This window comes from Canis aureus, chromosome 6 (genome assembly GCF_053574225.1).
Source record: "Canis aureus isolate CA01 chromosome 6, VMU_Caureus_v.1.0, whole genome shotgun sequence".
In the NCBI taxonomy this organism is placed as follows: domain Eukaryota; kingdom Metazoa; phylum Chordata; class Mammalia; order Carnivora; family Canidae; genus Canis; species Canis aureus.
Genome location: NC_135616.1, coordinates 40,866,543 through 41,079,627, shown reverse-complemented (window position 1 = coordinate 41,079,627; position 213,085 = coordinate 40,866,543). Strand labels below are relative to the sequence as shown.

Genomic DNA, 213,085 nt, shown 5'->3' with positions numbered 1-213,085 from the left:
AGGGGAAATGTGCCGCTACCACTAGGTGGGGTTAGGAATTAAGGAACAGAGGACATTTCAATGATCGCAGGAAGATCCTTAGGTCCCTGTGCACTCAAGCTACTAGTCAGTGACTTTTTGGTTCGGATGTATGGTACAGTAAAACCCGAATGCTTGAATTGATGGAAAGTTGTCTTCTGGGCAATAATTACTGAAAGTAATTCCAGCAGAAAATGTTCAAGCATCCCATTATTGATACCTAGTATTAACTTACTTTCAGTTATTGTCAGCCATACAAAATTTTTTTAAAAGATGGAATGCCTGGGTGGCTCAGCGGTTGAGTGTCTACCTTCGGCTCATAGGATCCAGGACGAGTCCCGCATTGGGCTCCCTGTGGGAAGCCTGCTTCTCCCTCTGCCTATGTCTCTGCCTCTCTGTGTCTCTCATGAATAAATAAATCCTTAAAAAAAAATTTTTTTAAAAGAACGAGTTTAAAATTCTAGAGTGTCAGAGTATTAAATTTCTTAATAAAATTAGAGTCGGCAAGAATATGGTCAATAAAACGAGTGAAGATGGCGCATTCTATTTCCCAGATTTAAAATGCTCAATGCTTTTCATGTTGAAACACTTGTGCATATTATTACCTTCACCAAAATATTTTTTAAAAAAATACATTTGTAACCCATGATATAGATCAACAGTAAGGAGAAGCAAGGACTGGTTTGTCGAGGTGCTGTATACTTTCTTTTCCTTGAGGTTCATAAGTGAGGCCCCTTTCACTGACCCTTGTCCTTGTACCACACTCCCATTTGTCACTAGAGATTCTTAGACTGGACACATGACTTTGATGATCTCAAGGCAAAGAGACTGGTGATCCCCATTAGCTTAAACTTGGGGGAAAAAAAGATAGAAAAAGAATGTCAAAGTGACAACAGCAGACCATTAAACCAAGTGTGGGGAACTTCTAAACACTAAGGCCTTTGTGAATGCACAGGTCAGACACCCACGAGCCAATCCTAAAGGTAGAATAGTGCCCCCACGGCAAATTACAGACTCACAAACTAGCCTGCTTTCTGTCCGTTGTGATGCTGCTGGGCTCTTCAGCCCTTCATCTTTATTCTATGTGGTACATTCAGCATGCACACAATTAAATTACATTTAAACGGTTATTAGGCATTGACTATTTATGCTAATTACTGCAAGAAGTCTTTGCTGTTGCTAAAGTTTGATATAATCAAGTACATAAATACTTAACCTAATAAGAAAAGATGTCATAAAAAGGTACAATTATCTTTTTTTCTCTCTCTCTCTTCTCTACAAAACTCAAGGGCAGGGCAGGGACTGAAACCGGTGAGAACTCAATAAATGTTTGTTGAATATTCATGCAATGGGCAGATATTTTAACCCAGGGAAATATGGGGAAAGGCCACAATGGAGCTGGCTAGCTAGCTAGTTTTTCAAAAGTCATAGAGCTGCAGGTACCCAGCAGCTTCAGTAACTGTAACCCTGGGAGCAGGACTCCCACCTCCTCCCAGCTGCCGCACTGCGGTGACACAGCAGCCCTAGGCATGCACAGCAGAGAAGGAGGAAAGGAAGTTGGAGCCCAGTTAACCTAAGTTTTGAGTATCAGAGTGGGAATCTATATTCAGTGTAGGGATAAGAACCACTGTAAAGGGCAGCGAGGCATGTGATTGGAATTCAGAGGGGAAGATAAGCCATGGTTTCCTGAGCAAGAAGATGGTTGTGTGCCAGCATCTCCCAGCTTCTAATTCCACCTCCCCCCACCTGAATAAACAGTGTTGCCATCAGCCAAATTAGATCTCAAACAGGAATCCTGAGAATAAGATAAACCAACAAGCAAACAGAAAGAAGAGCCGGTAACTCTGTGCATGTGAGTGTGCGTGTTAACGTTAACTGTCTCTTTGTGTCTTCTCAACTGCATCATAAAACCCCACGGGCAAATACAGATGTTCATCAAAATTTTGGGCCGCTTATGGGTCTAGCTGTAGTCCTGCACCGCGTGTACTCCCTAAGCCAGTGGCAGAAAACAGTGCAAGACCTCCAGGTCTCTGGATAAGGCACACTTGAGCTCCCCTGTGGACACCTGCTCACACCTGCGCCCTCCTGCTCACACCTGCACCCCTCGCTCACATCTGTGGCCTCCTGCTCACGTCTGCATTCCCCTGCTCACACTTGTGCCCTCCTGCTCACACCTGTGCCCTCCTGCTCACACCTGCACTCCCCTGCTCACCTGGGCCCCTTTATTCACACCTGCGCTCCCCTGCTCACACCTGCGCTCCCCTGCGCACACCTGCCAGGGCCCGAACCCTCCCTCCTCCCAGGTGGGGCCTCCCTGCGGAGCCAGGTGGCGCCGTGTTTTCATCCTGGCCGCCTCGTTCCAGGAGACCTCAGGTTCGGGTTTTGTTAAGATTCTGGGGGGATCCCTGGGTGGCGCAGCGGTTTAGCGCCTGCCTTTGGCCCAGGGCGCGATCCCGGAGTCCCGGCATGGAGCCCGCTTCTCCCTCTGCCTGCGTCTCTGCCTCTCTCTCCTCTCTATGACTATCATGAATTAAAAAAAAAAAAAAAAAAAAAAAAAGGTTCTGGCCTATACTAGCGTCGCACGGAGAGGGCGTGGCTGGACCCGACGCACGAACCCAAGCCGGGCACGGACGTCCGCAGGTCCCCAGAGCGGCGGTGCGCACCTGTGTCCGCGCAGCGGGGAACAATAAAGTTGAGCTTGTTCAAAAGGGGTCTTTTGTCGTCCAGGGCCCGCTGGACGAGCCTGCAAAATAAGGCTCCCACGGAGTCCCCAGCGTTGGCAGGTGTCCTGTTTCTCGGGGCGTTCTCCTCACTCGGGACAGCGCCGGCTGGGGCGGGGCGGGCGCGGGCACGGGGGGCGGGCGGCCCGGCGATCGCCGCGGGCAGCCCGGCGAGGACCCCGGCTCCGGTGGAGCCCGCTCCCCGCCTGCGGCCGCGCGCCATGAAGCCCCGGCCCGCGAGGTTCGTGGACCGCAAGCTGAAGCAGCGAGTCGCGCAGGTAGATGCCGGGCGCCGCGCTTTCTCGGTGGCCCCCGCGGCGAGCCGAGCCGGGCCCGGGCGGTGTCCCGCGGTGCAGCCCCGAGCGCCGGGCGGCGCGCAGGGGCCCCGCGCGGTTCGGACCTGGGAGAGGCCCTGGGGCCGCCGGTTCCCGGTGTCCGCTGGTCCGCGGGGAGCCACGCGCGCTGAGTGTCTTGCAGTGGCGCAGCCTCCAAGCGGCGTAAGGAGGAGGGAGACGTTTCACTCTGCGCTTTGGAAGCTGCATCCTCTCACTCTTTTACTTTGCCGGTGCGGTGCCGCAGTTTCCTTTTCGGATGGGTCTCTTGCTACCGAAGTCTAAATAAGTGTTCCTGTGCTGTTTCTCGGTCCTCACACTCCTTTTACTTCCTAGGTGCTGTCACCCGGTCCAGAGCCTTTAAATACTATCTGTGTACGATTTATATGCTCGCCAAAAAATAATACAGATGAAAGATGCCGTATACGTGTATTTGTGAATATGTAAACGTAAATGCAATGAAAACATATTCACTTTATTTTTTTCATATTTATTTGAGACAGAGGGTGAGAGCATGGGGGTGTGGGGTTCAGAGGGAGAAGGAGATGAAGACTCCGCGGGAGCAGGGCGCCCCACAGGGCTGGATCCTGGGACCCTCAGATCATGACCTGAGCCAAAGGCGGACACTCGACCGACTGAGCCACCCAGGGGCCCCTATATATTCACTTTACATACTCCTTATTTCCAAGACTCGTGCGTGCAGTGTGGATTTTATCTTGAAAATCCAGCTGTGGGGCAGCCCTGGTGGCTCCGTGGTTTAGCGCCTGCCTTTGGCCCGGGGCGTGATCCTGGAGACCTGGGATCGAGTCCCACGTCGTCGGGCTCCCTGCAGGGAGCCTGCTTCTCCCTCTGCCCGTGTCTCTGCCTCTCTCTCACTCTCATGAATAAATAAATAAAATCCTTTAAAAAAAAAAAATCCAACTGTGTACTCAACATTTCCTCTTGAATGTCTGATGGGCATCTCCAACAACATAGCTACACTCGATTTTTAGATATTCTCCTCCAAACTGGTCTTTTCTCAGTGTTCTCTATTTCAGTAAATGACACTACCAGTAGCGTCCAGTAGTCAGGGCCAGAAACCTTAACAACCTTCACAACCATTACTACTCCTTTGTTTCGCTTTCTGTAACCAATGAATTGGTACTTTATTTGCCTTTCCCATCACCACGTACCCCAGGCCCAGCCACGACTCCCACCGTCACAGCACAGTTGACTGCGGATCTCTGTGGTCATTTTACCTACGTAAGGTGTGTTCTTCACCGGGCTGCCAGGGAGGTTCTTTTAAAGGGAGCTTGGCGGGGCCCTGCTCAAAACCCCCTGCAGTGGGCTCCCATAGTATCTGGGGAAAAACCATCCTAAAGAGTCATGTACTCTGGGCCCCGTCTACTTCTTCATGCTCCTTTTGCTCCCTCTTGCTTTCTGTGTCCTCACCACACTGACCCTCCTGCAGCCCGCAGCTGGCTCTCGGTGTCCCCACCACATGCTGCCTCACTTCATCAGTAGATGTCTGGATGGTGACCCCTAACTCCAGTGGTCCTTGCTCTCATGGTATGGGACTACTCTTCACCATTTCACATTATCTGTTTTCCTCTATTGCTTTTACTTTGGTTCATTATGAAAACAATAGGTTTTTATGGTTTAAAATAGAAGGGGCAGAAGGGCATAAAAGAAAAGGCATCCCTTTGTCTTCATTTCTGTAGGGGTAACCATAGAGAGTTTCTATTGTATCTAAAATTTTGTATGCCTGTATGACTTATGTGTGTATATATATTATCCACACAGACTCATCTGCATCTATTCTGCTGCTTGCTTTCTTCACCTAGTGGTATATCTTAGGCCTTTTCCCACAAATAGTACATTTGTCTCCTTGTACCTAGCACACCAGTTATTTTTATTGTTACGTGACAAACCATCCTGAAATTTAGCAGATTAAAGTGATTTTATTTCTGCTGCCATCAAGGAACTGTTTGACTTGTAGTGGGTACAAGATGTACACAAATATGTATAATTCAGAATTAACTGTAGTAAATGACAGCATGGTCTAGGAGTCCAGGGCAGGGGAAGATTACCTAGAACAGGACTGTCTTGTCACTGGAGGCAGTGGTGCAGAGACCATTATCCTGTGTTTGGGATTCTCAAGAAGGTGCTCAATGAAGTCAGGCATCCTTGACTGGATGACTAGTGAGCATTGAAACCCAGACATTAATAGACATCCCGTGTGTCAAATCTGGCCCTGTGATATATGTGCTGCCAAGTGGGTAATTAGCTTTTCAACGTCTCTCTGAGCCTTTCTCATCTATAAAGTGGGGAGCCTGGCATCCCTCGTGGGACCACGAGTGCTGCTACAAAGCTCTACAGCAAGTGCTTGAGGCCTTCAGTTTCTTAAGACTTTTTTTCATGGTGCCTCCAGGCACATTTATTAAGTAGTTAGATCCAAGCCACTTTATGACTGTTTATTTATTTGTTTTTTTAAAGATTTTATTTATTTATTCATGAGCGAGAGAGAGAAAGACAGAGACACAGGCAGAGGGAGAAGCAGGCTCCATGCAGAGAGCCTGATGCCGGGCTTGATCTTGTGACTCCAGGATCACGCCCTGGCCCGAAGGCAGGCCCTAAACCGCCCGAGCCACCCAGGGGATCCCCTTCATGACTGTTTAATGCAAATAACTTAGTAGCTTTTTGAAAACATAATATATAAAAACTGAAGGAAAATTAACACAGTTGTGTTTCATTCTTAAGTAATCCCACTTAAGAGTGGGGCTTGTGTGCCTATTGGGTCAGGTTGACCCTGCCACTCTTATTTCCTGTTCCGCACTAATTTTTGCAAGGGCTTTACTTATAGCAACTGCTGAAAACCCAGTTTTGCAAAGATCTGACATCATCCAAAGGTGATTTCATATTGAAATCATGAATTGTCTCAGACCTGAAGTTCCTGCAGTGGTGGTCAGGTGGCAAATATTATGATGCTCCCTCAGATTTATAGTAGCCCTTATGCCCTTGTGAGCTAAAGTGCTTTGTTCTGGGGTATTTCGGAATTTAGGATGTAATAACCCCTCACTACCTTATAGCTATTCTAGTTGTTGTTACTGTGCTCTCATAGTGATTAAAAATGTAAATATAACATGTTTGAATACCTCAATCTCTGATTAAAATCACTGAGTTTGAAACACTGAGTACTGAATGTCATATTTTCTGTTTTAGTACCTCACCAGTAACAGATGTGGCAAATATGTGGACATCGGAGTCTTAGCATCTGATTTACAAAGAATGTACAGGTAAAGAGATGGAGTCTCCAGATTTTTGCCTTTATTTTTAGTTTCCATCCTGCCTGAATTCCGAGTTGACAATAATCGCTGCTGGCACTAATTTACCAGTCCATAAGTTCAGGATTCAGTTTAGTTATACATAGATTTACCAAATATGTATCATATGCAGAGCGCTTTCCTTGTGACTAAGAAGAATTGCTTCTCTTTCAGCACCATACAGTCTAATCAGGAGTGGTGCCTCTTTTCCTGTCTCCTTAAAGAATCAAAACCATGAGACATGATCTCCCTGGCTTCCTGGCTACCTCAAAATGTCTCTAGGCTTCTCCCCTAAATATTCAGGTTTTTGTTTTTGTTTTTGTTTTTGTTTTTTTTTTTTTAAGAAGATTCTGTTTTTCTCTTGCATCTCTGATCCCAGCTTTCATGACACTGCATGCACTCCATGAGTTATCACCACCCTGTATATCGCAGTCTCCGTCTTCCTTAGTATACTAGTTTGCTAGGACTCCCGTAAGAAAGTATTAGAGGCTGGGGAGCTGAAGCAACAGAAGGTCAAGGCCTCAGAGCTGTAGGCTGGAACTCTGCTGTCGATCAAGGGACCGGCAGGATTGGTTTTTCTTGAGGTCTCTTGGCTCTCGGGTGGCCATCTTCTCCTTTTGTCCTCATATGGTCTTTCCTCTGTGCGTCTGTCTGTATCCTAATCTCTTACTCTTATTTAATATCTGTATACCCAATGTGGGGCTCAAAGTCACAAAGCTGAGATCAGGAGTCATGTGCTCCGTCAACTGAGCCAGCGAGGCGCCCCTGTTACTCTTACAAAAACACCAGTCATATTGGATTAATTTGCTCTAGTGCTCTGTCTTGTGGGCCCACTAGGATGGCTGCCCTGCCCTTTGGAACCGAGGAGGATAGTGCCACTCCCCGGACCCAGGCCCCAACCTCTGAGCCCCCTTTAGAGTTGATCATCCCTTTCTGTGAAGGATCAAGTGTGTCCACAGTTGAATGGCCCATCCTGTAGAATCCCAGGAATTCAGCAGCATTCCTTCATCCGTCTTCCCTGTTTCCTCCTGTACAAGCGGCCAGCATTCCTGATGCTGTAAGCCCATCTCTACTCCAGAAAAATTTACAGTAGAGAAAATGTAAACTCAGAAGTTGCTTGAAAATAAGCTTACGATCAGTGTGAATACAGTGACATGCTTACATATTTGCAAATTAATGTCATCAATTTAGATTGAGTTTAATGAGAAAATGTTGGTGGAGATCCCTGTACTAAGACGTTTGTTATGTTTTTCAGTGTAGACTATGGTCGAAGAAAAAGAAATGCTTTTAGGATTCAGGTAGATAAAGGTGAGTCTTTTAGTGTTAGAGCTGAATTATTAGTGAAGTTTAAGAACTGTGTTAGCTCATGACATTTTTCTTTTTGTTTTAGTATTTAGCATAATTACTAGTGAGAAAGAAGTTAAGGATCTAACAGCATTAGAAGATGAGCATCTGGCAAAAAGAGCAAGACAAGGTGAAGAGGATAATGAGTAAGGATCACACAAAAAGGGGGTGTTTTTCTAAACCAGGGGACCGACCACAGTACATTCCTATTTGTAAAATTTGTGGTGGCTCTTCATTGCCAGCAAGGCCGTGTATACTACTTACCTACAGTCTCCAGACCTTTGGGCCTACTGCATCTCACTGTTACCCAAAGAGGGCAAATTCTTTGTGTCTTTGTGTGAGTGGCCTTCTGTAGCTGGAGTGTTCGTTTCCCTGCCACAAACTACTCCCCAGCCTTTAAGACGCCACATGAATGCTCCAGCCAGCCGTCTTAGACGCCTTTCTGCCTGCTTCCTTAACTCTTGCTTACAAGTGTTTGATATGATGCTTGTCATATGGTGTTGAGATTACTTGTGTGTAACCCCGACAGACCTGTCTCCTTATCTTTGTTACTCTCTGCCCTCATACAATGCCAGATACCTGAAAAGGTAGCAGCTAATCTTGCTGTTTAAGAAATAGCATTAATGGGATGCCTGGTTGGTTCAGTGGTTGAGCATCTGCCTTTGGCTCAGGGCGTGATCCCGGGATGCCTGGATGAATCCCATATTGGGTTCCCTGCTCCCTGCATGGAGCCTGCTTCTCCCTCTGCCTATGTCTCTGCCTTTCTCTGTTTCTCATAAATACATAAGTAAAATCTTTAAGAAAAGAGAGAAATAACATTAAGTATTTTTATCATGAATAGGTGTTATATTTGTCAAATACTTTTTATGCACTTAATGAACGATTTCGTTATGGTTTTCTCCCTTTGTTCTATTAATTTGGTGAATTACATTGATTTTTTTTTTTTTTTATTGTTAAGCCAGTCTTGCATCCTGGGATATACCTTACTGGGTTCCATGTATTATCCTTAGATATTGTAAAATTGTTTGCTTATCTTTTTCTGTACATGCTTATGTCTGTCTTCATATTGATCTGATTTTTTTTCTTTTTTGTAATGTTTTTGTCAATTTAGGGTTATACTGGCTTTGTAATATTAGTTGGCAAAAAAATTTTTTTTCTCTATTTGACCAAAAAGTTAGTAATGTCACCGCTACTTCTTTCTTTTCTTTTCTTTTCTTTTTTTTTTTTTGAGATGAAGTTGTGGAACATTGCAATGTATATATAATTTATATATATTTATATTTTATATATATATAAAATCTTAAAAAACTTAAAAAAAAAGAATTCATCTTGGGCTATAGGCTTCTTTTTGGAAAGGATTTTTTTTTTTTTTTTTTTGGAAAGGATTTAGATAACCTTTAGTTTTACTAATTCTAGGGCTCTTCCTATTTTCTTTTTCTTCTTGTATCAGTAAATTGTACTCTTAAAGGAATGTGTCCGTTTCAGCTAAGGTGTGGAATTTGTTGGCATAAAGTTTTCAAGATATCCTCTCATTTTGCCTTCAATGTCTATAGGATCTGTGGTGGTAGTTCCTTTCCACTTTGCTGGCTTCTTATTTGGATTTACTATCATTTTCTTAACTAGTTCCATATTTGTGGACATTGGCTTGTTTCCAGTTTTGTGCTAACGTGCAGTAAATAATCCTTTAGCACATATATCTTTGTATACATTTCTTTGTTTTTTAAATGTTAAATTCCTGAAGTGGTATTTCTGGGGTTAAAGGTATATTTTTGAGATTTCTGTTACATTTGGAGCTGGTTCATCCTCCCAGCAGCTTTGTAGGAAGAGTGCATTCCTCTGCACCCTTGTTATCGTAGTAGTACTATTATTTAATCTCTACCAGCTTCGCAGGCAGAAATTGATATGTTTTAATTTGTAATTTTTGGATAACTAGTGAGGTTAAATTTTTTTGACTGTTTAATGTTTCCTCTTTTAGTTGTTTGCTTATGGGTTTTGTCTTTCATTTGAGAGGTGTTTGAATTTTCTGTATTATTTGTCAGATCCCTTCATAGAAAATAGCACCTCCTTTTATACGTACTCCAAATGCTTGTTCCATTTTGCCATTCGTCTTTTATTTTTGTTAAAGTATCTTTTGAGGGGCACCTGGGTGCCTCAGTGATTGAGCCTCTGCCTTCGGCTCATGGTGTGACTGGGGTCCTGGGATTAAGTCCCACATCAGGCTCCCTACAAGGAACCTGCTTCTCCCTCTGCCTATGTCTCTATCTCTCTCTCTCTGTGTTTGTCATGAGTAAATAAATAAAAAAGTCTTTAAAAAAGAATAAAATAAAATGTCTTTTGAGGGCAACCCTGGTCAGGTCCCCTCCCTCTTCTGGAGTTTTGTACTGTCACTCAAAAAGAGAGTCTTTTGATTAGAGAAGTCCTGCATCTGCCAGTCTTTTCCTTTATAGTTGATGCTGATACGATTAGACCTCTAGCACAGGAGTATATGGGATAATTACCTGTACTTTTTCCTTGTTTATTCATGGCATTCCGTTTAACTCTTTTTTTTTTTTTTTTTTTAAGATTTTTATTTATTTGAGAGAGCACATGCACAAGCAGGGGGAGCAGCAGAGAGAGAGAGGGAGAAGCAGGCTCTCTACTGAGTAGGGAGCCTGACCTGGGGTTCGTTCGATCCCAGGACCCTGAGACCATGACCTGAGCCAAAGGCAGATGCTTCACTAACTGAGCCACTCGGGCACCCCAAACATTTAACCTTTTTTTTTTTTTTTTTTTAATTTTTATTTATTTATGATAGTCATACAGAGAGAGAGAGAGAGAGAGAGACAGGCAGAGGGAGAAGCAGGCTCCATGCACCGGGAGCCCGATGTGGGATTTGATCCCGGGTCTCCAGGATCGTGCCCTGGGCCAAAGGCAGGCGCTAAACCGCTGCGCCACCCAGGGATCCCCAAACATTTAACCTTTAAACCATTTGTAATTATCTTTGTAGGATGTGACTCTTAGGGCAAAATGGTTTTTTTTTTTTCAACTAGTTGAATTATCCACCTTCTTTACATTGATTAGAAACACCCAAACTTACATTAATAGAATTTAATGAATAACAAAAGAATTCATGTCTTTTTTATAAAAGAGTCATAACATTCATGTAAACCTTTTTTTTTTTTTTTTTTTGATTTTATTTATTTATTCATGGGATACACAGAGAGAGAGGCAGAGACATAGGCAGAGGGAGAAGCAGGCTCCATACAGGGAACCTGATGTGGGACTCGATCCAGGTATCCCAGGATCACACCCTGAGCCAAAGGCAGATGCTCAACTGCTGAGCCACCCAGACATCCCTTCATAAACCTTTTTATTTAGGAAGAGTCCTGTTCTTGTTTAATTATTTTCTAAAGACATTTTATTGAATAGTACCAGGGTCCTATAGTTTTACTTGAAGCTGTTAAAATATCAACTCTGGGTTATAATGAACTGAGGCCACATTCTTAGTTTGTTGTTAGGATTTATGCCTGTTCCTTGCTGAAAATTTATTTGTACCTTCATTTCTCATGGACAGACTTGGGAAAGCTCCACCTGGTCACCTGGCTGTCACGTGGAGTGTGTGAATTTTTACTCAGTTACTCATTTATGGCTTGCTGGAATATTTCCTTTTTTTGGCACCTGATATTCCTAGTAAGACCCTTGGATCTGATAGGAATTTGCATTTTATTTATTGCTAGGATTAAGGTAACCACCATTTATTATGTACTCTAAGGAATTGGTGAGCTTCTCTTGAGTCCTCTGATAACTTAGTGAGGTGGACATTACTTATTATCCCTCTTTATGGATTAGGATGTGGTGCTCACAGAGATGAGTAGAAGCTAGTAACCTGCAAGTTGTATTTTGAATCCAGATTTTTCTTAATTCCAAAGCCTGGACCCTTCACCACCATAATATTTTGCCTTAGTATATTTTTTGCTTGGAGTAGTAAATTTTTTAGGATGTGGAGAAAAGCCTTTAAGATGTTTCTTTTCCTCTTCTTACTGAGGTATACTGAAAGCTATTCAGACAGTGATTCAAATATGGAAGACTACCCAGATCCACAGGTAAGCTAGACATTTAATGGACCCTTTGATTTTTTTTTTAATCATCCTGAATGATTTAACAAAATAATTAGCCTGGAATAGAATAAGAGACTTTGAACATCTCTGTCAATAAATAATTGAATATTTCCTGTGTACAGTGTTGAAGAATTCTCTGGATGGCCATCCTTCCAATATTCGTGTTTATAGCCTATTTTATAGGGGGGAAAAAAGGGAAGAGAGTGGCCAGAAATAGGGCATGTGGGAAGACAAAGGGGAATTAACAGTAAATATTGAGAAAAAGATACATTTTCTGCCAAAGGGCTGGCATTGCCAAGAAGTAGGCTTCACTTAAAGGGAAATGTGGAAATAATGTATCAGATGATTTGTAACTTACTCTGTTTTTTCCTAATGGTAGTTTATGTTTTTAACAAAGGATGATAATGAGTCATATTTGATCAGTATTGAATTGATAGGATAGTAGTGACTCTTCTTGACAACCAGTTCATTTTCATACTTGATTCCGTTGTATTTTTTAAAACTGATCTTTGTTACTTAGTTTTAACTTCCATTTATGAGTTGGTGCTTTAACTTGAGGTGAAGTGGGGACATCTTTTATGAGCAGTAAATGTTTGCTTGTGAAGCTTCTCACTGTGAACCCCTGTGTTTTCTGACTGAAATGCTGTGAGAGAAGCTGTTGACCGTAGAATGTATGGGTAACCAGCTTTCCATGAGTACCTGTGAGTAATTTATGATAACGTTGTGTTTCTGCCAGGTGGCAAATCACATGAACAGCTCCCTGCTGTCCTTATATCGGAAAGGACATCCTGATTCTGTTACAAGTACTCCCGAGATGGAGCCCAGAGAAACGACAGTCTCAGTCCCACGGATGCCTTCTGGAACAGGCTCCGGCCCGTTGAAGGCCCCAGCCAGAGCTTCTGAGGGAGGGTGGTTTATCGACAGAACTCCTGCTGGAAAGATGGGTCTGACAGACGAGAAGAGTAATCACAAGCAGCCAGGATCTGAGAAAGAGGTATTTTTCTGGTGGAATTTTAGCCTTAAGTACTTGGAGCGCATTCCAGCCTTTGAATGTCACATCAGCAGATTCTTGTGGCTCGTGAAGGGTGTGGGGGGAGTTGGCAGCACATGGAGAACATGCTCACATCCTCTCAGCTGCCGCTGTTTCTGAGTTAGAGCCCTAAAGACTGAAATAATTTCCCGTGGCTTATTCTCCACTCGCAGGGTCTTTTTTTCTTTTTTTCAAGTCAGGTTGTTCTCATTTGTGCATTAAAAATGTCTTTGTTCAGGCATCCCCAGGTGGCTCAGCGGTTTAGCGCCGCCTTCAGCCCAGGGCATGATCCTGGAGACCCGGGATCAAGTCCCACGTCGGGCTCCCTGAATGGAGTCTGCTTCTCCCTCTGCCTCTCTCTCTCTCTCTCACTCTCTCTCTCTCTCCCTCCGTGTCTCTCATGAATAAATAAATCTTTAAAAATCTCTTTGTTCAGTCTAAAATCAAAGGCTTCATGATTGTGAGTGGCTGCCCTGCTGGCTCTTCAGTCATCTGTCACCTACCTCCCCACATGGCCTGGTGCTGTTTCTGAAATACTCCATGCACGCTCACCTGGGGCATGCACACCTGTGCTTCTGTCTGGACCTGCCCCAGATTCCTGTGACTTACCTCCTATTTCCTTGTAACCTTGGTGGAGTCCTTTCCTGATATGTAAAATAGCATGTCCTTGGGTACTGTTTCCTGACCCTGCTTCATCTCCTTTTTGTCAAGCACTTTGGACCACTCAGAACTTATTGCATAATTGTTTAGGTTTTTTTCTTTGACTGTCTCCTCTAGAATGCCAGCTTGTTTTGTTTAATAATGTCTCTCCAGCTAAAATGCAGCTAACAGGGCACCTGTGGGGCTTAGTCAGTTGAGCATCTGACTCTTGATTTTGGCTCAGGTTGTGATCTCAGGGCCCTGGGATCAAGCCTGGTGTGGGGCTCTGCACTGGTCATGGAGCCTGCTTGAGATTCTGTCCTTCTGCCCCTCCCCCTACTCATGCGTTCTAATTCTGTCATTCTCTCTTGCTCTCTCTCTAAGTAAAATCTTTAAAAAATCATTAAAAAAATAAAATGTAATCCTGCCGACTACGCCAAAAAAAATAAAATAAAATGTAGCTGATATGTGGTTGTCAATTTGTTGAATTAGTGCCTAATGGCCTTCCAAGGTGCACTTACCGGTGCAGGTTAAAGAATAGGTACTTTGCACATGTGTTTCAGAAGGTCGGTCCTTGTCAGAGGGAGCTCTAAAGCAGCATGTGGCTCGTTTTCCCCTGAAGGTAATGCCCCAACGGAGCCTGCACAAATGGGTACACCATGAAAACGTACAGAATAAGTAGACACCCGTTTTTTAACCTTTCTAGGTTCAGCTATACCATACCTAAAAGTAAAGCTGAATTATCACAGAGTGAACACATTGGGCACCATCCTTAACTGACTGTTTTTAACAACTGACACAATGAGAGGGAATTTATAGGAATTTGTCCCACAGTAGTCCCACAGACGCCCCTCTCTGGTGTGATAGGTGCTCTTGAGTACTCGAAATATGGTTAGTGCAAATGAGGAACTAAATCTGTAATTTAAATTTATAAAGTAATAGTCAATTCAGTTATTATAAAACTTCTAAGTATATTTGGAACAACTTGGGTATATGAATCTACTTTTTTTTTTAAGACTTTATTTGAGGAGAGCAAGCGAATGAGAGCGCACACTAGCATGGGGAGGGGCAGAAGCAGACTCCCCGCTAAGCAGGGAACTCAACAGTGGAGCTTGATCCCAGGACCCCGGGATCATGACCTGAGCGACCGACTGAACCCTCCAGGCACCTCAAATCTACTCTTTTAGTTGTAAATTTTATGAACCTAAATACAAATTATGTATTTCGCATTAAAATTTAGTGTCTGAGTTAAGATGTTCTATAATAGGGACGCTTGGGTGGCTCAGCATTTGAGCATCTGCCTTCAGCTCAGGACGTGATCCTGGGGTTCTGGGATTGAATCCCACATTGGGCTCCTGCAGGGAGCCTGCTTCTCCTCCCTCTGCCTATGTCTCTGCCTCTCTGTGTCTCTCATGAATAAAAATAAAATAAAATAAAATAAAAAGATGTGCTATAATAAAGTACACATTGGTCTTTGAAGACTTGCTATTAAAAAAAAGCAACATAAGACCTCTCAATTTTTTATGCTGATTGTATGTTGAAATGATAATGTTTTGAATATATTCGATTAAATACTAAATTAACTTCACTGATTGCTTTTTCCCTTTTTTAAATGTGGCTATTGGAACATATTTAAAATTATGTATATGGGCAGCCTGGGTGGTTTAGCGCCACCTTTGGTCCAGGGCCTGATCCTGGGGACCCAGGATTGAGTCCCACATCGGGCTCCCCGCATGGAGCCTGCATCGGGCTGCATCTCCCTCTGCCTGTGTCTCTGCTTCTCTTTATGTGTGTGTCTCTCATGAATGAATAAATGGAATCTTTTGGGGGAAAAAATTCTGTATATGGCATTGTATTTCTCTTGGCCAGCACCACTGTAAGTGGTTTCCAAGAAATGAGACTTGACTTGGCAAAACCCTTCTCCTTTAAATTATTACTGGGCCTTTTTCATATCTGAACATTCATCATCTGTTCTTAGAAAACATTATTATAGGGTTAAGGAAATAGCTTGACTCTTATGCAGAATTATACTTTCTTATGGCTTTCAAAGCAGCTCTGTAGTGCTGTTTAATGTAGTGATTCATCAGACATCACATGAAGACACTCTGGTGAAAGGCTGGTGAGAAACACAAGACGAAGGTTAATGTCTCCACTCCCGGGACTCAGAGTTCCATGAGGGATGCAGAATTTCTCCGATATAAGCAGATTGTGGCAGGCTCTAATACACTTGCAGGTTCAGTGTCCAGGGAGTGTGAGGAAGAGTCTGGAAAGGAAGTTTTCATGCGTGGGCTATAAACTGAGCTTCAGCTGCAGAAAATGTGGCCAGTGTTCAGCAGAGACCATGATTGAGCAGAGGGGCTGGAAACTGATGCCAGTGCCTGGCCAGGAATGCCCGTCTTGAAGAATACATTACTGATGTTGTGGTTTCAGGCATGGCATATTTAAGTTTCTTTTCCTTCCCAGGATTCCAAAGATGCTTCCCTTCTGGAGAGTAATGAGAAAAGGAAAGGCAGACTGAGGAGCAAAGGGAACAAAAGGAAGAAAGATGTCCAGGAAGCGGATGGGGAAATAGAAGGTGTCCTGCACAAGAAAGGTGGGCTATGTGTCCTCAGGGGCAGGCACGGTGGCAGGCGGGTTTCGGAAGAGGTGGTGCCAGTCCCTGCCATCATGCTTGGGGGACCTGCCAGGTGTGGTGACATCTGTGATGAAAGACTTCAGTGTCCCAGGGACCTCAGTTTCCTTAGACATTATTAAATAGAACTCTGAATTCCTAACGAATCACACACTTTTTGTCTATTTTGTTTGCCAGCGAAAGCCAAGGGGCTGGAGTTACAGGTCTCCAGGGTGAAGTTTGAAGATGTGGGAGGCAATGATGCGACATTAAAGGTTAGTTCAGGTGCACGTGGCTTTATTGTTGATCAGTTATTCAAACAACCTGCGTCTCTTTGCTGGTAGGAACTGAGTGTGGAAGGGAGCCTGGGAAGGGCAGAGGGGCAGACCTGGCTCATACTGTCAGGGGGCCGAAGGGTAGAGGGCGTGTAGTGCCAGCAGCTTCTTCATTGTTTGAACTACAACCTGTGTGCGGAACGCTGCTCTAGCAGGAGTAATCGTAGCAGTTACTATTTATTCAGTGTCTACTCAGTTCCACTTACCGTGCATCCCATTCTCTGCTAGGAAGTCTGCAAGATGCTCATCCACATGCGTCACCCGGAGGTGTACCACCACTTAGGTGCCGTGCCGCCCCGTGGTGTTCTCCTACACGGGCCACCAGGCTGTGGGAAGACCCTATTGGCCCACGCTATTGCTGGGGTGAGCTCTGCGTGCGTCTTGCTCCTGCTCCTTTGTTCTGTTTGCCTTTGTGCTTCCTTTTTGGTCAACTTGAACCACACTTGGCATCTTCTCAGGAGGATCCATCCTCTCTGTTTCTTCCCTCTTTCGTGCTGCTGTTTGTGAGATGCTATTTGTTTTAATGCAGCCAGTTATTTATGTGGCAAGGGTTGGGTGGGGAGCAAAATGACCTGGCTGCAAACACCCTTTTTTAACACACAATTTATGTTTTAGTTACTTCTCTTTCCCTTTAAGCCAGTGGTTCTCAAAAGCAGTAAATAAGAAAACTAAGGATTGTATTGTTTTTCACAGAACTAAATTTACTGAGAATTTCCACTCAGAGTCATGTTCTTATACTTTTTTTTTTTAGATCTTTTTTTTTTTTTTTTCTTAATTTTTAAGTAGTTTCTACACCCAGTATGGGGCTTGAACTCAGTACTCCAAGGTCAGGAGGCACCTGTTCCACTGACTGAGCCAGCTGGGTGCCCCCATATTCTTGTACTTTTTAGTGTTTAATTAGCCTTTCTGAAATGGTGATGATACTTAGTTGGCTAAATTAAAAGGCAGCAATATTTTCTTTGTCCCATCAGATTTTTGAGAAACTGTGTTAGGTGGTAAAATGCAAAATGAGTGACTTCAGTTTGAAGAATAGCGTTTTATATCAGTGATGAATAGGTTAGTGCTCTGATTTGCCTCATTTATTCCTCTGTTGACCAAACTGTTGTGTGACCACTGCCTGGCAGATGTTGAAATGCAGTGATAACTAAACCCCATCTATTAGGAGAGGCCATGTGGAATGGCCATCATACAGGTGAATGTTGTATGCAGTCACAGCAGTCATGGGTGGAAGATACAGTGTGGTGTTTCTGTGGGATGCCTGTGGGCGAGGAAGTGATTTTCAGGATGGCCTGGAGAGCTAGTAGGGTGCAGGCAGGCTGGTTGCCATGTGCACTAGCAGGGCGGCTCCTCCTCTGCATTGGGCTCCTCTGGGTGCAGGGCTGAGACGTGGCAGTAGGGTGAGTAGGACCCAAGTGTGTCATGACCCTGCCGCTCCTTCCGGCAGGTAAATAACTGGGAAATTGTTCTGGCTGAGGTTGGGGCAGGGGAGTGGGGAGTGTGGGGTGGGGAGCTGTCTCTAGAGATGACAATGGGATCTCACAGTGACTTCTGTAAAGTATAGACAAGTGGAAGGCATCCAGTCGATGTGCTTGAACAAAACTGTAGATTTCTAAATAATGTTTTTCAACAAACCAATACAGAAAGGTGAAGTTTCTCAGAAAATTGAGCATTCCAAAAATGGAATTTTGAGACAGGGACTGAATGAGGAACACGTAGGAAGGTACATTTTGACATGTGGCCATTCTTTGATGTGTTTCTACCCAGGAACTGGACCTCCCAATTCTGAAGGTAGCTGCCACGGAGGTTGTGTCTGGGGTGTCTGGGGAATCCGAGCAGAAGCTAAGAGAGCTGTTTGAGCAGGCTGTGGTGAGTCTGGTGCCAACCCACGTTGGGTCATTGGGTCATACAAGGCAACATAGCCAAATGTTTATAGTAGATGCACTGATACAGGCTGTCGGCCAAAGTAATCTGTTGAATCTGAAGTCTGGTGTAACTACAGTTAGTGAGCAGTTCTACACTGTCATGCCTGCTGCTTCTGGGTTGAAAATAGATTGTCCTGGTGGTATTTGCTCTCACTTTCCCCAAATTAAGTTTACCAGACAGTGTGCAAGCAGTGTGAAAACTGTTCACCTTTAGGATTATCACAGTGTAAGAGTAGCCATAGAAATGCCAGGATAAACTCTTCTCTGCCTAAGTGAACCTGTGAGAAGAAAATCCTGTTACCAGAGAAATGACGGATTGGATTCCCACTGTAATTCCTGACATCAAAATGCGGGTGACAGCAGGTGCCTAGTGAGTCCTGGGTCGTTCCCCCCCCCCCCCCCCCCCCCGTTACTTGATGAAGCAGGGTGCTCTGAGGCATATGGGTCAGAGAACAGAACATCCAAGCAGTTACTGGGGTCCTCTGTTGAGAACTGTATGCTTCCCCTTCAGCCAAGTTCTGATGACCAGTACCGCCTCTTCCTCTTTCTCACTGAATTTTCCTGGCCATGGGGAGATCCTGTTGTCCCAGAAGGATGGAAAGCCAGTCAGCCAGTGATGGGCCAGATCCTCCCTTGAACTGCTGTGAGCCCCGTGGGGCTGAGGTGCCTTAGCTGCTGAGCCCGACTCCTAGTGTAATCCGTGTCACTCAGTAACTAGGAGGGACCGTGCTGGAGATTGCATATCTCAACATCTTTATTTACATTTTTTTTAAGGTTTTATTTATTTATTCATGAGAGACACAGAGAGGCAGAGACATAGGCAGAGAGAGAAGCAGGCTCCATGCAGGGCGCCTGATGTGGGATTCGATCTTGGGACTCCAGGATCATGCCCTGGGCCAAAAGCAGGCACCAAACCACTGAGCCACCCAGGGATCCCTTTATTTACATTTTTCATGTTAACTGGTCCTCCTTTCTTTTTGTTTTTATTGTGGTGAAACGTTAAACTTGCTATTTTAAACATTTTTAAATGTACAGTTCTTTGGTGTTAAGTAAGTACACTTGCATGTTGTGTGACTGTCACCCCCAGTGTCTACCCAACCTGAACAAACCCCTGGTCCCCACCTTCCCTCCCTCCCCAGCCCCTGAACCCCCACGGTCCTTCCCCAGTCCCCACCATCCCTTTCCCCCTCCCCCCCCACCTCGAGCTCCTATATCTCTGTTTCCCATGTCCCTGGCTTTGTTCCAGGTGGTTGGTGCTTCTTTCTTAACTTCCTCTCTCCACTTAGTCTAGTCTGAACTTCAAAAAACACACAAGGGGAAGGTGCTTGTGGTCCACACTGGACGACTGGGGACTCATCTCCCTTCCTTCCTCAGCGTGGTCCTCACAGCCAGCCAGTGCTGGTCTTCTAGCTTTGTGCATGCTCACCCACTGGTTGTATTTCATAGCATCACCTATATGCCTCATTTATGAAAGAATTTTGGGGACTTGGTCATTGCAAAGTGCAGATGGATAAGAGGGCTGTCAGCCTGGCAGCCTGTGTGTGGTCTTTCACTGTCCCCTGTCCAGGGTCCTAAGTCAGATAAAAATCAAGTGATGTGCTGGGAACTGCCTTCTATTAGTGCTGGTTTTTTGCTGAACGACCCCTGAACTTCAAGATTCTTTAAAACATGCATACTAAACTATGCTGCAGTATGGGGCATGTATTTACAATTGTCTTTTGTGATATTTTTATTTCCAGTCAAATGCACCCTGTGTCCTTTTTATTGATGAAATTGATGCAATTACCCCCAAGAGAGAAGTTGCTTCAAAAGATATGGAACGAAGAATTGTAGCCCAGCTCCTAACCTGCATGGATGGTCAGTTTAAAATTATTCATTTTAAGGTGATGGTTAGAGGTTACACATTCAAATTTTGTAGGAAAGTTTTGCAGCATGTGCTGCCCCATCCTCTGAGAGCCACACTGTATCCAAGTCCTCCACCACCCCGACTGTCACTGGGTGTTTTCATCTTTGATGATCTTTTGGTGAAGATGGAGTTATTGCCATATTGTCCTTGGCAGTTACCTGTTTTTATTGCAGGGTGATTATCTTTCCCTGTTTCTTGGCTATTTGTATCACCCCCACATCCCTTTCTCATCCCGTGCCGATTGTGTTACTGAATTTTTAAAAATTGATTTGAAGGGCTATTTTATTTTAATTTGTTATGGAAGCAAATTCTTTGGTAAACATGTTACAATTACTTCTTCCCAGTCTGTAGCATGTTTTTCAGTTCCCATTTAGGTAGAAATTTGGAAGGAAGGTAGATAACTTTTAGAACGAGATCCTCTGCACTGTGAAATAGCAGGGGGTTTACATACATAAGAAAATTGGAAGGAGCCCATGTGCTTCTCATGGTGCTAGGAGCAGGTTGCTTATTCTACTGTTGTCATGTAAGATGTTCTTGCCATGTTCTGAGGCCTGTGTTCTGAATTACCAAATTGAAGCTACATCATTACCAGTTCTGAGATACGCGGTTATCATTTTTATGTCCCTCTAAGAAGGAGACACCACCTGCCAAAATGCAGCACAGAATTTATCACATGATCGTAGATGCATTCTGATTTCAGAGATTTTACAATGTGGAAGGAGTAACCAGATTGCCCGTTACTAGAACTTTACTGAAAGCCCCGTTAGTTGTGGTTTCCGACACATGTGCGTGTGTTTTAGGGTCCCCTCTATGAATGGAGTAGAACTTCCAACAGTTCAGCATACCCAGTCACGCCCCCGTCTGTCCCAGGTGGTCATTTTCCCCTACAGTTTGAGAATTTTATAAAATATCAATTTGGAGTTTACAAATTTAAATTTTAATAATTGAAAACTTTAAATGATTTTGAACAAGGTAATAAGAGAACTTAAGAGAACTAACTTTACCTAATTTAAAAAACTTCAACTCAGGCATAATTCTAATTATTAAGAGCTGGAAAACATCTTAAAATATTATCTTGTCTATGAGGAAGTGCTATGCAGGAAGCCAGGACCTAGTGGATACAGTGGGTCATCAGCAAAGCCGGGGCTTGACTCCAGATGTTTACACACTTGTATCCAGTTAATAGGCCACCTGCAAAAAATGTGTGTTTTGTCTAGGAGAGCTGGTGCCATGCAGGCAGGGTTTACTCTGTGTGGAAAGAAATAACACTTTGCTTCTTCTATAATGTTCCAAAGTTCAAATGTGGCTAACATAACATCAGTTTATCATGATTGCATCGTACTGGGGAAGAGGGAGAGAAAGAACAGAATTTGTCGTGAAGCTACTGGCAGGAGAGGGCGGCCAGTCCTGGCTAAGATCTGATTTTTATCTTTTATGAAACGGAAGAAATCGTATTTGACATTAGCACTTCCGTTGCTGACTATTAATTTCCTGTAGAAGGGTTATTTCATGACTGCAGATTTCACAGATTCCCATGACTGTCCTCATTGAATTCTGTTCCTGACCCCTGACATGCTCAGAGCACGTCACTGAGACTACCACGTCTGAGTGACCTGACCTTGAACAAGGAAGCAGGTGTCCCATTGGCCATTGTAGCTATGGGCATTAGAACTTGCATGAAGCAGCCTGGGGGTGGCTTGGGCTCTGTCCCGGCCTCCAAACAGGCGGCATTTGGTGGAGGCACACCTTCTTGGGAAGCTTGTGTGCGGTGACTGTGCTGTGCCACCTCATTTTCCTATAGTTTCTCCTGCTCATTTATGAGCTCTCGAGCATGAATCCTCTCCTTGAGCTTTTATGCAACTTTCAAAAAGTATTTAAGAACCTTCCTGTCTCACTCACGCTGACCGCCTTTGTGCCTCTTTTCTCAATCCAAAATTTTATCAAAGGAGTAGTCACTGCCTGCTGAATACACGTTGGTGTTTCTGTTCTGGTCTACACTGTACTCCTGTTATATGTCCGTCCCCTACGTATAGCTGAAGCTAATCCTGGGAGAGTTGTGGAGATCGTCTGGTGGCTTTCACGCTCATCTGTCCCAACCTCTGTTCTTCAGTGTCCTCGTCTGAGAACCTACCTGTCACAGATGTGGCAGGGGTTGGCCGAGGAGGCAACTGTGCCCTTGCACCTCGCGTGCAGCGAGCGGCCAGAGAGCATCAGCGTGGTGGTTCTCGAGGGCGCTTGGTCCCATGGGCTGCATCACCCTGGGCTGTTGGCATGTGTGGCCTGAGCACTAGCACTGCCTTCCTCTCCTTGGCCGGGCACTCTGGCTGCTCCCTAGCAACTCCCTGACATGGCTGCCTCCACCCACCTGTCCCTCAGACTAACAGGGTCTGACAGGCTCCACACTCGGCCCTCTCTTGTCGCCTTCTGCCCGCTTGCCGCTGGCTATCTGCATGCAGCTCTTCAGGAATCACGGATGAGTTGGAACCCTTGAGTTTTGACCAGCGTCTGGCTCCTCTCCCTGCTGCCTGTCGGATACCTGACAGCATGTGCTGCCACGGCTGCATTCTCTCCTCCCTGTGCAGACGATGTGCTCCCCTGACCCTCCTCAGGGACTCACTATGCACCTGGGCTTCTCCCTGTGTCCTGCCTTCCCTCCTCTGTCCCCTGATGGCCACAAGCACATGAACTCATTGCAGGGAACACTGCTCGCCTTTGTTCATCTCTGCTGGTAGAATTGTCTTTCCAAAACACAGATCTGATCAGGAGAGCCCTTCTTGCCTTCCCATCGGCAAAGACTAGTCTGTACATTCCTTACTTAGCATCATCGTACCACTTTGTTACCTGGGAGGGGTGCAGCCTCGGACTCCCTGCCTCCCTTGAGAGAATAAGACATGCTGGGCCCCACCTTCTACTTTTCCTAAAAAGTCGCTGCCTGGCGGGCCCCTCTCTGAGCATACCATGCATGTCTGCCTCTGTGGTCCCTCACTCCTTGGTTCACGTGTAATTTTGCTAACCTGGATCTGCTAATGGCTTGTCCTCCAAGGCCTTCCCTGACTGTGACCCCCCCAAGAACCCATGCTGTCTTCCATGGAGTTACTGTGATGCTTTGTTTTTTCCCTTCCCTGTGCTGCACAGGATTCGTCTGGTGGGTTTCTCCATAGACTGTGAGCTGCTTGAGGACAAAGTGTGTATTTATTCTCCTCACTTCTCTCCCTTAATTGATAATTAGTAAACATTAGCTTGTATAAATGTTGCTGTCAAACATGTGACACTCTCTTCTTGCTCACACGACTTAGGTAGATGCCGTTGTCGTCCTTTCCCGGTGTCTCGTTAGCCCTCACCCTGTGTCTGATTCTTACTAGATCTGAATACCACAGCTGCAACGGCCCGAGTCCTCGTCATTGGAGCCACTAACCGACCGGACTCCTTAGACCCTGCTTTGAGGCGGGCAGGAAGATTTGATCGAGAGATATGCCTTGGGATCCCAGACGAAGCCTCCAGGGAAAGGTACACTCTTGTCAGATGAATTTTACTAACATCTGAACTGAACACTTTGGAAACAAGGAGGGACAAATACCACATAACCTTTTCACTCTCTTCGTTTTTTGCGCCAGTAACTTTGATTTTGAATCCAGGGCTGGTGATGTTCAGTTGGCTGATCAGCTAAGGGACAGTGTGGGGAGGCATGGGGTGGAGCCGAGCTTGCTGGCCTGCGTGGAGGTTATGTCAAGCACCACACTCATCTGTTGTGCTAACCTACCTAAGACCACAGGTTTTGTGACAAGAGGCAGCTGGAGAGCTGCAAGCTGTATGTGTTCGTTGCAGGGCCAGCCTGTCCTAGGAGGTGGGGTTGAGTGTCCGCAGAGCAGGGAAATGTCCACCAGTATCTCAGGAAGCAAAGACCACACAGGAGGCATTGTTGAGGCTGAGGAGCGGGAATCCCACAAAGAGTTCTCCTGTAATACTGGGTTCATGGTGGCTTGTGGCTTAGGTTCGGGACACTAGCTGTGGCATCTGTGGTCCCCAGCAGCTTTCTGGAAGAATGATGTGCAGTGAGGGGACAGTCTCAGGACGATGAGGGAGGGAGCAGTGCAGGCCAGGAGGCTGGGGGTGCAGGAGAAGTGCTCACAGGGCACATGGGGAGAAAGGGGGAAGGAACACATTGTCCTTCCTCATGGTTTTGGATCATTGGCTGGCATCTTCCTCCGCTGCCATCGTCACAGTCAGGCGTGTGCTGATTGCATTCCCACACGTGTGGTCCTGCACATTCAGCCATTCATGTTTATCCATGTGTGCTTAGACTCGCAGCTCAGTGATATTTAACATGTAAGTGGTTCCTGTTTATTCGGCAAACACATGTTGAGCATTACCTCAACATACAGTCTGTTCTGATTTCCCAGTTGCTTCCAGAATGTACCTGCTTAGTTGTTTGTGTAGTTTTGTGTTTTACCTGGAATCCACTCTGGGATCGAACCTATAACCTCACCCTGCCTCCTCGGGGAGGAAGCATGTTTATGACATCAGTATTTTCTAGGTGCCTTGAAATTTGAATGTTCCTGATTGTTTCCTCCTGATGACACTCAGGTTAGATGCTTTGGGCAGGAATACTGCCTGGGCAGTGAAGTGTCCTCAACATCATGTAGGGAGGCTCACAGTGTCACTTCTTGAGGAGTCCAGTCACTCCATTAGGAAGTTTGTCAGAGTTTCCTCCTCTAATGGTGCCGTTTTCTTGTATACTTAATGGGATCCAGATATTTCTGGTATCTACATTTAGGATGGCTGCCTTTGTCAATTTGTTTAAACACTATTGTAGACTCAGAGTGAGCTCTGTAGGCACTCCTGGCATAGTTTCATGCAGGCTGGGCACTCCGGCTTAGTCCCGGAGGCCAGCACAAGTTGTCAGAAACCGAAGACGGTGTTAAGTGTCTACTGTGCTTAAGGCCAGCTGGGGAGAGCGGGGTTCAAAGCCTGAAAGAGGATGGCTCTTGAATATAATTACAAGTGAGAATCTTTTAAGGAAGCATATTTTAAAATATTTTTATTCTTGTAAAAAACACATAAAACTTACCATCGTAACTGTTTTTAACTATATGGTTTAGTAATATTAGTTTTATTCACTTTGCAGCAAGTTTCTAGAACTTTTTCATCTTGCAATTTCATCTTGGAATATTAACATTTAGTACCTATTTCACACCCATTATACCCTAAGAAAGAGTATTTTTTTTTCTAAGATTGTATCATTATTATTACTTAAAAATATATTTATCTCAGAGAATGAGCGAGTGCACACATGTGCACACATTCCAGAGACCATAATCCTGAGATCATGACCTGAAGCAAAATCAAGAGTCAAGACGCTCAACTGACTGAGCCATCCAGGCGCTCCTAAGATTTTAATTATTTTTAAGCAATCTCTACACCTAATGTGGGGCTGGAACTCACAACCCTGAGATCAAGAGTCGCACACTCCAGCGACTGAGCCAACCAGGCGCCCCAAGAAAGAGTATTTCTGATTGAATTTTTGACAAAGGAAGTATGCAGTTTTCCTACTTTTATACTTGTGTCTAGCTCTGAGTGCAAAAGCAAAATAGTTATATCATTGTATGCAGATAATGTGTTAAATTCTAAGATGGGGAAAATACATAAGTAGAATTGAGGTATGTCAGTGTATCACCAGTTGTTAGAAGGTCATTCATTAGTTGAGGAATTATTTAAGTACCTTTTTGTGGACTAAGGAGGGAGAAACAGTGGTTGACACTTCAGTAACTAGTGTGAGTGACTAAAAGAACGACGAGTACAAAAAGGATAAAAACAGGATCTTAGGGAGGATGTATCAGGCAAAGCAGACCTGGTCTAGGGGTTCTTTTTTTTTTTTAATTTTTTAATTTATTTATGATAGAGAGAGAGGCAGAGACACAGGCAGAGGGAGAAGCAGGCTCCATGCACCGGCAACCCGACGTGGGATTCGATCCAGAGTCTCCCGGATCGCGCCCTGGGCCAAAGGCAGGTGCCAAACCTCTGCGCCACCCAGGGATCCTGGAAACAGATTTTCTATTTTGAAAAGATCACTATAGCTACAGCATGCAGAATGAATGAAAGAAGAACAAGAGTAGGTTCTGGTGGCCCAGGGAGGGGCTCCTATAAATCCACATGAGATGGCATTGGGATTAAGAAGGTGGGAATATTGGTAGATAACTAGAGCATGGTGGGGGCATGGCTGGAGTGGGTACCAGGTGGCGGGAGTGTGGAGGGGGCACGGCTGGAATGGGTGCCAGGTGGCAGGAGTGTGGAGGGGGCACAGCTGGAGCAATCAAGTCATTTTGCAAGTAGAGCCAGTGCGTTGCATTTCTTGGCTGAACAAATGCATGGAAGGGGGGCCTATGATTGAGCAGAAGGGAATATTCCCAGGTCTCTGATTTCAGTATCTGTGCTGATGGTTTTCTCTGAGGGGATATGAAATACTGTAGATGAGCAGTTATGGAAGAGGATTTGGGGAGGGATGGAGTAGATCAGGGCAGTTGAGCTTGGCATGCTTGTAGGCTGTCCACATAGAGATGTCAAGTTGGCAGTTGGACAAGTACGGAGCTCTCAGGAAGGGAAAGCTGGGGAATCATCAGCACAGATGATTGTCACATCTCATCAGCACAGATGATGGTCACATCAGACCAGCAGGACCTGACCTTGAGGAGCAAAGGCTGGAAGCCCTGGGGCAGGCTGAAAGTACAGAAGGAGTGGCCAGAGTCCCGGGAAACGAGGATGTCTGTAATGGGAGTGACGGGAAGTGTATGTTTCCCTCAGGACAGAGTCATGAGAGCTCAGGGCTGGGAATTGTTTCTAGACCTGAGTACCTGGTGGCCCCAGTGACTTGAGCCGAGAGCTGTGCGAGGAGGCCAGTTGGGCAGTATCCCAGTCGAGTGGTTAAGCGATTGGAAGGGGTGACCCAGTGGACTTACATGATTTGCTCAGGGGAGGTGTGACTGCAAAAGAGTACAGGGAGGTGGTTGTGCGCCAGGGATTTTGGGGTGTTGGGGACTTTTTTAGGATGCAGCAGGTGGGAGGAATGGGGGCTGGAGACCGTGTGAGGTCCTGGCTAGGGGGTGCAAGGGCTCCTCTGTTGGAGTGGCAGTGGAGGGAAAAGGGTGAGATGGCCAGGGGGCTTGCTGGAAAAGGGTGTTTCCTCCGGGAATTAAGCAGAGAGAGCGTGTGATGAAAGTCAGGCATGTGACCCATAGAGGTTGGAGGAGGATGAGGTTCTTGGCTGACTCAAGATGAGCCAGCTAGGATAACAGGGTTTTAAGGCTGTGTTTAGGGTTGTGGGGGGAGGGTGCCCATAGGCCTGGTCTTGGGGTTTCTTTCCGTGAGTAATGCTCAACGGTCCAGGTCCAGGCAGGGAGGGAGCCGAGATTTAGGATTTAAGAAGAAAACCTAGGCCATAGGGTCTGAGTCGTAGAAAACAGCAGCACTTGGTAAAGGGTGAGCTCAGGTACCCACTGACATCCAGAGCAAGTGGGCGGAAGACCGTGGCCCAAACATGGGGTGCTGTAGCATGTGATCTCAGAGGTCAGCAGGTCCAGGTGATGATGCTGTCCAGAGGTGGCGGTGCCAGGACCTGGAGACCAGGAATAGGAATCCCAGCTCTGCTTTTGGGCCTGGGCCTTTTCCTGGATAGCCAGTGATCGCTAGCTCTTGTGTGTTTGTTTGTGATGAAGTAATCATAGGGATGGTGCCTCATTTTATCTGTAAGATGGTGAAAATGTGGTCACTTTGAAAGGCTTCTGGCAAGGACTGCGTTAAGCACAACTTCCGACACATAGGAGTTCTAAGGTAGCTGTTGATGTTTTCCTGGACTTGAAAAGCATCCTGTTATGGAAAATCCCCGTGTACACAGAGCAGTCTGGTACAACTGTCCCAGTTTCTGTTACTGCAGAACAAACCACTGCAAAATGGAGTGGCTTAAACCAGTCCTTTAACTGTCTCCCACAAGTCCTGTGGGTACAGGACTCAGGTTCTGTCTCAGGGAGAGACAGCAGCTGGAGCTTGGAGCTTCAGGGCTGGGCTTACCCATGGACCTGCTTGTCCATGCATCTCTCCTCACCCCACCTCCGCAATGTGGCCCCCTTCACGGGACCCCGTGGCCACGATTCTTGTTGTCCTGTTCTGTGGACTCAGGAGAGGCACCAGAGGCCCCACCTCCCAGTCCCAGGAGGGCTTGAAAACTCTGACACTAATGAGCCCATGTCTCATCACCCAGTTTCCATCTTGTTCTATCTATCCCCCTTTTCCTAGAGCATTTTATTTTATTTATTTATTTATTTATTTTTTTTAAGATTTTATTTATTCATGAGAGAGAGAGACAGAGACAGAGACACAGGCAGAGGGAGAAGCAGGCTCCATGCAGGGAGCCTGACATGGGACTCGATCCCAGGTCTCCAGGATCAGGCCCTGGGCTGAAGGCAGCACTAAACCACTGAGCCACCCGGGCTGCCCATCCTAGAGCATTTTAAAGCAAAATCCAGGCACTGTTCATTCCAACTATAAATGCTTTGGCGTCTAATGGATAAAGACTGTTTAGGGATCCCTGGGTGGCGCAGCGGTTTAGCGCCTGCCTTTGGCCCGGGGTGCGATCCTGGGGACCCGGGATCGAGTCCCACGTCGGGCTCCCGGTGCATGGAGCCTGCTTCTCCCTCTGCCTGTGTCTCTGCCTCTCTCTCTCTCTCTGTGACTATCATAAAAAAATAAAAATTAAAAAAAAAAAAAAAAGACTGTTTAACATCTCACAGTACCATGACATAATCACAAACAATTCTTTAATAATTCTAATACCCAAACCATACCCACAGGTTTGTGGTGTCTAATCATATTATGAATTTCAAGGTAACCGTATTTAGCATTTTCATTTCTCTGTATAAATAACTGTTCCCTGCTGACCCAAGTCCTGTATCGGGATCGTACTACCTTTCTTCACCATTTTAACTGGAATTCCTAGTTGTATTTTTTTTCATTTGCTAACTTTCTTACGACTTTTTCCCATTCTGTTTCCTCTGAGTGTCTGTGTACAGACATGTGTTGGTCTGTCCTGTGCCTTCTGTCACAGGGAGAGGCAGTGAGAAGTTATGTGTAAAGTCAGAGCAACAGTTCCTGCTGTGTTGTGAGTCTTTTTTTTTTTTTTAAAGATTTTATTTTTTTAATTTTTATTTATTTATAATAGTCACAGAGAGAGAGAGAGAGAGAGAGAGAGGCAGAGACACAGGCAGAGGGAGAAGCAGGATCCATGCAGTGGGAGCCTGACATAGGATTCGATCCCGGGTCTCCAGGATCGCGCCCTGGGCCAAAGGCAGGCGCCAAACCGCTGCGCCACCCAGGGATCCCTGTGTTGTGAGTCTTGATGATTGATTGATTAATATTCTTTTCGCGGGTACTTTCCTTGATTGGCAGACCTTGGCTGACCATTCTGTTCTGAGACTGAGGCTGACGGAACACCAGTGGTGTGAGCTGTTTTGTTGAAGCCCGAGTGACACTGTAAAGCAGATAGACGGCCAGCTAACATTTTAGCTAGAAAACTCCAAATGTCAGTTTCTATAGATGGTTTTTGTTGAGTCACTTCAGATGTTTCAGAAACAGATGTTGAGGGGAGTCTAGGAGGCTCAGGCATGAAGAGTCTGCCTTTGGCTCAGGTCATGATCTCAGGGTCCTGGGTTGAGCCTTGCCTTTGGGCCCTCTGCTGGGTGGGGGGTCTGCTTCTCCCTCTCCCTCCCCCTGCTCACTCTCTCTTTCAAATGAATAAATAAAATCTTTAAAAAGAAAGAAGAAAAGAAAGGAACAGACGCTGAGACATCACTGCAGGTGCAGGTCTAGCTGCTGGTCTCCTGACACGGGCAAGGGGAGGAGTGAGGAATCACACACCCCATCTTTCTGGCAGAGTGGGCCTTGTGGTCTTCTGAGGGCATGCAGAAGACGGGGGTCATAGTGCTTCTCACGCAGGGTTTCCAGAATGTGCTGTTTGGCTCTCTGCTGTGGCCCCTGTTTCTGCCGCCCAGCACCCAGATGGCCTCCAGTTCCTGCTCTCAGGAATCCTTCTCATTGGTGCACCACCTCAAAAAAGGTTAACTTGACTTTATCCCCTCTCACATTTATCATTCTCTGTCAACTTCATTTCTTCAGAAATGGTGGTTCACTTATATTCGTACAGGCAGTCAAGTGTCTCTTGGCCTGTACGAATATAAGTGAACAATTGAATAAATAAATGGGTGACAAGAGGCAAGTCTCTGGGGCAGAATTCCAAAGGATCTACATGGATGCACTGCCCCAAAGGATGTAGTGTTGAGCTCCCTAATCCTTCAATGGCAGCTGGGCATGGCGACTTACTCCCAGAGAGTACAGTGTGGAAAGGGGGCCTAAGCTCCCAATGGAGACCCTGTCAAACATGGTGGCTAGCCTGGGCGTCAGAGTTCACATCCCAGCGCTGAGGTGTGTGAGCCAGACTTCGCCTCTACGCTCTTCCCGAAAGCACATTAACTTAGTCTGAAATCCATGAAAGTATCAGACTTATCCCATTTAGGGGGACTCTATAGAATCTGGGCCACTCATCCTCAGAATTGCCATTAGTAATAGGAGTGTGGGGTACATGGAACTCTACTCTTTGCAGTAACTCTGTAAATCTAAAACTTCCAAAATAAGAGGTATATTTCTTAAAAATGAATTAAAAGTCATCCTATTTATCATCAAACACAGTATTAAACCTTAATCATTTATTCTGAGAACCCCTTATTAGGGGTTTGAATCTTTTTTAGGGCTTTACCGACCGTAGGGCATCAGCTAGAGCTGACACAGAGAGACCCATGTCAGGAGGCCTTTCTCTTCTTAGTAAGATTTGTAAGCATCAGAACCACAGACACCTGTTTCTTTGGTGTCTATACGGAGCCACACTGGGGCCTGTCACCAAGGACCAAAGTTGGCAGCTTTTGAAAGACCTTATAAAAATAAAGACTGATCCTTTTTGTTGCCCGTTCTGTGGTTTGCTTCCAGAACAGCAGGGGTTGGTGTGGCGGGGAGTCCAGACAGCCATCTGGTTCCATCCACTGTGGGATTGGCTGCAACAGTCATTCTGCCATCTGGAAACTGGAAATCTCTTCGTGGGTATGGTCTCCTCTGGAATTTCCAGAGTATGGTGACTGGAAATACCCACATTTTTTTCAGAAAGAGAAGTTGTAACTGAGAAAGGGATGATACTTATCTTATGTTAGCTGTTTCTTGTGACATCTTGAGGATCTTAGTATTCTTGTGCGTGGCAGCAAAGGTGTGGATCTTTAGAAAACGGTTTTAAGGTCGATCCTTTTGTGTTCTGCTGTGTAGAGTGAGTGAGTTTCTGTGTGTCAGTAATGTTTATCTGCTTCTGTTTACTTACATGATCTCCAGTGACTTTCCTGGAACTTACTCACCATCCGCTCAACACTTGAAAATACTCCTCTTCCCTACAAATTTGGAAATTCCAGAATGCATTTGCTTGTCCAGGTTAACTTGTAATATCACGGTACATACGTCGTAATAAATAACACGTGGGCACTTGGTGTCGATGAGCCACTGTTTCAAGGGTTTAGTGCATGTTCACGCACGATGGCCCTTCAAGTGAGCGCAGCTATCACTTGTAGCTGAGAAGCGACAAAACCGAAGCCCACGAAGCAGTACCCAGCCTGACCTTTGGAGCAGTAAAGCAGCCTCAGAGCTCCCAGCCCTTTATCTTGATGGCTTGTAAAGTTCTTCTTCCTGCAGATTGTCTAGGAAGGGCCTTTGAAGAAGGCCTTCTAAGAAGGGCCTGGAGGCCCACATGTCCATGGCTGGTACCATGGCTCTGCTTCAGGCCAGCGGACTTTCTTGCACAGGGAGTACAGTGAAACTGCAGAAGGAACTGTCCTAATATAAAATTGGATGTGAATACGTGTATCAACACAGCTTTTTTTTTTTTTAAAGATTTTATTTACTCATGATAGACATAGAGAGAGAGAGAGAGAGAGAGAGAGAGAGAGAGAGAGAGAGGCACAGAGGCACAGGCAGAGGGAGAAGCAGGCTCCATGCCAGGAGCCTGACGTGGGACTCGATCCCGGGACCCCAGGATCGCACCCTGGGTCAAAGGCAGGTGCCAAACCGCTGAGCCACTCAGGGATCCCCCTCAACACAGCTTTTTGTGATGAATAGAATTCATGGTATACTTGAATCTGGTGGCTTTTATTTCTGGCAGATGTCCATTTAGTCTACACTCAAAACGGAATTTACCTCAAATAATCAGTAGTTTGTTTCTACTGGTGGGTCAGGAATCTAAATTTTTTTGCCCCTGTCTTTTCTACAGAATACTTCAAACTTTGTGCAGAAAACTAAGACTTCCAGAAACTTTCCCTTTCCGTCACTTAGCGCACCTGACGCCGGGCTTTGTTGGTGCTGACCTGATGGCGCTTTGCCGAGAGGCAGCTATGTGTGCAGTCAGCAGGGTCCTGATGACGCTGCAGGAGCAGCAGCCCACAGATCCTGAGATGGGAACATTACCCTCCAAAGGAGGCCAGGAAGACCGGGTTGGCACTGAGCCGGCTTCTGAAACACCGGTGCTCTCTGTGCAGGTACTGTAGCCGCTCCTTCACAGTGGATGTGCAGCCAGGGTCGGTGGATGTGAGGTGCATGGTTTTCTGTTTTGCTGGCATTTTATCCATGGAATGATTCTCCATGACACCCAGAATGTCTATAGTTTCCAAGCTACAAGTTTCACGTTTTTAGCTGATCCTGAATAAATTCATTTTACAACATGGATGATGAAATTGTGGAGCAGGGGTTGGCAAACCATGGGCTGCCTACTCACTGCTTGTTCCTGTGCACTGAAATTACAGGGGAATGCGGCCGTGCTCCCGTGTTTGCACATCGCCTCCCTGCTGTCACATTTTCTGGCAGAGTGCGCACACGGTCCCTGCAGTGACAGCATACAGCCCACAGAGCTTCAGTGTTTACCCTCCAGGCCTGGACAGCTGCTGTAGGAGCACTGGGCACTTAGTTCTATTTTCTGGTTACCTTCTGGTTACGTGGACCAGCGTGGTCTACGGGCATACTTGTATCTGTGAGCTTGCTTGCATGCGGCTCCGTTGACAGCCCACGTCAGTCCAAGGTCGGTGCTACAGCTGTGAGCTTGGTGCTTCATGAAAACTCAACACGTTTTTGTAGCACTTTATGGTTTGCATAGGGGCTTCGTACGGCTTCGTAATCAAAGGAGCTCAGTGTGAGAGACTATGGCTTGTACAGGTCACATGGCCTTTGCTTTCCAGAGCAGGCATCCAGTCTTTGGTTTTAAATGTCTTTTCCTTCCTTGCTGATTGCGAACCACAGTCCTGTCTGTTAACATTAACAGTAAGCATAGTCCTTATATAATGCTGTACATATGTTAGGATTTTAGGAATTGAATTACTCAGAGTTACTTTTCACTCATCCTTTTATATTCTTCACGAAGCAAGAAGTCTGCCTTTGAGGCTCAAGATTCAGAGTAGTACTAGAAAACTGGCCTGCTTCTGTGTGCTGAATAGACTACCGTGAATTCACTGTGCCGTGAATTATATTGCCACCAGAGTCACTTTATTTTCATTTCCTCAAAATTCAGCTGCTTTTCTATTATTTATAAGTGAAAAATGGGAATCCATGGCTGTGGGAATGAACATCATTAGCTGCTGGTATCGGCCCGGCTAGCTGTGGTGTGGCGTGCGAAAGTCATCCTCCCGCATTCCATTAGTCCATGGACCTTCCCTGACCAAGTCGGATGGTCTCAGCAGAGTAAAATAAATGACTGAGTCAGTGGAGAAAGTTGTTAAAACACACAAAAGCTCTATAGCTTAAAGAAATATTGCAGGGCAGCCCCGGTGGCGCAGCGGTTTAGCGCCGCCTGCAGCCCGGGGCGTGATCCTGGAGGCCCGGGATCGAGTCCCACGTCGGGTTCCCTGCATGGAGCCTGCTTCTCCCTCTGCCTGTCTCTCTCTCTCTCTCAATGAATAAATAAATAAATCTTAAAAAAAAAAAAAATATTGCAGTAATAATTTTTGAAAGTACGAAATAACTTTTTCAGCAACCTTGGTAGTTTTTACTTTCCCCTCCTTTCTCCCCTCAGGATGAATTGCAGTGGCTGCTGGAGTTGCTGAGAAGCCAGGATCCACTGTCCGAGGAGCAGCTGCAGGGACTGTGCATTGAATGGAATGATTTCACTGTTGCCCTGTCCTCGGTGCAGCCCTCTGCCAAGAGGGAAGGCTTTGTCACCGTCCCCAGTGTGACCTGGGCAGATATTGGCGCACTGGAAGATATCAGGGAGGAGCTCACCATGGCGATACTGGTAGGTGTGTCTGCCTGCGCTGTGGCCCAGTGCCCGGGTGTGCATACAAGGCTGCATATCTAAATGAGCTTGACCATAGGCTTTCTTCCATGTGTCCTGGTGGATTCTCACGAAGCCTCCAGTGGTGATTTTTTCATTCTTCTGACATCTGTTTTAGACTTACTCTTTTTCTTTTTTTTTAAGATTTTATTTATTTATGAGAGACACACACACATAGAGAGAGGCAGAGACACAGGCAGAGGGGGAAGCAGGCTCCATGCAGGGAGCCCAATGTGGAACTCGATCCTGGAACTCCAGGATCATGCCCTGGGCTGAAGGCAGATGCTTCACCGCTGAGCCACCCAGGCTTCCCTTTTAGACTTATTCTTATGGCTGTGCTTGAATTCTGTGAACATTAAAAAAAAAAAAAGTATAGGTTTCAACCAAGAGCTGACAATTTGAGAAATATTTTCTTAACTGACACTCATTCAGGTCAAAGCAGTTTAGTGCCCATGAAACTATGGATTGATTTTCATCCACGCTAACTTTTCCACTTTCCTGAGCATTCTGGTTTGTTACTGAAGTACAATCCACTTAAATATGTGGAGCTGCTAAAAGCGTAGAGGGGGTAGTGTCTGGCTCCTGACCCCGCAGGGCAGTGCTGCTTCTGGTCCCCCAGGACAGCACCGTCTGAAAGCTTTAGACCCTAAAGTTTAGATAGCTTTAAAAATATCTTGATTTTAAGATGCTGAAGTGTTGTGTTTTTATGTTTAAAATGTTTCCAGAACTCATGCTTAAGTATAAATTCCTCAGGAGCAGGTACTCCGGTGCTTACCACCAGATGCCCCATGCTGGTTGGTAGCATGCATCTGGAGATACGGGATAGAATACACATTGTAATGACCAGTGTGAGTGCTGTGCTCTACAGGCACCCGTGCGAAGCCCTGAGCAGTTCAGAGCGCTTGGATTGATGACTCCAGCTGGGGTCCTCCTGGCTGGCCCCCCTGGCTGCGGGAAAACGCTCCTGGCAAAGGTACGGTGTGAGTGTGGCCGCACGTGTTTCCTTTCCTGCTTTCAGGGAGTAGAGTAGGGATTTAATCTCCATGGTGCAGTGAGCGGGTTTTATGTAATGTCTGTTACAAGATCCTTCTAGCAAGGCTGACAAATTTTCTTCAGGGAAGTTTCTCACTTTAATTATGAAAACCACATTATTGGGAATTTGCAAAAGGAAAAGATTTTTCCATCAGCCATCAATCACCTCATCAGTTTGAACACAGCAGTTACCCCATTTTCTCTTTTTCTGGTTTTTAGTGAGTACAGTTGCGTACTTGTATGTAGCTGACCTCATTTCTTGCTTTCGCATAACTTACCACTCATAGGAATTATTTTCCTCTATGTTCCTTATAATTGTCATTTTAATTAATTGTGTTTTTTTCTCAGTAGAAAAAACAGAGAAGTAAATGGGGGACACACTCCTTGTACCTCTCACCACTGACCACTATTTCATTCTGTGGTCAGTCCTTCCAAACGTCCTCTGTATGTGCGTGTCACAATGACATGAATGTGTACCTTTTTTTTTGTATGCACGTGTTTTGGGCAAATATAAGGATTTTAAGATGTTTTCCCCGCAAAGCAGTATTCCTTGAACATCTTCCCATGTCAGCATGCATATGTCTCTGTATTTTTATGTCAGGGTAGTATTCGGACCTAACGATATGCTATAGTTTACAGAAATGACCCCCACTGAAACACTACATCGAATAGTCCTGTACTTAACTTTTTTTTTTTTTTTACCTCAACCGATCATTTTATTACAGCACATTCCTAAATAATTTTTCAGTAAAAGGAATGCATGTTGTTAAAGCTTTTGACTCATTACCAAATTACATCTGCTCCATCACCAAAGTGCCTTCCAGACAGTATGTATGGATCCTACCCAGTCAGTGTGAGTTAGCGAGAGCCAGTAACACTGCTTTTCATCTCTGACCGTCTGGGAGGCAAAAGTGGTATCTTACACTATTTAATTCACATTTTAAAAATCACCAGTGGAAAAAAAAAAAAAAAAATCACCAGTGGGCTTGTCAAACAGTATATTTATTGGCTGTTTTTCTTGATGAAGTGATTATTCATATCCTTTGCCTGTTTTTCCATTGACGTGCATATGATTTTTATAATCATTCTTCATATATTAAAATCTGTTACATTTGTAAGTGTTTATCAGTTTATTTTGGCACTTTTGACTATTCATATTTTTGACATATTTCCTTTTTGTGGGTTTTCATATTCATGTGGGCAAATTTCTCAGTCTGTGACTTTTTTTTCCTTTGGAGTCATACATATTAGAACCCTCTCCTCTATACGTTTTATTGTCATTTTTAGTGTCTGTATAATGTTTCATCTATAATTTACTTAGCTTTGTCAGCTTTTAAAAATATTTGAATGACTTATAAATAGGAAATTAAAATTAGTAAGTGCCACAGTAGCCACATAATTTGTGACTGCTTAGTAAATATCAGATATCCACATATTAAATAATATATAGGTGAAGTATTCCAAACTTATTTCTACTGGTACTACTAAATTTCCTTGCTTGATGCTCCCAGTACTCTTACACGGCATGGCTGTACAGGAGCGTGGGAGCCACTGGGGGGGTGCAGAGGGCACCACAGTTGTTCCGTGCTTCTCAAACGACACAGCCAGAAAAAAGGTCCAGCCCGTGAACATGTAAATTCACCAGGTGGTACCTGTCCCTGGCCTGGGTGCCTTGTCATGTTTGTTTTTTTTTAATTAGTTAGATCTGCCTGTGAGTAGCCCTGCCCATGGCAGAAAGACAGCTTGGGTTCTTGGAAATCCACAGACAGTGTTAAATCATAGACCAGATTTCCTCTTTGCTCAGCCCTGTGGCACTTGTCTGTGCGGTCACTTTCTGGCATCTGCCCACCCAGAGCAAAGAATCTCAGCCAGGACTCCATGGGTGGGCTTAAGGTTCACTGGGTCTGTGAGCCCAGGCAGTATCTGTGCAGCCGGGAGAGTTTGCAACTGTGTTCAGGTTCTCCAGGAGGTACATACCTGGAAATCTTGAAACAGTAGAAAGTGTCCTTGAATGGCAAAAGCAAAATGTTATTACAGGAAAGTCGTAGAACCATGTACTAGTTGGAACTTAGGAACCTGGTCTTGGTCATAAAATGAAGGTTTGGGCTAATCTTGGTGATTTTGTTAACTCAGGAACGCAGTAAGATAATAAGATGTTTCTAAACACTGGCCCATAGAGAGTATGTGAGTAGCATAAAAGTGAAGGCATGTGATGTCTGGCGCCAGCACACTGCAAGCTGATGATGAATGAGGAGGATAAGTCAGCGAGTGACCCAGAACCCTGGCATGGAAGCCAACAGCTCCTGACGCTGCACAGGTGGCTCACAGAGATGTCCATGAAGAAAACGTAAACTGTGACTTGACTTAGGAGACAAGATTTCCAATAGTTTCAGAAACTCCTGGGGGCTTTAGTGGGTTAAATCTAGTAATCTGGCACCTGGAAGCTGAAAACCTAGTGCGGACACATCAGACTTCATTAGATATGGACTTGACTCTCCTCTTCATGTGGTGTTGTATGGAAAGCAGGGCAATGATTGAGTGACATGGGCTACCCATGGGCCTAGCACTTGCTCCATCGCAGAGCTCACAGGCATTCGCTCTTGCAGCAAGTACTGACCCACTGATGTCCTCTGTGCTGGCAGTGGTTTGGGGTGAACGGGGCATCTCCTCTAGTGGGGTTTACTGTCCATCTGGAGGGGACAGGCAGGAGAAGAATGAAACAGAGGCCTTGAAAGGCTGAGAGGGTGGGTGGGCTGTTTTAGATAGTGATGCTCGAGGGATGCCGACATTTAGCAGTATCCTGAGGGACCAGCCAGCCCCTGAAGCAGCAGGGAAAGAAGGGGAAGGCTCTTCCAGGCAGAGGGTATGGCCGTTGCAGAATCCCTGAGGTGGGAAGGGCTTGGTGAGTTCGAGATCAAGAGAAAGCTGGTGGCTGGACTGAGGGAAAACTGCCCTGTCCCAAATGACCGGCTTGTGAGCTGCAGTAAATATTCCACCTTGTACTCACAGATGAATGGGAATCCTAGGGAAACCATATGGTGGGCATTTTTACAAGCGTGCTGGGTGTGCTGTGAGAATGAGTCAGAGGAAAGCAAGGTGGAGAGGAAACCAGCCAGGGTCTGTCCACTGTGTTTTGGTTTGTGTTTTTTTTTTTTTTTTTTTTTTGCCTGTCCAGGCAGGATATGAGGCAGTCTGCGCAGGGGGTGCATGGGGAGAAACAGAGTGGTGGACTTGTACATTCTGGCATCAGAGCAAACAGGGCTTGTGGATGGACTGGACCATATGACAAGGCAAAGGGTCAGGGGGACTCTGTGGCTTTGGTCTAAAAGCTGCCTTAGTTGGAGGCATGGAGTGTGGAGGGAGTTGGTGAGGCATCCTGCTCTGGAAATGACGGATTTGAGATGTGAGTTCAGTGTGGAGCGAGATGCCGAGCAATCTGCTGGGTATAGATCTGGAGCTCCGAGGTCATGCTCCCAGGAGCAGAGGTCCTGGTCCTCGTGGAGCTCTGGGTGATTTTGCTCAGGTTTGGTCTCTGCGTTCTGGTGATCTCTGTCAGGTTCTTATACACGTGTAACTGTATGTCTCTCCTTTGTGCTTCTCTTGGGCTTTGAGCCATGCTGTTTAATTGTTATTAAAAATAATCTGGAAATACTGACCCTTGGTCAACATGGATACTGATGTTTTTGAATTTGGGTTCACATGCGAATGATTGCTTTCACTGGGCGAGATGTGCTTGGATGCAGAGATAATGGTTTCACTCGAATTCCATCCTGGGGCTAGGAATGTGCAAACTCGCTACATAAGCAAGTTTACAGAAACAACCCTGGCATAAACGTTCCTGTTGTTTCTGATTTCTAGTCTGTCTGAGTGATTCTTAGAAAGTTTTAGGTGAACATTCCGTTGATTTTTTTTTTTTTACCCATCTGTGTCCTGCATCTAATCAGGAAAACACAGCTGTAAAGGAGGGGAAAATAGCATAAGCTGCGAAAGCCCCCACGCTGTCACAAATGAATTACTTGGTTCTGTGTTTGTCTGATCTGTGTCCTTTGGTCTTCTCTCCTCAGGCTGTTGCAAATGAGTCTGGCCTGAACTTCATATCTGTCAAGGGCCCCGAGTTGCTGAACATGGTAAGTCTCCGTGGCATCAGCTCCGCGTGTGGGTTAGGAGACTGGTGGCCACTCCAGGGATGGGCGGAGCGTCCTCGGCCCTGGAAATGGACACGGCATTTTGGTGAAATCTCCACTGCAAGCGTGGAGACGTTAGCTGTCTCTGCTGTACCGAGCATGTAACTGTAATCGTCAGTCTTCAGCACTGAGCCTCCGTTTTCTTAGCTGCAAAATGGAAATAACCAAACGGCTGACATTTTAAAGTATGTGCTCCATGCCTAGTACTTGTCACATGTTGGACACACAGTTTTGAGCTGTGTGGGTTTGAGCTGCCCACTTAGTGTGGAGACTTTTCGATAAATACAGTCCTGTCAGTGTGTTTTCCTTAGGATTTTCTGAATAATATTTTCTTCTCCTGCTAACTTTATGGTAAGAATTCAGTGTGTGATATATGGAACCTATGAATAGGGGCCAGTTGACCGTTTTTGTTGTCTGCAGGGCTTCTGAAGGCTAACAGCAGGCTGTTAGTGGTTAAATTTGGAGGGAGTTGAAAGTTAAATGTGAATTTTCCATGGTGATCGGGGGAGGGGGGTTGACGCCCCAAATCCTGCATTGTTCAGTGGTCAACTATATTATTCTTCAACAACCCCATGAGATACGAGTTATTATTTCCTGATTCCGGATTTCTGAACAAGGAATTGCACTCTACAGGCGGCACACACCTTGGCCAAAGTCTGAGGGCTAAGGCTGGAGCTGGGTTATATGACTGCTGGTTGGATTGCCTTGTCCTGCTGTCCAGTGGCTCAAATGACCTAAGGTGTTGTTTTTTTTTTAAACTGGTGTGGAGCCTGACATGGGGCTGGAACTCACAACCCTGAGATCAAGACCTGAGGCAAGATCAGAGTCAGATGCTCACCTGACTGAGCCACCCAGGTTGCCCCTTAAATGGCTCAAGTTTTGATAAATACCTTGGGGGGAAAATAGTACGTACTATTATAGTAGTAACTTCTTTCTGTATTTAGCAGTTTATATGGTGTCTCAAATTTAAGAGATTTTGAGTATCTTATTATTTCTTCATCCCTGTGAGGAGTAAAAGGGCCACTCTGTCATGTAGTAAAACGAAGAAGTGTCCTATCGTTTGTTTTAAAAGGCCTTTTAGGGCAGCCCTGGTGGCTTAGCGCTTTAGCGCCACCATCAGCGCTGGGTGTGATCCTGGAGACCCAGGATCAAGTCCCACATTGGGCTCCCTGCAGGAAGCTTGCTTCTCCCTCTCTGCCTGTGTCTCTGCCTCTCTCTAATTCTCATTAATAAATAAATAAAATCTTATAAGAAATAAATAAAAATAAAATGTCTAAAAAGACCTTTTAAGTTTATCCCTTACCAGTTATGTGTTTCCTATTGTATGTGTTACTTTCCTCCTAATGTAAGGATTCGCATTTAAGCATTTCCTGTGGGCTTTCTACTTATGTCTGTACTTCTGTTGTGGTTGATTTCTGTGTTCTGGCAGACGATGTATCAGAAGTGAACTGTGCAGGGAGAGGATTGATGGGGGTTGAGGCTGGGAAGGAGTTCTGTGAGCAGTGAAGGGCTGTAATCTCCAGAACAGCAGAGAACTGTTAACTTTATTTTTGTTAACTTTATTATGATATGAAATATCCCAAGCATATAAGAAGTTACAAAGAGTAAGGTAATGAACCTTCTTGTATCTGCCACCAGCTTTAAAAACGACACAAAACCAAGAGGCTTGAAGCCCCCTGCAGACCTTTCCTAAGTATGACCCCATTCTCTCTCCTGTAGAATTTACCATAATCCCAAATTTGGTGTTTATTAATTCCATTAAGTTCCTCATTTACTGTATGTGTATTTATCCCTCAACAACCTATGGTATTATTGTACATGTTTCAGAAATGGTTAAGGGACCACTGGAAATTTGCATACTTACTGGTTATTTGATGTTAAGAAAATAAGTTTGAAGGGAAGTTGTGAATTTAGAAATGCAGATGAAGAGCATGCATCCCAGTGAGCACACAGTGAGGTAGGCAAGTCTGGAGTCTATGTATTGCACACCTGAAACCAATATGACACTATATGTTAACTGTACCAGGATTAAAATTTAAAAAACAAAAATCAGTTTTGAGTGTGATGATGATGTAATTATGTCAAAAACCATTGTTTTTTAGAGATAGTGAAATACTTACACATCCAATATGGTGTCTGGGTTCTCCTTCAAAATGCCAAGAAAGGAAAGCAGAGAGACTGTGGATGAAGCGAGGTTGGTCAGGAATTGAGCTGATGATGATTGAAGCTGGGTGATGGGCATACTTGAGACTCAGTATACTCTTAGGCCTACTTTTCTTACGTTTGGAACTCTTAAACAGTAAAGCAAAAAAAAAAAAATAAATAACCCCACTTTATGTTAGTGGTACATGTACTCTTGTAACTTGGTTTTATTGTTATTTTTGTTGAACATTATAATTATTTCAGAATTCCTGAACCCAATTCCAGTGGGGGGAGAGGTTCCCCCAAAAACCATCAGGCAATCTGAGAAGTGGCGAGGTGTCCAAGAACTGGACTCAGTTCAGCCCCATTCTGTAGTCTGCCCGGACACAGCAGCAGATTCCATGGGTTAGGGGCTCAGTCCTGCGGGCATGTCCTCTGCCCTCTGCTGCAGCCACCAGGCTCAGGCCATCACCTGTGTTCCTGACCCACCTGCTGTAGTGGAGGTTCCAACAACTCTCTGCAGTTTCTTTTAATTTGCTAGAGCAGCTTGCAGAACTCAGGAAAATAACATGTGTTTATTGGAGTATATGATAAAGGTTAAGAATAAACAACCACATGAAGAGACACAGAGGGCAAAGTCCCAAACAGGAGCCTTGTGGGCTCAGGCTCGGGCTCCGGGGCATGTGGGAGCAGTTAGGCTCCCCAGGCAGAGAAGGACTAAAACTATCCTCTTGGGTTTTTATGGAGGTTGGATGACATAGTCCTAATTGGTTGAGTCATTGACCATTGGCTGGTTGAGTCACGTTCCAGGAGGTGGGAAGTGAGGAAACCTGAGAGTCCAGGCCTCTGACCACACATCCTCTGGCAGCCAGCCCCGCCCTTGGGTGGGGTCCAGATTCATCCTTATTAGCAAGATCTCATTTCTCAGAAACCGGGTGAATACCAGGTATATCTGAGGAATATACTTGGTCATCTGAACGACCAAATAAATACTTCTGAATCATTGTATCACAGGTGTTCTCTTTGATGATGTTTGCCTTTCGCACATCAGTCTTCTGAGTGGTACTCCACCGAATGAATGTAACCACACTTTTAAAAACTCCATTTCTGGGGATCCCTGGGTGGCTCAGCGGTTTAGTGCCTGCCTTTGGCCCAGGGTGTGATCCTGGAGTCCCGGGATCGAGTCCCATATCAGGCTCCTTACATGGAGCCTGCGTCTCCCTCTGCCTGTGTCTCTGCCCCTCTCTCTCTCTGTGTCTCTCATGAATAAATAAATAAAATCTTTTAAAAATATAAATAAATAAAAATAAAAACTCCGTTTCTTTCTTGACGAATGTTTAAGTTGAACATTATATACGCACATCCTTACATACGTCTAGGAGCTATTTCCTCTACGATATGTACTTGGAGGAGAATTGCTGTCTCTTGTCCCAGGGCTGTTGTTGCTGGGTTACACCTCCCCCAGCTGTGAACCAGGGTCCTTATATTCTCACCAGCGCTGGCACCGTCAGATCACTACTTTTCTGGGGAGCGCTAGCATTCATCTCACTGGGGAACCCTGGCATTCATCTCACCGCGATCAGACTTGTCTTCTTGGGAGAGGTGTGGGAAGAGATCTGTAGCAGAGTCCCAATGATGGGGTGGGGTAGGAGGAGAGGTGGAGTGATCTACTGAGGAAGATTGACTTCTCTGGCTTAGAAAATGTGTTTGGTTGAGGGCATCTCTGACTCCATCGGGAACGGATGTGAGTCTGGAGTGCTGGGGAGATTTGGGGTGGCACCTGAAACCCTGGGGATGGACACAGTCTGCTAGGGCGAGCAAAATGAGGAGCAAGGCTCCCAGGGGCTACGGGACAAGGAAGGGAAATCTGGCAAAGCAGGATGGTCTTTGAAGGGGGAGGACAACTTCTTCAATCTTGTCAATGTAAGGAGACCCGGTACAAGGAATAGAAAGTAGGACCTAGGGTTTGGCAACTGAAAGGACATTAATGACTTTAGGGAGAATATTTTCAATAATTGTGTTGGCAAAAGCCAGATTATCAAGGTTGAAAACTGACTGGCGGACAAGGAATTAGAAGGGGTGTTTGGGTGGCTCAGTGGGTTAAGTGTCTGACTCTTGGTTTTATTTCGGGTGGTGATCTCAGGGTCCTGAGATTGAGCCCTGTGTCTGCTCAGCACAGCAGGGAATCTACTGGAGATTCTCTGTCGGCCCCTCCCTGCTCCCCGACCCCACCCCACATGAACATACACTCTCTCCCTTTCTCTTTAAATTAAATCAATTTAAAAAAATTAAATCAATTTTTTTTTTTAAATAAGGAATTAGGGTGCCTGGGTGGTTCAGTGGCTAAAGCATCTGCCTTCAGCTCAGGTCATGATCTCAGGGTCCTGGGATCCAGCCCCATGTCGGGCTCCCTGCTCAGCGGGGAGTCTGCTTCTCCCTCTCCCTTTGCCCCCCACTTGTGCTCACTCTCCCCCCCCAAATAAATAAATAAATCTTTACCAAAAAATTGAGTTAGAAATGATAGGTATAGGCTCCTTACTTGAAATATTTCTTTTTTTTTCTTACTTATTTATTTATTTATGAGAGAGAGAGAGAGAGAGAGAGAGAGAGGCAGAGACACACGCAGAGGGAGAAGCAGGCTCCATGCCAGGAGCCTGACGCAGGACTCGATCCCGGGACTCCAGGATCGCGCCCTGGGCCAAAGGCAGGTGCTAAACCGCTGAGCCACCCAGGGATCCCCTGAAATATTTCTTAAAGGCCAAGATAGTGGGATTTTTTGTTGTTGTTCACTTATTTTAATCATTGTTGCCTTTGTTAAGATTAATTGACTTTTAATCTGTCCTTTTTTTCTTTTTTAAAGATTTGATTTATTTATTCATGAGAGACACAGAGAGAGAGAGGCAGAGACACAGGCAGAGGGAAAGCAGGCTCCATGCAGGGAGCCTTACAGGTCTCCAGGATCATGCCCTGGGCTGAAGTCCGCGCTAAACTGCTGAGCCACCGGGCTGCCCATAATCTGTCCTTTTGAAACTTTAGGTTTACCTTCCCCTAAATTAAGTTTTCCTTTACTTGGTCATTTTGGTTGCCAGATCCATAGTCCTGGTGCCATACTGACTGTTCCCATCTGTCCTTGTTGGAGACTTTGCCTCTGCCAACGCACTGTTAGGTTTTGGGTTTGTTTGGGTTTTTTTTTTTTTTAGTATCTACTGATCATTTTGGCTCAGCATTCCAGATATAACTTTTGCTGACTCGGATTCTTTAGGAAAGCAACCCAGACTCCTGTTACTTCTAACTGTGCGTAGGGTGTGATGATGGAGACGAATGTGAGTGAAAGTGGCTTCTGCTTTCCAGGGACTTCTCTCTACAGCACAGTGAAGGCAGGCTAGCTGGAAGCCACAGTAGTAGAGGCACTATAAGGGAGACGGATAGGAAGACAGACCTGTTGGGACCTTCTTGAGTACAGGGAGCATTTGGGGCAGGCTGGAAAACAGTGCAAATATGAGAAATACTGAGATAAGACGGGCCAGGCGTGAGGGAAGGAAAGTCCTGCTTGTGGGAAAGAGTGAAACACTTGAATCACCATCATCTGTGCTGTGGTGCCTCATGCCTGCGTTACTTTATCATAAAACAGCACAGCAAACACTTTGTGATGCAGTTGATGCCACAAAGAGTTCTCAGATTCTGTCTTATTTAGCAGTTTTATTATGAAAAAAACTGCTTTTCTTAACCAGTTGGAAATTTTACAACAATTTCTTATACTTGGCCAACAGTGAACCATACTCTCACATGTAACTTCTTGTACTGATTAGTCCTAATGCCATAGCTGCTTGTGAGTTGCTGTATTTCTTAACTGGTATTACTGTTTCATATTTTGATTTAGATTTTACATTTTTACTCCTTTAAGTCATCTGTACACTCAACATGGGGCTTGAACTCATGACCCCGAGATTGAGAGTTGCACACTCCCCTACAGAGCCAGCCAGGCACCCCTGATTTAGATTTGAACCTGCATGTGTCCTGAGAAGGCTGTTGGAGACCTTACTGGCTCACCTACCTTCTCTGATGCCATGTGACGAAGTAGCCCTTACATTCTCAACCTGACCGTGTGGAGAACACAGTAGAGCGGCTAATGGCAGTTAAAATATTGTTGGATCCAGGAAAGTTACAGCTGGGTGTCTTACCTGCATAAAGCTTAGGAGATCAGTTGTAAAATACAGCAGAGTTGCAGGATCGCTTTTGACCTGGAGACCTTACATTCACTTAGCCTTTGTTTTGTAAATGTGGAAATTTGTAAGCATCACTAATAATCTGATTTTATAAGTCAAACCACAAATTTGTTTTTATGCATCAAAAATGGGTAACTGTCAGCAGTTGCATGTGGTGCAACCTAATACTTCCTGGGTTCTGATACATACGTGTCATTTAAAACTAGTTTTACCATAATTTGGCCCAAACCCCAAGGTTAAACAGTCTCTGTTTTGTTTCTGCATGGCAGTACGTCGGTGAGAGTGAACGTGCAGTGCGCCAGGTGTTCCAGCGAGCCAGGAGCTCCGCACCCTGCGTGATATTCTTTGACGAAGTGGATGCCCTGTGTCCTCGAAGGTCAGACAGGGAGGTAGGTGTTAGTGCCAGAAGCCTTTTGTTGGTTCTTACAGAGTCATTTCCCAGAACGCTGAGATTCTGGTAATGCAGAAACCTAGTAATTCTAAATGAGGGTCCAAGGATAGCAGTTGTCTCTCAGCCTCTGCATCTTTTTTTTGTCTCCACCATACTTGGGTTGCACGCATCTGGGTCACACCTGGCAAGTGACTGGGAATAGGAGTGACAGGGCTTCCAGTGGCCCACCTCGTGATCGTGACTCTTTTCAGGCAAGTAGGTTCTCGAGACAGGACAGAGTGTGATGTCAGACGGCCTCAGCACTGCCCCTTGTCTTCTCTGGACTACACTGACATCACTTGGCTGAGTCCCCGGGGGTAGAAATTCTGATCAGTGAGTGTCTGGAAGCGCTCTCATCCCAGGCACACTCATCCCAGAGTCTACGTCGCAGTGAGGCCTCACATAGGGAATTTACAGCCTTTTAGAAACAGGTAGCAAAGCCTATTGATCAGTACATTCATGGCAAGATGACTAAGCAAGTTATTTTATTTCACTTGTGGTTTATCTTCAAATAGTTGCTCTGTGTGTGCCTGTACGTGTAAAACATTTATTAAATGCCTCATTTTGCTTCCAATCTCTAGAAGCCTTCCAAAGTCGCAAGAATAAAACTTGATTCACGTCCGTGTGGCCCATATCACAGCGGATATATGTTTCCTCCTCCACGAGTCCTTGCCCACATCCCAAACCTTCCCCAGTCTCTGACACTGACATTGGTGGCCAGGGCAGAGGCCCTCCCTTGGTGTCCCTGCTGGCTGCCACATCCTAAATCTGATGTGGGGATCCAGAGCAGAGCGCTGCCCTTCCCATCCTGCTGGTTGGGGTATGGTAAGCCCTGGACCTGACTCTGTTCTCTCTCCTCTTTGGCTCTGAATAAGCCCTGTGTTTGTCACCAGCCCCTTTCATGGGTTTGTAGCTTGTCATCACAGAGGGGTTCCTGAGGTGCATCCAGGCTGTGGCCCGGGAACCACACTCCTCATTGTGGGCTTCTCTCGCTTTCTTGGCTATTTGCAAACACACCCATCAGTATTTCAGAACACATGCTTTTTTTGACATTTTCACAGGAAGGGGATTCTGAAAATATGTTCAAGCAAGCCAGGAGCTGGAACATTCAAATACATTTGAATGTATTCTTTAATTATACAGGTTATACATGAACACATTCTTGTAACAAAATTCAAAAATACAGTTGAATAGATCGAGTGTGTTTCTTCCCATCTTTCTCCCTGTTGCTGTCCTTGGAGGTGACTACTGCCAACATGAAACTGTTCATGTATTTGTTGTTCTAAAACTTTCTCTGTAAACTTAAAAACATTATGATTTTGAGGGTTTTTTTTTTAATGTGGTCATTCATCTTGGTGATTTTCCCATGTACTTAAAAACTTAATTTTTTAACTGTTGCATAAATATGCCACAGTCTGGAAGCAGATGTATTTCTTTAATGATTCCACTCTTTTGGACTTTCACATGCTTTCTAGTTGTTTCTCACAAACAAAACTGAAGTAACCTCTTTACACATAATTCTGTGCATATGGAGAGTTTCACAAATGGGGTATCGGTGTACGTGTATGTGTATTGTGTGTTGAGAGCTAACACTAAATCATTCTTCACAAAAACTACCAGTTAAGCTGCCCACTGACCGTGGGGAAATAACTATCTCCTGCACCTTTGTCAGCAGCAGGTAGCACCCATTTGTAAAGTTTCGTCAAATTTTTTTTAATGTTATTTATTTATTCATGAGAGATACAGAGAAAGGCAGAGACACAGGCAGAGGGAGAAGCAGGCTCTCTGCAGGGAGCCCAGTGCAGGACTTGATCCCAGGATCCTGGGATCACAACTTGAGCCGAAGGCAGATGCTCAACCACTGAGCCACCCAGGTGCCCCTAAATTTTGTCAATTTTATTGGCAAAACATGATACTAAATCTTAGTGTTAGTGTCCCTGATTTCTCTTCAGTGAATTTGTATTTCATCTTCTATAAATTGCCTGATTTGATACTTACACCCTTTTGCTCTGAAAAGTTTGTTTTGATTTATAGGAGCTTTGTGTGTGCCATTGTCCAGTTATGGGTGTTGATGTTGTTTTTCCCAGTCCTTTCACTATCTGTAATCTTTTTATTAATACAGCGTTATAATTTTGGCATAGTAAAACCTGTTCCCACACGGATTCTGAGGTTTTCATCTGCTCAGGGAGCATAGTGTTTGTTTTCTGCCCCGTGTCATGTCTCCTGGGAGTGGTGACTTGCACCAGCTGCTTTCTGGAGAGATCAGTGGGTAAACTCATTACCCCCTCTGCCCGTGGACTTTGTGTTGAAATGGGCAGTAATGACAGATACCCAGACACACCACTTGCCTCGTTTTCTCCAGTGTCCATTTAGAACATTACCTACACCATCCCCCCATCCACCACCTCCCTGGACCTTTTTCTTGGGTATTGCCCCAGGATAGCTCTGCTCTGTACTGTGTGCTTCCAGGAGAAGAGGGAAAGCCTTCTGTCCCAGCCCAAAGATCTGGAGCATCTCACATCCTAGGGGGTCTCAACCCGCTGAGCTACACTTGCCCCAGGGGAAATCCAGTGTGGCCAGCAGATCTTTGAATGATTTAGAGGCATGAGACTCGGGTCAGCCAGGCATGCTGAGAGGCCTGGACAGGTGGCCTCTCTGAGCCTCAGCTTCCTCCTGGAACAGGGGATAATAGGATTCCAGGGAATTCCTGATGAGAATGTGTTTTGCACGGCTCCTTGGAAAATGATTGTTACCTCTTGGCAAAAGCTTATTCAAGTTAGCAAATACGTCATTTTGTATGGAAAAACATGGTATGCATATTTCTTCTTATGGGATCTGATGGAGCTATATTTATTTATTGCAGACAGGGGCAAGTGTCCGGGTAGTGAATCAGCTACTTACTGAGATGGATGGTCTGGAAGCACGGCAGCAGGTTTTCATCATGGCGGCCACCAACCGGCCAGGTAAGGACACAGGTCTCCAAACCTTCACCTTTTGAGAACAATAGGATTTATATCCTAGTAATAGAAGATTAGGTTTAGGAAATCCCTTTTTGGCTCATAAGTTGAAATAAAATCTTAGAAAACTTTCCTGGAAGCTCTAGTAAAATGTGGTATTATTGTCGAGGTTTTGTGAGATTGTTTGTGTGTTAGAGCTCAGAAGATGGTCTTGTTGGCAGAAAACTCAGAATGTCCACCTTTGACCATACAGGTATTAGCAGAATTGATGTCCTATGGTTTCTCTCGAGCTTGTAGGAAATGAGAACCAGACTCTTCACTGTGACTGAAGGTTGAGGATAGGTTTTCAAGGCTTTATTCTGGCCCCGTGTCTGTGCACCTGCGTTTAACCTGTCCCTAAGGTTGCTTGTGAGCCTCAGCACTGCGGGGTTTGGAACAGGCTCAGCACTTCAGGAGTGCTTCACGTGGCTCTTCCTCTTGTTTATTACTTGGTGTCCATGTGAGCCCCTGCGGCTGTGACTGTATCAACTGTATAGGCCAGCCATTGAGCTGATGAGATCTTTCCTGTCTCATAAGTTACTTTGGCAGGTAGAACTTTGGTAAATTATATACCACCTCATTTTATTTTTTTTTATTTTTTATTTTTTTAAAGACTTTATTCATTTGAGACCAAGAGAGAGAAACGACCTCATTTTAAAATGAAAAATTGAAAGATGTGAAGGTTTATACTTGGATGATAGTAAAAGTACTATCTTTGGAATCAGACAGTGTGGGGTTTGAGTCCTGGCTGTGGCACTTTGTCTCTGACCCTTCTCTTTCAACCCCAGCCAATCTGACTCCAATGGAATACTTTGTGGCTCAGCACTGACACTGACCACATGGAGCTGGGGTCAGATCCTACTGAGTCAAGGGGTCCGGCCCCTCCAAGACCGCCCCCCCCCCCCAGCCCCCATGTCAGTGTGAGTGCTCGTGGGATGTCCGCACTTCTGACCAGCTGGCCGCAGTTGAAGCCGTCAATAATTCACTAGAACCATTAGTGGAATGCAGGAAAGTGTCATACAGTTGGCCCTTAAACAACTCCGGTTTGAGTTACGTGGACTTAGATCTGTATCTACTTAGAAAGGCAGGGTGTGATTCTCTGCAGATTTGAGAAATTTTCCGGGCTTCTTCCAGGACAGCTCTCTGTGTAACCTCATGACTGCTCCTACATGGTCACCGAAAGTGCTCGTGGCCATGATGATAGTAGACACAGATTTTTCTGGATGAATACAATGCAGTCCTGTAAACATATTTTCTCTTCCTAATGATTTCCTTAATATTTTCTCTACTTTGTTATAAGAATCCAGCATATCATACAGAGAACACAAAATCTGTGCTAATTGACTACGTTATTGGTGAGGCTTCCAGTCAACAATAGCTATAGTAGGTTTTTGGGGAATTGAAAGTTAAATGGAGACTTTTGAGTGGGGGATTCATCGCCCCTTACCCCTGTATTGTTCCAGGGTCACTGTACTTGAAGTTGCAGGATACACACAGGGCCAGGAGGGAGGTTGTGCAGACCTTTGGTGCTCCCTCCCTCCCCTTGGAGCGAACCTATCCCCCTCCCAGCACCAGTGTGCTCATCAACCAGGAAGCTCTCCTGAGCTTTGCTTCCAGAGCTTCTGTTGAGTTTTCATTATATAGTCGGGTTAACTGAACTCCTATCTCCTCCCACCTCCACCTCACCCCCCACAGCTATCCCCAGAGGTCTGGCTCCAGATTCCAACCCTCTAATCTCAGGGTTGGTCTTTCTGATAACTGGCCCACCCTTGAGTTAGCTTGGGGCCAACCTTGGGCCCTCTCATTAGCATCACAAAGACTCCCATCCCTCAGGAAATTCCAGGAGTTTTGAAACTTTTTAACAAGAACGAAGAGCAAATGTATTCTCATCTAAGTCAGCGTCCTTCAGCATCTGCCCAGGGCTCTTCATCCTGCTCACCGCTGACTCTTCATCTGAAAAATGAGGAGAGTGATACCCACTTGGCAGGACTGTTGTGCAGGTTAAGTGGTACTGGCTGTGTGTCTCCCAGGGTTTGTGGCAAGTAGCTGTTCGGTGACTATCATCATGGCCACGAGCACTTTCCGTGACCATGTAGGAGCAGTCATGAGGTTACACACAGAGCTGTCCTGGAAGAAGCCCGGAAAATTTCTCAAATCTGCAGAGAATCACACCCTGCTTTTCTAAGTAGATACAGATTCTGTCTGTTTTCAGAAGACACTGTGGTCTGTAACAACTATTCTGCTTCTAATGCCCTCATTGGTTTCATGTTTGCTTGTTGTAAACACTTTAGCTTACTCTCTGTAGACTAGGAAATAGGTCCTGCAGCATCACTGGGTTTTACCTGAATCCTCTCCCTCCAGACAGCACAGGAGCATTGCCTTTCCTCTGGGTTGTGTTTTCCGATCTCTATCACCTCTGAATTATTGACAATTGTCCAGATTCTTGGTTGTAAAACCCAGGACTGAGTAGAATGCTGAGTTTAGCCAGTGGTGAAAACGACAGGAATGTGGTACCTGTGTTGTCCCTTCCGGGGTCCCTCATATTGTCTTCCTCTCTCTGCCCCTGCCCCGTCCCTTTATCCCCCAGAGCAGACCCCTCTGCCTTGCCGTCTCCAGAAATCCAGAAGTAGCTGCTCTAGATCTTTCCCCTGTATGTATGCTGCCCTGGGACATTGGTTGACATGTGGCAAATTACTACAATACTTGATGGCTTAAAATTGGCTTTTTTGCTTTGCCCACAGTTTTGTGGGTCAGGGACTCAGGAAGGGTTTGTCTGGGAGGTTCATCTCCGATCCACATGCCATCAGCTGGCATGGCCCAGCCAGAAGACCCCCTTCCCTGGCCAGCTCTGGCATCTCTATCCCCTCCTCCACTCATTATCCCTGTGGTTTCCTGTGGGGGTTCCGCATTCTCCTTCTCACGTGACTGACAGGTTCCAAGAGACAGGGGTGGAAGCTGCCAGTGACAGGGAAGCTCAGATTCAAGAGCACGGTGGGGTGGGGGTGGATGTGAAAAACTGGGGTCACTTGAACTCTGTCCTTTTTTCTGTCCTCACATTCTCTGCCTCATCCAGCACATTGTAGCCCCATCTTTCCATTTGGTGTTGAAGATCCATCCTGTCGTGTCATGTTCTTTGATTTCTCAGCAGATTCACTCCTTTGTTCATCAAATATTTATATTGGGTTTTTCCCATATGCCTGGCCCTACTGAGCTTTGGGAATTCAAAGGCTAACAGAAAAATTGTTTATGTATATGTGGATTTTGGACTGGGGTACTTGGGGTGAATGATAAAAGGGTGGGAGGGTAGAAGATGAGTGGTAGTTGAAGAGAGAGAGGCTAACTTAGATATTACAGTCCAGGAAGGCTTCTTTAGAAGTGGTCTGTGAGCACATGGGGCACAGTGGGACGAGAGCATGTGCTCTGGGGGTCCCAGACAGACGAGGTTTGGCCACTCGCCACTCACAAAACCAAAGGCCAGATATGGGGAGGCAGATGTTGGACAGACCGGAAAGGAGTTTATTTCCAGGAGGCCAACACTAGGAAGCCCGCAGACCAGCGTCTAAGACGGTCTCCAAAGTGCTGAAAATACCTCCAGGTTTGCCTAAGACAAGTATGAGGCAAAGGTCGATGGGTCCCTGCAGGTGGGCAGTGGAGGTCAGGACCCTCATTGTCTTGAGGTCAGTCATGGGTGGGGTCTTGCTGGCAGCAGGGCAGTCCCTATTGCTTGAGGGGGTAGTTTCGGTTCCCATCAAGGGATACTCTGCCTTCTGGGTTTATTGCCTGAGTTAAGAGATAAGCTGGAAAGAAGAGCTAATCAGAAAGTACAGACTGAGGTCAGAATGGAGGTGGTTGACATCCTCTTTCACATGAACCCAGAAGATGTGAAAGATGGAGCCATGTAGAGTCTGGGAGGAGAGCGCTGCAGGTAGATTGAGCGGTCAGTGTGAGGATGAGTTGCTATGTTGCAGAACCAGCCCTGAGGCAGGGTGCCTGGAAGAAGACCAGCAGGCATAGGGGAGAAGATAGGGGCCTTGGAGGCCTCAGAATGGAGCCTATGTTCTGCTGAGATGGGAAGCCGTGGGGGATTTTGGGTGAGGAAGTGGTACTACCTCATTTTCTTAAATATTTCTATTTTTATAAAATATATGATGGGACTTTTGGTTTTTTATTCTGTATTTGGAAATAATTTCAGAATCACAGGAAATTATAAAAAGAGTGCACAGGGGTTCCACATACCTAGTTTATCTTCTTATATTTTGTGTAACTGTGGCATGTGCATCAAATCAGGAAACATGTCTGTGTTGTGTGTATTTCTGTGCAGTTTAACACAGGTGTGGATCCCTCTAATGACCACAGCAGTCAAGATGAGATCTGTTCCATCAGCACAGAGGTCCCCCTCATGTTGCCCTGGTCAGTAACACCCATGTTGTCCTCTACCTGTGACTCCCATCAGCCACTTACCTGCTTTGTTGCCTACATTGTGTCACTTCAAGAGTTTTATATAGAAGGGATCATAAAGGTCACATAAATGTGACCTTTTAGGATGACTGTGTGTACCTCACATAATGCCCTTGAGATGGATTCAGATTCTTGGGTGAATCAGCAGTTTGTTCTTGTTTAGTGCTGAGTCCTATGGGAGGGACACAGTCTGACCTTTCTCTCTGAGGGCAACCTTACGGTTTCCATTCTTTGACTCATACACATAAAGCTAATGTGAACATCTATGTGATGAATAGGTTCTAGTGGACCTAAGGTTTGATTTCTCTGGAATAAATGTCTAGGGGCACAGTGGCTAGTCATATGGTAAGTCTATGTTCAGTTTTTTAAAACACTTGTCAAACTTTTTTCCAGAGGGCTGTGCCATGCGACATGTCTATCAGGAATGATATGAGAGACCTAGTTTGTTTGCTTCTTTGCCAGTATTTTGTACTGTCACTGTATCTTATCATATATAGTGTATATATATATATATATATATATATATATATATATATATACACACACATATATATATATGTATATTTAGGATGTATAGTGATATCTTCATGGTTGTAATTTGTATTTCTCCAGTGGCTCATCAGCCATTAGAACATCTTTTCATATGTTACTTGCCATCTTGTAACTTCTTTATTCAAGTATCTCTTGTGTCTTCTGCCTATTTTGAAAATTGGACTGCATATTTTTTAAGATTTTAGTTTTAAGTAATCTTACCACCCAACATGGGGCTTGAACTCATAGCCCTGAGATCAAGAGCCCCACACTTCACAGACTGAACCAACCAGGCGCTCCTAGACTGCATTTTTTTTACTACTGAGTTTTGAGAGTTCTTTATATATTCTAGATATGAGTTCTTTGTCAATAGGTGATTTAAAATATTTTGTCTCACTCTGCAGCTTATCTTTTTATCCTCCATGCATTTTTTTCAATATATTTTTTTAAGTTTTGTTTATTTAAGTAATCTCTACACCCCACATGGGGCTTGAATTTACAACCCAGAGATTGAGTCACATGCTCAGAAGACTGAGACAGCTGAGTGCCCCTTCAATGTATTAATGTTTCTTTTTATATATTCTGCTTTGGGGAGCATTTCTAAGAACTTTTTTAGTCTCGTGTCCCAAAAACTGTCTTCAGTGTTTTCTTCTAAAAGTTTTATAGTTGTATATTTTTACACTTAAAATCTGTAATCTATTTGTAGTTAACTTTTATCTGAGGTGTAAAACCTAAGTCTAGGTGTATTTTTCCCCTGTGAGTATCCAATTCCTTCATCATTTTTGAAGACTATCCTTCCTCCATTGAATCACTTTTGCACTCTTGCCAAAAATCAGTTAGCATATACCAACAGTGGGCAATTGGAATTTGAAACTGAAAACACAATAGCATTGCGGCACCTGAGTGGCTTAGTTGTTTAAGCATCTGACTCTTGGCTAGGCTCTGCTCATGATCTCAGAGTTGTGAGATCGAGCGCCCTGTGGGACTTCATGCTCAGTGGAGAGTCTACTTCTCCCTCTGCCCGTCCCCCTGCTCTCTCTCTCACTCTCTCTAAAATAAAAATAAATAAATCTTAAACAATACCATTTACATTAGCACTGGAAGGAAGATAGGTATGTCTAGGTGTAAATCTTACAAAACATATGCAAGATATATATGAGCCAGGACACCACAGTCGGCTAAGCCTCTGACTCTTGGTTTGGACTCAGGTCATGATCTTGGATCCTGTGATCAAGCCCCACATTGGGCTTCATGCTCAGTAGGGAATCTGCTTCTCTGCCTCTCTCTCCCTCTCCCCCTCCTCTTGCTCACTCTCAAATAAATCTTAAAAAGAAAGATCTATAGGAGAAGAAGTACAAAACTGACAGAAATCAAAGAAGGTATAAATAAATGGAGAGATAGCCCATGTTCATAAATAGGAAAACAATATTGTCAAGATGTCAAGCTCCCCAACTTGATCTATAGATTCAAAGCAATCCTAATCACATTCATAGCAGGTTATTTTGTGGATATTGACAAACATCCTAGAGTTTTATGGAGTGGCGAAATACCCAGAATGGCCAACACAGTATTGAAGGAGAAAAGAGTTGGAAGATTGATACTACCTGACTTACTATAAAGCTCCATTAATCCAGACCACCTAGCATTGGTATAAGAATAAAAGACATTAAAAAAAAAGAATAAAAGACATAAATCAATGGAGCAGAACAAAAGTCAGAAATAGACCCTTACAAGTAAGTAAACTGTTTTTGATAAATGAACAAAAGCAAGTGAGTGGAGAAGGGATAGTTTTTCAACAAATGGCCCTGGAACAACTGGATCCTCACATGCAAAAAAGGAATCTTACCCCTTTTATAAAAACTATCTCAAAATGGGTCATAGACCCAAATGTATAGTACAGAAGAGGAAAACTCCTAGAAGGGAGCAGGAGAAAAATCCAGGTGACCTTGGGCTTGCTGATAATTTGTAGATACAATTCCCAAAGCACAATCCATGAAGGAAGAAAATTGATATGTTGAACTTCATTATGATGAGAAACTTTTCTTCTGTGAAAGACCTGGTTCAGAGAATTAAAAGACACAAAGTAGAAGAAAATATTTGCAGAACACCTATCTGATAAAGGGCAATGGACTGAATATTGTGTCCCTCACCCCAATTTATTATGTGGAAATCATAACCCCAGATGTCAGGATATAGGAGATAGGGCCTTTGGTAATGAGGTCATGAGGCTGGGCCATCATGAGTGGGATTAGTGCCCTTATAAAAGGAACTTCTATGAACCTTCTTTCTGGTATGTAGGGACACAATGAGAAGATGGCATAGTCTGCAACCCATAAGAGGGCTCTCCCCAAAACCCACCTACATGGGCACCCTGACCTCAGACTTCCAGCCTCCAGAACTGTGAGAAACAAATTTATGTTGTGTGTGATGCCACCCAATCTGTGGTACTTCGTTAAAACAACCTAAGTTGACTAAGACAGGCTCATATCCAAAATATACAAAGAACTCTTAAAAACCCAACAAGAACTCTTAAAAACTCAACAATGAGAAGACAAACAGATATACTAAAGATCTAAGTAAACTCCTCACCAGAGAAGATGTACAGACGGCAAATAAATACATGAAAAGATGTTCAACAATATCATATGTCATCAGAGAAATGCAGATTAAAACAACAGAGATACCAGTGCACCTATTGGGATGTTTGAAATCCAAACATAGACAACACTAAATGTGGACAAGAATATGTAGCAACAGGAACTCTCACTCGAATATGTAGCAACAGGAACTCTCACTCATTGCTGGTGGGAATGCAAAATGGTGCAGTCACTTGAAAGACAGTCTGGCAGCTTCTTTAAAAATGAAACAGGGGCGCCTAGCTGGCTTAGTTGGTGGAGTGTGCGACTCTCACTCTCAGGGTTGGGAGTTTGAGCCCCACATTGAGTGTAGAGATGACTTAAAAATAAAATCTTTAAAAAGAAAGAAAAAGAAACATTCTTATCATAGAGTCTCTAACTTATATGATTGTTTGTTTATTTCTTCCTTTAGTCCTGTCAGGTTTGCTGCACATATTTTGCAGTTCTGTTGTGCCTACTCCGTTAGAATTATCCTCTCAGCAGTCTGATCTTTATATCATTGTTATGTCCTTCTTGGTCCTTGACTGTTCTTCTCCTCTTAGGTGTACTTTATCTGCTATTAGTATAGCCATTTGTGATCTCTTAATTAACGTTTCTATGGTATGTCTTTTCTCTCCATTTACTTTGAACCTATTGATGTCACTACATGTGAGGTGAGTTTCTTATAACCAGCACATAAGGTAATTTTAAAATTCACTCTGCCAAATTCTGTCTTTTAATTGGTGTATTTGCACCATTTACACTTAGTGTACATTTTTACTCTTCCCATAGGTTTTTCTTTTCTGATGTTCCTAATTTTCTTTTATCATTTCCTTTTTGTTTCAGGAACTTCCTCGAGCTATTCTTTTAGTTAGGTTCAGCTTGTATCAAATTTTCTTGGTTTCCATTTCCCTGAGAATGTCTTGATTTCAGGTCCTTCCTTCAAGCCTGTCTCTGCTAGATAGGGAGTTCTGGGTCGATAGATCTTGTCTGTCGGTACCTGAGAATTATGCCATGTTCTGCCAGCACTCGTGGTTTCTGAACACAGACCTGCTTTGTTTGATTGTCTTAACTGTGCACGGAGGGTGTGGCTGCACTCTGCTTTTATTTATTTTTATTTTTTAAAGATTTTATTTATTAGCACAAGTGGTGGGGAGAAGCAGAGGGAGAGAGAGAAGCCCAAGCAGCCTCCATGCCCAACACAGGCTCAGTCCCACAGCCCTGCGGTCATGCCCTGAGCCTAAATCAACACTTGGGCACTGAATGGACTGAACCACCCAGGCACCCTTCAAACACTTTTTTAGCTCTTTCTCTTTTCCTCCTGTGACTCCTATGATACACACATTAGATCTTTTATTATAGTTCCCTAGGTCACTGAGGCTCTGTTGATGGTGTTTTCTGTCCTCTGTTTTCTCTGTGTTGATCAGATTTGGTCATTTCTGTTGTTCTCCAGGTTTACTGATTCTTCTCTTCATCCACAGTTCCGTTGAACCCGTCCAGTGAGGTTTTCCTTTTGTTTGTTAAGTTTTGCAGTTTTTTTTTTTTTTTTTTTAAGATTTATTTATTTACGATAGACATAGAGAGAGAGAGAGGCAGAGACACAGGAGGAGGGAGAAGCAGGCTCCATGCCCGGAACCCGAAGCGGGACTCGATCCCGGTTCTCCAGGATCGCGCCCTGGGGTAAAGGCAGGCACTAAACCGCTGAGCCACCCAGGGATCTCAGTTTTGCAGTTTAAAATTGTCCACTTACTTCTTTACATCTTCTCTTTCTTTGCTGAGACTTCATTTTCTTTTCATTTGTCTCAAGCCTGTTCATCATTGCTCTTGTAAGTGCTTTTATTTGTGGCTGCAGTAAGACCCATCAGGTAGTTCCAACATCTGGGTCACCTCAGTGCTCTACTTCCCTGTTTGTTTTCTCATTAAAATTGAGAATTATCAGGTTCTAGTTGCAACAAGTAATTTTCAGTTGTAGGCTGGACAATTTTGAGTGTTACGTAGCACTGAGTGTAATATATTACTTACGTTTTCTCCAACTACAGGGGAAAGGGAAGCCATCTCACAGAGCCCAGGCTCTGTGCTCTGCCTCCATTCACACCCCCGGGTGGGGAGATGACTTGTTCCCACTGGGCCTCCATTAGCCCCCTGTCGGCCAGGGGTGGAGGTACCGTGTACTCTTCCCCGTGACCCCCAGGGGCCCAGTGAGAGCAGTGGAGGAAGTGTCAGCTCTCTGCTGGGCCTTCTCTGATGCTGCCCAGCATGAAAAGGGAGACTCAGGTGGGGAGACAGCTGTTAAAAATTCAAATGACTGAAAATCACCCTCCCGTCCCTGCCCAGAGGCAGCCACTGGTAAAATCCTTGAGCTGTTTCTTCTGTATTTTCTCCATATTTTTAAATAGTATGCTCATATTGCTGTTTTTTATGAGTTTCATGTGCTGCCTGTTACTTCTTTCTAAGGCACACAATTTCTCTTACGTTCACCGCTTCTCCACATGCCGTTGTTGTTACCGCCACCCCGTCATTCCCATGTGATAATACCATTTCTTCTCAATTCTTGGTTGCATCACCAGTGCTTACATTACCAGGACTGTGTACCTATTTCTCTCCTGGGCCCAGAAGTTTCACTGCAATCAGAGTTGTGTTTTCTTTTTTCTTTTTTAAGATTTTATTTATTCATGAGAGACACAGAGAGAGAGAAGAGAGAGGCAGAGATGCAGGCAGAGGGAGAAGTAGGCCCCATGCAGGGAGCCTGATGTGGGACTCATCCCACGTCTCCAGGATCAGGCCCAAGGCCAAAGGTGGCGCTAAACCACTGAGCCACCCGGGCTGCCCCAGGGTTGTGTTTTCACATGACTTTTTCATTCTTAGATGTAGGACCTCTTAGGTTTTTTTCTCTTCCTTGTTTTGTTTCTGTTCTTCATCAGATATGCCAGACAGTGGTCGGTATTATTTATGTCCATGGTTTATTTTGTTCTTGTTTCCAGAGCGTTCTCTGCCTGGTTCCAGTCTGGGCTTTCTGAGTCTTTGTATATTTGAGGGTATCTCTGTTCCACACTCATTACTGATTGGTAGCCTGGGAGTACAGAATTTTGAGTTGAAATTTTTTTTTATAATCTGTAAGCCTTGCTTTGTTTTCTCTTAAAAGTTTTATGTCATCCTGATTCTTTTTATGTAGCTTTTTTTTTTTTTTTAATGATTTTATTTATTTGAGAGAGCTCAAGTGGTGGGGAGAGGCAGAGGGAGAAGCAGACGCCCCAGGGAGCAGGAACCCTGATGCAGGGCTCGGTTCCAGGACCCTGAGATCCTGACATGAGACAAAGGCAGATACATAACTGACTGAGCCTCCCAGGCACTCCTACGTGACTTTATTTAAAAGACATTTTATTTTTAAGTGATTTCTATACCCCTTGTGGGGGCTAAAACTCACAAACTTGAGATGAAGAGCCGTATGTTCTACCCACTGAGCCAGCCAGGGCCCCTATGTGACTTCTTATTTATTTGCTGCTTGTTTATGCTAGGCACCTGGTGAGTCTTAAGCCTCTTGAACTGGTCTTTTAAATTTCGTCTTTTCTCCTATTTTCCTTTTTTTTTTTTTAAGATTTTCTATTTATTTAATCATGAGAGACACAGAGAGAGAGAGAGAGGCAGAGACACAGGCAGAGGGAGAAGCAGGCTCCATGCAGGAAGCCTGACATGGGACTCGATCCCGGGTCTCCAGGATCACGACCTGGACTGAAGGCGGTGCTAAAACGCTGAGCCACCCAGGCTGCCCTCCTATTTTCCATTTCTATCTTAATTTTTTCCCCTAAGTTTTGACATACTGGTTTTTAGGAAGTGAAAGAATTGCTCTGAACCATTCCACCCTATGTTGCTCTAAAGACCTGTGACAGCGGTCTTGTGTTGTGTGGTCTACCACAGTCCACACCCTGTCCTGGAAACAAACTGCTTCCTCTGCTTGGCCCCAGGAGGTGAGCGCCTTGCACAGAGACCACGGATGCCCCAGCTTTGGTCTCCATCCCACACCCATCTCTATGTTCCCTTCTTCTAGTCCCAGCTCTGAGGAGCTGTCTATTCCCACTTACATCCCCTGTCTGGCTGGTTGAAAACATTCTTGCCTGGCATGCCTGCCTGTGAAACCTAAACAGCCAATGAACATTGCCTAGTAAGCCAATGAACAGCTTACTCATTCTGCTCAGCAGGTGTCTTTCCTATAAGAGCAACACCGTTCAGAGTTTCTTCCCCACCCCCTGCCCCCGTATACAGCTCAGTTGAAGAGATAAGTACATGATGATGGATAAACTTCTGGATGAGAACTGAGTCTGCAGTTTTATATTGAGAGAAAGCTTCTTGTTGAGAGTCCCTGTCTGTTGTAAGGCTCTGGTGATTGTCAGGTGACAGGGTGACTGGCTTATCAGGAAGAGGTGTACGTCGTGCTAGTAAGCTGTTCAGCCACGTAAAGTTCCAGCTAGAGTGCTGCGTTCCCTTACCCATCTGGTCTGAACGGCCTTGGATCACACTTGAATGCCCTAGGAAGGTGATTGTGCAATGACTGGGGCTGTGGTCAAACCTGTGTTTCTTGTGCTCTGGCATAAAGTACTTCCCTTGAAATAAGACATAGGCCCTGGCATCACCTCTGATTTATAGGAACCTGGCACATAAGAGGACTCAGTATGTGTTTAGTGAATTGGAAGAAGACTATTCGATCTTGTAATAATTTTCACTTGACATATTATTGATGGCCTTATTAGTTTGAGAATGGATCTGATTTCTAAGAAAATCAGCTGTATGGAGAGGTAATATACCATAAACTCTACCCATTCTAGGTACAAGATTCAGTGGTTTTGAGTATATTTACAGACTTGTACAGCTATCCCCAATCTGATTTTAGGACATCACCCTAAACAGAAATCTGACTGTTGGCCCCTACTCCTCATCCTTCCTCTCTCCAGTGCTTCTGTTTCTGCAGGCTTCCCTCCCCTGGACAGCTTACATAATGGGGCTGTGGCATTGGCCTTCTTTTGCTCAGCGTTGCGTTCTCAAAGCTCATCCCTGTTGCAGTGTCTGTCAGTACTTCATTCCCATTGCCAGATAGTGGTCCCCTATGTGGAGATATAACTTTTTATTCATTCATCAGTGGGTGGACATTTAGATTGTTTCCACTTGGGACTTGTGATAATGCTGCTGTGAACATTGTGTACAAATTCTTGTGTGGACATCTATTATAATTTGCTGTGGGGAGATACTTGGGAGTGGGATTGCCGAGCCACCTGGTCACTCTTGTGTTTAGCTTTTCAAGAAACAGCCAGACTTCTGGAGTGGCTGTAGCATTTATATTCCTGCTAATGGTTGAGGGGCCGTTAGAAATGACTTGGCTTTAAAAATGGGCTCCTGGGGTGCCCGGGTGGCTCCGTTGGTGACATGTCTGCCTTTGACTCAGGTCATGACCCCATGGTCCTGGAATCGAGCCCTGCATCAGGCTTCCTGCTGAGTAGGGAGTTTGCTTCTCCTTCTGTCCCTGCTCCTGCTCTCTCTCAAATAAGTAAATAAAGTCTTTGTTTTAAAAAATGAGCTCTTCGTGGAAGAATCAGGAATGTTCCTAACGAACTTCAGCGTCAGGCAGAGTTTGGGGCTTGCTCTTTGTTCTTGGTACCAAGAGTCTGGTGAACACAAAGGAGGGCAAAAGTTTCTTCTGGGAGACGCAGGGAAGGCTTCCTAGAACAGAGGTTGTTTGAGAATTCCAATATGTGGTGTAATAGAGGAAGAAAGCATTTCAGTGAAAGGAACCACTGAGAGCAAAGAGAAAGGGGCTTGAGGCTTCTAGGTTTGTTTAGGGAATAGCAAGAGGTCTGGCCAGTGTGGGAGTCAGGGAGAATGTGAAGAGAGAGAGGGAACCAGGACAGGAGCCATTAGGTCCTTAAGGGCCTTCCTGCTGTGTGGTGAGAGATGTGGGCTTTGTTCTGAGCTGGGAGTAGGAGGTGAGGGTTGGCAGATGTGTTTTAGGAAGATAACCCTGGTGCCATCACAATGGGTCCCAGGAGGGAAGTTTAGAGACAGGACCAGCAAGGGGGACGTGGCATTTGGCCCTGGCTGAGGACAGGGTAACAAGAGAAGGTATCCAGGTCAGAGGGGAGAGTAATCTGCTGGAATTCCAGGCTCGTGTGTGGTGGTCCTTGTCTGAGGTGGAGAATCCTGGTGGCTAGTGGGTTTGGGCAGGAGGGTAGAGTGGACTTTTCTTAGGGTTATACTTTGATGACGAGTATTCAATTTTAATAAAATCTAATTTATCAGTTTTTTTTCTTTTAGAAGAAAGTACTTTTCCCACTTCTCACGTTAATTGTATTTTTTAAAAGATTCCATGTTATTTATTTAAGACTTGACCCTCCCTTCTCCAGATATCATTGACCCTGCAATCCTGCGCCCTGGACGCCTAGACAAAACACTCTTTGTGGGTTTGCCACCCCCAGCAGATCGTCTAGCCATCCTGAAAACCATTACAAAAGTAAGTAAAGGAAATGATGTGTTTTTGTGTATTTTCTCTCATTTTAGATACAAATATCTGTAGCTCTTAAATATTTGCTTGTTTCATGTCTACCAGAGAAAAGGTGAACGATTTTGATAATTGAAGAGACTCTCCATTCTTTCTTATTTGCTTAAAATAAAAGGGATGTTTAGAGTTAAATGCTCAACTGATTTATTTGAGATTTTATTCTAATCACATTTTTGGTTGTTTTATTTTTTTTATTTTTTAAAGATTTTATTTATTTATGAGAGATACAGAGAGAGAGAGGCAGAGACACAGGCAGAGGAAGCAGGCTCCATGCAGGGAGCCCGACGTGGGACTCAATCCCGGGTCTCCAGGATCATGCCCTGGGCTGATGGTGGCGCTAAACCGCTGAGCCACCCGGGCTGCCCTTTTGGTTGTTTTAGATCTTTGATTGTTACTTTAGAGAAATTGCCCTTAGACAAATGCGAAATGGAATAGAAACTTTTGGAGCCAAGAAGGGTATAGATACAGGCCTGTTACAAATACTGAGGGAAACTGAGTCTCAACCAGTGTTGTCTGTCCTCCACGTTGGTGTATGCCAACTTTTTAATTTAATTTTATTCATTTATTTGAGAGAGAGTGTGTGAGTTGAGGGGAGGGGCAGAGGGGAAGAGAGAGGGAATCCCAAACAGACTCCTCACTGAGCACAGAGCTTATGCAGTGCTCGATCTCACAACCCCGAGATGATGACCTAAGCTGAAACTGAGAATCCAACACTCAGCCAACTGAGCCACCCAGGCGCCCCTCCTCCCTCCTTTTTTTTAAGGAAACTACCCCCAGTGTGAGGCTTGAACTCGGGTTTAACCCAACAGTGAAGGGTCAACACTCTACTGACCAAGCCGGCTGGGCACCCCTTTTATTTTTATTTATTTATTTTTAATTGAATTATAGTTGTTTAGTTACAGGTGCCTATTACAAAGATTTGAGATTTATATACATTATTATATAGGTTGTGTACATTACATACGTTGTATACACAGCGACTCTGGTCCTCATGTGTCTTTTTATAATCTTACCAAGTTCTTACGGTATTGTTTGACTGTATTCCCCATGCTGTACTTTCATCCCTGTAAATTATTTATCTTTTAACTGGAATCCACTTCTGCATCCTCCTGACCTATTTTGCCGCCGCCACCCCACCCCTAACCGTCCCCTCTGATGACCTCAGTTCATTCTCTGTGTTTATGAGCCTGTTTCTGCAAAATGGCTTATGGACATGGAACCTGTAAAGATGGGTGAGGCCAGTCTGATCTTTCTTTTCACCTTGGTTGGTGACTTGCTTTTTACGCTGGGCTCTGAAAAAGCCTATCTGTGAACCTGAGTACCTGCAGTGAGACCCATCGTGGCTCCTCGCTCTGCATTCCTGGCAGTGGTGGCAGCGGTGGCAGCAGTGTCGCATTCTTAGTGGGGAGGAGCTCAGCCTGGTGTTGGATGCCGTCGTCATGTGGTGCCGTCCTCCCCTTGCTCCAGAGAAGCTATTCTGTTGTGTGTCTGAACACCTCTGCCTCCTGTTCTGGATTTACTTCTCCGCGATCAGCGTCTCTGCTGTCCCCTTGTCTTACATCATTTGTCTTCGAGCTTTAGTTTTTTTACTTTTCTGCTGCCTTCTGTGTGATGAGCCTGCGTCTTCCCTGTTTCTCTCATTTTTCTGTTCTTCCTACCTTGCCTCCCTCCCTCTCCCTGCCATGCTTCTTTCCCTCCTGACAGTTGCCCCCGTCCTCCTCCTGTGCCCTCTCCCACCCTGCTGGCCACCAGTTCTGCCCCTCACACATTACAGCCTAGGGCTGCCTGTTTGCTTCTTTGTCCCAGTTCCTATAACCTGGGGCAGGAAGGGGAGCTGAGCTGGCTTGAAGTTCACCCTTATGAGGACACCTGAGCGAGTTCTCTCCTGGAGGATGCCTGATGTGACCTGGACCTGCCCCGTCCACCCGTGGACCCTGCTGGATCCTCTCGATCCTGCTGAAATCCCAGATGGTCTGAGCCTCTCTGAGGAATGCCTTTTCATTCTTCTTCTCTCCAGATGGGAAGAGGAGTGGACGTGCATGGGATTTTGCCCACTTCTTCCCTCTAGGCTGCTTGTCAGGAGTGGAGGCTCACAGACCAGCCATGTCAGAAGTTTCTCTTATCTTGCACTCCTAAGCACAAGGTGCTTCACACCTTCATTTGTTGCCACTAGTAAAATTTTTTTTTAGAGATTTTATTCACTTATTCATGAGAAAGAGAGAGAGAGGCAGAGACACAGGCAGAGGGAGAAGCAGGTTCTATGCAGGGAGCCCGACACGGGACTCCATCCCTGGTCTCCAGGATCAGGCCCCGGGCTGAAGGCGGCGCTAAACCGCTGAGCCACCTGGGCTGCCCTCCACTAGTAAATTTTAACCCTTATGTGTTTGTAGCATTCCCTTTCTGAATTGGCAGAGGAAGATTCTGGGCCGTCGTGACTTAAAACTGCATAGAGCAGTGTCTGCAACTGCCTCCCAAAGGAGGGGCACAAGAGCAACCAGCTTTGTGGGTTGAGGCCCCAGTGAGAGCAGTCTAGGAAGACTGCTTGGAGGAAGGTAAAGCCCAGGCTGTGAAGTGAAGCACACTGGACCTGAGGCCGTGTCAGGGCCGTGCAGTAAAGAGGACATAGGCGTGAAGACTGGGTCTGGTTTTCCTTAACAGGACACTGGCCTGACTGTAGAGTCGATGGGCAAGGACAGCAGAGGTGAAACTCTCTGCTCAGGCTGCTGAGTAGATGAGGGTCTGGAAGTAAGGAGATGATGCTACCCAAGGTTCTGGTGCTTAGGCAATACCCAGGTGCGAGTCAGCTCGGAGGCTGGAAGCTCGGGGGAGCCCTCTGGCCCTACCAGCATGTGGCTTCTGGTCAGAAACACGAAGATGCGTGGCTTCAGGGCAGTGCTCTCCACCTAGGGCCGTCTTACTGCCAACAGCCCTCACCCCACCCCCAGGCAATGTCTTGGGGCACTTGTGTGGGGCCCTGGCTGGGGGGTGACAGTGCTAGCAAACCAGCTACAGTGCACACAGAACAGCCCTATGACATGAGTCATCAACCCATGGTGTCCGTAGAGCCACAGACAAGTAACCATGCTGTGGTTGTGTCTTGTCTTTGTAGCCAGCAGGTTTGGTGACAAGCCCACATTGCATTTCTGCCCCTACCCTGGGCTCTGTCCAGGAACTGTGCTTGTGAGCTTTTGTTTGCTTTGGTTAGAGCATGTGTGTACAAACACAAACACACAAGCATGCTTGAGAGTTGCTTGTGGTTATGATGGCACGATAATCCTTCCACTCTTGCTCTTGGGTTATCACTAATTAAAGGCAGAGCCTGGAGCAGACATCCAGGCCTGAAGTATGTGGTGTTCAGGGCCGCACAGATTCGGACCCTGATGATGAAGATCACTGTTTACAACATGTTGTCCTTTGAAGGATGTGCTCGGCACCACGGGAGTGCCTGACATGACCATCAGCTAGAACCCCCTTGCCGTTCACAGTACTGGCCCTGAAGCCCCCCACCTCAAAGGCAAGATTGTTGAGAAAAAGGATCTGTTAGCCAACAGCATCTGCTGTGAACCACGTGTGTTCCTGGTGGTGTGTATACCGTGAGATAAAGGCCTTCCCTCTGAGGAGCTTGTCTGCTGGACGGGAGGGTGACACCAGTGTTTCTAAACCAGCACAGACACATTCACTCCCAAGGTGGGAAGAATTGGAAGGCCTGAACCACACAGCAATTTCAGCTGCATCTGGAAGAAAATACTCCAAGATGTAAGCGGGGGCGCCCTGGGGGGAATCCCAGGTCCCTGTTTTGTCCTGGCCCTCCCGTCCCACCACCAGCCCCATGCTGTCATCACACAGGCCATGTGGGGAGGGCTATGGTGCCTTGGCTCCTCAGTCAGTGGTCTGGGGAGGCTGGCGGGCGCTTGGCCTGGTCCTTGCTGTGGCCTGGGCACAGTGGGCACATGTCTGTGTTCAGACGCCACAGTGCATGGGGCCTGTTTGTCTAGGTCTGTCCTAGACTCGGGGTGGCCTCATGCAGTGTCCATGTTCTGTGAAGTTGTGTATGTTCAACAGGAGAACACCACCGGCTGGCTGTGCAGACATTCTCAGGTGCCGGTAAGACCCCCTGACGTCAGGGGCTGTGCTTCTGTCCATTGCATTATATTCTAGACCTGTCGCAAGCAGATAATATATGGGGAGAGTGCAGGTCTTTATTTTAAAGAAGTTACCTGGTGTAAATGTGGAGATTTAGGGGAAAATCATAGAATTAGAGATACCGGCCCTTTGGGCAGCTTCCATGCACAAAGTTGTGAATATGGAAAGAAGAAAAACAAAAAAGACATTTTAATAGAAAAATCAATGTGACTTTAAAAGCAGCTTTTTGTAGCACTGTGGTCTGGACTTTACGTGGTCTATTCTCAGCATCTGTCAGTGATAAAGGCAGAGGAGGGTTTTTGCTTATTTCCTCTTTTTGACATTAGAAAGTATTCTAGCTTCGGTGAAGGGGTGTTCTCTGCAGGAGCCTGGGAGCCTCACACATAGACCTGCGAGGGGATGGTTCACAGTGCCTGGGTGCCCACCCACAGGGTAGAGGGCTGCTTACACTGGAATACACACCCTTCCCTGCTCCTCCCTCCCCTTCCTCCCCATCTCTTATGTCACCTGTCCCCACACCTCCACCACCCCACTCCCCCCACCCCCCGCAGCCATTTGTGTGTTCTCTTGAGTTAAGAGTCTGTTTCTTCATTTGCCTCTCTCTCTCTTTTTTTCCCTGCTTTGTTTGGTTGTTTTCTTAAATTCCACATGTGAATGAGATCATGTGATATTTGTCCTTCTCTGAATGACATATTTCACTTAGCATTATACTCTCCAGTTCTTTCCGTGTTGTTGCAATGGCAAGATTTCATTCTTCCTTATGGTTGAGTAACATTCCTCTGTGTATATATACACCACATCTTTTTTATCCATTCATCACTCAATCCATCACACTTGGGCTACTTCCGTATCTCTTTTTTTTATAAATTTATTTTTTATTGGTGTTCAATTTGCCAACATATAGAATAACACCCAGTGCTTATCCCATCAAATGCCCCCCTCAGTGCCCGTCACCCAGTCACCCCCACCCCCCCGCCCACCTCTCCTTCCACCACCCCTAGTTCGTTTCCCAGAGTTAGGAGTCTCTCATGTTCTGTCTCCCTTTCTGATATTTCCCACTCATTTTTTCTCCTTTCTCCTTTATTCCCTTTCACTATTTTTTATATTCCCCAAATGAATGAGACCATATAATGTTTGTCCTTCTCTGATTGACTTATTTCACTCAGCATAATACCCTCCAGTTCCATCCACGTCGAAGCAAATGGTGGGTATTTGTCGTTTCTAATGGCTGAGTAATATTCCATTGTATACATAAACCACATCTTCTTTATCCATTCATCTTTCGATGGACACCGAGGCTCCTTCCACAATATTGGCTATTGTGGACATTGCTGCTAGAAACATCGGGGTGCAGGTGTCCCGGCGTTTCACTGCATCTGTATCTTTGGGGTAAATCCCCAGCAGGGCAATTGCTGGGTCATAGGGCAGGTCTATTTTTAACTCTTTGAGGAACCTCCACACAGTTTTCCAGAGTGGCTGCACCGCATCACATTCTCACCAACAGTGCAAGAGGGTTCCCTTTTCTCCACATCCTCTCCAACATTTGTTGTTTCCTACCTTGTTAATACTTCCGTATCTTGACTATTGTAGATAATGTTGCTGTAAACATCAGGGTGCATGTGTCCCTTTGAATTAGTGTTTTGGTATTTTTTGGGTAAATACCCAGTAGTGCAACAGCTCATTCACAGTGTAGTTCTATTTGTAATTTTTTTGAGATGCTTTTCTACTGTCTTCCCCAGTGGCTGCACCAGCTTGCATTCCCACCAACAGTCACAAGGCTTCCCCTTTTACATCTTCACCAACACCTCTTATTTTTTGTCTTTGATTTTAGCCATCTGACAGGAGTGAGGTGGGGTCTCACTGGTTTTGATTTGTATTTCCCTTACAATAAGTGATGTAGAGCACCTTTCATGTGTCTGTTGGCCACCTGGATATCGTCTTTGGAGAAATGTCTGTCTTGTTTTCTGTCCATTTTAATACGATTATGTGAGGTTTTTTGGTATTGAGTTGTATAAAGTTCTTATGTATTTTGACATCATATATGACATTTACAAGTATCTCCCATTCAGTAGGCTGCTTTGTCATTTGGTTAGTTGTTTCCTTCTCTGTGCAGAAGATTTTTATCTTCATGTAGTAATATAACTTGACTTTGACTTTCCTTGCCTGAGGACACAGACCTAGAAAAATGTTTCTGCAGCCACTGTCAGAGGTATTATTGCCTACATTTTATTTTTATTTTTTTTTAAGATTTTTTTTTTAAGATTTCATTTATTTATCATGAGAGACAGAGAAACAGAGAGAGAGAGAGGCAGAGACACAGGCAGAGGGAGAAGCAGGCTCCATGCACCGGGAGCCCGACATGGGATTCGATCCTGGGTCTCCAGGATCGTGCCCTGGGCCAAAAGCAGACACCAAACCGCTGCGCCACCCAGGGATCCCGCCTGCTCGCCTTACCATCTCTTGGATTTGAGTGCAGAACCAGGTATCAGGTGGACCGTCTTCAGCTGTGTGATGCGTATCCAGTGGTTGAGTCCCTGGAGTCTGGCTGCCACCTGGTTGGTCAAGACCACCTGGCAGAGGCCTTTCGGGGGAGCCTGGAATGCAGTTTTTGTTTTTAATGATTCTAATTCGCAAGGGTGGGAAAACTGGAAATGTTCTTTTGAGAGTCATGGGCAGATGTTTGAGGAACTGGAATTCGAGACCCGGTCTGGTCACAGGTGTGAACAAAGCCTCAGTGGCAGTGAACAAGATTAGAATGAAACGTGGACAGAGGCACAAATAAGTATTTCTCTATAGTTTCCTTACATTCTTGAATTTTAGGGGGGATCAGGCAGGGAGAAAAGTAGATGTTTCATCTTTGTTTACAAAGGCTTACCAAACTGCTGTTAAATCACCTATGGTTCCTCAAATTTGGAAAAATAAAACATGAAAGAATCAGCAGCGCTTCCAGCAAGAGTTGTAAGGACTATAGCCCTCCGTTCGTTCAGTCCCGTGTTTTTAATTCTTTTCTGTTTGAATCCAGGTTTTGCCATTAGTCCTGGAAATTTTTACGCAGTCCATTTTTATGATTGCAAAGTTACCAGAAATCTGTATTTGCCAGAGGCCTTTCTGTGAACCTCCTTGAAGATGACCCACTTTGGCAGGAATATTATTGTAAAAGCATCCCACTGAAACAGTAACTGTAAATGACAGCTTCAAAAAGCGTTCATTGTTAAAGATCGATTAGAGTCCATTATGGGGTTGACAGAAGATTTGGCTGTGTCTGTGACAGAGTTTTCAAATGAAAACTGGGGAAAAGATAGTAACATGATACAGGACGTACCAGACTTCAGGAATCTTATGTGAAGGAATGTCTACAGGAGTTACATACCCACGCCAGTATATCGTAGACACAGCTGGTTCTACATCTTCTCCAGCGGGGCTTCTCCCGGGACCGTGTATAGAAAGGGAGCTGTGCTCCAACATTTCCCTCTTTAAAAGAGAGAAAAAATCTTGTGAGATGTTGTAGAGACCTTCCATTCAATTTCAAAATTAATTCTAAATTAAAAAGACTTCATTTAGAAAAAAAAAAAAAAAAGACTTCATTTAGGATTTGAAATTGGGAAGTTTCTCAGAAATATCAGTGGTTCTAAAACACTTGGTCAAATAGGACCACAGGTTGCCATGAAACACTTGGTTACATTCTTAAACCGTGATGACATTTAAAGACCTCTCTGGGGGCAGCCCCGGTGGCACAGCAGGAGGTTTAGTGCCTCCTGGAGACCCAGATTGAGTCCCACGGGCTCCCTGCATGGACCCTGCTTCTCCCTCTGCCTGTATCTCTGCCTCTCTCTCTCTCTCTCTCTTTGTCTCTCTCTCTCTCTCCCCCTCTCTCTCCCTGTCTCTATGAATAGATAAATAAAAATATTTTTAAAAAATAATAATAAAGACCTCTCTGGCAAATATGTATTTTTTTGACGGGGGGGGGGGGGGCAGAGAGAGAGAATCCCAAGCAGGCTCCACGCTCAGCCCAGAGCCCAAAGTGGGGCTCAATCTCACAACTCTGAGCTCATGACCCAAGCCAAAATCAAGAGTTGGATGCTCAACTGACTGAGCCCCCCAGGCACCCCTATAATTTCTTATTAAGAGCAGACCAAAAAAAAAAAGCAGACCAGTAATACAAGAAAACCCGTCCTTTCAGCAGATGAAAGAAAATTAAGGTGTAGTTCTGCCTAAGTACATTATTGGCCTAAAGCTTCTTTATTCTACCCTACCTTGACCACACATAAAATTCTTTGTCAACTCTTTAAAAATCTTAATTTATAATGAAAATTAGGAAGTAAGCCATTGTGGACTGTCCCTCCACGAGCATTGTGCCTTGGCAAATTGGCAAATACTGTTCATAATCTCTAGAAACATGTGCTTTCTCACAGTAAACTTTTCGATGACACAAAATATGTTTTCTAACAGACCAAGACATCTTTTGTTACTCTGCAAAGGCAGCCAGCCAATGATGAACCTGGTGTTGATGGAGTTTTTGGATATAAATACGTGAGGTTTGGTGGGGTCTGGAGCTGACGACCGAGAAAGAATTCTTGAGACGTCTGTGGTGCAAAATGGTCATTGTATTAAAGCCCAGGGACAGGACTCATGGGCAAAGAGAGGGTACTCCTGCTGCTTCCACTCCACTGCCCCTTCTGTCCCCACTGCCCCAGGATTGTGAGGACAAATGATTATATACTTCAGGGTTGAGGGAAGTAAAGATAAGGGAACTTCCAAAAGGACTTTCATATGCTAAAGAAGATTCCTAGCACCCCAGAGGCCTGGCTATGGTCAAACCCAGGTGGTTTTTCCCTCTAGTGAGGCATTAATGGGAAAACAGTTTGGAGCTTCCTGGAGGAACCTCATACCATGTCCCCTCCAGTGTCTGTCAGTGGGCTGCAGGTTATATGGACATTTAATTGTATCTACATCTCCCTCTGCCTTTGGTTCCCACATCAGTGGCAGTAATGTTTCAGTATTTCATTTGGGGCTGACCTAGACAGCCATTGGATTTCATGTAACTCATTATTTAACTTAACAAAACTTGAAGGTTTTGAGTAACCAAAAGATTGTTGTAAAGTATTGGCTAAAAATTTCACCTAGAAATTCTTCCCGTTTACATCTATTTAAATTATTTGTTCTTAACACTTATGCTTTGATGACTTAGAATTTCATTGATGTTGGACACAAAGTCCGTTAGGTTTTTGGCCAACCAATTTCATAACAGGTAGAACAGAGGGTGCATTATATTCGGTGTTAATAATTCCAAAATTGTGTCTTTTAATTAAACCAACAAACCAAAAATAGCATTTGGTCACCAAAGATCATCCTAGATCTTGTGAACTTGAGGAAAAAGCCCAAATATTTGGATTAGTTTCTACCTTTTTTTTTTTTTTTTTTTTTTTTTTTTTAGTTTCTATCTTTTTAAGAGTTTTAGGAATCCTTCCACAAAATCCTTCAATAGAGACTTTCTCTCCATCTGGTTACATAGTTTTTTTACCTTAGCTTGGAGAAGAAAGGGCTGAAAAAGACATTCCTATCAGACCGTGAGTATCAGCTTCTAGCTTGGCCACGTGCTCAAAGAATCCTTTTAAATGTTTTGTCAATGCTAGCCGGACAAACAGTAAATATCTCTGGTGATACTGAACCACCTCTTAGACTTGAGACATCACCAAAGAGAGTACAAAACAATGTCTCTTTCCTTCTCTCCTGGATACTGCAGACAGAGGTCAGGGAGGACAGACTCCTGGAGGCATGTTCATCCCTGGGCGGCTCCACAGGTCACAGCAGATGGCATGACTCTGGTTTCCCCCCAACTTTGAAAGGTTTTTCCATTTGTTTTAATTTCCATTTCCCCTGGCTGTTGCTATCTGAGTGAGGTCACAGCCCACCAGGCCGTCCCTGAGTACCTTGCCAGCTCTGGGAGGCCTGGGTGGGAGCCCTCTTTCAGGGGGACGTGGAGTATGTGTGTGGGCGCTACACTGGCAGATTCTGTTGACTCTTGTACAGAATCTTTCAAAGTCAGACCTGTGGCCTCTCATCCTGTTCCCTGCCTTCTTAGCAACCCATTAATCTCAGGCGAGAACTCAAGTGTAGAAGCCTTTGAGGATCCTCTCTGGATTTTTTAGCTGTGACCTTGAATTTGGCATTTGGCCAAGGACTGAAAGCTGCCCCAAGGGGATGGCCATGGCCTTGGGTGGCCTTGTTTGAAAAGGAGGCTATCTGATAGTCTCCTCAGAGTAAAAAGGGTCAAGGCTGAGGAGTACTAGGAGAAGCACCCAAATAAAGGAGGAGCCCCATGCAGAGCAGCGGTTGTCTTACAGCCTTTTGTGTTAGCTACCTCTCATTTTTAATTTTTTATTAGCATTTGCCACAGATCCTTCAAGATAGCTATTTTGGAATTTTGAAGCATTTTGGAGGCTTCTGCACACCAGTTAAAATAGATATTCCAGTCTCTCTATTTGGTTTGGGAACCCTGGTTTTTAAGTGAGCTTTTAAAATGATCTTATCTGGGGCGCCTGGCCTCCTCAGTCCGTGGAGCCCAAGGCTCTTGATTTCGGGGTCATAAGTTCTCGAGCCCCTGTTGGGCATAGAGCCTGCTTTGAAAAAAGTGGTGGTACCTATTTGTAACATTCCTCGTTGTGGCCACCGTGGTTCCCTACAGGGCTGGCAGTGGTTTGGTAGGACCCAAGCTTCAAATGAGGTTTAACCCACATTTCCATCTGGCTGTAGTTTCAAGCCTCCAACCTGACCATTCCAAGCCCAGTTCTCAGGACACGAAAAAACCTAGTAAGACTTTGCCATTTTTGCAGACATCAGCTTCTGGGACCGTAGTGCTTAGACATAAAATAAAAGCAGAGGTGCTGGATGGTGGCATGCACCTGAGAGGGGTTGCTGTTGGGTCAGGGATTGTGTGGTGTTGTGTGTTGTGCTTTGTTGCATAGAAATTCCTTAAGGTGGGCTGGTGTCCTGCTATCGGCTGAACCTATTCTGTGGCCAGCGTACCCTCACATGGGAGCCTCAGAGTTAAGTGGCTGGCACTCAGGAAACTTTGAAGTCTGGACCTGTGTCCACAAATTTTGCTGCTTTTTTTCCTTCCAAGACTACTGTTAGGAATAGCCTGTATTTGGAACTATATTCACCCAAGGCTTTGCCCTGCTCCAGGTGCCTCCAGAAGGAGGATTGTGTAAGATCTGCAGGCCATAACTAATTAAGACTCTGATTTTCTTCATTTTCTAATAATCCTTTTGTCTCAGCTTTCTGTAGTCACCAAATTATTTGAGATTTCCATGAGAGCTTTTATTAAGAGATGATAAAAACAGTAGTGAAGAAAAAGCAAGTTAGCATAAGAAGCTCTAAATATTTCATATATTAATACCTTTTCAATGAATGATTCTCTAAAATATATGTTTTGTTTTATTGGCTTTCTTTCTTCTTTTTTGTTTAAGATTTATTTATTTATTCATGATAGAGAGAGAGAGAGGCAGAGACACAGGAGGAGGGAGAAGCAGGCTTCATGCCGGGAGCCCGACGTGGGACTCGATCACGGGACTCCAGGATCGTGCCCTGGGCCAAAGGCAGGCGCCAAACCGCTGAGCCACCCAGGGATCCCTTTTATTGGCTTTCTGATATGCCATTTCATTTTTTAAAAATTTATTTGAGAGAGAGTGCACGAGCAGGGGGAAGGACAGAGGAAGAGGGAGAAAGAGAATCTCAAGCAGACTCTGCAGAGCATGGAGCTGACTTGGGGCTTGATCTCACCACCCTGAGCTGAAATCAAGAGTCGGACCCAGGTGCCCCAGTGCTGCATTTCTAACTGCTTCCCTACAAGAGTACATAGAATTCACCTTTCATTTTACTTCTTACCACAGGTCAGAAACACAGCCACTTTTCAGTTAAGAATAATTCAGTTTTAATGATCCAGAGATTCCTCAGCCTTTATTTCTACTAATTAGAAAATAATGTTGGTACTGAAACTTTTGGAGGTGTCCCATGTAGGCCATTCCCCATACTCCCAGAAAAAGGCACCTTGTTACTTTCCTTCACATGACGACACATAAGGGGTTATTTATTTTTCTAACAAAATGAATTTCGTAAGAATTAGTTTCTGAAATCTAAATTCTAAGAATTATTTTTCTGAAATACTACTTTTAGATAGTTCTTCATTTACTACATTCCTTTGCATAGTGAGCTGTCACAAAAGATCTCACTTAAAGGGTGTCCTGTATCTAGAAAGCTGACGGCTGCCCACAGTGTAAGGAAGTCTCCTCTCGGCCTCACACATAGAGCGCTGAGTTGTGATGGGCAGTGTTTTCAACGTCCCTGTTGTCAGCACAGAAGCCTTCTGGACTGAGCCGGATGCTTCTCTAATGGAAGCCAAGACCTAACTCCAAGCCAGTTCATTGAAACAACTTTGTGAAGAGTGGGAGAAACGCACCCTGAGGGCACACAGGCCACTGAGAGTCAGGCTTGACCCAGTTCAGATATTGAGAAGTACAGAAGAATTATCCTTTAGTGGTCCCCCACGAATTTATCCCTTAGTTTGAGGCTTCGGTTAAAACGACAGCATGTGGAGTGTGTGCAGGACATGTCCTTATGCTGTGGCTGGTGGTTTCTTATGAATGTTAAAGACATTCAGGGCTTGCGCCTGGTGAGGCAGCCTCTCCCCAACCTGCCACTTGCTTCTAGCGACTCAACCGGCCATATCCATCAGGCATTCCTGTTTCAGGAATAGCCTGAAAAGCCCACGTTTCGGTTATAATAAATCACTGCTATACACTCACTTCGCTGTTATTCCCCACATCCCCACCCCCACCCAGTGTAGCACAAAATTATATCTGTTTATCTGGAGATCAGATGGATTTTCTTGATTATTATTTTAATTCCAGTTAGTTAATATACAGTGTAATATTAGGTTCAGGTGTACAACATACTGATTCAGCACTTAACTACATCACCCGGTGCTCATCATGATAAATGCACTCCCCTCTGGTAACTATCCATGTGTTCTCTAGAGTTAAGAGTCTGTTTCGTGGTTTCTTTTTTTCCCCCTTTGCTCATTTGTTTTGTTTCTTAAATTCCACATGCGAGTGAAATCATGATAATTTCTTTCTCTGACTTATTTCACTTTGCATAATACCCTCTAGTTTCATCCACATCATTGCCAATGGCAAGATTTTCTTTCTTTTTATGGCTGTGTAATCTTCCATTGTGTAAAGATGACACCACGTGATCTATTCTTTCATCCATCAGTGGACACTTAAGCTGCTTCCATATCTTGGCTATTGTAGATAATGCTGCTGCAAATATTGGGGTGCATGTATTCCTTTGAATTAGTATTTTGTGGGGTTTTTTGGATAAATACCCAGTTAATATGATTGCTGCGTTATAGGATAATTCTATTTTTAACTTCTTGAAGAACCTCCATACTGTTTTCCAGAGTGGCTATACCAGCTTATTCCCACCAACAGTGTAAGAGGGTTCCCCATTTCTCTGCATCCTCACCAACATCCATCGTTTCTTGAGTTGGTGATTTTAGCCATTCTGACAGATGTGAGGTATTATCTCATTGTGGTTTTGATTTGTGTTTCCCTGATGATCAGTGATGTTGGGCATCTTTTTATGTGTCTGTTGCCCATCTGAATATTATCTATAGAGAAATGTCTGTTGATATCTTCTGCCCATTTCTTAATTTGATTATTTGGATTTTGGGTGTTGAGTGGTATCAGTTCTTTGTATATTTTGGATACTAACCTTTTATCAGATTTGTTATTTGCAAATATCTTCTCCCATTTAGTAGTTTGCCTCTTAGTTTTGTTGATCATTTCCTTTCTGTGCGGAAGCTTTTTACTTTGATGAAGTCCCAATAGTGTGTTTTTGCTTTAATTTCCCTTGCCTCAGGAGACAAATCTAAAAAGTTACTATAGCTGATGTCACAGAAATTACTGCCTGTACACTTTGCAAGGATTTTTATGTTTTCAGGTTTTCACATTTAGATCTTTAATCCATTTTGAATTGATTGATTTGTGAATATTGAACCACGTTTGTACCCTGAGGATAAATCCCAGTTGATTGTTGTGAATGGCTTTTTTGATGGTACTATTGAATTCAGTTTGCTTGTATTATATTGAGCATTTTTGCATCCATGTTCATCAGAGATATTGGCCTATAGTTCTCTTTTTTGTGGAGTCTTTATCTGGTTTGGGTGTCAGGATCATGCTGGACTCACAGAATGAATTTGGGAACTTTTCCTTCCTCTTAATATTTTTTGGAACAGATACATACTGGTTTTTTATTACCAAAATAAATGATAAAGATGTAGGAACTTCCCAAAGGTCCATTCAGTTGCAGATTTGAACTTCAGAGAGAGTTCCTAATTCCTGGTCCAGTGTTGAAGAACAATACCTGTACCGAGAAGTGGACTTATCATTAAATACACAACTACATGAGTTTCAATAAACAAAACCTCCAGATAAAGGAAGAGAACATTACTGGTTATATTTCTAGAGTAGTAGTTGCCAGGGCTGGAGGGGGAGGCAGCGGAAGGGCCCGTGGCTCATACATCCAGCCTCCTTTGGGGAAGATGAAATGAACTCTAAAGACGGTTGCACAATACCGTGAATGTATTTAATGCTGCTAAACCATACACTTAAAAATGGTTAAACCGATCAGTTTTGCTAGGCAAATTTTACCACAAAAAAAGAGAGAGGAGAGATCATCACTAGAGCCTCAGAAGCGTACTCCTTCCTTCCAGCCTCAACCTCCAACCCCCAACCCCTGATCCCAGCACCCCCTTGCACCTCACGGCTGACTGACTGTACTGAAACCCTTTAGTTATAAGGGCCCGGCAGTCTGGCTATCTAGCTTCAGGCACAGCTGGAGGGAGAAAAGAAGAAAGCAGTGTGATTGTTTGCCTGAGGTCCCTCAGGGTTTATTCCCCACCCCCACTCCACCGCCCCCCACCCCCACGATGCCGATTAAGTGGGAACCATGGCAACAGTTTCTGGAACTTGTGTTGGATGAACATTTGCGTTTTATTGAGGAACAGCCAATGCATGGTTTGTGAAGTGAAATGCCAGCAAGGTGGGGTGGGGGACATACACACAGGACGCTCTGCACCTGCTCTAGTGTCCAGCGCCCGGCCTCCGCTCCGCACACCCGCACACTGATGTGTGCCTTGAGGCTTATCACAGGCTCGCTCGCTTCTTTGCTGTTTCTTCGACTATTTCCTAAGTGATGTCTGCTACAATGGATGGACTGTATGCAGCATCTGTGTGAGTTATGCATTGAATCAGAAAGCAGAAATTCACAGACCTGCCATCTAACTACGTCATGATTTTAAGTCACTGAAACATCATTACGTGTGTGGTGTGTGCCGGCCAGGCGCCGTGGTCAGTGTCGCTGGAATTCTCAGCGCGTCCTGACGTCGGCCCTTTGCGGTGCCCGTCAGTATGTGAGCCACAGGGCAGCGGCAGCAAGGTCTGGAGGGAGTCTGGGACAACAGTAGTGGCACTCCCTCCGGTCGCAGTCATGGTTCTGCCTGCCTGGCCAGCAGGGCGGCGATGCTGGGGCTAGGTGCTGCCCGATGTTTGCCGTATTTAATCGGCCAGAGGGAAGGTGTTTGGAAAGCTCGAGGCGGTGCATTCTGTCCTTGCTGCACAGGTTCCCCAGACCCCACGGGATCAGTCGTTTGCCTTTAGGTTTCTGAGTGTTGGAGTCTGCTTCCTGACCTTGTTTCTTTAGGTTGAAATCTATAGAATCGCACAGCGCTGGTCCGATCAGTGGCACTCATTCAGTCAGGCAGTCATCAGCACTCATGAAGAACCTATGCTGTGGAAAAGTTCTTGGAAGCCTCAGTGAAAACCGAGTTTTCTCTCTTAGAACGGCACCAGACCCCCCTTGGATGCCGATGTAAACTTGGAAGCCCTTGCTGCTGACCTGCGCTGTGACTGCTACTCGTGAGTACCTGGGTCTCAAGGGCATCACCTCTCGTGGGCAGAATGGGGGGACAGCGGTCTCGTGTAAGGGCTTAAATTCTGGATCCCAGAAAGCGCGGGATGCCTTGTGTTTGGCTCTGTCCTAGCTCCTCCTGAGAGGGGGGATGACCCATTTTGCGGCTTCTGTTCTGACATGCTTTGGCCCTCGGCACATCAACTCCTGCGTTCACTGTTGGCATCCGGCCACCCTGGCCGCTGTGGCTGCCCTTCTTCCAGATGTGAGCAGATGTGTGCAGCACTGAAGAGAATAATCTGTGAGCGCTTCACTTTCAGAATGCAGAAGGCTCAGAATGCATTTTTCACAGCATACCGGCTAACACACGCAGCCCGTAGTAGCAGCAGGAAATCTGCCCTTTCTGCCTATACCCCTCTTGTTTGTGTGGTCATGGTTTTTATTCTTTGCTTTACATTAAGTAAATGTGTTAACTTTCCCATTTTGGGTACACAGAGCAGAAAATGAAACTCCCATTTCACTAACAGGGAGATGGCAACAGCCCCTCTGCCTTATATGGAAAGCTCTGTGGGTTGGTTATTCTCAATATACTTGGTGCTCATGCTATTTCTTTAGGTCAAAACAAAATGTGTTTTCTGAAGCCAAGCAAGTAAGGCGATGTTTCCCTTTTTCTTTTTTCTTTTTTTTTTTTTTTTTTTTTTTAAGATTTATTTATTTCAGTGAGAGAGAGAGTACAGGGGGTAGGGGGAGAGGGAGCAGACTTCCTGCTGAGCCTGGAGCCTGACCAAGACTTAGGACGCTGAGATCATGACCTGAGCCAAAACCAAGAGTCAGATGCTGAACCACCTGTACCACCTGGGCGCCCCTAGGACATGGTTTTCATGTTCAAGGCATTCAGGACTCTTACTCCATAATTTGAACTTACATCCCCGCAACAGACCTGCTGGGAGCAGTTGGCCCTCAGTTATTTCCGGTTCTGATTGAAGAAGTTCATCTCATCAAGATGGTTGCCCTGGAACCCACGCTGATCATTCTCAGGGAGTGTGGTCAGGATACATCGTTTTATCTTATTTTTTTATATATGGGCATCCAGGGCCACGAGCATCTTCTCTCATCTGGCTATCTTGGCTCAGGTGCAAAGGCAGGGATTATCATGATGACATGCTGAGCGCTAGGTGGTAGTGGTGAGCCCCTTCTTCCCTCTAAGGAGAGTGCGTTCCCCCTCACCCTCCACCCCTGTTGGGGCTCAAACTTGTACAATTAAATGAGCTCACTATTAAGGGGGGAGAAGACTTAAGGGAGTAGTTTACAGCTTTGAGTGCTAAAATCCAGAGGCAGTTTAATGCCAGAACTTACCCTGGGCCACATCTTCTGGATTCTGTGGTATAAGGCACAGGTTTAAAAAGGGATCAGGGTTAACGCTGAATGGTGTACAATTGGAGTTTTAATACTGTGGCCCCCACGATTCGAGAGACCTAGAATTCTCCATTGTTGTCAGCTGCTTATTTATGTTAGGTCAAGGTGTCTCTGCACCTGTGGGAGATGTTTAAATATTAAGGAAAGGGATGAGTACCCAGCATGTAACTCGATTATTGCACAGCCTTATAAACCTGACACCTAGCCTCAGAAACGTTGCATTCAGCTAATAATTTAAACTCTGTGGGCATTTAATGTTATATATATATTTTTTTTTTTTTAATTTTTATTTATTTATGATAGTCACAGAGAGAGAGAGAGAGAGGCAGAGACACAGGCAGAGGAAGAAGCAGGCTCCATGCACCGGGAGCCCGATGTGGGATTCGATCCTGGGTCTCCAGGATCGCGCCCTGGGCCAAAGGCAGGCGCCAAACCGCTGCGCCACCCAGGGATCCCCATTTAATGTTATATATTAAGTGGATGTCTACATTATACACTAAGTTTAATGTCTACATTAAGTTTACATTATACATTAAGTTTAATGTCTAGAAATGAAGTTTTTATCCCCAGGTCCAAACTCTCCTAATGAGCTGCGAGAATTCGTTAAAGATAATGATGTAGTGAAACACTGGTGAACTCAGGAACCATATGACTCATCATGTTATCACACAGAGTAATTGGATGGAGGCTTATTAGCTGTCCTCTTTTAATTCATTTATGACCAGTCCACTCAGCGAGGGCTTGAGTCAGAGCATTAGAGATTCCCTAGCCTGTGCATCCCCCTTTTGAAGCAGATGCCATAAATGAGTCTGATGTAAGCTTACTCCTGGCAGTACGTAGGTAGGTAGGTAGCATGTGGATACTCAACACGCTGACAGCATAGGCCTTGTGGATGGAGATTTTACCATGAATGTGTATGTTTATACTGACAGGCCAATTCATTTATTTATTTTTTTAAGATTTATTTATCTATTCATGGGAAACACAGAGAGGCAGAGACACAGGAGAAGCAGGCTCCCCATGGGGAGCCCGATGCAGGACTTGATCCCAGGACCCCGAGATCACACCCTGAGCCAAAGGCAGATGCCCAACCACTGAGCCACCCAGACATCCCCTGGACAATTTATTTAGACTTCTTACATGAACCTTAATATCTGCAGCTCTTAGCAGGGGAACACTGATGATTCATTACATTGTTTCCGTTGTAATCACCCTACTGAAAGCTAGAAATATTTGAAGTAAAAACGATAAGCTCTTTCCTGCTGACCATAACGAGTGGTCAGTTTCTTCCTCGTCTGATTTGTGACTTGAAACTGCTGTCAGACATCTTTCTGTTCTTTGCAGCATTGTAGAATAATTGAGGTTGGTTCTTGTCCTACAGAGGTGCAGACCTTTCTGCTTTGGTTCGGGAAGCTTCCATCTGTGCCCTGAGACAGGAGATGATGAGACCGAAAGGCGGAGGTGACAGAGGTATGGTGCTTTCTGGAGTCTCTCCATTCCATGTCATTGTCACTCTGGACACCTCACTCCACAGCTGACCCAGACAGTGACCATTCTCTCAAGTCTGTGGCATTAAAGCTGATGTGTTTCTGATGAGGCCATTCCCCCAGGCTTCACCTGGCATAGTATCTGTGGCAGCTGGCTGGTAGCCTGTAGACGCTGTCTGCACATAGACCGTTCTGGCCTCAACCTGTGCTTCCACCCAGAGTTCATGCAGCATGTTTCCAAAACACAACATTTTTTTTATTCCCGCTGATTTTCTCTGTCTTCTCTCCCTTTTTTCTTTGGCTCACAGGAATCTCAGAGCGACCTTTTGATTACAGTTACAGTGGCATCTGTGTCTCTGAGTTTTGTCAGCACACATATCTTCTATAAAGTCCTGTGGTTTTATTGAATTTTAAGATGCAGTTATCTGAACTTTTATTAAAAGCTATTTCAGATTCTTCTTGGAGTATATAAGTGATCAGTCACTAAATCCTACTCCTGAAACCAGTATTATGCTATATGTTAACTAACTAGAATTTAAATAAAAATTTGGAGAGAAATAAAAAAGATTAAAAGATTTTTTTTAACAAAATTTAAAAATTCCTTTTAGAAGTAGGTGTTATAATTCACAAAATTAGAATATCTTGTAAGAAACTTCATGTAAGGGCAGCCCTGGTAGCTTAGCAGTTTAGCACCTGCCTTTGGCCTGGGGCGTGATCCTGGGGACCCAGGATCGAAAGGGAGCCTGCTTCTCCCTCTGCCTGTGTCTCTGCCTCTCTCTCTCTGTGTCTCTCATGAATGAATAAAAAAAAAATATTTAAGAAAAAAAGAAACTTCATGTAAGTGTGCTGCCTGAGAGCAGAGTCGGATGGCATTTTGGGATTTGTCACTGAAAATTTGCAGACCTCTCTACACATACTGGCTGCTCCTAACATCGGTTTGGATATTTTATAATCATGCAGCAAGTTCTGACACCCGTGCTCTCCCGTAGTTTGCATTTCTAGTTACCTGTCCTCTAGGGGCTTTGCATTGACATCTTCCTCTCCAAAATCAGTAGCACTATTCACCTTCCACTTGACATGTTCAGCTGTACATTTTCTTTTTAGGTAAACGTGGTATCCTAATATCTGTGTAGATCACTATTTTCATTGTCATTGTATAAGCTGTCATATGAACATTCTAAAGAAGCCTTGTTCAACATGTAGTTATTTGATTTCCATTACTTCTATCATGGCACAGCCTTCTAAAGTAGTGGGGCCCCTTCTGATGCAGGGTTGCAACGTTATCTCTGTATATAACATATGTTATGAAATAACTCCGTAATATCTGATAGTGCATATGTACTCTTAAATAACTGGAATATTATAATTTTCCACTCCCAGTTAAATTATTTGGATTATCTTAGAAAGGAACAATTCTGGCTTTTCATTAAACATTACCATTAAATTAAGGTGTAAACAGTGCAAAGAGGGGCCTTCAGAGGATGTCTGTTTGAGAGTGCTAAGTCTCTTTGGGGTGCCCTGCATTAAAACCTGATGAGCAGAGGGTTGGGAAATGAGATGCTCTAAGATGAACAAGTTCTGGGAATCAGATGTTTAGGACAACTACAATTAACAGTATGTATTATATACTTGAAAAATGTGGGATGCCTGGGTGGCTCAGTGGTTGAGCGCCCTGCTTTTGGCCCAAGGCGTTAATCCTGGGACTCCACACACCAGGCTCCCTGCATGAAGCCTGCTTCTCCCTCTGCCTGTGTCTCTGCCTCTCTGTGTCTCTCATAAATAAATAACTAAAATCCTTAAGAAAAAAAAAATATTTTAAAAGGGTAGATCTTAAAAGTTATTACACACAAAAAAAACTAACCATGTGAGGGATGGAGGTGCTAAACTAATATTGTGGTGATCCCGTTACACCACATATGTGTCTGAAATCATCATAAAGCCTTAGACTTACATATGTTATATGTCAGTGACATCTCAGTAAATGGTGGGGGTTATGAAGACATGGATTTTCTCCTTTTAAAGGGTAATAATCTCTCTCTAATTAAAGATGAACAAAAATTTGTCCCCAAATAAACTGTTTTGATTGCTGGAGGGGAAAAATGACACTAAAATGGACACTGATGTAAATAAAACTTAAGCATATTTTGAAATTAACTATGGTCAGATGTGTGTAAATTAAATGAAAATGAAAAAAAATCCAAAAGCTCTGATGAGCACAGCGGATCAGGCTTGCCTACGACCCTTCTGAAACCTCCATGCTACCTCACCCACCTGGAAGGGTTGGGAGAAGCTTGGAGCCAGTGACGTTTGGCTTGCTGCACTCAGGGGCATTTGTGATTTGCTCCACAGGTGAACTCAAGGTCAGTCAGAAACACTTTGAAGAAGCTTTCAAGAAAGTGAAATCCTCTATATCAAAAAAGGTAAGAAATGCTCTTAATGTGTATGGAGAAGAGAGATTGGAATCAAGATCAATGGATGTGAATTTATGGAAACAAGGAAAATAATTGCCTTTGGGGGAGTGATCCTGAGAGATTATAGGTTTACGTGTTTCTTGAAAGACTGAAGCCGCAGAGGGCAGCCCTGGTGGCGCAGTGGTTTAGTGCTGCAGGGTGTGATCCTGGAGACCTGGGATCGAGTCCTGCGTCGGGCTCCTTGCATGGAGCCTGCTTCTCCCTCTGCCTGTGTCTCTGCCTCTCTCTCTCTCTGTGTCTCTCATGAATAAATAAATAAAATATTAAAAAAAAAAAAAAAGACTGAAGCCGCAGGGAGGGTGTGTGTCTTTTCCACCGTCTTGGGAATTTTAATCTGTCTGGTCCACATGTCCCTTGACCTGCTCCACCCTTCATGACGTGACGTCTCTTATCTACCTGGAGCCAGGCGCCCCCAGCACCAGGGACTTGTCCACGTGTCTCAGGCGGGTACAGATGTCCTCACTGCAAGGTCAGAAAAGGGCCAATTACATGGCCCGCTGTTCTTCACATAAAGCACCAGACCTTGTGTGTCTGCTTCTTACCGCAAGGAGGTATCCTGTTTGTAGTGTGAGGATGGCTGCTGCGACAGTTGGCAGCGATCCACCTGGCCCTAAGAAACACCTGACTCGAGTCCTTCCCTGATGAAGCTTGCTCACTTGGATGTCTTGTTTCAGGGCTCCTGGAAATATAATGTACCTTAGCCAAGAGAACTTGCTTCCTGCTGGGCTAACCCTTCCTTGAAATCATTAGCCCTTTATTACCCCAGGCCCAGAATTTTTCACAATAATTACTGATAAAAACAAAACAAAACTCTGAGTCAGAGTCCAAGCAGTTCTGTGAGGCGGGCTGCCCTGTTTGGTGTCTCAAAGTTTGCTCTGAATCTTCTAAGTGAGGTGACCACCTTACTGCTTATTTTTTTGTAAAGATTTTATTTTGGGGCACCTGGGTGGTTCAGTTGGTGGGGCATCTGCCTTTGGCTCAGGTCATGATCTGAGAGTCCTAGGATCAAGTCCCATGCCCCAAGTCAGGCTCCCTGCTCCATGGGGAGTCTGCTTCTCCCTCTCTCTCTGCTCCGCGCCCTGCTCGTGCTCTCACTCTCACACACAAACATGCTCTCTCTCAAATAAAATATTTTTTTTTAAAATATTTTTTTTAAGATTTTATTTATTTATTCATGAGAGACACAAGAGAGAGAGTCAGAGACATAGGCAGAGGGAGAAGCAGGCTCCTCGCAGGGAGCCCAGTGCAGGACTCGATCCCTGGACTGCAGGATCACGCCCTGAGCTGAAGGCAGACACTCAACCCTGAGCCACCCAGGCATCCCAAAAAGATTTTATATTTAAGATATCTCTACGCCTCTGAGGCTTGAACTCACAACCCCAAGACCAAGGGTCATATGTTCTACCAACTGAGCCAGGTGCCCTCCCACCTTAACCACTTTTCACCACAATAACTAGTGGATTGATTTGGGCTGGCAGTGGTATCTTTTAGGCACATAACTGACTTCTTTGGCTAGAGAGGAGAGTCTGCTACACCCAGAGCCCGTTCTCCACCATAGCTGGACACAGTGGTCTGCCTTCGCCTCTCAGGTTATTTTGTATCCCAGAGGAAATGTGTTTGGTCTACTGAGCATCTTCAAATAAAAACCAGCCTTATTAGTTAAAATCAGGAAGACTTTTACAGTGACTATTACTGGTGCTCCTCGTTCTGACCAAGACGCTAGTGGTGTAAATGTCCTCCCAAAAGTTTCGTCATTAAGAACATTGTTTTAGTGGAAATTATCCCTCACCTGCAGCCCAATTCCAGGGCCCATCAGGAATTAGGACATGTGGACGTGGCTTGTCCTCTAGCCTCACTGTTTTACACTGTGTGCAAGCACAGTTGTGTAATTTCTTACGAGGGAAGCTGGCGCTGCAGTCAGGATCTAGAACTTTCTGTCCCTTCAGAAGTTCCTTGTGCCCCCTCTGCGGCTGCCACAGACACACAGGAGACCATGGGTCTGGCTCATCCTCAGGCTCCAACTCTGCCCATCTGAGGACTTGATACCAGTGGAAGCACACGCTGTGCACTCCCTGCATCTGGCCGCTTTGCTCAGTGGAAAGCTTCTGGGATTCATTCCTGTTGTGCATTTGCTCCTTTTCCTGCAGAGCAGTCTTCCAGGGTAAGAATATCCCACGGCTTCCTAGCTTTTCATCTGTTGGGGGACACGTGGCATTTCCAGTGTGTGGCTTTCGTGAATAAAGGTCCTTTGAGCATGTTAATGTGTGAGCACAAGCTTTCACTTGTGTGTAAATAGCCAGGGAGATGCCACCGGGTCTCGAGATTCCTCTGTAGGAAGCCGCTGAGCCCCCAGTGTCACGGTCCTTTACGCCAGCGTCCAACGGGATGTGAACCAGCGCCCTGTGCAGTGTGTGCATCTCCAAACGTGTTTTCACATGCTTGTTGGCCATGTGGTTCCTTGTGTCCTATCCTGCTTTGCTCTTAAAAACTTGAGTTGTTTTTCTTACACAAATTCTTAGCTTATTCTGGAGTAAGGGCTTTTACTCCACATGGAGGTGATTAGGAAGTGGCACATGGAAGATATTTTCTCCAAATCTGCTTCTTACCTTTCTGTTGTCTAAAGCCACTGTCTAGAGAGCAGCCGCTTTTAATCTAGACGAAGGCCTGTGCATTCTGCCCTAAGAAATCTTGGCCATTTCAAGTTCGCAAAGATTCTGTCCTTTGCTTTTTTTCTAGACGTGTAATAGTTTTGGCTTTTACATGTAGGCCTGTGATCCATCTCCAAATAACATTTCAGTTTGATGGGGGAAGTAGAGATCATGATTACATGTTTCCAAGGCTGCCTCCTTGCTCCAATTCTGTTGAAAAGACTTTTACACCGCACCCTCTGTTTGAGAACCACTTGGTCATAAATGTGTCAGTCTGTTTCCATTCTCCTGCGATGGTCTTGGCATCTGTCTTCATTATTATAGATTCAAAGTCTTGGGATTCCGAGTAGTATAAGTTCTCCAAATTTGTCCTCTTTTTCCCCCCCTCCCCAATTTTTTTTTTTTAAAGTTTATAATCACTTTATTGATTCCTACAAGAGAAACCTGCTGGGATCTGAGTCCATAGGCAGTTGTGAGAGCAGAGCTTAGGAATAGTGAGTTTTTCAGCTCATGAACTTTGTATATCTATCCATTTAGGTTCATTTAATTTCTCTTATATAAATTTATTAATGTTTTAATTCATTTCACTTATTAGAGTCCCTGATTGACTCAGTAATGTGAGTTTTCAGTGTAAATATCTTACCCGTCTTTCACCAAATTTATTACCAAATAATTTTTACTTTTTGTTATTTATGGATTTTTTTAACATTTTTTTAAGGATTGATTTATTTATTTAAGAGAGAGAGCACAAACAGGGGGAGGGGCAGAGAGAAAGGGAGAAGCAGACTCCCCACTGAGCAGGGAGCCAGATGAGGGACTCAGTCCCAGGACCTTGAGATCATGACCTGAGCTGAAGGCCGATGCTTCACCAACAGAGCCACCCAGGTGCCCCTTCTTTCTGCTTTTAATATTGGGGCTCTTTTAGTTGTAAATGACATATCCAATCCCCAACTCAGGTGAACAGGGAAACAGGGCTGGTTGGTCCACAGAACAAGGATCTCGAGAGCACAGCTAGCTGCAGAACCTCATTGCTCATTTCCTGGGGGCAGGTGGGTACCTGCAGGCCCAGACCACCACCCCCACTCCCCAGCAGTGAACTCCCCACCAACTCTGGCAAGGGAGTCTTGGGGAAGCCTGGGGTCGGCCCAGCCCTGGTTAGGATCCTGTGCTAGAACAGTGTGGCCAGTTAGGAAACTGGATGCTTGGCCAGGCTGGTGGCAAGGGGCCATGGAGTTTTATAAAGGTGACAACTTAAAGCCCTCAAAAGAAAACCTGTAATTAAGATGCTGGTACTCAAGTTGACTCACTTGTTAGTGGCAGGGTTGGGGTTTTGAGTCTTTTTTTCATGCTGCAAGAGAATCATTAGATTTTGTTTGGCATGAAAGGAACACCTGCCACACTTCAGCCTTTCAGACCAACTTACAGAAACAGCTGTCGCTTTGAAGTGAGTAAACACGGAGTTACTGATAGATGTCATGTAAGGCAATGGAAGAAAGCCATGCAGGTCCTGTCCCACCGTCTGCAGAGCTGGCTTTCTGATTTCTCACATACTCAGCATGGCTTCAGTGTACCACTCTGTCCCCTGACCCAGTAAACCTCGGTAACTGGTTGAGGGTGGGAGGTGTGGACAGTGAGCAGACACTCTCTCCATTCTGTCCTCACTGCCTCCTTGGCTCCCACTCTGGTGGGGCCAGGCCCTTTGGCTCTACCTGGAGATCCCTGTCCATCCTAAGTGCTGGCGAGTGGCCACGTCCTCTTTGGTCCCAGGAGGCCCTAATAGGCAAGCAGTCTGCCCGACAAATAAGCCTGGGCCCACCGCCAGCAGCTTCTCAGAATTCGGAGATGTGCATCCCGGCTGCGTCATCCCTCCAGGTCTCCTGCCGGTGCAGGAGCATGCGGTTTCCCTGCGCTCCAGGGCCCTGAGGCCAGCTTAGCTATTAGCAAGCATTGAGATCTCAAGATAATGTTCCCAGATATTTATTATCTCCCCTCATAGTCTTTTTGATCTGCTTACTCTGGCATTTTTCCACTTCTGGAAGGAAACCTCACTCAGTCAGATTTGTTTTCTTTCCTCCTCTATTAAAGCCACCCCAGAGCCACCCTCCTGTTTGTGCACTCACCCGCAGCATGGTTTTCACACCCACTGCCAATGGCTCTTCAATTCTCTTCTCCACACTCAAGAGTAGATGGTTCATTTCCCTGATTATTTCCGCTACACGGACATTCACAAGAGAAAAACTTCTCAAGTCAGAGTTCCCCTGTTTCCCGCTTGCTGTGTTTTAATGGGTTACTTAAGATCCAACTCTAAATGTTCATCCAGTACCTGCTGTACACGTGCCAGGCACGGTGCTGGACTCAAAAATCACAGGAGATGGGGCCCTGTACGTAGAACATGTATTCATCTGGTCACTCAGTCCCGTCAGTGTCAGTACAGGATTCACATGTAGCTTTTGCTTAAAAGGGATGACTGATTTTATTAAAAACCTATCTAAACCTGGGCAGCCCAGGTGGCTCAGCGGTTTAGTGCTGCCTTCAGCACAGGGCGTGATCCTGGAGACCCAGGATAGAGTCCCACATCAGGCTTCCTGCATGGAGCCTGCTTCTCCCTCTGCCTGTGTCTCTGCCTCTCTCGCTCTCTGTGTCTCTCATAAATAAAAAATAAAATCTTTAAAAAAATTCTGTCTGAACCTATCATGCCAGACATGGTGGAAATTTCTTCTTCTCTTGGAACATCCTATGGAAGGCTACATGCGTGTCCTAGTGAGACAGTACTAGTATATTCTTCTTAATATTTCTGGTGCCTTAAATCTTTATACTTTAAATATTTGATTTCTGAAAAACTTAGCAAATAAGAAACTACAAGTTCTCTTTTGGAAATAGGCATAATATGAATTTTGAATAAATAAGAAATAAAGCAGATGACCAAGCTGATTATTAATTTATTTGATCTCTTAAAAATAAGGCATAACATCAAGGTGAAGGCTGCACTTTCTTTGGCTCCTTAACTGTCCCTAAAGAAGCAATTATGTGTGAAATAGCGACAGCTGTTTGTAGGGAGAGGCTGGCTGGCTGAGGGGCCTTTTATCCTCTTTGAATTTCACACGATGTGAATATCTTACCTATTCAAAAAAATTCAATACTGAGGGATGCCCAGCTGGCTCAATCAGTGGTGCACACAGCTCTTGATCTCAAGACTGTGGGTTCAAACTCTACAATGGCTGTAGAAATTACTTTAAAAGTGTGAAAATTAAAAGAAAATAAATCTTGAAAAAACAGTCATTTAAAAGTTCTGGAGACCAAAATAGTGATAATAGTTAACTCTGGAAATGAGGATTAATTTTTTACTGTTGATCTGTATTTTTTATTATTTCTACAATAAATCTTGTTTTATAATTTAAAAAGTTATTTTACTATAAAAAAGGAATTGTTTGGGGGCACCTGGGGGGCTCAGTGGGTTCAGCATCTGCCTTCGACTCAGGTCATGATCTCGGGGTCCTGGGATCGAGTCCTGCATTGGGCTCCCTGCTCAGCAGGGAGTCTGCTTCTCCCTCTGCCTCTGCCCCTTCCCCTGCTCATGTGTGCGCTCGCTCTCTCTCTCTCTCTCTCTCAAATAAATAAATCTTTAAAGAAAGAAAGAAAAAAAGAATTGCTTTAACCTGGTTATAAATCAAGAATGCCTAAAATCTCTTCACTATATATTATTGAGTACTGCTACTGATATACAGAGGGACCCTTTTATCCTATTTCAGAGTTAATTCAGCATTTCACTAATACCTACTTTATGTTCACCTTTGAAACTGTTAGAGGTACTTGAAAAAATCACTGAAACAAGTACTACATAGATTTTTTTTTTTTTCAAATCCATCTTTCAAACCGGAGGTAAGCATTAAGTACAGTCCAGGAAATGGGTTTCCTTTGTGAACGGAAAATCTGCCCTGGCCTCTGTGTCAGGGTTCTGACTAGTTCCGTAGAGAGAACATCCGTTCTGCCTTTATCTGACTCAGGATTGTCTTCAGAATAAAAGATAATGGTCTTAAAGTCCCTTCTAAACTCTGCACAGACCTCCTGTATGCGGAGGAGCCCATCGTGGCTGCTTCTGGTCACACAGCTACATTTCTGCGAACATCTGAACGGCCTTCTCCACATCTGCTGGGAGTCTGGAACATCACTGTTCAAAATAATTTAAATGACTATACTCTATGGCCTTTTAATCTTTCTTTTATTTTGGGGACTAAAAACGGGGTGCGCGGCTGAAAGTTCATATGGAAAACCCAGCGAACTAGAGCAGCAGGAAAACTATAGAGAGAACAGGCTGGGGGTGGGGCCTAAAAGCACTGATACAGTTTTCAAAAGCCTCAATAGTTAAAACATTGTGGGGCGCCTGGGTGGCTCAGTGGTTGAGTATCTGCCTTCGGTTCAGGTTGTAATTCTGGGATTGAGTCCTGCATCAGGCTCCCCCCGGGGAGCCTGCTTCTCCCTCTGCCTGTGTCTTTGTTCCTTTCTCTGTGCCTCTCATGAATAAATAAATTAAATATTTTTTAAAAAATATTAAAGAAAACATTGTGATAGTGGAACATGAATTGACCCTGATACATATATTTTTTTGTTTTTTAGATTTTATTTACTTATTTGAAAGAGAGCATGGAATGGGGGGCAGGGTACAGAGGCAGAGGAAGAAGCAGACTCCCCTCTGCACAGAGAACCTGATTTAGGACTCAATCCCAGGATCCATGACCTGAGCCAAAGGCAGATGTTGAACCCACTGAGCCACCCAGGTGCCCCATTAATATGTAATTTCTATAAACATTACATAATGATGGCCCCCTCACCAGTGACAGAAGGATGGTGGTTGATGTGGGGTCAGCTGGGAAGCCGTCTCCAGAACCGAGAGCCAGGCACACCTTAGGGCAGTCAGAGCTTTAGGTGTGAGAACTGAAACCAGCAAAGTAGAAGACGATGGGCGATTCTGTAAGCTCAAGTGGGAAAGACTGAGCATCTGAATCATAAGAATGATTTCTGTGGGCAGCCCGGGTGGCTCAGCGGTTTAGCGCCGCCTTCAGCCCAGGGCCTGATTCTGGAGACCTGGGATCAAGTCCCACGTCGGGCTCCCTGCATGGAGCCTGCTTCTCTCTCTCTCTCTCTCTCTCTCTCTCTCTCTGTTTGTGTGTGTGTCTCATGAATAAATAAATAAAATCTTTTAAAAAAAATGATTTCTGCACTAAAACATTTGTCAGAGGATGGAGGACCACGGTCACCATGTGGTCCTGGGGGCTGGGAAATCCGTGTGCAACCATGTCTCACTCATCAGCTGTCTTGTCCCCTGTTCTCAGGACCAGGTGATGTATGAAGCTCTGCGGCAGTCTCTCCACCTGTGACCCCAGAGGAGGCCAGTGTGTCCAGCTGGCCAAGAAGCCCACTGGCGACATGACGCAGATGGGCTCCCGTCCTGTGTGTGCGTGTTATTCCCAGAGTGATGCAGCTGGTCAGAGCCCATAGGCTTTCCTGTCTGGCCAGCCAGGCATGGGAACACCATCCCTTCTCTTTAAGAAAAAGAAAGACATTTAACTTCTGAAATAACCAATATGTTTATAAAAAATAAAATGTTTATTTTGAAAGTCTCCACTGCACTATGGAAGCATTGCAATCACAGTAAAAGTACTTTTCCCTTGAGCTGTCTGTGGATAAGTTGCCACCCTGAGGCCCCATCAGCCCCAAATACCGTGATGTCTCCTGCCCCCCAGGACCCCCAAAGTCAGCCGTCACACTCAGAAAGTAGCAGCGAGACATGGCCACCGTGTCGACCCCCGGCTCCTGCCAGGCGTGTCCCACTGCCCCGGGATTGTCCTTTGTGACAGAAGGGCAAGGAATGTGCTGTTGCGTCTGGTTCTGCTTCACATGAGTTCTCTTCAAGTTGGAGCAGTTCCCCTCTCCTGACTTCTGACACTCCCCGCCTCCAGGCCAGTTACTTGTTTGTCAGCGGTGTCCTCGTGGTCCCACCCCAGCTACACAACTGTGGCAGGAGTTTAGCCAAGTGATGCTGTGATCTCCCTGCGTCCTATCTAGTGATGCAGTCGGGATGTGTCCGGCTCCTTATGCAGTCCCTGTGATCATGTGGGAGAGTGGTCCTGCCAGGCGGCTCCTCTGCAGCTCCTCTGTGGTGGGAGGTACTGGAAACCATGTGCGAACCCCTTCCTCGTCACACCGGCTGTTTCTGTGTTTGCGTGTGGTCCCATTGCTGTCATCCCGTGACCCTCAGACTGCCCCAGGTCTGCCCGACAGGGAGCCCCTCCCGTGCCTGCACACCTCTGACAGGTGCCTGCTGTGTTCTCAAAGGCTGCATCTGTTACGTTTGCTGACATCGCTCCTTTACTGTGCTGCTCGCTGTGTGATCTGACCCACAGATGCAGGGCACTTGCCTCCTTTTCCTTCCAGAGCTTCCACTCCACCTCACACTATAGAAATTTTTATGCTGCTTGTAAGAATGTAATCCACGGGTGCGCTGGGGTGGCTCAGTCAGCTAAGTGTCTGACTCTTGATTTCAGGTCATGAGTTTGAGTCCGACTAGGGCTTTGTTCTCAGGGTGGCATCTACTTGAGATTCTCTCCCTCTGCCCCTCCCCCGCCATGCTCGCATGTGCTCACTCTCAGGCTCTCTCTCTCTCAAAATATTTTTTTAGGGACGCCTGGATGGCTCAGTGGTTGAGCGTCTGCCTTTGACTCAGGGTGTGATCCCGGAGTTCCTGGATTGTGTCCCACGTCGGGCTCCCTGCTTGGAGCCTGCTTCTCCCTCTGCCTGTGTCTCTGCCTCTCTATTTCTCTCTCTCTGTCTCTCATGAATAAATAAATAAAATCTTTAAAAAAAAAAAATACTGTTGACCACGTGGAGAGAGAGCAGGGTCTGACCCGCCCTCAGCCCTGACTGCAAGATCCCTGGCTGCCTCCATGAGGAGGAACGAAGGTCTAAGACTGCATTGAGGTGCTTGTCTTGCAGGGATGTGGAGGGAGGACGTTGACGACAGAGACGACCAAAGATGGGACCCAACCGTCTGTGCCACCAAGGTCCCCAGCACTGACCGCTCACCCACTTTCCCCTCATTGTCATGCTAACCACTAACATGTTAGCAGGCACGCACACATGAAGAAGCATAACTTTACCTGCACATGCTTAACCGTCCCGGCTTTCCCTCCTGTCCTCTCCTGGGGGGTGGCCCCAGGCCACTTGCCCTCGTTAGGGAGCGTCAGCCCCCGTCAGCTGCCGTCAGCTCCCCCCATCAGCCCCCCCCACCCTCCCATCACCCCCCCCGTCAGCCCCCTGTCAGGTTAAGCGACTTGCGCTTCTCACGCAGCTCACCGTAAATAGGTGGATCCTGGAGGCCCGAAGCCCTGTTGGCCTAGATCCTGCGGCTTTGTCCGCGTGGACCGAGCGCCGCGGCTCCTGGGAGACCGTAGTGGGTTCTGCCTCCATCAGCTGCTGTGACTCCTCATAACCGTGATCTCTTTAAAATAACGGGTGACGTGTCCCACCACTATTGGAACCTCAGGCAGCGGCCACTCACTCTGAATTTGTGCGAGACCGTCGAGTGTTCAAATGGCCGCCGGGTCTTTCCGAGCCGCTGTCGGTGGAGCTCTCGGGGCCAGATCCACCGCGAAGGGGAGCCCGAGACCGGGGGATGTGGTTGAGCGCGGGGCAGCTGCCTGTCGGGGAAACGGCCAAATGCCCCCGCGGAGCACCCGAGAGCCAACTGCGGCGCCGGCCGAGTGCCACAGACACGCGCCGCCCCGTCCCAGCGGGCTCCCGGGCGCCCGCCTGCTCCACGCCCCAGCCCAGCCCGCGACCTCCCTCAGCGGTCCGCCCCCACCTCCCCCACCGGGAGGCCGATCAGAGACCATGTATCAGTCAGTCAGTCAGTCAGTCAGTCATTTAATTCATGAGAGAGAGAGACAGGCAGAGACACAGGCAGAGGGAGAAGCAGGCTCCATGCCGGGAGCCCGACGCGGGACTCGATCCCGGGACTCCAGGATCACGCCCTGGGCCCAAGGCGGCGCTGAACCTCTGAGCCACCCGGGCTGCCCAACTAAGTGACTTTTAAATGGATAAAGTGGAGGAGAAGAAACAGCCGCTCCATTGTCCAGCCTCGGCAGTAAGAGATCGAAGGAATCGGGCGCATGTTTGGCTCTGGGGACAGTACGGAACGTGCCCACGTCTCTGCAGCATCACTGGATGCGGTGCCGGCTTGTGTGTCCCAGAGTCCACGGGACAGTGGTCGCGTCCCCACGAGGCCGCGCCCAGGAGTCCGAGTGCACGCAGCGCCGCTGCCCTGTGGATTTCCTCTTGGAACATGTCACCTACAGCTTGGCTGTCCCCAGGATGTGCGTTGTAATGCCCACAAAAAACCTTTGAATCATCTGTCAGCGTTTCTCAACTCTGGATGACACAAGCATCACCTCATGTTTTTCAAAAACATGCCACTTGGGCCTCGCCGCGGACGGGTTGGATCAGAATCCCCAGGCGATCCCGAGGAAAGCCCCGAAAGCCCCACCCTTGCAGCTTACAGGTGGGGAGCCCCGGAATACATAATAGTGGCGGGGGTGTGGGGTGGGGCCTGAGTGTGGCTCCAGGCTAGCCTGCTTCTCCTGCAACCACAAAGGCTCACCACCCTTGAGATGGGGCTTTTGCCTTGGTTTCCCCCCAGCAGCGCATAGGCAGTGGTGAGGACAGAATGGACACATACTGGCTCCATGCCTCCCCTCCAGGTCACAGAGCAGCCTGAGTGCCGTGTCCCTCAGCCCCGGAGAGGGGAGCAGAGCTGGGGTCTCTCCTGCACCACCTCCTCAGCACCCAGAAATAGCTCACATACCCTCTAAGGCCATAGCACCCTGTGGAGGGCACCTAGGCCTCATCTCATGTCTGGCTGCACCTGCATTGGATGCACCCCCCCACCTATGCTTGTGCAAAGGGCCTGGGGTTGCCATTTACCTCTCCCTGCAGGTTTTCCATGGGCAGGCCAGCACTAACCTGAGTTCTGAGTCTTCTGCAACCCCGAGCCCAGCAGTGGGCCCTCTTCCAATAGCCCCCGGGGAGGTGTGGTGGGTCTGGGGCACCTGGAGCCCCAGGTGAGCACCCTCAGGCAGCGTTGTCTCCTTCCGTCCCCTCCACCCTTCAGAAAACTATCAGGATGTGCTCCACCAAGAAGAGGGAGAAAAGCAAGAAACAGAATGTGGGGGACAGAGGGGCCCCACCCGGGGGGAGACCACTGGCCAGCCTGCAGAGAGGCTTGGAACACAGACCCCGTCACAGGTTATAGCCACAGAGCACACGACGGCCTCCTACAGTGTTTTGAACAGGAAGACAGGATACCCATTTCTCTAGTCTTCTGTGTGTTCCCTGCAGAAGTGAGCCCCTCGTTCCCATGCACGGAGCACAGGGATCTCTGCCTCTGGCAGCCAGCGCAGGTCTGGAGGCAGGACGGCCATAGCAGCCCCCTCCCTTCTGAGCATGTGGCTGCCGGACGGTAGCACCTTGTTCATACTGCTCCCCACTGTGTGCGTCTGGGGGGCGCTGGGGCTCCCCAAGGAGGCTGAAGCCAGCTCTGCTCACCCTGCTTCTGGGGAGGGCCATAAATGTAATGCCCTTGCCCTACAAACAGAGGTTTGCACTTGCTCAGCTTTTTGAGGCAAAACTATGAGTTTTTTACAGATGTACACATGGGTGCAAAGGCAGCTGCCACATGATTCCATTTGTAGGGGGAATCTGAAAAACAGACACAGGCTCCTGAACACAGAGAACAAACAGGTGGTTGCCAGAGGGGGCGGGAGTGGGTGAAATGGGTGAAAGGCGTCGAGAGCACAAACTCCCAGTTCTAAGATAAACCAGTCCCGACGTGATGCACAGCTTGAGGACCAACACTGTACAGTGGGTGAGGGTGAGCAGGGTTAATGCGCAGAATCACGGGCCTGAAATGAGCCTAACAGTGTATGTTGACTATGCGTCAATTAAAAAGAAGTTTTCTAATGAAAATTTTGGGGGTGCCTTGGTGGCTCAGTTAGTTGAGTTCTTGGTTTCGGCTCAGGTTGTGATCTCAGGGTCCTGGGATCAAGTTCCGCGTCGGGCTTCACGCTCCGTGGAGAGTCTGCTGGAGATTCTTTCCCTCTCCTCTGCCCCTCCTGCTCGCTCACACACTCTCTCAAATAAATCTTTTTTTTTTTAAGAATTTTTCTTGACACCGGTGTGAAGAAATATCCTGAGTGAATAAATCAGATACATTTACAGTGATTTAGAAGATACGGTGCTCTTTCCTCTCAAAATGAGTTTGATTTCTGCTTTCCTCAAAAATCTCAATAAAACCCTTTCATGAAGAACTTCGGAAAAAGAAAGATGCACAAAAGTCAGGATAGTGGTCCCGTCGGTGGGGGCGGGGGGGATGGCGTATGTCAGGGGCACTGCCCGGGGTCCTCTGCGCTGTGTGTTTTTCTTCCGTCTTCTTTTATCCAGTTTATTCAGGTGAAGACACACACACAGAAAGGGGCTTGATGAGGTTGGAGATAACTACCCACCTATGAAACCATTACGACAGTCTGTGCCATAAACCTGTCATCATCTCCTGCCCTCTTAATTTTCTTATTCGTGATAAGAACCCTTGACATGAGATCTGCCGTCTTTGAACTGTAAGGCCGGTACTGTTGATAAGCACGGGCACTGCGCCAGGCGAGCGCGAGCGTCCGAGGCCGTGCAGACCGCACCCGGGACGGGCGGGCCGTGCCCCCCCCACCCTGTTTCTGCTCCGATTCTCTAAGCCGTATGTGGACCTTGTACGTGCCTTCCAGCACCGTGACATTTCACAACGAAAACCTGTGGAGAGATCTGGGGTTGCTTGGGGGCCCGACCGAGTGGGCCGAGGGACAGGGACTCTCAGGCTCTGCGTCCCGGCCGGCTCCGCAGGGAACGCCTCGCTGGAGGAAAGCGGGAGGCGGGTGGGCGGCGCTGGACCAGCAGATGTGCCTGCCCGGGGGACCGCGTGGGAGGACACGCGCCGCCTGCTGCGCCGTCGGGGAGAGTGTGTCAGAGCAGCGCAGGAGGAGAGGCCGCCTCGCCTCTGCGCCTCCTCCCTGCGGCGTGATGGCCCGGCCTGCGAGCTCTGCGCCCGGGGCCGCCGGGGCCTCGGTCTAGGGCAGAGGGGCCGGGCGGGCCGAGCGGGGGCCTGGGCTGGGGGCGCGGAGCTCCGGGAAGGAGGCATGTCGGGACCCGTCAGGCCTCCTCCCGGAGGCCCCCCCCACATGTGGGCCTGTCACCGTTCCCAGGACAAACCAGCCAAGTTCGCCCCGGGGAGGCCTGGGGATTCCTAGTGGGGTCCAGGGCACGGCAGAGGCAGCGACGGCCAGGCCACCCGGCGCCACCCAAGGGCCGAAGCACAACCCGAAGGAGAGATTTCACTAATTTGCTCAACAAATATTTATTGACTGGGAGCCGGGAGCCAGGCTGGGCGCTGGTGGCTGACGCACTGCTCAGAGCAAAACCCCAGCCCCGCGCCGCCAGGTGGCCTCTCCTGGGGTGGGGGAAGGGGTGGGGGGCAGGGTCCGCAGACCCGCCTGTCCGAGGAAATGCTGCACCTTCTTCCTGCGTCCCACCAGCCTCTTCATCACCGGCCAAGTCGGTGGTCCTGTGTGTGTGCGTCCATCCGTCCTGCCCACGTCACCACAGGCCTCTGCAGGGCAGGCACCCCTGTCGCACCTGTCACACACACTCCTCGGAGACGGCCACTGTGTGTTTTAACCCATTCAGTTGTCCCCGGACCCCTGGGCGGCAGGTATCACTGTTGTCCTGGGTCAGCAGATAAGGAAAGTGACCCCAGAGAGTGCAAGGAACTTGCCACAGCCATCCGCGCAGCCAGGCCAGTGTCACCCGCTGAAAATCTCTTTCTCTAAGGAAACAAAGCACAATTATGGAAAGTTTAAAGGTCTAGAGCTTAAAGAATGCCCCAAGTGTGGTCACAAGGCAGGGTAGTGACTCACCCAAGGAGAGTGTATCACGGCCTCAGGAGTCCTGGCTGTGGGGCCGCTCCATGACGGGGACGTCCAGAGCCTGAGTTGACTGACCGGCTTGGGCGCAGTCCAGCACCTGTCACACCTGCAGACGACTCTGTGCCTTTATGTTTCTGTTGCTACATGAATTGCCAGAAGTTGAGAGGAAGGTGGCAGAGGGTATGCAGGCCATCCATCATCCCACCTCCCCAAGACTGCTACTGTTAACATTTTTTTGAACTTTTGTCTGCAGATTTTCCTCTGGTCAGATGGGTTGGGTGGCTCTGTCCCCGATCAGAGGTTAGCGTCACATCTCTGTGAGGTGGGTGTCATGCCCCTGCCCTGCCCAGCCACCTCTCTCCCTTCCTACAGGTACCCCAAGAAGCAGAGGGGACTCAGGGGACAAATCCTGTGCCTTGTCCTTTCCCTGGAGGCACCTGCTGGCAGGACACTCGCCAGAAGGTCATCCTCAGCTCCGTGGGCCAGCCTGGCCTTCTCCCACCATCCCAACTGTTGGGGATGACCTGACCCAGCCTGACCTCTGGACGCTGGGTGACGTGCTGAGGGGCCAGGAGCACATGGAGCAGGTCACTGACTTGCATTGAGTTTTGTTTTTTTGTTTTTTGTTTTTGTCTGTTTTGTTTTTTAAATCATCTTCCTTGGGACACCTGGGTGACTCAGTGGTTGAGCATCTTCCTTTGGATCAGGTGGTGATCCCAGGACCCTGGGACCTACGTCAGGCTCCCTGCTCAGTGGGGAGTCCACTTTTCCCCCTCCCTCTGCCCCTCCCTCTACTTGTGCGCTCTCTATCTGTCAAATGAATACATAAAATCTTTTTTAAAAATGGGAAAAAAAATAAACCATCTCCTTTGCCGTTGGTGAAAACACCCAGAACTTTCCCACACACGCTGCATGCTGTCATCATCTCCGTCAACTCCGATCACAACGGAGACACACACTGGTGGCTTGAACAACAGAGGCCACTTGTCACCTTGCTGGGCCCAGGAAGTGGAGACCAGGTCCCAGCTTCATGCCGCAGGCCCCATGGCTCCTTCTCCATGTGCGTGGAAAGGAGAAACTCTGGCGCCCACCCCCAGGGTGTCCACCCCCAGCCCTGGAGGACATACACATTTGTCCCTGACCTGGAATGATTTGGGGGCAAGTGGGGCTGAGAGTGGAAGGTGGGCCGAGTGAGGGCTGCCGGCCAGCCCCTGGGAACCCGCGTGGGCCCGAGGCCCCCTGGTGCCCGAGGCCCCCTGGTGCCCCACCCCCAGCTGGGGAGCAGAGGTCGGCCCGGCGGGCTCCTGAGGCCCGGCTGGGGGCACCAGGGCCTGGTCACTGGCAGAGCGGGTGGCGGAGCAGGGCGGCCTCAGAGACGTGTGCACGTCAGGAGAAATCAGACCCGTGTTTGTGGGCACTCTTGGAAAACCACGTGTGACCCCAGGAAAACAGATGTGTTCATCTCCCAGGGGTGGCGGCCTGACAGGGACCCGGGCCACGTGGCTGTGGGACTCCTCCCTCTCCAGGCTGACCTCGTGCCGAGGCCTCACATCCCTGTGACCCTGTGGCAAGGGAGGCCCGTTCAGAGGCCTGGGGACACACTGGCCTCAGATGGGGCCATGTCTGCGAGCGGCTTCCCTGTCCCCTGACCTGCAGCACACGGGCAGTGTCCCCGGGAGACACCGCCGACCGCGAGGGACAGGGGCCACCTGGCTCCCTCCGCCCACGCCTGTTGTGAACACAGAGCCCGCAGGCCGCACAGGCTCCAGGGCCAGGCCTGTCCATCCCTGACGCCGTGGCCCGGGGTCACCCGCCAGCCAAGCTGTGTGGACCCACATTCTCGCGTCAGGTCGGCTTTAGGAGGAAGCCCACCCACGCCAGGCAGCGGGTGAGGAACGGCGTCGGGGAAGAGCGGGTCCCGCGAGCCCCGCGGGCCGGGACGGAAGGGGCCTGGTCTCCGGGCCGCAGATCGGGAGGCCGCGCAGGGGCCTCAACATGCCACGTGCGTGTGTGCGGGTGCGAGCGTGCACACGCAGGTGTGAGCGTGTGCGTGCGAGTGTGTGCACCTGCTCGCCCACACGCGTGTGAGGGACGCCCAGGCAAGGACGTGAGGGTGGCCAGTCCTCCCGTCCCACTGCCCGCCCCGCCCTCAGCCCGAGGCACGTCTGCACTCAGCATGTTCCCGACAAGCAGAGGCTGGAAAACCCCGCCTCGGGGGCCCTTCCAGACGAGGACAGGTGTCTGTCCAAACCAGGGAGCTCGGAAACCTGGGAATTGCCGGGATCTCGCTCTGAGATCTCTGGGCGGTGGCCAGGGAGGGAGGCACAGCCTGGGCCCGGGAGCCGGTGGTGGGCGGAGCAGGCTGGCAGCGTGCGCCTGGAGACGAGCCCCTTCCGGGGACTGTGGGCCTGTCCCCACCGTCTCCCAGATGCAGCTGCTGGAATGTCTGGCCCAGGTTGGGGTGGCTCCCCTCTGACCAGTGCCTGGCTACTCCCCTCAAAACCAGCTCCTGGCTCTTTCCGGACCTGGCTGAGCAGGAGGCGCCATCACGGGAGTCGACATCCGCCACAACAAGGACCGAAAGGTTCGGCGCAAGGAGCCCAAGGGCCAGGACATCTACCTGAGACTGTTGGACAAGCTGTACAGGTGTCTGGCCAGACCAACCAACTCTACCTTTAACCAGGTTGTGTTGAAGCGGTTGTTCATGAGTCGCACCAACCGGCCACCTCTGTCCCTTTCCCGGATGATCCGGAAGATGAAACAGCCTGGCCGGGAAAACAAAACAGCTGTGGTTGTAGGGACCATAACGGATGATGTGCGTGTCCAGGAGGTGCCCAAGCTGAAGGTGTGTGCACTGTGCGTGAGTAGCCGTGCCCGGAGCCGCATCCTCAAAGCTGGAGGCAAGATCCTCACCTTCGACCAGTTGGCCCTGGACTCCCCCAAGGGCTGTGGCACCGTCTTACTCTCTGGTCCACGCAAGGGCCGAGAGGTGTACAGACACTTTGGCAAGGCCCCAGAACCCCACACAGCCACACCAAACCCTACGTGAGATCCAAGGGCCGGAAGTTAGAGCGTGCCAGAGGCCGCAGGGCCAGCCGAGGCTACAAAAACTAACCCCAGATCCTGCCTTGTTATTAAAAAGATTTTGAATGCTGAAAAAAAGAAAAAAGAAAAGAAAAGAAAACCCAGCTCCTACAGAGCCTTTCTTGTGGGCATGGATGTGCACTTGAGAGTCGTGCTTGTTTTAGTTTTAGTTTTAGATTTTATCTATTTATTTGATACAGAGAGAGAAAGAAAGCATAAGCAGAGGGATGAGCAGGGGGGGAGGGAAACTCTCCACTGAGCAGGGAGCCCGACACAGGACTCGATCCCCTGAAATCATGACCTGAGCCAAAGGCAAATGCTCAACCACTGAGCCATCCAGGTGCCCCAAGTTGTGCTTGTTTTTCTGTTTTGTTTTTTAAAGATTTTATTTATTTATTCATGAGAGACACACAGAGAGAGGCAGAGACACAGGCAGAGGGAGAAGCAGGCTCCATGCAGGGAGCCTGACATGGGACTCGATCCTGGGTCTCCAGGATCACACCCTGGGCTGAAGGCAGGTGCTAAACCGCTGAGCCACCCGGAGATCCCCAAGCTGTGCTTGTTTTAAAGAGGAAACACCCCAGTCACAGATTCACAGGAAGCAAGCAGAGCAGTGGGTGCTGGGTGGTGAGGGGCACACAGGGAGTCGTGCCTCGGGTGTTGACTGTCCGTGTTGTAGGGCGAACCTATTCCAGGGATTGGCTACAGGACAATGAGAACATACACACCACCACAGAACTGGACACTTAGAAATGGGTAGCGGGGTGAGTTTTATGTTATGTGTTTTTACCATAGTTTTCTAAAAAATAAAAAAAAATAGCTCATAGGAGAGTTTGGGCCACACACAGTAACTGCTATGGTTTGGAATGATCGTGATGACCGGTTTCAACACCTTGCTGTTCCCAGTGGCTGCAGGAGCCATGCCCACGCAACCCAGGCAGTGACCATCCCACAATGGTGCCAGCAGCCCTGGGAGGTAGACGGATGGTGGGGAAGGGAAGTGAGCTAACCTGCCGCAGATACACAGGTACCAAGGTCCTGTTTTCCTTCCTTGTTGCTCTCTGAGATGTCTCAAGGTGACACGGTGTCCTCCAGGTGCCACCGAACAGGGGCGAGCTGGCCGGGCGGGGTCCCTGCCCCGGGCCCTGGAGCTGGGGCTGCAGCTGACACTTCTACAAAGCTGCCCTTGTCCTCCCAGTCACAGGGACTGGGCATCCCCGTGTCCGCCTGCCTGTCTTGTTGGCAAACTGGGCCCCGGGTGCCTGCTCTTCCTAGGAGGCCCCGGGACGGTTGGCTGCGCTTCTGAGCCAACTCCTAAAACCGCTGGGTTGGACGTGTGTCCAGACCCCGGGGACACGTTGCAGAGAAAGCTCACGGAGTTCACAGGCACCCCCCATCCGGGGCCCTGCGACCTCGGAGGTATGGACCCGATCCTGTCTTTGAAAACTTCAGGTGTCACACTAATTGGGGAGAGGGGTCCAAATTGAAATGTCGTAGACCAAATTTGTTTGCTTCCTCGGTCGCAAAATGAGGATGATACCTGTGTGAGGGCCGATGGCCCCCCGGGAGCCCCGCCCCCCGCACCGTCAGCCCCCGGCAGGATTCTCGGGAACAAGCAGTTCCTGCATCAGCCTTTACTCAAAAAACTAGTTTGGCTTAGTGACATGTAGTTCCGTGAACGGTGAAGACCAGCCTACACCTGGCTTACGTTTCTCCGCAATCTGTACGGACCAGGTCCACCAGGGGTGGGACCGTGCCACCAATTTCCCACCTCAGCTGGCTGCGGGGACGGCTGGTGGTGGCCTTCGCGTGTCTCCTTGGAAGCAGGGGAGATGCCTGGCGAGCGGTGGGGCCGGGCCCTCAGCGCAGAAGGGCATCCTCGCAGCCAGACCCTGGGCTCCAGGCTGGAGGGCCCAGCACCCAGGCTGGTTCTTCAGGCAGGTGGGGGTGAAGGTGTGGGTCGGAGCCGCCCGTGGCTCCGCCCCACCTCGGGGAGCAGGCTGGCCACCTGTTGCCAGTTGCCTAACTTTGGCTCTCGTCTTCCTCCAGCCAAGGAGAAGATGGCCCACTCGACACTGATCGTAAGGGACACAATGGTGGCTGCCTTCCAGGAGGGCAGAGATCTTTCAGCGAGTGATCACACGTCTCTGGTCCGTCACGGGAGGGATGGGTGGGAGGTGTGAGGCCGTGAAGCCCCGCCAGGACCCAGAGCTCTGGGCACTGGATCTGTCAGCCAGCGCCAGCGCGGCTCCCAAGGGACCCTGGAGGTTTGGCTTTTGCTGGGGCCTCAGGTGGGAGCTCACAGCGCCCGTCAGGCTGGGAAGGGAGACTCCCCCTTGTGCCAGAAAATCTCGGCTACTACGCCGGACGACGATGTGGGGCCTGAACCACTAACTCAACACGTGACAGTCCCGTTCCCTCTCACACACGGTTTGTTCTTTTGGGTGTCGTTTGCCCTTCCCGTGGGCCTGTTCCGGCCGCAGAGCCCTCCCCAGAGCAGCGAAGTGCTGACCCGCCCAGGGCCTCGCAGTTTTCCCAGGCCTCTCCCACAGAGCCTCCGCTCTTCCTGGGCCGAGGGTCCGCGACTCAGGGCCGTGGGCCATGAACACGCTGTCTGCCTGTGCGGAGGAACCGCCAGGCGTGTGCCCCGAACCCATAAAGGAGCGCCAGGACGGAGGACCACTCAGGACGGGGTCCTGACCCTTTGCCTCGGGTGTTGTGCGCCAAGTCACGGCTGCCGGTGGTTGCGGCCACCTCCCCAGTGGCATCGATGCGTGACTGGCGGGCACCTTCCCTCCATGGGGTCGTCGGGAGCTCCACAAATCTCTGAATCACTTCAGAGTGGACTTGGCCACCACGGGGCCCACCTTTTCCCAGATGCCGTTCCCATTCTCCTTCCCTCAACCTTGTCACTAACCTTCCAGCGAAGCACACCTGCCGGACCTGACCTTCCCCCATCAGGGCTGCCCCAGGACATTGCCACACTCCTTGTTTGCAGCCAGCTCCCCCGTCAGCGGCCTCGGCCCTGTGTGACTTGCTGCCCTCTTCCCTCTGTGCCCCCTTGACCCCCAGCCCCCCGAGAGGGTCTTCGGGCTTAATGCCCTTGGCTTTCCGAGGGTAGTGTTCTCAGGGTCGGCCGGCCCATCCTTGCTTCATTCCAAGTGACTAAGCTTGGCTCCTGGAAGACCTTCCCAGCAAGACACTTCCTTGTCCAAACAGAGCCTCCGAGTCATTGGAGCAGGTAGGGGAGCAGGAGCCCAGACTCTGCTGCCCCATGCGCGCCCTTGGGGCAATGTCTTGGGCCCAGTCCCCCTGCACCCCAGCCCAGGCAGGGCCCCTCCCTGGCCTACAGGTTGGGCATGGGTCGCTGGTGGCCGTGTGCCCTCCTCCCCTCTGCCCCCCCCCCCCCGGTTGTAGGCGTCCAGCCCTTCATCACTGACTGCTGACCCCACACACAGGCTAGTGCTGCACTGTCAGCTCTCCTGAACGTTTTCTGCAGCCTCGCTGCCTGATGCAATGCCTGGCCACGTGCATGAGGAGTGAATAAGTAAATGGGTTTTTGCAACTAATGCAAGCATTAAGTTCCACGGTAGCATTCTAGAGCGGCCCTTTGCTCAGCCTCTACTGAGGAGCCCGGGCCTCCCAAGACCCTCACTTCAGCTGGTGCCCACACCCGGCAGCCACTCCCTGCTGGCCTGCCTGTGGCCTCACCATGATGAGGTGCTGGGCACGGCCACAGAGGGTAGGAGTGATGCCCTCATTAAAGTGGTCAGCAAAAATATTGACCCTTTCTGCCCAGGCTAGTTGGCCAAGGCGTCGGCCATTGTCAACATCGGGAGCCTCACTGGCAATGGGGGACACTGGTGGCCCGCCCTGCCCCCTCCACTACGGCCGACCACCCTCCCTGAAAAGGAAGTGGACACAAAGAAGGGAGAACCTGAGGAGTCTGAGAAAGGCATGGACTTCGGTCCTTTTGATTAAACATCTTTCATAACATGTTCTATAAAAAGCCAAACTCTAATAAAAACAAAACACAAGACTTGGAGGTTGTTAGAAGTAAACCCCCCGAGACGCAGCCCAAACTGCAGGCTTGTGGGAGGAGTCAAGCAGGCAGTGGAGGGAACTCGAGCTTTCCCACCTGTCCATGCTGGGCCTGGGCGTGAGCATGTGCAGCTCGCCCAACACGTCCGGCTCAGGAGCTCCCGGTTCAAGCCGCAGGTCCTGCCCTGCCCATTGTGGCCTCAGGCAGAGGCCTCTGTCTGGCTGAGCCCATCTTCTCTGTTCACAATGAAGACAGGAACAGGGCTGTGTCCAGCCAGCAGGATGGAGAGTAGGGAAGTGAGGGCTGAGCAGACGGTAGGGATCTTGACAAACGTCCACTGTTCTAAGTGGCCTGCACTCCTAGGCCGTCCACATGCCCTCCCCTGTGTGCCTTGTTCGGGTTCAAGGACCAGCTCTGTAGGTGGCTCCCCGTTTATTATGTGCCTACTGTGGAGGCATGCATTAACTCTGCGAGGTTCGGCAAACGGAAGTACAGGTCTCTCCTGTCCCTCGGGAGTTAGCGCCTCATAGGGAAACAGACTGCAAATTCATAAGCAGTCAGTGGGGCCATGGATCATTTGGAGAGTCCCAAAGAGCAGCACTTGACCTGCTGGGGAATGGGGATGGGCTGCAGAAGGTTGGTGTGAGCTCCGAGGACGAGCCAGCCAGACCAGGAGACAAGGAGGTGGAGGCAGGAGTTGTGCAAAGCCGCAGAAGGATTTCTCATGCCCTACCCTGTGCTCTGAGGGCGCGGAGGCCCAGCCTTCCTCCCGCCCCCAGAGTCCGTGCTCTCTCTTTGAGAAAGTCCCTGCCAGGAACAGAAACAATGGGCTGAGTTGGCAGACGGGAGCTGGACTGGTCAGGAGACTACCACCCAAACCAGAAGTGGTAATGTGACTGCCAACAGCAGCTCTGGGGAAGGATGAAGACGTAGACACTGAGGCCCCACAGCCACAGGGCTCAGAGAAGGAGGGGCCAGGTGGGGACGCAGGACCTGTCAGTGTTCGTGTGCTGCTCAGCCAGCGGCTCAAGCTCTGCAGGCAAGGAGAATGGGAGGCCTGCTTGCCAGACAACACAGTCCACTTCATGCCTCAGGTCCATGGGTGTGTTTCAGACACTGTGACTGAGCGAGTGTGCTTGAATTATAAAGTTGGTTCTATCATCACTCTGCACCATTCACGCGATGGTTCCTTAAGCAATAGTTCTGATCCCCGGAATCTTCCCAGGCTAGAGGGCCAGGAAGGGAAAGCAAGTACTGTGGAGATGAAATGAGGTCTGTAGAGCAGGTTTGCCTATCCCTCCGAGGACAAGCTGGTGATTACAGAAGTTGGACTTCGTAACATCTCGCAGTAAGGTTGCTTGGGGTTGTGTACAAATAATAGACTATTTGAGTTTTTGATACCATCTATTATTTTTAAAATACTTCACCATGGGGACCCTGGATGGTTCCAGTTGGTTGAGTGTCCGACTCTTGATTTTGCTTCAGGTCTTGACCTCAGGGTCATGGGACTGAGCCCGTCAGGCTTCCTTACTGAGTGTGGAGTCTGCTTGGGATTCTCTCTCTCCCTCTGCCTCTCCCTCTCTAATAAAAAAAAGAAAGTACTTCACCATGTCACAATTTACCCCAGTGACACAGTTCAGGTAACCAGGACTGCTGGCCCCTCGAAGCCAGCTGCCTCCCATCAGACCACACCCTGCTTCTGCTGCAATAAAATGACATGGAAGTCTCTCAGTGGAGCTACTTCTGAGAGTCGCTGCATCTGAAAAAGAAGTTCAATGTTGGACGTGACTGAACGCAGTAAGTCCTTTATTTATGAATAGGCTATGCAGGATTCAGGAGTGTGTCATTTCAGTTTCACGTACAATAGTAAAAACTAAAAATTCAGCTTATAGGAAAAGAGATTTCCAGATCTTTTGGGGTGGGGTGGCATTTTGAAGTGAACTCACCCCAGTACCGTATTAGATAAACACAGTGAAGTATGAAAATGTGATAAATACTACTGTGATTAATAGCTCAGTTTATTAGCTGTTTTAATAAAGTACAACTTTATAGTGAAAATAATGTACTAGAAATAGCTTTTTTTATGATATGCTTACAAAATGTCAGACGCCAGGGAGACTGTCCTCCACAGTGATGACACAATGCACACGCTCCCTGTGAGCAAAGCTGAAGGCGGGCTAGGCAGGCTGACCGTGGGAAGCCAAGGAAGCTTGGGGGCCTCGGAGCTCACCCTCCGGAACCATGAGAGGGGCTTCTCTGCTTCACCAGGCTGAGATCAATCATGCTCCAATCCCACTTTCTAGCCGCCGTGAAGCGCCACAGAGGAATGGTTTCAACTCTAAGGACCTTCACTCCAGGACCACCTTGCCTTTTTGATGGCGCTTCATTCTCGAGTAGGGACTTATGGTGTCATCTGTCACAAAGTCATACAGTACTCTGATCCATGAGTTGTAGTGGGGGAGGTTGTCGTAGTACTCGGCAGCGATCTTCCTCACCTGCAAGAGAAAACACACAAGAATGAGTGCTGGCTGAGTCCCACTAAATGTGGCAGACAAATGCCCACCACAAACACTGAGAAACCACGAGCCCGCTGGCCTCCTCCGTCCCCAAAACTCAGCCCTAAGAGCAGGAGCTCAGGGATTCCAAAGCCATCTGCATTGCGACAGGGACAGGTACTCCACCCTCTCAGATCACAGACTCTCTGCCACAAGCTCTGATGTTTTGTCATTTAAACAGCTAGATATAATAATAAATTATATCTCAATAAAGCTATTACAAGAAACCTTGTCACACACACTATTAACGCTGCACATTATCACACCACCTGCAATACCATGACCCAATCAATAGCAGGGATTTGCTGAGGACACAGAATAGAATGCTCCCAGATATACCCCTGAGATGAAGAGCAGGAAAGGGAAGACCAGAACTCTGAGGACACCTGTCCGCGCAGCTCAGCAGTGAGGCAGCAGGAAGCAAGTAGGACCAGGACAGACACTTGCCTCACTTCAAGTGATGTCTGAGGCAAGCACATTCTCAGTTTGGGGACTGGCCAAGAAACATGGAAGCTGGGGCGCCTGGGGGGCTTAGTTGGTTAAGCACTTGCCTTCATGATCTCAGGGTCCTGGGATCGAGCCCCATGTCGAGCTCCATGCTCAGCGGGGAGTCCGCTTCTCCCTCTACCCCTCCCCCACTTGAGCTCTCTCTCAAATAAACAAAATCTTAAAAAAATTTAAAAACAGATTTTTTTGGGGGGCAGCCTGGGTGGCTCAGTTGAGTGTCTGCCTTCAGCCTAGGGCGTGATCCCAGAGTCCTGGGATCCAGTCCTACATCAGGCTCCCCGCAGGGAGCCTGCTTCTCCCTCTGCCTGTGTCTCTGCCTCTCTCTCTCTCTCCGTCTCTCATGAATAAATAAATAAAAGCCTTAAAAAAATTTTTTTTTTAACAAAGAAACCTGTAAGCTAAGGTACATTTGACCCTTGAACAACACTGTCTGAACTGCACGGCTTATGTATACAGTATTTTTGCTAAACACAGTGTAGTCCTGTAAATGTGTCTTCACTTCCTTATGATTTTCTTAGCATTTTCTTTTCTCGAGCTCACCTCATTGCAAGAACACTGCATATAGCACATAAAACATACGAAATATGTGTTAATTGACTGCTTATGCCATCGGTTAGGCATCGTCTGTTTATGCCAATAGTGGACTCTCAGTAGTTAGGCTTTAGGGGAGTCAAAAGTCCCATGTGGATTTTCAACCCTGTGGGGAGTTGGCACCCTAACCACTGTTGTTCAAGAATCTACTCTCTATGGTTAGGATTGAAAAATTGATTTTGTTCAAAGGGCAACCAGCTTTATATCCTCTGTAAAAAGTGAAAATTCACTTCTTTAGGGAAGAGATGAACAAAAGCCTCCCACTGTCTTCAGACCTGTGCCAGGCAGAGTGACACAAAGTAGCTGGGATTCAAACTTGTCTTTAGACAGTTGCATGGTTTTTCCCCCAAACATTTTATTTTGAAAAACGTGACACGTACAGAGAAGTTGAAAGAGCAGTAAAACAGACACCCATATGCCCTTTACCCAGGCCTGCCAACTTCCACTGAGTCACTTTCTGTCTCTGCACAGACATATACCACATAGCGTGCTTTCTCTGCTGAGCCTTCTGAGAGTAAGATGCAGACATGTGACAACTGGCCTCTCACATTCCACCCCAATATGCAACACATACCTCCTATGAACAAAAACATTCTCCTACAAAACCATATATTTCACACTCAAGAAAGTTAACATCAACACAGTATTTTCTATGATGTAGTACAGATTTAAAGTTTCCCATGGACCCAATGTCCATTCTAGAGCTTTCTTTCCTCTAGTGGAAATCCAATCAATAATCAGAGGTTGCACTTAGTTCTCACTTTGTGTGTGTTTGTAATCAGTCAATAGTTAAAAAAACTTATGAGGAAATCTATAAAATTCGATTGGGTGGGTATGATGGCATAAAATATTTGGCAATAGTTGGTCCTTATGGTGTACCTGGGTGGCTCAATCAGTGAATCATCAGCCTTCATCTCAGGTCATGGTCTTAGGGTCCTGGGATCGAGTCCCACATCAGGCTCCCCACAGGGAGTATCCTTCTCCCTCTGCCTAGGTCTCTGCCTCTCTCTGTGTGTTTCTCATGAATAAACAGATAAAATCTTTTTTTTGGGGGGGGGGGAAGAATTCACCAGAAAGGTAAGTGAAGTCAGGAAGGTGGGCCTTGGCAGAGGACAGAAGGATGGGGGTCCAATGCGTCCTCTCATGTCCTCCACAAACACTACACTGAAACGTGCAATGGGAGCGGTCGGGCCTGCCTGCAGAGAGTCTGCTCAGGAACTGACTGCCGGCGTTCACGTGCAGGCCGACTCCGTGGGACGCCTGCATTGCCCAACAAGCCAGCACATAAATCTGAGTTAAGCCCAGCAATTTAACAGCAATGAAAGCGACGTGATGAAAGCTCACTTAAAGAGACTCCTTTCTCAATCTCTGGTTTAGTTTACAAGCCGGCAGATCCTCCAGCACTCTGGACCCGAGGGCCACCACTGGGTGAGAGACTCCGAGACCGAGCCCCAAAGACTCGAGGGTGGCACACTCAGGATTGAACTTGGTTGTTGGCTTTTGATCAGTGGCTTTGATCAGTGGCAAAATATACTAGAACCTTTTTTTAAAAAAAAGATTTTATTTATTTGAGACAGAGCGTGTGTGTGCTTGCGCACATGCAGGGGGAGGCGCAGAGGGAAAGGGAGGAGCAGGCTCCTCACTGAGCAGGGAGCCTGACTGGGTGGATGTGGGGGTTCAATCCCAGGACCCCGAGATCATGATCTGAGCTAAAGGCAGACGCTTCACTGATTAAGTCCCTCAGGCATGCTCCCCCCACACCAAGATTCCTTTTATTGTTTTTATTTTTTAGATTTTATTTATTTATTCATGAGAGAGAGAGAGAGAGAGAGAGAGAGAAAAAGAGAGAGAGAGGCAGAGACACAGGCAGAGGGAGAAGCAGGCTCCATGCAGGGAGCCCGATGTGGCACTCGATCCCGGGTCTCCAGGATCATGCCCTGGGCTGAAGGCAGGTGCTCAACCGCTGAGCCACCAAGCGTCCCCCCAAGATTCCTTTACAGGCAGCATGGGCAGCTCTGGTGGCTCAGCGCTTTAGCGCTGCCTTCAGCCCACGGCCGGATTCCGGAGACCCGGGATCAAGTCCCACATCAGGCTCTGCCTGTGTCTGCCTCTCTCTATGTCTCTTGTGAATAAATAAATAAAATCTTTAAAAGTAAATAAATAAAAATAAAAATAAAAATAAAATAAAACAGGCAGGTTGAGACTGATTGTGGTCTTATAACCATCAGAAATTCGAGTATGTTTCAAAACTCTTTACTTACCAGTGGAAGGCTTTTTCCGGGAATGTTGGGGAAGTCATGGTGCTCATTATGGTAACCCACATTGAAGGTGAGCAGATTTAGAGGCCCATAATACGAGTAGGTTTCATGTCCCTTTAGGAACATGTAATGTTCGGCTATAAAATGTCCAGAAATTGGGTGCAAACCTAGACCAAGTAAGGATGCTGCCAACATGTAGACCAAAGATTTGATTCCGAAAACGTAGTAAACTGTAATGTCAAAAATGACCTGGATCACAGTATTAATAATTTCCAAGTAGGTAATCGGTTTGGGGTTGATGAACAGAGGTCGAAAAGCATAAAAGAGAGGCTGAAGGACAACCCATATAAACTTTCTGAAAGTGGTACAGAAAAACCAGCCTTCAAAATCAGTGGGAATATCCACATCAATGCCATCACCCCCAAGGTAGCGATGATGGTCCATGTGATATCTCTTAAAGGAAATTGAATATGGAACGCCAATAGGAAGATTAGCAAACATTCCAAACCAGCGATTCCACATAGCTCTGTAGTGGCCGAAGGCGCTATTGTGAGAGACCTCATGAATAGCTAGAGTCACAGAGTGGTTTATGCAGCTGCCGAAGGCGTACGCCCAAAATATGACCCACTTCCAGTCCAGGTCTTTCACGAGGTAGAACGCAACCAGCTGGGTGAGAACCATCATGGTGATAATCCAGATCAAGTTGGGATCCGGTTTCATCAAGGACTTTATCTCTGGATACTTTGCTGTAAAGAAGAAAAAAAAAAAAAAAAAAAAAAACAACCAAGAACTTAAAAGAGCACTCACTAGTTCTGTAATTATAATTAAAACAACACCCATTAAATTAACACATTAATTTTTTTCTTTTTCCAAATCATTATACGCCCTTCATTAGAGACTTTCTCCACTACAGGGAGGAGTATAATCCAATAGAGAAGTTACTAAATACTGTGTCACAACAAATTGAGAATTTGTTCAGGAAAAATTAGCCTCAGAATCTAGACTCTCCACAGGAACAGAAAATTACAAATAAGGTAAAGATGTCGTGTCATCCAATTCCCTTTTCACCCCTACCAGTTCTTTGTATAGTAAATTGATTAAGTTTTGCAAAGTTGCAATCACAGTCTGATAACCTATTCCAGTGTCTGACAGTACAACAGATGTATCTACTTATGTATAATGTATATGCAATGTAGTTGCACACTTCAACATGATATAGAGTTGATATAGAGGACACGTACTTATAATTTCCTTTATAATGACTGAATCGCTTCTAGTTGCCAGTTGTAACTTCTACCCATTTCCTGATGTTTAGACATTCAAGTGGCTAAGATTTTTGCCAGTGTGGATTTCTGACAGTCATCAGGAAATCAGGATAATGTACAAAGAATTCTACTGATTTAAGATCCCACTTTCCATATTGCTCACTTCTGTGTGATGACTGCACAGTGCTCATTTGTTAGATTCTTATCTGCTTTGTTGAATCTACATGCAAATATTTAAGAATGATGAAAAAAGCCAACTGCAAAAGCTCTGCATTTCAGGCAAGTGTCCTGTAAGGGCAAACGCAGACCATTCCCTGGATCTTACCGCCCGCAGAGGGAGGACCAGGTGTGATGAGTGTCTCTGGTTTTATGTGTTGCTGAGTAGGTCTGACCCACAACAGCATGAGGAGGAAGGACCTTTTTATTTATTTATTTATTCATTTTTTTTTTTTTTGAGTTAGGTCATTCAGAATGTTTTTGAAAAGACAAAGGAAAAGAGCAGCTTCATCCTCTTTTCTCTACGTGTGAAGTGAGGAATTCAAAGCTTACACTGCAAGGCAGGAAGCTACTGAAGTCCAGGTTTACATATAAGATGTGAGAGTGGTGCTAACCCATTTTCTCTCTCCTAACCTCTGATCTTTGTTGGTTTAATTCATCTTATCGTTAGTAATTTTGTAGGCAATAGACCAAAAAAAAAAAAAAAAGAGAGAGAAGTAACCCTATAGGCCCAGAAGTGAATTAGTCTAAAACCAAATGAAAAGTTCAATCGAGGGCAGCCCGGGTGGCTCAGTGGTTTAGTGCCTGCCTTTAGCCCAGGGCCTGATCCTGGAGACCCAAGATTGAGTCCCACATCACGCTCCCTGGATGGAGCCTGCTTCTCCCTCTGCCTGTGTCTCTGCCTCTCTCTCTCTGTGTGTCTCTCATGAATAACTAAAAAAAAAAAAAAATTTTTTTTTTAAAGTTCAATCGAGTCATTCATTAAAATCTGAGCATTTGGGGAGCAGTTCTTCAACAACAGAAAAACTGTTATTGGATAAGAAATAACTCATTGAATAGTTCATTCAGTAAGTAATAACTCTATGTATTTCGATTTAGACAGGGCTCCAACATTTTTACCTTATATAAAACGTGATTAAATTGACACATCTGAGAAAGGATGGAAGGCAATATACATTTTATGGGTATTTTAAAATGATGAAACACACATGCATAGTTCTCTCAGACAAATCAAGCTGCTCCAAGTAGTTCTGTACCAAATGTTTGCAAAGCTTATTTTAGTACACAAAAATCAATACTACAAGGGTACTGATACAATTATTTTTTAAAAGATTTTACTTATTCATGAGAGACAGAGAGAGAGAGAGAGAGAAGCAGAGACACAGGCTCCATGCAGGAAGCCCAATGCGGGGACTCGATCCCAGGACTCCAGGATCACGCCCTGAGCCAAAGACAGGCGCTAAACCGCTGACCATCCAGGGATCCTGGTACTGATACAATTAAATAGGGAAAGAAGACTTGTTGCAACATATAGTGCTGGTTATCAACATGCAAAAGGATGAAGTTGGACCCCTTCCTCACACCATACTCAGAAATTACCTCAAAACAGATCACAGACCTCAACACAAGAAAATTATAAAACTCGTAACACAAGTAAATCTCTACAGCCTTCATGATTTCTTAGATAGTATACCAAAAACCTAAGTGACAAACGGCCAGTGAGCACATGAGAGATGCTCAACGTTAGTCATTAGGAAAACACAAACTGAAACCAAAATGAGACACCACTTCACACATGCTAGAATGGTTATCATGAAAAAAGATGGGCAGTAACCAGGATATGAAGAAACCGGAACCCACACATGTTGCTGCTGACAATATAAAATGGTGCAGCTGGTTTGGAAGAATCTGGCCGTTCCTCAAAATGCTAAACAGAGAGCTACCAATGACCCAGTAAGTCCACTCCTGGGCAGCTAGCCAAGAGGAATGAAAACACATCCATCTGATAACTTCCATGTGAGGGGTACCTGAAGCATCTGCCTTTGGCTCAGATCATGCTCTCAGGATCCTGGGATGGAGCCCCAAGTCCCTGGCTTCCTGCTCAGTGGGGAGCCTGCTTATCCCTCTCCCTCTGCCCCTCCTCCCTGCTCATGGTCTCTCACTCTCTCAAATAAATAAATATAATTTAAAAAAATAATAACTTCCATGTACGTGTTCATAGAAGCATTATTTGTAAGAGTCACAAGGTGAAAACAACCCTACAGTCTAGCAACTGAAGAATGAATAAATGAAATGTGAACAGCCATACAATGGAATATTACTTGGCCACTAAAAGGAATAAAATACCAACAAGCTACAGCATAGATGAACCTTGAAAACATTATAAGGGAAAGAAAGCAGTCACAAAAGACCAAGAATTGTATAATTTCACTTATAAGAAATGTCCAGAATAGGGGTACCTGGGAAGCTCAGTGGGTTAAGTGTCTGCCTTCGGCTCAGGTCATGATCTCAGGGTCCTGGGATCAAGCCCTGAGTCGGGCTCCCTGCTCAGCAGGGAGTCTGCTTCTCCCTGTCCTTCTGCTCTCTCGTGCACTCTCAAATAAATAAAATCTTTAAAAAAAAAATGAAATTATACTATAACCCCAAAGGTAAATTTAGCATAAATGTCTGTTGTTAAAAAATATATCCATGTTCTCTAATGGCTCCCCCCACCCCCGCCCCAAAACCCAACCATTTCCAGAAATATCTCTTCTCATTTTAGTACTCTCATCTTTCCTGAGGTTATTCTAGCTCCACTCCTGAAATGGAACACTGAGCAGTATTTGCACCTGCAGGGAAAAGGATTCTATTTTCACTGAGAAACCTGTCATCTTTTTCCTTTCCGTGAAATGGTTCAGTGATGTTAAGTCTGTGGGAAAAGGCTAATTGTCAAGATAAGCATCAATAAGCACCTTTTCACTTCCTTGATTATCTGAATTTTAAATCACTGGCTCAGTTCCAGGACTGAGGTGTGGGATTTTTACAAGGTGGACACCAGCCTGTTCTTATGGAGCATGCTGATTGTCTAAAGCATAGACAGAATGTATCAGATGCTGTCTCTGCTGTGTGATTTGCAAAATACACGTTTTAATTAAAAATAAAAAGAAAGCACGCATCCAGTAACCAGTCTCTTGAAAGGCTATCCTGAATAGCAACTGTACAGCTTCAAGCTACCGATTTATGGATTCCATTTTTTAAAGATCCATCTAGGCTGAACCTACTGACTCCTATTTGTTTTTTTCTTAGACACAGGCAGAGGGAGAAGCAGGCTCCATGCAGGGAGCCCGACACAGGACTCGATCCGGGTCTCCAGGATCACACCCCGGGCCGAAGGCGGCGCCAAGCCGCTGGGCCACCGGGGCTGCCCCCGACTCCTATTTGTAAAAGCATTGACACTGCTAAGTTCAGACACCCCAGCAAAAAATCAGAGGCTGGCTTTCTCTTTTCACTGGGCAAATGGACGCTGAGAAGGAAAGTAGGTAAGGACTGTGGGGGAGGCTTCATTCGTCCTATTCGACTTAGCACCCGTTGGTTTCCTGGCTTTTCCCAAGGGGTGGAGAGCATCTGCCTGGGAGGCCACGTACGCTTGTAACCTCGTCACCGACCTAGCGGCTGCAGCCCACCCGGACGAGGCCCGCCCCCCTCCCGCGGGCCGCCGAGGCCTAGTGCGCCGGGCGCCGGGGTTCCTGAATCAGCCTGCGGGGAGGAGCCGGCCGGTCCTCCCAGCGCAGACCCGCCGGCCCCCAGGCCGGGAGCGAGGGAGCGAGGGAGCGAGGGAGCGAGGGAGCGAGGGAGCGCCGCGGCCTGGCCTCCCGGGGCCCCAGGCTCGCGGCCCGGCTCCCGCGCCCCCCGCCCCCCGCCGCGAGCCAGCGCGCCGCCCCCGCCCCCGCCCCCGCCCCGGGCAGCGCAGCCGCGCAGGGCCCACGAGCCCAGGACCACGCCCTGCCCCGCGCCCCGGCCTCCGCCCGAGGGGCTCCGAGCCGCAGGACCTGCCGAGCCCCGCCGGGACCCCCACCCTCCGGGAAAGCCCTGGACTTCCCCGCCCCCGGGAACCCCCGCCCCCGGGAACCCCCGCCGGGACCCCTGCCCCCCTCCCCGGAAGCCCCCACCCCCGCCAGGAACCTCCTGGAGCCCCAACCCCGCCGGGGCCCCTGCCCCCCCGGAAACCCCCCCGCCGGGACCCCGCGCCCGCCGGGGACCCCCCCCTCCACCGGCTCTTAACGGGCCGCGGGCGCGGGGGCGCCAGGCCGACGCGGAGAGCGCGCCCCGGCGGCGGGAGGCCGCGCGCACATAACGGGGCGCGGGCCCGGCCTCACCCAGGATCTCCTGGCGCCGGCTGGCGTGGGGCTGGTCGGTGTAGACCCACTCGAAGTCTTCTCGCGCGACGCGGTTCCCCATGGCGGCGGCTGGCGGCCCCGCTCCCGCTCTCGCTTCCGGCGCGGCTCCTCCGAGGCGGCGGCGGCGGCGGCGGCGGCTCCCGGCTCTTGTCAGCGCGCGGCGGGCGGAGCCGCGGTGGGGACGGGGGGCGGGGCGGAGCGGAGCCTAAGGCCCCGCCCCCAGGCCCAGGCCCCGCCCCCCGCGGCGGCCGCGGCTGCTGCCGGGATCCGCAGGCTCGCGTGGCGCAGTCCGGCTGCCGGAGCGGGCGGGGCCCGTCTCGGCGCCCGCAGGGAGGGCCCCTCCGGCGCAGGGACGCGAGCTCGACGTTAGGAAGCTTCCGACGCCAGGGCCCAGGAGAGAGCCGCCGGCTCCCATCCCAGCGACCGCCGAGCCCGGCGCGGGGTGCGGCCGGGGGCGCCTCGGCCTCCCGGGACCTGCGCCCGACCCCTGCGCCCCAGCCCGGGCCTGAGCGGCCGCCGGTGCCCGCCCCGCGCCCCGCGCCCCGCGCCCCGCGCCCCGCGCCCCGCGCCCCGCGCCCCGCGCCCCGCTGGGGACCTGCGGCCGGCCTTGCGGGGCTGGCGCTCCCTGCTGGACTGCCCAGCGGCGCGGGGCTGCGGCTTCTCCCCCCCCGCCCCCTCCGCCCGCCGCCGCAGCCCCTGGCTCCTGCGCTGCGACCTCCTCCGCACCCCTGCGGCCAGGAAGGCCTCCAGAACCCGGTGGTGCGGCCAGGCGGGGCGGGGGAGGGGGTTTCCAGCAAGTCCACGGTGCCTGCCCACCCCGGCACCGCGGCTTCCTTGCGCTGGACCCGAAGGAGGGGTGTCTGTGCTGTCCGAGTGGGGGGACCCCTCGCCCGGCCCCTGGATGCTGTGCCCCTTCCTGTCCGCTCCAGGTCACCACCTGCTCTCCCACATTGAAACGGGCGTCCCCTTGTGTCTTTTCAACACTGGGGCGGGCGGGGGGGGATCCGCAGTCTGGGTGGTCACTGTGGAGCCGCGGGGACCAACTCCCGTGTGGGCGTGGGTGGGGCCCAGCCCTCCTCCTCTATGGCTGCCTTCCCCGCCCTAGGTCCACCGGCCAAGACTTCCCATCAGCCCAGAGCATGTATCTCCCTGCCGTCCCTGGCACCCCAGGGTCCCTCTGAGGGTCCTGCTGGTTCTGGAAACTTCCTTCAGAGCTACCCACTTCTGTCATACGGCAGTCCTTCCCCTTTTGGTGTCAAGGAGAAATGAGGAGTGCCAGTCCTGGAGGGGGGACTCGTTGTCCCCCACCCCACTCCCAGGGCCCTTTGATTCATCCCCAGGCCCCTCTGCCCTGTCTCCTAGGAGCTCCTTTCTGCTTCAGGGGCTTTATGGGGCCCTTGAGAGAAGGCCTCTCCTCTGGAAAGCAGAAACTGAGCAGTAATGGCTGGGAACATTCCAGCCACTACAGATGGCAAACAGCCTTCCAAAGCTTCATGGCTGGGACCAGCACTTGCAGCTCGTCCGGCTCAAAAAATGTTTGCAGATTCTCAAGGACCCCAGTGACTGTATGGTGCCTAAAATTATTTTTAATTTTGAACAGCCTACCTGAGGATATGATCAGAAGTTGAGGCTTTGGTGCCACTCCCTACTTGGACTCTGGAGGCCTCACAGTGTTTGCTGATCCTGTGTGCTATCCACGGGTCCTGACCAGGCTCACAACGTGTAAGTGGGTCAGTCTTAGCTCCTTCTCCGACCCTCCATTTCTCGGGAGCTTGTGGGCTTGGTGGTCAGGAGCTGTAAACATGCACCCTGCAAGGGTAGCTCTAGTGATTATGAACAGGATCATTCCGAGCATCTGGAGTTCACTTCCAAGCCATGGTCCCCGAGACCCAAACCAATCCAAATCGATCATGTCAAAGACCCTAAACCTGAAGGAGCCACTTTTGTGAGTGTAGTGGCTTATTCAGTGACTTTATGTAGCTGAGTTTCAGTGCTTCCCCAGAAATGTCAGTCCAAGTGCATCAGGTGGTGTTGGCCACGGCACAGGCACCTCCTTGTTCAGCCAAGAGATCATCCAGAGCTATGCTATCATTGGGAACAACACTGGCCTTGCAAAGATGGCAACCACTGGTGAGATGTTTTTGTGACTTTCCATCCGATTTAGATAATCATAAGAACGTGGGGGTGTAACTATCCTATGATGTGCATATTTATTTGTGTTTAATTGGGCAGGTGCAGTTATAATTGGAGAAAGATAAAAACAAGGCACTGGATGCTGTGGCCATGAGAGATTCCTTAAGTGACTTCTAAGGTGGAGGGAGGAATAGTTAGAAAGGAGATTGGTCACAGGGAGGACCAGAGGTCTCTAGCATCACGGACAGATAGGAGTTTTTTTATGACAGATCCAGCAGTCTGAAAGGTTACCCCAGGAGATACAAAAGATGGTGTTATCTTTCAAGGCCAATGCCAGTGTAAAGGAGAAGAAAGAGAAAAGAGTGTTTCATGTTTACAGTATGAGGGCTTGATCTGGCATCTCGGAAAGAAGCAGTTTACATCTATGATGTGGCTACTTCTCTTCCTCATCAGTTTGCTTCAGAGGTCTCCAGGGTCTGCAAAGGACCGGATGTCAGGTGGAGCCTTCTTTAGCTGAGATGTGTACCAAACATTCAAGTCACTAATGTGTGGCTGCCATCTGAGTAGTGAGGACAACTGGTGGTCCTTCCATGGGGATTTGAGAGCAGGCTTTGTTCCCAGTGATTGCAAATCAGAAGGGTGGGAGAGGATAGGAAACATTAGTTTGGAGAGTCATAGCCAGATATTTCAGCTAGAAGAATTCGAGATCCGTCCAGTTTACAGGTATAGAACAAATCCTCAAAGACAGCAAGACTAGAATTTAATGTCTACACAGGTGCAAACATAATTTTTCTCTCCATAATCACTTTTTTCCTCCCAGATAATCACAGTAAAATGATTTGTTTTTATTAAACCAGGTCTGATTATTTACATAGCGCAGCAAGAAGAGCAATTGACCATGTAAACTCTTTTAAAGGCTGCTTTGCTTGGACTTTTTCATTAGGAATTTCAGATTGAGGGGGCCCTGGGTGGTTCAGTGGTTGAGCGTCTGCCTTTGGCTCAGGTCATGATCCGGGGTCCTGAGATTAAGTCCCACATCAGGCTCCTTGCAGGGAGCCTCCTCTGCTTCTCTCTGCGTGTCTCTCATGAATAAATAAATAAAATCTTAAAACAATCCAGCCAAAAACAAAACAAAACAAAACTACCAAACAACAACAACACCCCCCCCCAAAAAAAAAGGTATTTCAGATTGAACTTTTAAAAGCTTCTGAGGCCAGGAAGCCAAGCCGAGGATTGTCATCAGATGTTACCTGCAATACTTATAGTTTGGGTGAATTCCTCTCTTCTTGAGATTCCCCCCAAATATCCTGAGGTTTGTAGGCCTACCAGGAAGTGACTTCCTTACTTACCTGACAAGGCTGCCAAGAACCGTGTGAGCAAGATTCCAGGTGGATTTATCCGAGCAGTGTGGTCATATCTGAGTCTTTGCATGTCTCTCTCAAATATGACATTCAAGCTAAACCCTTGATAATATAACCAGTGTTTCCTGTTGTGTCCTGTTACAAAGAGAACAGATTCTTACTGAACCTATGCAAATAACTACCTATATTGGCGTGAAAAGAATACTCAAGGAGATCCCTGGGTGGCTCAGCGGTTTGGCACCTGCCTTTGGCCCAGGGTGTGATCCTGGAGTCCCAGGATCAAGTCCCACATTGGGTTCCCTACATGGAGCCTGCTTCTCCCTTTTCCTGTGTCTCTGCCTCTCTCTCTCTCTCTGTGTGTGTGTGTGTCTCTCATGAATAAATAAATAAAATCTTAAAAAAAAAAAAAAGAATACTTAAGAGTTTCTGAATTCTGGAGGGAATAGGTGCAGAGAACAGGTTAAATATTTCATCTTTGTTTACAAATCTATACTTTAGCAAATTGCTGTAAGTCACAGATAATTTAAGAGAAGACATTTCCTTAAGTTAGGAAGAATAAAACATTAAGCAGTCAGCAGTGTTTCAAACAAAAAGTAAAAAATTATAATCATCCTCATAAGTTCGTTCAGCCCCATACAACTTGCTCTGCTTGAAACCAGTTTTTCTATTAGTTCTGGAAATTATTTTTTACAATTTATTTTTTAGTAATCTCTACACCCTACACGGGGCTCAAACTCATGACTCCAAGATCAAGAGTCACATACTCTACAGACTGAGCCAGCCAGGCACCCCAGTTCTGGAAATTTGTACCCAGTTTAGTTTTATGATTTTATTTTATTATTTTATTTTTTTAAATAAATTTTTATTTATTTATGATAGTCACACACAGAGAGAGAGAGAGGCAGAGACACAGGCAGAGGGAGAAGCATGCACCAGGCTCCACGCACCGGGAGCCCGACGTGGGATTCGATCCCGGGTCTCCAGGATCACGTCCTGGGCCAAAGGCAGGCGCCAAACCGCTGCACCACCCAGGGATGCCCTAGTTTTATGATTTTAAAGTTATCAGAAAAACTTGTACTTTTAGGGATGCCTGGGTGACTCAGGGGCTGACCATCTGCCTTTAGCTCAGGGTGTGATCCTGGGGTCTTGGGATCAAGTCCCACATCAGGCTCCCTGCGAGGAGCCTGCTTCTCCCTCTATGTCTCTACCTCTCTCTGTGTGTCTCTTATGAATAAATAAAATAATAAAATATTAAAATAAAAGGAGGGCAGCCCAAGTGGCTCAGCAGTTTAGCACCGCTCTCAGCCCAGGGTGTGATCCTGGAGACCCGGGATCGAGTCCCACATCAGTTTTCCTGCATGGAGCCTGCTTCTCCCTCTGCATGTGTCTCTGCCTCTTTCTCTCTCTCTGTCTCTCATGAATAAATAAATAAAATCTTTAAAAATAAAATATAATTACATTTTAAAAAAAGAAAAACTTGTACTTTTTGAAGTCTTTTCCATGAATCTCTTTGAAGATGAAACATTTTGCAGGAACACTTTAGGAAAAGTACTGGAGTAAAACAACAAAATAACTTTTTAGTAATAGCCATTCTGACAGGTGTAAGATGACATTTCATTGTGGATTTGACTTCCATTTCCCTCATGGTTAGTGATATTGAGCATTTTTTATGTGTTTTTTGGCCATCTATATGTCTTCTTTTTCCTACCAGTTTCTGAATATCAACTTCTAATTCGGACCATTTCTGACCACAGAGCTACTCAAAAAATCCTTTCAAATGAGAGCGTGTGGATGGATAAGTCAGTTATGCATCTGACTCTTGATTTTGGCTCAGGTCACGATCTCAGGGTCATGAGATCAAGCCCTGCATCAGGCTCCGTGCTGAGTGTGGAGACTGCTTGGGATTCTCTCTGCCCTCTCGCTTTGCCCCTCTTCTACTCATGCACACACGCGTTCACTGTCTTCCTCTATTAAAACAAATATCCTTTCAAATGAAACTTATTACCATTCCCATCCCCACCTGACTTGTATTTTTCTGTATTTCCCCAGGCAATAATTTTCTTCAACTTATATTTTTAAGCCAAAAAATTGCCACCCTCCCTGCCCCCATGAAAACCTGATAAAAAGGGAGCTGCTATGGTTAAAGTATAAAAGTTGGCCAGACATAGACAAAAAATAACGGGCATTAACAGAAGCTGAAGGAAGCAGGAAATAGGGAGCTATTGTTTAATGGGTATAGAGTTTGTGTTTGATATTAGAAGAAAGTTCTAGCACTGGATAGTGATGATGGTTGTACCACACTGTGAATATACTTAATGCCAATTATACACTTAAAAATGGTTAAAATGGTAAAGTGTCTTTTTTTTATTTTTTATTTATTTATGATAGTCACACACACAGAGAGAGAGAGAGGCAGAGACACAGGCAGAGGGAGAAGCAGGCTCCATGCACTGGGAGCCTGACATGGGATTTGATCCCGGGTCTCCAGGATCGCGCCCTGGGCCAAAGGCAGGCGCTAAACCGCTGCGCCACCCAGGGATCCCTAAAGTGTCTTATGTATATTTTATCATACACACACACAATTGAAGAATAGAGACATCAGAGAAATGTGAGACACCACTAAAATAATCAATATACATGTAATGGGAATGTAGTCAAATTTTTTCAAAGAAAGAAATAATTGAAAACCACCCAGATATGCTGGAAAACATTATTCCCTACATCCAAGAAGCTCAGTGGACACCAAGCTCATGGATTTGGTGGAAAAAAGAAGAGATCAATGCCCAGACACATCATTATGTCATTTACATCAGTAAAATGCTGAAACACAAGGAGAAAATCTTGAAAGAGCAAGAGAAAAATGACTCATCACATACAAGGAGACCCCACAGCTGTCAACAGCTGACTCCTCCTCAGAAGCAATGAAGACCAGAAGGCAGTGGGATGGCATAGTCAATGTGCTGGTGGGGGGTGGGGGGAAGCATCCTGGCAACTAAGAATCTTATATCCAGCAAAACGATCTTTCAGATATGAAGGTAAATATTTCCAAATAAACATAAACTGAGAGAATTTGTTGCTCAAAGAGCCATTTGCTAAGAAATACTAGAGGAAGTTCTTCACGCTGAGAGCAAATGACTCCAGAATATAACCAGAGGCCACTGGAAAAAATAAAAAGCACTAATAAAGGTAAGTAATTATAAAAGCTAGCATAAGCACTTATTTCTTCTACTTTCTTAATGATTTAAAAAGCAATTGTACAAAGCAATACGCATATAGTTGTATTGTTGGCCCGATAGCATATACAAATGTAAAATAATAACAACACATGTGATTGGAGCAAAGCTGCCTTGGAACAAGGAAATGAAACCAGATGGCAACTCAAATCCACAGAAACAAATGAAGAGAAATGAAAATGGTAAATAAAGCGAGTATAACAAAATCCATATACAGTCTCTCTCATCTTAGTTTCCTTCTGAGGCACAAAATTACATAAAGTAACAATTATAACTATTTAGGACTAGTAACATACACAGATGTAATATGTTTAACGATCATAGCACAAATTGGAGGAAAAGGAAATGGAACTATATAGGAGTATAAGGTTAGAATAAACTTGCAATATTTTGATAAGTTGTGTATGGTAAGCCCCTAGACCAACCATTATGAATTTAACAAAAACATGTAGTAGAAAAAAATCATTAAAGGAATTAAAATTTAACACAATTTTCATATAATGAAAATATTCACTAAATACAGAAGAAATCAGTAAGGAGGAATAGAGGGGGGAAAAGACATGAGACATAAGAAATAAAAGTAAGGGCAGCCCCGGTGGTGCAGTGGTTTGGTGCCGCCTGTAGCCTGGGGTGTGATCCTGGAGATGCGGGATCAAGTCCCACATTGGGCTCCCTGCATGGAGCCTGCTTCTCCCTCTGCCTGTGTCTCTGTCTCTCTCTCTCTGTGTGTGTGACTATCATAAATAAATAAAATCTTAAGAAAGAAAGAAAGAAAAGTAAAACAGCAATAATAAATCCAACTATATCAACAATAACATTAAATGTGAATGGATTAAGGAATCTAATAAAAAGGCAGAGATTGACAGACTAAATAAAAATATAAGCTCCAATAGAGATCTCCCTTGACTTCTGATAGGGTTATGTTGTAATAAACCCATAGTGAGTTAAAAATATAAACCATAAGTCAAAATACATTTGGGGCACCTGGCTGGCTCAGTTGGTGGAGCATGTGACTCTTGATCTTGGGGTTATAGGTTCAAGCCCCATGTTGGGTGTAGAAATGATTTTTAAAAATAATTTTAAAATATATTTAATATACCTAACCTACAGAACATCATAGCTTGGCCTTACCTAGTTTAAATGTGCTGAGAACACTCACGTTGGCCTATAGGTGGGCAAAACTACCTGTTTTATTTTTTATTTTTTTTAATTTTTATTTATTTATTTATTTATGATAGTCACACACAGAGAGAGAGAGAGGCAGAGACACAGGCAGAGGGAGGAGCAGGCTCCATGCACCGGGAGCTCGACGTGGGACTCGATCCCGGGTCTCCAGGATCGCGTCCTGGGCCAAAGGCAGGCACTAAACCACTGTGCCACCCAGGGATCCCAAAACTACCTGTTTTATAATAAAGTGTTGAATATCTCATGTAATTTATTGAATATAGCGTACTGAAAGTGAAAAGCAGAATGGTCATATCAGTAGTTTACACCCACAATCACATGGCTGACTGGATGCTATGACTTGTTGCTTCTGCCCACCATCACAAGACAGTGTTGTCTCAGACAGGAAAAAATGAAAATTCAAAGTATGGTTTCTACTGAATGCATATTGCTTTCACACCACTGTAACGTCAAAAAATTGTTAGTTGAACCATTGTAAGTTGGGGACTGTCTATATAGAGTGACTGCAAAAGAGACACTTCAGATTCAGAGATGCAAATAACTCGAAAATAAAATAACGAGAAAAGATATTTCATGCAACCCAAGAAAGCTGAGTGGTTCTGCACATGCCAGACACAACAGACTTTAACATTGAGATAAAGGAGCACCTGTGTGGCTCAGGTGGTAAAGCGTCTGCCTTTGGCTCAGGTCATGACCTTAGGTTCCTAGGATGAAGCCCCATGTCGGACTCCCTGCTCTATGGGGAGGAGTCTGCTTCTCCCTCTCCCTTTGCTGCTCCCCCTACTTGTGCTCTCTCTCAAAAAAATAAATGAAATCTTTAAAAAAAATGAACAGAGATAAAGAGGGTCTTTTTCTAATGATAGCATAGCTGATAGAACTCAGGGGTCAGGACAATTCAACTATAATAGCTGGAGACTTGAATTTCCCACTTCCAATAGGGCAGAGAACAATCAGACAGGAAGAGAAGACTTGGAAACTCTATGAGCCCCCCAGATCTACAAAATATCTACAGAAGACTCTACACAAAACAGCAGGATACATATTCTTCCTGGGTACAACAGGAAATGTCCTCTCAGATACACCCCATTCTGGGTCATAAACTAAGCTTTGAAAAGTAAAGAGGTCTGCAATGATGTGAGGTATGGTTCCTGACTACCGGGGAATGAAATTTGTTTTTGTTTTGTTTTTTAAAGATTTTATTTATTTATTCATGAGAGACAGAGAGATGCAGAGACATAGGCAGAGGGAGAAGCAGGACCCCCGCAAGGAGGCTGATGCGGGACTTGATCCCGGATCCTGGGATCATGCCCTGAGCCAAAGACAGATGCCCAACCACTGAACCACCCAGGCGTCCCTGGGGAATGAAATTTGAAGTAAAAAATGGAAAGAAATTTGGGAAACTCATGTATATGTGGGAATTAATCAACGCAGTCCTAAGTAACCAAGAAGTCAAAGTCACATAGAAAACCAGAAAATATTTGAGATGAATGGAAATTAAGACACAGTGCACAAAAAGTGGTGGGACTCCGCCCATCAGTGCTTCGAGGGAAATCTGTAGTTGTCAATGCCTCTCATTTTTCCCAATTTTGTTTTTACTGTGGTAACATACACACAACATAAATTTCCTGCCTGAACCACTTCAGTGGTATAAAGTCCATTTGTATTGTGCGATCATCACCACGAGCCAACTTCTGAACTGTTTCCCTCTTGCAAGATGGAAACTTTGCCCCTCACCGCTCTCCCCATCCCCTGGTAGCCATCATTCTACTTTCTGAGCCTAGATTTTGACGAATCCAAGTATGCTATATAATAAAGACAGTATTTGTCTTTATGTGACTGGCTTCTTTCACTGAGTAGGATGCCCACAAAGTACATCCATGCTGTAGCAGACGTCAGAATCTCCTTTCTTTTGAAGGCTGAATATATTCCATGGTATGCACACGCTGTCAGTGGACATGCTGGTGGTTTCCACATTTTAGCTGTGGCAAATAGCTTCTATGAACACGGTATACTAATATTCTCTTCAAGACCCTGCTTTCCAATGCTTCTATATACCCAGACATGGCATGGCTAGGTCATGTGATCATTCCGTTTTTAATTTTTTTAGTGTTTGACAGTTTATTTAAAGGATATGATGAAGGATATGAATCAGTAGCCAGATAGAATTGACGCACAGGGTTAGGCATGGGAAAGGGGCTTGGAACGTCCCCTCCAGCCACATTTCACAGGTTCACCAACCCAGGAGCTCAGATTTTTAATTTTTTTTTCTTCAGATTTTTAATTTTTTGAGGACTCCCCAAACTGTTTTCCACAGCAGCTGTACCACTTTATTGCTGCCAACAGGGCAGGATAATTCCAGACTCTCCATCCTTGCCAATATTTGTGATTTTCTGTTTTTTGTTTTTTAAATTTAGTAGCCATCATAATAGATGAGAGGTGGCATCTCATTGTAACTTTGGTTTGCATTTCCCTAATAGGTGCTGATAAGCATGTGCTTCTTGGCCATTTGTATATATCCTCCGGAGAGATGTCTATTCAGGTCTTCAGTTTTAAATTGTTTGGTTTTTTGTTTTGTTTTGTTTTGTTTTTTACTGCTGAAGTTTAGGAGTTCTCTATACGTTGTGGATATGAACTACTTATTAGATACACGATTTGCAAAGAATTACTTCCATTTTGTGGGTGGTTTTTTAATTGTTGATAGTGTCTTCTGATGCAAACTTTAAGTTTTCTTGGAAGTCCAATTGGTGAGATTGATTTGTATGTTTCCATTTCATCGAAATTCTGAACATTGGTTTTAGAGCTGGAGGGAATTTTGAAAAGAGAATTGATGTTCGTCCCTGACAGGGCAAAAGAACTGGTGGTGAACACTCTTTTGAACTGATTGGCAACATATACTAGAGTACGGCAACTATGGACTTGTGTTGGTGGCTTCAGACCCCATCTACTGTTAGGACTGCCTCTTGTACAGGACTGCAGGTCCCAGAAGCCTTGAACGTGTTCCACCTGCATGCTTCGGATCAATCTATTGCCAAGAAACTTCAGGACAAAAGTTATCTTTTCCAAGCGCAGCCTTTTTGGGCTATTAAGTTCTTCTATGTGTTATTCTTGACAGTGGCAGTTTGGTCATTGACTGGTTCTAGTAGATGTATGGAATGTTCATCTATATATTTATTATTAAAACTAGAATTACTGTAATCTAGAGTCTCAAAGCTCCCCACTGGTTTAGGATGTAGTACAGCATGGTGGGAAGTACAGAAGCTTTGGCGGCAGGCAGGTCTGTGTTCAAATCCCACTTAGGCACTTGGTTGAATATTGTGAATGTGCAGCTTACCCCGTGTTCATGTTCCCTAGGGTGCACCTGCTTTCTAGGGCGGCTATGAAGACCAGGACCCGTGGAACACACACAACACATGGTGTTTCCGGAGGTGGTAGCTAGTTATAGCGGTGTTTGCTAGAAGTGGAGCTCCATCACCTTTTGTGCATGAAATACAAAGAAAACAAGTAGCGTTGGTTACAACACATTTATTTACGTACCCTGTTGTGTGAGCGGGAGGTGCTTTTCATTTCCAATAATTGAATTAGGTTATAACAATTAAAATTCCAGAAGGCAAACTAGTAACTCATTGTTGCTCATGAGCATAAGTAAACAGACATGGTACCACATAAGGAATTTCAAACACTTCTAAACTTTTGGTATAGCTTTGAATATGGACCGGTATACTTTGGCAATTGACCCAATAGATTTCCAATATGCTTCTAAAATCCCATGGTTCTCTCCAGACACAACAGGACAAGTTTAACTTTTGATTTTAGCAATTTAGCAATTATTCTGAGCAAGCTGGAAAAAGCCAACATTACTTGGGCCTATCATACTTGCCACAGATACAATGCACTATTAAAAATAAAATGGTGGGCAGCAGTTGACTGATTGCCAGTTTAATTTTTTTGATTGCTTCAGTATTTTTTGGAAAATAATTGATCCCTGATGGCAGGCTACTGAAGCTTGTCATTTCCGGGGTGTTTTAACTTACTAATCTTTTGTGGACTAGTTAAAGGGACTCAGATCTTGAGAAGTTGGATGGCATTATCAGATTGGATTTCACATCATCTATTAGAAATAGCCAGTTACAAGCCAGGATCCTATGGGACATCTACCTTTCAGAATGCTTTTATTCCCGGCTCCAGATCGTACTTACATATTTTTAGAGGGTTGGATAGGTGTCAACAAATGGGTACACACCACTAGGGCAGGATGTAAGAATGTGCTGATCACCAAGAATGAGATTTTACATTACATTAAATTAAAATTCTATACTGTTGGAAACAGAGAAGATCGGGAGTTCCTAGATCCTAGAAAAATATTATGGCTAAGGAAATAGAGAACTCAGGAAAGGGATCCACCTCCAAGAAACTCTCTCAGTAAAACAGAATTAAGTGCCCTGTCTCAGGAAACAGTTTATTACTAATAAGGAACTGGGACATCATACATTGTTTCTTTGGAGACTAAAGTGCAGGCTATGAAATGGCATAGAAAACAATGCAAAAAATAGTGCAATCTCAAGGTGCCATGGTTTTTGCTTCTTACACATAGCCTCTGTTCATATGTCCATCTTATCTAAAAAAAAAAATCCAGCTATAGTGACACCTTTAGCTTATTTATTTAGTCATGACTTATACTGTTTGACCCACCTTTGGGGCTACATAGAATATTTCAACATGTTAACAAGTAGAATAGAGCATACATCTTGAAACTACTAAATAGAGATTAAGGCAAGCCCCTTATAATTCAGTACTCCAAAAACCACGTTTTACAAAGAAAACAAAAAAGAAAAAAGCTGCTTCTAAAACCAGTGGCTTTAGACCAGATGGCACCCCAATGGTTTTTAAAACAGTATGATTAATTAGTGAGTTTGTGTCTGCCCCATTATTTCCAGGCTCTGTACAGCAAAATAGGAGCTTGAAAAGCAGCAGGTTCTGTAATCTCATGTCCTGAAATCATTTGTATTTCAGATTATGTGAAAACCAGACCAAATCTGTGTGGGAGAGACGTGGAGGGCCCTGTGCCTGTGAGGCAGGGGCAAGTCCCCTTGTGTCTGGGTCAGTGGTGCTGGACCATAATCAATTCACAAGTGGGAGTGGACCTGTCAGCACAGAAGTCTCTGAAAAACAGCCAAGGAAGATGACATGGGTGACTCAGGGACTCTTAATCAAGGACAACATGACGCTAACAGCACTGAAACCCCTGGGGTCTAACCCTCAGGTGAGATGGCTCCTGCTCAGGGGCTCATCCACAATTGACATGTCAGTTTCAGTTGGTCAAAATAATTTGTGATTTGTCAAACCCTAAATCCCACTATGCGATCCAAAAGTTAAGTGTAAGAGCTATTGAATCGGTCAAGGCCACAGCCTCACACGATTTTTGGCAAGACGCCTTAAGGAAGATTAAGACTTGAATGGACAACCGTAGTGCGTACAAGTGGGGCCCATGGACCTTATGGACAGTGACACGTGTATCCTGCAGAAATCTGGATTCCGAAACTCAAAATCTACCTTCTGATGGTGTGAAAGCCAAATACTCATGTTAACGAATGGAAGACTCTACATACATTTGGGTATCTATGTGTGGTTTAAAAAGCAATCCAAGAAAGTGGAAATAATTCATTAACAACTGTTAGTCATCTGAGGTCCTATCCCTTTGATGCATTAAGGATCCTACTTTGTAAACCTGTAAACATGTTACCTGGTTACTCTAGCATCTTCCTATTACCAGGAAGGCGGAATATTAACAGCCATGAGTACTCCAGCAGGCCTGCTCCAGAGTCAGGACAATATGGCTCAATCCTAGGATTACAAAAATGACACCTGCCGAGAAAACAAGTTCCAGACGGGGACTTTTACGGATGACCTTGGCTGACAAATGTTTTTTGGAAATTGTTTATTTTAAAATTACCTTCCCAACAAACCATGAAACACTTGGATGTTATATGGTTTTTTTCACTGAAAACATACTACATTGTAAATGGGAGTTTCCAAGCCAGACAGAGAATTGATCAAAATCTAAGGACAGTATTATGTAAGGAAAATATTAAAAATGGGTAAGAAAAAGTTTCATTTGGTGAGGTGATGTCATGGTGGGCGGATAAAAAGGGCGGCAACCTTGTGCTTTTGTTCCACTAAGGTACTTACCCAAACCTTAGGTTTCATGCAGGTGTCAAACTCCCACCTGGACAGGGGTCATTTCCTATATTACACCTAAGCCTATTTGAAATAACTGAAGCCCAAAGCAACAGTTGGTAAAAGTTGATAAAAGAACTTATCAAATAATAACTACATAATTTAGTACATGAAAATAAAATGAGGACAGTCATCGTTGAATGCCTCAAAAATATCCACCTGGGGAAAGTAACCACTGCACACGATTTGGAGGTGCTTAAAGTGACCGCTTAGAAGGGTGAACAGTGCAAGACATGCTTTTCCAGTTACACGCTCAAAACAGGAGTGCAAACGAAATTAAAGCTTTGTTTAAAGTTGTAGAATAAGGAAAGCTTGAAACTAATATTTAAATGCTTCCCTCAGGTCGTCCCCCAGAAACAAAACGATCAAAATGCTTTCTCAGAGTACGCTTTTCTCCAACGAGCTTTCTTTCAATGGCAACACTGCAGCCCACGGCTGAATCCCCTACTCATACCCGCAGTGGTGAGGAAGGGACGCTACACCAGTCACCAGAGTTCCGACACTGATAGAGCCTGGGAGTTTGGGGTTCTGCCTCGGCCCATGTACCTGAACCCTAACGAAAACAGATGGGCTTCCATGCTCCCTTGTTCCTGTGAAAGCAGAGGACAAATGGTCTGACAAATGCCTCCCTGGAGGCAAGCTGTCGTGGTGGTAGGAGATGTCAGGCGCTCTAATAAACTAACGCTGCTCTAAAAAGTGGAGAAGTATAGAGGTTCAAGGTCCATACCAGTGCAAGAGCTTCTTAAGTGAGCTGACTAGGCAATGCATGCATCCATGCAAATGGAGGACATGGCCCCAGAAGAGAAATGAAAACATGTATATAACAACTGGATAAGTCCCTTGCCAGTAGTTTATAAAAATAGATAGTCAATACTGTAGAGGCCCCTTCTACAGCCAACACTATGGAAGTCCGTTTTAGTTACCCATTACTTTGATACCAAAAAGCATTTACTACTTTTCAGACATTCCAGACAAAGGTCACTTATAACAAAAAGTCAACTTTTTTTTTTTTTTAAACAAGATATTGTCCATTTAAAAAGTAGGTCTTTTCTTTCAAGTGAAACAGGACATTTTTCTGTATTAAACTTAACTTCTAGTCTGTCCAGACTGGTTTGTTTCAGATCCTTCTGTAATGTGCATATATGCAGAAACAAATAAACTTACTTTAGACATTATCTGCACAGAAAAAAGTTAACTCCTCAAAACATGATAGAACAGGTCTGGTTAGTACAAATCTATTGCAAAGTAAAAAGATTCTGTGCATCAGTTCAACTGGGAGAAGCGGGAAGAGTCCAAGCAGGAGTCGTGCTCCTTCCGAAGGCCTGGCAGCCTGGGGGGCACCGAGGCTCCCAGGTCCTGCAGGCAGAACCACTCAGCTGCTGAGCACGTCTTCCTCTGGCGCTGGAAACACTCCCCCTTTACTTTCTATTCCGGAGACGCTTTGATTTCCTAAGGGAGTCTATGGCTTCTGCTGCCTTCTTCCGTTTCCGAGGAGACTCTTCGTTGGCCCCTGACCCAGAGGAGCTCCCCACCGCACTCTCCATGACCTCCCGCAGTTTGCGCTCCAGCTCCGCCAGCCGTGCGTTCTGTTCGCCTATGATCTGGGTCTGCTCCAGCAGTTTCTGGTCCTGGTCCTGAAGTTGCTTCTGCTGCTCCTGCACTTTGGTGCGAAGCTCAGAGATCTCGCGCCTGAGAACAGTCACACCAGCGCCGTTGGTCTTGACCTGCTGCTGGAGTTTGGTGACCTCTTGTCTTGAGGGGTTCTGCTTGGAAAAGAGCTGCATCGTCGTGAGGGCTGCGGAAGGTCCTGGAACTGTGGAGACACAGTGTTAAATGGTCCATCAATCACTCAAAATGTCTCACTACCAGTAAGACTTCCGTCATGAAACTTACTCTGAAATAGAATGCCCTTAAAACATCACTTCAGATAATGTTCTCTCTGCAATCTACTTGGTTGAATGGATTAATCAGACAGCCCTGTCTTAGGAGTAAAGGAGTCTGAATTCTGATGCTTGGGTTCATCTGGCACCGTGTGGATTGCCAGTAATGGAGAACAACGTTTAACGGCATAAACTTGGACTAAAATATAATAAAACATTTTCAAGACCTACTAAGAAAACACTAGTAAAATTAGACTATTTTCTATCTTATTTCACAGGAGCAAACATAAACATTTGTTTTATAAGCACAGGCCTATTATGCCCTTAAGTTCTTTCAGCACTTAGCTCTATGCAAGAGTTTCAACTTTAGCCAGACAGGGAGGGATACCATCAAACAGTGGGTTACGTCACATACGATGACCACAAAGAATCTCCCATGTGACGCAGGAAGAAGGCTTTGGAATCATTCTGTTATAGGAATAAGAGAAGGTAACATTGGCATAAAAATCACTGCCATAAACTAATAACCTACTTTTTAAAAACTAAAAGAATTTTTTTTTTAAAGATTTTATTTATTTATTCATGAGAGACACACACACAGAGAGAGAGGCTGAGACACAGGCAGAGGGAGAAGCAGGCTCCATGCAAGGAGCCTGATGTGGGACTTGATCCTGGGTCCCCAGGATCACACCCTGGGCTGCAGGCGGCGCTAAACCGCTGCGCCACCAGGGCTGCCCAAAAACTAAAAGTCTTCTAAAAGAACCAGATGAATCCATTTATACCCTAAACCCATCATGACAGTTTTCTCTTTATACATATAAAGAACCAGGTTATTTCCTGCACCAATGCATTCTTCCTTCTCTCTCTGCTTACCTTCATCTAATTTCCACTAACACATCAAGGCTTAGATCAATTCTTCTTATTTCTTGTGAACTCTCAATGAGACCAGTCAACAAGGGTTCTAGCTTCCTTAAGATCCTTTCTCTGCTATTCATTAGGCATTTCCATGGACCCTTCTTTAAAAGATTTCTCTTACCAATGACCATTTAACTTTGAGTCTGGATATGTCTTACCTTTTGACATAATAAGGTCCTTGAGATCAAACACCATGTATTACCCTTCCTTTTAGTCTCCACAGTACACAGTACAGTGCTGTGCGCATAATAGGTACTCAATAAATAACTGACGTATTAATGCCGAGATGCTGTAGGCTTTATTATTCAATTACAGAAAGCCACTTGGTTACCCTACTGAGCATTCCAGGAAGCTATCTAATCCAAACAAAACAAAAAGTCTTACTAAAAATTTTTTCCTGATTTAAAGTATTTGCAAGGGTTGAAGATATTTTTAACAATTTAGTCTTTCAGTAGATAAAGGCACAAATCCCTCGGCTCTGATACACTTTTGCAAAATAGCTACCACAGAAGCAGTGATTGCGCTCAAAATAGCTTTATATACCCTGTCTTTTAAAGTAGGAGCCAGACACTCTAGGGGCTGAAATATTAAGTGAATATTCCATGAATAATTTTGGGGGGTTTTATCTGGTATATTTAATTCTGTTTTGGCATAACGGATATTAGCCAGACAGAATCAGCATTAAAAAAAAAAAAAAAAACCCAAAAACAAACAAAAAGCCAACAACAACAAAAAAAACAAAAAACAACCACCCAAAAAACCCCACCCCAAACAATACCAACAACCCACAAAACCACCCATACATATATATGGCTTTTAGCCCAGAAGTTCTAACAAATTTATTGTAAGTCCGTAGTTGTGGATATATATAAAGATTTAGCCACGAGATTGTCCTTCAAAGAGTTTAAACACTGAAACTAAAGACAAATGTGCTCAACAGTAGTGGATCAGTTATACATGTTATGGTCTGTAATCAACCTGTCATTAAAAATCATGTTACAAATACATATTTACAGATACAGAAAAGGTGACAATGTATGATTAAGTGGGGGTGGGGGAGAGCAAGTTATGAAACTATATATGAATGTTACTTTAAATTGAACATAAGAACAAGAGCTACCTGGAGGAGAGCCCATGAGTCTTCCAGACACATCTGATCCTGGTAACTTTCTCTTGAGAATGGGCACGATCTTCTCATCGAAGTACTCCATTGCCATGGAGGAGATGTCCCTTAACTCCTGAAGTACCTCATGGGCTCGCTGAGGGGCTCTGGTAGAATTGACATATCTCAACACACGATAAATCTCATCGATCACCTAAAATAAGGAGTTCTCATTAGCACTTCCAATTCTGTGTTTAGAAAAAAATTGCTAAATAGGGAGAGAAGTGACAGCTTATTTTGCAATCCCTGTAAAGACCTATGGGGTGAACAACACCATCTGTAACGCACAGCTTTTGGCTTGTTGAAATTCTTTGTGAGTTTCACAAACATATTTATTAGGATTTTCTGTAGCAGGTGCTGAGGCTAAGGAATCAGGGTGAATAAAAATACAGCTCTTGCTCTGATGGAAATCACAATGTAAGGGAGCGACAGGTTGTGTTACAAAGTGTTGGTATGAGCTGCTAGAGAAGCCTTAGGACTAAACAATGATACTGAATTCTGTCTGCGATGATGGGGAGAAGAACTGACCCAAAGCCCTGGGACCCAGCTCAATTTCCTGCTCTGGGACGAGGTGTTCTGGCCTCCAAGCTTTTCTTTCTCTTAAGACTTGCTATGGATTGGAATGAAGAGGGGAGGGGCAAGATGGCGGAAGAGTAGGGTCTCCAAATCACCTGTCTCCACCAAATTACCTAGAAAACCCTCCAATCATCCTGAAAATCTATGAATTCGGCCTGAGAATTAAAGAGAGAACACCTGGAATGCAACAGTGAGAAGAGTTCGCGCTTCTATCAAGGTAGGAAGACGGGGAAAAAGAAATAAAGAAACAAAGGCCTCCAAGGGGGAGGGGCCCCGCGAGGAGCCGGGCTGAGGCCGGGGCGAGTGTCCCCAGGACAGGAGAGCCCCGTCCCGGAGGAGCAGGAGCTGCACCAACCTTCCCGGGCGGAAAGGGGCTCGCAGGGAGTTGGAGCAGGACCCAGGAGGGCGGGGATGCCCTCGGGCTCCCCGGGACAGTAACAGCAACTGCGCGCCCAGGAGAGTGCGCCGAGCTCCCTAAGGGCTGCAGCGCGCACGGCGGGACCCGGCGGGACCCGGAGCAGCTGAAGGGGCTCGGGGGCGGCTCCGCGGAGGGGGCTGCGCGGCCCCGGGAGCAGCTCGGAGGGGCTCGGGCAGAGGAAGAGGCTCCGTGCGGAGGGGGCTGCGCGGTTCCAGGAGCAGCTCGGGGTGCTCGGGCGGCGGCTCCGCGGAGGGGGCTGCGCGGCCTGGGAGCGCGAATCCACCAGCGCAGGCTCCTGAGCACAGGGCGCCGGGACACAGCCCAGGATCCCGCCTCCCCCAGGACAGGCAGAGGCTGGGAGGGCCCAGGACAGCAAGGACGCTCCTGCCCCAGCTGAGCAGATCAGCGGCCCCGCCCCGGAGCCTCCAGGCCCTGCAGACCGAGAGCTCCGGAGTTACTGCGGGGGCTGAATCCAGGGCTCCAGAGCTGCCCCGCCACTGGGGCTGTTCCTCCTGCGGCCTCACGGGGTAAACAACCCCCACTGAGCCCTGCACCAGGCAGGGGCACAGCAGCTCCCCCAACTGCTAACACCTGAAAATCAGCACAGCAGGCCCCTCCCCCAGAAGACCAGCTAGACTGACAACTTCCAGAGGAAGCCAAGGGACTTAAAGTACACAGAATCAGAAGATACTCCCCCGTGGTTCTTTTTTTTTTTGTTTGTTCTGTTTTGTTTTGCTTTTTGATTTGTTTCCTTCCCCCACCCCCCTTTTTTTTCTCCTTTCTTTTTCTTTCTCTTCTTCTTCCCTTTTTTTTCTTTTTCGTTTTTTTCTTCCTTTTTTTCTCTTTCTCTTTTCTTTCCTTCTTTCTCTCCTCTCTTTTTCTCCTTTTCCCAATACAACTTGCTTTTGGCCACTCTGCACTGAACAAAATGACTAGAAGGAAAACCTCACCTCAAAAGAAAGAATCAGAAACAGTTCTCTCTCCCACAGAGTTACAAAATCTGGATTACAATTCAATGTCAGAAAGCCAATTCAGAAGCACTATTATACAGCTACTGGTGGCTCTAGAAAAAAGCATAAAGGACTCAAGAGACTTCATGACTGCAGAATTTAGAGCTAATCAGGCAGAAATTAAAAATCAATTGAATGAGATGCAATCCAAACTAGAAGTCCTAACGACGAGGGTTAACGAGGTGGAAGAACGAGTGAGTGACATAGAAGACAAGTTGGATTGGAATGAAGTCTCCTCGGGTCCCCCTCTCCTGCGATCACCAAGGGGGAGCAAGAGACCCCTTTTCACCTTAAGGGTCATCACAATGGGGAGACACAAGTGTAACAGACATGAGAAAGAAACAAAGTTCTGACCACCTGGTTCCTTTTTTTTTTTTTTTTTTTCTTGACCACCTGGTTCCTAATGCTCTTGCTGCACTGGTAGCTGAGCCTTCCCTGTACATTTTGGCCCTCAGCTCTAACCCTGAGAACTGAAAAATTACACCTGTAAACTAACTTGTACCACATTCTTATCTTTACTGATTTTGGCCTTTTAGATACAGCCTCAAAGCAAGGCATCTCTCCATTTGCTCAAGTCTTCAATTAAGAAAGTTAATGTTTCTAAATTTTACTAGAGAGAGAGAGAGATTAGGTTTAGTCAAGTGGTTGATAATCCAAGTTTTCAATAAAATTAAAAACAATGTCTTTCCTCTTTCCAAAGTTTTTTTTTTTTTTTTTAAGATTTTATTATTTATTCATGAGACACATACACACACAGAGGCAGAGATACAGGCAGAGGGAGAAGCAGGCTCCCAGCAAGGAGCCCTATGTGGGACTCAATCCCAGCTCTTAGGATCACACCCTGAGCTGAAAGCAGATGCTCAATGGCTGAGTCAGGAGTCCCGTCTCTCCAAGTTACACTCAAAGGACGAGATGAAGGAGAAACTAACATGGCACCTGAGAACCACACTGCTTCTACCACTCGAGTTACTTATGGTTGCAATGGCACATATTAGAAAAGCATGGTATCTACCCAATTTTCAAAATATTTCAACCCCCTCAGTGGGTTTAATTACTTTCTGAAAATTACTGTAGCAGCAAGAATGTAATGGTGTGATGAGTCTTGAGTCTACTGGAAAGATCACACACTTTAAGGCTGGGCACTAAATTTCTTTTTTTAATAGCTTGTGATTTTCTACTTCTCAGATCATTCCTTCAATTTTTTAAAAGTTTTATTTATTTTCAAAAATAATTTCTATTCCGAATGTGGGCCTTGAACCCAGGACCTCAAACCTCAAGGTCAAGAGTCACACGCTTCAATGACTGAGCCGACCTGAGTGCCCCTGGCCACTCAAACTCTTAGTGGCTGTTTCTATAGCTTTCAAATGTGCTGCGTGCTGATCCTACCTGAGCCTGAGGTGATAATATTTTAAAAAGTATGGTACCAACCAGATATGGTGAGTGAGCACTGCATCCCTAATGCTGGCAGCTCATGTTAACTAGCACAGACATGCTATGGATACGGCTGCAGTCTGTGGACTCTTGTGAGAGAGAATTTCTATTTTATGTCACTTGTTGAGCAAAGTTCCAAAGAAAAAACTGAACCTCTTTGTCCTCATTTTTTCTCACTTTCCACCTTTTTGTTCTACTTGAGATCTCAACCTTCCCTTCTACTCCTTTTATTTAATTCAACACTTCTTCCATATTTAAGAAATTTAAGTTCATTTAAAAACTTCTGTATTTTGGGGATGCCTGGGTGGCTCAGTGGTTGAGCGTCTGCCTTTGGCTCAGGGTGTGATCCTGGGGCCCAAGATCGAGTCCCACATCAGAGTTCCTGCATGGAGCCTGCTTCTCCCTCTGCCTATGTCTCTGCCTCTCTCTCATGAATAAATAAATAAAATCTTAAAAAAAAAAAAAACTTGTTATTTCTATGTGGCACATGTTTGACTCTATCCTTTTTTCTCTTAGAATATTAGTCATGGTTTCTTCTCTAAGGCTTATATCCTTGAATGGTTTTCTCAAAGATGTCTTCCCCCATTTGTGTTTCATATTAGTCTGATGATTCTCTGCTAGTATTTAAGAACCCAGCACAGAGACAGCTCACCAAAACCCCCTGCTTAGCCCAGATGGTGGGAGGGGTGGGGGTGGAGGAAGAGGGGCAGGGCAGGGACATCGTGAAAGGGGCATCCAGAAGGAACCCATGTTCTTCAAAAATGTGGAGATCAGGGTATGCCAAGGCTGTACAGAAACTGCCCCATTAAGGAGGATACAGAGTCTAGCACAGCACTGGATGGGGCTCTGGACTGAGAGAGGGGCCACTGTATCAAAGTCACACTTCCTAATTTGGTAACCATGCTGCAGCTCAGTTAGAAAATGCTTACTCAAGAAATACATAAGAATATTTAAGAATAAAGGGTCACAGTTATCTCCACCATTTTCAAATGATTCAGAAAAAATACAACACATACTTACAGTGAGAATAAAAGCAAATGGGACGAAAGGTAAATAACTGTGGGATCTGGATAAAAGCCTAGGAAAGATCCTCATACTACTCTTGCAGTTTTCATGCAAATGTGAAATTGCATCAAGAAGTTACCAAAAAAAGAGAAGAGATTACATAATGCCACACTGCCATCCTCTCCCCCTACTCCCTCCCCATCCGCCATCTCCCTGGCCAAAACATTAAAAACTAACCAACAAAACCTAATTTGCAGATTTTAGGTTTGTTCAGGAGCATCTGGACTTGTGACCTTGCATAATTACTTACACTGAAAACCCTGACTCTTGGGAACGCCTGGGTTTCACATTCCTAAGCAGGGCCACAAGCAGTGCTGAAGAACAGGCCTTACCTACATCTTCCTTCATCACTCTATTTCCCAGGACAGTCAGTTGGGACTGTCCCACACACTCCATGTGTGTTTCAGTATGTGTGAGATGCCACATGGACCCTCAACTGACTGTAAAAAGTGTGACTTCTCTGTCAGAAGACTTGAGGAGTGAGCTAGACACCCACAGCCTCCAGGTTCTGAGAGAAGATGGACGGAACGGCCACACGTGGTCAGGTTGGCAGCAGAGGCCCTACTGGACCTGCACTGTTTCTGTAAATAAAGGTTTATTGGAACATGGGCACACTCGTTTATTTCCCCACATGCTGTCCACTGTTTCTCAGAGCTGAGGAGATATTATGAGCATAGCTCATATAAGCTATGTTTACCATAGATGTAAATTCTAACAAAACCACAAAAATGTGTTCTCCTATGAAGTATGAAAGTTCCTGAACTTTTGAGTAAAATCCAGAAGCAGGATCTGGTGGGACAGAAGAATTACCTAACATAGAAACCATATACCAGATCAAGATTAGATATTATACGGAGAGAGAATTATTTTATAGAACATACTCAGGCACGTGTGATTAAGTGCCGCGGCCTTCAGTTCTGAAGACAGAATGTGAGCAGTTTAAGGCTGAGAAGTACAGAAAGGGAGCAATCATAAAGCAACCCCAATGCTGCAGAGTGTGTTAAGTAAGCAGTTTTATTTTTGACTAAACAAGCTAAAAAGTACCAGCTACATGAGAATAAAAAAATAACATTCAGGGTGGTGCCTGCTGGCTCAGTAGAGCAGGCAACTCTTGATCTTGGGGTCATAAGTCTGAGCCCCACGCTGGGCTCAGGGATTACTTAATTAAAAAAAAAAAAAAAGAAAAAAGTAATATTTTGAGTATACACAGTGTTTGTTATTTTAGGCAAAACATAAGCTATAAAAATGGCCCTTTTAAGAAACAAAGCAATTCAAGATGAATTAGGTGTGATTAAAGAACAAAAATTAGGGATCCCTGGGTGGCGCAGCGGTTTGGCGCCTGCCTTTGGCCCAGGTCGCGATCCTGGAGACCCAGGATTGAATCCCACATCAGGCTCCCTGCATGGAGCCTGCTTCTCCCTCTGCCTATGTCTCTGCCTCTCTCTCTCTGTGATGACTATCATAAATAAATAAAAAATTAAACAAACAAACAAAAAAAACCAAAAATTATTTCTGGGTTTTTTTGGTGGGGTTATTTTCAGGGTTACAGGAGAAAACCAAGGGTGAGTTTTTGTGAAGACAAGGGTACTCTTAAGGGAAAATGGAAGAAAACACTGAAGACGATAACCAGGCAATCAGAAGGCTCAAGTGAAGCTTCTGTGAAGTCACGTCAGCTGGCTGGGCCCGTGTTCTTACCGACGGGACAGGAACAGACCAGACCTTCCACAGCCGTGATGGGAAGGACATGAGTCAGTGCACATGAGCGTGCTCCGAGAATCACAAGTATTTCACGAATCTAAGATGAGAGCAAGGACAAGGGACAGGGATAGGTCTGTATTACATGCGAGGCTGGGTACAAAATCCCTTCCCAGCTGCTCCTCCACTGAGGGCACAGTGAGGGTTCTGGCTGAGGAGCTGCCTAGAGTTGATGCCGCAGTGACCTGCAATACCTTCAAAACTGAACAAGTTCTAAAAAACAAAAACAAAAACAAAAAACAAAACAAAAAAACTGAACAAGTTCTCCACACCTGCGGCCTTGGTTTTGTTATTTCGGTACCAAAATTAACATGTGAGTCAACAAAGACTTGCAAAAAACCCCAGCAAAGCTCGATTGGATTTGACCCTATTTGTTAAGACAGCAAAGAGCAGCGTTCCAAGTATGTGGTCCTGATCACCCAGAATGGAGATTGGCCACTTCTGTAAAGGCCATGTATGAAGTTGCTCAGGCTTTGCAGGCCACGTGGACTTAGCACAAACTACTCCACTCTGGTTCCTAATGACTGGCTGAATTGTTTTTGACGTTATGGAAATTGTGTTTCCTAAATATTCACATTCCTAACAATGAGATATGGGTTAAAAACCATGAGGCTGTAGGGGACAACCTATACTAGTTCAGTCAACCTCCCAGGAATACTTGAGAGTTGAGGCCTGTCAATCAGATTTGGATACAATCTGGCATAAGAATCAGAATCTGAAGTTGCCAACTGGTCACCTTTTAAAGTTAAGTACCCTTCAGAAGAATTTGTAACCAAAAGGATGAAAGTGAGATATATTGAAGAATATTTTAAATAAAATAAGAAACAGGATACCCCACCAATAAACCTCACAGAAAACTGAAGACAGAGGATGTATATAGAAAATATTGCCAGTGTTAATTATCTACAGAAATAACATAAAGCTAACATTCGACTTTTTTCTAGGACTTGCTTAGTTCTGACCACATTAAATGGAATCTTCTGCCAGTATCAAGTAAGTAGCAAAAGGACCTTTCAATGCATCTCTACTTCTTCCACATACGATACACACAGATTTCATCTGAATTTATTCCCAATTCAAGAAGCAAGATACTACACATGTAGTATGCTGAGTGCTGGGGCCTTCAGGACTTGGTGACGGTCAATCTGCCACCATAGACTGCCTTCTGTGTTCATCACCACTATTCCTGCACTGCTATCCCATATCTACACCTGCCTGATCTGGAAGGACCCAAGTCGTTCTCATGAAACACTTCTCACACGAAACAAACATCAGCTTGTCCCTCCTACTCCATCTCCCCCAAATCAGAACAATCCTAATCGCAAGGATAATACCTGTAAACTTGCTCACTGTCCATCCTAAACAAAGAGTAAAAGCCCACAAATGGGTTCTTTAGTAGGAACTCTTTTTTTCCCTTCATATTTATGGAAATAGCTTATTACCTGGAATAGAGGATGAATTCCTAACAAGCTTTTCTAAAGAACAGCAGGGCTTCTACTGCATGTTTCACAATGAGGTCTTTCAAAATGGAGATCACACAGAATATGGCTTTCTCTACCAGCTTCTCTACAGAAGCTGAACAAAGCCATTCACAGGAACTCATTCCAGAGAAGTAGAACAATTCTGACAGGTAAACAACTGCTTTAGAGTAATTTCGGTTTAAGCAGTGCAATCCAGCTGTTTTAGGTAAGCAGTTCTATTTTACCTTTCCTGGGATGAAGCAACAGAGATTGGAATCCACATACTTCATGAAAGTCATATTTAACAGTGAGAGCCTTGTTTCAACAGCAGCAAGGATGTCTGCGTGACGGGCTAACGAGTGGTTTCTTCTTTCTGACTCCCTCCTATGGTAAGAAAAAGCAACCATGAAAGAAGTACTGTGAATGAAAATGGTAAGCAACGAAAATGCCTTTAATGGGATTTCTAACAGTCTAACATAGACGGTTAATTCTGATATCTACAACTGGGTCATAATTTAACTGTAACGATCATCAAATTGCTATGTCCAGAAATCCCTCCCAAGGACTAGTACTCACTGATAAATTATTTGGGGGAGAAAAAAAAACCTTTGTTTTTTGTTTTGGCTGTATCAGACCTGAGGGCTATTTGAATTAGAAAAATCAGAGAAATGAAAGAATTATGCAGGGATGTGTGGACAAGGAACTATGTTTTTACCCATAAAAGCAGCTCACTTAAACTTTTATTTACTTTTTTATTTTTTCTCATTAAACTTTTGTTTTAATGGGTCTCAAAATTCTGTGACCGATTTTTGGTCAAGTTGTTTCTATTAAAAAGTACTGATTTTAAAACTAATAACTTAAAACTGCCACACATGCAAAAAAAAAAAAAAAACAAGAAAAACAAATGGTCTACAAAACATTCTCCTTCCCTTCTGAAGGTTTTAGGGTGCATTGTTATCATTAACTAGTCTTTTACTATTAAACTTAAATGGCCAATTGACACAAACAGTTCTGAGACCGTTCTTCCACCACTGATAAGACTGGGGTGGCAGGTATTGGGGATAATATTCATTTAGCCTTCTGAGCTTTCTGGGCAGACTTGGTGACTTTGCCAGCTCCAGCTGCCTTCTTGTCCACTGCTTTGATGACACGCACAGCAACCGTCTGTCTCATGTCACGAACAGCAAAACGGCCCAGAGGAGGATAGTCAGAGAAGCTCTCAACACACATAGGTTTGCCAGGAACCATATCAACAATGGCAGCATCCCCAGATTTCAAGAACCTGGGACCATCTTCCAGCTTCTTTCCAGAACGACGATCTATCTTTTCCTTCAGCTCAGCAAACTTGGCAAGCAATGTGAGCTGTGTGACAATCCAGCACAGGTGCATATCTAGCACTGATTTGGCCTGGATGGTTCAGGATAATCACCTGAGCTGTGAGGCCAGCTGCTTCCATTGGTGGGTCATTTTTGCTGTCACCAGCCACGCTGCCACGACGAACATCTTTGACAGATACGTTCTTGACACTGAAGCCCACACTGTCCTCAGGAAGAGCCTCACTCAAAGCTTCATGGTGCATTTCCACAGACTTTACTTCAGTTGTAACACTGACTGGAGCAAAGGTGACCACCATACCAGGCTTAAGAACACCAGTCTCCACTCGACCCACTGGGACAGTACCAATACCACCAATTTTGTAGACGTCTTGGAGAGGCAGACGCAAGGGCTTATCAGTTGGACGAGCTGGTGGCAGAATGCAATCCAGGGCTTCAAGCAGTGTGGTTCCGTTGGCATTCCCATCTTTACGGGTGACTTTCCATCCCTTGAACCAAGGCATGTTAGCACTTGGCTCCAGCATGTTGTCACCATTCCAACCAGAAACTGGCACAAATGCTACTGTGTCGGGGTTGTAGCCAATTTTCTTAATGTAGGTGCTGACTTCCTTAACGATTTCCTCGTATCTCTTCTGGCTGTAGGGTGGTTCAGTGGAATCCATTTTGTTAACACCAACAATTAGTTGTTTTACACCCAGTGTGTAAGCCAGAAGGGCATCCTCACGGGTCTGCCCATTCTTGGAGATACCTGCTTCAAATTCACCAACACCAGCAGCAACAATCAGGACAGCACAGTCAGCCTGAGATGTGCCTGTAATCATGTTTTTGATAAAGTCTCTGTGTCCTGGGGCATCAATGATGGTCACATAATACTTGCTGGTCTCGAATTTCCACAGGGAGCTATCAATGGTGATACCACGTTCACGTTCAGCTTTCAGTTTATCCAAGACCCAGGCATACTTGAAGGAGCCTTTTCCCATCTCAGCAGCCTCCTTCTCAAATTTTTTGATAGTTCTTTTGTCGATCCCACCACATTTGTAGATCAGATGGCCAGTAGTGGTAGACTTGCCTGAATCTACGTGTCCAATGACGACGATGTTGATGTGAGTCTTCTCCTTTCCCATTTTGGTTTAGGTTTAGCGGTGGTTTTCACGACACCTGTATTCTGGCGGCAAACCCGTTGTGAAAAAGCAAACTTTTATTTTTTAAAATGTTTTTAAAAATGATTTTTAAAAAAAGATTTTTATTTATTTATTCATGAGACACACGCAGAGAGAGAGGCAGAGATATAGGGAGGGAGAAGCAGGCCCCCTATTGGGAGCCTGCTGTAGGACTTGATTCCAGGACCCTGGAATCATGATCTGAGTCAAAAGCAGATGCTCAACCACTGAGCCACCCAGGAGCCCCTAAAAATGATTTACTTACTTATTTTAGAGGAGGGGTGGGTAGGGGCAGAGGGAGAGGGAGAGGAATCTCAGACTCTGCACTGAGTGCAGAGACTGACACAGGGCTTAATCTCACGGCCCTGAGATCATGACCTGAGCCAAAACCAAGAGTCAGATGCTTAATTGACTGAGCCAACCAGGTGCCTCCAGCTCCCTTTTAAACTTTTAGTATTTTTTTTTTTTTAATATGGAACACTTCACGAATTTGGGTGTCATCCTTGCGCAGGGGCCATGCTAATCTTCTCTGTATCGTTCCAATTTTAGTATATGTGCTGCCGAAGCGAGCACTTAAACTTTTCGTTTTATTGTGAAATAATTCACATATAAAAACCACTTTTAATGTGTATAACTTCATGGTTTTTAGTATATTCACAGAGTTGTGTACCTACTACCACCATTTAATTTTTTTAAATTATTTTTTATTTTTTTAAAGTTTTTATTTAAATTCCAGCTAGTCAACATACAGTGTAAAGTTAATTTCAGGTGTACAACCCACTGGTTCAACACTTCAACACAATTATCCAGTGCCCATCACAAGTTCCCCTGCCAACCCCTCTCACCCATCCCCCCCACACTTCCCTTTCAGCAACCATCAGTTTGTTCTCTACATTTAAGAGTATATTTTTTGGGGATGCCTGGGTGGCTCAGCGGTTAAGCGCCTGCCTTCAGCCCAGGGCATGATCCTGGAGACCCGGGATCGAATCCCACGTCGGGCTCTGTGCATGGAGCCTGCTTCTCCCTCTGCCTGTGTCTCTGCCTCTCTCTCTCTCTCTCTCATGAATAAATAAATAAAATCTTTAAAAAAAAAAAAAAAAAGAGTATATTTTTTGGTTTCCTTCGCTCTCTTTTTTCCCTTTGCAAGTTTGTTTTGTTTCTTAAATTCCATATATGTGGGACACGTGGGTGGCTCAGTGGTTGAGCATCTGCCTATGTCTCTGCCCTTCTCTCTGTGTCTCTCATGAATAAATTAAAATCTTAAAAAAAAATTCCACATATGCATGAAATTATATGGTATTTGTCTTTCTCTGACTTATTTCACTTAGTATAATATTCTCCAGCTCCATCCATGTCATTGTAAATGGCAAGATTTCATTATTTTTTATAGCTAAGCATTATTCTATGGAATAATGTAATAACATTTGTAAAACTATATATGTATAATAGAATATGTGTATATACTGCATCTTCTTTATCCATTCATCAGCTGATGTACACGTGGACTGTTTCCACACTTTGGCTATTGTAGAAATGCTGCTATAAACATTGGGGTGCATATATCCCTTTTAATTAGTATTTTTGTATTCTTTGGTCAAATACCTAGTAGTGTAATTACTGGATTGTAGGGTAGCTCTATATTTAACTTTCTGAAGAATTTCCAAACTCTTCTCCACAGTGGCTGCACCAGTTTGCATTCCCACCAACCGGGCAAGAGGCTTCCCCTTTTTCCTCATCCTCACCAACACTTGTTGTTTCTTGGCTTGATTTTAGCCATTCTGACAGGTGTGAGGTGGGGTCTCATTATGGTTTTGATTGGCATTTCCCTGATGATGAGAAATGTTGATTATCTTTTCATGTGTCTGTTGGCCGTCCGCATATCTTCTTTGGAAAAACGTCTGTTGCTGTCTTCTCCCCTTGCCCCTTTTTACAGTAGGCTCCACACAGGGCTTGAATTCATTACCCTGAGATTGAGAGTCAGATGCTTAACTGACTGAGCCACTCAAGCACACCTTCTGCCTGTTTTTAAATTGTATTATTTGTTTTTTGGGGTGTTGAATCTCATAATTTTTTTTTTTTAAGATTTTATTTATTTATTCATGAGAGACACAGAGAGAAAGACACACACACACACACACACACACACACACACACACACACGCAGAGGGAGAAGCAGACTCCATGCAGGGAGCCCGATGCAGAACTTGATTCCGGGACTCCAGGATCACACCCTGGGCCGAAGGCAGGTGCTAAACTGCTGAGCTACCCAGGGATCCCCGAATTTTATAAGTTCTTTAAATATTTTGGATACTAGCCCTTTACCTGATAGTCATTTACAAATATCTTCTTCCATTCTGTAAGTTGTCTTTTAGTTGTGGTGATTGTTCACTTTGTTATGCGTAAGCTTCTGCACCACTTAATTTCTAAACATCTTTCCTATCACAAAACGAAAGCCCATAACTACTTTGAGTCACTCCCATTCCCCAGCCCTTGGGAGCCACCAGTGCATTTTCTATTTCTATGGATCTGCTTATTCTAGACACAGCAGGTAACTGTGGAGTTGTACAGTACGTGGCATTTCATGTCTGTCTTCTTTCATGCAGCAGAGTTCTTAAGCCTCATCTGTGTTGTAGCATGTATCAAGGACTGCATTCTTTTCTGCTGCCCACAAATATTCTATCATAGAGACATACCATCATTTTGATTATCCTATCATCAGGTGAGGACTGTTGGGCTGTTTCCCCTTCTGCCTGTTATGAATAATGCTGCACAGAAGACATATGTACCAGCTTTTTTGTGTGGCTGTACTTCCATTTCTTTTGGCTATATACCTAGGAGTGAAACTGCCAGGTCATATGGTAATTCTATGTTTAGCCTTTGGAGCAATAAAGTGTTTTCCAAGGTGGCAGAACCATTTCATAACCTCACCAGTAATCTACAAAGGTTCCGATTGGTCCACATCCTACCTAAGATTTTTTGTCTTCTTTCCTTGGGCCATCCTAGCGGGTGTTCAGGAGTATCTCTGTTTCTATCTACAACACCTTGGTGACCACTGATGTTGAGTATTCTGTATTTGCTTGCCTCCAGTTTATCTTCCTTGGAGAAATGTCTAATTCAAGTCCTTTGCCCACTTTTAAACCAGGTTCTGTGTCTTTTTACTGTTGAATTCTAAGAGTTCCTCACACGATCTGGATGTAAGTCCCCCATTGGGAAGACGAGCTGTAACTATCTTCTCTCCTTGTGTAGGTTGATCCTTCGCTGGCATGATGTCATTGTCTGAAGCACAGAAGTTTAAATTCTGATGAAGTCCCATCTGCCTACTCTTCCCTTTTGCTACTCGTGCTTCTGGCGTCACAGAAAAGAAACCATTGTCTAATCCAAGTTCATGGAGGTCAGTACTGTTTCCATGTAAGGATTTAAGGTATACCCTGACACACTTTGGTCTATAGTCTATTTTGAGTTGATCTTTGTAGACAGTGTGAGGAAGGGGTCCAACTTCATTCTTTCACAAACAGACACCCAGCTGTCCCAGCATCATCTGTGGAAAGCATTATTCTTTCCCCTATGAATTGTCAAGACATCCTTATTGAAAATGAACTAACTAAACATGTAAGGATTGGTATTCTATACACTCATTTCTATTTTCTCTGCAAAAAACACAGTTAGGATTTTGACAGGGATTGCACCGAATGTGCCTATCAACTTGAGGAGAACTGCCACCATCACAGCATGAAGTCTTCCAATCCATGACCATGAAATGTCTTTCCATTTAAGTCTTTTTAAATTTCTTTTATCAATGTTTTGTAGTTTGCAGTAGACAATTCTTTTTTTTGATAGTCATTATACTTCGTGATGGTATTGTACATGGAATGGTCCCTCTTTTTTAAGTAAGCTCTATGCCCAACGTGGGGCTTGAACTCACAACCATGAGATCATGAGTCACATGCTCTCATGACTGAGCCAGCTAGGCCCCTCCCTTCTTCCCTCCCTTTTCAGAGTCTAGCTGACACACAATGCTACCTTAGTTCCTTAGTCTCAGATGTACAACAGTGACTCAACATCTCTATAACCTATGTCATGCTCCCTACAAGGGTAGCTGCCATTTGTCACCATACAATGCTATTCTAATACCACTGACTATATTCCCTATACTGTACTTTTCATCCCCATGACTTTTTCATTCCATAACTGGAAACCTGTACCTCCCACTCCCCTTCACCTGCTCTCCCCATCCCTGCATCCTGGAATCATCTTGTTTTCCGATCATTTAGTGTGAGTAAACATAATTATACAATTCCTTTTTGTATATTGATCTTATGTCTTGCATCCCTGCTGAGCTTGTTTATGAACTCTAACAGAAGACTCCTTATATATATGATCACATATATGTGAGATCATGTCATCTATGAAGAGAGAACACTAATTCTTCCTTTCTAATCTAATCCTTTCTCATAATGCCTTTTATTTCATTTTCTTGCCTAACTGCCCTGGTTGGTTAGAACCTCCAATAAAATGCTGAATAGAAATGGTGAGAGAGGATAAACCATAGTCAAAATCACTTATTGTGATCCAAGTACCCTCCCTATACAAACATGGGAAACCATTTAAAATGTAAGCTTACCCAGATTAAAAAAACAAAAACAAAAATAACAGGGCATCCCATGTTGGGTATAACCATTACTTAAAAACCAAGAAACAAGAAAATTCCCATTTGTAAATTATTGCCACCACTAGCCCAACATACCTTGGAAGTTGTGCTTTAACTTGTTTCTGACATAGATTGTGGTATCTCTCCACTTTTAGAAATCCCTGATTCAACATTCTCTGGCAGACCAAGTCCATTCTTTTACAAACCTTTGGGCAGCAGGAGGAGAAAGAATTTTAACATGTAAATTCAAGTAAGTAACAATTAACTTAAGACTCCTGTTGGCTGAAAGTTCCCTGTGCCAGTTTGCTGTCTGAATCTCTCAAACAGTACATATGATATATAGATGGCACAAAGATTAAGAGGTGAACCTCTCATACTTTATAACTCTTGCAACATTACTTTAAGAAATTAATAATATGTGTAGGCAAGGAATACTTTACCTTTATATTAGGTATTTGTTCAATGTTCTGAATTTATCCCCATTATCATGGTCAGAAAATGTATCCTGAAGATCAGTAAAACAACAAATTCCAAAAGGTTTTTAATGGGTTGAAAATAGAAAATTCTCTTTTAGCTCAAAAGTATATTCAACCTTTCACCAAGTTTATAGGACCTATATAATAAGAATTCTTATTCTACTAGTCAGGGTTAAGTAGAGAGTTACTCTATACTATATTCTCTCATATCCTACATAATATAAAATCTTTTAACATATGGAGCAGAATCTCGACTATTTTGTATCTTTAAGGAATACTGGTTTTTATACAGTAAAAGCCCAGGATTGTAAGTCAGAACACCTGATTGTGAGCCTAACTTTTACACATTCTTGAGCAAGTCAGCTACCATTGGAAAGCCCGAGTCAGCCTTCTATATTACTGTATCTGAGGGCTATCATTAGGGTTAAGGGCAACAAGACATGCTAAAGTCACTTTGGATAAACTCTAAAGTACTCTCTAAAAATTGTTAAGTAAATTGTTTAACTTAGTACTCATTTGAAAATTTTGCTCCACTGGTGCTGTATTTCTGAGACACGCCAGTTATCTTTGTTATCTTAATGAAACCCAGTGCACAAAATCTGTTTGTTTTCAGATGGCTGAGAATTTTGCAGTGACTCAGAGTCATCAACTTGAATGTTAGTTCTCACTGTATAGGTGTGGATGTTGAAAGTGCAAGACACTGAGATAAATCTAGATCAAGGCCAAAGCGATTAGATGGGGGTTGTCATATGCTTCTATCTCTCACAGCACCCAAGCACAAATGCTTGACAAATACTTGTTGAAACTGAAATGCTGATGAAACTCTTGATATGTTTGCTTTCTCCTGAGAATACACAGATAAAGATTCTGGGAAACAGGACTGAAGCTAATGAAGGCTATAGTACTCTAATATTAAACACTATGTACTTCCTAAATCATAGCATGCCAAAGAAATGGCATTAAGGAAAACACTTCTTTTCCATTTGGAAATAAAAATATAGCGAACTTTTAGTAATGAAACTAAGAGTAATTCCTAATAATTGATATTTTAGAATAAAGCGGGATCTACTTCTAACTAAACTCAACCAGCTGTTAACATATAGTCAATGTCTATTAAAAAATTACAATAATAAGACCAATACATATTAACATAAACTTTAAACTTTATGTTTTTTAGAAATCTCTACACCCATTGTGGGGCTTGAACCCACGACCTCAAGATCAAAAGTCATATATACTCCTTCACCTGAGCCAGCCAGGTGCCCCAACATAAATAAAGGAAAAAAAAAAACAACAACAAAAAACTCTTCTAAAACAAAATATTTAGTGAGTTACATTTTTGGAAATCTCTTTGATATGTAGAGTTTTATAAAACAGAAATGAATCGTCATATCTGCTTCTGCATTCAATCTACTGAAGTATTACCTTAGAAAGTTCTAAGAAACAATACACAAGCACACATTTCATGAGTTATTGGTATGCTGACATCATCACATGTCACAGAGCTCCTGGAAAGCTCCATTGTCCACTTGTGAAAGGTGGAAATAACAACTTAGAACTACAATGAAAATACTTCCACGTTTATTATGTTATTGGGGGAAGGAGGAGGTATGTCTACATGTGTGATGAGAGGGAATACAGTAGACTAAATTCTCCTCTTTCACAGAAGAAAGTCAACAGTTATCAAAATAGCATCAGCCCAAAGACTTGAAAGTGGCACCTCTGGGGAATAAAAATTGAGGGCTTTAGAAATAATTTTGTTGTTGCCAGATCTGTTTTACATGAAGCACCTTTTAACACAATCTGGTAGGAAACACTTCTTGTCTTTGTGAGCTATGCAACCTCTTTGGTAATTTCTGAGATGAAATAAGAAATAATTTTTTAGCAGCAAATTTATAGAGAAAAAAATTAAGGTCAGATATTATTGTAATACTTTCCAAGTTACTCCCTATATTATTTCATTTTTATACTAGCATTTTGTTGCACCAAAACTACTAAGTGCTGGGATGTATTCTGATAATCTAGAAACTCACCTAGTGTCTAAGTACTGAGCAGTATGAGTACTGGCTGGGTGATGAGAATGTGAATACATAATCACATAAGGTCAGCCAAGGAAGCCTTCACATGATACAAGATTTGAATTACCTCCGCAAAGAGGACAGGACTGCTAAGTTAGAGCTGTGACCCATGCAAAGGCACCGAATCTGGAGTGAATAAATCACTGGCAAGCAAACTACTACTCAGGATAGATCAGGTGTGCAGGCAAAGCTGAGAATAAAATCTCCCATATTTTGAGCAGGGAAATCAGATGGTAACTTAAAGATCACCCATTTTTGAAAAGATCTCGTATGGGGACAGCTGGTCATTTTCTGTAAACACTATAAAATTAGGACTAAATATGTGGTTCCAGAAATTTCACACCAGGATAGCCGAAATCAATGGAGATGAACCCCCAAATGAACAAGCATAACGTAAGAAAATAAGGGCCTATAAAGAGTCTCAACTAACATTGTTAAAAGCTGGTAAAAAGAGAAAATGGGAAGTCACAGACAAATGAAAATGGCACCACAAAAGCTGAAGTCAGAAATATTTGTAGCATTAATCAATATTATTCTAAGAAAAGAGCAGCATATAATTTGGTGTTCTTTCTTTCCTGGATGTTCAATAGCACTGATAGACCAATAGCACAAAAACAAAGATACAATAGATCATGTATCTTTGTTTAGAATCCAGAAAGCAGTAAAGTGACCCCTGGAAAACAGAAGCAATTGACCCCTGAACAATACAAATTTGACCTGCAGGGTCCACTTATAACATGGAATTTTTTGGATAAATATACAGTCCAGTTCTGTAAACATATGTTCTTTTTCTTATGATTTTTTTCTCCAGCTTCCTTTATGAATATAGCATATAATACATAGAACACACAAAATATGTTCATCAGTTATTTATGTCAATAGTAGGCTGTTGGTGGATTTTCAAATGCACAGGGGTCGGCATTCCTAATTCCTGCATTGTTCAAAGGTCAACTGTACACTAATTTTCCCTACAGTAAACAGTCTAATGATAGCTGCTGCTGATGTACACTAACTTGCAATGCAAAATTATCTCATTTAAAATGTAGCTTTATATCTATGGGTATTTAAGGCTGACAGGAAGAAATTTTATTTCCCTAGTTATTAAAAATACAACAAAAATCCTGGCAATTTGGTCATTTACCCAAGGCAATAAAATAAATTCTGGAGTTTAGCACACAAAGATGATGACTATGTCAAAAACTATCATTGTATTCAGAGATCAGCAAAAACAGACACTTATCAATCTAACAGGGAGCTCATAGAATACACATCAGTGTCCAGGGGAAAGTTTAGTCTGGGTTCCTCTGGCACTGCTGTTCTAGTTAGAAGAGATGTAGTTTTTCCTTGTTAAATACTTGGAAGATTTAAAATGTCACATTTACCCTTTTCTTTTTTTTTTTTTAAATTTGAGTGTCTGTTCTTTTTTTTTTTTATATTTTATTTATTTATTCATGAGAGACACAGAAAGAGAGAGAGAGAGAGGCAGACACACAAGGTAGAGGGAGAAGCAGGCTCCATGCAGGGAGCCCGACATGGGACTTGATCCCAGGTCTCCAGGATCATGCCCTGGGCTGAAGGCAGCGCTAAACTGCTGAGCCACCCGGGCTGCCCATGTTTACTCTTTTCCGTCACTTTCTAACGTAAGTAGTAATGAAAATTTTTCTTCATTTTGTTTAGGAATCTTTTTTGATTTTTGTGCCATTACAGTCCTTAACAGTGCAAGACACACTTGCCACAAATTTGTGAAACCTGTACTTCTCTTGTTAAACCTAATCTTGGTATCAAATCTGTTGATTCTAAAATGCGTATTTTTTCGTATTTTAACATCTGACATCAGAATGGTCTTATAATTGGCAGCATTTCTTTTTCAGATAGCTTAGATGCTGTGAAACATAAAAGGGTGGACTTCTTTGATTTTGTTTAAGATGCTGTAGAGACTTTAAGATGTTACCAAATTCAATAAAAGCTCTTCTGGGGGGAAAAAAAAGGCACTGCTAAAATATTATACATACAAGTTGATCAAGATGCATTCTGATTTCAAAAATGTTAATACTTGAAATTATATCTTAGAGTCAAGGAAATACTGTAATGGAACCAAATTTTTCATGTATTTATTTAGTGCTCTACATTTCTCCAATGAATTAAATACTTGATGTTTTTCTCCAGTTAATCCAGAAGCTATTATCAAAGACTAGGCTGCTTATCAATAACCCTCAAACTGGAAGGAACTTAAGACAACAGAACCTTGTCTTCCTTTGTCAATCAAATTATTCAGTGGCCACAGTTAAATTAAGAATTTAGGCTTTTAATTAGTATCTTTTTAAATTTTGTTATCTGCAGCTCTATAGACCGAAATAATTAATCCTAACTATTCTCAACTGATTACAGTCTAACACTGCTGCTACAGAAAACTGTTGGCCACGAGTCTCAAGTAGGACTTCTTGAGACAACATGAGATTTTAAGGACACCAGGGGGTATTCTTACTACACAGACAAAGTTCAGAGAGATGGCACTAGACCAAAACCTTTCTAGAATCCTTTCAAAGTTCAAAAACTAGAAGTCAATCATGAGAAAACAATCAGACAAATGTGCATTGTAGAACATTTTATAAGCCATCTGTCCTGATTCTTCAAAACACCAAAACTGTATGAAAGAATGAAAAAAGTAGGGAGAATGTTCTAGGTTAAATGGACAAATATTTTAAGGGCAGCCCCGGTGGCGCAGCGGTTTTGCGCCGCCTGCAGCCCAGGGCGTGATCCTGGAGACCCTGGATCGAGTCCCACATCAGGCTCTCTGTATGATGCCTGCTTCTGTCTCTGCCTGTGTCTCTGCCTCTCTCTCTATCTCTATGAATAAATAAATAAAATCTTAAAAAAAAAAAGAGAGACAAATGTTTCATTAGATTCAAAACCCTATCCCCCACCAAAACAAACAAAAAACCTACAAAGACATTTTTAGGATAACTGAGAAATAAGAATATAAAATGGAATGTTAAATCCCTGGGAAGTGATAATACTGTGATTATACAAAGGACAAAATGTCATCATATTTGCATTTTACTTTTAAATGGTTTAATGAAATAAATAATCTGTGTGAAGGACACACAACACACGTTTAGAGAGAGAAAGAATGAGCACATAAGTAGTGAGAGCGCAATGTGGCAAACAGTTAACGATGGGTGATAAAATCTCTTAAACAATTCTGTCTATGTGGTGTGGACTGTTTATAACACCACATACAGAGAGACAGTTAATTATCTGCAGGTAGAATTATAACAAATTTTAAGACTCTTAACTCTAAGAAACAAATTGAGGGTTGTTGGAGGGGGGACAGGGTAACTGGGTGATGGGCATTAAGGAGGACACACAATGTAATGAGCACTGGGTGTTGTATAAAACTGATGGATCAGGGGATCCCTGGGTGGCTCAGAGGGTTTAGTGCCGGCCTTTGGCCCAGGGCGCGATCCTGGAGTCCCGGGATCGAGTCCCACGTCGAGCTCCCGGCATGGAGCCTGTTTCTCCCTCCTCCTGTGTCTCTGCCTCACTCTCTCTCTCTCAAATAAATAAATCTTTAAAAAAAATAAAATAAAATAAAACTGATGAATCACTAAATTCTACCCCTGAAACTAATACACAGTATATGTTAACTATATTGAATTCAAATTAAAAAAAATAAAAATAAATTAAAAAAAGAGTTATAACAAATCTTAAATTCTCTGGGTATCGGGGATCCCTGGGTGGCTCAGCGGTTTGGCGCCTGCCTTCGGCCCAGGGCGTGATCCTGGAGTCCTGGGATTGAGTCCCACATCAGGCTCCCTGCATAGAGCCTGCATCTCCCTCTGCCTGTGTCTCGGCTCCCCACCCCTCCCTACTCATGAATAAATAAATAAAATCTTAAAAAAAAATTCTCTGGGTATCCTCCCTTAGATATTCACTTGGAAAGAAAATAAAAATTTCTTTTAATATTAGCCTGAGCAAAACAATTAGGAAGAAAAGCCTTTTCCCAGAATTTCTATACTACATCTTAAAAGCCAAATAGAACAGCTTTTCTGATTCTGTTTTTGATGATCTGTACCATTGTTTTCATTAATATGGGAGTGGAATGATGGTTACCACGCAGCCTGATGCACTACTGCAAATGGCTACCTTTATTACATACTAACTTCACATCACTTTTTCAATTTTCATTCCCATTAAAATGGTCTTAAGTTAAAAAAAAAAAATCCTAATCTCTTCTGTTGAAGGTAAATATGAAGCAGTGCACTTTCTAGCACTACCATAATCTATACAGAAAATACACTTATTTCACAATGACACTTATTTTCTCTCCTTTACTTGGAATACTGCTGTTCTTAAGAATATTTCATTTACTTAACAAATACTGAGTATTTATATTGAATCATAGACTACAGAAGGCCACTGGAATTCCTTATGAAATGGAGCCTAAATTCAGTGCCCAACTGGCCCCTCCAAAGACAATTCCAATAAAATCTGTAAGTACAACCATGTTGCATGGGAACTCGGAAGTACTACCCAGTCAAGTGCAGAGAAGAGCCAAAGAGACTTTTCTGACATACTGACACTTGAGGTGTATCCTCAAGGTACAGATCTGTTCTAGAAGGAGAGAAGGGGAGGCTGCAGAAGCAGCAGCACATGCTCCCAGAGGCCTAGGATATTTGGGAAACTCAACAGCTTGATGATGCCTGCTTCGATCAAGCTTAAGTACAAGATGGTAGAAGTGGGTGATTGGAAGAAACCTCTATCAAAGGTTATCTTTTGCTCCTAGTCTCAAAAATTGTGAGATTGGATCATATACATTGGCCATCCTTTGAAGCTAGGACCTTCTCCCGTCCCAAAAGAATCTGTGCTGCTCTGCTGAACAGAGTATGCAGGTGCCTCTGGTCACTATTAGGAAATAATGATGAGTTAAGTGGTGGAAGCTGTTTAAGATCCCTACTTGCTGCCCCCTTGCAAAAGGTGTCAACCCTGGAGGTTCTCAAAATAGTTTCTTAAATCTGGTCGGTCTGAGAAATAAAAAAAATGTAGAACATTGCAGGGGGTGGGGGGGGGGTAGAGTCTGAACACTAATCTAGGACATCTGACACTTCAAACAATCGCCTCATAGTTCTAATTAGTCACCCTGCTCCAATCGCTTCACTACATTATACGTCATTTCTTTTCTGCTGGGAATGCTCTCTCTCCTTTACTAAGGATAAACGGGATAAAAACTCATTATCTTGAGGAAGCCTCTCTGATTAAATGCTCCCGATTAACCTCAACGTTCTTTTATTTCTTATCTTTGCAGTTGCCATCCTGGTGCTTTCTAAGTTTGCTCAAGAAGGGGTGTGTGTCCATTGTCTTCATGACACTGTGGACAAGGTTACTGATTGAATCCCTCCACTTTAGGACTAGAATCTGTAGGAGAAAATGAATAGTCCCCTAAATATCATAATCTCCTACCTGTAAGTACCTGTTAATAAACTCAACTTAATGATGCAATGGTGGGGAAAAACCCCACAAATCAACAATACAGAGAATACATTCTCCAATAGGCTGCAACAAAGAGCTTTGGTTCTCAAAGTGTGGTCTAGGGACCCCTGGGATTCCCAAGATCCTTCCGAGACTCTGAGGCCAAACTATTTTCATAATACTAAGACGTTACTTACCATTTTTACTCTCGTTCTTCCATAACATTACAGTGGACCTTCCCAGTAGCAGCATGACACCTAACAGTTTTTCTGACAGCTAACAGAGTATGTGTTGTCTCTTCCTGTGTCTTCTAGGATTTTCTAAGGTAAGCTTATAGGGTCCTCAATAACTTTTAAGAGTGTAAAGATGTCCTGAGGTTAAAAAAAATTTCAGAACTACTGGCAAAGAACAAGAGATATGAGGAAGACAGCTTGCCTATTAAAAAAAAGTAATGGTTTCTCATTTTCCTTCATATTTCCTACCAATCAACCTTCTCTATAAAACTGTCCCACACATTTGTGTTTTTTAAAAGAGATTTATGTATTCATGAGAGACCCAGAGAGAGAGAGGCAGAGACGTAGTCAGAGGGAGAAGCAGGCTCTTCACAGGGAGCCCAATGCAGGACCCAATCCCGGACCCTGGGATCCCAACCTGAGCCGAAGGCAGTGGCCCAACTGCTGAGCCACCTAGGCATCCCTGTCTCACATATGTGAACAAAAGATGTAAAAGGAACTATAAATGGGTAACATATTTAACTTGCTAGAGTGCTCTAGAGAAATATCTTGGGATGAAAGTACATATGTATTTTGTTACCTACCAGAAAATTTCATTCTAGATAATGAGCAAGCCTTCTGAATTTAACCCTCAGTCATATTTATGTCCTAAACCACTAATAGGATTCTATTAAATTTATAGGAGCTCCATTCAAACCATACAGGAAGAAATTTGATAGGATCCCTGTAAAACAGCTTTTAAAAAGCCTCCCACACTCATTTTTCAGTGAGTGAGAACACTGTGCTCACAAAGTCAAAGTCAAACACTCAAACTTGGCTTAGATTTACTCCCTAACTAGGGGTAGGACCTCACTTCTTAACCTTTGCCATCGTCAAGGGGGCCTAGGTGACAGTCTAACGCTGCATCAGCACAAATCTGTCTGATTTACGGGAAAAACAACTCAAAGTACAAGTTTTGTCACTTCAAAAGCTGTGTTCTGCCAAATAATTTTAAATACGATTAAATCTTTAAAGAATTACTTCTGTGTAACCAGGATTTCTAGGCTCTGGGTACATTTTTGTAGCAATAGTCAATGGGAGGAAAAACGGCCAAACAAACCAACAATTCAATAAGGGATCTGGACAATCCCTTGGAAATAACTAGACTGGAGAGTCAAATTTCAATTATTCATGGCAACAGAAAGCAAAGACTATCATCAACTAAATGCACAAAGCAGAAAACTGTTATTTTAGCAATTTCAACTGAGGGCAAATCTTTTAAAGAAAATACAGAGTAATAAGTACATGGTTTGTGTGCCTGTCCTCAAATTTTGGTGCTAACCACAGTTTCAATTGAGGTCCTAGTGAGGCATGTAAACCGGGAAGAAAGAAAAGAACCCAAACATCCAAACAGTACATAAACTAGATCATCAACCACTAAGCAGCTGACATTTAGCTTTATGGAAACTAATTCTATTCTTAATTAATATCACCCTCTTCCAAGCATGTCCAGCCTTAATCCCACTAAACACACACACAGCCTTAAGATGAAGGGAGCTATGTAATGTGTACTCCAGATAGCAGCATATATACTAAAGTTCCTTGATTTTCTAGCAAATAGCTCTTCAGGTAGAAGTAAAGCACCTACCAGGCACTGTTTATAGACTGCCAATTTCATTAAGAGACCACAATTAAATTAATGCTGACATCTAGTGGCAAGAAAGAACATCTTTCTTTTATAATGCTACCTGAACTGTATCTTATGACACCAAACCAATCAATCTGAAGCCAAAGACACTTTCAAATGCCCACAAAACATTATCCACTTAATCTAAGAATTATCTATTAACCTCAAGTAAACAAAGGAATAAGAAAATAGTTCCCCATTACTAAACCCGAGGGAAAAGACTCCTCTCTGAGACATAAAATTGCAGAATCTTTTGTGGGGTGCGGTGAAAAGGAAGGTAGCACAGGGGATGGGAAGGGGCTCTTTATGAAAAATCTTTGAAGCAACAAAAGGCTAGAATAGATGACTGCTTTACAATTAAGAATGCAACTGAATATTTCACTTGAAAGAGATCTCATTTATTAATAAACTGAGGGATGTATTTTAACTCTGTCCCCTGAGAAGCTAGTTTTTTCTCCCTTAAGAAATGTTTTAAAAAAGTAAATGACTAACAAACAAAAAAACAGTTTCCCCCCCACACTTACAAAAAACAGAACTGGGAATATTTCAAGCTTTACAAAAGCCATTGTCTGACTGAGGCTCAATCCAATCAAATGTTATGCCCAGTTTCCAGACACCATGAACCTCGATCAAAGACCATCCTTTATAAACACCGGAAAGAACATTTAAGATTCTATATGGAATTCTAGGATGACATGTATGGGAATTCAGGGACAATCAATTTTGAAATATGACTTTTCCACCGAAGAATCTTCCATTCTTGCAGACTGGGGGGTCGGGGGTGGAGGGGCAGAACCGCTGGGTTTACTGGAAAAAAAAAAAACCTTGGGTCATCAGTTTGTGCCAGAATTTATAAACTTTCTTTAAAAAGTATGGTTCCCTTTCAAAAGCGCAATTATCATCCCGTTAAAACTGCAAGTGTACACCCAGAGTGTGGCCCGTGAAGGGGAAAATGCTGTACGCTGTACATTCAGAAATACGTCTTTGTCCTCTTAAAAACAATCCCCGCACAGATTTAGCTCCTACACAGAATCGGTTTGCGATCTCTCCAACATGTCCACCTCCTTCGATTTCCTTCCCACTTAAAGATAAATTCCCCGACAGGAAGCAAAACACGTCCCAGAACCAAGCGGTTCGTCACCCCCTCCAGGGAAGGCGGGGGTGGGGGGAGGGGGCGAGGTCGAAGCCCACCGGCTCGTCGGTCCGTCCTGGAAGCCACTCAACTCCTGAGATTTGAAGCTGGCGGGTGGGCGTTAAGTCACTAGTTAGAACACGAACTGCGAGAGAAACCAACCCTGTCCAGGGGCGAGGTGCTCCCCGAGGGCGGAGTGCCGGGCGAGGCCGAGCCGGACGCGCTCTCGGTGGGCTCTACGTTACGGGTCACCTGGGGAGCGGGCCCCCCCCCGGAGCTCACGCCCCCCGGGCCCCCGGGCCCCCCGGGTGTGGGGAGGCCTCGCCGACCCTTCTCCATCTCCTCCGACAGGGAGACCTGGGTCCGGGGCTGCGGGGGGCCAGGCTGGGCACAGTGCGCGCTTCCTGCCGACCCACCGAACCTGGCCGGCCGGGCCGCGGGGCTGGGCGCCGGAGCACCCAAGGGGCGACCGGAGCCGCGGGCCGGCGCTGGGACGCCCGGCTCCCGGCGGGGGCGGCGAGCCCCCAGCCCCGCGGCAGGAAGGGGACGCCTCCGCCGCCCGGCGCCGGCACCCCGCGTACTGGAGCCGGCTGTGGCTCCCTCCCCTGGGGACGCGCTCCCCGCTCCGCCCCTCCCCAGACCGCGGCCGGCGGAGGGGGCGGCGGGGGTCCCGCGGGGGCCTCACCAGGCGGAGCTGGCTAATTTCGTCGTAGGACATAAAGCTGAGGATGTTCTCGATGGCTACGATGGGCAGCGCCACCAGCGTGTTGTTTTGAGGCAGCTGGTCGGGAGCCAGCGCCGGGGCTGGGGGCGCCTGGGAGCCCGGCTGAGGGGCCGGGGGCGGGGGCGGGGGGGGCAGTCGCTGGGCAGAGCCGACGGCCGAAGAGGGGCCGCCGTCGCCGTGGCCGCCGCCTCCTTCCTCAGCCATCCGCTCCTCCGACGCCGCCGCCATCTTGGGGGTTTGATTCCTTCCCCCCACTGCAAGGGGACCAGGGCCGCTTCCGGTGCGTCACTTCCGCCCCGGGCCGCGGGGGGCGGGGCCGCCGAGGGGGCGGGGTCTGCGCGGAGCAAGGCGGCGCGAGCGGGTCTCGGGGTCCGCGGTCGGGGTGGCGGGGTGGCGGGGTGGCGGGGTGGCCGGGCCTCCTCCGTCCCGGGAACGGGGCCTTTGGAAGCCCTCCGACCCGAGGCCGGCAAGGACCGGAGGCCGAGGGAGCCCTGCCTGCCCGAGTGCAGCCCGCGGGGGCGGCTTTCTGGGCGCGCCTCCTGACGCGGGCGGGGAGTAGTGTTGCCTGGCGAGTGTGGACGCGACGTGGGCAGCGCGTGGTCGCCGGTGCAGTCGGGCGGTCCCTTCAGGCGGACGGCGGGGAGTGAGTACTCATCAGGGCCACCGGGCGGATGGACCTGGGAAACACCGTGCTGAATGCAAGAGGCCAGACCCACAGGGCAGCATTGGGGTGGGGGTGGGGGGGCGGCACGGGGCGGTGCGCGGGGCTCCGGGGGCCGGGAGTGGGGCGGGGGGAGGGGAGGGTCCTGCTGGGGGATGCAGGGGGAGAAGCGTCCTGCTTGGGGGGGGCGGAGGGAGAGGGATGGGAGAGCGAGAGGCAGCCTGCTGTGGGGACGAGGTGGGGGGGGAGGTCCTGCTGGGGGATGCAGGGGGAGAAGCGTCCTGCTTGGGGGGGGGGGCGGAGGGAGAGGGATGGGAGAGCGAGAGGCAGCCTGCTGTGGGGACGAGGTGTGGGGGGAGGTCCTGCTGGGGGATGCAGGGGGAGAAGCGTCCTGCTTGGGGGGGGCGGAGGGAGAGGGATGGGAGAGCGAGAGGCAGCCTGCTGTGGGGACGAGGTGGGGGGGGAGGTCCTGCTGGGGGATGCAGGGGGAGAAGCGTCCTGCTTGGGGGGGGGGGCGGAGGGAGAGGGATGGGAGAGCGAGAGGCAGCCTGCTGTGGGGACGAGGTGGGGGGGGAGGTCCTGCTGGGGGATGCAGGGGGAGAAGCGTCCTGCTTGGGGGGGGCGGAGGGAGAGGGATGGGAGAGCGAGAGGCAGCCTGCTGTGGGGACGAGGTGGGGGGAGGTCCTGCTGGGGGATGCAGGGGGAGAAGCGTCCTGCTTGGGGGAGGGCAGGGTGAGAGGAGGGAGAGGCATCCTGCGTTGGCGGGGGCCGGGGTCCTGGTGAGGGATGGGAGAGCTAGAGGCAGCCTGCTGTGGGGACGAGGTGAGGGGGGAGGTCCTGCTGGGGGATGCAGGGGGAGAAGCGTCCTGCTTGGGGGGGGGGCGGAGGGAGAGGGATGGGAGAGCGAGAGGCAGCCTGCTGTGGGGACAAGATAGGGGGGAGGGCCTGCTGGGGGATGCAGAGGGAGAGGTGTCCTGGTTGGGGGGGGCAGGGTGGGAGGAGGGAGAGGCATCCTGCGTTGGGGGGGGTGGGGTCCTGGTGAGGGATGGGAGAGCAAGAGGCAGCCTGCTGTGGGGACAGGGAGGGGGATGGAGGGGGAGGTCCTGCTGGGGTAGTAAATCCTGGGCAGGCAGAGGATTAGTGGGGTGGGGGACAGGGTGTGTCTCAATAGAGAATTGATTGAGGCAAGAGTCCTCAAAAAAATGCTAAAAGGAGAAAGTAAAGGTAGGTGGAACGTAATATTTAGGTGGTCTCAAAATAACTCCCTACAAATTGCATATTACTTGCAAAAATAAAAAGTTTGCAATAGAGAAATTTGGTGGACACTACCATAATCAAATCATTAACATTAATATCCAGCGTTTTGAGAGGAATGGACACCACGTACCTCCTGATATGATATCCTCAAAAGAAGTGACACAAGATAGTATTCCTGAAAAAAAAAAAGGAAGCATAACCGTTATTTTGAAATGGGCCAATCTGGCTGATTGTTCCATGCTCCTCAAAAACATTGTCATGAAAGACAAGGAATGGAGATTCGTGGCAGGTTAGGAGAGACTGAGAAGGGAAGGTAATTGCAGTCATGGATGATCCTGGATTAGGAAAAATACCTAAAAACAACATTATTGTGACAATTGGCAAAATTTGAATGTGGATTATGTATTAGATAATATTGTGATCATATTACATCTTTTGATTTGGATAATTTTATTGTGCTCTTGTCAGAGAATGTCCTTGTTCTCAGAAAATACATATTGAAATATTTAGGGGTGAAGGGGCATATCTCAATTTGATCTTAATAGCTCCATAGAGAATGAGAGTAATAAAGCAAATATGATAACTGTTAACAAGTGGTGAATCTGGATGAAGAGTAGACTTGTACTATCTAGCAATTATTTCAGAATAAAAACTTTTTGGAGGTACTATTTGTGAAAGTCCGTAAAGGGAAAGGTCACCAAGGTGGATTCTGAGTGCAGAAGGGGAGGCTGAAAGAGGCAGCCCCATGACTCAGGGTCAGTGTCAAACCCAACAGAAGAACCCTCAACCAGGAAGAATCCTGAACTCCAGGCCCCAATGGGAAAGATGGGCGCTACAACTCCCGCAAGAAGTGAGCACCCCTGCAGCTCAGCCAGTGACAAGTCACCATCACCCTCAACTCTGCCTTTTCTCCAGTGGACTTTGCTTCAGAACAACCCCTCCCAGCCTCCTCCTCTTTGCCCATAAAACAATGTTCGTCTCCTTTGTTGGTTGGACTTGTCTATGGTCTTGCCATAGCTCGCAGGTCCCAAACTGCCATTCTCTGCTATTCCACTTTCGCAGGTAAAGTGACTAACTTTTATTTTTAAGGTAACAGTATTTCTGGGTTTTTGTATCCTCATCATATCCCATAACAAAGATCAGGGTGCACAGATGACTGAATCTTGAAGCTTTGTTTTCTTAGCCCTGGGTCTTAAAGTCTCCAGTGTGTCCCTTTTTTTGCAGCTCTGGTTTGGAACCTAAGGGTTATGTCATAGATGCAGAAATTGCAGGAAAAGCTAAGAGTGAGAAGGGGCTAAGGCAAGGGGACAACTCAAGCAAGATTAATGGGGTCGGGGGGTGACACTTGGAGGGTTGTGGGTCAGAGTGGGCACACTTCCAAGTGATGAGTAGTAAGGAGGGCACGTGATGTAATGAGTGTGGGGTGTTTTTTCTTTTTTTTTTTTTTTTTAAGATTTTATTTATTTATTCATGAGAGACAGAGAGAGAGAGAGAAAGGCAGAAACAGGCGGAGGGAGAAGCAGGCTCCGTGCAGGGAGCCCGATGTGGGACTCGATCCAGGGACCCTGGGATCATGCCCTGGGCCAAAGGCAGATGCTCAACTGCTGAGCCACCCAGGTGTCCCTGTTCTGGGTGTTGTATGCAACTGCTGAATCACTAAATTCTACCCTTAAAAGAAATAATAAACTATATGTTAACTAACTGAATTTAAATTAAACATTTTTTAAAAAAAGAATTGACATTCTTTGCCCCTTCACTGGCTTGTAAACAACTGGTCACTTGTCTATCTTGTTGCACACTGAAACCCTTTGGAGTTATTTCTTTAGTTTTTCTGCCCCCACCATGTTTAGCATTCCCTAAATGCTTTATGCCTCAATGTTTCTGATACATTTGCAAATTTATGAAATGTTTGTTCATTGTCACGATAGATTGTAAGTTCCCTTTTCTACTTAGGATATTGCTCTCTCTTCATGAAACCTATTACAGTTTGGTCTGAGATGAAACCTCATTCAAGTTTGATTTCTTTTAAAGATTCATTTATTTATTTGAGAGAGAGTGTGTGTGTGTATGTGTGCACGCGCGTGAAAGCAGGGGTGAGGAGGGGTAGAGGGAGAGAATCTTCAAGCAGACTCCCTGCTGAGCACAGAGACCCTAACTGGTTTCAATCCCACAACCCTAAGATCACTACCTGAACCAAAACCACAACTGACTGAGCTATCAGACGCCCCCAAAACTGATACTTTCTTAATAGACTGGATTGAAATTGGATTTCTTTAAATGAAACTATGCCTTAAATACATTATGGCAACTCTCCTAAAAGAAACCCATAGAAAATCCTTTAAAAAGTGAATCGTTACTCCCTAACTTAATTTGTTCTGTAAATCCACTAGTTTCATATAGTTTTGCTTGAAATGGGTACATGAAAAAGCCTTCCTATTCCCTTATCTCTCCATCTGTGGTTAACCAGTTAACCTAGGGCAGGCTGACCACTCATCTGCACAACCAGTACAACTTTGGAAACAATATAAGCCACTTCCTGCCAGTGAGCTCATTCAAACTATCCTCTGTTTATGGATATCTGGTGTCCTTGTATTCCCTACACATTTCTTTTAGTAGAGAAAATTTCAAAACACACGGTTTCTTTGTTTCAATTATTAGAATCAATGCTTTGAAGATTATTTCCAAACAACAACAAAAATACTTGTAACTAACATAAATACTTGAACTTTCAGGAGTTCTGGGTTCTACGTGAAGGTTTTTGCCAGCCACGTACTGTAGGACCTTTGCAAGATAGTGATCTCTAGTGTAGGATGCAAGTATGCATCTCAAGATCTGTGTGTTTCTAGTTTCGTGTTTACATGAGGGAATAGCATACCTTCCTTCTTTCATCTCACAAATATGAGGATAAGCAGATACACCAAAAAGTCGAGTTTTGCATTCCTCTGATTAAAGATGTTCAAGTCAAATTACTATAATGTAGAGACTGTATGTTATGTGCACTATTTTGGTCCCCCTTATCCACTTGCCTTCCTGTGTGTTGGGCGCAGTCAGGTGTGGTGAAGGGTGATCTGAGCTATGGCACCTCCATAGGAGAAAGGCCTTTATATATGAAAAAGAGGAAACCCTAACCAGACATTGTTTCTCCTGTTGGTTAGCAGGTTTATAATATCCAGAGAACGAATAATGAGCTCATAGACTAACTAAAAAGAGGCTTGAGAGTTTCTACAGATTGTAATTAGCTATGTTTTTCTTTTTTTTTTAAATTTTTTTAAATTTATTTTTATGATAGTCACACAAAGAGAGAGAGAGAGAGAGAGGCAGAGACACAGGCAGAGGGAGAAGCAAGCTCCATGCACCGGGAGCCCAACGTGGGACTTGATCCCGGGTCTCCAGGATCGCACCCTGGGCCAAAGGCAGGCGCCAAACCACTGCGCCACCCAGGGATCCCTGTTTTTCTTTTTTAATTATAAAAAAATTAACAAAACTAACCATCTTAAAAAATCAAAAACAAAAATAATTGAGCATCTTGACCATTTCGAAGTGTAAATATATTCACACTGTTGTGCAATCAATTCCAGAAGTCTTTCATCTTGCAAAACTGAAACTCTACACCCATTAAACAACTCCGCATTCTCTGCTGCCCCCCACCCTTGGCTGCCACACTTCCACTTTCTGTTGCTATGAATTTGACTACTCTGGATACCTCATCTAAATCATATTAGAATTTGGTTCTTTGTGTGTCTGGCTTATTTCACTGAGCATAATGTCCTCAAAGTTCACCTGTGTTGTAGTGTGTGTCAGAGTCTCCCCCATTTTTAAGGGCTGTATGATATTCCCTTGGAGACATTCACAGCATTGGGATTCCTAGGTCATACAGTAGCTCTATTTTTTTTTTAAATTTTTATTTATGATAGTCACACACACAGAGAGAGAGAGAGAGAGAGAGGCAGAGACACAGGCAGAGGGAGAGGCAGGCTCCATGCACCGGGAGCCCGACGTGGGACTCGATCCCGGGTCTCCAGGATCGCGCCCCGGGCCAAAGGCAGGCGCTAAACCGCTGCGCCACCCAGGGATCCCTCTATTTTTAATTTTTTGAGGAACCACCAAAAGTTTCCAGGACGCTGTGGGGCTGGCTGTCATTTATTACCATCTAATAAAACCTGAGTTATGAGACCTTTGGATGTGTATCGGGGCCATATGCTTGTGGGGTGATTGCCAACATGTATCTTGGGGAGGACCAGAGATAAGGTTTCCAAAAGGATTTTTATCTGTTAAAGAGGACTTACAAGATCCTGGGGATCAGGCTAAGATTACCCTTAGCAAAGTTTGAACATCGAGGCAGCTGAACTCACAGAGAAAACTCACCCAACCTGTCTCAAGGATTTGCCAATGGGCCGTAAGTTGCAAGGAAATTTAATTTTTTTCTATATTTCTTTTACTTTTGTTCTCCACATCAGTTTTGATTTGCATTTCCCAAATTATTAGTGATGTTGAGCATCTTTTCACATGCTTGTTGGCCATCTGTGTCATCTCTGAAAAAAGTCAGTTCAAGTCCTTTGCCCAGTTTTTTTTTTTTAAGATTTTATTTATTTATTTATTTGAGAGGGAGAGAGAATTTCAAGCAGACTCCTCACTGACCACAGAGCCCAGTGCAGGGCTGGATCCTACAACCTACAAATTATGACCTGAACTGAAACCAAGAGTCAGACGTTCAACCAACTGAGCCACCTGGGCGCTCAGTTTTTACTGGACTCTTTGTTTTGTTGTTGTTGAGTTGTATGACTTATTTGTATATTTTGTATATTAACCTCTTAGCAGATACGTGATTTGCAAATCACTTCTCCCTTTCTGTAGGTTGCCTTTCCACCCTGCTGATTGTGTCCTTAGATGCACAGAAGTTTTCAAGTGTGGCATTGTCCCATGTCTGTTTTTTCTTCTGTTGCTTGTGCTCTGGTGTCATATGCACAAAACTATTGTCAAATCCAACATCATGATTTTTCCTCCATGATTTTTTAAAGGAAAATTAGAGTTTTAGATCTTTCATTTAGGTCTCTGATCCATTTTGAGTTCATTTCTGTATATGACATGAGAAGGGGTCCAACTTCCATCCTCTGCATATGTTCGTTTGTTCCCTGCACTCTGTTGAAGTGGCTGCCCTTTCTCCATTGACTGGTCTTGGCAGCCTTGGCAGAGATCATTTGACTGTATGTATGAGGGTTAATTTTTGGGTGCTCTCCCCTATTCCCCACAGGCTGTATGTCTTATGTCTTTTTTTTTTAGATTAATTTTTTTTTTTAATTTTATTTGAGAGAGAGAGAAATCATGGCATGAACGGTGGGAGAGGCAGGGAGAGAGAGAGAAGCAGACTCCCCGCTGATTAGGGAGCCTGATGTAAGACTTGATCCCAGGAACCCAGGATCATGATCTGAGCCAAAGGCAGATGCTTCACCGCCTGAGCCCCCAGGTTCCCGTATATCTATCTCTCTACTAGTCTCACAGTCCACAATGTTTTATAACAAATTTTGAAATCACGAAGTGTGGCTTACAACTTTGTTCTTTAAGTATCTTTTTTAAGACCCATCCTGTGACCACTAAGTTCCTGGTCATACCCAATGCCTGAAATGCTATCATTAGATGCTTGCTTTTTTTTTTTTTTTTTTTTTTTAGATTTTATTTATTTATTCATGAGAGACCTAGAGAGAGAGAGAGACAGAGACAGAGACACAGGCAGACAGAGAAGCAGGCCCCATGCAGGGAGCCTGACATGGGACTCTATCCCGGGTCTCCAGGATCACACCCTGGACTGAAGGGGGCGGTAAACTGCTGAGCCACCAGGGCTGCCCCATTAGATGCTTTCTTATTCATTTAAAGTTTTGACACTATGGAAAGATAGCCCACTAACCTTCAATTCAGCAAGTGTTTATTAGTGGCTAAATGAATAAGTTGCTGGGAGGACACCCAGATAAATAATGTTTCCCACCGTCAGGCTGGGGACCAGGCTGCAGCATTGGTGGCCACAGGGATCTGCCGAACTGCCCTCACTGAGCCGGCAGGCTGGCCTTCTGCCTCCTCACATCCAGTCTTGCTAACGTTGCATACTTGGACAGAAAAGTCGAATTTCCTGGATCCTGCCATTAGCAGAGTGTGCAAAGCAGAGCATGAAGTAGGTGGTTGGCTGGCAGGTGAAGGAGTGTGTGTGCACACAGGGCTGCAGATGACTTTGGTTTTGAATCCCTTTAGAATGCTTCTCCAGTTTTCAGTGTATTTCCCCTGAGCCCCCAAATCACTCTTCTCACCTGCTTCATAGACAAATCTGGGCCCTTGAAATGTTTTTCCTTTCTGGAGAGCCGTTGAAACAGGTAAGGGGTTACTCGATGGCTTCAGTGTGCTGGCCTCGCAGGCTCCTTGGGACCAGTGGTTGTCAGCCTCCCCCAGCGTCTCCCAGAACAGGTTGCAGCACAGCCCCCCAGCGATGGCCCGCCACCCCCCCGAGCCACTGCTTTGCCCTCCAGCAAGGTCTGGGCTTCAGCCCTAAGGGACCCCCTTCCTTGGAAGCTATATCTCAGCCTCCTGTATCAAAGGCTGTGCTGCTCCTTATATTTGCTGTGCTGCAGCCTATAGAGTCCTCTTTGCTGCTGACTAGACAGGGTCACATTCCCATCCCTGCTCTGGTCATGAAATCTTGGTGTTTGTGTGAAATGGACTGCCGCTGTCCTGAACAAATCCGCCACGATGGCCGCTGTGCCCAGACACTTCCTGGAGCTCAGTGCCCACCCCATTCTTTCCCTCAAGTTAACCATACCCTTCCCTGCACCCTCGATACACTCGTCTTTTATGGGCCAGGAGATCTAACTGTGACACACACTGATTCTTGAGCCCCTGAGGGTCCCCCGTGTACGCCTAGCCTGTAAAAGCAGATCCCCGGGGCTGTAAAAGCAGGTCCCCAGGCAGGTGGGATGTGGAGATCTTTTCTGGTAGACGCCCAGGACCTGCTTCCTCCCAAAGGACCCTTAATAAACCAGTTCTCACCCAGCTGGACTTGTCAGCCTTTGATTTCCATCTCCCATCTCCTTTGGCCTTTGGAGGTCATTTTGCTCACACACTCCCACAGAATGATATTCATGTCTCCCTGTTCAAATTAGGGTCTTGTTTCTCTCTCTTCATTGGACTCAGACTGATACAGTTGTGAGATCCTGTTTTTACAGTGAAAATCTTTCAAGAACCCTAAGACAAGTCTTTTCCAGTAAAACCAGGTAGACAGCCCAGGACGCACCTGTTCAATTTCCCTCTGGTTCCCTAAGGCAGCTTCTCTAAAACCGAGTCTGTAGACACGTGACAACCATTGCTGTGGGCAGTTGGGAGCATTTGGAGGTAGAGACTCGCTCCATTGTGTGCTTGGGGAAATAAGTCTGGAGACCAGATTGGAAGGCAGAGAGCTGGTGTGGAGGGGTGCCAGTTAGGAGGATGGTGTAGTGGTCAAAGGAAGATAAGACTTTGAATCTGAATTAGAGCAGAAAAGAGAAATGCAGCCTTAAACAATTGTTGAAATTGACAGGACTGAAACAAACTGACAATACTTAAGGACTGGGAGCTAGCAATACGGTTCTGGAGAAGATGAAGACCACATTGTCGCACAAACTTGAAGTCTGGAACCGAAGGCCAAGGAGTTCTTGAAACATCTTTGGTGCAAAAAGGTAGTTTTATGAAAGCTTGGGCACAGGACCTGTGGGCAGAGAGAGCTGCTGGGGTCATGAGGGGTGGCCCGTTACATACTTTAAGGTCAGGAGGGAGTTAGGGAGGGGGTGAGTCTCTAAGGAGTTTGGAAGCAGGGTTCCCAGGACCTGAGGGGGCTAGCTGTTTATTACCGTCTAATAAAACCTGAGTCGTGAGACCCTTCAGATGAGTATCAGCAGGTCATGTGGTTGGGAGATGATTGCCAACATGTATCCTGAGGTTTAGAGATAAAGCTACCAAAAATTTTTATATGTTCAAGTAGACTCACAGGATCCGGGAGGATAAAGCTAGGATTGTCTCTTGCCCTTAGCCAATTATTTATTTGGTAAGATTTTATTTATTTGTGAGAGACACAGAAAGGCAGAGACATAGGCAGAAGGAGCAGCAGGCTCCCTGCGAGGAGCTCGATGTGGGACTCGATCCCAGGACCCCAGGATCACAACCTGAGCCAAAGCCAGATGCTTAACCACTGAGCCACCCAAGTGCCCTGCTCTTAGCCAAGTATTAATCAAGGCAGCTGAGGCAGGAAGGTCACCCTGCCTGTTTCAAGGACTTGTCAGTGGGCTGTGGGCAGTAAGGAAACTTAATTTTTTCTTTTGCCTTCATTTCCTGTGTCAGGATGACCCACGTGCCATTGAGGGAGGTGAGAGCGACAGGAAGAGGCTCCAGCTGGCATAGGAGGAGAGAAAATGCATCTGATTTGGGGCATCCAAAGAATGATAACCATAGCTCTAATATACTGAATAGTCACTATGTGCCGATGACGTTTCCATTGTCCCTGATTCTCTCTTTATCTTCTGTTTTTAAATGTGCCTGAGATTTTGTATTAATCAGGCACTGTATGACAACAGACACAGAGACAACCCCTTGGATGAAGCCTTTGCCACCTGCACCCCCGAGGGAAGGGTGTACCAGGCCGCCCACGCTAGGGATATGGGGGAGCAAGGGGAACGGGAAAGTCTGGCCCAGAGCCTTCACGTGGCTTTCAGAGGGAGGAACAGGTGAAGCAGGACGGGCAAGTTGAACAAGTTTAGGGTTGCCTAGTTTGAATAATTTCGGTGGCTCTGTGTTATAGGAGGGTCTGGTTGTCTAGTGTTATAGGAGGGTCTGGTTGTCTAGGACCCGGCCCTGGGGTCACTTAGGGCAAGGGACAGTAGAGGCTGATGAAAGGAGGTGGGTGGAATCTGGACAGTTGGTCTAAGGCCCAAGGTTGAGTTCAAAGGCAAGTTATTTGCTCTCTCTGGGAACGTGCTGACCCTGCAAGGGACAGATCAGAGAAGCCCCAGATACCAAAGCATCAGAAATATGGAAGCAGAGAACACGAGGTCATGTCCCTCTGCTCTCAAGGATCCTCTCCCTTCGGTCCTTGCTGCTCACACACATGGTCACTTTCTGTGCCTGCAACTTTCTATATTTTCATCAAACATGTTCCAAGCATCTCTCTGGTCCCCTCACAATCCTCAGAACCACGGACCTCCCCCTCCACCCCCGCTGGCTTGTATATGGCCTCTCAGGCTCAAGGCACCTTCCGGCCTGATGTCTCAAGTCCTGGACTCCATTTCTCCTGGCAGGGACATCTACTTGCTTTGTCTCACTTCTAGCTAAAATGTGCTTAGCGTACTGTCAGCGCCTGCTATCTACTTAACCTTGCCTGCGTTATAGGGCTGAGCATGCTGCTGCTGAAGTTTTGGAATATAGGTGCAGTCTGGAGCCGACCAAGAAAGAATTCTTGAGACATCTTTGGTGCAAAATGATGGTTTTATTAAAGCCCAGGGATGGGACCCGTGGGCGGGAAGAGCTGCTGCCCCGGGCCTGTGAGGGGTGGCTGCTTATATACCTGGGAGTTGGGGGAGGTAAGGAAAAGGGAGATTTCAAAAGGATTTTCATAAGCTAAGGAGGACCTACAGAGACACTGGAGGCCTTGCCATTGTCAAGTTAAAGATTGTTTTTCCCTCTAGCAAGGCACCCACATTAAGACAATTGGAAGCCTCCTCAGGAATCTCACCCTGGGCGGGGTCGTGGGGTATCAGCTGTGCTTTGTCCTCAGCTAGCCCTGCTGCCCCCATTACTGCCAACAGATATGCAACTGTGCTGACCCGTCTCACTTTAAATTCATGATCATGACCCCAAGTGAGCCCCAAGTGAGCCTCCCTGCTGCTCTGCAGTCATTGCTTGTTTCCCAAATTCACTCCAACTGCCATTTTCCTGTGTGATTTCTTCCTACCCTCTCTTCTGTTCTCACATCTTCAGTACTTCCCCCTCCCCACCCCACACCTCATGACTCCATTCAGTGGTGACCTGGCTTCTTACATCAATGACAGAACAGAGGGGTCAGGAGAGTCTCCACCAGTTCCCAGCCCACAGTCCAGTCCAGCTGTGCTGCACCTGCCTGCATGCTCCGCCTTCTCCTCCGAACTTGGTTAGTTCCTGACATGGGAGACCTTCCACTTGGATGTTACATCCCACCTTCTCTCCTCTGCTCCAGGACTCACTCCATCAATCCTCCTCTCTCACCTTTACAATTTCTGTCTTTACCTAATATTTCTGTTCAGGTACACTCACACCACTGGCTTTCCTATCTTAGTTGAAAAACCTCTCCACCCCCTTCCCCTTTCAGCCACTGCTCCAACTCCCTCCTTTCCCTCCCAGCAAAAGTTCTTGAAAGAGTTGGTTGTGATTTTTGCCTCTAACCTCTCTTATGTTCTCTTTTGATCCTGCTCCAACTGGGCTTTTACTCTGAGCGTACCTCCAAATTTGCTGTTATTAAGGTTTCTGGGGCCTATGTATAAATCGCCAAGTTTAATGGCAAATTTTCAGTATTCATTTTACTGGACTTGTCAGGAGCATTTGATGCATTGATTGCTCTACCCTCTTTAGGACACTTTGTGTACCTGCCTTCATGGCACCTGCCAGCTAGGTTTTCCGTCTACTTACTCGTCTCTCTTTGTCCCCCTGATCCCTTAAGATTAGAGTCCTTGGAGCTCAATCCTTGGACTTCCTCTCTTCATTGTCTACATTTGCTGATCTCACCCAGTGCCTTTAAAATGAGTGCATCCCCAGCCCAGTCCATGTTGTGAGTCTAAGATTCAGATACTTCATAGCCTAAGGAATGCTTCCTCTTTATGTCTAGCAGGCATCTCAAATCTAGTGAGTCCCTGCATTGCCATATCTCTGGCTGAGCTCCATCAGACCCGCTCTTTCCACAGACTTCCTCATCTCTGTTAATGGGGCTTCACCTTCCTCATCACTCAGGCCCCAGAACTTGAAGTCATTCATGAAAAACAACAACAATTTTATTGACAGAAACTTTTGAATCATAAAATTCACCCACTTAAAGTATACAACTCAATGGCTTTTGGTGTATTCACACAACCAATACCAGTCAATTCAGAACACTTCATCTCTGCAAAAAAGAGACCCTGTGCTTTAGTTGAAGCCATTCTTGACTTCTCTTTTGTGGCCCACCTGGAGTCGATCAGCAAGCCCTGTGGGTTCTGCCTTTAGGCAGGATATTCTGAATATTCCATCTCTCACCATGTCCACTGAGCATCCAAGCCCCATCACCTCTTGCCTGGGTCATCGTGACTACTTCTTAGCTGGGGTCCCTGCACTCTCCCTGGCACCCCTTGAGAATGTCCTAACCAGCAGCCACAGTGATGTCCCAAGGCAAACCACATCCCTCTGCTTGGTGGTCTCCACCCCACTCAGGAAAAGCCAAAGTCCTTGCAAAGGGCCACAGACCTGGCAAACTTGGGCCCATGACAGCTCTGACCTCACTTTTATCCTGGGCTTCAGTCACTCTGGCCTCTTGTCCCCCCTGCCAACACTCTCCCTCTCACAGGCATTCTCTCTGCCTGCAAAGCCCCTCACCCAGATTCTCCTGTGGTTCGCTTCCCACACAGTGGATTTACCATGAAGCAAATACAGCTCAAGCCTCAGCCTTCACTTGCTGCTCCTCTCATTTTCAAAGAAGCTTTTAGTGAAAGGGGATGAGGGATGATGAGTGGGTAGCAGGACAGCTGGATATTTGAATCTCAACATTCCAGGTAAGTCTTGGGACAGCTAGACATAGCCTGCCCTTTTGTCCAATACTATGGATCGACACATTTCCAAATTGCTCAGAATCCTGGATCAGAAAACTCTGGAACATTGGATAAAAATGAAGATTCCTAGGCCCTACCCAAGATCTACCAAATCAGAAGCTCTGAGAATCTTTATTGTAAATAAGCTTCACACCTATTTCTTTCCTTTTTTTAAAAAAATTTAATTCCAGTTGGTTAACATATAGTGTCATATTACTTTTAGGTGTATGACAGAGTGATTCAACACTTCCATATATTGCCTTGGTGCTCATCAGGACAGATGAGCTCCTTAATCCCCATCACCTATCCCACCCATTCCCTACCAACCTCCCCTCTGGTGATCAGCAGTTTATTCTGTATAGTTATGGATCTGTTTCTTTGTGTGTGTGTCTCTCTCCTTTTTTCCTCCCTTTTGCTCGTTTGTTTTGCTTCTTAATTTCCACATATGACTGAGATTATGTGGTATTTGTCTTTCTCTGACTGACCTATTTCACTTCGCATAATACAGTAGCTCCATCCATATGGCTGCAAATGGCAGGATTTCATTTTTTATGGCTAAGTAATATTCTATTATATATACCACTTCTTTTTAATTAATTAATTCTGAGAGAGAGAGAGAGAGAGAGAGAGAAAGGGAGAGAGAGAGAGAATCCCAAGCAGGCTCTATGAATAGTGCCGAGCCTGACACAAGGCTCAATCTTACAACCTGCCTGCAATCATGACATGACCTGAAATCTAGAGATGGATGCTTAACTATTGAGCAATGTGCCCCAATATATCACAACTCCTTTATCCATTCATCACTTAATGGACACTTGGGCTTCCATGTCTTGGCTATTGTAGACAATGATGCTATAAACATTGGGGTGCATGTATCCCTTTGAATTAGTACTTTTGTGTTCATTAGGTAAATACTAGTGCAATTACTGGATCATAGGGTAGTTCATTTTTAAAAGATTTTATTTGAGAGAGCATGAGAGAGAGAGAGAGAGAGAGAGCATGAGAGAGCATGAACAAGGGGGAGGGATAGAGGGAATGGGAGAAGCAGACTGCTGAGCCGGGAGCCAGATTCGGGACTTGATGACCTGAACCAAAAGTAGACGCTTAACCAACTGAGTCACCTAGGCACCCTGGATCATAGGGTAGTTCTATTTGTAATTTTTTGAAAGACCTCCATAATTTTACAGAATGACTGTACCAGTTTGCATTCCTACCAACAGTGCAGGAGGGTTCCCCTTTCCACACATCCTTGCCAACACCTGTTGTTTCTTTTGTTGTTGATTTAGCCATTCTGACAAGTGTGAGGTAGTATCTCATTGTGGGTTTGATTTGCATTTCCCCAGTGATGAGTGATGTGTGGAGCATCTTTTCATGTGTCTGTTAGCCATCTGGATGTCTTCTTTGAGAAAATGTCTGTTTATGTCTTCTGCCCATTTTTAATTGGATTATTTGTTTTTTAGGTGTTGAGTTGTATCAGTTCTTTTTTTTTTTTTTAAAGATTTTATTTATTCGTAGAGATGCAGAGAGAGAGAGAGAGAGGCAGAGACACAGGCAGAGGGAGAAGCAGGCTCCATGCAGAGAGCCTGACGCGGGACTCAATCCAGGGTCTCTAGATCATGCCCCGGGCTGCAGGCGGCGCTAAACCGCTGCGCCACCGGGGCTGCCCATGTATCAGTTCTTTATATATGTTGGATACTAACCCTTTATTGGTTATGTCCTTTGCAAACATTTTCTCCCGTTCTGTAGGCTGCCTCTCAGTTTTCTTGATGGTTTCCTTTACTGTGCAGAAGCCTTTTGTTTTAATGAAGTCCCAATAGTTTGTTTTTGCTTTTGTTTTCCTTTTATTTTCCCTTGCCTCAGGTGACATATCTAGAAAGAAGTTGCTATGCCCAATGTCAAAGAGGTTACTGTTTGTGTTCTCTTCTAGGATTTTTATAGTTTCAGGTCCCACATTTAGGTCTTTCATCCATTTTTGAATTTATTTTTGCGTGTGGTATAAGAAGGCTGTCCAGTTTTATTCTTTTGCTTGTTGCTGTCCAATTTTCCCAACACCATTTGTTGAAGTGACTGTCTTTTCCCTATTGGATGTTCTTTCCTGCTTTGCCAAAGATTAATTGACAATTAGTTGTGGGTTCATCTCTGGGTTTTCTATTCTTTTGTAATGATCTATAGATCTATAACGATCTATGTGTCTGTTTTGTTTATTTTTCTTCCAATACCATACTGTCTTGATCACTATAGCTTCATAATATAACTTGAAGTTTGGAATTGTGATGCCCTCAGCTTTTCTTTTTCAAGGTAGCTTTGGCTATTCAGGGTCTTTTGTGGTTTCACACAAATTGAGGATTATTTGTTCTATCTCTGTGAAAAATGCCATTGGTATTTTGATAGGGATTGCATTAAATCTGTGGATTGCTTTGGGTAGTAGAGACATTTTAACAATATTTGTTCTTCCAATCCATGAGCATGGACTGTCTTTGCATTTATGTCATCTTCAATTGCTTTCATCAGTGTTTCATAGTTTTCAGAGTACAGGTCTTTCACCTCTTGGTTATGTTTGTTCTTAGGTATCTTATTATTTTTGTCCACACCTATTTCTTGAGCATGTTACACAGTTTGATTGTGTATAATTGTCCCTGCCCTGTGCCAATCTGTGAAACTGGGTTTTCAGATTGTGTGATTGTGCCTGAAGTTCAGGGTGCTTCTGGAACAGAGATTTTCTGCTCAGTTAACTATTTAAGAACTCTTTATTATCCTCTGATGTTGAGGCACTGGCTTCTATGTTAGTGATTTTCATAGAATAGGCTATCCAACTTTTTTTTTGATAAATCTTTTTTTTTCTTTCTAAATTTGCATCTGAGATTCTTTTCAACAGAAAACTTGTCTTGTTTATCTCTGTGTTCCTTGAGTCCCTGGCATGTTACATTGGCACAGCAGATGCTAACAAATACGGAAGGAATTCAATTTACATGATAATGGTACAGAGCGAGGGATGTTAATATTTACTAGTCCTTGGAATGGGTGGGGGCAGCTCCTTGGCCATGGGGGGGTCAGCATCACTAGCATGCACGGAAGCTGTCAGCAGTGTAATCATAGCAGTCTGGAGGGAATTGTCCTCCAAATCAAACTATGTTTTGGGGTCAAAAGTGGTTCTGATTCAAGACTAACCAGAGTCTCCTGCCTGTAGGGTCTTTGGCAGAAATCATGGTCCTGCAGATGATGTGGCTCACTGGTAACTGCTTCATATTTCCCCAGGCTTCATCTAAATGTGGTGCCATGGTTTGGAGTCCTAAGCTATACACAACAAGCCAGAATGATCCTGCAGCTTTCAAGAGAAGAAAAGCCTGCAAACTTTGTATGGAAACACAATATATGGCCTTTCAAATGTTTTTATTGTACCCCTGCACCCGCAGGAGGGGCACATTTTAGGGCATTGATAGTAGAAGCAGGAGTAGCAGCCCCATTAGAAAGTGCTGGGAGTCAAGGAGCAAAGCCAATTTTTCGTATGTCAGAAAAGAAAATACTGGCATTGAGGGGAGGACTATAGAACCAGAGGCATGAAGTGGGAGCCAGAAGGAGATGTCAAGAGCTGTAGGCTTGGGGTGTCCAACTCACTTCTGAATGAGCAGCTGTGGTTCAGACCCCACCCATTGGGTTCGAACGTGTTGCAGAAAGCAGGATACCAGTGAGAAGGGCTTTTTTTTTTTTTTTTTTGAAAAGATTTTATTTATTCATTCATGAGAGACAGAGAGAGGCAGAGACACAAGCAGAGGGAGAAGCAACCTCCCTGCAGGGATCCCAATGCAGGACTCTATCCCAGGACCCTGGGATCATGCCCTGAGTCAAAAGCAGATGCTCAACTGCTGAGCCACCCAGGCATCTTGAGAAGGCTTTTAAAGAGTGAGATGCTTGTTTTCCTGCTCAGATTCTGAGCCTCTTGAGGCATTGTGGTCTCTAAAGGAAATCAGAAATGACCACCTCTTTGAGGGTGTCTTTATCCTCAGCTCTTACAAAATGTCAGGTGTTTGCAAGTAGCTAATGTCCTTGAACATCATTCAGATGACCTTTGTGTTCTAACTTGAGTTTAGTGTCAGGGGCTGGGATGACAGACACTAGGTGGAACCAGAGCTAGAGAAACTGCCCCCCAGGATGGGATGGCCAGCAGCCATTATCCCCAGGGGCTTGATGAACTGCCATGACTTTCTTATCAGAGGACATTTTGTCTTGTGCGTTGGGGCAACATGTGGCAGAACTGGGTTCTAAGAAATCATCTCAGAGCACGAGGTGAGCAGGGAAGGGCTTGCGCAAGGCAGGAGTGTGTTGGATCCTCTAGCTGAGCAACTAATGTTCTGGGCTGGGCTTTGATGCGAGTGTGGACTTGCAGAACCCAGTGGGAACCCAAGGCAGGCAATGACCTACCCTCATGGGTTGGGTGAACACAATGAGCAGGAGGAGGAGGCTCGAGCCCAATGTGGAGAGGTGCATTGAGGAACTCTGCTGCCAAAAAAAGAGAGTATGTCCCATTTAAGGACTGAGCCTTGAGCCAACTCACCTGTTTTGTCTTTTGTTCTTTCTCTTGACTCCTCTGGTTTGTATCCTCACAGTTCATGACAGGCTCTTGTCTTTACACACTGGGAATAAATCTTTGGATACTGCCTCCCCCTGGGTAACTTCTTCATGGCAGGTAGCCTAGGAAAACTTGGGCTGCGTCCCTGGTTAGGGGACTGCCTGGGCCTCTTGCCTTTACCTGGGCTGAGGGTGGAGAGGAAACAAAGAAACAGGGTCATTTTTCTTTCCAACAATAGGAAGCTATGTTTTGTGTTCCTATCCATTATTGCCCTCCTCCTAAACTATCATCCCAAACACATTAATGCTCCTGTAAATCATGGCTTCCTCATCCTGATGTTTACAGAAACATTATACATAATAGCCAAGATATGGAAGCAGCCCAAGTTTCCACTGACGAATGAATAAAGAAGAGGTGGTGTATATACACACTGGAATATTACTCAGCCATGAAAAATAATGAAATCTTGCCATTTGCAATGACATGGATGGAGCTAGAGAGTATCATGCTGAGTGAAGTAAGTTAGAAAAAAAAGTAAGTTAGAGAAAGATAAACACCATATGATTTCATTCATATGTGGAATTTGATGAACAAAACAAATGAGCAAAGGGGAAAAAAAGAACCAGAGCAGCAAACCAAAAAACAGACTCTTCACTCTAGAGAACACACATGGTCACCAGAAGGATGGTGGGCAGGGAATGGAGATGGAGTGCACCTGTCATGATGACCACCGGGTGTTGTACCGAAGTCTTTGAATCACTATATTGTACACCTAAACCTAATATTACACTGTATGATCTCTAACTGGTATTTAAATAGAAACTTAAAGAACAATTATATCTTAAAAAATAAAACAAGACAAAACACCCCAACAAAATGGGATATGTGGGTGGCTTACTTAGCTGGGTGTCTGACCCTTGGTTTTGGCTGGGGTCACCATCACAGGGGTTCTAGGATCAAGCCCTGTGTCAGGTTCCTCACTCAGTGAGGGGTCTGCTTGAAAGATTCTCTCCCTCTGCACCCCCCCCCCCAATAAATAAATCCTTAAAAAGCAAAAACAAAATCCCCATAGCTTCCTTTCTTCTGTCTCTCTCCAAACAACATCTTGGTCTACTCTCTACCTGTAATTCACTGAGTGACTCTGGTCAGGCTTCCTGTTTCATTTCTGTTACCATGTATGGCTGGAGAACATTGCTGCCTCATGAGCTCATAGAGCAAGTTGCTTGAGAGGCTCGTTGAGATGGTTCTCTGCGGCTCCTTAATGAGAGGGGATGAGGAAGAATGAGCAACGTATACTTATGGATGGGACAAATCAATTAGTGGCCTGAAAACTGCACTGGAATCTTTTATGTCACAATGATGCTATTCTCTGCCCTAAATTAGTGATTGCCTAATCATCTGTGTTGGTTAAAAATACAGCTCCTGGGGCAACTCCTCTGGAGACATGGATTCAGCGGACGTGGGTGGGCACAGGGCACCTGCATTAATGAGAACTTGATGGATTTCTGAGGTCCAGAGAGTTTGGAAGACTGTCTTCAGGTGTGTACTGCTGAATGGTGTCCACAGGATTCAAGTCTGTATACGTCATTTTGCTCTGCATACAAATCTTAGAAAAATCAACATTAAAGAAAAGTTGAAAACCTATACTCTCTTGATCTCTGCCGTTTGAGTATAGTGGTTCCACATCTCTGCAGTTCCTGTATACACACTCACATTTTCCATACTTGTAAATGTAAAAATACAAAAAATTCGAAAAGTTTTATTCTGCCCCTTTTTTGTTTACAGAATGTATCAGAAACATCTTTTCCTTGGTATTATATAATGTTGGTAATTATAATGTTAAACATCTATAATGTACCTATTTACCAAGCACTGGATATTTTGTTTGTTTCAAATTTTTTGTTTATAGTACAGATGATGTAATAAACATTTTGCATAGATAGGTTTTGCCTTTAAAATTTTTAGAGTAGTTTTTCAGGAACAATACTAGTGAATTAAAGAGTTTTAATATTTTAAAACCACAGTGATTAATACTAGAATATAAAATGTTTCCTCATTGGTAGAAATTGGTTAACTAGTCTTATGTGTAAAATGCCTGCAAATCTGTAATACATTTCCTTCACTTCTTCATATTTAAAAGTCCATTTTCTTTTATTCGCATCATAGTTGTTTAGTGGGAATGCTGTTTATATAGGGATGGCCTCTCTGATGGGGCCCTGGGATGTCTGGGACAATGTCAATGTCAACAAAGGCAAAAGACTAAATCAAATGTCCTGAGGTAGATGTTGCTTAAGAATATGTAAATGTGGGGAGCGAGTTGGGGGCAGATCTCGGAAGGTCCTGCCAGCTATGCAAGCACTTTGGAGTATATACCATGTAAGAAAGGGACTGGTAGGGGAGTGCTGAGTGGAGGAGTCACATGTGTGTTGTGGGTCAGTGGGGAGAACAGAAGAGTGGCTGAGGATGGAGGCAGGGAGGCCAGGGGGAGGCTTCCGAGTGAGGCAAGAGAGGACAGCGGCTTGCACATGCCAGAGGAGGGGTCAGGCAGTGAGAGATGTCAGAGTGAGAGATGGAGGGGAGTCGGTGATGGCAGGATCTGAACACAAGAGGAAGACGGCAGATATTTCCTGAGAAGGGAAAACGAGGAGCAGGTTCTAGGTGAGGGGATCAAGAGCTTCGCTTTGATTGTGTTCAATTTCCTTTTTCTAAAAAAGATTTTTATTTATTTATTCATGAGAGATACAGAGAGAGAGGCAGAGACACAGGCAGAGGGAGAAGCAGGCTTCATGCAGGGAGCCTGATGTGGGACTCGATCCCAGGACTCTGGGATCACACCCTGGACCGAAGGCAGACGTTCAACTGCTGAGCCACCCAGGAGTCCTTCAATTTCCTTTTAAAACCAGTTTTATGGGGGCCCCTTGCTGGCTCAGTCAGTGAAACAGGCGGCTCTTGATCTCAGGACTGTGAAATAGAGCCCCATGCTGGGTGTGGTTATGACTTAACCCCCCCCAACTTTATGGAGGCATAATGTGCATGCAGGGAAGTGCACACGTGCAGTTTTATGAGTCATGTCGGGTGTGTGTATCCACACAACCACCACTGCAAGTCGAGAAGCAGGACACCTTCCTTGCTCCAGGGGGTCTCCCTGCGCCCCTTCCCAGCCACCCATCTCACACACCCCTTGCTGCAGGTGAACACCGATGTGCTTTCCACTGCACAGACTTTCCATCTGCAGGTTCTTTGTAGGCACTGGGGGGAGCGGGAGGAAACCCACATGGTCCTCTGCTACAGGGTTCCCTGCTCAGTCCATGTCCCCTATGCTGACGACACGACAGAGCTCTCGGGGCCTGTCCTGCCGGGCTGTGTGCGTTCCCCATGTCCCTACTTTCTTATCATGACTTTGATAGTCACTACTTCTCAGTATTCTTGGCATTCTCTGCAGCCAGGAAGATTTTTTTAAAAAGGTAGATTGATTGATTGATTGAGAGACAGAGAGTGCACGTGCACAGGCAGGGGGAGGCGTAGAGGTACAGAGAGAGGAGGAAGCAGATCCCTACTGAGCAGGGAGCCCCGAGCAGGGCTCCATCCCAGGACCCCGAGATGACGGACACCGCAGGCAGGAGCTTCATCGACTGAGCCACCCAGGTGTCTCTGCAGGCAGGAAGGTCTTGCTGATCATTACTTTCAGAAGTGTTTACAATGAAAATACTCATTTCCTTTTTCCCGGATGTAAAATAACATCCCATTACAGCGTGGTTTCAGCTTACCTCATGCATTTCTCCAGGTTCTGAGAAGTCCCTCTCGTTGGAGGACCCCTTGCTCCCATAAGTACTTGCCTATTCTGGCAATCACATGGACATTGGATGCTAACCATTGGCGCTGACCTGCCACAGGACATCCCAGGAGGACGTCGTGCAGCCGTGTGCCTCATCCTGCCTGACTTCTCATGCCTGGTCTACTGTGGATGCCATATATGGAGCAGTCACAACCCAGGCAAGTACTCAGGACTCTGTTTTACATCCCTTGGCTTCCTTTCCATTATTTTTTTTAATGGTTCTGCCACAGTCACATAATAGCGTCATGTCTGAGGTCATTGGGATCCAGGAAACAGGGAGCGTCCAGAGAGGTTGGGCTGCCTGAGGCAAGACATCCCCAGCAGAGCTGCTGAGGGTAGTGCCATGGGGCTGAGATCTCACAGCAAAAAGATGAAAAAGTATCATATTGTTGCTGCAACAGGAGATTCAGTGTTGGAATCTACACATCCTGATGGCACATTTAGCATTTGACCCATGGGATGGGGCACACATCTACAGAGGAGAATTGGTTTGTCAATGTGTGGGAGCAGTTGATGTGTTTAGGGAGGGATATCCTCCTTATGTTCCCCAGGCCCTCTTTATGACACTGCTGATTTTGCACTTGGTCTTCATTATCAGCCCAAGACCTAACGGCTACTCCACTAATGCACAAAACACCAAAGGGCAGAGGGTAGGAGAAATTGAAAAATGTTGTGAAGGAAAAATTTTGAGAGAGAGAGAGAGAGAGAGAAAGAGAGAGAGAAACTAGGCATTGCATCCATCTTTCTCGTTCCTCTGGGATGTGTTTGGGCCCCTTACAGATGTTTCTGGGGATGTCGATGACTGTATGACACAAGATTTCCTTTGTGACCCCTATGGGAATACATTTTCTCTGGTTTATGCCAGGAACAGTTGCTTCAGTCTTCCAAGAGCATGCTGTGCGTCCTGCGGTCGAATCTGCTTCCCTCTGTCCTGGAGTCTTTCACGCTCAGAACTCAGAACCTGGGTCTCCCGTCCCTCCCCAGGAACAAGCCCACCCAGCTTCCTGCTGCTTTTCCTGCCTAAATTCTTTTCCTTCTGATCGCCTCACCTGATTTTTCCTTCAATTTTTATCACAGTGTTTTGTAGAATCATTGAAACACTTGATATCCTCTTTGGAAACAGTGGTATATAAATAAATTGTAGTTAAAACCTTGAGGGGGAGAAGTCTTTGTTACTTAGGGACCTTGGGCAACTATCCTGTGGTTTTGCTGTTTGGTTTTCTCCAGCGGGCATGTAACGTACAGGTTCTGGAGTCTGGCCACTGGGGGTTCAGGTCTTCACTCTACTACTTCCCTCTTGTTTGAGCTCAGGTAAGTCACTTAATCTGTCTGTGCTGCTAGTTTGCTGCTTGATGATCCATCCCATTTTTTAATTTACTTAGCATAACTATGGGAAGTCCATTGTTTGATTGCATCTTCTAGTTTTGCTTTACTCAGGAAATCCTAAATTTTAGTCACAGTATAGTCAGTGTATTGGTGTATTATGTGTATTGCTGTGTAACAAATTAGCCCCAAATCCAGCAAATTAAAACAGTACATGTGTTATTTCATAGTAGTTGTTCCCCATGAGTCAGAAATGTGGGAAGGGCTTAGCTGGGTCCTCTGCTTTGGGATTTACTTTTTTTTTTTTAAGATTTTTTATTTACTTATTCATGAGAGACACACAGAGAGAGGCAGAGACATAAGCAGAGGGAGAAGCAGGCTCCATGCACGGAGCCCGATGTGGGACTCCATCCCAGGACTCTGGGATCATGACCTGAGCCAAAGGCAGACGCTCAACCACTGAGCCACCCAGGCATCCTTGTTTTGGGATTTCTGAAAAGATTGCAATCAATGGTGTTATCTGAAGGCTCAGCTGGGGAAGAGTCTGCTTCCAACATTATATGACTGTTGACATGATTCTGTGTTTCAGTGGTGGTTGGACGCAGGCCTCCCTCTGCACATTGCCATTTGCTTCATCAAAACTGGTAAGAGAGACATTCTATAAGCAACATGAAGGCCGCCATGTCTTGTACCTTGATGCTGCACAGTAAAGAATCTGTCTGGTCCTGACTCCTGTTCCTGGGATATAGCCTCTAAATCCTGAGAATTCCCTGAGCTGTCGGGTAGGAATGTCTTGTTACTCATGGCAGCCCCTCTACCATGTCACATTTCTGTTGATGAGATGACCCAGGGTGCACAGTTTAGAAGACCAACCACATGATGAGGGGTTGGGACTTTAGCTTGACCTCCTGTGGGGAAAACTTTGGAGATGGAGCCTGGCCCACCAGTAGCTGATGGTAAAGCAACCATGCAGACGAGGAAAACTCCAGTAAGAACTCTGGACGCTAAGCTCAGGTGAGTCCATCTATGTGTCCCAATTCCACAGGGAGAAGATGAGGGAAGTCTGTATTAGTGATCCTCTCCAGCTTTGCCCTGTCCTAATTTGTATGCATCACAATAAAGCAGTAACTGTAAGTACTTTTTTGAGTTCTGTGAGTCACTCTAGTGAACATTGAACCTGAGAAGTAGTGAGATTGCCTGGATGTGGAGCCAGTTGCTCAGAAGTGCTAAGGGCTCGGGGACCCCAAACTTGTGGCTGCATTTAAAGTGCGGGTGACCTGGTGGCCTGCGCTCTTACATCTACAGAATCTGTGCTCCTCGAAGGTGTCTGGTGTCCTATTGCAGTATTGCACCTTATCTTGCAGGGACATTCCCCTACCCTGTTCTGTGGGTTGGAAGCATGACCCAAGACATCCTACACTGCAGGGAAAGGGGATCACATGTGGGCATGGACACCAGGAAAGGAGAAAGCCAGAGCGCCTCAGAAGCTTTCCATCACAGTCACAATAGCCCATGGGATGTGGTGACTTGTCTTAGAACACATCTGCATTCATTAGACGCCCATGAGATCACAGATGATGGAGTTTTAATGGGTTTCATGTAGCCGAGTTTCATTGTCTTGTTTTACAGATTTGAAAAGTCAGGTTTGGTGAATGCAGGTGTCTCACTTGAGAGCATATGTAAAGAGCTAGTGCTCAGGTGAGGACAGGAGCCTCATGCTTTTCCGTACACCATGCTGTGATTTAATCCAGCCACAAAGTCAGTTGGAACTGTTGTAGATAAATAGTTACATCCCTTAAAGCACATCTACATATATGGAGTCCTTTATAGACACAGAAAAACACCAAGGATAGGAAGATTCAGGTAGGGTCCAAGATTTTGGAAGGCAAAGATTTTAACTGGCAGAAAATTGTAAAGGCTCTTTGTTTCCTGCACGTGATGCATTGATTTAAAAATTTTTTAAAAAATTTTATTTATTTATTTGAGAGAGAGAGAGAGAATGCGAGTGGAGAGGAGGGGCAGAGATAGAGGGAGAAGCAGACTTCCCCTGAGCAGGGAGCCAGATGCAGGACTCCATCCCAGGACTCTGGGATCATGACCTGAGCCGAAGGCAGATGCTAATGACTGAGCCACCCAGGCGCCCCCCCACCCTTTTTATTAGGAAATCAAATTAAGAAGGAAGCACAGAATTTCAGAGGCTAGAGAAACAAAATACAAAAGCAAATGGGTGTGAAGCTTTGGACCAATAGTTTGTGGAATATTGGCAATGTCCTCTAGATTGGTCAGCAGATGGATTCAGCGTCTGGATTAGCATCATGAGCCATGGCAGGAGCTTGGAACCTGCCCTGAGACTAGTGTTGACCAGCCCACTGCACACTAGCAGAAACCCCATCGTGTGTGGATGTGAACTGATCTCACACAGGTGGGCAGGAAAACTGCTTTTGGGATGAGAGGTACAGATGCTACCTGTGTCCATTCTGGTTTCCAGGACAGCTTCAGTGGAGACCTCTGAGCAGATTGCCAGGGAACAGCAACCCTTGGTGTTGTGGGGTTGGACCACAGGGTTGGACAGCTATGCAGGAAGCACTGGGAGATTCCACTCTCAGCAAAGGCAGCAGGCAGTGTGCAAAGCAAAGTTAAAATGCGCACAGGATTCAGGACTTGACAGGGACTCTGGTGTTGTTGGAGGAAAGGCCTTCTAGCTGCGGGATTCGAGGCATCAGTAATAGTGTCTACCTCACAGAAGTGCTTTTTTCTTTAAAGATAAAATCAGTCAATATACATAAAGGTCTTAGGACAGTGGCTCATACATGAAAAGAATTACATAGGTGCTTGCTATTAATTGTCACTGGCTTCTTCCAATGAACTTCTATAGAAATCACATGCTTTTACTGAATTTGTCTCAGAAAACAGAACAGACACAGTATCATGAACTCAGAGTGTAAGTCTGTCTATACAACATTCACTGAACATCAGCTGTGTGTCTACTGGGGGCCACGAGTACAGGGGTGCCTGTGACAGGCGTTGTTCTGAGAACATTGGTATCTTCCCCATCTTTTGGGGATGGACCCAGGCCCACCCACACAGAGCATCCAGGCCCTTTGTTCTGGATTGCCATTTGCATCAAGCAAGGAGAGCCCCGAGTCTTTTTTTTTTTTTTAATTTATTTTTTATTGGTGTTCAATTTACTAACATACAGAATAACACCCAGTGCCCGTCACCCATTCACTCCCACCCCCCGCCCTCCTCCCCTTCTACCACCCCTAGTTCGTTTCCCAGAGTTAGCAGTCTTTACGTTCTGTCTCCCTTTCTGATATTTCCCACACATTTCTTCTCCATTCCCTTATATTCCCTTTCACTATTATTTATATTCCCCAAATGAATGAGAACATATAATGTTTGTCCTTCTCCGACTGACTTACTTCACTCAGCATAATACCCTCCAGTTCCATCCACGTTGAAGCAAATACTCTACATAGAAAACCCAAAAGTCTCCACCCCAAGATTGCTAGAACTCATACAGCAATTCGGTAGCGTGGCAGGATACAAAATCAATGCCCAGAAGTCAGTGGCATTTCTATACACTAACAATGAGACTGAAGAAAGAGAAATTAAGGAGTCAATCCCATTTACAATTGCACCCAAAAGCATAAGATACCTAGGAACAAACCTAACCAAAGATGTAAAGGATCTATACCCTCAAAACTATAGAACACTTCTGAAAGAAATTGAGGAAGACACAAAGAGATGGAAAAATATTCCATGCTCATGGATTGGCAGAATTAATATTGTGAAAATGTCAATGTTACCGAGGGCAATATACACGTTTAATGCAATCCCTATCAAAATACCATGGACTTTCTTCAGAGAGTTAGAACAAATTATTTTAAGATTTGTGTGGAATCAGAAAAGACCCCGAATAGCCAGGGGAATTTTAAAAAAGAAAACCATATCTGGGGGCATCACAATGCCAGATTTCAGGTTGTACTACAAAGCTGTGGTCATCAAGACAGTGTGGTACTGGCACAAAAACAGACACATAGATCAGTGGAACAGAATAGAGAATCCAGAAGTGGACCCTGAACTTTATGGTCAACTAATATTCGATAAAGGAGGAAAGACTATCCATTGGAAGAAAGACAGTCTCTTCAATAAATGGTGCTGGGAAAATTGGACATCCACATGCAGAAGAATGAAACTAGACCACTCTCTTTCACCATACACCAAGATAAACTCAAAATGGATGAAAGATCTAAATGTGAGACAAGATTCCATCAAAATCCTAGAGAAGAACACAGGCAACACCCTTTTTGAACTCGGCCATAGTAACTTCTTGCAAGATACATCCACGAAGGCAAAAGAAACAAAAGCAAAAATGAACTATTGGGACTTCATCAAGATAAGAAGCTTTTGCACAGCAAAGGATACAGTCAACAAAACTCAAAGACAACCTACAGAATGGGAGAAGATATTTGCAAATGACATATCAGATAAAGGGCTAGTTTCCAAGATCTATAAAGAACTTATTAAACTCAACACCAAAGAAACAAACAATCCAATCATGAAATGGGCAAAAGACATGAACAGAAATCTCACAGAGGAAGACATAGACATGGCCAACATGCATATGAGAAAATGTTCTGCATCACTTGCCATCAGGGAAATACAAATCAAAACTACAATGAGATACCACCTCACACCAGTGAGAATGGGGAAAATTAACAAGGCAGGAAACAACAAATGTTGGAGAGGATGCGGAGAAAAGGGAACCCTCTTACACTGTTGGTGGGAATGTGAACTGGTGCAGCCACTCTGGAAAACTGTGTGGAGGTTCCTCAAACAGTTAAAAATATACCTGCCCTACGACCCAGCAATTGCACTGTTGGGGATTTACCCCAAAGATACAAATGCAATGAAGAGCCCCGAGTCTTTCCCAGGAGCCAGCAGGCAGGACTGCCTCAAGTTGGAAGGATGTGAGCTGGTGACTCCACCACGTGGAGACCAGCTAACAGAGAGAATCTGTAAGGAGAGGAAAGGAACAGAGGCCAGGACTCTGGTGGTGTTTGTGACCTACTCCCCCACCTCCCCCAGGGACACATGAGAGCTGATAAATTCCCATTTGTGTTGGCTGGTTTGACTTGGAGAGTGGTCATTTGTATCTAGTGGAGTCATGGCCAGTAGGAGGTCTAGTAGAGCTTGCTGTTTGGTGGGAGCCATCCAGAAACTGGAATAAGCATGTTGCAGGCCATGTGGTGGAGCTACAGGGAAGGAGGTGCTCACAGCGGGGAACCACCCTGGTTTAGAAGGTCAGGGGTTGCTTTGCAGAGCTCCTCCCAAAGGAAATGTGAGAATTAAGCAGGTAACAAGGGGCAGGACTGTGGGGGCTCAGTGGCAAGAGAGTGGGGTGATGAGGAGGAAGGCTATGATTTCCATATTGTTAAGTGGAGGCAGCAATAAGAGAGGCTGTTCAAACCATAGAGTTCTGTCAAATTACTTGGTCTTGTGCAAGGAGCAACAAAAAGCCATTTAAGCATTTTGTCAGGGGGACAATATGATCAGACTTTGTTCTAGAAAGGGCCATGTGGCTGCTGTGTAGGGAGTGGGTTGGGGGAGGGGAGGCCATTGTGGCCCTGGATGGGAAGGTGGGCATGTGTGGGGTCGCAGCCACCCAGATCAGCACATATCCAGGAGGTGGGATGGACAGGCCTTGGTGATTGGCCCAGGTCTTCCCTTTCCCAAGGATCCTGTGTGTTCGAGGTGACCTTTGTTGCTTTGCTCCACTTCTGCTCCCTATCTACCTGGCTTTGCAGCGTCAGATGCATTCTGTTCCCTCTTCACACAGCATCAGCAGATTTTCTCAGCAAAGTTCCATGGCTCTCCCCCCCTCCTTTATTCGCCATGTTTCAAATCAGTTTTCATTTTTATTGCGGTCTTAGTGCACATAAAGGGTCGAATCATGCTGTGAGGCTTGTTAGAAAGTGTTTGGTTCTCCCTGCTTCTATTTCTACCTTCCTATCTTTAAACAATGTGCTCATGCTGACTTCTTGTTTGGATGACATGTGTCCTCTAGTAGCTTCCCAAGAAACTGTGTAGGAGGGAAGTTTTTGAGAGTATTCAGAAAATGTCTTTGTCTCACCTTTATGCATAACTAATACATGAGACAGAATTTTGGACTGATAATCATTTTCCCTCAGAATTTTGAAAGTCACACTCCATTTCCTTCTGTCTTCCAGTCATTCTTTTTTTTAATTAAAAAAAATTTTTTTAAAGATTTTATTTATTTATTCATGAGAGAGAGAGAGGCAGAGACACAGGCAGAGGGAGAAGCAGGCTCCATGCAGGGAGCCCGATGTGGGACTCGATCCCGGGTCTCCAGCCAGGATCAGGCCCTGGGCTGAAGGCAGCACTAAACCACTGAGCCACCTGGGCTGCCCTCTTTTTTCTTTTAAGGTTTTATTTATGTTTTCATGAGAGACACAGAGAGAGAGAGGCAGAGACATAGGCAGAGGGAGAAGCAGGCTCCTCGCAAGGAGCCTGGTGCAGAACTCAATCCCTGGACCTAGGATCATGCCCTGAGCCAAAGACTGATGCTCAACTGCTGAGCACCCAGGCGTCCCTCATTCTGACTCTTGATTCTTGATATGTGGCCTGCTTCCTGTCTGAAATCCTAGATGGCCATCCTGTTCATGTGTTTTTCTGTGGTTCATTTCCTCACATTGTGCTGGATGTTTGGTGGGCCTTTTCCACCTGAAAACTTACAGCTTTCAGTTTTGGAAAATTTTCTTAAATTATCTTTTTGATGATTTCTTTCCCTTGAATTTTTTTCTATCTTTGTAGAACTCTTGTTATCCCAATGCTAGATATTATTATTTTTATTTATTTTTAATTTTTTTAATTTATTTATGATACTCACACACACACACACAGAGGCAGAGACACAGGCAGAGGGAGAAGCAGGCTCCATGCACCGGGAGCCCGACGTGGGATTCGATCCCGGGTCTCCAGGATCGTGCCCTGGGCCAAAGGCAGGCGCCAAACCGCTGAGCCACCCAGGGATTCCCTAGATATTATTTTTTAAATTTTTATTAAGTTTTTAATTTTAATCCCAGTGTCCCAGTGTAGTTTATAGTGTTACATTAGTCTCACAATAGAGCAGTTCAGTAGTTCTTTTTTTTTTTTTTTTTTAAGATTTTATTTATTTCTTCATGAGAGACTGAGAATGAGAGAGAGAGGCAGAGACACAGGCAGAGGGAGAAGCAGGCTCCATGCAGGGAGTCTGATGCGGGACTTGACCCCAGGACCCCAGGATCATGCCCCAGGCCAAAGGCAGGCGCTAAACCACTGAGCCACCCAGGGATCCCTAATAATTCTTTTTTTAAAAAAGATTTTATTCATTTATTTATTTAGAGGGCATGAGTGGAGGAAGGAGCGGTGGGAGAGAGAGAGAATCTCAAGCAGAGCCCCTGCCGAGCGGGGAGTACAATGAGGGGCTGGATCTCAAGACCCTGAGATCATGACCTGAGCTGAAACCAAGAATTAGACACTTAATTGACTGAGCACAGAGATGCCCCAGTGATTCAACAATTCTATACATTACTCAGTACTCATCATGATAAGTGTCCTCTTAATCCCTGTCTCCCATTTCACCCATCCCCCACTTCCTTCTGGTAACTATTGTTCTCTATAGTTAAGAGTCTGTTTTTTTTTTGTTTATCTTTGTTTGTTTTGTTTCTTAAATTCCAGAATGGAGTGAGATCATATGGTATTTGTATTTCTCTGAATGACTTATTTCACTTAGCATTATACCTTCAAGATCCATCCATGTTGTTGCAAATGGCAAGATCTCATTCTTTTTTATGGCTAAGTTGTATTCCATTCCATTGTATATATACACATTACATATTCTTTATTCATTCATCTATCCATGGACACTTGGGCTGCTTCCATATCTTGGCAGTTGTATATAATGCTGCTAAAAATTGGGGTGCATGCCTCTTTTGAATTAGTATTTTTGTATTCTTTGGATACACTACCTAGTAATGCAATTGCTGGATCATAGGGTAGTTCTATTTTTAACTTCTTTTTTTTTTAAAGATTTTATTTATTTATTCATGAGAGACAGACAGAGAGAGAGAGAGAGAGGCAGAGACACGGGCAGAGGAAGAAGCAGGCTCCATGCAGGGAGCCCGACATGGGACTCGTTCCTGGGTCTCCAGGATCACGCCCTGGGCTGAAGGCAGCACTAAACCGCTGAGCCACCTGGGCTACCCAGCTTCTTTTTTTTTCCCCTAAGATTTTACTTATTTATGAGAGAGAGAGAGAGAGAGAGAGAGAGAGGCAAAGACACAGGCAGAGGGAGAAGCAGGCTCCACGCAGGGAGCCCGATGTGGGACTCGACCCTGGAACCCCAGGATCACACCCTGGGCCAAAGGCAGGCACTAAACCACTGAGCCACCCAGGGATCCCCCTAACTTCTTGAGGAACCTCCATACTGTTTCCCACAGTGGCTGTACCAGTTTGCATTCCCACCAACAGAGCAGGAGGGTTCCACTTTCTCCACATCCTCGCCAATACCTGTTGTTTGTTGTACTGTTAATTTTAGCTCTTCTGACAGGTGTGAGGTGATGTATCTCACTGCAGTTTGATTTGCATTTTCCTGATGATCAGTGATGTGAGCATCTTTTCATATGTCTGTTGGCCATCTGGATGTCTTCTTTGGAGAAATGTCGGTTCATGCCTTCTCATTTTTTAGTTGGATTGTTTTGTTTTTGTTTGTTACTTTTTTCTCTTTTTTTTAAAGTAATCTCTACACCCAACATGGGACTCAAACTCAGACCCAGAGATCAAGAATTGTATATTCTTCTGACTGAACTAGGCAGGGGCCCTGGTCTCTAAATATTCTTATTTTATGAATATGATGTCTTCTCATCTTTCTGAGGTTTTAGTTATAGTTTTATGTTTTCTCACTGTCTGTGCAGTCTCTGTGTCCTTTGAGTTGTTTTGTTTTGTTCCTCCCCTCCCCCCCCGCCCAGGGATCTGTTGTGATCTGTTTCTCATGCTGGAGATTTTACTCAGCTGCCTGGTGAGCCTTAGATGTCTGCTTATATTTAAGACAGTCACCCGTGCAGGTTGTCTGGAGACTCTGAGTGTGTAAATAGGGGTTGTTTATGGGCTTCACCAAATGGTGGAGGTGGAGGCATATCACCAGGGAACCCTTAGTCTAGATTCTAGGTCTTTCCTCTTTGGTCTGGTTGGTTTCTGTACAGAAGGATTCAGTAATATTTTCCCAAGTAGGAAAGGGGTTGAGCTGAGAGTATTTCCTTTTATCTGCTGAGAACAGTATGCCAACCCTCCACAGATTCCTGTTGTCCAGACAGTATACCTCCTACTGATGGGGTGGGGTGGGGACTCAGAGGGCCTGCTAGGGATCCCTTTCTACCTCAGCCTTTCCTTATAGGCTCTTCCAACATCAGCGAGATGAAATCCAACAGGGACAAACTCTAACATCCTACGCTTGAAATGAAAATTTCAATTAACACAGAACGTAAGAAGTGTTGTTTAACGTCCACTCATGGGAAAAAGACTGAGAGTAATGTGATTTCAGGATATGATACACCGGTCCTTCAGATGCTAATCCACACATAGGCTGCATTAAGGGAAGTAGAACCTCTCTGTCTCCTTCACATCCATCTATGCCCTAGGGTCGCATTTGAATGGACCCTGAATCCTTGACTTGTCTATCCTCATTAATCATGAACCCTGGGCTTAGGCATTTCCATCTAGGACTGTCTACACTCTCGCTAGACTATAGAAATTGGCCTGGTCCAGTAGCCCAGTAATCAGAATTATGAATTGGGTGGAAGGTAGTTATCTATGCAGGTAAGAACATTGTTAAGGAGCATATGTTGCCAGAGGTCGAGACTGGTTCAGGAATCCAGGGAGGCAAGTCATCAGCGAAGGAGTGAGGAGGCAAGTCCCCAAGGCCAAGCAGAGAACTCAGGCCCAGAGCCAGCACTCAGAACACTATTACCTTCCTTGGGGACCAAATCAGAAATCCAAGAGTGCATGGGTATAAGCTTGAAAGTCACTTGTCACTGGAATTATATCTGGTCAGAGAGGGGATCAGACTCCAAGACAGGGGTGGATTCTGCTGACCTAATTGGAGAGAGCTTCTAGAATGTCATACTTGCTCCTAACTGACCATCTAAGGGAAAAATTGTGTGGTGATACACAATACTTTGCAATTGTAGAACACTCTGGCCAAATACACTAATCCATTCGTTCCTTTAAATTTCAACTGGGGAGAACAATTTCATTCTTGGGGAATAGATGAGGGGCACTTATGATTACGAATTCTCATGCTATACTTTTAGGAACTGACGGGGCAAAATTCGAAAAAATTCAAAATTCAGCTTCTCATGTCTGACCATCAGAAATGAGGCACCACCGCTCCTAGCGAAGTCATGTGGTAGCTTCTTGCTCTTTCTCTGTAGGTAAGAGCAGATGAGCACCAAACCTTGCGGCTGGGCGAGGGTCAGGAGGCTGCCGGGTAGAGTAATATTGGTGAGTAACATCTTCAGTTGAGTAACTAGAGTTGACTACCTGTCAGCAATGGTGTGGGCGGGACAGGTGATCCACTGTCAGGCCACAGAGTCATGTGGTTAGAACCGCCTCTGCACTTACAGTAAATCGCATGAGGATGAAAGGAGACCAGAAAGGAAGCGCTGACCTTGCTCTGTATAAACTTTTTCATCCCCTTTCACTCAGACATGTTTTATTTTTAGGAAGATTGTTCCTCTTGATCTGACCAGATAGGAATCCTTTTCTTGCATCTTTTGGCAAGACTTGTACATAATAACCTCTCCTCGGAGCCTCCCTGATTGGAAATGGGGGTAGCAGGGAGGCAGAAGAGAATTAAAAATAACAACACAATTGGAAAAACTACCAGAGGTCATTTAACTTAACTGTCCTGAGGAACAGTTTCACTTGGAGCCTATTTCAGGAAACTGATTTTCTTTTCTTGAAGACACTCAGGGAAGAATATCTCATAAGCGCATCAGACAAGTGCCTCAGGATTGGGTTTCAACTGAATCCATCGGGGGAGGGGGGTGGCAAGGGTCCTGCTTCTGGAGAGGATAAAGCCCAGGGCTAATCTGCGGAGCACTTTTGGTCTGAAATGATCATAAGGACATGAATTCCTACTGGGAGGGGGGCAGGTTGTCCCCTCAAGCTTCAGTCAAATTCTCACATAGAGCTCATCTTTTTTTTTTTTTTTAAAGATTTTATTCATTTATTCATGAGAGAGAGACACACAGAGAGAGAGGTAGAGACACAGGCAGAGGGAGAAGCAGGCTCCATGCAGGGAGCCCAACGAGGGACTCAATCCTGGGTCTCCAGGATCACGCCCTGCCCGGACTGAAGGCGGTGCTAAACCGCTGAGCCACCGGGGCTGCCCTGGAGCTCATCTTAATATATGTGCAGGATGCTTTTGTTTGTTTAGCAGTTTTTATTTTTATTTTTTTATTTTTAAAATTTTTTTTAAAAATTTATTTATGATAGTCACAGAGAGAGAGAGAGAGAGAGAGAGAGGCAGAGACATAGGCAGAGGGAGAAGCAGGCTCCATGCACCGGGAGCCCAATGTGGGATTCGATCCCGGGTCTCCAGGATGGCGCCCTGGGCCAAAGACAGGCACCAAACCGCTGCGCCACCCAGGGATCCCAGCAGTTTTTATTTAAATTCAATTTGCCAACATATAGTATAACACCCGGTGCTCATCACATCACATGCCCTTACCCCAGTTATCCCATCCCTTACCCCCACCCCTTCAGCGACCTTCCATTTATTTCCTATGATTAAGAGTTTCTCATGATTTGTCTTCCTCTCTAATTTTTCCTCATTCAGTTTCCCCTCCCTTCCTCTTTGATCCTCTGTGCTATTTCTTATATTCTGCATATGAGTGAAACCATATGATAATTGTCTTTCTCTGACTGACTTACTTCACTCAGCATAATACCCTCCAGTACCATCCACATCAGTGTAAATGGTAGGTATTCACCCTTTCTGATGGCTGAGTAATAGTCCGCTGTATATATACCACATCTTTATCCATTCATCTGTCAAAGGACATTATGGCTCCTTCCACAGATTGGCTATTGTGGATATTGCTGCTATGAATATTGGGGTGCAGGTGCCCCATCGTTTCACTACATCTATACCCTTGGGGTAAATACCCAGCAGTGCAATTGCTGGGTTATAGGGTAGCTCTATTTTTAACTTCTTGAGGAACCTCCACACTGTTTTCCAGATTGGCTGCACAAGCTCACATTCCCACCAATAGTGCAAGAGGGTTCCCCTTTCTATACATCCTCACCAACATTTGTTTTTCCTGTCTTGTTAATTTTAGTCATTCTCACTGGTGTGAGGTGGTATCTCATTGTGGTTTTGGTTTGTAGTTCCCTGATGCCGAGTGATGTGGAGCATTTTTTTCATGTATTTGTTGGCCACATACAGGTCTTCTTGGGAGAAATGTCTGTTCCTGTCTTCTGCCCATTTCATGACTGGATTGTTTGTTTCTTGGGTGTTCAGGTTGATAAGTACTTTATAGATCTTGGCTACTAGCTCTTTATCTGATATGTCATTTGCAAATATCTTCTCCCATCCTGTAGGTTGTCTTTTAGTTTTGTTGGCTGTTTCCTTTCCTGTGCAAAAGCTTTTTATCTTTTTTAAAAATATTTTTCTTTATTTATTCATGAGAAATACAGATAGAGAGGCAGAAACATAGGCCGAGGGAGAAGCAGGCTCCGTGCAGGGAGCCCAATGTGGGACTCCATCCTGTGACTCCAGGATCACACCCTGAACCGACAGCAGACACTTAACCACTGAGGCACCCAGGCATCCCAGAAGCTTTTTATCTTGATGAAGTCCCAATAGTACATTTTTGCTTTTGTTTCCTTCTTTAGAGATGTGTCTTGTAAGAATTTACTGGGGCCAAGGTCAAAAAGGTTGCTGCCTATGATCTCTTCTAGGATTTTGATGGATTCCTGTTTCACATTTAGGTCTTTCATCCATTTTGAGTTTATCTTTGTGTATGGTGTAAGAGAAAGGTCCAGTTTCTTTTTTTTTTTTTTAAGATTTATTTATTTATTTACTTATTTATTTATTTATTTATTTATGATAGACAGAGAGAGAGAGAGAGAGGGAGAGGCAGAGACACAGGAGGAGGGAGAAGCAGGCTCCATGCCAGGAGCCTGACGTGGGACTCGATCCTGGGACTCCAGGATCGCGCCCTGGGCCAAAGGCAGGCGCTAAACCGTTGAGCCACCCAGGGATCCCCAAAAGGTCCAGTTTCATTCTTCTGCATGTGGCTGTCCAATTTTCCCAACCATTTATTGAAGAGACTGTCTTTTTTTCAAGTGAATGATTTTTCATGTTTTGTCAAAGATTAGTTGACCATAGAGTTAAGGGTCCATTTCTGGGTTATCTATTCTGTTCCATTGATCTACATGTCTATTTTTGTGCCAATCACATACAGTCTTGATGATTACAGGTTTGTAATAGAGCTTGAAGTCTGGAAATGTGATGCCCCCATCTTTGGTTTTCTTTTTCAATATTCATTTGGCTATTCAGGGTCTTTTCTGGTTCCATGCAAATCTTAGGATTATTTGTCACAACTCTGTGAAAAAAGTCTATGGTATTTTGATAGAGATTGCACTGAATGTGTAAATTGCTCTGGGTAGCATGGACATTTTCACAATATTTATTTTTCCAATCTATGAGCATGGAATGTTTTCCTGTCTCTTTTTACCTTCCTCAATTTCATAAGTGTTCTGAAGTTTTTGAAGTACAAATCCTTTACCTCTTTGGTTAGGTTTATTCCTATGGTTTTGGGTACAATTGTAAATAGAATTGGTTCCTTAACTTCTCTTTATTCAGTCTCTTTGTCGGTGTATAGAAATGCAGCTTATTTCTGTGCATTGATATTGTAACCTGCCCCATTGCTGAATTGCTATATGAGTTCTAGCAATCTTGGGGTGGAGTCTTTTGGGTTTTCTATATACAGGATCATGTCATCTGCAAAGAGTGAAAGTTTGGCTTCTTTGTCAATTTGAATGCCTTTTATTTCTTTTTGTTGCCTGATTGCTGAGGCTAGGACTTCTAGTACTATGTTGAATAACCATGGTGAGAGTGGACATCCCTGTCATGTTCCTGATCTTAGGGAAAGGCTCTCAGTTTTTCCCCATTGAGAGTGATATTTGCTGTGGGCTTTTCGCAGATGGCTTTTATGATGTTGAGGTATATTCCCTCTATCCCTACACTTTGAAGAGTTTTAATCAAGAAAAGATGGTGTATTTTGTCAAATGCTTTCTCTGCATCTATTGAGAGGATCATATGGTTCTTGTCTTTTCTTTTATTAATGTGATCAGGTTGATTGTTTTATGAATGTTGAACCATCCTTGCAGCCTAGGAATAAATCCTACTTGGTTGTGGTGAAAAATCCTCTTAATATACAATTGGATCCTATTGGCTAGTATCTTGGTAAGTATTTTGACATTCATGTTAATCAAGGATATTGGTCTGCAATTCTACTTTTTGGTGGAGTCTTTGTCTGGTTTTGGGATCAAGGTAGTTCTGGCCTCGTAAAACGAGTTTGGAAGTTTTCTTTCCATTTCTAGCTTTTGAAACAGCTTCAGTAGAATAGGTATTATTTCTTTTATAAATGTTCGGTAAAATTCCCTTGGGAAGACATCTGGCCCCGAACTCTAGTTTCTTGGGAGATTTTTGATGACTGCTTCAATTTTTCTTGCTGATTATTGGCCTGTTCAGGTTTTTTATTTTTTCCTTCTTCAGTTTTGGTAGTTTTTTAAGTTTTCAGGAATGCATCCATTTCTTCTAGATTGCCTAATTTGTTGGCATATAGTTGCTCATAATATGTTGTTAAAATTTTATGTATTTCTTTGGTGTTGTTTGTGATCTCTCCTCTTTCGTTCATGATTTTACTAATTTGAGTTTTTTCTTTTATCTTTTTATTAAGTCTGGCCAGGAGTTTATCTATCTTATTAATTCTTCCAAAGAACCAGCTCCTAATGTCATTGATCTGTTCTACTGTTCTTCTGGTCTCAATTTCATTGAGTTCTCCTCTAATTTTTATTATTTCTCTTCTCCTGCTGCGTTTAGATTTATTTTCTGTTCTTCTGCAGCTCCTTTAGATGTAAGGTTAGCTTGTGTATTTGAGATTTTTCTAATTTTTTGAGAAAGAATTGTATTGAAATGTACTTCCCTCTTAGGACCACCTTTGCTATATCCCAAAGGTTTTGAACAGTTGTGCTTTCATTTTTGTTAGTTTGCATGACTCTTTTAAATTATTCTCTAATTTCCTGATTGACCCATTCATTTTTTTTAGTAGGATGCCTTTTAACTTCCAAGTGACTTGAGTTCCTTCCAAATTTCCTCTTGTAATTGAGTTCTAGTTTCAAAGCATTGTTGTCTGAAAATACGCAGGGAATAATCCCGATCTTTTGGTATCAGTTGAGACCTGATTTGTGATCCACTATGTGATCTATTCTGGAGAAAGTTCCACATGCACTAGAGAAGAATGTGTATCTGTTGCTTTAGGATAGAATATTCTGAATATGTCTGTGAAGCCCATCTGTGTGAAGTCCAGTGTGTCATTCAAAGCCCTTGTTTCTTTGCTGATCTTCTACTTAGATGATCTGTCCATTGCAGTGAGTGGGGTATTGAAGTCCCCTACTATTTTTTTTAAAGATTTTATTTATTTATTCATGAGACACACACACACACACAGAGGCAGAGACACAGGCAGAGGGAGAAGCAGGCTCCATGAGGGAGCCCAATGTGGGACTCGATCCTGGGTCTCCAGGATCACGGCCTGGGCTGAAGGCGGCTCTAAACCTCTGAGCCACCTAGGCTGCCCTGAAGTCCTCTACTATTAATGTATTGTTATCTATATGGTTTTTTTAAAAAAGATTTTATTTATTTATTCATGAGAGACACAGAGAAAGACAGAAACACAGGCAGAGGGAGAAGAAGCAGGCTCCATGCGGGAGCCTGAGGCAGAACTCGGTCCCAGACCTCCAGGACCACATCCTGAGCCGAAGCAGACGGTCAACTGCTGAGCCACCCAGCTGTCCCTATGTGTTTCTTTACTTTGGTTATTAATTGGTTGATATAATTGACTGCTCCCAAATTAGGGGGATAAATACTTATAATTGTTAGATCTTCTTGTTGGATAGACCCTTCGAGTATGATACAGTATGCAGGATGCTTTTGAAACAAGCATGAGGGCACTGTACTACTGCAGATGGCAGGTGCAGATGAGGGGACTGAGGCACACAGTACACTCTCAGACAATCTTCTTTTACAACAAAGATAGGGCTTCTTTCAGGGTGATGAGTTGTCTAGACAATGGTTTCCACAAATGGAAGATAAGCCTAGGGCAGCCCTCAGCCCACCATCACTCTGCATGGTGGGAAAGGAAGAAGTGAGACTGGTGGGGACTAGGGAGGCTTGGCTGCTGCCTGGAAAACATGGATATTGCTAGGAGTTTTTTTTGTCAGAAAGGTTCGTAACTTACTTTGAACAAATTAAATAAAAAGAGAGAGAGAAAGAGAAAGAAAAGAATGAAAAAGAGAGAAAGTTACCCATGAAAAATGATCAAATAAGGGTGTCTGAGTGGCTCAGTTGGTTAAGCATCTGCCTTCGGCTCAGGTCATGATCTCAGGGTCCCGGGATTGAGCCCCACTTTGGGCTCCCTGCTCAGTGGAGAGTCTGCTTCTCTCTCTCTCTCCCTCTGCTCCTCCCCCTGCTCATACTCTCTGTCTCTCTCAAACAAATAAAATCTTATAAAAAATGATCAAATACCAGTGAAATTTCACATGCACACTGCCCGTGTTTGGGGTGGGTTAGAGGGTGCTTTGGCCATAACTTCCTGCTCCTGTTCCTTTGTTTTCTACTTCTTTTCAACACCCTCCTAAAAAGATGGTGGGTGGGCTCTCTGGGGAGCGAGAATGTACCCACCATTTGTTTTTGCCTGTCTGCTTCTCACAGAAGACACTCAGACTCCCTTTCAGACTTCTGAAGTAATTGCCACATGTTACCTTTTTATACATTGACCAATGGGCATTTGCTTCACTGGTGTAATTTTGTACCTTATAAGTCAAACCTTAAAAAGTAGATTTCCTGAAATGTCTCTCCCTTTGTGTTGTAGTCTGTATTCTGCATAGCACATCTCTGGAGGTTAAAAAATATCATGATCTAGGGCAGCCCGGGGGGCTCAGTGGTTTAGCACTGCCTTTGGCCTGGGGCCTGATCCTGGAGACCTGGGATTGAGTCCCACGTCGAACTCCCTGCATGGAGCCTGCTTCTCTCTCTGCCGTTGTTTCTGCCTCTCTTTCTCTCTGTCTCATGAATAAGTAAATAAAATCTTAAAAAAAAATCATGATCTAAAGTTTCATCCTAAAAGTAAGAATAACAATAATGACTGCCGTAGACTTTCTGGTCACTATTCAAAGACTCATCCAGCACACTTCTGCAAACAAAGCCAAGGGAGCCTCTCTTGAGCCTCTCAATCTCAGGAGATTGACCATCAGAGGCTCTGTGCTAGGATGGGCTGTCTGCCTTTGCTGAGTGTCATTCAGACCCCAGGCCAAACCTCATGTTGGGTCTCCTTTGTCCCCTTGCCTTGGTTCCTTGGCTTCTGCACAAACACGGTTGGGTTTGAAAGCCTTCAGGATTCTCTCCCCTTAGGACAAGCCCAGAGGATTTCCTATAATACTTCTTGCAAAAACTAAATTAGACTAAAAAGCAAAGTTGCTTTTTTCAAAAATGAAAGACTGAAATCCAAATGGCTTACAGCAGGGAAACATATATGAGCTGTGGAGAAAGTTATGTAACAGCCAGTGAATGATAGTGGACGGGAGTCCATAGATTTGCCGTGAAAGTCAACAAGTTTGTGTCTTGAATCATATTTAACACACTGGGTTAGATGGTTTGGAACAGGAAGACCTCCAGTTCCACACAACAGGAGCTGGCAAACAGCTTTCCCTGCTTTCTGCTTTGGGCTGTGACTGCCAGGTATGCCCAAGAGGGAACCCAGAGTGGCCCGTCTCCGCCGTCGTCACACTGACTGGCACCTCCAGCTTGTCATGCAGCTGTTGTTTCTCTTCTTATAGTGGGAAGAATTCCCACCCATCTCTTAGCCAGTCTGCTCCTTACCCACCTTCATCTTCAGAGTTGGCTGGCGTCTCCTGCGGCATAACGTGTAGCAAGTGCGTCATGAATATTTGTTGGAGTGTGAACAAAGGGAAATAAGTTGCAGGGACAGCTTGTTATCTGTGAGCTGGTGACAGCCCTGACACAGAAGATGAAGGTAGGCACTGTCTCGAGTCCCGAGGGGACACTGGGCGGCTCACAGGCCTGTCCCCAATTCTGCACAGTCTGTTGGTTTTGTTCTGTTTGGATAATTAGATAGCGTCCATGAAACCCTTGCATATCTAAAATTAGAAGGGCAGGAGTTTGGCCCTTCGAAAACATATCTCGAAGCTCAACCATTGATAGTATTCAATAAAAATGTTTTATTAGGGACCATTTCTCTTAAAATGCAAAATAAAATGGCTTCCAAAAAATACCAAGAATGGCAGTGTGGACGAACTTCTGCCGTATGGGTCTGGTAATTGTCTTACAAGTAATTCAGGCATCTGGTAAAGGCCTCGTTTGTACTTGCAGACTTGGGAGGCCTCTGTAGGGGAGGCCGTTGGACGGTGTAAGGGTGTTTTCTTGAAGATGAGAGCACCCCTTCACCAAACACTGGAGTAGAAGGAAACCATTGCCGTCTCTTGAGAATCAGAATTGCTCAGAGGGCTCATTGTAGCAGCCTGAGTGTCTCTGCCTCTTGGAAGACCCTTAGGGGAGGAGTATGTAATGCATAGTAGGTCCCCTCTTCTAAATGGAGGCAGGAAATGGTAGAAATAATTACATTTGGGGCCCTAACACCTTTGAAGTTGGACCTCCCAGTAGGTGTTTCTGCTAAGGCCCACACACTTCTGTCCAAACAGGTTTTAAATGTTTAGAGGGAAGAAGGTACCAACTCCATTAGAAGGAAGTTTCTGGAAGGGACAAACGACTGATAGCCCCCTCCTGCCCTGGTAAATCCCTCCCCTGGTTCTCCTCATGCAGGCCTGCCTTCCCTGGCCATGACCTGGGTGGGTCACTGTTCTATATGGGCGACACCTGGACCCCTCCAGCCTATCAACACATTCATATTCTCTCCCACAATGCATTTCTCCTCACACCATCACTCAGAAGACTCGTCCACTCCGTGTTTGACACACACTAGGGCACGTTATATTTTTAGAATATTGAATGGATACAAGTTTTGTAAATATTTGTTTTGTAAGGAAAAATACTTTTTCCTCGAAAAGTAGGTGTTGGTAAGGAAAGGAGGGGAGTTACGAGCTGTGGCCCCCTCCAATTTTTGACACTCCTCATGGAGACGTGAGGTTGGCATCCCCTCTCCTTGAGTTTGGGCTTTGTTACTTCTTGACCAATAAAATGGAGTGGATGTGGAAGGTGCAGCCCCTGCACCCAGGCCTTCACCTGGCCGCTTCCATGTCCTGTGTGTTGGTCACTCACTCTCGGAGCCGGACCACGTGGTGAGAAAGCGTGGGCCACACGGAGGCAGTGCTTCACCCTCCCAGTGGTGGTCCCACCCACGGCAGCTCAGCTGCCAGACTCGTGAGGAGGGCTGACTACAGGTGATCCTGGCCCCACTCAGAGGATCTTTCCAGTGGATACCCAGTCATGACGGACAGACAGAAAGACCCTCCTCTGTGCCCTGCCAGAGTTTCTGTCCCATGGACTTTGTCAGTATAATGAAATGGTCCTTTTGCCACGCATTGCTTGTGAAGCCCTAAACGACTGGAATTACATGTTTAATGCTGGCAAATGTCACTTCCTCCACTGGCCTGTGGCCTCCCGAACACTTCACATCTTTGGTCCTATCTTGTCTCACTGACCCAAGTGACTGCAGGGGTGTGTGGGTCAGAGTGTAGGCAGGGCCTGGACCAGAACTTTCTGTGGGGATGGGAACGCCTCAACCTCTCCTGTCCAATAGCACTGTCCGGCATGTGAGATGTGGCTGCTGCATTTGAGAAGCTGAATTTCAAGTTAATTTTAATTTAAAATGTAAAAGCCACACAGAGCTAGTGGTCACCCTATACAGCAGCAGTACGGGTCTAGATGTCAAGTGGTAAGTCCTTACAGCAAGGATCATACCTGCCTAATTAATGCTGCTTTATAGTATTAACAATTTTTATTTATTTATTCATGAGACACAGAGAGAGAGGCAGAGACGTAGGCAGAGTGAGAAGCAGTCTCCCCGTGAGCAGTTTGATGCGAGACTTGATCCCAGGACCCTGGGATCACGATCTGAGCCAAGGGCAGATGCTTAGCTGACTGAGCACCCAGGGGCCCCACATTTTTCATTCTTTATATAAAGTAGGCTCCACACCCAACGCTGGTCTTGAACTCATGGCCCTGAGATCAAGTGTTGCAGGTGCTGCCTACTGAAGCAGCCAGGTGCTTCCAGCTTTACCATTTTTTTTTTTTTATATCAAGCTTGCATTGCCCCTAGACTTAAAAACCAGCACTAATGGGCAGCCTGGGTGGCTCGGCGGTTTAGCCACTGCCCCATGTGTTAGTCTCCATCCCTGAGGCACACACTCTCACTGCTGATGCTCATCTCTGTATAAAGCGAGCTGCTAAACTGTTAGGTTCTGGTTTATTGATCTTGGACCTTCTCTGAGGATTTCCTGCGACGATAAATGGTTAGCAAGAATCAGGAGCAGAAATGGGAAGATAGTATCCAATCTTTTCAGCTTCACCAAGCATGACCCCATCACCCACTGTGTTCGATTGTCATCACCACACATTTGGTGGCTTAAAACAACCCACATTCACGATCTGTTCTGTGGGTCGGCAGTCTAACAGGAGGCCAAGTGGGCTGTGGTCAGGATATCCACAGGGCCATGTCCTTTCTGGGGGTCTGGGGGGAGAGGAGCCTCGGCCAGCTTCCCAGCCACCAGAATTGCCCAGCCTGTGGCCCTTCCTCCATCCTCAGAGCCCAGCATGGGGCATCCCTCCAACTGCTCTGTGGGCACATCCCCTCTGGACTTTAAACCCGGTGGAGAAAGGCTCTTTAATTGTGAAGGCCTTTGATTAGATTGGCCCACCCACATAATCAGGGTGTCTCTCTGCCTCAGGATCTTTATCTCAACCACATACTGCAAAGTCACTTTAGCTGCATTGGGCTTCTGTTTCTTCACAGGTCCTGGGGAATAGGACGTGGGCATCTCTGAGGCTGTTTCACTTCTCTTTTTGCAGGGTCGACATGATGAGTAGCTTTCTAAGACGCTGTGCTGGTGGGTTTATGAAGTCACCACACCATTCCCTTAAGGCTGGGGCACAGGGCTGGGTGTGGATGTGGCTGCATGGCACCCAGTTGGGCGTCTGCAGGTCCCGCGTGGAGGTTGGTGTCTATGGTGCCAGATGAGCAGTAAACCTCCTGCTTTGGTGGTTCCTCACTGACGTCACACACTGATGGCTTGTTCATCATGTGAGCCGAGGATCTCTTCCTGAGCGTGGAGAGCCCAGATGGAAGGCATCCCCTGGATTTAGGGACTATTCCTGACCGTGTGGAGATGAACATTCCAGGCCTGCTCTGAGGTGCCCTTGCTTCTGCGCTGCAGGAGCCTGTGAGCTGGTTCTTCTGACTGGTCCCATGTGGGCTCTGATGTGCTCACGTCTGCCCGGCATCCTCACCGTCCACACCCGGGTATCTGCCTTCTCGTACCCAGTTCTGTCCGACCTCTGGAGATCCGAGTCTGCCCTGGAGTTGTTCTCTAGTGATTGGTGCCCCCAAACCAGCTGCTGCTACCTGAATATCGCAGGTTGGGCTGCACTTGCCTTGCGGGCCCCCTGTGACGTCGTGTTAGTTCCTGGATACTAACCATGAGTGTGTACGCCCAGGTTGTCGCTCTGCCTCTTTCTGGAGTCTGTCTTCTCTGAGACCAGATGCTGCCCTGCTACCTGCTGTTGACAATCCACCAAGCCCGTCCTATTTTAGCTGATGGTCCAGGCTAGGTCCTGGGCCTCCCAAACTACTCATCCTGCAGATGCACAAAGCCTGGGCCTCAAGGTCAGGCCTCAAGGTTGGGCCTCACAGTGATAGAAATGAAGGTTTATAATCAAAACAGGTGCAGCCCTGAGTGCGAACAGAGTGTGACTCAAGGGTATGGAAGCAAAGTTAAAATTTTCTATATTGGTGAATCATTTGTGGGTTCTCCATAAGGACAGAACAAATAGAACAGTGTCAAAATAAGTGTGAACCTTCTAGAAGGCTGATTTCATGTGCCTCCAACAGTTTTATTATTTTGAGGTCAATGTAAGTTTCTTTCCCTCTCGGTGTTGGAGGCCCCTGGTCTCCCCTCCCTCCCACCCCATAACCATTCCCTGCACTTTGCTTATAGCTTCTGCACCTAGAGTGGATTTTGTTGTTCTAGTTTTGTTGTTTGTTTTGTTTTTTATATTTTATTTTTAAAGATTTTATTTATTTATCTTTGAGAGAGTGAGAGCGAGCATGAGCAGGGGCAGAGGCAGAGGGAGAGGGAGAAGCAGACTCCCCACTGAGTAGAGAGCCTGACCCGGGGCTCCATCCCAGGACTCCGGGATTATGACCTGAGCTCAAGGCAGATGCTTCACCAACTGAGCCACCCAAGCACCCTTGTTTTGTTTTTCTTTGTTTTGTTTCTGGAGCAGGTTTTGAACGGCATTACTCAGAAAGTGTCACAGCATCCATGTGTCTGACATAGAAACCTATTTTCAGCCTGGACTCCCATCCACACCTTCATTTTTCTGCCAAAGGAAGTGGAGTGTCAAGCTCCTGCCATGGCACCAGTGAGGGCCAAGCACAGAATCACAGGGCTGAACACACTTGTCGTTACCACAGAATTCTCCAGAGACAGTCAGGTCAGGGGAGACAGAAGCTGTAACTGGCTGGCAGCATTTTGTATGGTGGGTGCGAAGGGAGGGCCCATTCCATTCTGGAGCTCAGCTGGAATTGGAGTTGGCGTTGGACAAAACAGTGAAAAAGAGCGTTCCCCCTGCTTTGGAAGATTCTCTCTCCCTCTCCCTCCAGTCCTCCCCCCCCCCAAATAAATCAATCCTTATAATAATAGATAAAAGTTCATTTATTTATTTATTTTTAGTAATCTCTACCCAGATGTGGGGCTTGAGCTCACCACACCGGCAATCAACAGTCCACGGACAGAGCCAATCAGGTGCCCACACGGCCTTGATGTTAGCTCCTGGCCCTTCCATGGAGTAGTTTTGTATCCTCATGAGTATTTCCCCCTTACCTCAGTCTCTTTATTTGTAAAAACATAGGTGTCATAACTGCATGTCTCATAGGATTGTCACAAGAATCGTGTTGTGATGTTATTAAAAGCTTAATTCAAGGGATGCCTGGGTGGCTCAGTGGTTGAGCATCTGTCTTTGGCTAAGGTGGTGATCCCAAGGTCCTGGGATTGAGTCCCACATCAGGCTCCCCATGGGGAGCCTGCTTCTCCCTCTGCTTGTGTCTCTGCCTCTCCTTTCTGTGTCTCATGAATAAATAAATAAAATCTTAAAAACAAAGTAAAAAGCTTAGCTCAATGCTTCACACATGAGCACCTTCTTCTCATCTGTGTTGTTTGTGAACGCAGGCCAGCAAGCCTCTCTTGGCCCACGGGCCCCATGCTTCGGGGTCACCTGCGAGACCCGGAGGCACATCGATGCCTTGCCAGGTCCACGTGGACAAATAATCGAATCCTGATTGTGAGGATGACCACTCAATGTAAAACTGCAACTCATGTCAGACCTGCAGGTGGACTGCCTCCATTCTCACTCAAGTGAAAAACCCATCAAAACACAGAAGCGGAGGACCTGATTCTTGAATGTTCTATTTTTGAATTTTTTCCCTTCTTTCTTTTTTTAGGAATAATTTCAAGCCTACAGAAGAGTCACAGGAATAGTGCACAGAGGAGGTGCCCGACCAGGTCAGTCAGTGGAATGCGTGGCTCTTGGTCTCAGGATCGTGTGTTCAAGCCCCATGCTGGGTGTAGAGATTACTCAACAAAATAAAAGCTTAAAAAAAAAAAAAGGAATAGTGCACAGAACCTGCATATTTCTTGGCCCTACTTTTCAACATTTTGCACATTTGCTTTATTACTCATTACCTTTCCCTCTCTATATTCACATTTCCCCCCTAAACTATTTGTGCTCCCTTACTTCAAAATACTGTACCAATGATCTCCTAAGAACAAAGATGTTCTCTTATAATAATAGGTCATTTACAAAATCCAGGAAATTTAATCGTGACACAGTATTCTTATCTCATATATAGTCACTTATTCAAAATCTGTCACTTCCCTGGACCCTGTCCTTGCAATGGCTCTTCAGGGACCTTGAATCTGGAACAATTTCCTTGCCTTTGCTGACCTCTCATGACCTTTTTTTTTTTTTTTTTTTTTTTTTTAAGAGCATAGGTCAGGGGTGCCTAAGGAGCTCAGTGGATTCAGCATCTGCCTTCGGCTCAGGTCATAATCCTGGGGTCCTGGGATCGAGTCCCGCATCGGGCTCCTTGCTCAGTGGGGAGTCTGCTTCTCCCTCTGCCTCTGTCCCTCCCCGTTTGTGCTTTCTCTCTCTCAAATAAGTAAGATCTTTAAAAAGAGAGAGTATAAGTCAGTAGATTTATAGACTGTCATTTGGTTTGGGTTTGGTTTGTTTCCTCAGGAGTAGATTCACAGTATGCATTTTTGGGGACAAGAACACAGGAACTGTGGTGCACCTTACTCATGCATCCTAGTGAGAAACGCAGACCATCCTCTTGCCCCACAATTGCTGACATTGGCCATTTTCCAGTGTTCTCATCATTGACAAGCACAATGAGAAAGCGTGGGGAGAAAGACCAACCACTGTGCTGGAACTCAGTTAAGACTTTTATATAGATGAATGCCATACATTTCCCAAAGTTTTTTTGTGTTTCTGTTCTCAAGTTTTGCACATGCACACGTCTTCTAATTTTTAATGAGTTTGGAAAAATCAGGCAGTTGTAGTGGTGTCACAAGATGGATTTAGGGAAAGGGATTTAGAACATTTCTTGACTGGGCCCACACAGATCCAGGCCAGGGGAAGGTGGGCCAATGACCAGATGAGGGCCTGCTTTGAGTGCACAGGGATTAAGGCCAAGGGGGTGGCTGAGGGGCCATCTGGTTTTAGGACATGTCAGAGCCATAGATGGACCTAACGACTTCCCATCTCGTGCGACTGGTCCCTGCCCTTCTGTTCCATTCTTCTGGCTTTTATATAAGTCTGGATGGGTGTTTATTAGGCTCTTTCTCTGACCCATTTACTTCCATGGCAGATAGAAGAGGAGTGCTCAGTGGGTGGTCAGGAAGTAGAGGCCAGCAGAGGGAGTCACACGGGAGCCAAAGGAGGTAGATGTCCGCAGCCACATGTCCTCACTCCCCTGGGATGTGCAGGTCACGCGCAGGTCCATCCCTGGGGCTCTTCTTTGAGGCAGTCAGGTCCCGCTATACGAAGCACCAATAACAGCAGTAGCAAAAATGGACCTGAAAGTAAATGATTCGCATCAGCCAAACTCACCAACAGACAACTGAGAGTTGGCTGAATGATAGGATGAACAGGACATTAAAAAAATACCCCGAGACATAATGTGTGTTTATCTTGGTGAATCAAGCACTCCTTTATTTTTTTTTTTATTGTTTAATGATAAGGCACATTGCTGCATCCCCAGAGAGAAATTAGGGGTGGGGTGTGGCACAGAGATGGTCCTCCAGCCTTGGGGCGCTGGTGATGCACTAGTGAGGCATCACCAGAGGAAAGATGCCATGGTGAGGCATTCTCACCATGACCAAAGATGGTCAAGAGGATCTTCTGTTGATCGGGACTGAGAGAAGGTAACACCTGGAACCTTGGCAAAGACAGAGAGGAAGTCATAGGATTGGCAGGAAATAGTGACGATGGACCAGGAGCCAGTGAAGATGCTTCTGTGTGCCCTCAAAGCCGGTTGATGACAAGTGGTGGTCATCATAAGTCCTGGTGTGCCTGGTCCACCTGATCTCTGGGACTGAGGCTGTACTTCCTCCTCGGGACCAGCAGGTGGCTTTAACCCCTGGCGGGAGCC

The 213,085-nt window shown here is 45.6% G+C and overlaps 3 protein-coding genes, 3 long non-coding RNA genes, 2 other non-coding genes and 1 pseudogene across 20 annotated transcripts; 4 read left to right on the top strand and 5 right to left on the bottom strand.

Moving 5' to 3' along the window:
- Positions 1 to 2,867: 2,867 nt before the first annotated feature.
- On the top strand, positions 2,868 to 93,608 carry NVL (nuclear VCP like). 12 transcript variants are annotated; one of them, XR_013381658.1, is made up of 24 exons: positions 2,868 to 3,016; positions 6,272 to 6,345; positions 7,628 to 7,680; positions 7,763 to 7,862; positions 11,741 to 11,798; positions 12,550 to 12,807; positions 15,946 to 16,075; positions 16,292 to 16,368; positions 16,657 to 16,791; positions 18,193 to 18,294; positions 20,090 to 20,207; positions 23,619 to 23,763; positions 32,600 to 32,864; positions 34,388 to 34,606; positions 35,514 to 35,618; positions 39,742 to 39,804; positions 46,499 to 46,618; positions 49,523 to 49,622; positions 63,649 to 63,755; positions 79,848 to 79,924; positions 82,714 to 82,802; positions 85,169 to 85,239; positions 87,305 to 87,451; positions 93,269 to 93,608. XR_013381658.1 is itself a non-coding variant. In XM_077901253.1 (23 exons), exons 1-23 carry the CDS (start codon positions 2,960 to 2,962, stop codon positions 93,311 to 93,313), a joined length of 2,568 nt encoding a protein of 855 aa, XP_077757379.1. In that variant the 5' UTR covers positions 2,868 to 2,959; the 3' UTR covers positions 93,314 to 93,608. The 12 variants fall into 12 exon arrangements, 10 of the variants coding, with proteins under 10 accessions (XP_077757379.1, XP_077757384.1, XP_077757385.1 ...); XM_077901253.1 differs by lacking the exon at positions 87,305 to 87,451; XR_013381659.1 differs by lacking the exons at positions 82,714 to 82,802; positions 87,305 to 87,451.
- A 5,760-nt stretch (positions 93,609 to 99,368) lies between these two features.
- LOC144315176 (uncharacterized) lies at positions 99,369 to 101,177 on the bottom strand. Its single transcript, XR_013380936.1, has 2 exons — positions 99,947 to 101,177; positions 99,369 to 99,855 (listed from the first exon to the last, which is right to left on the bottom strand). It is a non-coding gene; the product is annotated as an uncharacterized LOC144315176 (long non-coding RNA).
- Positions 101,178 to 102,488: 1,311 nt separating this feature from the next.
- LOC144315924 (large ribosomal subunit protein eL18 pseudogene) lies at positions 102,489 to 103,103 on the top strand (annotated as a pseudogene).
- Positions 103,104 to 108,870: 5,767 nt separating this feature from the next.
- DEGS1 (delta 4-desaturase, sphingolipid 1) lies at positions 108,871 to 118,787 on the bottom strand. The gene is made up of 3 exons (XM_077901251.1): positions 118,610 to 118,787; positions 112,996 to 113,738; positions 108,871 to 109,576 (listed from the first exon to the last, which is right to left on the bottom strand). Exons 1-3 carry the CDS (start codon positions 118,689 to 118,691, stop codon positions 109,430 to 109,432), a joined length of 972 nt encoding a protein of 323 aa, XP_077757377.1. The 5' UTR covers positions 118,692 to 118,787; the 3' UTR covers positions 108,871 to 109,429.
- A 786-nt stretch (positions 118,788 to 119,573) lies between these two features.
- On the top strand, positions 119,574 to 134,537 carry LOC144315923 (uncharacterized). The gene is made up of 2 exons (XR_013381657.1): positions 119,574 to 120,352; positions 131,553 to 134,537. It is a non-coding gene; the product is annotated as an uncharacterized LOC144315923 (long non-coding RNA).
- FBXO28 (F-box protein 28) lies at positions 130,050 to 163,621 on the bottom strand. The gene is made up of 5 exons (XM_077901249.1): positions 163,330 to 163,621; positions 151,687 to 151,796; positions 144,694 to 144,832; positions 136,692 to 136,887; positions 130,050 to 134,589 (listed from the first exon to the last, which is right to left on the bottom strand). Exons 1-5 carry the CDS (start codon positions 163,594 to 163,596, stop codon positions 134,195 to 134,197), a joined length of 1,107 nt encoding a protein of 368 aa, XP_077757375.1. The 5' UTR covers positions 163,597 to 163,621; the 3' UTR covers positions 130,050 to 134,194.
- On the bottom strand, positions 147,409 to 147,515 carry LOC144316650 (U6 spliceosomal RNA). The gene has a single exon (XR_013382575.1). It is a non-coding gene; the product is annotated as a U6 spliceosomal RNA (small nuclear RNA).
- TRNAM-CAU (transfer RNA methionine (anticodon CAU)) lies at positions 150,840 to 150,912 on the bottom strand. Its single transcript has one exon. It is a non-coding gene; the product is annotated as a tRNA-Met (tRNA).
- A 76-nt stretch (positions 163,622 to 163,697) lies between the features above and the next one.
- On the top strand, positions 163,698 to 197,813 carry LOC144315919 (uncharacterized). 2 transcript variants are annotated; one of them, XR_013381655.1, is made up of 5 exons: positions 163,698 to 164,011; positions 185,454 to 186,815; positions 187,417 to 187,471; positions 187,873 to 187,957; positions 197,321 to 197,813. It is a non-coding gene; the product is annotated as an uncharacterized LOC144315919 (long non-coding RNA). The 2 variants fall into 2 exon arrangements; XR_013381654.1 differs by having other exon boundaries at positions 187,417 to 187,609.
- Positions 197,814 to 213,085: the final 15,272 nt, after the last annotated feature.

Bases quoted from the DNA above. Each gene is read 5' to 3' on its own strand.
- NVL (XM_077901252.1), top strand. From the start codon at position 2,960: ATGAAGCCCCGGCCCGCGAGGTTCGTGGACCGCAAGCTGAAGCAGCGA. The intron at 16,076-16,291 runs GTGGGCTATGTG...TTTGTTTGCCAG, and splicing joins AGGTGTCCTGCACAAGAAAG to CGAAAGCCAAGGGGCTGGAG. The intron at 23,764-32,599 runs GTACACTCTTGT...TCTTTTCTACAG, and splicing joins GACGAAGCCTCCAGGGAAAG to AATACTTCAAACTTTGTGCA.
- DEGS1 (XM_077901251.1), bottom strand. From the start codon at position 118,691: ATGGGGAACCGCGTCGCGCGAGAAGACTTCGAGTGGGTCTACACCGAC. The intron at 113,739-118,609 runs GTGAGGCCGGGC...TCTTCTTTACAG, and splicing joins CCGGCGCCAGGAGATCCTGG to CAAAGTATCCAGAGATAAAG. The intron at 109,577-112,995 runs GTAAGTAAAGAG...TTTCTCTTGCAG, and splicing joins CCGGAAAAAGCCTTCCACTG to GTGAGGAAGATCGCTGCCGA.
- FBXO28 (XM_077901249.1), bottom strand. From the start codon at position 163,596: ATGGCGGCGGCGTCGGAGGAGCGGATGGCTGAGGAAGGAGGCGGCGGC. The intron at 151,797-163,329 runs GTGAGGCCCCCG...TGCTGCCCAAAG, and splicing joins AAATTAGCCAGCTCCGCCTG to GTTTGTAAAAGAATGGACTT. The intron at 136,888-144,693 runs GTAAAATAGAAC...TCCTTATTTTAG, and splicing joins GTTGCTTCATCCCAGGAAAG to GTGATCGATGAGATTTATCG.